Raw genomic sequence first — 288358 nt, 5'->3', positions numbered from 1 at the left:
TCTTCTCCATTCTTCTGTTTATTATTCTTGTAAGCAACTTGGATGCATGAGCTGTTAAGCTGATTGCGCGATAATTCTCGCACTTGTCAGCTCTTACCGACTTCAGAATTGTGTGGATCATGCTTTTCCGAAAGTCCGATAGTATGTCTCCCGACTCATTCATTCTACACACCAACGTGAATAGCCGTTTTGTTGCCACTTTCCCCAATGATTTTAGAAATTCTGATGGAATGTTATTTAATCCTTCTGCCTTACTCGACCTTAAGTCCTCCAATGCTCTTTTAAATTCTGATTCTAATACTGGATCCCCTATCTCTTCTAAATCGACTCCTGTTTCTTCTTCTATCACATTAGTTATTAATGTATTCTTTCCACCTATCCTCTCTCTCCTCTTCATTTAACAGTGAAATTTCCGTCGCACTCTTAGTGTTACCACCCTTGCTTTTAATGTCATTGAAGGTTATTCTGAATTTTCTGAATGCTGAGTCTGTCCTTCATACAATCATTTCTTTTTCGATGTCTTCACATTTTTCTTGGAGCAATTTCGTCTTAGCTTCCCTGCATTTTCAATTTATTTCATTCCTCAGCGACTTGTATTTCCGTATTACTGAGCTTCCAGGAACGATTTTGTACTTCCTCCTTTTTTTGTCAACTAAAGCATTTCTTCTGTTACCCATGGTTTCTTCGCAGTTACCTTATTTGTACCTATTTTTACCTTCCCAACTTCTGTGATGGCCCTTTTTAGAGATGTCTGAAGACCCATTTTAGAGATGTCCATTCCTCTTCAACTGTGCTGCCCACAGAGGCATTCTTTATTGCTGTATATAGAGCCTTAGAGAACTTCAAGCATACCTCGTCATTCCTTACTACTTCCGTATCCCACTTCTTTGCGTATTGATTATTCCTGACAAGTGCCTTAAACTTCAGCCTGCTCTTCATCACTACTATATTGCGATCTGAGTTTATATCTGCTCCTGGGTGCTCCTTACAATCCAGTATCTAATTTCGGAATCTCTGTCTGACCATGATGTAATATAACTGAAATCTTTCCGATCACTCGGCATTTTCCAAGTATACCCCCTCCTCTTGTGATTCTAGAACAGGGTATTCACTATTACTAGCTGAAACTTGTTACAGAACTCAATTAGTCTTTCTCCCCTCTCATTCCTTGTCCCAAGCCAACACACTCCTGTATCCTCTTCTTCTACTCCTTTCCCTACAACTTCATTCACGTTCCCCATGACTATTGGATTTTCATCCACCTTTAGATACTGTATGACCCTTTCAATATCCTCATACACTTCCTCTATCTCTTCATCAGCATCTTGCGACGTCGGCATGTATACCTGTCGGTGTTGGGTTTGCTGTCGATTCTGATAAGAACAATCCTGTCACTGAACAGTTCACAGTAACACACTCTCTGCCCTACCTTCCTATTCATAGCGAATCCTGTTATATCATGTACTGCTGCTGTTAACCTATACTCATCTGACCAGGAATCCTTGTCTTCTTCCCACTGCACTGCACTGTCCCCTACTATATCTATATTGAGCCTTTGCATTTCCACTTCCAGATTTTCTAGTTTCCCTACCACGTTTAATCTTCTGACATTCTACGCCCCTGCTCGTAGAACGTTATTCTTCCGTTGATTATTCACTCTTTTTCTCATGGTAACCTCCCTCTTGGCAGTCCCTTCCCGGAGGTCTGAATCGCGGACTTCTCCATAATCTTTGGCCAACGGAGAGATCATCATGACACTCCTTCACTTGCAGGCCACATGTCCTGTGGATACACGTTACGGTCGGCCGTAGTGGCCGAGCGGTTATAGGCGCTAAGTCTGGAACCGCGCGACCGCTACGGTTGCAGGTTCGAATCCTGCCCCGGGCATGGATGTGTGTGATGTTCTTAGGTTAGTTAGGTTTAAGTAGTTCTAAGTTCTAGGGGACTGATGACCTCAGATATTAAGTCCCATAGTGCTCAGAGCCATTTGAACCTTTTTTTTTATACACGTTACGTGTATTTAAGTCAGTGGTTTCCTTTGCCTTCTGCATCCTCATGGCATTGACATTGCTGATTCTTTTCTTCTACCTTTAAGGGCAGTTTCAAAATGTTCAAATTAGTGTGAAGTGTTATGGGACTTAACTGCTCAGGTCATCAGTCCCTAAGCTTACACACTACTTAACCTAAATTATCCTAAGGACAAACACACGCACCCATGCCCGAGGGAAGACTTGAACCTCCGCTGGGACCAGCCGCACAGTCCATGACTGCAGCGCCTGAGACCGCTCGGCTAATCCCGCGCGGCTAAGGGCAGTTTCCCGCCTCTAGGATAAAAGAGTGTTCTGAACCTCTGTCCACTCTTCCGCCCTCTTTGACAAGGCCGTTAGCAGAATGAGGGCGACTTCTTATGCCGGAAGTTTTCGGTCACCAATGCTGATTATTAATCAAAATTTAAACAACAGCGGGATTCGAACCCGGGACCGAAGACGTTTTGATTATAAATCAAAGACACACTGAGCTACCGTGCCGGCACGCTTAGACCACAAAAGCGGATATGGTTAGAATAAATACCGCTTAATTTAGGTACTCATTCTCAGTCATCACAAGCATCTAGTTGAGGGGAGGTCCACACGAATCTATGTACTAAGATGCACCAGCCAGTTGCTGTCTCTGGACTTTCCTGCCAATTGCTGCTGGCCACTACCAGGGCTCAATCCGAATGCTGTTGACTTGGCGTCTCTCCATCGTTGGGACACCTGTTGAGTGGCTATTATCTGACACTGGTTTCTCCCTGGCTGCACGCGGGTTCAAGCCTCGGCCATCTAGCTGTCGAGCCACTAATATCTTGAGCATATGAACACTGTTCCTGTGCGTATACGCGACGTCATCATCAGAAATGCCAGAGGCTACATTTTAACTCTGTCTGTCCTAGTGTGCTTGCTGCTGACCTACGAAAGCGGCCCAGCAGCTGAGGCCACTTTCTGGTGTCTACCGCGGGTGGCCACCGCCACCAAAGTCAATGCCTCTGCTATTGTCCTGACAGCAGCACGTCACCAGCTGGCACCATCACTCTGGGGATAATGCAGCACACCACCCTAAAGGTGGGCTACGACTGACTCCAGTGTGCTGGACCTGTCGGGCCCGCCTACAATATGGAGGTTATTGAATGTATCTCCAGCTCTGTCTCTCCAGCTATTTTGGGAACTAAATTGCCAAAGTAGTGATGTACATAAATCCGTAAAGGTACGAGGGGTTTGGAGATCTCTTCTGAACAGCACGTTGCAAGGCATCCCAGACATGCTCGATTATGTTCATGTCTGGGGAGTCTGATGGCCAGCGAAGTGTTTGAACTCAGAAGAGTGTTCCTGGAGCCACTCCGTAGCAATTCTGGAGGTGTGACATGAGTGGATGTAGGTGATCAGATAGGATGCTTACGTACGTGTCAGCTGTCAGAGTCATATCTAGACGTATCAGGGGTCCCATATCGCTCCTATTGCACACGCCCCGCACCATTACAGAGTCTCCACCAGCTTCAACAATCCCCTGCTGACATACAGGGTCTATGGATTCATGAGGTTGTCTCCATTCCCGTAGACGCCCATCCGCTCGACACAATTCGAAACGAGATTCGTCGGACCAGGATACATGTTTCAAGTCCGATGTCGGTGTTGATGGGTTCAGTCGAGGCATAAAGCTTTGTGTGGTGCACTCATCCAGCGTAGCGTACATGATGGGCCTTCGTTGAATGGTTCGCAAGCTGACACTTGTTGATGGCCAAGCATTGAAATCTGCAGCAATTTGAGGGAAGACTGTACTTCTGTGACGATGAATGATTATCTTCAGTCGTCGTTGGTCCCGTTCTTGAAAGATCTTTTTCTGGCCGCAGCGATGTCGGAGATTTGATGCTTTACCGGATTCATGATATTCGCGGTACACTCGTTGAATGGTCGTACGGGAATGTCACAACTTCATCGCTAACTCAGAGATGCTGTGTCCCATCGCTCGTGCACCGACTATAACACAGCGTTCAAACTCGCTGATATCTTGGGAAAATGTCATTGTTGCAGCAGTAACAGTTCTAACAACTGCGCCAGACACTTGTCTTGCCAATTGCAGCGCCGTATTCTGCCTGTTTACATATCTCGGAATTTGAATACGTATGCCTATACTAGTATCTTTGGCGCTTCTGTGTATGTATTGTGACAACCAGTTCAGTATCAACTAAGGCCTGAAGATGGTGCACTGAAGCGCCGAAACTGACAGCTACACAGTAAATGACAATATAAGAACGGCTGTAGGTGTTTCATTTTCTTACAATTTCTTCGAAGTGGTGACTTCAGGTTTGATCTGACGCTGTCTTCGACAAAAAAGTGTTTGTGGGCCGTAGGTTATACGTAGTCGGTAATAACCGGTGTAACCATCAAAAATTTATATGAGCATTGACTGAAATAATCTTTAACGTTAAAAATAGTGAACTCATTGATGATCTGTGCCAGCAACGTGGCAAAAAAAAAAAAAAAATAAGCTCACTCATTCTCACCTAACATAAATAATTTATAATATATCAGTTCTAAGTCTATTTAATTCCAACATGACAAACATTATGCATATTGTGAAAAATAATGGCGAAAAAGCAAATCAACTGAATTTTCATTTATCTGCGTTATCTCATTGTTGACGGTATTTCATTATAGCTGGTTGTAGAACAACTTCACTAGGGCATCCCGGATTTTTGAATAAATGGACATACATGACGTCATATAATCATTTCAGATTTGGATGGTAAGTAGAGCTACTGATTAAATTTGCAGCAAATACAACGTTTTGGCCTTCACAATACGTTTCCTCTAACCTCAACTCCATCTTCCAAATCACGCCTACAACTTCTACTACATTATCCGTGCTGTAAAAAATGAATGTGGTGGGAAGAGATGGTGTGAAAACAATAAATATAATAAAAAATTAACACAACTGATGAGCGAAATTGTTTAGGTATTTACTACAAATGTTGTTGACGCTGCCATTAAATATTTTTGGGTTACAGATTTAATATAGTTCTTCTAGTTACAAGAAATTTACGATATGAAGGAAATACTGATATTACCAAACAAAATGATTTGGATACGACAAAGCCCCGCACATTAGTAGTTCCTATAAGAGAGGAAGTCACGAAGTTTTAATTACGACATCGAAATAAACGAAGTTACGTAATTAATCATGTGTTGGTTGACACATACATGTCAGCAGTTCTGCTACACATTGAAATCTCTATGCTGCCGTATCGCAGCGCATGATTGGAGGAGCACAGATGAAAGCGCGTGTAATATCTCTTTATATATTACTAATTATCCCTGCACAATTCGATGAGTGAATTAAGTTTCCTACTTGACCATCTATATACTCGCAGAATCGATGCGCAAAGTACTACATTGCTATTACTATTCCATGAGCGCATAATTGCTCTTTGTAATATTCTCTCTGATGTGTTGAGAGAACTTCTAGGATCTTCTCCGTGCCGAATAGCCGCATTTAATAACTGTAATTTTGCTATCCAGATTACTGGAAGAAAGAGATTGGAAATATATTGTATGCTACTCAAGAAAATATGTACTGAGCATTTATATCAAAGGTGCGTAAGGAATTTCATTATATATGTATTCTCTAATTGGAAATTTGCACGGAGGTGTCGATTCGTTAGTAATCAGAAGGAAACTATGAATTGGAAACGAACCTGCAATTATTAGTTCCAAGAACTCCAATATTTCATTGGATAATTAAACTCTACCAAAGCAAACTTTCCACTTGATCTGTGGTTTCCCGACTGACTACGCAACGCAAGAAAACCAAGACTTTTATTTACACAGGATTGCAGATCGCTTCGAATCATCGAGACTGCGGACACGGAGAGTCATCGTCCGATTCTGATTAAACAAGTAAAGCTTAATTATAACTTTCTTGAGCGATTGTGATGACTGTGATATGGCTGCTTATGAATGAGATCATTAATAAAATACTAATAACTAACCTTCCTCCTCACCAGCAACCAGTATAAACACAAAATTAATTAAAATTATAGGCGCACCCTATCTTCACTTTTGCAAAAGGCTACGTCACTTTGTTTTCACTCCCATAGCGGAATGCTACGGTACTGTGTCGCGTGGTTTTAATGTGTACCTGTACTGCAGACGTGCCCAATAACATAAAATGTCTGACACGTAGCGAAGAAATTTTTAAATCTAATTTCAAATCATTTATCCTGGACTACTCTTTCTATTAAACTGCCGAATTTCTACTTCAAAAACTTAAAGGCAATCAAAAAAGGAAAAACTTGTTCTTAACTGTAGCTGCATGAATAGGAAAAATATGCTAATATGTTCATTTATGTTAACACTGATTATGTATGCAATCCTGTAAACTGACTCGTTCCACAAGATTTCGATAAAAGAATCGTTCAAATGATTTTCGGGAAATTAAATAACAAGTAAAAAATTAATTATGAAACTTAACTATTTTCGAGGTGATGATTAAAAATTTATGACTAGCTCTCGTGTAGGTATTACCAAAAAAAATTGCAATTAGTAGAAAACTGCGCTCTAGGAAATGTAAATGATCGGTCTGGAAGCATACGACCCGAAGATCACGACATGAACATACCGATACCGTGTGGTGAAAATAGGTGAACTCACCGATACCATGCGAAACGAATCCCATACCCGTCAAAATATGACACGGAGCACAAAGACCGTAACTGACCTTGTTCTACAGGTAGCCGCCGCCGTGGAGTTACGCGTTTATTTAGCATAGCTAAAGAGATGCGCGCGCTATGACAATGATTAGGGGACGGCGACGGATAATTTTATATCTTAATACGGGTGCGTGGGACCAGGTGGAGCGAGCGGTCCGGAGCCGGGCGTGTCCGGCCGGTGGGCGAGGCCCGGCTTGCGCCTTCTAATTACCTCACAGTATTCAATTAGCCCGTAATAGGCCGGGAGGGACCGCATCTGCTCTCCAGTTAGCCATCGATGCCTTATCATTAACGAGACATGACATTAGCCCAAGGTCGATGGCTATCGCCGTAATTGTGGCTTACCATCTCGTGACGTTGCGTCGGCCGGCCGGTGCGAGCACAGCCTCCGTGCGATGGCCGGCGGGCAGGAAACGAGCGAAACGGGAAAAAAAATGAGAAAATAAGTTACCGCCGCGGCACGGCCGCCGACTCTGCAATTAAGCTGTTGCTGTCACGTCGCGTCTCGGCCCGTAACGGCTGCTGTTGGGACAACGCAGACTGGTGTAAGCGCGGGTTCCACACGCGCATTGCCTCGCTAATGAAGCTTATTCCGGCTTATGCAACTGTTTTTGTGTTGCGAGGTTGACTCCCCTGGCAGGACCACACTTAATTAGAAAGATGGTATCTTGCAGATCATCCTCGGTGTGTGTGAAATGGGAGGGGGGAGTCTGGAGGTAGAGTTCATAGGTATCTTCACCCTCTGTTGCCGGAGTCTAGGACGTCGTATACTATACCTGGAAGTCGTTTCTGAAAGTATTTGTATGGAGTGTAGCCATGTATGAAAGTGAAACATGGACGATAAATAGTTTAAGCAAGAAGAGAATAGAAGCATTCGAAATGTGGAGCTACAGAAGAATGCTGAAGATTAGATGGGTAGATCACATAATTAATGAGGAAGTATTGAATAGAATTGGGGAGAAGAGAAGTTTGTGGCACAACTTGACTAGATGAACGGATCGGTTGGTAGGACATGTTTGAGGCATCAAAGGATCACCAATTTGGTATTGGAGGGCAGCATGGAGGGTAAAAATCGTAGAGGGAGACCAAGAGATGAATACACTAAGCAGATTCAAAAGGATGTAGGCTGCAGTAGGTACTGGGAGATGAAGAGGCTTACACAGGATAGAGTAGCATGGAGAGCTGCATCAAACCAGTCTCAGGACTGAAGACCACAACAACAACAATATGAATATGGGACGTAGTTATGCAACAGCCTCATACCAATCCTTCGACTCTACAAACTGGTGGAAGATTTTTGAATTACTATAAAAAATAACTCACAGCTATGTATCAAGCGCCTATGAATGTGAATCACAGACTGTGGATATAGCAGAAAATAAGAGATTCGAAGTGTTTAAGAGGTGTTGTTTCAGAAGGAAGCTAAAAAGTAAATCATGAAATGAGAGAATCGCCAGGGAAAGAAGTCTATAGAAATCGCAGGAGGGGCAGGATAATAGGACTTGTATTAAATAACTTCTGAGGCACTAGAGGCAACTGTGGAGAACGAATACTGTAAAGGAGCAGGGAGTCTAAAACATGTAGAATTAATAGTTGAGTAAGTTGGATGTAAGTGCTACCCTGAGTGCCACCCAAAGTGCTGTCCCGTTAATTCAGTTAGAAAAATAAATAAATAAAATAAAAGAACAATAATAGCAAATGCTGTTAGCTCACAGCCATCATAGTGGACCTCGTACTTTGGCTTGAACTTCATCACCAGCCGAAAATTTTCAGATGTAAACAATGACGTCAAGCGGTAGCGTGACGGATACTGAGCTGTTTTTTGTGCAATACAGAAGAAATAAGTGTGTCCGCCACATCCATAAGGGCAACGGTTACCGTGAGATCACCGACGTTAAGCGCTCTCGGGCGTGGTCGGCACTTGGATGGGTGACCATCCAGGCCGCCATGCGCTTTTGCCATTTTTCGGGGTGCACTCAGCCTCGTGATGCCAATTGAGGAGCTACTCGACCGAATTGTAGCGGCTTCGGTCAAGAATACCATCATAAAGACAGGGAGAGCAGAGTGCTGACCTCACGCCCCTCCCATCCGTATCCTCCACTGAGGATGACACGGCGGTCGAATGATTCCGGTTGGCCACCCGTGGCCTGCAGATGGAGTGAGTGTCACATCCATAAGGGGAAGAATCGGAATAATAACAAGCAGCGTTGAAGGCAGCGGCAGCATCCAGTTTGCAGCCGATGCTGTAACTACGTACAGTCTAAAAACTCAAATACGTACAAAGCTAATTGAAAATGGTTGAGACACCGAAACGGTTATTAGCTTAAATAAAAATACGTAACAAAATGCATGGTTTCTGTATTTATTAAAATGATAGAAGTATTAATCTTCGAAACATGTAGCGGGACTTGTAATACAGCAAATGTGAATGTTTACAGAAATTTGTACTTTCAGTTGATTTTCATAATGTTCACAGTCGTGCGCAATGTAACATGTACCTATTTTGTGTTTCTCTGAGTTAATAATGACTCAGTTGATTATATGTTTATAACACATATCCTGTTGACAGGTTGAATGACTGAACTTGTAGTTCTGTTGAATGATATGTTCTCGGGCCCTCACACGCGTCGTGTGGTTAAAACACTAGCTTTCGGGCAAGCACTTTTCGTCCACGGTAAAGTGGTATGGCTGTCTATGAACTGCTCGTACGCCCTTACATACACTAGTTGTTGGCTGTGACGACACTTGTTCATGGCATTGCCATATACGGGAATACGTTGACCTGGCGTTCAATGTGTCCGCTTCATCCTCGTGATCGCTGGACCCAACGCCGCGCTGACAAGTGAGCTGCAGGTCGTCAAGATCCATCGTTCACGAGGCTGAAGCGGGCACATCGAAAGCCGAATCGAGGTATGTTCGTACATGGCGACGCCGGGAACAACAGTGACGTCACAGCCCGCAACTAGCGATTGTATTCGTCACCATTACCAGCAGCAATTCGGCAATCTTGTCACTTGGAAATTGTTAATGAAAGCTTCGTTAACAGCTAGTGGCATTTTAATCATTTGATGCGGATGACAAAGGTTGTTTGTGGCCTTTCATAGTGTTCAACATGCAGACTTGTAGAGGTAGCAATTCGACAGTGCCTAAACTAAAATGGGTAGTCTTTCAGAACACCGCCAACCTGTGTTTTACACAAAAGAGCCTAACAAAATAAACCAGCGCGTGCACTGTGATCATGTAGGGTGCTTATAATAGGATGAAATTAACTACTTTGTCCTACAATGTTTCATTCCATGCATTCATTTATTTTCCTGTTTGAGAACTGCTAAATGAAAGTAACCGCGATTATTGGTACATGATCCACAGTAGTTTACAAACGCTATCGGACTTCGAAGGGCTTGCTTGCTGTCGGTATTTATAACCATTGTTGAACCTCACACGGCATTAATTTCTCACAAGGTTTGGAATTTCTTCGAACTGGTCCATTGGTTGCTATACGCCTTCCACTTCAGTCTCTCTCTAGCCTGCATATTCTTCCAGTCGTAATACTATTCAATAACGCAAACTATTTCAGCTGTTGAAACATTTCCTCCATATATGTGTCTGGCGACTCGGTAGCTTTTAATTAAAAAAAGGTAGCTTCTCTATCATTTTCGACCAATATTATTGCTTTTCTTCTCTCTTTCTCGCTCTCTAGCTTCTCACTCTGATGTAGCAGCCAGTGGTCTCAAAAAATTGTTCAGTGTCTGCTTTCGTTGCAATTTCATGAGGATGATGATGATGATGACACTTTGTATTTGTGACGGACGTCAGCACGTCATCTTTTCATTTGCTACTCTGCGGCTACTATTGTTTAGAGCTGTTGCTGTTGTACTTTTCGTCCCGAAGACTGGACTGATGCTGTTCTTCACGCTAGCCTGCGCTGTGGAAGAACCTTCATCACTACATAACTACTGCATACTGTATTCACCTGCACTTACTTAAGATATAACTCCCTCTAAAACTATTGTTCCTGCTCCCTCCAAACTCTTCCCTCCATTACCAAATTTACTAGTTTTTGATGTCTCATTTGCGTGCCCTATCAAGTTACCTTCTTCTAGTCATGTAGTGCCATAAACTTGTTTTCTCCTCGATTTGCTTCAGTAACTCTTCATCAGTTATCCGATCTACTCATCTAATCTTCAGAATACATCTGTTCCACCCCGTTTTTAAATCTTCTGCTCTCTTTCTACCTGTACTGTTTATCGTCCACGTTTTGCTCAAATATAAGTCTAATTGCAGACAAAATTGGTAGAAAGAACTTCCAAACAACAAATTCGTATTTGATGTTGATTATTCACATTACTCAGAAAATTATACAACATAGTTAGGAATTATGTAATGTATATACGATTTTCTACCTGCAGATGTTGAAATGGAGACGGAAGATGCAAAAAGGGAAAAAAAACTTAAGCAAAGTAAACGAGTAAGGGGGTCACTATGGCGTCCTATGTGTGTGTTCCCTGGTTGTTCTTCACTTCCATCTTGATTTTAGATATTTCTGATAATTTCCAGCCATTCCCTCCTTTTCTCTAAAGTCTTCAAAGAAATGTCAAGAATTTCAGAGGTATAGCAAGCGAGACTGAAAGCACGTTTCCACTAACTGATTCGTGTTGTAAAACATGTTGACATTGTATTCGTTTTCACGTCTGGTGACAATCACTGCTCACCAGCATTATCGCGACTTGTGGCTGAAGAAGCGTTTTTGCTACTTACTCCACGTGTCAACACAACTCCACATGTAGATTTGGTCGATATTGAGATCGATCAGGAACCACCCGAGAGAATTTGGAAGAAGTGTTATGATTTTGTCACTTTCCTGCGGTGAGCAAGTTGCAGATGGACTCGTCCTAAAGAGAACGTCGTCCTCTAGCAGAGTTTTTCCAACCGCAGGCGGCTGGTCCCATTCCAGGTGTTGATGGCGCTGTGGCGGGAGGCGGTCGTTTTTGGCCTTTAGGACCGCAGGAAAGGGTTCCCGCAGATGGGTGTATACCCTCCAATAAAACTAAACGCCGCTTGGGCCTCCCTCGTGTTAACCGCCCAAAGCGGGACGGTTGGGCGACGGAAAACGAGCTCCAGGAATTCAGCGTCATTTGATTGCCCTACAGGTAAGAGACGGGTGGATTACTTACGCAGCTAGTCATATCGTTGGTCAGTCCTTTTTTGAGGTGAGTTAATGAAATCTAGTTCAGACTGTGTGAAGAGATACTTTTATTTTATGTTATCACCTAACTTCCAAGTTTACCATTCTCATGTACCCCTGCTAAATAGTCTTTATGTACTGCAGTCCAGATGATGTAAGTGCTGAAGAATAGGGTCGGTCGCCGCTTAACGAAATATTTGGAAATCTGCGGTCCAACAGATCTGGGGAACTTAATGTGGAGTCAGGGAAACTAAATGCACGGACTGCTGGATACTGTTAATTTCGGTGGGAAGCAAGCAAAAAGAGCTTACATGTATGTCGGAAGGGGTGGAAGTTTTAAACGAAGAAACGTACCCGATAGTGATTTGATTTTCGGCTTGTAACGGTTATATTTTAACACATATCGTCAACTAGACTCACAACCTATTCAAATTCCAGCTAGAAGCTCTTTGTAACAATAAGGAGAAAATGCAGACGATTGTTGAGATACCGAGGACAATGAAACTGCTCGGTAATTACAGACATCAAAAGTATTGCAACCACTAGCATGCTGCACCGAAGCAAATAAATTAGTGTGTGCTGTAAATATCTGTATTACAAAGCAGACAGTTCATAATTACCGGATTTTCGTGATGTTTTATGTATTTAGCATCAATTTAACTGGACCAAATTTTATCGATTGTTTATTTCCGAAAAACACAATTATCCCTTCAGTGAAGTACCTGTGCCTGTTTCTACAGGTGACCCTATATCCCCATAAAACTGCATGGAAACAGAATTCACAGAGAGGCTAAACCTCAAGAAATGAACGTTTTACTAGTTACAGAAAGTTTTAGTTTCCTTATTACTACATTCTAAAATCATTTCGCTCTCTTACATACTGTAAAACTAAGGCGAAGACTAATTAAGAATATTATAGTTCTTCCTGGGGCAAATTATAACGGTTCTTTACGTAATATCAACTGAAGAGAATCACGCTTTCACCTCTATCAGTATTGGGCATTTCTGTAATCGTATAATTGGTTTCTATATTTCTAAATCATTTTTTCGTCTTAGTGGTATGTCATTCCTCTTTGTATTTACTCATAGTACATCCACAAAACTCATACTCTTTATGTCGTGAAACTAATGTTTCATCCATCTGGAACAAACGTTTCTTTCAGATAACTATTCACCTAGTAGGTATCAGCAGTTCTTTCTGTTACGGCTACGGCGTCAACTTTTTCACACAGTTTTGCTATCCGACTGCGAGGACCATATCGTAGTTTTACTCCAAGCTTTAGTTATATAGTTGCACTTTTTGGACAAGATTAATCTTCAAGTTTAACATGAAAATGTTTGGGTTCAACTATGCATTTGTCAATATGGAAAATAAATAGTCATCAACTGTGAACGATGGTGACACACCGTCAAAGCAAAGTATTTTATGACGCCACGGTATTCCAATTTATCCATTTCAACGAAACAAGAACATTACGACTACCATAAGATGCCGTATACTGGAAGATGGATAGATTAAATGCACACGAAGCCACGTTTACCAGTATAACAGAAATTGAATGTATGTACCAGGATGAAATGTATCCATCTTGCCCTAATATCTGCAACTGTCTCTCTCCGTGGTCGCTGGTCGCAGGTGTCACGTTGTGAGGAACTCGCTTAGGAATCATTACCGTTAGTTTCTCATGACCGGAAACCTTCAAAGCCTGCAGAGTGAGGATGATATTACACCTACATTTTCAGATCTATAATTCAGCACGTTTCCCTTCAGATACATTGTTATCTCTGTCTTCACCCCCCTTTTTTTATTTGTTGTTCGATACTGTTACACACTTAGGCGTCGCAGTCGTGAAAAAGTTTACTTTAACACGGCACATATCATGTACCACGAATGCTACAAAACCTATAAGTGTTTCACAACACAAATAGCCATTGTCACTTCTCACAAATGTGTTAATCCTAGGTCATGTCACAAACTCACACTTAGCGTCTTGAAGCACCTCCACGAAGGTCTTTGTCATAATGAGAAAGATCAAAGATCCAATGTTAGAAGTCTTCCCTTAAGTAAATAATCATCATTTCTACAGAGCAACTGCACCTTGTTTGGGTGCGTTCCGGTTTTCAAGAAGAACACGGGCACTTACTATGCTGTTGCTGTTGTGGTCTTCAGTTCTGAGACTGGTTTGATGCAGCTCTGCATGCTACTTTATCCTGTGCAAGCTGCTTCATCTCCCAGTACCTACTGCAACCTACATCCTTCAGAATCTGCTTGGTGTATTCAACTCTTGGTCTCCCTCTATGATTTATACCCTCCACGCTGCCCTCCAATACTAAATTGGTGCTCCCTTGATGCCTCAGAACATGTCCTACCAACAGATCCCTTCTTCTCGTCAAGTTGTGCCACAAACTTCTCTTCTCCCCAATCCTTTTCAATACTTCCTCATTAGTTATGCGATCTACCCATCTAATCTTCAGCATTCTTCTGTAGCACCACATTTCGAAAGCTTCTATTCTCTTTTTGCCCAAACTATTTATCGTCCATGTTTCACTTCCATACATGGCTACATTCCATACAAATACTTTCAGAAAAGACTTCCTGACACTTAAATCTATACTCGATGTTAACAAATTTCTCTTCTTCAGAAACTCCTTTCTTGCCATTGCCAGTCTACATTTTATATCCTCTCTACTTCGACCATCGTCAGTTATTTTGCTCCCCAAATAGCAAAACTCCTTTACTGCTTTAAGTGTCTCATTTCCTAATCTAATTCCCGCAGCATCGCCCGACTTCATTCGACAACATTCCATGATCATCGGTTTGCTTTTGTTGATGTTCATCTTATATACTCCTCTCAAGACACTGTCCATTCCATTCAACTGCTCTTCCAAGTCCTTTGCTGTCTCTGACAGAATTACAATGTCATCGGCGAACTTCAAAGTTTTTATTTCTTCTCCATGGATTGTAATACCTACTCCGAATTTTTCTTTTGTTTCTTTTACTGCTTGCTCAATATACAGATTGAATAACATCGGTGAGAGGCTACAACCCTGTCTTACTCTCTTCCCAACGAGTGCTTCCGTTTCATGTCCCTCGACTCTTATAACTGCCATCTGGTTTCTGTACAAATTACAAATAGCCTTTCGCTCCCCATATTTTACCCCTGCCACCTTTAGAATTTGAAAGAGAGTAGTCCATTCAACATTGTCAAAAGCTTTCTCTAAGTCTACAAATGCTAGAAACGTAGGTTTGCTTTTCCTTAATCTTTCTTCTAAGATAAGTCGTAAGGTCAGTATTGCCTCACGTGTTCCAGTATTTCTACGGAATCCAAACTGATCTTCCCCGAGGTCAGCTTCTACTAGTTTTTCCATTCGTCTGTAAAGAATTCGTGTTAGTATTTTGCAGCTATGGCTTATTAAACTGATTGTTCGGTAATTTTCACATCTGTCAACACCTGCTTTCTTTGGGATTGTAATTATTATATTCTTCTTGAAGTCTGAGGGTATTTCGCCTGTCTCATACATCTTGCTCACCAGATGGTAGAGTTTTGTCAGGGCTGGCTCTCCCAAGGTCGTCAGTAGTTCCAATAGAATGTTGTCTACTCCGGGGGACTTGTTTCGACTCAGGTCTTTCATTGCCCTGTAAAACTCTTCACGCAGTATCGTATCTCCCATTTCATCTTCATCTACATCCTCTTCCATTTCCATAATATTGTCCTCAAGTACATCGCCCTTGTATAGACCCTCTATATACTCCTTCCACCTTTCTGCTTTCCCTTCTTTGGTTAGAACTGGGTTTCCATCTGAGCTCTTGATGTTCGTACAAGTGGTTCCCCTTTCTCCAAAGGTCTCTTTAATTTTGCTGTAGGCAGTATCTATCTTACCCCTAGTGAGATAAGCCTCTACATCCTTACATTTGTCCTCTAGCCATCCCTGCTTAGCCATTTTGCACTTCCTGTCGATCTCATTTTTGAGACGTTTGTATTCCTTTTTGCCTGCTTCAGTTATTGCATTTTTATATTTTCTCCTTTCATCAATTAAATTCAATATTTCTTCTGTTACCCATTGATTTCTACTAGCCCTCGTCTTTTTACCTACTTGATCCTCTGCTGCCTTCACTACTTCATCCCTCAAAGCTACCCATTCTTCTTCTACTGTATTTCTTTCCCCCATTCCTGTCAATTGTTCCCTTATGCTCTCCCTGAAACTCTGCCGAACCTCTTGTTCTTTCAGTTTATCCAGGTCCCATCTCCTTAAATTCCCATCTTTTTGCAGTTTCTTCAGTTTGAATTTACAGGTCATAACCAATAGATTGTGGTCAGAGTCCACATTTGCCCCTGGAAATGTCTTACCATTTAAAACCTGGTTCCTAAATCTCTGTCTTACCATTATAAAAACTATCTGATACCTTTTAGTATCTCCAGGGTTCTTCCATGTATACAACCTTCTTTCATCATTCTTAAACCGAGTGTTAGCTATGGCACTTAAGCCAGCGAAATTACAAACTTCACCACTCTGACATTGCCCGATGCTCAGTCAACATGTGCACAGTATGAAAATAAAAAAGATACCCAATATATTATCTACCTACAATGAATTAGAGTTAGGTGTAATTTTACGGTAGAAATAGAAAAGAAAATAATTTCATATTTTATTATCGTACTGTATGTAAACAATATAATAAACATAATTTCGCTGTGTACCTGTTTGGATGCTACAATTTATGTGACGTCAACGAATCCCAGCAGTATAAGTAGGCGTACTTCCGGTCTTTGATACTGCAACCACGCCCCCCCCCCCCCACCTCCCCGCCCCTCTCCCGCCCCCACTCATACTAAACTTCCACAAATGTCTCAGTTTTGCCGGTATATCAGTAGATGATATAAGGAGCGTACAGTGCAGTATCTAGCCACGCTTTCCCACCCGACTTTTGCGATAATGAAGCCAGTCCGTCCTTGAACTGACTTAGCGAGCCGCCGCGTAGGAATTCTATCTGCCTGTTACGTGGAGATGCTCTCGTAGTTTTACGTCCGCTTGCAGAGCCGTAGCAGCGGCGTCGGATTCTGATAGTGTACTACTACTGTCTATGTTTTACGTAATCAAGCGGGAAGGAGAATCTTTCGTGCAAATAATTTTTGCACGAGATGCCATTGTGGTGTGTTTATTTAAGGAACACCGTAAAACGACCATGTCTACACTGATTATAAGCTAACTGTTAACAGTACGAGAGCATGGTGCGCCTCATGACTAGGTCGAAACGCATCCTATCGACGACTACGGCGCACAATCTGCTGCTTGAGCGTAAAGTCGTATAGTTCATATAAGATCGTTCATTTTCGGTTATGCCAAGGTTTATTCATTTATTTATTAATATCAACATTTCTCACCATTGTAATGTTACTGAAAGGTGGTATTAATGACCCGTAGATTCTTCATAATGTCTGAGCGACATAAGGCAACTTCTGTTAGCAAGTATTTATTAATAACAATTATTGATTCGTGCCATTCGTTGTTCTTTCCCTAATCATGAGATTTGTGTTTTAAGACAATTAACTGTGACTGACGGTTATAAAGCAAGGGACGTCATCAATATGAATAATAAATTAACTGAGAAGTGCAGATGATAAACGCGAACGTTGTAAAAGAGGAAGTTAGTTTTATTGATTTTCCCTGAACGGGTAGGGCATTCTTTCTCTGAGAATAGAACTAGAGTAACCTTTCACACTGGTAATAAATTTCAACATAAAATACGGAATAAGGAATGTATCAGAAACACACAGATTCCCGCAAGCATAACTCGCACATAGCCACTGTATCTGGGCATTGATGCCGGCCTCGGTGGCCAGAGACAGTGGTCACATGCGTGGAAGTTGTGCCATCACGAATGTGTGTGTGTGTGTGTGTGTGTGTGTGTGTGTTTGTGTGTGTGTGTGTGTTTGAAAGAAGGCCTTTTGGCCGAAAGATAACATATGTAGCAGTCATATTGTTATGCTCGTCAGTGAAACAACATCTCTTCTATATGGCGAGTATCAATTTGTCCTTTTCATAATACTGTCGTTATTCCGCCGGCAGCTGTGACCGTGCAGTTCTAGACGCTTCTGTCCAGAACCGCGCTGCTGCTATGATTGCTGGTTTGAAACCTGCTTCAGGCATGGATGTGTGTGATGTCCTTAGGTTAGTTAAGTTTGAACTGTTGTAAGTCTAGGGGACTGATGACCTCAGATGTTAAGTCCCATAGTGCTTACAGCCATTTGTCGTTATTCCATGCTCAATTTTCTATTGTTCGGATAACTAAGGAGTAGTAAGTAATAATAAATGCCAAAGTAAGGTGTGCATAACGTAAGATGTGGCAACCACAAGAAATCTTACACATTCTGAAGGGGCGGATCTTGTGCTGTACGCTTTAGAAAATATTGTAACAGAGGAATCAATAAAATGAGTTTGTGGTTCTCACTTGACAGTGTAGACATAAGGTAGGATGCATAGGTCACATTCTGGAAACCTCTCGTTATACTTCAAAGGAATATCATATAAATACACTTGATGAAATTAAAATGTTTACTGACCTAAAAAAGCATCGTTTCAACAAAGTGATTCCTTTGAAAATGCTGTTTTCGGAGTATTTTCTCATATCTACAGATGTTTCTATTTACTGTTGTTTGCCTTTATCAAATGGTTCAAATGGCTCTGAGCACTATGGGACTTAACTGCTGTGGTCATTAGTCCCCTAGAACTTGGAACTACTTAAACCTAACTAACCTAAGGACATCACACACATCCATGCCCGAGGCAGGATTCCAACCTGCGACCGTAGCGGTCGCGCGGTTCCAGACTGTAGCGCCTAGAACCGTTCGGCCACTCCGGCCGGCTACAGTAAGCAGGCTCAAATGGATGCAGGTTTAACAACTATGATAATACGTATCTATACCACCTGATGGCATATCCTTTGTTAGAGTTACTTCTTCTGCTGACTCGCTCTTGTCTAATAGTGGCTTGTCTTCACATTTCATACATATTGGCTGTTATAGCACACTTGCGGCCACTGCTGAACAGTTTGCCAATAAATGTTGCCTTCAGTTCCAACAATGTAACAGAGAGGATTACAGTGTGATTGCTTCCCATGGCCTGAAGTCGTACTTTCACGACGGACTATGTTTCATATTCAAGAGCGTATAATTGTGTACAGATGCTATTTTTATTTGGTAATCAGTTTACTTGTATTCTACTAATCCTCCTTTTGTCTTTATTTTTAACTTGATCATCTGATGACTAATTGCTAAGAAATTAAACGCGGTAACGATATCTATTTGTGGGACCTAATACTGAAATACAAAGAACCAAAATTTGGTCTACAAAACCGTCAACATATTCTACCCATTTAAGAACAGCTGGAATAGTAGCAAAGTGAGCACCATTAGATATGGGTGATGATTGAATGTCGAAGCATATGTTGCAAGATCTCGTGAGAATAGTTGAATTACAAGTAACATTACTCAGTAAAGGGATTTGGAAATGAATGTAAAGGAAACAAAATAGTCGTTTATTATAAAGTGCTACGCTTTTTACCGGTAATACTTGTACAAAACCTCGATAGAGAATGTGAATATGAACTACAGAGGTATACGAGTAAATGAGTTATTACTCGATAACAAGGAAGGTAGGAAGACCAGGATTAAGCCGTCGACAAAAGGGAAAGAGTTACGTAATCATGACGTGGCACTCTACTATTGTTATGGCGCCACTTTGGGTTTTTCACTTTGAGGACCAATTTCGTCACGTGAAACACAAAATAAGTTGTGTGACATTTTGACACCGCCCGCCTCTGGTAGCTAAGTGGTCAACGCGACGGAATGTCATACGTACTGGCCCGGGTTCGATTCCCGACTGGGTCGGAGATTTCTCCGCTCAGGGACTGGTGTTGTGTTGTCCTTATCATCATCATTTCATCCCCATGGCCAAGCAAGTCGCCGAAGTGACGTCAACTCGAAAGACCTGCATCAGGCGAACGGCCTACCCGACGGGCGGCCCCAGCTACACGGCATTTCCATTTCGACACCGTGTCACGTCAAGTAGAACCAATAAGAAGTCATAACGCTCCATACGTCACAAGCACAAAGCAAGACGCCATACTGTATTTGCCGTATTCAGCAGTAGCCATACTCGTTTTTTTTTTTTTTTTTTTTTTTTTATACGTTATATCCAGTGAATATACATGCTTTGTCTACGCACCAGCACATTTGAATGTCTCGGGAACGATTGGTATGATCTTTTGTAATAAAATGAAAGGAAATGTCAGATTGGTGGTGAAAGACTTTCCGAACTAAGTTATTTTCGCATTACAACTCGCGTGTTATGAGAGTAAGCCGTTGTAAGTCAATGGCCCATTATTCATGAGAGTGTGTTGCTCTTGTTAGGATTTGTTATAATTGAATGTCTATTAACAACATTTTGGCGATTAAAGCCTTTACGAGAGTGAACAACAAAATACAATCTGTCAGGAGTCATGTGCTCGATTTGGTAAACTTTTACAAGCTGGTGTCCTTACTAAGTGGAAACGTATCCTTCATTTTTGTCATATTATATGTTCGCAGATATTGCAAGTTTTTGTTTGTGTATTCCAGGCGTATCCATTTTTGTGAACAAACTGTAGGCTTTGCAAGCCAAACAAAGCCGATAACTGCCGCTGGTGAGAGCTGAGAGTGAGAAATCACGTTAACTGGCACCTGCCGTGTGCCGAATGCGTTGTGTCTCGTGACGCTGGCTATCCCATCTGTATGCACGTCAACACCTTAGCGTCCCATCGACGACGAGATCAGTAGTGAAGGAAGTCAAACTTGAAATGTAGAGGGCATTTGCTAGGCCCTCTTTAAAGGAACCACTTGTCTTAAGCGGTTTTCTCGAAATATCTAAATCTGGATATCTGGACAGGGATTTAAAACCCTCTTCTTCCAAGATCCAGTGTCTTAACCGCTACAGTACCTCGCTCGATCTTGACTCGACTTAATTAGCAGCTGATGGTAGTATATGTCGACATCTCGCACACAAAATATAGCTGCGTCCATTAAAGTGTTCGGTGTGAGCGTGCAGTACCATTGTGTTTGGTGCCGCGATAAACATCGACTGTCAGCCTAACCGGCAAGCAGAGAATCTGAAAATGCGGACAGGGACAAACACGGTACTAAGAGAACGCGATAGAGCGGAGAATTAACAACACAAAACGCAAGAGAGCTTAGACGGAGTGAACGAAAGCCAGGCTAGCGCTAGCACGCAAATGACCTCGGACTCTGCGTGGCTAAAGTAGGGAAGTTACGATTCCAGACTCGGCTGATTACTGTGGGGTCACGGATCACTTGGACTCTCAACTGCAGGGGATGTCAAAGTCGCAATATTCCTTTAGCCAAAACTGAATGTGGTATCTACCGTGTTTCATCTCCAGCTAGGTGTCATAAGTAGAGCTCAAGTTTTTGGGTGTTTTACTGCTCGATAGTTAAATATAAGCATACAAGGAATAAATTTATCCCTCCCCTTTCCTTTCCCCTCATCTGTCCGGGTTCCCCCCATCTGCCCTCGACTGTGGTGTATCATATTTGTGCCAATTTTTTTAGTGCAGTGTTCAAGTGAATGTTCAGTGTTAGTTCGTCTTTCCACAGTGTTGCGAACAGAAACCATGCTGTCGCTGGGTGTGAATTTTATATCTCTTGCGAACAGAAATCTGACTGTCGCCGCGTTTTTTAATTGTCTGTCTATTATTTTACTTGTCTGCTTCATATGTATTTTATTAACATTACCAACCCTTTGTTCTATGTTTTAAGTGCCACCATTTCCCGCCATGTTACCATTTACGACTCCGATTTTATCACCTGTTTTTATTAGTTATTATCTTCATCTTTTTAAAACAAAATCTGTAGGCTGAAGAGCGGCATACTAAGCTGCTGCCAGCTGCCCCCTTGGGGGGAATTGAAACTCAATAAAGAAAAAAAAGAATAAATTTATTCTATGTTGTAAGGAATTTATTATGGGAGTTTTATAGTGCATATAAATGGGACTGGTATATATTTAAATAATTAGTACATATTTTTACATTTCTTTTACTTTTTCAGCAAATGATTTTTGGCCGCGTGGTTTGAGGCGCCCTGTCACGGATTACGCAGGCGCTCCCGCCAGTGGTTCGAGTCCTCCCTCGGGCATGGGTGTGCGTTGCCCTTAGTGTAATTTAGTTTAAGATAGCGTAAGTAGTGTGTTAAGTCTATGGGCCGATGACCTCAACAATTTGGTGCCTTACAGATTCACACACGTTTGAACATTTGAAACAATTTTTTAAATAAAACTATATCACCAAGATACTTTTAAAATAAGAGAAAGACGCGATCAAATTTCTCTTTTACTGCTCTGTTTCTGCAGAAGAATTTTTATCTATTTTGTTTCTAAATCCATAAAAGGACATCGAAAGATATCGAGAACATAGATATCAACAATGAGCAGTTCCTGACATAGTGTAAAAATATATGCCGCTCAACAGCTTAACACAGTTCAATAATCATGAAGCCATTTTTTATGGTTTTTGTGCGACTGTCGCATCACAAAACTCAATACGGTTTGTATGACGTTACAAACGAAGCCGTCTGTCGCAACGATAACATATCCGAGAATTAAAAAGTGTAAATTTGAGTTACCTTTTAAATCTGTAACTGGTGAGTAGTTACTCTCATTTCTGAAGTGTGAGTGGAAGGAGGCAGAATGTTTATTACCCGTACAATGCTCAACTAGAAGGACAGTGCAGATTATTTGTTTGTACAATGGAAACCCTACTTTATCGACATATGGAAATAAAATACTGTGCCACGTGTGTGAAAAACATGGAACTTTTAATTTTTTATTTTCGAAATACTTTAAAAATCAGCGTGACTTTCGGGTTGGTATTATCATTCTTGTTTAGCTAAAATAAGTCATATTTTTATACCGTTGTTACAGGTGCCCTGCGAGAAAAAATTACAGATTATATAAGATTTACAAACTGCTGCTCATAGAAAGGCTGCTAACAAAAGTATCCGAGATCCAAACAACCCTACCTGCCGCATTTTCTGGAAGCAGAAGTGAAAATGATGGCAAAGATAATTTTTATAAAGATATCAGCAAAGCATAAGTCGCAGCATCCCTTTGAATAAGTTACATAATGTAGGACTGGAATTTGAAGCGCTCCTGGAAAGATATCCCGAAAAGTTTCAAATGAATCAAAAATACGGAAAACTACCTTGGCAAATTTTATGGAGAGGTAAGTCAGAAAATTCATTTAATGAAATTAATTTGTGTGTCAACAACTCCCACCCTCGTAAGATTTTGGCTTCATAAAAACTTATCAGTTATTTAAAGCTTTTCTAGGCGATTCAAACTTGTTAACTGTATTAACTGCAGATGAAACAAGTGACTCCTGTGGGAGATTTATTGACAATGTCGTTATGGTAAATGTGTCGGAATCTGCACCAGGAATACCCCATCTCAGTGTCTCCAGGGTACTGGGAGAAATAAGCCATTAAAAGATGGCTGAGGTCGTTCGTGAAGTATTACGTGTGTTGTGGCCTGCTAGAGATAGTTACAGATGCAGTAGCACACATAATTAAGGCTGGTAAAGCTTTCCAGGTGTTATACCCCAGACACCTCATATGAATTGTTTAGCAGATGTTGGATGTGGAAAAAAAGATTTAAGTAGTTCTGTATTGCAGTGATAATTCATGAAATGTTAAAAATATGCTCGACGTGTCCGACAAAAATGCAGTGGCAAGTATCCCTGCTGCAGTTAGAATATTCTCCATTTAACAAACTCTCAGATCCAATGAGAAGTATGGAAGAAAAAGGGACACTGTATCTTCTTCCCTACAGCTATATGAAACACCTGTCACCAGAGCCGTACCAGGAGAAAAAGGAAAGTGTTTTCGGAATAAAATTGAGAAAACTGGCGCATGGCATCCAGTTTTAGTGTTTCTTTGGATGTGAGTAAGGTCTATAAGAGCAATCAGAAATACAACTCAATGGTAGTTCTGTAAGCGCGATAGGCCTCATTTACATATTTGCCTATGAGACCGAGTGAAGCAGAGGGACTTTTCTCTTCTTATTAAAACCTTTTAAGTGACAGATGGAAATCGTCTCTTCCAGGAAACTGTAAAAATATTCAACAAAAACAACTAACGCTAAAACAGAAAGACAACTATAAATATTAATTTTGTTAATGACTGAGTTTAAGAATACAGTTAAAATTTGATTAATTCATCAAGACTGATAAATGTGAGCAAGCAGGAACCACGCATTTTATTCTGTATGCATATGATAATGTTTTTAGAGATTATCTACCGTATATTAGTGCCTAGACATTATATTCATATGTTGTAGCGCATATAAGTCCGAGCTCCAGTTGGAAAAGCTCTGCATCACTATATCTGAGAAAGCGGATATACCGGAAGATGTTGAATAAAGGATGTATTTGATCAAAAATGAAATGATTTAAGGAAATTAGAAATAAAGGAATGGGGCTATAGCTTACGATTAAACCAAGAATGCATTCGTATCAGTTGCACGTGATAAGATCAGTGCATTCCTTCCACTGGTAAAATAAGAGAAGCTAACACGAAAGACAAGTCAGTCGTAGTGTGAATTTCGTGGTTCAAAAAGTCAAGCAAGTAGCTCACCTGTGCAGGACTGCTGTGGAAGGTGTTTGGAAATTCATGGCATTGGCAGTGGAAAGGAGAAGACAGTATAAGATGAAGAAACCCTTGTAGCTAATAACGCACTTTCTGTTTTTTATGCAGCACTGGATAGTAAAGTGGGTGTCAGCTGACGTTTTCTGTAATTGTAGTTCCTATTCAGAAGAAAGGATGGAGTCTGGTACCTATAGTGTAATTTTTTGTGAATCTTTATAGGGTTCTGGGTGATGAACTGAGAAAATAATGTTCATGACCCTAAACATTAGAGTTCTTACGTTTGCAACTTTTTCTATATACGTCATCCTAGAACTTCCATTGATTTGTAGGGGGAGGAATAGTGCAACGGACCGCATGGAACGTCGTAATAGCTAATAGTTTACATCTTAATCTCACAAAGACTCATATTACACAACTTCACACACACAAAAAGGAGCTGCTAGGATCAGACGTAAACATTACTGGTCACACTCTAAATGAAATGAGTTGTATATCTCTCGTGGGAAATTCCTTGGCGGCCCGTTCGATATCAAGTTAAAATAGTAGTGACACATCGGTAAAATAAACAGGAAGCTCAATTTAACATGATTTGTCCCAGGAAACAACGGTTAATGCTCAATGTTGGATATTTTCATTCCTTGCTGTATTATGGAATTTTCGTCTGGGACAGTCCACCCAAAGTAAATAATGCGTTCATACAGCAGAAGCACTAAGAAACTGCGTAAATTACATGACCAATAATACTGCAGAAGCCGTTTTAAGGATGTTGGAATTTCTACACATACTTCCGAATAATATTTATTTACAACGTTATTTACCTGAAAATAAAAATCATTTACAGCTGAGTTACATGTATGCAAATAGAATACAAGACAAAAAAAGTAATTTTCAGGTAGACTTTGCTTGCTTGTCTGGGATTCAGAGAATGTAAATGTGCAATTTGGTACAAAAGTATTACCAAGTTCCCATCTAACACAAAGCAAGAAATTTGGAATCCGAAGCAGTTGAAAAGATAATGGAGTGTGTATTTGACTATCCACTTCTTATACAAATTGTCTATCTGTATTTAATCATTGAAATTATTCTTAGACAGGTGGCAATTAGCGGTGTTGATTATAAGGCTTCATGACAAATAGTAACGTACTGTAAATAGAACTTACTATTTACAGGTGCAGGTAACAGCTTTATTTGATAAATACCACTGTAATCAAGTAAGCTGGAATGGAACAACAAGTTTACCAGTAACTAGTAGCAGTAGACACGTTGTTTCATTTAGTATTAACAATAGTCACGGCAAAGCTTTACCTAAATTTCTGGCGTTTAAAGTAAATATTTAGCTACCAGCAGGACATAAACAGCACCCAGTTAATGTAACTGAGGAGGCAGCAGCTTTTTTCAACGCAGTATCTTCTAATTTACTCTATTAAATTTCCTTGTCATAAGCATTAAGCACTGCACTGATACTTTACTGTTAATATAATACGTTCATTAAGTTTCTAAAATTTCCCTGTTTTTTTTTCTGCATACCTTTTTGTTCCACATTCCTGAAGGTTCTCATTCTTGTTGGGATTTACGGAACACAGTGAAAGAACGAATGACTACTAATAGATTTACCTACGAAACAATGCTCGCAGCTTCTAGGACTGATTCATCTGTATTATAATTAACGTTTGCTGGTGCGAGATATTGCACTCTGCGAAACAAAGTACTACCATTAGCGCAAAGGAACAACTATTTCAACGAACGAGAATCTGTAATGTTCTACGAAATTATGTGTTCTATTCTATAGAGTCAGTCAAGTGCGCGGCCTGTAAACAATTTATTTCAAAAACTGTTGTGGTGTTGCTTTCATTAGGATTCACAATGCGTAATAACATTACTTACTAAAGCGCATAACAGTCTTTCCAATTGTTTGAAGAACGGACTCACTTCGCAACATATAAGCAGAACTGCTTGTTTTTCAGTGTTAAATATTTGTTCAAAATCATCTTTCCTACCGACCGACGATACGCTGAGTGGAAGTACCATGGAATAAAAAGTTTAACTAAGAAGTTAAAAAGTTTTTTGTGAGGTATAAGGTACTTGACTAAATTGCAATATGAACTGAATTAACAAAGTAACAAAAACAACATTGGATTTATACATTAGCCGATGTTTTACCACCGGTTTCTAGGTGAACTGGCTATTATTCAGATGAAAATCTTTTATGAAGTAATTAGACTGTTTTCCGACAAGCAGCACGTCTCATCTTGAGCCTATATCGTGCTACCGAGGTGTTGTTAAAACAAAATGCTTTTAACAGTTTTTTCTTTAGAAAATTAGATTCAGAATCGACGTCGCCTATGAATGCTATGGACTAGAGTCTGATAAAATTTTCTTCTGGCGCATTCCCCTATGAAGACAAGTCACAAAGGCTGGGGAAAGTAGCTGCCATATTAAATTAAACCAAAACCCAATGTGACTGGTTCTTATTTTAATTCGTTTATGTTGAACTAATCGTAGTAAAAATTCAGATACTATAATACAAACCAAACTTAAAAAACCTGCATTACAATCGATGAAGATTAATCACTCTGTAAAGATGTTTAATGAAATGTTAAATGTGTCTGCTATAGTTCCTGTTAATTTTCAGTAATTTCCAGCAATAATGCAGGTAAGTTCCCTTTACAAAAAGCTCTGACTGAACGCTTAAGACTACGGTGTATTATTGTTGTTATTATTAAACTACTAGGATTAAATATTAAAAAAATAATCGAAGTTGGCTACATGGCGTAACATAGAGCTAAATATTACCTGACGTTTTTCTTGAACGGGCGACATCAGCACTGCTGTTATATTCACGAGTTGTCACATATCATATCCTTGCTGTATATTCGATCTTGTTTGGTTCAAGATATTGTAGAATATTATTACTCCATACGTTTAACAGTAGCTGTGAATGATTATCGTCTCACGAATAATTTCTAACGCACTGCTCCAATTCCTTTAAGGACACATACATTCGAGTGTGACAGTTAACTGTTTAGTTTCTGATCTTTGACTTTGTAATCCAAAGATATAGAACCACAGCATCCATAAATTGTCCAAAGAAAGTGATACATTGCGTTCGTATAAAATCATTTCGCCAATATGACCTTTCTCATATTAAGACACATTTATGCAATTAGAATTGGCCTTTTTAAATAATACAGCATTGTGTGATTCGCTGTCGTATATAATTTTAGTTGAAACTCTCAAAGGATTCAGACATCTATTTTTGGAGGCTCGAAATTCCGAAAATAGCTTCCATTTCGTTATCAAGAAACCGCTATTACCTGTAATAAATGCTTACTGCTGACGTATTAAAACTACAATCAAACGGTACTTCTCAATGTGATTTCCTGCAATATTAACATATTAAGCACGCTGAAATAACAGACAAGCTTCTCTGAGTACTCATCGTAACATTTTGCAGCCAGCAGTCTTAAAGACGCTTCAGTACTTTTTTCAAGATCATTATCGTTTGCGAGAAGCTATCGTGACGGCCGTTTTTACCATGTTCAGGAAAAAGTGGCGATCACTTGGAGCCAAATCACATCTTCACGGTACGCAAACAAATCCCGTTTTGTACTCTTCGACAGTTGAATTTTTGAGGCTGAGTGTCGACGAGCTTTGCAACAAAACGAAACCAGATCTCAACCTTGAGCGTCGTTTCTTTGGTGTCCTTTTCGCACCTTTCTTTAACATTTCGTTATTCGGTTTTGGATCGATTGTTGCCTCTTCTAAAGGCTTTATTCGAAGGAACCGTCTGGTGGCAATTCACATCTTCACAACGTACAGTGAGGCTGCCCTGCAAACGCTTTTTATTCCATGACGATTGCATAGGGAAATCATATCTAATCACCTGTAACAAAATGGTCCAGAAATGATCACCTTCATCTGTGGATTGCATCTGTAGGGAGGGGGCAGATCCCGTGCTGTTGACAACATGGTCATGAGGTGAGATTTGGGCAGCCACAGCAACACACAACTTGCGTTAGTCTCTCATCTACAATGCCACGGAAAGCTGTTCATAAGAATGAAAAAAACCATCCAGTTATTCCTCAACCACAGATGGACGATTTCTTCTCTTCTTCATCTACATTTTGCATAAATTATTTGGTGACTCAGAGTTCCAGTTGAAATCACATTTTCGTCTTGAAACATGCTACTCCGCTATCTCGCCACGCTGGTCATGATAAAGTTCTGTTCATAAAATGCAGGAAGTTTAAGGTAAATTCTGTGACCGTTTGTTTCCTTTTTGCCCACATAAGACACCCAGAAGTAATGGCAACAACAATACCTTTGTCACACAAATCACAATATTGAGGTAATATTCGTACACGTAGTACTGGGTACGTACTGACCCAAGCCATATACTGACCTAAAATAGCTGTCGTTATGTCAAGTGTGGCCATAACAGAGTTCACGAGTTACGGTTCTTGCGTCAGTCTATAGCAGCTTCACACAGCAGGCATTTTCAACAATCATACGTTATGCATAACGCCACCATACGCCCCTCTCCGGGCTTTCTGTCCCATTGTCCCCAGCCAGAACAAAGATGTCCCGCTTTTGCAAACAGACCAAACGATAATTGATTAGACGCACCCTGTAGCTGCGTACATTATATTCGAAACGTGACGACGGCGGCGTGGAGAAGAGAGAGCGAGTAACGTGCGACAGCAAGACACATGCCACTCAACTCAGCCAATCACATCGCGGGAATGTGAACTTCATGTGCGGTAACATTGTTAAGATTTAGTTTGTTTTGGAATGTTCGGGCGAACGTGCACAATCAAACGACTCATTCAGCGTTTTCGTTTTGTGTGTTTGTAAAGTTAGAAGAATGCTTAAACGCAAGTGTACATTTAACATTATTGTGCAAAATAAGTACCCATTTACAAAACAAAAGAAAGATGCATCAGACGTTACGGGTGAAAAGTGTCGTACCGGTCCTGAGTTCAGCATGTGTTATAGTGGTGCCGGCGATATTGAGAAACATTTGAAATCGGAAAAACACATACTTCCCGATCAAGCTGCTGCTTCCATCTCGTTAATGCTTGCTTTTTCCAAAGAATCGGTATGCCGACTTCGAAGGATTTGGATGCAGCTGCAGCGGAAGGTACACGGGCGCATCACACGGTTAGAGAAAACCCTAGCTTTCACTCAAATGGCTGTGTCTCTAATTTAATTATAACATGTTTTTAGAAAAAAATCAGATATGCTTGTACAAAATCACCGGCTACTGTTGTAAATGTGCTGGTACCTATGATGATAGATGAATTGAAAGAGCATCTTTTGAAGCCCACTACATATCTTTATTAACGGATTCTTCAAATCATGCCTCATTAAAATTATTTCCTGTTTTTATTCAATATTTTTACCTTATTAAGGTGCGAAAAATTGTATAAAGATCGAGAGCAGCTTGGTGAAACATCGGATATTGTTGTCGATTATTTGTAGGAGAAATCATCGTGAAGTGATTTTGATAAGTAAGAAAACTGTGACATTTTTTTAGAAATAATACTAACTGCAATTTTGGAGGAAAGAACAGAAAAGTGATTAATTACAATTACGCAAAACTGAACCTATCACACGGAAGGCAACTGATTGGGTTCGAGTGTGGATCCCATATAGCTCACAACGCGATCAAAAGAGCTTCAGATTGCCTCCCTGTAAACTTCTAATGTATCACTGTGAAAATTTAATAATTTTTTTACATCTACATCGTTCGAGTCGAATCTCTCAAAGAGTTGTGTGATTGCAGTCACACAGAGTATCAGAAACTGCTGGGCTACAACAAAACGAGGTGTCTCGCGTTAAAGTCGGCTCTTGAAATAACTTTAAAAATGTTTCAGCCCTTATAAAGCTATTTTCTTATCCTCAATAAATGCCAAAATATTTTCAAAATATTTTCCGAAAACCCCACCTCTGAATTACGAGCATACTTTTTGAATGGGCAGACAGCAACTTTCCATCAAACTGTGTTGAAAACTGAACTACAGTGTGTGACTGCTATTGAATTTACAAAGGAAATTAAGAGTCTCCGATATAACTTTGCACGTAAAGAGAGTTCACTTTTTCTTCCTCACACCGACCGTAATCTAATAAAAAATTTACTAGAAACTGACGCTGTTGTTCAGTTTGTAGCAACTACGGCGGCTGAATTTTCTAAATACTTGAATCAGTGGTGTCAATTCAATGCAGACTTAGAAGTGTTTGAATGGGAAGAAATAAAATGTGACGGATTTGCTGATTACACATAGATTTTTTAGCAGGACAAAGATACGGGCGTATTCGATATATTCGCTTATTCCAAACTACGTCGCAGATGAAAAAGTATCAAGCTGAAACGCAAAAAATGTCACTCTTAAAGACCGTTGTGGTGAGTTGTTCACACGCTTCCGTGACAAAAATTTGCACTGTACGAACATTCTTAAAATCACTAAATAAGTTTTATGTTTACCTGGAAGTAACGAACCTGTCGAAAGAGCTTTTCGTCAAAGTGGCAAAGCACACTTAACTCTCGCAGTTTTGATAGCCATTTTGATTACCAAGACTGACATCAGCAAATCATGTGATGAACTCCATTCCTACTTGAGAACAAAACCCGACGTTTTGGAACTGATTTCCTCTGCCGACAAATATAAAACAAACGCGTCTGCAACGGCACTATAATGCTGATTAATTCTTGTTATATATAATTGATACACCTTTATCACGTACTTGTTTTCGAATAAATTATTTAATATTTATAAGCTTTTTCCTCATTCTGCAAGCGTCTCGCTCTGACAAAAAAAATCACGTTAGTTACTCATATATTTCTAAAAACTGTTGAGCACATCCATTGGGTTGAGATCACACGGACGGTTCCAATACTTCAAAGAAAATATGAACAGTGACGAACTTGCTGATGTATCTTGGAACATCTTAGTGAGATGGCTAACAGTAAGCAAGGGAGATCTTCACAGTTACTGAATTCAGTCAAACACTTTCTGCAAGAAAAAGCAAACTCTTTCCCTCAACTTGTTGACTCCCACTGCTTGTTAGATCTAACTTTTATTTAGATGTTCTTCAGCATTTACAAACGCTAAACATTTGCTTACAGATAAGTGGAAAGCTTATTTCTGATTGAGTGCAGTGTGTATTTCACTTTCATAAGTCTGTTTCAGATAGACCTTCAGACTTTCAATGGCTAATTTCAAATGTCTGAAGAAAATTCCTAAAAACTCCTTTCTGAACTGCTAATGGGAAATGAAGAGTATTTATGCAAACTGACTAAATGTGCCACTTGTCTCTCTAGCGAGGTCAGTAATTTGAACTCTAAAACCTTCATTTACATTCCTGGAGAGTCATGTTGTTGTTGTTGTTGTGTGGGATGGCTTTCTCATTTCAGGGCGACTGTGAAGAGTTTAGCAGCTGAAGAGTTAGAATTGTTGGACCTGCAACACGAAGGAGGATTAAAAGGGCTGTAACATGCACGGGTGTTCGACTGTTGAATTCTGGAACTAGGTTCCAGATGAAAAACCCCTACTAACCGATGATTCTAGCAAGAGACGTCAATTCTTGGGCCACTCAACTCAACAATAAATGCTCATCGAACGTAAACAACGATCTGAACTAATAACAGTAACGTGGTCTAATGCAAACTGCACTCTCCAGTTTTCAGCAGGATTTCAAACAGCTTACAACAATAATGAACATTCTGAAAAGAACATAATAAATTTTTTTGTTGTGTGATGAAATTTAGTTCCATGATACTAGTTTTAAAAAAAATACATCGCTCCGTTCCCACATTGCGACAACGACTGCAATGCTTTGCAAGTCTCTCCCCCGATGCACTTTAAATACCCTCCACTATGGTCCACTTGTAGTCTTTGAGCGGTTATTGCAAGTTGATCTCGAACATAGAAGGTGGTCACGTTTAATGTGATTGGACCGCGTATGTAACCTCCGTCTTACCGTCTTTTATATTAATTTGCAGTGATCGGATATAGATGTGTAATGTTTAACTGAATGACCATGCTAAGTTCCTAAGTCTGACCGTGTTACCTAAGGTAATAACATTCGTAACAACGCCTAGACTCCGCCTTGCTTGGAGTAACAGTATGCTTTAACCCACTTTAAACTAGAAGTTTGTCACTGCTGTACTGCCTTTCCCAAATCTTTCACGTTTCAGCTGTCGCGGGTGGACTTTTTTAAACTATTCATATACAAACATATTCCACCAACTGAAGCTACAATCTAAGAATGACGATACTAACTCGTCCACCTTCAACGAATAAACCGTATCATTACTCACTATTATCCAAACAACAGACGTAGTCCTTACAAACACAAAATTCAGAGCTGTAGCAAAGTGTTCAAATGATTTTGGTGCAACGCAACTGCACGCGACCGTTCCGCGCGAAACCCGAACAATTGACACTCTTATCGCGTATTGGCGCGTTACCGGAAGCGTTTGGGCATTGTTGGACGTAAAACAGTACGTCAGTGCCGATGGGGGACAAATGGCGCGCTGCTTCAACAGTTTCGGAGAATCGACGATTGGGAAGTGATAGGATTTACTACATCATAGTACTATCGATAGCAGAGGCCCGAGGGTGTCCCGCATAAAACCGATACGCCTCACTACCGATATTCAAGTAACAATGAACTAAAAAAGAATAGATATGTGTTAAAGATCATGTAGTTACCTGTTTATAAGATATGCTGGAAGTGATGGCCATGAACGTCCAGGCATCGCTGACTTCGTGTCATGAGGTTACCAGTAACATGCTCTAATTCTGCGGGCGTAATGTTCTTTACTTCTCTAGAAATGTTCCGTTTAAAATCGTCTGTTGCCCGAGAATTGTCAGCATAAATTTTTCTTTTTCTTTTGTGCCATAATCAAAAGTCACACGACGGTAAGTCCGGCGACCTTGGAGCCAGGGGCCTCTGTTGACAAGAGTCTCTTCTTCAGGAAACACGTTGGTGATTTATGCCACACTTTGAATGTTTCAGCGGTTGCTCCATCCTTTTGGAATACTGCAAGCACCTTCTGTGCGTCTGTTAATTATGCTTAAGAAGAATCCAAGATATCTAGATATCTAGGGCCAACAATGGGCATGCCAGACAACGCACACCAAACACGTATCTTTTCTGACAGGAGAGGTCCTTCAATAAGAATATGTGATACATGAGCAGTATCTGCAGTTCTGGGAGTTTACATAATCTGGCAAATAAAACCCTGTCTCATCTGACATGAAGTAAAGCAAGGGGTCAAAGTCACTATTAGCAACTGACGTTAAGGGTCAGTTTCAATCATAAACTCTTGTTTCCTGATCCTAAGCTTTCAACTCTTGCACAACACTGGCATGAAAGCTTTTAATTTAATAGCTCTTAGTACACGATGACTTGATGTACGAGATACATCAGCCTGCTGCGCTAACTTCGCTATAGACTTGTGGGGACTACTCGTAAAGCCCATGCAAATCCTGTCTATAGTTTAAGGAATTCTGAGAGTCAGTCAACTATTCCTTTGGACACTCTTAACGGATCCGACAGAACTCCATTTCTTGTACAGATCTTGAATGCAGGTGGTCGTGGGGAGTTTCCTACCAGGATACGTCGTCCGAAACATTTCTTTACATTGCTTGATGGAGCATTTCTTTGTATAACGCTTCAAAATATCAGTTTGCTGTTCTAGTGTAAACTGCCCTATTTCAATAACAGCTCAACAATACGAGCTTCTCACAACTGGCGCACGAACACATAGCTGCACTCGACTTTCAGATAAAATGCAGTGTAGCCAGCTTTCGAGACAGTGTTGCCACTTCACAAGCAGTTTGACTAGAATGATTAATCGGCACGTGAGGCGTACCAGTTTTGTGTGGGACGCTCTCTAGTACCTTTTCCAATTAGTCCTCGAATAAAAGACCTGGATGTTGGAAGGATTACAAAGCAAGATATAGTTTAATCATAGAGCCCAATATAAAGGGTGCGGCAAACAAAAGTGGCCCGGAGGATAGAGCTCCAGGATACAAAGAAGCACCCCAGAGGAAAGGAAATAAAGTACTAACCTGGCTACAAAGGATTTTGAAAGTGACCACTATTCTTCTCTTGGCACTTTTGGCCCCTGGTCCGTAAGTTGCTGAAGGCGGATCGAAGTTGGAGTGTTGATATCGCCGCAGTCTCATCCGAAATGTTCTGCTGTAGTTCTTGACGACTATGAGGGCTTTACGATACACCTTAGACTTGAGGGTTCCCCATACAAAGAAACTGTACGCTAACACATCAGGTGGCCTGAGTAGCCAGCTAGATCCGCGACAAAACTGGCCGCTTCTAACAACCCTGTCACGTTTGAAGATTGTGTAAGTGAGTTCCAAGGTTCGGCCGGCTGCATGGGGAGTTGCTCCATTCAGTTGGAAGTAACTGTAGATCTGTTCCCATTCGGTTAATTCCGCCACAAATTGTTTGAAAATGTTGGCAATGTAACGTCCCGAAACCAGTTTCTGATGAAAGAAGATGAGACCAATAATGTGACGTGCAGGCACTGCACAGAAAATCATCAAACATGGCGTTTCATGGAAGTTATGCGGATTCTCCGCTGCCCAGAACCTGTGATTCTGTGAGCTGACTTAACTACTCAGGTCAAACCAGGATTCATCAGAGATGAGACACAGATCCAAGTCCATGCCATTCATTGTTATTTCGGTGAAAAGCCACTCACAAAAATGGAGCATCTGTTGGTTTTAATGCATGAACAGCAGACACTCGGTAAGAATGCATGTGCAGGTCCAGGTGGAGTGTTCGTCGGCTTGATGGACGTGATGTACTGGTCTCATGTGACAGGCGTCAGGTTGATTTGGTAGGACTCTGAAGTATTTTCTGGTGCAATGTAGAGACATTTTCTGGCGTACAGGCATGTTTAGGAATGTTTTTTGACTTGTTCGGAATGTTTTTGACGCCATTTTCGGTCTAAGCGATGCATAGCACTCTTTGCTGGCACATTAGCACCATCAACCTTCTCAGCAAACAACTAATAACACCGTTTCCACGATTTTGTTGTCACGTAACTTTCCACGACGAACACCCGCTGTTCGACTGGGAGTACCATCGTCTCCATTGCTCTCGTCCACTCACACTGACACAGCCAACACTACGCTCTGAACCGGTGTGGATCACAAGGCGGGTGTGTAAGTGGTGCGTGCATCACGGGGTGTGGTTATACGCATACTTCACGTCCAGTCATATCTGCTCGTCCGTGCTACTTTTACTTGCCACACCCAGTATGTTGCCATAAAAGTTCTTGAAAAGTCGTAAAACTGTAAAATATATATAATATCTATTCGATAAGAATGAAGAATAACACCATAATCTATGAAAAAAGTGAAGAACTTGCAAGTTCTAATTAACTAAATGAGTACTGCTTAAAAAGAGTTTATAAGGTCAACACGAAAAAGGAAATCAAGAGTAATGAAGTGCTTTCGATGGTGAGACAATTATCTTCTGAAATAAGATACTAAAAGCCGTAGATGCATAAGATGCGTTTTGCTATTTGGACATCAAACTGGCTGGCCACGGCCGAAGTAGAGAGAAAGAAAACCTTTTTGAAGGATGACAGTTCATCTACGTTTCAGCATATTACGGCACCTTTGCTCTAATAGTTCGGCATTATACTGGCAAAACGTTGTCAACAATTAACAATTTTATTTAAGTTTAACTCGCTGTCGAAAATCAATCGTACTGTGAAATCTAGAACCGAGTATTGTTTTGAAAGGTAAGTGCTCCTTTTCGTGCCAAAAGTTTCCGATGAGCAAAATTTTTGTTCGATAAACTGAATAATTACGCAAAATATTTTTATCGTTTACGAACAGCATAAATATCACACTACCTGCAAAACACAAAACATCATATAAAGGAGGCACAAGCGATCGAAATTGTGAAGAAACAATTTTTGTGTGGGTTAAAGATGAAGCTCTCTGTAAACCGGAAGCTAACATTGATTCTGAGGCTAATGGTCTTAGTATAATGAATCCGCATTTGCATTCAAATAAGACAGACTACAGAAGTACTGATTTCTATATCGATCATGATGGAACTCCGTTGAGCAAAACAACCTGCACCATTGATTAGAATTCGAGTAAACGGTATTTTGTACTCGTAAATTCTAGCTGATTCAGTAAGAGGTGCTACAATTTCCCCTTCTAATGACGCATGGGATTATTTTATCTCGGAAAGAATGCTAGAGGAGATGGTGCATTGTACTACTTTAGAAGATGAGAGCGTTGCTAGAACCAAAATAAATGCATTTTCGGACTCCTGATAATTGCTGGAATTGGTTGAAACTCCGATCTGCCAACCCGAGTAATTTGCTACAGCCTTACCACCCTTACTTTTTGGCCACATTGTCAACTAGCGAATCTGAAGATAAAGTAAGAGCGTTGACATTCGATTTGAAGTTGTCTAGAGAGACCAGGAGCAGGAGTGACAACATGGCACCATTTCCCTACGTTTGGGAAATTTCCACAGAAATTTGCCGACCAAGGATGCACCCTGATGTAATAGTAATTGTAGACGAACAACTCGTTACCTTCAGAGACGGTTGCTAATACGTTCAGTATTCTTCAAGCAAATAAGGGAAATAAGTATTTAGAAAGAAAAGTAGTCCAACCTGCTGCAGTGCGCAAGAAATATTTGCAAAGAAGGTATTTAAGTATCTGTAAAGTATGCGTCTTTTTGAGAACAAAAGATCGGTTGAGCACTCAGTAAAAATGACTGCTATTCAATATTGCGAACATTATAAAGTAATTTAAGATATTGTATTTTATATCATCCTAAAATAAAGGCCACAATATCATGATATATTTTTTCATATTAAGGCTGTTTGATCTGATTATACTGTTTTATTGCTAATATTTTGTACAAACCTAAGGCAGGTGTGTAATCGATATCTGTCATCCATTTTTCCGAGTCCTGATACTCATGAATCTGAGATTAATATTATTGTAACGTATCTCTTCTTTTTGATGGGTAAAATCAAAAGATATATTTAAATTTGGATAAAAATATTTTAGTGCCTGAATACTGGTTTGCCTTGGTACGCCACCAATGCAATGGCATAATGTGTGTAACAATATGACACACATCTGGATACGAACAAGTTTTCTACTATCCTGAATCACCGTGATTCAGGTACCTATACCGTCGCACTTAATGATCTTTTGATTTATCAGGCCCTGGTTGCTACTGAACATCATCATTGTTTGATGGATCATTGACAGTGAAAGTACTATACCGAATTCAACATAAAAAGTGTGTACCGTGGCAGAATAACTGAAGGTCAATTTCGCACCTTACATAAGAGTTTCATACATCGCACAGGAAGGTGAATATGATACCTAACTTACTTCGGCAGTCACGAGCATAAATGCGTATAAGTATGTAATGCAGAAGGGATTACACTCAGTCAACAATATTAACACACCGCTCATATACAGGGTGAGTCACCTAACATTACCGCTGGATATATTTCGTAAACCACATCAAATACTGACGAATCGATTCCACAGACCGAACGTGAGGAGAGGGGCTAGTGTAATTGTTTAATACAAACCATACAAAAATTCACGGAAGTATGTTTTTAAAACAAACCTACGTTTTTTAAAATGGATCCCCGTTAGTTTTGTTAGCACATCTGAACATATAAACAAATACGTAATCAGTGCCGTTTGTTGAATTGTAAAATGTTAATTACATCCGGAGATATTGTAAATTAAAGTTGACGCTTGAGTACCATTCCTCCAGTGATCGATCGTGTGTATTGGAGAGCACCGAATTACCTTGGGATCCAAACGGAACGATGATGGACCTTAGGTACAGAAGAGACTGGAACAGCACATTACGCCCACATGCGAACAACTTTTTATTGGTCTTTTTCACTGACGCACATGTACATTACCATGAGGGGTGAGGTACACGTACACACGTGGTTTCCGTTTTCAATTACGGAGTGGAATAGAGTGTGTCCCGACATGTCAGACCAATAGATGTTCAATGTGGTGGCGATCATTTGCTGCACACAATTGCAATCTCTAGCGTAATGAATGTCGTACACGCCGCAGTACATCTGGTGTAATGTCGCCGCAGGCTGCCACAATACGTTGTTTCATATCCTCTGGGGTTTTAGGCACATCACGGTACACATTCTCCTTTAACGTACCCCACAGAAAGAAGTCCAGAGGTGTAAGATCAGGAGAACGGGCTGGCCAATTTATGCGTCCTCCACATCCTATGAAACGCCCGTCAAACATCCTGTCAAGGGTCAGCCTAGTGTTAATTGCGGAATGTGCAGGTGCACCACCATGCTGATACCACATACGTCGTTTCCAGTTTGACATTTTCGAGCAAAACATACTTCCGTGCATTTTTGTATGGTTTGTATTAAACAATTACACTATCCCCTCTCCTCCCGTTCGGTCTGTGGAATCGGTTCGTCAGTATTTGATGTGGTTTACGAAATATATCCAGCGGTAACGTTAGGTGACTCACCCTTTATAGTGAATGTCAGTGAGCAGAAGGTGAAACAAGCAGCGAGAGGAAACGTTTTGTTTGGACGTGGTCGTGGTCGTGGTCAGAAGCAGAGGCCGCACCATGGAAGGCACCAGTAAAGCTCTTAGGGGACGTCACATGGCGGGAGTCAGCGACCGGACAGGTGACGCATACTAGAGAGCAAGTAATGGGCCACCAGAAGTAGTACAGAAAGAACCTTTAGAAAACTGTGTTTCTTAATTCCAAGTGGATACGAACAAAACCAGTGACGCAGCTGATCACGTTAACAACCGATGGTACACATGTGATGTACGTATGAAACTTTTAGGCGTCTGGAGCGGGCACCAAACGTCCGACTGGGGGAAACGAATTAGGAAGGAGTAAAGTGCCGAGATTTCGACGCACTTTAATGGTAGGGTCCTTGAGATTGGCAGAGAGAGTTTCCACAAAATAAAAGGAACACTTCCATTGGTCGAAAAAAGCTGTGACGCGGAGAACGAAAGAACGAAGGTGGGGAGAGAGTTCGGCTTCGAGAAAGGCAAGAGCGAAATTTTCGGGGACTCTTCTCTGAACTGGTGCCAAGCGCACAGTGGAGAGCCCAATACTCTGCACGATGCAGAGGAGAAGTTTCAGTGAACACTGTGTTCACTGTGGCTGACATTGAGCTGGATATAAGCTGTAGCGTCGTTGAGCTCCAACTGTGGAGAAACGAACCAACCAGATAGTTAATAGTTCTGAGAGGGTGTTTTAATATGCATGCTGCTCCACCTATGTGCGTGCGTGTCGCCATATTCCAAGACTAGGGATGAGTACATGTTTTCTCGCAGAGCAAGAAACGTAGGCAGAGTTTCTGCTGGAAAAATCAGAAAATGCTTAATTAGTTTTTTTAGGAATTTCAGTGAGCGAGAGCAGCCATGCAGACAGTTCATCACCGCCAAGGTAAATACCACGAGCAGAGGCGTAAACTTGTTGGTTCACCAGCTTACGCCCACTTTAAATTCTAGCGACCTTGGGTAGTCTTTCGCCCAACTTGTCACAAAACTAACCATCCTCCGTAGACTTGATTTTCATCCTAAACAGTACCAATCTTTGAACTGGAATCGAATGATTTATCGTAGTACTGGCCAACATCATGACGTTGTCGTAATAAAAATTTGAAAAGAAACCTCTAGTTAAAATTTACCATTGGTATGTTTCTGATGACGAGGTGGGTTTGTTTGACAACTGTCGTAACAGTGTCAGATGGTAAGCTGTGTAAATGCATGCAACATTAAACCAAAAACGTTCGCAGCTTACACAAATGTTATTTTGATCTCAAAACCTTGCAAGTGTTAAAAATACACTCCTGGAAATTGAAATAAGAACACCGTGAATTCATTGTCCCAGGAAGAGGAAACTTTATTGACACATTCCTGGTGTCAGATACATCACATGATCACACTGACAGAACCACAGGCACATAGACACAGGCAACAGAGCATGAACAATGTCGGCACTAGTACAGTGTATATCCACATTTCGCAGCAATGCAGGCTGCTATTCTCCCATGGAGACGATCGTAGAGATGCTGGATGTAGTCCTGTGGAACGGCTTGCCATGCCATTTTCACCTGGCGCCTCAGTTGGACCACCGTTCGTGCTGGACGTGCAGACCGCGTGAGACGACGCTTCATCCAGTTCCAAACATGCTCAATGGGGGACAGATCCGGAGATCTTGCTGGCCAGGGTAGTTGACTTACACCTTCTAGAGCACGTTGGGTGGCACGGGATACTTGCGGACGTGCATTGTCCTGTTGGAATAGCAAGTTCCCTTGCCGGTCTAGGAATGGTAGAACGATGGGTTCGATGACGGTTTGGATGTACCGTGCACTATTCAGTGTCCCCTCGACGATCACCAGAAGTGTACGGCCAGTGTAGGAGATCGCTCCCCACACCATGATGCCGGGTGTTTGCCCTGTGTGCCTCGGTCGTATGCAGTCCTGATTGTGGCGCTCACCTGCACGGCGCCAAACACGCATACGACCATCATTGGCACCAAGGCAGAAGCGACTCTCATCGCTGAAGACGACACGTCTCCATTCGTCCCTCCATTGACGCCTGTCGCGACACCACTGGAGGCGGGCTGCACGATGTTGGGGCGTGAGCGGAAGACGGCCTAACGGTGTGCGGGACCGTAGCCCAGCTTCATGGAGACGGTTGCGAATGGTCCTCGCCGATACCCCAGGAGCAACAGTGTCCCTAATTTGCTGGGAAGTGGCGGTGCGGTCCCCTACGGCACTGCGTAGGATCCTACGGTCTTGGCGTGCATCCGCGCGTCGCTGCGGTCCGGTCCCAGATCGACGGGCACGTGCACCTTCCGCCGACCACTGGCGACAACATCGATGTACTGTGGAGACCTCAAGCCCCACGTGTTGAGCAATTCGGCGGTACGTCCACCCGGCCTCCCGCATGCCCACTATACGCCCTCGCTCAAAGTCCGTCAGCTGCACATACTGTTCACGTCCACGCTGTCGCGGCATGCTACCAGTGTTAAAGACTGCGATGGAGCTCCGTATGCCACGGCAAACTGGCTGACACTGACGGCAGCGGTGCACAAATGGTGCGCAGCTAGCGCCATTCGACGGCCAACACCGCGGTTCCTGGTGTGTCCGCTGTGCCGTGCGTGTGATCATTGCTTGTACAGCCCTCTCGCAGTGTCCGGAGCAAGTATGGTGGGTCTGCACACCGGTGTCAATGTGTTCTTTTTTCCATTTCCAGGAGTGTATTAAATAGGACTTTGTAGAAATAGATCTGTGGGTTCCAGTTATGGAGAATACAATACTTAAACAATGACATCACAGTTGGCTAATACATCTATTTAAAACACATGTTATGATTAAATACTACGAATATAGTAATGATCAAGGTTTCTTCAGTAATTCAGACACAAGGAACGATGAATAAAATGACTTTTATTCGTAAATCAGATATAATGCAGGGCTAACAACACGTACCTATCAATATATATAGCTCTAAAACATAAATACGTAGCCAGAGAAGACTGTTTCAACTTCCCAATATATGTTTGTTTTTCAAAAGAAATGAACGCAATGCAGAGGTTACTTATTACGCCTTATGCGTACTGCCTGCGAAATTCAGTTGACATCTGTCCTTCTATCACTGACATTAAATATACGTTTTGTGAAATAAGAGCTTCTTATTGGTCGATGATTTGTTTGCAAAAGTGACAAAAAATGAAACATCTTTTTATACGATAGTCTACATTATCTATGCGCGGAATGCAGCGAACATTGCCGTCTTTAGTTCCCCTTCCACTACTGCTCTACAGGTTCATTAGTCATATAAGTGAGACCACCGGAAGTCGATCGGGTTGGTAATGAAAAAGTCGAAATTCATCACACATTTTTAACTCAGTACTCATCACTAAGAAAGTCAATTTAACATCATTCAGTATCAATGAACGCTTGAACAAAAGCTTGATGCCTCATTCTTCAGCGTCTTCTATTTCGTTGTTACTTAGTATGTTTGGATGAAACGCCGAAGAAAATTCCTCCTCTAACTTTATGTAGAAGGTACATCTCACCTGATTGTGTAGGTATTTTTATTCCTGCAGTGGATGTCGGCCTTCTGTTGCATCATCTTCAGGTCGTCCGTCCCCCGTAGCTGCATGCTGAGCGTGACGGTTTATCAATCCTCTGGGCCCGGGTTCGATTCCCGGCTGGGTAGGGGAATTTTCTCCGCCCAGGGACTGGGTGTTGTGCTGTCCTCATCATCATCCTGTCATCCTCATCGACTGCGGGTCGCCGAAGTGGCGTCAAATTGAAAGATCGACACCCTGCGAACGGCCTGCCTGACCGGGGGCGCTTGACATACGATTAAATAAATAAATCTTCAGGCGCCTCTACTACACAAGATGATAATCACTCTATACCTTGAAGAGGGTACAGGAAATCAATGTCCTGTATGCTGAATCTGCTTTAGTGTCTGTGGAATGATCGGTGGCAACACAACAACCAAGTTGGAGTATAATGACCAATATCCAGTTTAAATATGATCACCTTTTATCTTAGAGGGACTTACAAATGTTGTAGTGTAACAAGGAAAACGATTGCAATAGAAATAATATCTTTAAATATAATTGGCGATGTCATTCATACTACGTAAGGACATGAGAGCAGCTGTCGTCGCACGATCCATCGGAAGATGGAAGTACGAAGATACGTCCTCAAATCTGTGAGAAAAGCATTGGACTGTTGCTATCTGAGATCGCCTCCCTTGTGGGTGTATCCGAACGGTTTGTATAGAACCAGACGTTATTCCGATAATAACGTCTCTTCCACTCCAGCTATAAGTATGAAACAAATCTCTCAATACATGTTTCAAAATGTCCCCATCACCATCAACGACTTCAGAAAACTTGATTCGAGAAAGAGACTGGAGCCGATCATAAAATGTGCACACGGTTATAAAACCTTAGCGTTGCAGTGTAAGCACACCTCACGAATCACCTAACTCTAAAACTTGAACTTCTACTCTGTCCTTCATCTGCAGCCCTAAGCCCCTACCGCCGCCGTGGCCTGGGGGTGTGCTTAGCCGAGTTTTGAACTCTTCGCAGCAAGCGCGCCACCAACAGCGGTCTCGGCGCACGAGCCGCACACGCACTTGAGTGCGTAGGTGGTTTTACGTGAGGTGCGTGTAAGTAATTAATTATGCGTGAGGGCAGGCGGCCTCTGGGACCTGTTGGCTTCTAATTGAATGGCTCTCGGTAATTAGGGGGCCGCTACCCGCTGAGCGCCGCGTTGCCGCGCCGTGGCGAGAACTCACGACCGACTCCCCGATAGTCTCACGTCGCGGTCCCAGCTGTGCCATGGCTGTGCCGCAGCGGTCGGCCGCGTGAGAAACCGGAACGTTACACTCCGCCTCTACAGACGCTTCTCTGTACAGTCAAAGCAGCTGTTTGGGAAAGTGGTAATTTCTCTTGAGGTTACTGATCTAAATTATGTGATTAGCATTCACTTATGAGATAATTATTTATTTTCTTGAACTAGATCGGAACCCTTTCAGGCTCATCTTCACATGGGAAGCTTGGAAGTTACACATTTCCACTACTGGCCATTAAAATTGCTACACCAGGAATATGACGTGCTACAGACGCGAAATTTAACCGACAGGAATAAGATGCTGTGATATGCAAATGATTAGCTTTTCAGAGCTTTCAGGTGGCGACACCTGCAACGTGCTGACATGAGGAAAGTTTCCAACTGATTTCTCATACACAAACAGTCGACCGGCTTTGCCTGGTCAAACGTTGTTGTGATGCCTCGTGTAAAGAGGAGAAAGGCGTACCATCACGTTTCCGACTTTGATAAAGGCCGGATTGTAGCCTACCGCGATTGCGGTTTATGGTACGGAGACATTGCTGCTCACGTTGGTCGAGATCCAATGGCTGTTAGCAGAATACGGAATCGGTGGGTTAAGGAGGGTAATACGGAACGCCGTGCTGGATCCCAGCGGCCTCGTATCACTAGCAGTCGAGACGACAGGCATCTTAGCCGCATGGCTGTAACGGATTGTGCAGCCACGTCTCGGTCCCTGAGTCAACAGATGGGGACGTTTACAAGACAACAACGATCTGCACGAACAGTTCGACGACGTTTGCAGCAGCATGGACTATCAGCTCGGAGACCATGGCTGCGGTTACCCTTGACGCAGCATCACAGACAGGAGTGCCTGCGATGGTATACTCAACGACTAACCTGGTTGCACGAATGGCAAAACATCATTTTTTCGGATGAATCCAGGTTCTGATTACAGCATCATGAGGGTCGCATCTGTGTTTGGCGACATCGCAGTGAACGCACATTGGAAGCGTGTATACGTCATCGCCATACTTGAGTATCACCCGGCTTGATGGTTGGGGAGCCATTGGTTACACGTCTCTGTTACCTCTTGTTCGCATTGACGGCACTATGAACATTGGACGTTACACTTAAGATTTGTTACGACCCGTAGCTCTACCCTTCATTCGATCCCTTCGAAACCCTACATTTCAGCCAGATAATGCACGACCACAGTTTGCAGGTCCTGTACGGGCCTTCCTGTATACAGAAAATATTCGACTGCTGACCTGGCGAGCACATTCTCCAGATCTCTCACCAACTGAAAACGTGTGGTCAATGGTGGCCGAGCAACTGGCTCGACACAACACGCCAGTCTTGATGAACTGTGGTATCGTGTTGAAGCTGCACGCTCATCTATACCTGTACAGGTCATCCAAGCTCTGTTTGACTCAATGCCCAGGCGTATCAAGGCCGTTATTACGGCCAGAGGTGGTTGTTCTGAGTACTGATTTCTCAGGATCTATGCACCGAAATTGCGTGAAAATGTAATCACATGTCAGTTCTAGTATAATATGTTTGTCCAATTAATATCTGTTTATTATCTGCATGTCTTCTTGGTGTAGCAATTTTAATGGCCAGTAGTGTACGTTTGTAGCGTAATGCTGAGTACTGGCTCTGTGACAAGAAGATGTTATGGTGTTTCCATCTCCAGTTCGAAGACTGGGCTGATGAAACTCTCGACTCCAGCTCATACCGTGCAAGCCTCTTCATCCCTCCATAACTATTGCAACCTACATCCTTTGAACCTGCTTACTGTATTCGAGACTTGGTCCCCTTCTACAAGTTGACCGTCTGCGGCACCCTTCTCCCCCAGAGTCAGTTCTATCAAAGCCTCGTCATCTGTGAATAACATCTACATCTACCTTCATACTTCGCAAGCGGCCTAGGTGTCTAGCGGATGGTACTTCTGGTATCACTCCTACCCTGCTGTTCTACTAGCGAACGACGTTTGGAAAGAACAATTGTCCGTCTGCCTCTGTTTGGCTGTATCTTCTCGAATTTTTCGCCGTGGTCACTACACGAGATGTATGTGGGAGGAAGTAATATGTTGCTTCACTCTTCCCGGAAAGTGCTTCCTCGAAATGTCATAAGACAATCTCTCCACGATGCACAACGCCTCTCTAGTAACGTCTGCCAGTTGAAAATCTTGGCAATGCTCTCCCTCCGACTAAAGTGTACCGTGACGATACACGCTCGTCGTCGAATCTTCTCATTCTCTTTTGTCAATCCTGCATGGTAAGGATCCCGCATTGAAACTAGAAACTCTGCTTGGCCAAAAGCTACTGAACGAAATAAATACAAAGACGCCACTGTACTGATCTAAACTATATACCGAGGAGCACCGCTTAACGAGCACCTCCCATAACGTGCAATTCGCATAACGAACAAAAAAATTATAAAAAGATAAAAAAGGACTGCTTAACGAGCCATGTTTCGCATAAGATGTGACGACGATTTAGTGTGACGTCACCAGCCGTTCGCGCGCAGCGGGGGAAACGTCCGACTATATAAACACCTTTCATTGTCGGCAGCGGCATATGAACATTGTCTTTTTTGAACATTGTCTTTAGAACGTACTGCAGTCTGGGTTTAGCGCTTTTTCTGCTACCGTCTTAGTGCAGTTCGTGATCACACATATTTCCAAACTTGAGTCCACACGTTGGTTTTTGTGTGCAATTATTGATAAGCTTCGTAGAAATGTCCCCGAAGATAAAGCCGCAAAAAGACACCACATGAAAAAGAAAATGACCTTAGAAGTGAAACGTAAAATCGTTGAAAAACGCAAAATTGGTGCCAGTGTTGCTGATTTAGCACGCACATACAATCGATCTACATCAACTGTTTACGCTATCGCCGGCCGCAGCGACCGAGCGGTTCTAGACGCTACAGTCTGGAACCGCACGACCGCTACGGTCGCAGGTTCGAACCCTGCCTCGGGCTTGGATGTGTGTGATGTCCTTAGGTAAGTTAGGTGTAAGTAGTTCTAAGCTCTAGGGGACTGATGACCTCAGAAGTTTAGTCTCATAGTGCTCAGAGCCATTTGTTTACGCTATCCTCAAGAACAAGGACAAGATTAAGGAGACAGGTGCCGCTAAGGGAGTGACAAGAGTATTTAAACAATGGTGTCTTATTCTGGACGATACTGAAAGGCTGCTCCTGATATGGATAAATGAAAAGCAATTATAAGGTGACATCTGTGAGAAGGCGAGAATGATTTTCACCGGCCTCGTTAAGAAGACGCCAGGATCATCAGCGGCCGAAGAAGTGTTGAAGAGAATTCATGGGTAGTTCGAGAAGTTTAAGAGATGTACCAGCATCCTCAGCGTTTTGATGCACGGTAAAGCAGCTAGCTTCGACACGAAGGCAGCAGGAAATTTCATCAGCAACTTCAAGACGCATGTAGAATCTGAGGTTTATCTGACACAACAGGTTTTCAATTGTGACGAAACGTGTCTTCTATGGTAAAAGATGCCGAAGAGTACATTATAACAGCATAGGAGAATGTACTGCCCGGTCACAAACTAAAGAAATATCGTCTCAGCCATCTATTCTATGCCAACTCACGCGGTGATTTGAGAATTAAACCGCGGCTTGTTTACCATTCAGAAGCTACACGAGTGATGAAGAAGTGTAAAGTCCAGAAGAGTTTCTTAAATGTGATGTGGAGGGCAAACAACAAGGGTTGAGTGACACATGATAATTTTTATGATTGGACCAATGAAGTGTTCGGTCCTTTGGTGAAAAAATATTTGCTGAGATGAATCTGCCACTCCATGTCTTGCCTTCTCCACACCTACAAAACCACCTTCTTGAAGAATTTCAGTTCATCAAGATCCAGTTTCTGCCTCCCAACGCCAGTCCGTTCCTCCAGCGTATGGACGATAAGACTATTTCTAAATTTAAAATGCTCCACACTAAAGCACTCTTCTAGCATCGCTTTGAGTTGAGTGAAGCTATCAATCTCACTCTCAGAGAGTTTAGCAAATATCACTTCAACATCATTTCTACGCCAAGATTATAAAAAAGACGTAGGAACTGGTTACCAAGAGGACTCTCACTTCTGCTTGGAAGACGCTTTGGCCGGAGTGCGTTGTCAAATGTGACTCTGAGGCATTTGAGTCAGTACCTGTGGGGCCTATAGTCAACGAGATTTTGTCACTAGAAGTGGGTAATAGTGATATCGATGAGCTTGTGGAAGATTAATGCCAAAAACTGACCACCGAAGAGCTTTTGGAGTTGCCGTGTGTTGCATAGAAGGAAATTGTGCAGAAGAGACTGCCGTAACAGTAAAGCAGCAATCTTCTGTCGCAATAAGAGAAATACCGAAAGCACGGAAATCGGTTGCATCGTACATTGAAAATAAAGCAGTGACTACACACTCTACAAATTCATTCGACGATAATGCTGTGTCGTACTTTCGCCAAGTATTGAAACGTCGGCAAAAATGACTATAGATACCATCCCAGTACAAAAGAATTAGTTCTGTATCGTAAATAATAAAGTACATAATAGTGTATCTATAATTTTCTTTGAATAAATGTCGTGAATAAGGTAAAACTTTTAGTACTTTTTCTGCTTGGAACGCGTTATCGTGTTTTACATTAATTTATATGGGATAAATTGTTCCAACTAACGAGTGTTTCACACTACGAGTATGATTATGGAACGAATTATGCTCGCTATGCGAGGTTCAACTGTACTGTGTACTAACACGAGATTTAAACGTAGATACGTAACGTGGTGCTTTTGACGGCGGAATGAGATTTTCACTCTCCAGCGGAGTGTGCGCTGATATAAAACTTCGTGCCAGATTAAAACTGTGTGGCAGACCGAGTACCGAGTTCGAGTCTCGGTGTGGCACACATTTCAATCTGCCAGGAAGTTTCATAAACTAAATTACTCTGTATCAGAGAATTGAGGCTGCTGCTACCGCTCCACCCGCGTCCACTCACATCGGAGTCTGCCGCCCGTTTGTTTCAAGCAGAAATCATTTGAACCTACTTACTGTTTTCGAACCTTGCTCTCCCTCTTCAAGTTCACCCACACCACCTCCGCCCCCTACGCTCCCCTCCCCCTCCCCCACACACAAGTCCTGTCCAAGTTCTTCATATCACCATAACCGTCGTTGTGTACAACTTCATACACAACGGTAAGGAGAGACGGATTACAGAGTGGCGCAAGAACTGTCGTCGTAGAAAACCTACACAGGTGCAGAAATGATTAGTGGACAAGTAACACAGCAAACAGAAGATTTATTTAAGTTGTACTTCTCCAAACGTACGAAGGCTCATTACAAATGATGCAACAAGAATAGAGGCCAGCTCATACAGCAGCAACTAGGACGAGCTTCGCCGTCTTAAGCACAAACCAAGATGTTGCAGCGTAGTGGCTCCAAGCGCAAGTGGGGTGAGCGACTGCCACCGGCACAGGGCGCTCGTAGCACAGAGCTGCCGCAGCTGTGCACCTCTGGGTCCTCTAGATGCCCCATGGCTGGTATCGGCGCCCGACGGAAACTAGCCATTCCATTATCAACCTTGATATGCCAACAGGTGGTATAGATACGTATTATCATAGTTGTTAAACCTGCATCCATTTGAGCCTGCTTTCTGTAGCCGGCCGCGGTGGCCGAGCGGCTCTAGGCGTTCTCGTCCGGAACCGCGCGACTGCTCCGGTCGCAGGTTGGAATCCTACCTCGGGCATGGATGTCTGTGATCTCCTTAGGTTAGGTTTAAGTAGTTCTAAGTTCTAGGGGACTGATGACTTCAGACGTTAAGTTCCATAGTCCTCAGAGCCATTTGAACCATTTTGCTTACTGTATTCCAGCCTTGGCCTTCTTCTACGGGTTCACCGCACCACCACACCATTTCTGCCAGCCCTCCCCCTTGCCGACTAATGCCACAAACACTTCCCTCCATTACCAATCTGACAATTGATGGATGGCTCAGGATATGTCCTATTAATCAATACCTTCCTTTAGTCACATTGTGCCACAAGTTCATTTTTTCCTCACTTCGTTACAGTACCTTTTCATTAGTTTGGCTCTGAGCACTATGGGACTTAACATCTCTGGTCATCAGTCCCCTAGAACGTAGAACTACTTAAACATAACTAACCTAAGGACATCACACACATCCATGCCCGAGGCCTGCGGTCGCGCGGATCCAGACTGCAGCGCCTAGAAGCGGTCGGCCACCCCGATCGGCCTTTTTCATTAGTTATTCAATTAATGAGGAGTGTACAATACGTGATGCAACACTCTTTCTTTCTGCCAAGTTCAACTGAAAAAATGTGGAAGTTGTTGTGGGACATAGTAGGACATTGTCGCCCTATAGTTTCATTAAGTTCCTATAATTGGCGTTGATGCACGTAATTTCATAATGGTGTCTATAGGTAAGGTGTTTTCAAAGCCGAGAGCTGTTATTGAGTTTATTTCGACCAAAAACCAGAGCATCACAAATATTCATCGGCCCTTGCAGAATACCTACGGAGAATTGTCAGTTAAAAAAGCACGGTGAGTCGTTGGGCGAAGCGTCTGTCATCATCGCAACAAGGCCGCGCCAATTTGTCCCATCTCTCGCGTTCCGGACGGCCGCACAAGCTGTAACTCATGGATCGTGCAGACACTCTCATTCGAGGTGATCGACGGATCGCAATGAGCCACATCGCAGCTCACTTGGACGTCTCCGTTGCTTGTGCTGACACACTCGTCCACCATGGAATTACTCGAAGGTGTGGGCCTGTTGTGTTCCTTGCTGCGTAACAGACCATAAAGAGGAACGAAGGACTATCTGTGCGTAATTGCTTGCGCGTTACGAGGCTGATCGTGACAATGTTTTGTATAACATCTGAAGGCGATGAAAGATGGGTTCATCACTTCAAACCTGAAACAAAACCATAATTCATGGAGTGGCGCCACATCACTTATCCTCTAAAGAAAAAATTCAAAGCCGGACCCTCAGCGAGTAAGGTCATGGCGATGGTCTTCTAGGAGTCGAAGGGGTTATTCTGCTTGATAGCCTTCCTCGTGGTGCAACGATCAAGTTTGTGTGTTGTGCTACCCTTAGAAAATTGAATAAATGACTTCAGCTCTTTTGTCGCCACAAAAATGCAAACGAACTTCTCCTTCCCCACGACAACGCAAAGCCTCACGTAAGTCTGCGCATACCGAGGAGAGCTGACAAAACTTCATTGGACTGTTTCTCATCCACCCTACAACTGGATCTCGAACCATCCGACTTACATCCGTTTGACTCAACGAAGGATGCACTCCGCAGGAAGCAGTACGTGGATGATGGTGAAGTTATTGATCCAGCAAGTCGTTGGCTCCTTCGTCGACCAGTAGAATGGTACCATGCGGAGATACGGGCCTCCCAGGAAGGTGGACGGAGATTATGTTGAAAAATGGGGTTTTATAGCCAAAAGATAGGGTAATTATTGATGTGTTGGAATCCTGAATAAAACCAACCTGCTTTCAGAAAAAAATGTGATGCAGTACCTGTTGAACGTCCTTGGTACCTACCGAATCTTCTACATTATCTGTAGCACCACATTTCGAAAGTATCTATTGTCTTCTTGTCCGTTTTTTTTTCACGCTCCATTCCAGGGCAATAGACCTACCTTAAGAAGAGACTTCCAGATGTTTAAGTTTATATTCTGTATAGTAACTTTTTTAAGAAACGGTTGTCTTGCTATGACCAGTCTGCATTTTATATCCTCTCTACTTTAGCCATCGTCATATGTTTCGTGAGATATATGCAGGAAAACTGATTTTTATTCTAAATTTTCTTGCAGTCTGTTCTTGCATTTGTCTTTATAATGATTAATGGGTTCGCTCAAACGTCTTCAGATCTGTTACAACAAATAAAAGACATGCTAAGTTTCATCTTGTATAACTGACCTGAAATACACGTAAGATAAATAGAAAAGTGTCTACAAAACGCACTGTGGTTACAATTCAGCCTGTCAGTTTTATGTGCTGATCACAGTCTCCATAGGTCACTAACGTACATTTATTACACAATGGAAATTACATGAAATAATATAGTGCACCGTAGTTTCAACATCTGAATTTAATGTATATCCATATAGGTAAGAAACGAGGGTTTCTTATGATTTCAGCCGGCCGGCGTGGCCGTGCGGTTCTAGGGACTTCAGTCTGGAACCGCGTGACCACTACGGTCGCAGGTTCGTATCCTGCCTCGGGCATGGATATGTGTGATGTCCATAGGTTAGTTAGGTTTAAGTAGTTCTAAGCTCTAGGGGACTGATGACTACAGATGTTAAGTCCAATAGTGCTCAGAGCCATTTGAACCATTTGATTTTGTTTTCAACTATCTATTTTCAACTAATTTTCAAAGTCAGCCAAATAATATAGTGACACACATAAGGGTAATAACCTTACGTCCCAAGACAAAATGTTTGCCGGCCGCAGTGGTCGAGCAGTTCTAGGCGCTTCAGTCCGGAACCACGCGGCTGCTACGGTCGCAGGTTTGAATCTTGACCTTGGCTTGGGTGTGTGTCATGTCCTTAGGTTTAAGTAATTCTAAGTCTAGGAGACTGATGACCTCCGATGTTAAGTCCCATAGTGCCTAGAGCCATTTGAACAAAATGTTTGCCGTCTTCTGCTGAAAAGTCGACTTACACTGTCGCACAGCTCTCGTACATCTAAAGCGTTACTGAGAGGTCTCAAGTATCGCGATGTCATGTTCATGACACTGCTGGTGCCAAAACGTCACAGTGTTACTACGAATTCTATAAACTGTATTTTCGGACATTTACTGATCGGAGCTATGATGTCAAGGCTCTCTACCTAAAGTTTAGAGACTATCTCCATAATCAGCTACTAAATAATACCACGTTTATCCACTGACGTCACATTTGCCGACACTGCAGCATAACGAAACGTAAAAATGATGTGCTTTGGAGAGATCTTTGACGTGGTGATAACTTAAAATGCAGTGTGAAAGCATGTATTGCAGTGTTGAGGATATTCACTCCAGTTGTCTATCGTGTGATTATTGCCACATGCATGGGGACAACGTTATCCCATTTTCAAGTTCTAAAACGAGGAAACCATATTAAACTGTCCTCCTTACACCGACAGACAAATGAGAATTATAGACATCCTGAGTTATAACCCAACTTAATTTTTTTAATGACATTAGGCCTCGTCTCAACTTAAAAACAAGATGCACACGTACATCGTCAATTTCTACAATAAAACATCACAAGCCGGGGCACTCACCGTTCTCAACGTACAGTTGCAAATTTGAAGCCGCTGCCATCACCTACCAACGATAATATTTACTTAAAGCCTAATGAGCACCAACGATGCTACTGTCTGTCATAAAATCTTTGAGAAATGCCTGTCTGGTCGCAGCCCATTCTAACCAAAAACCATTTCTACGTTACAATCTGATCGGAAATAGCATAAGTAAATCCTTTGTCTCTAGGTACATTATATTGACTGCTAGTTCAGTGTGCCCAGAAAGGCCCTTTAGATACTTCCGTCCTCTCATTAACAACGCCTACGCCCTCTCTTTCAAGGTACAATAAATACCTACCACCTTTAAATTTTGTGACAGACTGTAATATCGCTGGTTCTGAGCTTTAACCTTCAAGTAAATATCATCGTTGGTAAGTGACGACTGTGGCTTTCAGCCTGCAATTGTACTTCGAAAACGGTGGGTGCACCGGCTTGTGATGTTTCATGTTTTATGATCTAAGTTGACAATGCACGTGTGCAGCTTGTCTTTTAGTTGTGACGAGGCCTGATGGCACAAAAAAATTTAAGTTAAGTTATGACACAGGACGTCTTTAACCCTTATATGCCGGTCGGTATAAGGAGGATAGTTTTATCTGGTTTCATGGTTTTAGCACTTGAAAATGGGATGATGTTGTACCGAAACAGGTTATGGCAATGAAACTTCCTGGCAGTTTAAAACTCTGTGCCGGAACGGAACTCGGGGCCTTTGCCTTTTGCGGGCAAGTGCTCCACCAACTGAGCCACCCAAAAACGACTCACGACCCGTCCTCAAAAATTTGATAGGTAGGAGACGACGTACTGGTAGAAGTAAATCTGTGAGGAATGGTCACGAGTCGTGTTTGGATACCTCAGTTGGTGCCGGCACGGTAGCTCAGCGAGTTCTGTCAGAGACACGGGCACTTACTATGTTGTTGTTGTTGTGGTCTTCAGTCCAGAGACTGGTTTGATGCAGCTCTCCATGCTATTCTATCCTGTGCAAGCTTTTTCATCTCCCAGTACCTACTTCAACCTACATCCTTCTGAATCAGCTTAGTGCATTCATCTCTTGGTCTCCCTCTACGATTTTTACCCTCCATGCTGCCCTCCAACATTAAATTGGTGATCCCTTGGTGCTTTAGAACATGTCTTACCAACCGATCCCTTCTTCTAGTCAAGTTGTGCCACAAACTCCTCTTCTCCCCAATTCTATCAGTACCTCCTCATTAGTTATGTGATCTACCCATCTAATCTTCAACATTCTTCTGTAAAACCACATTTCGAAAGCTTCTATTCTCTTCTTTTCCAAACTACTTATTGACCATGTTTCACTTCCATAAATGCCTACACTCCCTACAAATACTTTCAGAAACGATATCCTGACACTTAAATCTATACTCGATGTTAACAAATTTCTCTTCTTCAGAAACGCTTTCCTTGCCATAGCCAGTCTACATTTTATATCCTCTCTACTTCGACCATCATCAGCTATTTTGCTCCCCAAATAGCAAAACTCATTTACTACTTTAAGCGTCTCATTTCCTAATCTAATTCCCGCAGCATCACCCGATTTAATTCGACTAAATTCCATTATCCTCGTTTTGCTTTTGTTGATGTTCATCTTATATCCTCCTTTCAGGACACTGTCCATTCCGTTCAGCTGCTCTTCCATTTCCTTTGCCGTCTGTGACCGAATTACAATGTCATCGGCGAACCTCAGAGTTTTTGTTTCTTCTCAATGAATTTTAATTCCTACTCTGAGTTTGTAAGTAGGCTGTTTAGGTTTTCTTATTGGTAACGCCACGTAGTGCTCTGTACCGAACACTGGCTGTGCTATGTGAAGTCAGTGGCTGGTTGGTATTGTTGTAATACTCGCCATTGTAGTGTTGGGCAGCTGGATGCCAACAGCGCGTAGCGTTGCGCAGTTGGAGGTGAGCCGACAGCGGTGGTGGACGTGGGGAGAGAGATGGCGGAGTTTTGAAATTTGTAAGAATTGGTGTCATGAACTGATATATATATTACGACTATAAAGGTAAATACAGTGTTGGTTCTCTATTAAAATCTTTCATTTGCTAACTGTGCATATCAGTAGTTAGTGCCTTCTGTAGTTTGAATCTTTTAGTTAGCTGGCAGTAGTGGCGCTTGCTGTATTGCAGTGGTTCGAGTAACGAAGATTTTTGTGAGGTAAGTGATTTGTGAAACATATAGGTTAATGTTAGTCAGGGCCATTCTCTTGTAGGGATTATTGAAAGTCAGTTTGCGTTGCGCTAAAAACTATTGTGTGTCAGTTTAAGCACAGTCGTGTATAATTGTTCTAAGGGGACGTTTCAAATTTTTCTTTTTTTTTTCCTTCACTGCTTGCTCAATATACAGATTGAATAACATCGATGAGAGGCTACAACCCTGTCTCATTCCCTTCCCAACCACTGCTTCCCTTTCATGCCCCTCGACTCTTATAACTGCCATCTGGTTCTGTACAGATTGTAAATAGCCTTTAGTTCTTTGTATTTTACCCCTGCCACCTTCAGAATTTGAAAGAGATTATTCCAGTCAACATTGTCAAAAGCTTTCTCTAAGCATAAAAATGCTAGAAACATAGGTTTTCCTTTCCTTAATCTATTTTCTAAGATAAGTCGAGGGTCAGTGTTGCCTCACGTGTTCCAACATTTTTACGGAATGCAAACGGATCTTCCCCGTGGTCGTTTTCTACCAGTTTTTCCATTCGTCTGTAAAGAATTCGCGTTAGTATTTTGCAGCCGTGGCTTATTAAACTGATAGTTCGGTAATTTTCATATCTGTCAACACCTGCTTTCTTTGGTATCGGAATTATTATATTCTGCTTTAAGTCTGAGGGTATTTCGCCTGTCTCATACACCTTGCTCACCAGATGGTAGAGTTTTGTGAGGCCTGGCTCTCCCAACGCTGTCAGTATTTCTAATGGAATGTTGTCTGTGCCAGGGGCCTTGTTTAGACTTAGGCCTTTCAGTGCTCTGCCAAACTCTTCACTCAGTATCATATCTCCTATTACATCCTCATCTACATTCTCTTCCATTTATATAATATTGTCCTCAAGAACATCGCCCTTGTATAGACCCTCGATAAGCTCCTTCCACCTTTCTGCTTTTCCTTCTTTGCTTAGAACTGGGTTTCCATCTGAGCTCTTGATATTCATGCAAGTGGTTCTCTTTTCTCCAAAGATCTCTTTAATTTTTCTGTAGGCAGTATCTATCTTACCCCTAGTGATATGCGTCTCTACATCCTTACATTTGCCCACTAGCCATTCATGCTTAGCCATTTTGCACTTCCTGTCTATCTCATTTTTGAGACGTTTGTATTCCTTTTTGCCTGCTTCATTTACTGCATTTTTATATTTTCTCCTTTCGTCAATTAGCGACCGATAACGGACCAAAAAAAGAAAAATGTTGGTAGAGCATTTGCCCGCGAAAGACATAGGTCCTGAGTTCGCGCCTCGGTCCGGCACACAGTTTTAACTTGCCAGGAAGTTTCACATCAGCGTACACTCCGCTGCAGAATGAAAATTTCATTCTGGATATTACGGCAATAATCGCACGATTGAAAGCTGGGCCCAATCTCCTCAATATTGCCCGAATAACCGTTTTATGATGGCTTCACATCAGTTATCAAGTATATCGTGGGGAAAGCACCAAATATAGTGAGTTACCTTCCTAAACACTGCTCGCTTAGTTTGTGACGAAGACAATGGTGGACAGTATTCCACACGGATCTCTGATCACAAACGCAAATTTGATCTTTGGACCAAAATGCAACGAAAACAAAAATTTTCTGTATTATTTATCAAAACACACAATTTTTCTTCGCTAATAATATCAAACACACACAGGTGTCGCCGCCGGAGGTTCGAGTCCTCCCTCCGCCATGGGTGTGTGTTGTCCTGAGCGTAAGTTGTTTAAGTTAGGTTAAGTAGTCTGGACGCCTAGTGACCGATGACCTCAGCAGTTTGGTCCCATAGGCTGTTACCACAAATTTCCAAATAAAACACACATCGCACTATTGTTGTAACTTAATTGTTCTAAGACAGTGAAAGATATACTGTATATGTCTTGCACATTGGCTATGCTGATCTAACTTACAGGATAACCTGCACTTGACAACTTGCAAAGTTCGATCTTTGCACCAGTAAAGTTTTATTCTACAACACTGCAAAACACACATAGCACTATTGATCTGACTTACTGGTTAAAATGCAGATATCAGCGAGAATTGTTCGATCTTTGAACCACACTTTAAAGAAACAAAAAATTGCCTGTATTACTTATCACAATACGTAAAGGTTTGTTGCTGAATAAAAGAAATACGTAGTGCTTGCTTATTGGCACTATTTGTCTAATTTATGCTATGGTAACTACATGGCAGTTTGATGAAATAGGATACTGAACAGTAGTTTTAACACCTCTGCACGTATTCTTATAGGTAAGATACGAAAGTAGCTAAGCTTTCAACAACCCACTTTCAATTACTTTTCAAATTCGCCCAGGCACATAACTATTCCACGATTCTGAATGACTGATATGCTTTCGACTATCCTCTTTCAGCTACTTTTGATAGCCGGCCAATGTTTCTCGTGTTCTTCTGATAATGCTAACACATATTGTCGTACAATGGATATCGCTTGTAGATGAAATATAGTACTGAAGAATAGTTTTAGCATCTGAATGTAAAATATGTTTGGTGACACAGGGCTGCAGAAGTGTAACAACTACATCCATCAAAACTAACAAATTACTCCATATATCGTCATACACGTGACACGGGGAATTTTTTACACCGCAACAACTAGCCTCCTGAAAAATTTGGAGAAATGTTGGTATACCATCCACTATGAGATGCATGTGTTAACTCCTGGGACTGGCCCTGCACTATATTATCGGTTATGAAACTGTTTGTGTAAAAAGTAATGCTTGCAACACGATTTACCTTCGTTGTGATAACTCTCATTACGTTGTCTGTGAACTACTTCACTCACGAGGTATCCTAAGAAATTTGCAGCAATTCGATATTTCTAGTAAATTTCTTTCTAATTCTTCATATAAATATACTCTGACCTTTTCGTTCTATGAAAATAATTATCAATCTCGCAACATTTATTTACGAGGGTTGACCAGTAAGTAATATACTGCATTTTATTTCTTCAACGATTCTGTGTTCAACGTAATGAAAATTACACATAGGAAAGAATGATATTTTATCTTCATACCCTCCCGTAATCTCCATCCCGTTCTGTGGCCTTCCTTCAGTGCGAAACAAGAGTTTGTATGCCCTGTCGGTACCAATCCTAGTACTGGTGGCGGAGCCTGTGCTTCACTGTGTGAATCACCTCCTCATCGTCCTCAAAATGTCTTCCACGAATGGCATCCTTTAATGGCCCAACCTAGCGGAAGTCCGAGGGAGCTAGGTCAGCTGTGTCAGGTATGACAGTCGTGGATGTTTCCCGGCCGCTGCAAATCGTAGGGCTCCGCCGAACCGCCTTCTGATGACCTCACTCTCCGTGCCCAGTGATTAACTGCACTCCTGTCGACAGCAGATGCTCCAAAGGCTTTGCACAGTTTCTTTCTCTGCAGTGAGAAATTCAACGACTTCACGTTGCTTGTAACGTACGTCACCTACAGACGCCATTTTGAATCTGTCCTGCAGTTATGCTATTTGCCGGAAGTGACGGAAACTTCGCGCGCTCACTCAAGAAACTTCAAATAACATAGACGTAACGTTTCGGAGTCGTGGCATTGTTTTTGGCTGAGAAAAAAATGCGGTGCATTACTTTCTGGACAACCCTCGTAAATTCTGTTTGTGTGAAAATCTATTCAATGTCGAAGATATATCATTGTCGACCATCGGCACACACACTATTCTCGTCACACAAAAACTTCTAAGTTCATGTGTTCTCAGCTGATAACATTGCACTTTTTTTTCTAAGTATCAAGCTATCAATCCATGGAGACAATATACAATGAGCTTCTTCTGTGTTTTCCTAACATCAAATATTTTAGGCTGTCGGATGGGTTAAACAACTCGTAGTTTTAACAAAGCAAAAAAAGAAACATGTGAGTATATAAGAAAGAAGTGATCCTGATCCTTCAAAGTCTTTGAACTAGGTGTCTTTCTGTCAAGTGTATACTTCTACATAATACGCCATGATTGGAAATTTCTTGAGTTTCGAGCTGTTATAAATAATATACAAACTGTTATATTTGAACAACGAGCTGATGTTCCTCGTAAAGTAATAAAGTATGTTTTGTTCCCTGACTCGTTACTCAAGATTTATACACAAAAATTTATCCAGTTGATGGATGACTGAATACGCCTTTTAGTTCATACTACAGCGTACCTCTGAAAGTTTGGAGTTCTGGTTCACCCTATTTGTCCCACGGAACGTAACTTGTGTGTGTGTGTGTGTGTGTGTGTGTGTGTACACGTTTATACAGTTTCACTCACAGCTGACAATGTAAAATTTAGCATTCACAAAAAAACACTACGACAGCTCTGTGGGGATACAAGAACGGCTTAGAAGACGTATTAAAATGATTGGCAAGTTCTATAGTAAGTGCAGAATCCGCTTAACGAGGGCGAGATACGAGGTAGGACAGTATTTACTTCTGTTATACAGCTGTCAGCCGCATTGCATTGGCGTTATAGTTTAATTTAGTCAGTGGCGATGCATTTCATATATATTATGATCATTATTTAGGCTGTGTGCACACTGAATTTGAGGGCGTGCGTGCAAAATTTCAGTTCCTCAAAGAATATAAAAATAACTATGTAGCTATGGAGTGCAACCTAAGCTGTAAATCAGCTACAGTGAGCACAATTAATTACGAAGAGCAACTGAAACACGAACAAAAAGACGCTTACATCTACATCCATACCCCGCAAGCCACCTGACGGTGTGTGGCGGAGGGTACCCTGAGTACCTCTATCGGTTCTCCCTTCTATTCCAGTCTCGTATTGTACGTGGAAAGAAGGATTGTCGGTATGCTTCTGTGTGGGCTCTAATCTCTCTGATTTTATCCTCATGGTCTCTTCGCGAGATATACGTAGGAGGGAGCAATATACTGCTTGACTCTTCGGTGAAGGTATGTTCTCGAAACTTTAACAAAAGCCCGTACCGAGCTACTGAGCGTCTCTCCTGCAAAGTCTTCCACTGGAGTTTATCTATCATCTCCGTAACGCTTTCGCGATTACTAAATGATCCTGTAACGAAGCGCGCTGCTCTCCGTTGGATCTTCTCTATCTCTTCTATCAACCCTATCTGGTGCGGATCCCACACTGCTGAGCAGTATTCAAGCAGTGGGCGAACAAGCGTACTGTAACCTACTTTCTTTGTTGTCGGACTGCATTTCCTTAGGAAATGGGCGGCAAAGGCAATTGTAAAGAAGTTCTGCCGTCCAGGGTTCTGCAAGACGACCAAACAGATACAAAAGAAAAAGCAGAAAAGTATTTCAACTGTATAAACCTACATTTGCCAAACCTCGTCATTTAATTCACGGAAAATAGCTCCTCAGATTGCTATGTGTTCAGAAATGCACTATACAGAAAGGATCCATGGAAAGTAATAAAACAAGAAAACAGCGAAGGCTAGCATGAAATTATATGGTCTGTATAATTACGGTGAAACTTCAGTATGAAATAAACGTATTTCAGAACAGCGGGACAGTCTTGCTAGAAAAAGATCGATGTGTTGGAGAATGTGTTAAGACATTGTGGTCTAGTTAATTGGACAACGGAAATCGTTTGAGAGAGCTGAGAGGAGAATGTTCCATTAAGACTGTTGAAGGGGTTTAATGCTAGCAATTTGACAGATATTAGGCCATAGTAGAAAAAAAGAGAACTACAAGATTTGAGTAGAAAGACCCTAAAAAACACACACAAACATGCACACGTATGAAAGTCACGCTTTAGTTATTTATTCTGTCAGGTCGCCCGATTATTCCACTGTGTTGTTGTGGCGGCGATCAGGACGAAGACCGGTTTGATGAAGCTCTTCACGCTAATCCGTCCTGTGCAAGCCTCTTCATCTCCGAATAAATACTGCAGCCAGCGTCTATTTGAAGCTGCTTACTGTCGTCCAGTCATCCCTATTTTTCCCTCTACAATTTTACGGTCCCCCTCTCCCCTCACCACACCCCTCCAAAACCATATTCACGATTGCTTGATGCCTCAGGATCAACGATGGTTGATACATTTCTTTTCTACCCATTTCGGGTCAGTTCCTATTCATTAATTTTCGAAGCAAATAAAAGGTAAAAATCTTGGTTGAGAATTACTTCCACCACTGAAGCAAACAGCCGATCAGTATAATTGTATTATGCAAATTCTTTCCGTAAAAGAACACCAAGCGAATGACAGTATGTTTTCTGTTGTTACTCTAACTGGTAATGGTATTTTTGTAGAAAATATTTGGATAACTTGATTTTGTTGGAGTCCAATAGGCGTTTAACTGTCTCTCAGACCACCGTTCATAGTACTTGACAAAGATCGTTTGGTCCTTAGTAGAAACATTTTGCAAGAAAATGAAATTCAGTTTTGAATGTTCCAGGTTCCTAAGGAAACAGGTTAACTGATTGTCTCTTTAAGTGTATTCCAGTCAAGATTTAATGTAGGCATCTTTTAATGTAAAACGTAACTTGGATAAACGTTATATCAAGTGTAAGTGAACACGAAAAAAGTGGAAGGAATGCCGCCCGAAATCCCTACACTGAATTTATTAAAAATGTAGAAGTTAATTCTATATGTAAGACAGATAACACAGTTCCCATCCAATAAAAAGTATGAAACCAGTTAATGAAGAAAATTAATCTCCACATTTGCAAAGAAGTAAATGGAGGACACTCGCTAATGGCACGTATGTAGGATGCAAAGGGAGATAGTATATTATCAATCCACTGTATGTTTAGGCATGCACCAGGGAAGTAAATAAGAACCGTTGCCCTTCATGTTGCATGTTAACCACCTGGCTGGCAACATTAGTAGTAATATGACGAAGTATCTCAAAAATCTACACAAATATTCAATTAGATCTGGAAGGGATTTAAAACGGGTCCGTAGCTCTACAATTTGCTTCATATGTTCAGAAATGTGTCTTTGTGCACTTCAAAAGAAGCAAAAACGTAGAATCTCACGATCATAATATCAGTGATCCACAACTGGAAACAGTCAGCAGGTACAAACAGCTGGCTGTAATAGTTTACGGGGATATCAGATGGTATTATCACATAGGTTCAGTCATAGGCGAAGCAAGCGGCAAGTGTCAGGCAGGGTCCATGGAAAACATTGTTACGCCGTAAAGTCAGTCGCCGGCAGGCCAATCGGGAACGATGAGCAGACAGGGCTGTGTAGAGATGTCAGGCAATCGCAGGCGATGGAGCAGACAGGGCTGTGTAGAGATGTCAGGCAATCGCGCGCAGACAGACCCCTCTCTCCAGGAAGACAACGCGACAGCAGCGGCCTCTATCCGAAGAGGACGTAAGCTCCGCGCCCGACTTTCGCGGCCCAGTCGAAGACAAGCTTCGAGACCAGCGACGTCAATACTTCGCTTAGAATTGTTGTGCTGAAGAAGCTTGTTTCTTTCGGATGCCGCCCTCTGCTTGCGACAGATCTATGTAATTCTCAAAGTTCAGTATTTTCATTTACTTTTCGTAATAAAACTCATTAATACGCTTTGTTTGGTTTGTTTCTCTAGCGATCTGAGAAAGCAGGTTTCCTAGACACCCCATATTTGACTAGACAGAATTTAACAAATACCAGCCGGCTGGTGTTTGCTACGGTCGCATGTTCGAATCCTGCGTCGGGAATGGACGTGTGTGATGTCCTTAGGTTAGTTAGTTTAAGTAGTTCTAAGTTCTAGGGGACTGATGACCTCAGATGTTAAGTCCCATAGTACTCAGATCCATTTGAACAATTTTGAACAAATACCATCAGTCTAAAAAGCAAATTGCTAGAGATACATTCATAGAACCCATTTCAGAATACTGTTCATGTGTCTGGGACTCTTCCTTCATAAATGGGACATGAGTCAACAAACGGATACAATGAAAGGAAGCACGAATGTTGATATGTTTGTCTCGCCACTACTGAAGAAAATGAATTGGCGAATGCTTAAAGACAGAAGGTTCGAGACTGAAGAAGCGCTATAGTGAGATTCAGGTGCTGTCTCTAAAAGGTTAACACTATAATAAATCGAATCACTCACAAGAAGCAGTATCACCTTAATTGTTACTGACGGAATCCCCTCAAAAAACTGCCACTTACGCTTCTATACAGATCTAATGATGCCAGAGTCACCGGAATCGTCATCAGAACAATAATAACATTCAGTCACACAGTCACCCGGATTTTCATCATCACTAGGAACCTCTGAATAACAATCGCCAAAAGCCCTGAACGTGTTTAAGATGCGTTAATTTTCTTCTGCTTTCTGGACGGAGCCATCTCTAAAGCAGGAGGAAATTCAAGACGAAAATACGGGATCTACGCACATTAATGTAACCACCGCCTACGTTCGACGTCAACGTGCAATAATCACTCAGTGGAGGGTATACAAAGCATATAACGGGTGTCAAGGGGTGTTGAGGATGCGGCAAAAACTACGTTCGAAAGGGCTGATCATTGGCATTTGGGCCAAAGGTGGAAGAATTTCCGAAAAGGGTAAGTTTGTAAACTGCATGGCAATCTGGTGCTATCCAAATCCGGCATCGAGGTAACTGTGGTGCACCAAGGGCCATAGATGACATCGATGAACGACGGTTGCGGAGATGTGCACAAGCGAATAGACGTGCAACTGTTGAGCAATCGAGATGAACCAATGTGTCTCCTCAACAACCATTCAGCGAACGTTGCTGCGTATGTTCCTCCACAGTAGGCGCCTGGTTCGTGCACCCACGGAAAAAAAGGGGATCAAATGGCCTTGAGCACTATGGGACTTAACTTCTGAGGTCATCAGTCCCCTAGAACTTAGAACTATTTAAACCTAACTAACCTAAGGACATCACACACATCCATGCCCGACGCAGGATTCGAACCTGCGACCGTAGCGGTCGCGCGGTTCCAGGCTGTAGCACCTAGAACCGCTCGATCACCCTGGCCGGTGACTGCTGTACATCGGCGACGAAGACTGGAGTCTGCACGCCAGTACCTCTGCTGGACATCCACTGACTGGTGACAGATGGCCTCCTCAGATGAATCACGTTTTATGCTCCACTGGACAGATGTCCGTTGGCTTGTTCGGCCCTGCAACAATCGTCAAAAGGGTCCAGGCAGGAGAAGGGGGCGTTCTGGTCTGGGGAATGTTTCCGTGGCATTCTCTGGATGATCTCATCAGTCTAGAAGGTACAATGGATCAACGTGAGCACGCATCTATCCTTAAGAACGATGTCCACCCCTACACGCAGGTTGTTTCCTCGGCACGGTGGAATCTTGCAGAGGGATAATGCAACGCGTCACACAGCTCGTAGAGTACGTGTGTGGTTTGAAAAGTGCCGTGACGAGATTACCACACTGCCTTGGCCACCAGACTCCCCGGATATAAGCCCAGCCGAGAATCTCTGTGACCACCTCCATTGGCCTGTTCGCGCTATGGATCCTCGACCGAGAAACCTAGCGCCAACTGACAACGGCACAGGAGTCTGCATGGCTCCACATCCCTGTCTGTACTTTCCACAACGTCACTGACTCTCTTCCTGGACGTCCGCACTGCAAACGGTAGTCACATTAATGCGACTGGACCGCGTAGAACAATTTGAAGTAAAACTTATCAAAATGGGGTCCAAATACTAAATGAGCAAGAAGTACACGAAGGCAGCCAAGTTTGATAGACTGACTGTTGGTGCAAACACCTAAATAGACGACGTAGGTAAAACATATCACAGCAGATGTCATCTACAGACTGCGAGTGGAAAACACGAGTTATCACGAGATCTCTCTGTAAAGATTTATCTCGAGATCTCTCTGTAGCGGAACAAACAATGGTAGCAGTTACTTCTGTAAAATATCTGGGAGTTTGCGTATGGAGCGATTTGAAGTGGACTGATCACATAAAATTAATTGTTAGTAAGGCGGGTGCCAGGTTGAGATTCATTGGGAGAGTTCTTAGAAAATGTAGTCCATCAACAAAGGAGGTGGCTTACAAAACACTCGTTCGACCTATATTTGAGTATTGCTCATCAATGTGAGATCCGTACCTGATCAGGTTGACAGAGGAGGTAGAGAGGATCCAAAGAAGAGCGGTGCGTTTTCCACAGGGTTACTTGGTAAGCGTGATAGCGTTACGAAGATGTTTAGCTAACTCAAGTGGCACACTCTGCAAGAGAGGCGCTGTGCATCGCGGTGTAGCTTGCTGTCCATGTTTCGAGAGGGTGCGTTTCTGGACGAGGTATCTAATATATTGCTGCCCCCTACTTATACCTCCTGAGGAGATCACGAATGTAAACTCAGATAGATTCCAGCGCGCACGGAGGCTTTCCGGCAGTCGTTCTTCCCGCGAACCATAAGCGACTGGAACATGAAAGGGAGGTAATGACAGTGGCACGTAAAGTGCCCTCCGCCACACACCATTGGGTGGGTTGTGGTGTATAAATGTAGACGTAGATGCAGAACGATTTACACCCGAGACACGAGTAAATTCGGTATCCGTCCGCAATGTGACAAGTAAGGAATCTGGGAACATACTGGATACTCAGGCATTTCTCTATTTATTCTGATCAACACTAAACTGACACACAATATTTTTAGCGCAGCACAATCTGACTTTTAATAATCTCTACAAAAGAATTGTCCTGACTAACAGTAACCTATACCTTTCATGAATCACTTACATCACAAAAATCTTCGTTACTCGAACTACTGCAATACAGCGAGCGCCACTACTGCCAGCTAAATAAAAGATTCTAACTACTGAAGGCACTAACTACTGATAGGCATAGTCAGCAAATTAAATATTTTGATAGGCAACAAATAATGTATTTACCTCAATAGTGTTAAAAAGTCATGATATACTCCTGGAAATTGAAATAAGAACACCGTGAATTCATTGTCCCAGGAAGGGGAAACTTCATTGACACATTCCTGGGGTCAGATACATCACATGATCACACTGACAGAACCACAGGCACATTGACACAGGCAACAGAGCATGCACAATGTCGGCACTAGTACAGTGTATATCTACCTTTCGCAACAATGCAGGCTGCTATTCTCCCATGGAGACGATCGTAGAGATGCTGGATGTAGTCCTGTGGAACGGCTTGCCATGCCATTTCCACCTGGCGCCTCAGTTGAACCAGCGTTCGTGCTGGACGTGCAGACCGCGTGAGACGACGCTTCATCCAGTCCCAAACATGCTCAATGGGGGACAGATCCGGAGATCTTGTTGGCCAGGGTAGTTGACTTACACCTTCTAGAGCACGTTGGGTGGCACGGGATACATGCGGACGTGCATTGTCCTTTGGAACAGCAAGTTCCCTTGCCTGTCTAGGAATGGTAGAACGATGGGTTCGATGACGGTTTGGATGTACCGTGCACTATTCAGTGTTTCATCGACGATCACCAGAGGTGTACGGCCAGTGTAGGAGATCGCTCCCCACACCATGATGCCGGGTGTTGGCCCTGTGTGCCTCGGTCGTATGCAGTCCTGATTGTGGCGCTCACCTGCAAGGCGCCAAACACGCATACGACCATCATTGGCACCAAGGCAGAAGCGACTTTCATCGCTGAAGACGACACGTCTCTATTCGTCCCTCCATTCACGCCTGTCGCGACACCACTGGAGGCGGGCTGCACGATGTTGGGGCGTGAGCGGAAGACGGCCTAACGGTGTGCGGGACCGTAGCCCAGCTTCATGGAGACGGTTGCGAATGGTCCTCGCCGATACCCCAGGAGCAACAGTGTCCCTAATTTGCTGGGAAGTGGCGGTGCGGTCCCCTACGGCACTGCGTAGGATCCTACGGTCTTGGCGTGCATCCGTGCGTCGCTGCGGTCCGGTCCCCACGTGCACCTTCCGCCGACCACTGGCGACAACATCGATGTACTGTGGAGAACTCACGCCCCACGTGTTGAGCAATTCGGCGGTACGTCCACCCGGCCTCCCGCATGCCTACTATACGCCCTCGTTCAAAGTCCGTCAACTGCACATACGGTTCACGTCCACCCTGTCGCGGCATGCTACCAGTGTTAAAGACTGCGATGGAGCTCCGTATGCCACGGCAAACTGGCTGACACTGACGGCGGCGGTGCACAAATGCTGCGTAGCTAGCGCCATTCGACGGCCAACACCGCGGTTCCTGGTGTCTCCGCTGTGCCGTGCGTGTGATCATTGCTTGTACAGCCCTCTCGAAGTGTCCGGAGCAAGTATGGTGGGTCTGACACACCGGCGTCAATGTGTTCATTTTTCCATTTCCAGGAGTGTATATTAATGACATACGCGCAGTCACTTGAAAATGGCTTGAAAGATGGAAACTTGGGTTGTACTTTAATAAACGACAACACAGTCAAATGGCGGTGTGTTCATTTTAAAAGTTGTTTGACTGTTGCTCAGCAACACCAAAAACTGTTAGCTGAACTTCATTGTTTTTAAATAATTCCATGTCTAACGGTGGATGATTCGCCACAACTTACAAATTTCACATTCACTCAAAAACAAAACAAATTTACAGATAATTAATTTATATTTTAATTTTTACAGTGTCTGCTCCCTCAGCCATGCACGCATGTCTGAAGAGACAGATACTGCTGACGATCCACAGCAGTATTAAATACAAGGGTCTGCTGAAAAGTAACACCTGTCAGTTTTTTATAGGAAAAATGTTTGATGCCTTTTTAAATAAAACAAAACGTTATTAACATTCTACAGCTTTCTTCGTCATGTCTACAGATTTATTTGTTAACATAGCTACACTAGCGACGAGCGCATTTCTCCCAACGAGGGACCAGTTCTTTGATACCGTCGCTGCAGAATGTTTGACTTTCTAGCCACAGCCTCATTCATGCTTGCATCGCTTCATTCCTTTCAAAGAAAAGTCCTCAACGGTGTTATTTAAGTTTTTTCTCTCAGGTTTGAAAACACGAAAATCGGTTGGGAACAAGTCGGGACTGTGGGGCGGATGATCGATGACCTGAGTCCGTGGCGTCGGACTGGTGCTGATGCCGTAGCTCTCGTGTGTGGTATGATATCGTCTTGCTAAAGGAGAGGGTGTGGACGAACGCTTAGAATTCTAAACCCGATTACAGCAGGCTCTTTCTCACCCACCAACGTTGTTAGCCACACACTGCCGTGTTACAGGCTGCAGTTTGGAGCTGTCTGGCGGCTGAGGGCTCCAAATATGTAGACATGAATAATAAAGATGCCGAATGTTAACAATGTTTGTTTTATTACAAAAGCCTCAAGAGTTTTCATACATAAAATTAGGAGGCATCGCTTTCAGTACACCCTCGCATTACGAAACTTATGCGCAATCTGCGAATACGTTTCGTAATAAATTACCTTCGTAGATTTTTAAAAATGTTTCTACAGTGTTAGCGCCTACACCGGACGTTCTTAAGTGTGACCCAACATCAGAAACGAAAGTGTTTCAAGAAATCCCCTACTAACAAGTAACTTGAAACACACATATATTTTCCTGTTTTTGTAATAGTAAATATTGACCTATAATTTTACTACCTATTGGAAAACTAAACCCCAAAGTTCGGAATACATTTATTTGTGTTTTCATTCATTGCTGTGACGCAAGATAGCTTCAAAATTCAAAAGTATTTCAAGTAACCCTAAAAGGCAGTAGCTTTTTCTATACAAGGTTAACCACGCAACGAGCCTATGGTATTCATGCACAGTCACACATGCTCACGGGTTTACAAGTGGTATCCTGTCATTTCATCACATTAGAAATTACTGAACTCGAGACAATTTTCGTCGAACACCTTGAATAACAGGCGCTTCATATGCTTCTAGCATCGTGGGACTGTATATAGCATCCAGGTTGTGCTAGTGATCATGTGCTGCAGCCTATGTCCTGTATTTTTACGATGTAAGATGGCGATATGTTCGTATTTCTGTTTGAGGGGTGCTTGGTCCAAACCCTGCTCTGGTTGTGTGATCAGTAGTGCGTCTTACTTCTGTATATTGTTTCCCTTACTCCTATCAGTCGCAAACAACGAGATGTAAAGATTTCTATCGAGCATCATTAGAACGTTGCAGTAACAGCAGATCTCTTACCTCATGTCAGTGTCAACACGCAGACAATATGAAACTGAGGGAGCAGACATTGTAAAAATTAAAATAGAAGTGAATGTGAAATATGTAAGTTCTTCCAAATCATCCAACGTTAGACATGGAATTATTTAAAAACAATGAAGTTCAGCTAACAGTTTTTGGTGTTGCTGAGCAACAGTCAAACAATAATTTTTAAATGAACACACCACCATTTGACTGTATTGTTGTTTGTTTAATTACAATCCAAGTTTTGGTCTTGTATGCCATTTTCAAGTGAAAGAGCTTATGTCATTATTGTATTAATTTATGGCCAATTTGAAGCTTGTTGTCTTGCAACATATGTTAAAGGCCTGAACTCAGTCACTCGAAAATGGCATAGAAGACTGAAACTTGTGTCGTAATTAAATAAATAACAATACAGTCAAATGGCGTTGCGTTAATTAAAAAAAATTTCCACAAGCCTGGTGAGATAACAAACAAATACTAATATGCCAATTTCAGAAACAAGATAGGCTATGCTTATGTGTTTATGTTTTTACCGAATTACCAGTGATTTCCAACGTTGTCGAAAAGAAGGTCGTGAACAACATAAACGATTGTAGAGGAAAACCTCTTAATTCACTTACTTCAGTGTATTGCTAAAATTACTGATCTTGATGTGGTTGTTTAGAATAACGCACAAAACCCAGAATTATATTACTCGCTTTACGTCAGTTCTCTCTCTCTCTCTCTCCTCTTTTTTTTGTGAGCACCTTGACCTTGAGACTTTCTATAGTCTCAATATCGTCCTTTGCATAATATGTTTGTGATACAAGATGACGAAATATTGGTATTCTTGTCTGAGGAGTGCCTGCTGTATATTATTTCCCTTGCGCTTATCAACCACAGGCAAAGAGTATCACTAGAAATTTGCACTAATAGTAAATTTCATGCCTCCGGTCAGTGTCAGCAGGCAGAGTGTGTGAAATACGGTGATCAATATAAAGGAACAATCTATATAATGTTTAAATGCCCTGCCTTCCTTGTTCTGATCGGTAGATGCCGCAAAAAGTCGCTAAATCGTACCGTTGCCCGGTATTCTGTTAAAACTGATTGCGTGGAGCAAAACATCATATTCTCCTATTTTTAAATTATCGCTATTTAAACGATTTTTTTTTTCAAAATTACCGCATCATATACAATCAGTGTAATACCGAGTGTTTCTGAATACATAAAACAGTTTACTTTCTCCTAGTTATTCTGAATTGTTTAATATAGTAAACCCACTTCCGTGGCCGACGACGCGCACGGAGTGGAAATGCCAATGTGACGCTATTGCCACTCGCGCGACCTTGTTTCCGTTCGCTAATCCGTTAATTAATAACAGTGTTACACTGGCACTGTTTTAGGTACATTGTTTCTGTGTGAAAGTCATTTCTTATAATCATAAGCAGAAGGCATCCACTTTCCATTATTCGAAACGAGTAATATCGTTTCCTGTACGAGTATGTAGACGTACCGAGAACAGTGTCGTCTGGTAGCTAAATGTGACTGTCTGCGAAAGAGAAAACTGTTGGCACCAATCGAGACCATTTCACTTATGTCTGCTGCCATGTCGAGAGGTTTCTAGAGTGAATACTTATTACGTGGGAGTATAATGCCATTCTTCGCGTACTGAGGGGATGACGTTTGATGAAACGTGTGCTGAAGCGTAATTTACAGAGAATTGCAGTCCAGTACTTAATGAGCAGCTGGCTCCGTACCGCTGTTGCTCAGGCGTTGCGCTGTAGATGGTGAATGCCCTCGCGAAGTTGGTTTGTTCGGAAGCAGACTGCACCGGTTAAAGCGCTGGGCGCCGGGTCGTTTGAGGCGCTGCGCTGCTCGCGGTAGGGGAAGTGTGGCAGTCGTCCGAGCGCCGTGGTGGGGGAAGGGGTGGTCCTTCGCGCGGCCGAGGAGTGGGGACGCCTCCCCGTAGTGGGGGAAGCGGCAGCGGGCGGGCGGCGGCGGCGCCAGTCTACGCCCGTCCCCCGCAGCTGCAGCACGCGCGTCGGCACCGCTGGAGCGTAGCGCGGGCGACAGCCACCTGGCCCGCACTGTCACCCTGATCTAGCGCCCCGCCGACGCCCGGGAGGAGATTGCGATCCGAGCGCCAGGGGACACCTCCTTACTGACAGCCATGCAGCCGAGCGGGGAAGAGTTATGACAATCACAGAGACAGCTGGAGGCACTGTTTGGGCTCAGTGACCGCTGGTTTCCGATGTATCCCGCGATGTCGCCGATGGGTACAAGTAAGTTGTGAGGAGTGATTGGTTTTAGTACCTCCTTGGGATAAAGACAACGATGCTAATAACATTAAACAATAAAGTAAATTATGTACAGTAACTAACTTTATTTACATAAAATATTGCTGTTTTATTTAAATTTATCTGGGTAAAAAAGACATTTTTCGTATTGTGTTACGTTCTGAGGGGCAGTGTCATATTGTTGTATATGTATACGCCTAGCCTCTGTGTGTAGCAGTATGGAAATGGATAAGTATGGAAATGACAGGTAATAGTCGGACAGTAATGGATACGCGTGTCTTTTCCGCAGGTGACGACGCGACCCTGCGGCGCATGCGCACTGCCCACGACCAATCAGCGCTCAAGTCGGCGCCCAGCGGCCTCATGATGGAAGTGGTAAGTACGAGCACTGCACGATCTTCTCTTCTCCGTGCCCCCCGCCCCCCAACCCCCTCCTACCTTCCTACCGCGGCGGCCCCCTACCAGCAGAGTTCCCAAGTAAGTCTCCGCCTGGCGTGTTTTCCCCCCCTCGGTTCTTGAGAGGCCGATAGATACTGACTCCTCTCTCTCTGCGGTGCCCGGTTGACAAATTACGCGACCGGCCAGTGTACCGGCGGTTGCACTCGCCGCAGCAGTGCGCGCCCACGATCGGGTAGTCACAGCACACTCGCGCAGCTGGATCGGTCAGGTTTTGTCGCGCACGACGTGCAGCATGTGAGGCGCCGCGCGATGCTGACGCAGAACAGCGCCGCGACGCCCGGCGTCGCCGCAGCCGCCCCGCCGTCGCCGCAGCGCCCGACGCCGACGCCGGCGCAGGGCTCTCCCGGAGCGGCGTCTCGCCTCGCGCCTCTCAACGTGAGTCGCAGCCCGCTCGCACACCTCTCGCTCCGACACACTGCCCTGCTCGTTCAGTTACCGCCCGACACCGAAAATCGCCCTGGCCCACTGGGCGTCGTGGGTCTGTAGACTCCACCTGACGTGGTCTTCCACATACTATGAGAAATCACTTTAAGGGTGTATAATACTTAAGCGGCTCAGAGGGACGAAGCAAAACTTGTTTGTAATGAAGAGCCCACTTAAATCACAAGAGGAAACATCAAAGTTTGATTTCGAGAAAGTAATTTCGTCTTTCGCTTGGACAACATCAGCGTACTCAGCTGTTAATGATAGATGGCCTACAACTGCAGCAGTTAGCGTGTGATTATTTTCCGTCCTCGGTCTTTTTTACGCAACAAAACTACCTATATATAGGTGCCTCTGCCGGTATGAGAACGGAGATCCATACACGAGCGCCTTATTCGCATCCACAACTCTTCCATCCGCGAGGGCTAATTTTTACACTTCGTAAGGCGCTGATCCAACGGTGTAACTTCTCCTGGCATAGATTTTCGTCTGCTGAAGTCAGGTCTGGAAATTTACATTCCGTTCTATAGGTAGGCGTACGTAGGGACTGTACATGAACACACTTTAATGCAAGCTGGCCTGTCGTACTCTTAATACGACTGAAAAATTACAAATTTACGTCGTAATGTCTGTGTCATTGATAATATTTGTGGCAATTGTTCTTCTCCACTTAGGTTTATCATGTAGAAAAGAATATATATTATTCGTTTTATTTGCAATTGACGTTTTATTTTGTTTTCAATTAAACCAATTTTGAAGCCTACTACAAACAGGTGATACATTTTTAGTGGAAAGCATTCAGACGGATAAGTGTAATGTTTATTCTTATCGACATGACAGACATAATTACTGTACTGAATTTTCTGAAACTTTCTGCGATACACTTCTACAATGTTAGGAAGGCGAATGAATTTCCGTTAAAAATTATCGTCACATTTTGCGTACTGTTTATATTTAGTCATTTAATTACTTTTATTAAATATACGTTTATTCCACGCAATGTCGAATCATGTTGATGTGCTGAAGTGCAATTAGGGTTCTATTGAATACTTGTAAATAAATTTAAGATGAACGTTGGTGCATTTACTAACACTTTTTACGATGTGTCGTACGTGATAAACAAACAGGAGTCAGGCCACGAAGCGATGATTACAATGCATAGAGATTGTCCTGGAAGAGCCTTACACTAGCTTCGAATCAGCTTTCGGTAACTGCGTAAGTAACTTGCTACTGGAAAAGAAACCTGAATGACACAGTCGTAAGGCAACTGCTGAAAAACAGATGCAAGTGCGTGGATAGCCTGAAAGAACAACCTTTCGCCTTATTTAGCCCCTGCTCGTCATTGCAGAATGAAACTAATATAGCGGCACTCTGTTTTTTATGAGTGGTAATAACGACTTAAATCAAGAATTTTTTTATGGTGCACATTACGCAGACGAGCGAAAATAGTAGTACTGATACTATCCCTTAACTTTTGTGTACAAAGTAATTACTATTGCTGGTACCCGTAGACATGCTCTGGCTTCTACACGCAAAGGAATACTACGTAAGATAACCGCATCCGAGAACACTTCTAGCTGTACAGATCACCTGATAAGGTTTTTCATATACCATACTATGCTAAATAAACTAAGGGCTGTATTGCTAAACGAGCAGGAATCAAGTCTACGAGAAAGACAGCGCAAAGCGTATTTGCAATCTGGTCGTGAGTTGTCGAAGCCGGCGAATGTGAGTGAGGTAACAGACGAGTCTCTAGCGCATCGCAGTACCTACGTTCGCACAAAGTTGTACGCACTCCCCTTTGTGAATACAGAAAATTGCAATGTAAACTCAGAAGAGCTATATTACTGTATTCTCCGACGAGTATTTTGATGCAAATTATGTAGTTATACCGTAAATTCAGAACAATGCTGGGTGCAGAAGTCTTGCAACACCTCAACGCCAATCAGCGTATTTCTTATATAGAAATAACAAAGAAATATCTGTTCCAGAAAGTTTTACTACTAGAATTCTAGGCGTATGCGCATTGTTCCGTGAGATCAAATTTTTACACACCGACATTCGTGTTAAATTTGCTGGAGTCATAGGTAGACTTACAAATAGAGTTAAATCTGCATGACTCATACAACACGTGTTATATATTTACATTTTTTAAAATTGTGATATTTGGCCTGCAGGCCACACATTTCTATATACTATTTAGATTTTATGAAGTGAAGTTCTGAGATTGCCGCGGTGCGGAATGGTATATCAGCTATCGGGGACCGCATCGAATTCTTTGCCGTGTAAATAAAGGGTTGTTTGATCTCTTTAAATCATTTTATATGCATAGTAAAAAATGCAGATTCCGTGTCTCGCTGCGTTCAGTGAGCGAGGTGATCTTGAGCGTAATGATCCCCGCACGACAGATTCTGTTAGATAAAAAAAAAAAGAAACATGAGTTGACGGATACGCCATAATACTCCTGATTGAAACAGTTAAGGCGAGAACATTGGAAACATCAACAAAGAGCATGAACATTACGACCTTGACTAGTATGCACTGCAATTCTGAGATATTTTACTACGTTTAGGTATGTTATTGACCGATATGCATTCTGTGTGTCGTTCTTGTTCTGTATTGAACATACCCTGAAGTTCGTATTGCCTCGGAAGAGCACGGTTTCTTCCCAGGAGAGGACGCGTCTGAAGCGTCCGCAGGATGTGTTTTTCGAAGGACGCATTAGGCCTGAAACTACAGTAACTCTGTCGGCAGAACACGAATGTGTGTATCACTTTTCTTAGTCTGATAATATGTTTAGCACCTTCAGATAACTATTCGCCCCCACCTATATTTTCAGGCACCCATTTACCACAAATTGGAAGTTATACAAACGATAGAGTAACACAGAATTCGATTTTGCATGTGATGATGACGTACGTGTCTTTAGTACTCTGCCCTATGTTATAAATATAGCTGAGTATGAAATGAGATTTCGTTTTCCTTTTTTTTCACAATTAGGTTTCTAGCAAACTAGTTGTCACATTTATGGATACCCATCAGCGTTTAAAGTATCGGTTACACTGAGTTAACGTAGTGAACTTAAACGTTGTCCCCAATAACTATTCTAAAGAATTACAGCGTGCATTCATCGTCAGTATTGCTTGAAAATTCATTAATATGATTACTATTCCTGTTCATGTATGTAACATGTCCAAGTAATCTGTCTTCCTTACCTTCTGCGATATCTGCTGCTGCACAATAACCTTGTCTCAAGTTCAATTTACTAATGTAAGACTTTGAGTGTTAGGTCTACTGATCCTCGTTTCGAAAAAGTTGCACTTATTCTTAAGTGCTGAGCAAGTACGTATTCTATTTAATAAGAACCAGGAAACATTTTTGTGTTCGTTATGGGACACACAAACTTAGATCTGATAGGTTTATGAACGAGATAACGTCATGTATAAATAATTTCCTTCTTTTTTATCCATTCCATCTTTCTTTGTAGAATATGATGAGTGTAAATTGTAATCTCGTACTTTTTTTTCGAGCTTACAATCGCTACGAATATCCCTAATATACTATTTCTTGAGAGATCGTAAGAGAGGAACTCCATTAAAATTAATCAGGACAACAGGGGTTAGCAACGGAGAAGTTTAACAGTTAACGGATTAAAGAAACTCATTGCTGTATCCACGGAGAGGATTTTTTTTTTCGAGCATCGAAAACTGCCGGAGGAGACAACTTACATTTGCTTCGTTTGCAACCAGGATGCAATCCAAATCATGTTGCTACGACGGTTTCCACGATCACGCCATACGACTTTCCTAAATTTTGTCTTCTCACCTACAAAGCTGTAGAAACAAGATTTATGTGATAACACAAAAAATAAAACCAAATGGGCTACAGTTTGGGATTTAATTTCGTAGCCCTAATCGTAGATTTGCGTCTCAAGTTCGCATTATTAATGCATATTATATAAATTAAGCTCTTACTATTTTGGAGATAAGGATCTGTGTATTGGCAATGGATTTTAAGTACTTTAGTAATCTTTAGAATATGAGACAGCACTCATTACGTCCAAAGTGCACAGAATCGTAATACTGCTCGTCGTTATGGAGTGTGTTGTTACGTATGACTGTAATATTAAAAATATCTACCGCTGATCCTTTGAAATGTGTTACATGATAAATAATAAATCAATTTGTTATTTGACCGCCAATATACAATTAATCTGATCAATGTGCAAACTATGTACACAGGAATCAGTAACGTTTGTGTTACGTACTATGCTGTGAAACTTGTATGGTGTCGATTAACACTCTAGGTTGACCACATGTTTGCAGAAAATGATTTACTGTGTTTTGTGTGTATGATTTCGAAATCAGTACTAGTTAAATATTACTGGTCTGCACTCAAACAACCGTCAAGAAAATCACAGAATTGTTTGTATAATTACACTGTAGTCACAGAAAAGTAAAAATAGCACTGATATATTCAGTTGCAAACAAATCTTGAAAATCACAGAATTGTTTGTATAATTACACAGTAGTTACTGCCAAGTAAAAATATTTCTGACATATTCAGTTGCAAATAAAGGCAGTACGGTGAAATGACTAGCAAGAACACTTGTTTCATAAACTGCTACCATTTTTGACTCAAATGTGTTGAAGATAGCCTGAACCTGTTTCTATTTCACACGAATACGATTTTCAAATGTCTTATAGGAGTGGGCGACCAGCACATAAAAAGTTGGAAACAGATCTAATAATATCCCGAATAAAATTCCTGGCTAATATATTTCATTTCCTTTTCGTGGCGTGTTGAATGACTTCACTCATACGTCGGGACAGCAATTTCAACAAAATTACGACCTATTTCTTTATTGTCAGACGTAGGGAAGAACTGAAACCTTCATTTTGGTAACAAGTTATGTATCTACGCTTCATTACATCAGCAACTGATTTCGCTGTGGGTCGTAAGGTTGCATACGTGAATTTTCGTAAAAAGTAATTTATTCAAATAAATTGTGCGTGGGGCACAAAATTGCTAGGCAATTCTGCTGCGCTGACTAGGCGTAAATGAAGATGTGTGAAACTGTATAGTCTAGGCGACTTCAGTGCCGATTTTTAATGCCTTTTTGGCATTTGTGGGACGTATGCTATACTGACACATAACCACCTTATTCATCACACAGCTCTAATGCTTGCTGTTTATTTTATCGTTTAAAAGTAAGCTTCAACTGATGAGAGAACGGGACAACGAAAGACAGTTCCTGAACTCCGAATGTACTTACGGAAACATAGAATATAGCCTCTTGAAATGTGTCAGAAAAAAGCCTTAGAAATTGATCTTAGAACACTGGCGTTCCTAGCCAGTAAGGCGCTTCTTTCAGAACAGGCTTCTATTTCCGAATAGCGCCTGCGAGGTAGACTCTGAAGAATGTGCTGTGATTTTCTTCTTGTGGCTTCAGTTACGTTTCTACACTATTCTTACGGCGGATTAGAGTTTATATTAGCCGCATGATCGTCCTGCAACTCGGATATGCTTTGCAAATGAATTCCTGGCGGGGAAACATACTCACCGAATTTTTGACAAAATTGCAACCTCTATCGGTACTTCGCTGAAATTGATAGTAAAATAAATGAGATTTAAGTTTTTTGTTATCTGTTGAAGAGAGTTGCATTTAGACGGTTTCATAATAATTCCTCAACTGGTCAAAAAGTTGCAATCGGATCTTTAGACAATATTGATAGCAGGGATACTGCCTAAAAGTTATTTTGTTCTTGAACATGAGTAGCGAATGTGAACTTCAACATGCATAACAACATAATAACTTCCAGTGGTTGTTTTTAAATCCTGAACGCCAGTTGTTCTTTTTAAATCCTGAACTACAGAATATTACGTCAGAATGTCGCCTTTGCAGTGCGTTGAATTCGAAGAAGACAAAGGGATGCGTTTTTGTTCCGTAACTATTTCACAGAAATTGCCCTTCACATCTGTATCTTTGTGTAAGTGTTGGCATTCAGCAAGTGACGTTTTTAAACGGCCCAGAAGTGAGAAATGATCACCTCGACAACGTTAGCGAAAAGCGGCGTGTGTCACGGCAAAAGCTTTTCAGTATTTTTGCTCTTCTTTTTTGCGGTCCGCCCCCGCCCTATAAACAGCTCTCGGAGCCAGTGTCGCCCCCACGCGGATTTTTTTTCGGACGTCCGCCCCCACGCGCGCGGGGGCAGAAACAATCGGGGCGACTGTATTTTTAAGCGGCGGCAGATCGGATTTGGCTCGTGTTTGTGTTGCAATCAGCCGATAATCAATACCTCTCTCTATTAGCGGCGCTGCTCGCGTAATGACGCCGGCTCGTCCATTACCGTCGCCGGAGCGGCCGCGTTCGCAGTAATTGTTTTAATTATCAGGTGAGCGTCTGGCCCGGACCCGAAACGCGAAAATAAACAGCGGCGGCGGGCGCCGCCGCGCGTCCATCGCACCGGCCGCTAAAGAAACTAATTTGCTAGCGGCTGCTGCGCTCTCTCGTATTTGTCAGCTATGCGTCGAAGCGCCGTAATATATCACTGCTCTCACATTTACTCACATATCATTCTCCTGTGCTATTTAATCATTAGTTCATAGAGCACTGTGTAAATTACACGAGGTCACACGGCGCTTCATATGATATCATGGGAGTTCTAAAGGGTAGAAGAATATGAATCATTACACTACGAAGTTCGAGACTAAAATAGCCATGAAAGCAAATAATACTAGTAAAAAACAAAAAAATAGTCTAGACGTAATAACACATACACGAGCAAAGAATTTACTGCGTTTTACAACTTTTCGTAATGGGAAAGTAAAGAAGAAAGAATAATCATTTGCCATATTGGAAAGATTGGTTTTTCGTTTCTGTTTTGTAATGAAAGATGTGGGTGTATTCCTGAACCAGTTACAGTCCCCAGCTACCTGTCGTTATCTTAGTATTTTGCTCGAATCATTATGGAAAATTAAAGGAATGCAAGTAAAGATATCTGGACTAGGTACGCCAGCATGAATCCTCTTTATGGGAACTATCTAGTGCTTTTTAATTCGCTGCTTTAAGTTAAAATAATAATTAAAACAAAGTCCAGTGGATCTTAACTATTTTTGCCGCGCGGGGTAGCCGTGCGGTCTCAGGGGTCCTGTCACGGTTCGCGCGGCTCCCCCCGTCGGAGGTTCAAGTCCTCCCTCGGGCATGGGTGTGTGTGTCATCCTTAGCGTAAGTTAGTTTAAGTTAGATTAAGTAGTGTGTAAGCCTAGGGACTGATTACCTCAGCAGTTTGGTCCCATAAGACCTTACCACAAATTTCCAAATTTAACGACTTTTAAATGAACCGAACTATTTTTCTGCACCATTGTTTAAGAGGAAAGCGTCCTTTTAATACAGCTCAAAATATTTTGCAGGAAATAGGAGCAATTTGCTAACAGAGATGTCATCAGCTTGAGTTTCGAAACCAACGGTTTCTTAATAAACGGCTTGAAAGCTTGCTGAAGCGTATTGAAATTGTATGTTGCTGTTCACTGATAAATAATGTAATGTTTCTTGTATTGATTGAATGATAGCTGCTGTTCCTTTGAAACGTATTCTAGTTGTAAACTACAGATCTAATGAAACGAAATGATTTGCTGTAATGTCAGTGCAAGAAAACCCAGCTTATTAAACAAAGTTTTGTATGGGATACGAGAAATAACGCACCGCGATGTTATAACTTCTCTCTTTTGGATTAAAAATATTCTTCGGCCCTAGCACTAGTGGCCATCAAATATGATCCTATATGACATGGTAGCGTGAAAATGTGCTATCACTGACGTCGCGACGGAGAATATTATAACCGGGAATGTATCTGCATACAACTTCAGCAGCAAGTAGTGAATACGTGCCTTTCGGGAAGAACGACTGTTCTTAAGCCTCCGTAAGAGTTCGAATCCCTATAATTTGACCTTCACGGTCATTTCCTGGGGTGGCTGCTTATAGGAGGAAGCAATATGTTCGTTGACACTTGTAGAAACGTGCGTTCTCCACACTGTAACGGTAAACCACACCGTGAAGCAAGGAGAAAAATAGAGACCTAGTTAAAAAATCTACAAATATTAAATTGAATGATTGGGCTAACGATTTCTCCTTTTCCCCTCAATATTTTTTTCTGAAAAATGTTGTTTTTTCATTGATATTTCTTCAAAGAAAACCTTCTCAAGGAGGTCTCGTAAGCTACATAAATGGAATATCATACAGTTCTACCGAATATGATTGGGGATCTCCAAATAACGGTCTTGCAAGACTCGCGCGCGGAATGACACGGAAATTCAGAGAGAAAAATGTGACTCGCGATAGGTAAATTGTGATCTCATCCCAGAGTTGTGTTATGTAACTTCTTACGTCTACTTGGTGTTTTAAGTGATTAATAATCTCTTGATTTTGCAGACAGGTATTAGTGTGTTATTGTCAGAACATTTCGGTGAGGAATGCCAGATAGGAACAGATGATAAATACGAGGTACAATGTTGTGGGGGTTAATACCTTCATCAGCCATCGCGATTTACGATTTGTATAGTCACCCTAAATTACTTTAAGTGAAGGCAATGACCCTTGCTTAAAAGTCGGTAATATTTCAGTCTCGCAGCGATGTACTACGTTTATTATACCTGGAATACGAATAGTTCGGTGAGCATCACTCCATAGCGCGACAGTCTGCTTGTAAATTGATTATATTGCTACCAGACATTCACAGCTTCGTGTTTTGAACCTCTATTACGGAATTATTGGAAGATCAAAATATGCCATGATGAAAAAATAAAATGCCTCTACACTCTCATGTTGGCGAGAATACTTTAGCGTAATAATCATTTTAAAGGGTAGTCTGATGTACCCTTAGGCGTACTCATAACATCTGTGGGTAGTAAAGAAGAAAGGCAGCTCTTTAATGCTTACCGCTATACGTCCTCTAGATATAGCTGCTTTCCGCAAGTAATTGCTTTTGTCCACATTTGTGAGAAAAAATATACTTTACAATTTTTTGATAATGGGGAAACCGCTCTAATAGACAACACCTACGACAATAGAAGTCCCTCAGGTCAGGAAGCACACTATGTTAACCGCGATATTTACGAAATCATGTTCAGATATTCAGCGCGGTGAAAAGATTGTAAATACGAATAGGTCTGCTGAGACGTTGGTTTAAAATCTAAACATGGGTAGAACCACAGTAATAAAGTAGTGTACATTTTCATTAAACACCTTCACACAATGTCCGAAAGTGTATCATTTTAAGCTGTTACACGACAGATAATTACAACGTACGACGACCACGCCAATACACGCGTGTCCACTGGTGTCCCACCATTTGCGAATAGACAGCCAGTGGGAGCACTTCTTTTATTCGGGTCTTTGCGATAACCACTTACTTCAGAAATTATTATCATTGGGCAGCGTACGTCAGTCAGTCGAGAACCAAAGTGACTGGCAGGTACCCTGTGACATCATCAGAGGCACATAATCACCGTCAGTTAGAGGACGACTTAACGAGCCGCCTGTGCAGTTCTGATCGTCTAACTGTTTCTGTCGAAGTCAGCCCCTCATCAGACTGAGAAGTGGCCATTAACAGAGAAAGAACGCGTCTCTTAATGCTATATAAGCAAGTTAATCTTGCGCGATCTCGTAAACAAACTCTCTCCTACTGTCTATTTATATTACAGATGCGAGAGGTAAGTTCCACACTTTTTCAAGTGTGATCGCTAATAGTTCTTACGAAAATTGCACTGTCCACATTTATTTCATTAATAGTTATAAGTGATACATTTTTATTGTCTGAAGACGGACTTCCAGTAATATATTCTGCTTTCTGAAACATTATAATTCTGCAAACATCTTGTCTAAAGTTTTAGCGACAGTAGTTCGATCAATTACAAACACCTACCACAGACAGAAGTGTGCGGACACACTTGTGGACATCGTACATTCAACTTTTCTTCACGTAGTTACTACGAGCGAATACGAAACAAAGTTTCGTCTTTAAAATACGACCTTACTTACCTTTTTGATAATATCTTTTACGAGATGTAGCGGCAAAAATTTATCGCCCTCTAAATGTCATTGCTGCTACCACACGTAAAAACGTAGCAGTCAACATCATCTTTCATTTTGAAACAGTGTTACTATTCCATTTCTTCGTGAAAGGTAAAACTGGTGCAGTGTACCATAAAACTGAAATTAACGACAACGCTAAAATAAGATCTGTCTATTACGAGTTCCTTGACAGGTACTCCACAAACTCATTTTCCGGTGGCAACCTGTAGTCCATCTCCTCCGTGCATATTCATACTTAACTTGCTGAACGCTATGGTAACCGAATTTTTTTTTTTTAGAAATGTAGCAAGTTGTTGTTGCTTCGTATGAGAGACTGACAAAATCCGGCTGCATTCCTGACATTTTAGCGATACTTCTTGAATGATACATGGCGTTCAGATATTTTTTATTTATTTTTTAGATGTTTCTGATGAATTACAAGGGAAATATTCCAGTCGCTCTTGCGAATGCACTAATCCGAAATCGATTATCACGTTTTAAATTAGTCAGAGCAGTTGTAACGTCAGACATAAATTTTAAAGACCTTCATTTATTGTAAGCACTTCATTAAAGATAGGTGGATACGTAGATTTTCTTCATGAATCTATTACCGTCAGTTCCGTTCCGTTTAAAAGTCAGCTGTCCATGTCCTCCGTGGAATAAAATATGATCGACAGTACGGCTGGATACATTTAAATACATTTTTATCATTCGCTAAATTATTTCGAGGTTTTACTGATTGATTTCGCTATACACATGTGCCGTAGAAAAATCAGAAGATATGTCAAAGCGGTACCTGACTGTTTTCATTCACTTCCTTCCACAATGTTTCTTTGTAAATCGACTTCTTGTGACTGTATATGGTTATTTCGAGTGCCTCTTAGTGTCATTTGACAATACTGTTGGCTTCACACTGGTATTAAATCTAGCCCAGTTTACTTTTATCTTACCAAAATGGGTAAGACATCCTGGTGGCATGACTTTATTAACTGATTCGATGCACAAAAGAGTCGAACAGCTTGACAGCTAATAATTTATAGTAAGGCTCGTTGCTATAGATTACTTCAGATAAACAGTCCGGATATTGAGAACTTGTGAAGCTTACAACTGGGTTGGAGGATTTTTAACGTTTAGTAAGCTCTCGGAAGATTATTGGGACTTGAATGTTTTCGTTGTATATGAGTTCAGAGCATCATTCCTACTTGCAGTTCGTCATGATGCAAGTCAGGTTAGATTGTTAGCAATATACGTTGATATATATTTTGTTTATCTACTATTCTTAGGCTTCATCAATGCTACTTAAGGCAATAGAATACAGTCTCCATCAAAACATGTCCTAAGTTATGAATCTGATTTTGAATGGCACTGTACTTCTGGTCCAACTTCAGACAAGGCGCATCTGTCTAATGAAACACGTAGCTCCCATTTGTCAGGTATGCACCCTGAGAGACCAGAATAACGTTGTGAAGCAATTTTCGCCGTGTTCGTTACATCAAAAGGTACGAGGTATTAAAATGGATTTGATTTTACTATGCTTTGCCTTGAGTTCTAGAGTTATAGCTGGCACTTAATGAATAAAATGAAATGGAAATATGATGCTGTGAGAGACTGGAACCTGTGACATTCGAGTAACACGCCACTATATCTATCCATCACATGAAAATTCTTATTATCGATAGGCGTGCATCTTTCAAGTACAACAATGGAATTCTATGTAAGAATACAAATAAAAAGAAAACACTTAATATTATTTAATGTTTGCGATCGTTGTGTGTAAACGGCAAATCTTTCTATTTTCGAACAACACGAACAAATCCCTACAATTTTTTCGAAAAATGTGTTCTGAAGAACAAGGTGGGCACGGTCCCCTAACCGTTTTCTCTGTTGAAACCGGAGTAGAATTTCACCCAAAATAAAATGAGATAGGAAAGCTGTTATATCACCACATACATGGACAGACAGCCTTCTTTGTTAAAGTCAGAGTAAAATTTTATCAACAATAAAACGAGATGGGAGAGCTGTTGTATCCCCGTGTACACAGAAAAGCAGCATCGAACAGTCAGCATTTCCCGAAATCTAGACAATTTTTTTAATTTAATGATGCGCTTCGCGTTCCGAGAAAATTTTCGTTATGAATTTTTAATCTTTCCATCGCTGTTGACGTTGGCATCTCAGAGTCAAGCAACCGCAAATCAATTATTTGTATGACATGCTACATCATTCCCCAGACTTCATTTTACTGATGTTAGTTATTCATACAATAATTATGATTAATTCCGCATTCATATCGATCAGTGAAACACGTCCGTACATGGATACACGGCAACGACCGACTTCCTCCCAGACTGCTTCACCACGTGGCTAAAACCGCGTGGACTTAAGCGAATGCTAGTTTTCTATTTTACAGCCCGGCCCGACCGTGAAGTATACGAAAAGCAAAAACCAAAACTTTTAGTGGTACGCTCCGTTGTCAGTTTGGGTTCCGTATGTGTTGTAAATGAGTTTGCGCGTGACTCCCCGTGATTTTACCCACATTGTGAATTAGTACGGCAGGATACCGGTGGCTGTCGGCTGTCCAGGCATAGACGCATTTCACTGAACCGATGTGAACGCGATTGGTTTCCCAGGTAAATATGATGACTGAATGTCTATTCCGAAATCGATTATTTACAAATTTTGCTCAAAAAGTAATGGTAATTTTGTGATTTCATATCTTGCAGTAATCCGATTCGAGCAAGTCCTCGTTGCTGTGTTGATGAAAATGTCTGAACAGTGAGTGTACAATGTTAGACATACCAGATATTTATCGAAGTGTCAGCTATAAGAAAGGTTACGTTTGTTTTGGTAGTATCTGCGAAAATTTGTTTTGTATAAAAAGTGGATGTGAGAAGTTCTTGTAAATTCTGCCATAAGAGCAGAATAAAATGCAGAAAATTTTTGGAAATATTAATATTGCTTTTGGTATGTTTCCTATTACCAAATAAGGATCTACTAGTTTCTAAGGAGGCAGTGAAGACGTTGAAGATGACCACCACCCTTGACTCAGCTGCACATCACCATCCTCTGTAATCCTGGGAAAAGTGAAAGAATAATATTAGACAATCACCACATCATAAAAAGAAAGTCGCTGATGACGCTGGAATATTAACTGCCTTCAGCCACCATTTTTTCACATATTTTCTGTATGAAACGAGGGACAGCAAAATTTGTTCCATAGCTATTGAGTTTCGAAAAAAATAAATAAAAAAATAAAATACAGCGGCGAATGCAAGTTACTCAGGAGTCGCTTGATGAAGTCATCGACGATGGAGAACTACTGAAATATGTCATAACTGGTGAATAAAATTGGGTTTTGGGATACCGCACCGAAACTAATGTTCATTTCTCTCAGTGGAAGCACCTGGACCACCAAGACTGAAAAAAGCTCGACAAGTGCACTCATATGTGAAGGTTGTGGCTGTCGTGCTATTCGATTTTGACGGCACAGCTCACCATGTTTTCTTGCCCCAAGGATGAACGATCAGCAAAGAATAAGTTCAACGCCGTTTGCGTGAACCGAACCGAAAAAAAGAGCTGTTCACACATTGTGATTATTCGTTTACTTTTGGCCAGAAACAACTGTAATTATCCTCCAGACTCCATACTCTACAGACATTTCCCACGTAACTTTTTTCTGTTACCAAAAATAAAGCAAAACGCAAGGCTCGTCGTTTTACAAGCATAGATAAAATTATAAATGCATCCGAAAGATCGAGTCCCAGAAGTGTTTCGCAGTTTGGAAAAAGTGCTGACATATGTGTTGTAAGTAGACTGTTTAGGTTTTTTTATTTGTAACACCACCTCTGTATGAAAATCACTGTCTGTGCTGTGTACAGTCTGAGGCTGGTTGGCATTGTTGTAATACTCGCCATTGTAGCGTTGGGCAGTTGGCTGTTAGCGGCGCGTAGCTTTGCGCAGTTGGAGGTGAGCTGCCAGCAGTGGTGGACGTGGAGAGACCGATGGCGGAGTTTTGAAATTTGTTTTAAGAATGGATGTCATGAACTGATATATATATTATGACTATTAAGCTGGCAGTTGTGGCGCTCGCTGTATTGCAGTAGTTCGAGTAACGAAGATTTTTGGTGAGGTAAGTGATTTATGAAAGGTATAGGTTAATGTTGGTCAGGGCCATTCTTTAGTAGGGATTATTGAAAGTCAGATTGCGTTGCGCTAAAAATATTGTGTGTCAGTTTAAGCACAGTCATGTATAATTTTTCTATAGGGACGTTTCATATGTTTGTTCAAGTGTGGTGTCTAACGTTTGAAGATTTTGTTCCATTGTGTCTAACTTTTGAAGCTTTTGTTCCATTTGTTTCTGATTTTATTCCATTTGTTGCAATAATTGCAATAATAATGTATTAGTGTCTGGAATCTGTTTCTCTGTGCTTTTTGGCAGTGCATTTTCACCGGCAACATTCACATTTTGACAAGCAGAAAATGTGTCTTGACTCATCTGAGAAAACAGTGAGGACGCAAAACCTGAATCAACAGTATTTGCAAGATTGTGTCCTGTCATTTCGGAATCCTGAGACGAGCTGTTGCCGACCGATCGATCGATAATGCTTCCCTGTTCACTAATTATTTCACTGCCTACACCATTATTTGCAGCCCACTCCATTTCCCTATGCACAATTACCAATTTACTAATTTGAACATAAGTTAATTCATTACATGGTGGCGCTAACACACTGCTTTCGTCTTCACTGCCATTTCTCAGTTTACTTTGGAGCCTATTATTACGTTTTTCACACGCCACTATTGCCACAATATTTCCCACAACACAGAGAAGCACAATTTGAAGAGAAAAAAAATAAGAGAACACATTAACGTAGCACTGAAAATAATATCTAGTTAATTGCAAGCGCAGCTGCGAAATACTTGCTGCAAATCTACATGGATGCCAAAACTGATTTACTGTACAACAATGAGAAACTACAACTACAAAGGAAATTCTCTCTATAATTACGCGCTAGCAATAAACAAAATCTACACTAATTACACAAACTACAAGAAAAAAAATCAGAAGATTCCAGTGAGGTATCCTTGGCTAAGGGTCGACATATGAAACTTCCTCATAGAAAAATTATACATGACTGTGCTTAAACTGACACACAATATTTTTAGCGCAACGCAGTCTGACTTTCAATAATCCCTACAAAAGAATGGCCCTGACTAACATTAACCTATACCTTTCACAAATCACTTACCTCACCAAAAATCTTCGTTACTCGAACTACTGCAATACATCGAGCGCCACCACTGCCAGCTTAATAGTCATAATATATATATCAGTTCATGACATCCATTCCTAAAACAAATTTCAAAACTCCGCCGTCGCTCTCCCCACGTCCACCACTGCTGGCGGCTCACCTCCAACTGCGCAAAGCTACGCGCCGCTAACAGCCAACTGCCCAACGCTACAATGGCGAGTATTACAACAATGCCAACCTGCCACAGACTGCACACGGCGCAGCCAGTCATTTTCATACAGAGGTGGTGTTACAAATAAAAAAAACCTAAACAGTCTATTGTGGTATAAGATTTGCTTGGAAACCATTCTGAGACGACTGGATGCTATTTTGAATGCGAAAGTTTTTCCTACGCCGGCTTAGGCAGGGTAATTTGTAGTGATGCTGATGTTTCGATGTGTTTACTCAACACTAAATGCAACCCAGAACGCCGAAATCACTTGTCTCTAAAGTAACGCCACGGCAGGGTGGTGGGCGTTTATCGGCGCTGCCTCGCGCCGCATCTGGCGGGCCACACGCACGCACAGTGAGAGCACTGCGCCGACCGCCGCCCCACGGCCCAGCAGCCGCTGCCGCGGTGGGCGGCGCCGCCCCGGGATTAGCATACAATGCCGGCTGCCGCTGCGCCGACGGCGGCGCCTCTCTACCGCGCACACGGCCCGCGACCCTCACCCACCCTGTTCCGCCATCGAGGTCTGCTCCTCCTGCATTCCTGCGAGACTCGCCGCATTCAGCAAACTCTCAGCTGCGTGGGTCACCCTCCCCTTTCTCTCCGGACTCGGCTCACACTGTTCGTCCGTGAGATCTGCCAGGCAGTAAATACCGGCGTCCAGGTCGATACGAATTGGTGTTTGATCAAATCTGCAATGTCGCCTAGAGAGCACAAAACTTCGTTACAGACTAACAGATCTGTTTTCTGATCGGGTTGATGACCTCAATAGCCAGCAGAACCGTCCACGTCTCTGGAACCGCGTGACCGCTACGGTCGCAGGTTCGAATCCTGCCTCGGGCATGGATGTGTGTGATGTCCTTAGGTTAGTTAGGTTTAACTATTTCTAAGTTATAGGAGACCGATGACCTCAGAAGTTAAGTCCCATAGTGCTCAGAGGCATTTGAACCATTTTGGCCTGTTCACGTAGTTTCTAACGGGGAGTAACTGTAAAATGCATCACTCCGAAAAAGTGTTACAAGACCGTTGTTGTTCCCTATACAGCGTTTGCCACAAATGAAGAAACGTATTTCGTCCATAGTGTCATACATGGGCCCTCAGATACAAGACTGATACTTCCCTATCTTCCTGTGTCAAGATACGGCGCCCAACTTAATTTAACAAAATCGTTGAATGTGAAGAGAGTTTTTGCGTGTTCCTGAGCGCCTGTGTAAGGAATTATAAATGAGCGGCGGCACTGCACGACGTGACTGCGTTCTAGGCCTCTACCTCGGCCGCTCTTCCCATCTTCAGTTTTAACTTACCGTCCTAAGAAACTGCACACTCGGGATCTGTCAGAAAAAAATGGCCCTATGGGACTTAACATCTGTGGTGATCAGTCCCCTAGAACTTAGAAATACTTAAACCTAACTACCCTAAGGACATCACACACATCCATGTCCGAGGCAGGATTCGAATCTGCAACCGTAGCGGTCACGCGGTTCCAGACTGAAGCGCCAAGTACCGCACGGCCACACCGACCGGGTCTGTCAGAAAGTGCGGTTCTCATACAATTACTCCAGCACTACGAAAATGTGAGTTTTTTTCCCTCGTTATTTTTCCAGCCCTGGCTGGAATAATTGAAGAGTTTGGACTGTCATGTTATGCATATGTGGGGATCGCGATGTTTTTCACTGTCGCGTATAATTTAAACAGTAAGTCCACGAGAAAAAATAACAATAGTACTGGACTGATTGTGCATCTCAATATGCGACACGTAAGTTTCCTTCTGCATCTAGCACATTGCGCTTGATATAGTCGGAAACTCTATCAGACTCTCTGCGGTGTTACTGTATACAGGGAATTGACAATGGCGGAAAATTGCAGAAATAAGCAGTGTATCAACAAGAATGGCGATAATGTATATATTGTAAGATCAACGAACTTCTTTAAATAATGGTTACGGACAGTATCTTCTTACTCGAAGGTCACTGACTCCTGCCACTTTCAGGCGCATATTTTTTTCTAATTTATTTATTATACTCCATACTGAGCACAGTTCTCCACTGCCTCAAACCAGTGAACTATATCAAAGTTCATTTAGCATCCCTCCACTTTTGAAGGCACCTGAAGGTCCTCTGATAATCAGTATATTAACAGAAATACAGGTTATTCCATTTTATTTATTTGGCAGTACAACAAAAATATATCTTTCAGATTATAAACATTTCCCGTATTCATTTATGACATTGCCATAACCTGTATTTACGCCTTTGAAACTGTACAGGATGTTTTAAGCATCTGAAATGTTTCTCGTGGAGCCAGGAGACTCTAGTCCCATTCCTCCTAGGTGAGTTGTTTTGTTAAAATGTTATCACGTCAATAAGTAAAAACTTGTTTCACTTGTGTGCCCCTATTGTTCTTCTCATTTATCGCTTTATGTAGCTCTTCAAGAGCTTCAAGAGCTCTTTCTTTGTTTGTAGAATGACAACGCCACCCTGTTATGAAAATTTTGTGACTATTCGCCTAACGTCTTTTGCTTTGTTGCAGCAATATCGTCTTCTTCTTCTTCTTGGTGCTTTGTAGTATTTTAATTGCAGCGTGTGCGTACCTATGATTCTAACTCAGTTTCTGATTCTTTATTCTGTATACTTCTGAACGGAAGTTAGTTGTTACTCTTATGGACTGTTCTGGACATTTGTCGATACTGTCCGTTTTCCTACCTCCTGTTTCGGTACTCTAGTTTTTGCGAACTGTACTGGAGCTGTTCACTGGATTTTAACTCCCTTGTTCAACAGTAATAATCAAATTTTAACCAATAATCTGATGTAACATGATCGTCTACCAGTTATGACTGCATTACGAGGGTAAGCAACACGTAAATTGTTATATGAGGAAGTTTCAATGTGTGCGGAGTTGCAATTCTTCATGACTTTTACTAGTGTCTTTTAAGTTCCTTTTTGCATTTCTTTTTTATGTTTAATGGAGTATTTCATAATAAAGGAGACTTATGCTCATTACCGAATGACATAAATATCTGGTTACCTTCGTAGCCTACACAAATATTTATCAACCTAATAAAACATCGGCCATACCGAACTAGGTTTCAGGTGCGTAATTTCTTTGAATCAGAGAAAGAAGTAATACTAAAAGAGTGTGAATTTTCATGTCTCTCGACTCCTCGCGATTAGACAGTATAAAAAGACAGATTGAGTTGCAGAGCTACAAAACCCTCGATTACATCCAGAAAGACTGGGAACATAACTTTTAAGTATTTCTCTGTAGAGCGTAAGGTTAACGACAACAAGCTGGTTTTTTGGTTTTCTGCAGATTCGTTGACAAAGTATTAATTTGTTCCTCAAAATCTGCTCTGAAAAATTAATAAAACATATAGGACTACCTAACAACAGATTTTGTCTAGTAAATACGATAGAAAAAGCAAAAAGACTGTGTATGAAATGCGTGGCTTTCAACAACAGCAATAAAAAACATTCAAGGATAATCTAAAATATCCACCGAATAATACTGCGTCATTTCACATTTAAGATATGATGCAAGGTATTTTTAGGTTATAACGCAGTGTATAACAGTTAGTCAGACACAAGTGAGATTATCTGATTCGCGGGTCGGTACGGCATGCACAGAGGCATCTTTCGTCAACAGCCACTGGATAAGCACTGCTGAACGAAGGATTCCTCTAGACTGCTCCAGACATATTGCTGCTGCATGTTTTATTCTGTCATCCACTCTCGCTTTGATTAGATCGATGTCTCAGTATTGTCTCTAGGAATACAGCAAATGCTTTGCTTGCTTAAAATGTAATGTCTATTTTTTTGCACTTTGTATTAGAGTAGGAACTATATCTCTGCGCGCTTCACATTTGAATACTCTTAAGAACAGTGCGTCATCGCCTGCAGATCGTCTTTGGTCCGTAACTGTTCATTCGGCATAAATATGCGGGTGTTATCTACTTCTGGTTGTGTTTCGAAACAATCCTAGCGTTATTTCGTCGTGATCGAGGGCGCCCATGCCAGAGTCTGTTGAGAGCTGGATCTGGAGGTATGGAGCATTTTCAATATTTTGGAAGATGAACGGCGACTTCAAGTAACCATAATAATAGTTTCAGTTCCGATTCTGTTAAAAGCTTTGTCCTCTTACTAAAATACTTGGCCTACATACTCATACTCTATAAAAAGAATACACATTATTGAAAGAAAAACACCATCCTTTCTCTGAGGGGAAGGGGGGGGGGGGAGGAGCGGCAATCCACACTTTGCCTTTCGGTACGGGCGCCATTGGTCGTGATGGATAGTAATTCTGTTCATATATAATGCATTCTTGTGTGACTGGAGAAGAAAGAGTGCTATTTACAAAAATATGCTATTAAAAGAGGACTATTTGTAAAAAATATGCTATTGAAACCAGGTCTTGAGAATTATTTGTTTAATTTATTTTGATCTTGACGCATACTTCCAATGATGGAAAATGTTACTAAGCACGGAGGATCCTGGACATGGAGTCCGCTGAACTTGCGTCCTGTGTAATACATTTTGTGTGCTTTGTGCGTATTTCCGACATTAGTTTCCGAGTAATCGGTACAGACAAAACATAAAAATAAATAAGTTTTAAAGTACTCGAGTTCAGAGAAAAAAAAATCTTTAAATCAAAAACATATCTCACGGTCTCTCGGAAATAACTGCCGAACACATGATGCAGGCCTAAGTCATACTATATAATGCATTTTGTGCATTGTACGCGTAATTCCGATATTCGTATGCCAGTATTTGGCTCAGAGAAATTCGTAAAATAAGTGAGTTTTAAAATACTCAAAGTCTGAGAAAAAAATTTTAAATCAAAAGTATAGCTCACAGCCTCTTCGAAATAATTACTGAATAAATCATACAAGCCAAATCCGTGGTATTTGCTTTCTTTGGAACTCATTTACACCATAGGTGTCTTGTAAGATTTTATCGCTTTTGTGAAATACTACTACTTGCGTTACAGTTGTAGTGTTGGTATATTTTACTATTATTTACATTTGATTCTTTTTTCGGATCTTCTTGAATTCCAACTGGTTATGAGCGACCTAGATATTAGTTATACTTGAATTTTCAAACAGAGTTGGATAGTAAAATGACGCAATGGTTAAGACGTTGGACTTACGTAACTGATGATCAGGATTCATATCATCGTCAGGACATTCAGGTTTTGATTTTCCACAGCGTTTCCCCGGAACCATTTTCGGCGAATTCTCGTGTGGATTCTGTAAAAGACCAGTATCAATTTATTTCAGCTTCTTTGTCCAGTCCGAAATTGAGAAGCATTTCTACTGAGCTAGTCGTGATCTGGATGTTAAATCCCACTCTTCTTTTTTCCTAATATTGCCTTCCTAGTCCACCGGAGGCACTGTTACAGACAGAATTTGAATGTCGTTACCGTATCGGGATCCCAGTTCAGAAGCGACAAGTAGTGCTCTCTGTAAATGGCTGCCAGTTATGATTCTCTGAATGTCGATTGTTTTATCAAGTAAGAAACTATTTATTGCTGCGTGTAGTGAAATAAAAGAAATTTGATTCTCAGAAATTGTAGCGATTATTTTCTCACAGGTCACATGTGCTGATGGAGGAGTATTTGTAACTACCACGAATTGTGAGAACTTGTCGAAATTGCCTCTGCAGTATTCTTCACAATAAAGGACTCGGGTGTGTAATATTGACATTGTTTGAAATTCAGACTTCCTTTTCTTCTCCCTGCGATTACATCTCCATGTGAGACAGCGAACAGCAGATTAAGTGAAGGATGAATCATAATGCAGTGCCAGTGATGGCAGTTTCCACGCGACTTTTCAGACGGCCTGCCAGGTCACTGCGTCCGCTAAGGGCGCCAGACAAAGAGAAAGACGGATGACCCTCGAGGTAATGTGTTAGCCGCTGGGAAAAGCACACAGAGCGGCCGCTCGCCGGCCTTACGTGGGCGTCGGCGAATGCGCTCCCGGCAGAGCAGCGGGGTTGCGCACGCCCAGGCGCTACTCGCGGCTTCCAGGTGAGCTGCGCCGGGCCCAGAAGAGCAGCAGCGGGGTACTGGCAGTACGCAGGTGGACACTGATAATGCTGCTGTTCGAGATGTCGAAACACCTACGTTCCGCAAGTGAGCCTGCAGTGGTCAGCGTGTCTGATTGCTTATTTGGAGCAACTGGTCCCATTCCTGTTACTGCCGGGGATTTTCCCTTTGTTGGAGGACTGGAGCGGGGTGCACTTAGCCTCGTCGCAGAATAGGAGATACACAGAAAGGAAAACAAATGGGGGCTCCTTTGCTGTGCATCGAGTCAAGCGTTGCGCTCGACGCCATATTGACACGCGAAACGACAGCTCTTTACTACTACGGCTCGAAATGGACATTCTTACGACCAGGAACTACTCTGAGCAATTAAATGGAAAAGAATACGAAAAGGAACGCTAATGACACGAGTTGTGACACGAACTTACCACGTAGCTTTTAAGTTGATTATTGTTCACATTTGCAATCTGTGAACTCCCACGGCTTTTACCTTCATATGACAATGAAGCTACTTTACTTTGTAAATCTGTTTCTTCCTTGCAGCAATTTTATTTTACGTCTTACTTTCCTTTTCTGGGACTTTGTGCAAATACATCAACTTAACTTCCAACAGAGACAGCTGTCATGGGACAAAGTGCAGGAGTTACACAGTTTGTATCGGTGCTCCAGTTTTCATTCAAGTTTTCAACTTGAAAGTAACTCATGGGTATTATTAACTTGCTTGCCTGGATGAGCCGTCATTAATGAAATTCGACAGTTGTCCGAAAATAGTTCGATATACATTGGCCTGCACGGATAGAGAACTGGTTAATTGGACAGCTCGCGGTATGTGGGAAACCCCTGTTCGATGCCTGATCGGGCATAAATTTTCAAGTGTCACTAATAGGTAGTGCATCCATACTTAACACAGCTGATGCCAAGATATTCATAGTCTACCAGTTTATTTCGAACTGACATAGATATTACTTTAAATGAAAACAGTAGGCTGCATTAAAATTTAATTTTTACAAATGTTTTGAATTAGGCCCAGACCTATGAGTTCACTGTAACATATTGTGTTTTACGGATCGTAATCGTTTACTAAATGACGATTGATAGATGTAGCACAGAAACTTCTGTCAAGCTTTGTTCTAAAAATTTGTTTCAGCTTTCCCATTATGTACCTGTTTCTGTCGAATACCTACTTCTTTATCATTTTCTTCCAGCAGTAAGTACAACAATCAGTAGTGATCACTGATTTGAGAAACGCGTCTTCAATTGTACGAACAGATGACGAAAGAGCTGCAGCGCTCACAGATGAAATACTTTAACTCATATTTTCTCAGTACTTTAGTCAGATGTTGCTTTCCTACCAATTATAAAAGCAATTTCGCCATTTGATCTACATTTAGTACACAGCAGCGTATAACCTAAAATGAACCACATAAAGTAGCCAGCGACCAAGTTTTTCACTGAAAACCCTTCACGTTTTATGCTGCAGAATAATAAGAAATGAACTGCCACTGTAACTATGACCCATGCCGAAAAAATAGACAGTTCGTCATGATGCTAAGTGTAAGAGACGAAAGAAATCAATTTTTTGCCCCATTTAGCTCCCCCAGAATCGAATGATAGAGCTTGTATACAGTAGTGAAGAAAATGATCAATTGCGAAACAAGTTCGTTTTAATGTTTTAAAGGCGAAATAGAACCTTTGGTGAAACGGGAAGAGTTGATGAAGCTTTGCTTGATTTACAGTTTAGAGCACTTTTATTGTTTCCAGGGAGAAAATCGGAAAATTTATTTTTCTCGTGTACTCCTGCTATCAGCTTTATACTTATGTTCACTGGTTTTAAAGGCTATTTTGCCTGATAATGAACTTATACCTCGAAACATTTTTATTATTTAATAATTTATGCAAGTGAACATATGTGCTGAAAAACCAGTTCACCAGCGTTACTCATTTCTCGGATGTACGTAGCAAATAGTAATAGAAAGTATGTTTCGTAACAGAAATGTCGACAGGCGACTAACGTGTGAAAATACGACCTTTCACCAGCTGTTAACTTCTGGCGCCTTGAACTGGCGCTATAGCAACACGCTGGCGCTGCTAGTTAGCACGGACGGCGTTTCAACTTGCCCTTGCAGGTCATTATCAGTTCTCTGTAATGCGATCATTGTACGAGGCTTTCTTCGTAGCTGCTCCCGGACGCGGGACTGTTTTCATTTCCAAAGGAAATAGGTGTTTTGAATTTAGTATGGTGACAAGAACTTAAACGTGATGACGGGTTATTCTTTGCAGCGAAAGACAGTGTGTTTCAAGACCGAATTCTATCGTCGCTCAGAGATCGTGCGAAGTAAAAGGTATTTCTCATTCGAGAACAATAAGAAAATAACAAAAAAAGGCAATAAAAGGTGGTCTCAAGAGCGGTTCTAATGGTGCCGGTGAAACAAAATATAGTAATTGTTTTCAAATTAAACACTATCTCTTCCAGAAGGGATCTGTTATATTTTTCTCTCATATAATGGCTTTTACCTGTCCGCCATATTAAGTCCGACAAAAACCATTGCATGTACACGCTGCTGCTGCAGTTCGTGATGCAACACGTTAAGTGAGCCACAGTCTGATGATGATGTGACCATCGAAAAGCCAATAAAAGTGTATCTGAAGCAGAATACCCTTGCGCAGTGACTAAAGCGACGGTGAAGAACCATTGAAGAAGTGCAAAAACATGTTAGGCTGAAACTGAAGAAATGAATTCAATTCTGCTGAAGAGGAAGTAGTCTTACTTAGGTCCGGCGAAACAGGTAACATACGAGGACAAACTGAATATTGGTAAGCGAAGGAAAGTGTTCTTCGACAGTGGAAATAATTGTATATTAAACGAGTGCGTGGAACTGAGGACTTATTAATTTGGCATCGGTAGAGAGAAACAATAACTGGAAGCCACAGAGACTAATATGCCATGTAGATTACAGATAAAATTAGATGTATATAAAGAAAAGGAAATCTATGCGGTGTATGCACGATTCAGTAACGTCTTGACTTAGCAGGTCGGCTAAATAAGTCTTCAGGCAGATGTAAATCACCAAATGAAAATGAAAACTAACTCGCAGAGGATTTTTGCGCTTACTAAGAGCGAAAGAAGCTAAGACCTTTTTTTCTGTCTACTTCGATATTTGTATATCTGGTCAACAAAATTCCAAATCTGAATACCAGACGCACCATTAGTGTACCCCACTCTGTTTCCAACTATCTCAAACAAATTTAATGTCAGTAGACTGATGATAGTTGCTTGTCAAACGTCAGATCCTCTTGCAATAAATGATAACAGACTGCGGGGTTTTCTGAATCAGAAGTCGATACGATTTTATCTTTGTGTGGTCGCTGTCACGTCGTTCCATTATGAGGATGGCATACACTCCTCTACTGATCAGACTCATGGCAGCAGCTTACCTGTTAAGAGGGCGTAATAATCTCATTACATAATTATACGCTTCCTTCAAGCGCCTTGTAACACCACAACGCATATAAATAGCTCAGCAACCAATTTGTAGTTAATGGATAACTAACTCCAGTACGTGAGCTTATGCTTATGTATAATCAACGCAATTTAAACATTACCGTCTGCCGGCTTAGTTTAAAATTATGGGTGCACGTTATGTTTCCGGTTGCCATACATATTCAGAGAGGAGGTAAAGAGAAAGTGCTCACAGTTTAAAAAGAAAACAGGATTTTATCTTAAACAGCTTTAAATCGGAAGACGAGAAGACGTGCTTGATATGGACTTTGCTGCTGTCTGTGAAGTTTTCTTATTCTGTTATGGTTTTTTTCGTATCGTTGATATCAATATAGTATAGAAACGACTACGTGGTGATCAATGTTTTGCCTTTGGGTAATTGGATGGAGAGGGATATTGAAAGTCTTAAATATTTAAGACACAGCTGATAAACAAATAGCGTAATGGAAGTGACACGTTTTGGTAGGATGTAAGATGTTTGTTTCAGACTGAATGAGATGCTCACTTGAATCAATTTCACGAGAAATACCGTACACATGGATGTTCTAAGACGCATAGCGTGAGATTTTTTGACGGATTCTACGTCAAACCTTCTCTTTAAAGAACACACATTCAATATTGGACGACCTAGAATTTGATAGAAACACTAAAATAGAACGGCTAGATGTGCGCCTACAGATAAGAGAAGTCCTTTGTCTTTGGTGGCAAATGAAACTTCAAATATTTCCTTCATTAGTAGATATTTTGTCCACTTCTCGAGGAGATAATACTCAAGAGTTAGTGTTTACTACTCTTCAAGTACTCCCATGCAACAAAGTTTCTTTTTCATTCCTGTTCATTGGTTGTGTGAGCTGTCTAAAAATCACCCTGTAAACTTACAGGAGAAATAACGTAGACTTTCGGTGTTAACCTTAATTCCTTTCTTCATCAGAGTAAAGAAACACATGACCCACTGATTTTTTCCAGAGTAAGAGTACAATTTATAGAAACGCAGCTGCAAGTAAGAATTTTATCGGCTACTTTGCACGCCACTTTGAGAACTCTTTAACTACTTGTATCAAACGTTTTGGGAGAAAACAGTTGAATCGCGGAAGTACGCTGTAAACACTCTAACAGCATCTATGACATGTACCTTCATACAAACATTTGAGCCTTAGTTTATTTAGACTTCAGTAATCAAAATATTAACAATAAATAAAAAACCATAGAGTATGAGCCGTAAAAAATCGGAGAAGACTGCTTGCGTTTCATCGAGAGGTTGTACGTATTAGTCATCAGGGGTTCGCTAAGACTCCTGGAAGCCATTTACTTGTTTGTTGATTTCTATCCTTAATGGTTCTAGAAGTAATAAAAGACGATTCTCAAGAAGTTTCACAAGAATATTGTAACATATTCAGTGTTAAGATCCATGTATATAACACAAGGATATTTCAAGGAACTAATTTAAAAATAAGAATTAAGCTTTGTTATATAAATGTGATGAGATGTGAATTCAAGTCACTTATCGTTCATCTCAGGTTGGACTAGACCCAGTTAGTGCTGGTACTTTCAATAGGTATAGCACGTGAGGATTGTAATATGGTAAAATCCATGGAAGTAATGTGACAGAATTTTAAACCAGTCCTTGTTTGGAAGTCAAACTCTTAAAATTCGGCACTTCGAGAGATATTTTAAAAATTAAGCGGCAAGATTAGGATTCGAATGAAGAGGTATTGGATAGCGTGAGATGGAAAGGGAGGGGGGAGATATCTATGAAAAACTGTATCGAATTGTCAGACAGGATGGAGCGCGATGGGGTGATGTACTAGGATACCGAGACTATATTTTCTTTTACAAATTGTTCTTCACAACTCTCTTATGTCCTAGGGACTCAGCTTAAAAGACACAGAAATTACTATGATTATGTTGCTGCATATCTAATTTACATCTTCTGATTGTGTTCTGGTCACAAATTAGTCACAAAATCGGGAATAGTTGTGGAACAAATAATTACATTTCTGTACCAGATCTGGAAGATTCTAAGAAGTATCTTTACTGTGCAGCATTAGTTAATCCGTCAAAATACAAATATTTTGAAGGAAGGAAAGGACATTTGCGATTTTGCGTCGACGAAGATGCCATTAAATGTGGGTGAGAGACCTGGACTGAGGAAGATTTATGCAGCCCTCTTTCAAAGGAACCACCAAGACATACGAAATAATCGATTTAGGCTAACAACGCAAAACCCAACCTTTAGAACAAGACAGAGTTTTGAATCGCCGTTCTCCCAGATACATCGGATAAAGGCAACAGCATACCATGTCTAATAGAAACATGTCTAGTAAAGCAAACTAACTTTCGTCTTGTCTTTTAGAAAGAAAGGAGAGAGAGAGGGAGAGAGAGAGAGAGAGAGAGAGAGAGAGAGAGAGAGAGAGAGAGAGAGAGAGAGAGACTTAATTCATGGTGTAATAAAATGGCCGACCAACATTTTGTTTATACAGGGCAAAAAAAAAATGGTTAAAATGGCTCTGAGCGCTATGGGACTCAACTGCTGTGGTCATTAGTCCCCTAGAACTTAGAACTACTTAAACCTAACTAACCTAAGGACATCAAACACACCCATGCCAGAGGCAGGATTCGAACCTGCGACCGTAGCAGTCGCACCGTTCCGGACCTTGCGCCTAGAACCGCGAGACCACCGCGGTATACAGGGCAACTGTTTCGAATAATAAAACGTATTTCGCGTACTATTTTTTTTTAAAAAAACATTTTAATGTATTTTGATTTTGGGCAACAAAGATCGTACAGCCAAAGGTACCACATTAACATGACTTCTATTTCCACAGTAGAAGAAGAAAAAGAGTTCGGTGTACAAACGCAAGTTCTTTGTGTAAAATAGAAACACTAAGAGACGAACACTAAACAGCCAGAAACAGTTGCAATGGTGCCAAGGTAGCACCAGTGCAATTTTCGTAATAGAATAATGAGAGGAGTGTGAAGCACAAAAATAAGTTAGTTCCATTTTGGCTGGTTCTAGAGAAGAATGACATCCTCGGCAACATATAATCGAAAGATGGACGATGGTGACGTTGACCCAAACCAATTTTTTTACAAGACCTGGCGGCCGAGTACTTGGTGCACGCTAACATCACCACCGCCGTTGTGTCCTTATCACAGTGTCCAGAAGCGATGATTTTCTACTCGTATAGGTGGGCTGGGTAACAACCGTCTCCCAGCCTCAAGTGGATGAGAGAGGTTCACTAAGCTTTATCGACGTTAACCCTGCACGTGGAGAGATGTTCGGTTGTATGGTCGCTAGGTCCGCGTACTGAAGTCGGAGAAAACAGTGGCAAGCCCAACTCGGGCGCTCGGAAAGCACGTGCGAATTTACGAGGTAAAATAGAGTACAAGTGTCTGAGAAAGAGCTTCTCTCATAACTGAAGAACCGGTGGTTTGAAGCGCGTTTGAGACATTATGCTTGCTGGATGTTGTGGCGATTTGTTGCAAGTGTGCGCTCCCATTTCCGCCTAACTACGACTCTAGCGCGACTCTGAAAGTCGTGAAACGGAAAATGTGGAAAAAAGGGTATATTGTTAAGTACAGAAGTTCGAACCATTTGCCGGCCTGTGTGGCCGTGCGGTTCTAGGCGCTTTAGTCTGGAACCGCGTGACCGCTACGGTCGCAGGTTCGAATCCTGCCTCGGGCATGGATGTGTGTGTTGTCCTTAGGTTAGTTAGGTTTAAGTAGTTCTAAGTTCTAGGGGACTGATGACCACAGATGTTAAGTCCCATAGTGCTCAGAGCTATTTGAACAATTTTTTCGAACAATTTTTCCTGCCGGGAGTAATTAATAAGTGGCGAAGTCGTGTGAGATTACGGCTTGTGGGGTACCCGTGGCCCGGTAGAAGCCGCCCTCGGATCGGGGGTGAGTTGTGTTGCGCGGCCGGTGTTTTTGTCATACAGGAGGGTATTTTGGACAGAACTGTAATTGGATTTGCGCGGCTGGCACCGGGGCCCGGCCGGAGGCGCGCCCGACGTGTTGCAGTGGCCGGCGAGCGCCGCGGCCGCGGGGTCGCAACTCAATTATTGATCAAATACAGCCCCGGGCGGCGGCGGCGGCGGCGGCAGCGGCGGCTGCGCCCGGCTCGCGCTGTCTGGCACAGGGCAGAGGCGGCCCCAGGGGCCGCGCAGCTGCCAGGCGAAACAGCGCCAGCGGCCGCCGCGGGCTGCGTGCAGTCCCGGTGTCAGGACGCGTTGCAACTGGGCGGAAGCGTCTAAACGGACAAGATTTTTAGAAAAAATGCCGACTCGGCGATCTGGACCAGCCTACCGCGCCGTGACGACCCGTCGTTGCCCCCACACACTGCCTGCGGCGTTGCTGTACCGTGTGACGTTTCCTATACTCAGAGTTGGTAGCCTGTCATTCAGCAGCCATTCAGTGATGCCACAAATCCAACAGATGAATAACCTGGCTGCAGTCAATTCCAGGTTTCAGGCCCCACAGCTCACTTGTCCCACATCTACATCTACATCTGCGAGGTCTCTTCAGATTATTCCGGAACTTTGTCCGCAAAATTTTTCTGGGCTTACCCTTTACTTATTGTGCATCGTCTCATTCGAAATACCCTTTTCCACAATTGCTATACCGCTACCAACGCAGTTTTCTCTTGCGGAAGGAGTCTTGGTACACCTCTTATTGAATCGTGCGAACCCCCATATGTGAATTTTCTTTTATCTCGTCTATCGTATCTGAATCTGCGGCATTTCAGCAGGGTTTTCGATTTTGGAAATAAGAAAAACATCCTCAGGGACCAATTCCGGAGAGTACGGAGGATGAGTCAGCACAGTGATTTCGTTATTTGTGCGATAGTCACGCACTAACAGGGATCACCGCGGGCATGCGTTGTAGTGATGGAAAATCCATGAATTGTCTCGCCACATTTGAGGCCGTTTCGTTCTCACATTTTCCCGCAAGGGTCGCAACATGTCTCGATGGTACCAAAGCTCAACAGTTTGTCCTTGTGGCACGAATTTCTGATGAAACGAATCCTTCAAAGTCAAAGAACACTATTAGCATGACTTTGACATGTGACCTGACGAGCTTCTTTTGGTCTTCGAGAACCTTTCTAGATCCATTGTGAAGATTGACCTTTATCTCAGCTCACCACCGAAGGCTTCCTGCATAATTTGGTGAGTCTCTGTAAAGGTTTTCTTGACTTTCACGCAAATTTTAATGCAGACGCGTTGCTCCTCTAACTTCGCCATCTCCAAATTCGCAAACTGTGCCACACGACGTTCTACTCAATACACCACTCAACAATAACGAACAGACACGAAATAATCAAACTCCCGGCAATTACACATTAAACATAGGCGTGCGCAGGAATGGCTATCGTACTTCGCGTTTCAACGCATCATTGGCGCGAAATTACGAACGTTCTGGAATTTTTGGAATAGAGCCCTTACATCGTACACCAAAGGCGACCTAATACTGAGAGGTGGAGGCTAATTCCGGTACCGCTAATTCATCACCCTATCCTGTTCCACAACGGCTCTAAGTCTCTGTATTAAGTCTAATTTCTTGAATTTTCTCCTGGTTTTCATTACCCGAGGTGTGTGTAGAAAGAAGTAATATGTTGTCAGGCTCTTCCTGGAAAGTGCTCTCTCGAAATTTCAATTGTAAACCTCTCACTGATTCACAACGTCTCTCTCGTAACGTCTGCCACATGAGTTTGTTGGGCCTCTCGGTAACGCACTCGCGTCTACTCAACTATCCCGTGACGAAAGTCATGGCTCTTTTTTGGATCTTCTCAATTTCTATCAGTTCAACTTAATGTGAATCCCATATCGATGAACAGTACTCAAGAATTGGTCGAACAAGGGCCCTATAAGCTACTTCCTGCGAGGATGGTATACATTTCCTGAAGAATGTTCCTGTGAATCTCTGTCTGACATCCGTTTGACTATTTGTTTTATGTGGTCATTCCACCTAAGGTCGCGCTTCAGTCTGGAACCGCGCGATCGCTACGCTCGCAGCTATGGGACTTAACATCTGAGCCCATCAGTCCCCTAGAACTTACAACTACTTAAACCTAAGGACATCACACAAATCAATGCCTGAGGCAGGATTCTAACCTGCGACCGGGGCGTACATAGTTACAGACAGTCACGGTACATTCATATGTTATGGAAAACTTTAGTACTGTGTACTGTCTGTAATACGTTGATGTAAGATGCAGATACCAGTGGGAACAGCGAATCTGCAGATCGCGTTGAAAAGTCTGTCATGTTGCTAAAAGTGCAGTTTGGCAATGGATGACCAAGCTTCATAAGTCCATGAAAGAGGATTATAGTACTTCCTGGCAGTCAGAGGCAGCCAAAACAAAGGCTATCTTTGCCCTCTTCCTCTCCACAAGAGGAACATCTACGATGCTCAGCCTACGAAGATGTTAATGCTAACATCCGTGGCTAAATTTGAGTCTGATTATTAGAGAGGTGAGGAGCCTAGATACTGAGAGTCTATGGAGCTTCCTACAATAGAGAGCTGACGAGTGAATTCTTGTGTACTTGGGTGCTGTAAACGTTGGCAGTCCGTACATGGAATTGGAGTCCAAGTAGTGTTCCTGTGATAGCAACTTTTTTGGCAATCAATAGTCCCATTACAAGTGATCCCACAGAGCGATTTAACAGGAACGATATTAACGGTACAGCCTTCTTCGCGCATCGAATTCTGTACGTCATTAATGGCGTAAACAGTGGGGTTTTCCGTCAAACTGGCGCTAATATTTGTAAGCACTCTTGGAATGAATAATGAGTCACTTGGAAAGAACTATAGAACTTCTGTCGTTCGCGAGTAGAATTGTAGACTTACAGTCACATGCAGTATTTACAGAGCCAAATTTCTCAAAATAAACGTTATTGTGTTGTCGTTCTCTCTATCCTTTTTCTCTGTCGAACTGCAAGTGCGGATTTTCATCTGAGTCATTAAAACACTACGGATCTACTCTGGGTAATGTGACCATTGTGGCTTTTTCACTGGATTAATGCACTGTGCATGTCCCGAAGGTGATGTAGCATGGTCGACATTTTGCCTCAGTGGAAAGTGAATGTTGTTCCATTCAGCTATGTTTTAATCACTTCACTGAATACCCGCATTTGCGGTTCGATGTCGAATATGAGAAGAACGTACGACAACAAACTAACTCGCGGTTAGGGAAACGCAACTCAATAATCATAGAATGTGTTTTATAATGCATTTTCGTCAAATAATACGTTGCGACTCCTGTGAATCTGCTGCTCAGCGTTGTCTGTTACATGGTATTGCTTCTTCAGCCCATTACGCATATGGAGTCCTTGTATTCGTTAACCTTCAAACACTGACTTTACACAAACGCATAGTATTACAAACAAAAGAGCTTGATGGGTGGTAGAACAAACTCACCTCTGTATTTTAAAATTATTTTATTGGTTTTTAGTTATTCCAGTTATTGTATTTCCTTTGTTACTTTTTTTAGTATGTCTATCGACTACACATCCATTTAGCTATCTCAACGAGTTAGTTACACCTTCCACAGATCATTTGAACCATTCTCCTATGGAAATGATGTGCACACAGTCAGTTTACAGGACATGTATAGATGATCATTGTTAATATTAATTAATACAGTAGTACTATAGTCCTACTCATGTAACTGGTTGCTTGTTTGCATGATTGAAGGGACCAAACTGATAGGTCGTCAGCCCAGCTTTCTCGAACAGACTGGTCTACACGATCGTAGAACAGAGATAGCCTACTGCACAAAACCCAGGGGAAGAAAACACCAAGGTCTAAGAAAGGTCAAAGAAGACGAGACACGGAGAAAAAGAAGAAAGGGAAACAGAGGAAGAAAGGCAGGCAAGGTGACCCATCTAGATAACAGCCGGAAGCCCCTGAAAGCAACTACATATGTAATTCTACTGAAAAACGAGTTACTTTTCTACTGGTCATCAGTTTTTAAGCAGAAATTCGTCACTGGAATAGAAAGAGTTGTCCAGGAGAAATGATTTTAATTTATATATAAAACTTGCTTTGCTACCTGTCAGAAATGTTATTTTATTGGGAAAATAATAAAAAAATTTGTTGCTTCATATTGAATTCCTATCTGACTCACAGAAAGTTTTAGTAGTGGGCAATGGCGAGCATTTTACCCTCTAACGTTGTAGGCATAGACATCACTGTTCTTCTCAAATTATGGTGCGGTATTTATGAGCAAATTTATGCCTTGTGATAGCACAGTTAAAGTGCCTGGCTCTTGAAGAGGATCCTACAAGACGTCCACGGGTAAAAATCGGATATTATTCTTACTGATCGCTTTTGCGCAATCAATATTATCTTTCTATGTGATGAATTACGCCAGGAAAATGATCAATAAGTCACTGCTGAGTGGAAGTACGCAAAATAATTCAGGAGGTGTATTAGTTTGATTCTAAGATTAACAAACGGAGATTAAAAGAAGCTGAACTTAATTGTTCGAGAAACTCAGTATTGTACATCTTCCATTTCTAGTTTTGATTAATTTGTACACCCAAAAATCTGGAACATCCAACCCTACCTACGGAATCCTGTCAATGTGCTACATCAATTGTTGTTACGATTCTATTTGTTGTGCAGAACTGAATATAGCGTACTTTTCAGAATTTGGAGAGAGTCCATTTTCTGAGAACCATTTTACCTGTATAATTTCTATTTTCTTCTTTCTGAGAACCGCTTTATAGTTCTTTCGAAGACACGTTCGTTATTTACAAGATTGTCATACTCACATGTATGGTTGTCGTTTTCATATTTGTAGCTATAAACCGGTATAAACACGTAAGAACAGCAGATTTAAAATAAAAATACATGGACAGATCTGGATTCGAATCGATGAGCTTTTGCTCTGCCAGAGAGCGAAGCCAGCCCGAGTGGCTGAAGAATTGGACTCGCATTGGGGAGGACGGCGATTCAAATCCCCTTCGAGCCATCCAGATTTAGGTTTTCCATGGTTTCGCTAAATCGATTAAGTCGAATGTTGAGATCTTCCTGTGCAAAGAGCACGGCCTGCTCTCTCCCCTAGCCTCTCCCATGCGAGATGTGCTCCGTCGCTGGTGACACCGTCTTCGGCGGGACGTTAAATCTCAATTTTCCTTTTCTTTCCTTCCACGCTAACTTGGCATAATGAAGCCTGTCTGGCTTCGCAGCAGTAGCCGCCTTTTATTTTTCGAGTAGCTCTTCGTTGTCTCAGCGGGCATGGTATTTCAGTCACCAAGTAAACATATTATTTACAACGCTGGGTATCGATCTCAAGACTATTGTATGGTAATGAATCGTACTGTTTATCGTTCTGTAAACTAGCTCATGAGAAATTTTAGTTTAAAAGGATAAACAGAAAAATGATGGTTTTCCTCACTGAACTTTCTTTACATTTATTAATGGCTTGTGGACATTGCCCATATAGCAGCCTCAGAATAATTTCTTAACATTTCAATGTAAAAAAGCCTGAAACAGCTAAAAACAACCATTATCAAATACAATAATTTAACCTGAAATGAAGTTTGTGATTAAGAAACTTAAAATACATTTAGTAACATGAAAGGAAGGTTGATGAGGCAAGTCAAACTTATTCATTTGCCTATTGAAGACCCAACATCTGTAAATGAGTGCGTGATCACGTTATGGCACTATATTTGTAAAGGTCAGTCTTAATCACGTAAGTTGTAGAATTCGCAATTAACGGTTTCGGCTATTGCCACCTTCAGAAGAGTTACAAATAAAGAAACAGTTGCGTGATAACCTATGTTCAGTTAGCCAAAACTAAACCTACAAAAGATCTAAGAAGACATAAGGAAAAGAAAATAAAAAAATAATAACATGATTAACAGCCACTCATACCAGCCATTGGTACTATAGAAATTTTCTGATACAAGTATCAACTTCAATATTACGTATGTTCATGGTAAGTGCTGGTTATGGCCTGGGTGTGTCCGTGTTTATACAAATAATTTACGGCTCTTGTTACTCATATACCCTACCATTAGTGCTCTCTACTGGCCTCTGCTGCCTCTGGATCACGGGGTCGCGGGTTCGATTCCCGGCCGGGTTGGGGATTTTCTACTCTCGGGGACTGAGTGTTTGTGTTCTCCTGATCATCTCATTATCATTCATGGAAGTGGTGGGATTGGACTGAACAAAGATTGTAAATTTGTACGGGCGCTGATAACCGTTCAATTGAGCGCCCCATAAACGAAACATCATCATCATCGTCATCACATACAGGCCTCAATTTTTTGTATAAATACAGGACACACATCGGCCATCACCAGCTCTTACCATATATCTAGGTGTATGTATGTTGACGTTGATGTTTGTATCAGACTATTTTAATGGTATGTATGACTGTTACTCATAGTATAATTTTTTATTTGCTGCTGACTGAGTACCCGACGTTGCCTGCATATGTATTCCAAGTATTCCAATCCTCTTAGTTTATTTCCTCCTCCCCCCCCCCCCTCCACCCGCGTGTCCGTCTTTCCCTCCCCCACCTCTCTGTCCATCTCTTCCTCACTCCCTCTCTCCGTCCATGTCGTCCTCCCTCCTTTCTCTGTCCATTTTCTCCTCTCCATTTCTTTGTACACCTCCTCACCCCCTATCAGGGTCCATTCCTATGGACACTGTAAAATTCGTTCCAAATAGTGCTAGTAACAAAGATGTAATAAACTGAAAACGTCGTGTATGCTGCAGCATTTTTCTCAAACATCTCAGTGTTTACGACGCCATATCTCCTGATCTATGTGCCAAACAATAATATAATTTTGTAGGTACATTCAGCGAAATACGTGGATACTACCGGAAAAGTATGTTGCGAACAGTTTAAATAGCAAAGAAGTATTAAAATTAAACCTCATACATATTGCAACATTCTTTCACGTATCTCAGTGTTTCTGACGTCGTATCTTCTGAACTATGTGTGGTACCATTATACAATTTTGTAGGTGCATTTACCTGCATATGTGGATACTGTCTGCGAAATTTGTTGCGAGTATAATTAGTAGCAAATAAGTAATAAATTACACGTCACGCATGATGCGGCAGTTTTTGACGCATCTCATTGCTTATGACGACCTATCTCCTGAACTATCATAGGCAGGTGGTTCTTACCCCCATAACGACTGTTGCCTTGCATTAAGGAATGTGTGTACCAAGTCTGGTTGAGATCGGTCTAGTGATTTAACAGGAGATGTGGAACATACACAAATACATTCACACATAAACACATCCATTTTTACAATATGTATGAATGTCTTATTATTCCTAGACCTTTGCAGATTTAGCTTCAACTAATTGAATTTATTTATCACACACTGTTTTTTCTATTTGTGACGTGTGTGCAGACAGCTGTGGCCTACACCAATAACAGCGAACTGTACAACTTACGTGATCAAGACGGACCTCTACAAATAAAGTTATTCATTACTTTATTATAAAGAGAAAAATGAAAATAAAATAAAAAAGTTGCTTCTTCCTATATCATATTTGCCCTTATTGAACCTGACTTGAGTAGGGACGTAACTATATCACCTTCAGGGAGGTGGCACTTCGTTATGAGTAGAGTAAAAATTAATTATTTAAAAAATACACCAATAAATAATTCGGGCAGTACATTCTCCTTTCTGAAGGCGTTTTGAATTGCAAGTTCGCTTTGCGTTGTTCGTATCACTTTAAGGGTTTGGGACGATTATACGTAAAATAACTTGCAAAAATTTCGATAATAGCGCTTAAATAGTATTTGAAACTTGAAATGCTGATCTATAATGTGCGCTAACAAGTACTGTATATTAAGGTTAGCGACGCTGATTGTGCAGTATGTAGAGAGGCTGACTAATCTGGTGTAGCTCGTACGTCTGTCTGCAGGAAGCACGCATCGGGTGTAGCTCAGAATATCCGTAATATTTACTGTATATCCTTTGTCTCAGTTCAGAAATGCTGTTTAACTACAGAGTTGTAAATAACAGTTGCGTCAAAACAAGAGCTACGAAGACAAGATGCGTCACACAATTCAGTGAATATTCTGTGTGTAATCTGTTACACCTACGAGGTGCGCAATATTTCGCGTCTTTTCATGCACTGGCAATATGTGCAAAAATCTCACTTACGATGTCATCTCCTGCTGGACGAACAATCCAAAACTTTCCAGTAAGAATGCAGAGGCCGGTCTGAACTCGCTGGAAAGAGGAGGTACTTATTTTCATATAATTCTTCCGTGCTAGTCCTTCGGAGAATACTGCTATGTTTAACACGTTTAAGGTGATGAAATGCGAACCACTTAAATGCTAGACATGGTGAAAACTAGAACCTGATGTATATTTACGTCATGTAATCTGAAATATGCACCGTGTTTGCCGAGTTATGGAGCGACCTAGTGGTGTGATCAGAATAACGAACTCGTGTAGCTGTCTAAGGAGACGAGGTTCACGATCCACAGCAAATACGTTAAGTACATAATTTTAGATAATTTTCGATCGGGTTGTTTTAATACGACTTCTTTTCACAATCACGCCCTGTTTAAATAATATCCGTATAATTCTCGCCATCTGCGTGATGCTGAACTCCTAAGGGCACAGAAACGTGAACTATTGACATGCTATGTCGTTAACAATAAATTTTAATTTACAATGAGTATCTTCATGAAACTGCTACCCGATTAAACACACGGCATTCCGAGTGTAATGCAGCAGACTGTAAAATTATTATATTGCAACAGATTTCAACACAAACCCAACCATCATCAGAGTACAAAGTAATTATAGTTTTTGATAAGTATTAATACCTACGTTACCTTCATTAACAAAACATTAAATTTGCAATAGTCATTTTTGTGTAGTAACCAAAATTAGATCATTTAGAATTGTAGGCCAAAAGCAAAAATAATTACATGGTGAATAACAAACAATTTTCTTATTAGTAACTTTGATATATCACTGTATGTTACATTATTCGCACAAAGAAAGGCTGTGGAATGTGAAAACATATAATTAATGAAAGCATCAGAACCATGGGAAGCAGGATTGGTTTTATCATCATACTGACGATTTTCTCTGAGTTTCGATGAAAGACATTTATGCCTACAGGCTGTTCTGATTACCATTTTAGAGTCATTACTTGTTTCTCGCTTTCGATATGATTATATTCTAGCTTGGCGTGATTGTTGAACTGCGGTTGAATGTGGCGCAGTGAAACTAGTCGATAGAATAACTGTGTTTGAAGCGACTACATTACTTTCGCTCCAATAACTGAGGATGAATCTGGGTAATATTTCCGTGAGAGGTGCGAATTTTACTTTGAACTGACAGTTGATCCTCCTTGCCACCAAAAAGAGACTAATTTTATTCAGATGATCACACCAGCACTGCTTTAGCCGTGCTATCCTTAAAGTAAAGACCTGCAACTCTAAACTCTATCCAAAGACCTGGAACTCTAAACTCTATCCCGAGTTCCAACAGCCGTTTGCTTCTAGAGCTACTCGGTCAAGCAAAATATACGTAGCTGCATTTCTTTTTAGCAAAACTGTTTTACGTTTTCAACCCATTTTGAAGCTTTAAGCACATTCGTGTACCAAAAATACAGCATGGATTATTTTCAACTACAACATATATGTTAATATATTTTACGTTCATTTTGAAAAAATAATTGTTGATATGCAGATGTGGTACCCATATTGTTTTACAAAATGTGCCGGCCGCGGTGGTCTCGCGGTTCTAGGCGCGCAGTCGGGAACCGTGCGACTGCTACGGTCGCAGGTTCGAATCCTGCCTCGGGCATGGATGTGTGTGATGTCCTTAGGTTAGTTAGGTTTAAGTAGCTCTAAGTTCTAGGGGACTGATGACCACAGCAGTTGAGTCCCATAGTGCTCAGAGCCATTTGAACCATTTGAACAAAATGTGGGGAAGTAGCAACATCAACTCTTCCGCTTATTAATTCTGTTCATCAAATATTTTGTGGCGAAGTTATTCGTAGCGATTCGGCTTTAGTATAGTGGCATTTTTTTGTCTGTGGTTGTATCGAAATTCTGTTATTGTCAACTTCTTTACTGAATGGCTTCGGTATGATCTTGCATGCGCTTTGAGAGGGGAGCATTAGTCTTAGAGACAAAAGATTTTTAGTTATGTGTTCCACTAAAGCGGTTCCTCTTTCCAATTGTTCAGTGTCTCTTTGTTTTAAGCTTCGAATAATGACATTCTTCCCTACGGTATCATCATTTAAGGAAAGGAATCTACTTGCCATCTGAATAACTCCTACTCTTCAGTGCCAGTATAGATTCGATACACACAGTGCCGGCCGGGGTGGCCGAGCGGATCTAGGCGCTCCAGTCTGGAACCGCGCGACCGCTACGGTCGCAGGTTCGAATCCTGCCTCGGGCATGGATGTGTTAGGTTTAAGTAGTTCTAAGTTCTAGGGGACTGATGACCAGAGATGTTAAGTCCCATACTGCTTAGAGCCATTTGAACCATTTGATACCCACAGTGTAAAGGCAACGTCAGAAAAATTTCAGCTTACACTAGAATAGTAACATTCAAAGGAAATACCCATAATATAATTGTTGATAAAAATTCAGCGCAACAGATGTATCATATGCACTGTTTACTCTATGATCTATGTTTTAACTATAAGAAAGAAAAATAGGTGAAATTGAAAAGACTAGTAGCAGTACGTACAACACTTTAGGAACAGACTGAAGGGGTATCTAAACTGGTTGAGAAAACAGAATAGCCGTATGCAATGAACGAAAGAAGTGCTGAAGAGCCTCGAAGTAGTTGAAATGGTGGCAGAACAGATCACCGACCATTTCCATACAAGGTAAAACATGGTTCAAATGGCTCTGAGCACTATGCGACTTAACTTCTGAGGTCATCAGTCGCCTAGAACTTAGAACTAATTAAACCTAACTAGCCTATGGACATCACACACATCCATGTCCGAGGCAGAATTCGAACCTGCGACCGTAGCAGTCGCTCGGCTCCAGACAGTAGTGCCTAGAACCGCACGGCCACTCGGGCCGGCCATACAAGGTAAAACGAGTGACATAGTAGAAGCGTAAATTACTTGGAGAATTGTCATAGGAGGCGTGAGTAAATGTTATTACACTCTTAAGTTGTATGCTATATCACTGCTATTTGGATACACTTGGTGTCATATCTTAAAATGTTAAATCGTGGTGTGGTTTAGTGACTGAGTGGACTCCAACCTATTATCAAATTGTGCAGTACTGAAAATAATCTTAATCCATCGCATCATAACCAGAGTGTCAGAATCATTCAGCCAAAAAGTGAAAAGTAATAAATAAAGTAAAAGGTCTGATAATTTGTCGGGAGAGTTTCGAGGGCCCCTTTAACCCTACGACACTAAAGAAGGAATTGTTACATTGCTACTAACCCACCGCAAATTGTAGTGCCCAAAATTTATTCACAGGAAATCATCATTTGTACGTTGTGCATTAGTTCATTAGAATTATTAGATCTCCAATGGTATGTTACATGCCAGATTAAGTACAAAATATTCTGCCTTATACCCTACGGCAGTCTAGGATTCAGTAATCTAGAGATAAGAACGACGTCCTATACTTCCTGCTCCGATGGGTTTTATATAATTTTGACTTGGCTTTTTGCGTGTCGCTGAACAACCCCCGGTGTCTACGGTTCCTACCGTCGTGTGTAACGGAATACCACGTAGAGCGGGCAATCTCAGTGTCAATGACATTGCTACGCTGGGTGAGATGGCCCCCGTATTGACGGGGGAGGGGGTGACCTCGTCGCTTCCCATTAGGCGTCAGCGAGTGACATCACGACGCCAGGGCGACAAACAAGCTTTGCTCGCAACGGTGACGTGTGTGCTCGCAGCCAATTAACTTGATAGCGAGCGATTCTTGACCGCTCAATACCGAGGCGCAGAGTGCAAGAGTGCGTGCGGCACGGGACTCGCCGCCGGAGTGGAGTGTTTGTGCAGGAAGCGACAGCACAATGTTATCGGCTGCCTTGTTATTGTAACGAGCCGGCACCTGTCAAGCAAAAGTCGGCAAACTGGGCTACAGGCCGGCCGTCGGATATTGCGATCGCGCTCGTTCCAGGAAATCGAAGACCCTCCGCTGTCAGCTGTGGGGCCCGTGTTTTGATACCAGCCGAGATACACACGCTTATCGACAGGTGCGCAAAGAGTGCGCGCGCGCGCGTCACGTTGTTTAATCCCGTCCATCTTCTCTCGAGAAACTCTGTTAATGAAGGCTCCGGTACGAAGCTAATGGGCCCGATATTTGTCATCGCCTATTATACTCGACAGTATACATAATAAGGGCCTACAACGATATATTAGTGTCACTCCACATTATAAGACATTGAAGAATAACGACTAAATTCTGACTATAAAACTGAAGTCTATGACCGGGCGATTGCCCTAGAGTACAGGGTTTCGTCGGCTCCACGCTGGGAGGAGTACGGGGCAGGCACGTTGGCCTGACCGACTTTTACCTGCAGGAAACACCCACGGTACTTACTTGATAGGAGGGTTAGTAAAATTGGGGCTGTCCTGGAGGGACGGGCACGAGGAAAAACCCCTGTCCGAGTTTGAAACCAGGACGTAGCGGGCGGGACTCTAGTGCTTTAAAGGCTCTAACCCCAAACCACAAACTGAGAACATATGAGAATAATTTTATTTTTATAATCATCATGGACGGTCCATCTTCAGACGGTTAGAGTTCATTTTTGAGATATATTGATTATAGGGATTTTTGTAGTGTTGTTGAGGCATTCTGAATGGTCCTGCGCCCGCGAGTTTACTCTCTCATTAATTTATTAATGATGATGGTGGCTGTGCTCAGTTGCCATGGATTAAATTACTTGACGAGGTACAGCAACCAGCCACTTTTTATATAATCAAATCAAGTGTCTAGTTCTCACGTGGCTTCAATTAGCAACTGAAATGTAGTATTAATGAAAATTAAAACGTAGGCCTATTACGCCTGTAGAAGAAAAGTAAAAAATCAGAAATGCGTCTTAGCGTAAAAAGATGCAACGAGAGATGTTACGAAAGGTGGACCCACATTTATAGAAGGAGACAGTGAGCTTAGTATTCTCTTTAGAGAAGGAGTAACATCAGAATGTGGCATTCGGGAGGACCAGTTATCTCGAACGTGAGTAGTCACTGGATGTCACCTGAGAATCAACCTCTGAGCGAGGTGGCGAAGTGGTTAGCACACTAGGCTCGCATCTGGGAGAGCGACTGTTCAAACTTCACGTCCGGCCATCCTCATTTCGATTTTCCGTGATTTCCCTAAATCACTTCAGAGGGGAGGAATTAAATTTGGCACAAACTGCTTGAAAGAAGGAACTGGTTCACAGGACAGAGCATTCTCGTAATGGAGGCAAGTATGGGCATAAAAGCGGTACATTGTGAGCAAGGCTTAACTGCAGTAAGTAGGTTTAGGTGGATGTACATCACATTAGCTAGGCAGAGATGAAAAGATAAACACAGGGTAGAACAGTGTGAGGAGGTGTAGCACTGCAGTCTTCGGGCTGCAGACATCAAGAACAGCCACTGCCAAGTGGTAGTAATGAACGGCTTGAAAACGGCTACAGAACCGAAGGTGCAACAGTCCAAAAGGTCCAAAGGCTGGAATGTTATTTAGTAAAAGTTAAGTTTAGCAATGGAGGGCACCGTGGAGGGTAAAAATCGTAGCGGGAGACCAAGAGATGAATACACTAAGCAGATTCAGAAGAATGTAGGTTGCAGTAAGCACTGGGAGATGAAGAAGCTTGCACAGTATAGAGTAGCATGGAGAACTGCATCAAACCAATCTCGGGACTGAAGTCCACAACAACAACAACATTGATGGAGCAGTCCAGATTTTCACGGTGTACAAGGGCTCAATATTTCGGCGACCAAACATACTCCCATCGACTGGTACCCATCTGTCGACTGCGATATGTCGTAACGCCGAAGTATTGTGCCCGATGAATACCACAAACCGTCAGTACATCCGTGGACTTTTTGATGAAGTAAGAAGCCGGGCAAAAGTAAAGGACCGCAATCATTCTTTTTGAAGATACATAGATTCTGAAACAAAATTCTCGAGTACGGGAGACTTGAAAGAAGTAATTCATGCAGAAAAGTGAAGGACATCTGGCAACACACAAATTCACTATACACGCTGCTGAGCTACGATAGCGAGGTGGAGAAGGTGGAGAGTACAAGGAGGCAGTGCGGGTGCACTGCAGACGGAATCCACGGAGGTTCCCATCCAGCCACCATGCCTCAGCGTCCCCTTTCTTGACGCCGTTCAGGGCCGGCCGCCCCCGCAGTCCCTGGCGCCACCCCGGGGCGTCGACGACGGGTTGTTATTTTTACAGCCCCAGGCGCGAGAACACAGCGGCGGAGGAAGACGAGGCGCATCTTGCACTGCAGAGGTCGTCGACCCGCGCTGCATCTGCCACAGCGAGGCGTGCTATCCGCGGGAACGCTACTCTGTCAGCATACAGTAACCTTACGGTCTCCCAACCCCTCGCGCTTTCCAACCACTATACTTCTTGCTGGTCGTAATTGCCGCGTGGTGAGTTCACGTAAGGTCATGCAGTTAGTGTGCTTGTTTGTAAAGCAAATGCTGAAACTTGGACTCAAAAAACTTGGACTCCATGGTTCAAATGGCTCTGAGCACTATGGGACTTAACATCTGTGGTCATCAGTCCCCTAGAACTTAGAACTACTTAAACCTAACTAACCTAAGGACATCACACAACACCCAGTCATCACGAGGTAAACTTGAACTCCCCTCCCAAATGAACTGACATGGGACTCCCTCTTGCCCACTATCGTCTCTCCCAGTAATTGACTGAAAAGAATCACTTGGACTAGACAATGGAACGTAAAGAAAAGGTATTCATATTTTCCACTTACAAGACATTCGGGCTATCCTGGCGAGTAGCGTGCTGCTCCATCGTGTGCTTGTGATGCGATTTTTCCCTTTCCCGATCATGTGGCATCCGGATGTCTCAGTCATCGTACGTTTTCCTGCGAATATTCGGTGGCAAATCGGATGATGACTCAGCCAGCCGTGTTCCACGAAAGCTGCAGGATGGGCGTCAGTGAGTGCTGTCAGAGATGAGCACCGCAATCCGTGGACAAGTTCTCGAACGGCCAAGCGCATTACCGTCTCACCATCCACTCGTCAGCTATGTAATGTCGGTAGACAGGACATTAAATAAAACAGAGAGTGCTCAGCATCTCAACAGCTGCGCAGCGTGGAGTTACTGCCGAATGTCTCCGTGGAACAGTAGCTGCTGCGAACGGTTAGTCCTCAGCTGCGTCTCGACGTACGTAATTGACTGAAATGTTGGCAGACTTCGGTCGCAGTGGTCGCGACGGGACCGGAGCAGTTTGGTGCGTGTTTATCGTCCGTAATTCGCCGGCCATCAGGTATGCAGATGTGCCGCGGCCGCACGATCTGAATACCCACAAGGACACGCTGCGGGTAATGACGGCCTGTCAGCCGCGTCACAGCGCGCTCGCTAATGGCTGCCGCTGGAGTCCACGACGCCGCAGACACTACACTCAGCCGGTGGACGCGGCGCTCCATCACTCAGGCTGCGCTCCGGCTGCTGCCGTGTGCTGTGGATGCGAATACACGTCCAACCGCGTTCCGGAATTTCGTGACCGACTCCATTCCCATCTCCTCCATTCTACTCAGCATCAACACCGGCGCGAGTACTCTCCACTACAGTATTCACCACTGTGACAAACTCTGCTGCCAGAAGTACCACCACCGACACCCTCAGTAGTTCGACAATCACCACCAAAACCATCACCAATTTCACGACCACCTCACTCACAATCGCCTTCTCTCCATTTGCCGTTTCTTCTACGGGATCGGCATTCTTATAAGGATTGACGAAATAGGCAATTTTAGCGGCAGCTGGTGACCTTTCCTAACGCCCCCTCCCACCTTTACATCGCTACGGAATTTGTGCAGCCGATCTCTCTGCGTCCCTAGTAAATCTATGTTCGAGTGTGAGAAGGTGTATTTGGAGGCAGGTCGTGCGTACAAGCCCGCTATTTACCTAGCTGAATGTGGGAATCCACATAAAAGCCGCGTTCAGGTGTAACCTTTCACCACCCCGCGAGGCGGATTCGATACGGGGCAGGCCAGCCTCCCCATATTCCGGAAGCGGCGCGTTAACGCGTTCGGCTATCTGCGCTGGTTGATCTCGCTGACAGTCGCTATCATTATCACCATTAGCAGATCGTCACTGCGACTACTAAAATTAAGCTTTTCAGACAGCCAAAAGCCGTACTCAATATTTTTTTACTGGCCTGTTGCCCTCAGTTTAACAAGAGCATCGTAATTACCAGCAAAGGATTTGCGTGTCGGATGAGTGGGACAGCGTCGGATTACAACTCCAACTCGCCTATGTCTTTGTAATTCTGTCTGAGACGGCATAGAACTAGGAACAGCGGTTGAACTAAATGGATAGTAAGCTGACATGAGGCTATAAGATGAATATCTACGAAAGTAAAACAAGTATAATGCTGAGGGAATTAAATTACAAAATAACACACTAAAAGTACCACACACGTTTTGGAATACGAATTTTCAGATACTCAAAGCAAAAATTAGAGCGAAAATGATGATGAGAAACACCAGACAGAAACCTCTGATTGTACAGAGGTCAGAAGTTTGTTGACGCCGCTGTTCTCGCTACAGTATTCTGTGCAGACCTCTTCACCTCTGGGGAACTACAGCAGTCAACATGTATTTCACACTGTTTACTGTTTTCAACACAAGGTCCTCGTCTGCAATTATTAACCGCAACCCTATCCTCCATACCCCAACTCCCATGCCTCAGGATTTGCCCTTTCAGTCGACTCAGGTTAATTCAGATGTAATAAAAATTTATTTTCTTTAGCATTCATTGTAGGACCTCTGAATTGAATCTTCCGCACCACTGTTCTCAAGCATCTCTTCTCCAGTGTTAGTATATAGCGTAGTATTTCAAAAGCTGTTACTTGCTTCTTGTCTTTTCTGTTTACCATCCACTTCTCACTTTCGTTAAGGCTACATTTCAGAGAAATACCTTCAAAAACATTCCTGACATTGAAATTTTTATGAGTTTAACATTTTTTTCAGGAACGGTTTTCTTGCTATTTCCAATCTCCATTTCTATCTTCTGTTGACAGCACGTACGAAGCTGAGGTCGTTTCGCATCCAGTTTAGCTGGCCGTGCTTAGCTCATGACTCACATTGAACTTCATCTTGACGACTTGTGTAATTTTAGTGCTTTCACAGTCAGTCGTAATTCCAAGCAATTCCCTGCAATTAGTGTCCCAAAATTCCTAGACAAGACTACTTAATGCATGACATTATCATCTTAGTTATACCGTAATCCTGACCTTTAAAGGACTACGGCATTACTTTGACTGCCTTATGGGCTACTGCAAGTTTATGTGCCAAGTAAATTAATATCAACAGTTGGACACGTATTATGCTCCGGTAGAAAGTTTTGATTTTTATAGTCTGCCATTAATTACCTTCAGACAGAACAATACTGTGTTCGATTAATATTTCAGATACTAAGAGATTCAATTTGTAGGTGGTTGTACTACATCTTCAGGCACAGTTCGTGATTTTAATAGTTGCCAACACTTTGTGTGCGTTCCAAGTTGAACCAAATGCCATTTTTTATTCACACACACACACACACACACACACACACACACACACACACACACACACACACGCACACACGGGTCACATGTTCAAACAAATCGCCAGTAACTTCAATTTTGCATCTTATTCTGGTCCAATGTATTTTTACAGAGCCTATTCTTGTGCAACACATTGCGTTGAAAAATATTTATGAGCGAGTACTATAAACTTCCTCGTCGTATTTTCTACTTCTCTTATTAAGTTTCTGCCTTGCTTTATTACTTCTAGAGTTCTTTTTTTCTCTGGTGCCCTCAACAAGTCATTCGTTTCTGATTCAGACCATAGACATCTAACAGAGAACGAAATGAACGATTGAAACCCTAGGAAGGTTACTAAATTGTATGAGATTCGCTGATACCGAAACGTCTGATCTCATACTAAACTACATTCATTTTCCATATTACTTTAAGAGGCTTCTAAATATTTTCGTAAATTGGTCCTTTGGCGCAATAGCTGTATGTCACTGTATTCAAACTGTCAGTTTCGTCAAGCAATACACCATCCTCAGATATATAAAAAAAATCGACGTTAATTGGAGGACATGCATCCAATTACGATAGTTTGTACTTTAGTCTGGCCATGTGCTTCGCTTGTCAACGTATTTTCTTATGTATGCATCATTTGCTGTTCTGCATTCTGTAATTTTGATGCAGATAATTAAATAATTAGTGTATAATATTGGACGTAGATGTTCGTACAAATACAAATGATCGTGACTGGACGCTCGTTCTGCAGTTAACATTTCTTTCTTTTTTTTCGTGGATTGGTTCACTGAAACTGGTTGTTAACGAAGTTAACGAAGTCAACTCACAGCTATTGCGACAAAAATTGATTTTTAAAAAATTAATTTTGTCTGCGTTCGAGCTGTTGGGGAAACGCTGCAAGGGAACAAAGATTTAGACTCGAGTTGTGAAGTGAGTACTCAGAAACGTGGGTGGGGGACAAGGGGAGGCACAATAGGGAAGAGTGAAGGAATCGTGCTCGATTGTCTCGCCAGCACAGAGGACTGACCGCGACCAAAAAAGGATCAGCGTAGAAAAGGAGTCGTGCTCGTTGTCGTCAACAATGACAATTGACCGCAGTAACAATGAGGCTCTCAGCAAAGTGAGGCGGGTTTTTGTTGCAGCAGCGAATGAGTGGCGACAGTTGTCCCGGCGGAGAGGCAAGGGCAAAAAGCGGAAAAGCGCAGCTGGTGCCGTTAGGTGTGGGTCGGTTAAGCCGTCGGCACAGGGACCGTGCTGTCGAACGTTAACGTTGAGCGTGCCAAGTTCAACGTGCTGCTGAAAGCTCAGGAACGATGCGACACGTGCACACGGTACGTGGGGCCCAACGTGGTATACGGGGTCGCAACGCACTCCAGCGACAGTTGAGGGATGTTTCTAGTTCGTTAATCACACTGTTTACTCAACGGGCGCGCGTAAAATTCCCACGTTAGCACATTTCTTACATCGTCCAATCAATAAGGACACAGGCTTATAAAAGTTCCATTACAAACTGTGCGTTACAAATTTGGAATACTTATCTGCATAAGATAAACATTATTTCATCATTCCCACATTTTAGAAAACCCCAAGGTCAGCCGGTCGCGGTGGTCTCGCGGTTCTCGGCGCGCAGTCCGGAACCGTGTGACAGCTACGGTCGCAGGTTCGAATCCTGCCTCGGGCATGGATGTATGTGATGTCCTTGGGTTAGTTAGGTTTAAGTAGTTCTAAGTTCTAGGGGACTAATGACCACAGCAGTTGAGTCCCATAGTGCTCAGAGCCATTTGAACCCAAGGTCAGTCTTACTTGATCACTGTTACTACCCAGTAGCAGAATCTTTGCAACATGTGAATTACGAAGCGTAAAAGAAGAATGAGCAAAATATCGTTATACAAGTGGCGCAAGCTGTCCTTCAGATTAAGCCAATCGAACAAAGTCACCCCTCAAAAAAAGGTGAACTTGTATTTACGTAACATCAAATATTATAGTCTATACTTATATATTAAACTAATAATAAAGTATCAGAACCCAACAAAATCGCGAATGCTGGAAAAAAAAATTCGTTGTGTCAGGACGCGAACCACCGCCCCAATAAAAAAAAAAAAAAAAAAAAAAAAAACATCCTCGTATTAGATCGGTGACGCTATTCATGACGCTAAAACAACATCACACCTTTTGCATCTAATCATAGTTTCTTACCGCTTGCTAAAATCCTTAATCGTGGAAATGTTACTAACTGAAATTTAATTATAACAAATTCTACCAAGAATAATGCGTTTTGGGTGGATCCTCAGTGTGTCACTGCCTTCAAATAGCCTACTCTCATAATACGCAAGTTACAATAATTCTTTTGCCACGAAAATGATGTTTCTCATTATTTTATTGGAACGAATCACACAGCTAACAACGGGTTTTACAGTGATTCTCAATTTGCTGGTGCTCAGAAACGGCATACATACGTATAGTCTTGAAATGAATGCCAATATGGCGCCACACATCTCTGTACTGAAGGGAGACGGCGTGCGTGTGAGATAGGTGGCGTGGTGCCATCTCATTGGTCAACGCTCAGAATATCTGACATGCCAGATATTGCTGTGTACATTCGGAAAGATCCCCGAGCGTGCCATTCCGTGCTGTGACGTCAGAAACTCGGCACGATCAACGTTCGAATGCACGGTCCCTGTGCCGACGACTTTAGCGTGTCCCGTGTCCGGCGGTCCGCTTAGGCTGCAGACGTAGAAGGAGCGCCGGATCGCGCTGAGTGTCTGTGACGGGCCGGACGGCCGGATCCCGAGTATTGGCTGCCGGCCGGCGCAGTGGATCATGGCGTGATTTGCTGCGGGCGGTGCTCACGCAAAATTCGCACAGGGCGAGAAAGAGCGGCTATCAGGCACGTATAGATGTGCCTCCGCCACATATCACCCTTTCACTATACTTATACAGAGCAGCTAGGTGCTCCTAAATACGGAAACAGTTATTACCTGGCATTGTCAAGAGGGAGAGAAGTGACCTCAAATACACGTTCACATAAATTTTGTTCAAAAAATTATTTAAAAATTTTAATTATCCAGACCAGAATCAGCTAACAGTAAACAGATAACTAGTTTCGGCTGGAAAAAGTCAAACATCTTCAGATTCAGTTTCGTGAGAAATTAGTGTAACCGTACGTGGAACGGATGAAACACAGCATATGAATAGCACGAAGCTTTCCAATAAAAAATAAGTGAATGAACATTTGTGTACCTGTGGTGTGGGTACTGTAAGACCTTCGGTAGACATACCATCAGATTATTTGACTTGTCGCTCTAACGAAGTACGCGAGTGTCAGCAATATGTCTCGTGGCCTTACTGTGGCGTGTTTATCTTCTGCCGTTAGGTCAGACGATAGAAATGCCCCTTGTACGCTTAGAGTAGCAGATTGACAGTGACCAACTTTAAATATATTCTGGATGCTGTTTACAATTGACAATCTGAAGCTCCGTTGGTCTTGGTACGTTAATCTTTTTCTCACATATCTATGATACTTGACAAAGTGTCTATACATTTCTCTTCATTGCTATGTACAGGAATATGGTAATCGTTTTAGGCGCAGACTGAAACTTGTCTGCAGACCAATGCAGACTAATGTAGACTGACTAATCGGAGGTCTGTACACTCGTTATAATACCTCGAGCGTTCAGGTATCACTGCGCGAGTGTGATCCGCGAGGAGAAGAGGTTCTAAGTTAGCAGCTATCTCATTGGCTGCGTTACATATTAATACGCGGATCGGCGGAAGCAGAATTTGGTCCGTCTCTAAGACAGCGCCATCTCGTAGTGCGGAGACGGACGAGCGCTGCGCCTGCGCCGTTGTGCTTAGCGGGGCGCACTCTGGTGGGAAAGTCGTGTACGCGCTGACTACGGGGAGCTATGTACACAACAATACCGCAGCGGAATCTCTTGAAATAACATTTGTTCTTCTGTTGATATGGTCTTTTTTTATGCTAGAGAAGCCACGTCTACAAGACACTAGGAGAAGTCGGACGGAAAATTTGTCATGTGGCTCTCTAAAACGGTTTTGAGTGTAGGAGGCGTGTCATCTCAGGTCACTCCTACTTCCTAACCTTAGAGGAAAATCATATGCTCCGTATCAATTGTGGGGTAGTACCCTTCTACTGTCAACAGATAGTGGGGAACAGAAAAGCAGTATAATGAACCAGTCGCACGTACAAAGAGCAGAATAGCAGAGAAAACAAAAGTAAGGTCTCTTGTGTAAATGTGTAAGACCTCACGAAACATACCCAGAGTTGCGAATAATTTGCACTTCAGTAACACACGCTAACAAGAATGAAATTACAGTAAAATATGAATCGAACCACATACCAGACTGCAGATTATCTAATTGTAGGGAATAAAGTCTAAAAGGAGTGCTGCTGTAGAGAAGTATGGAGAAAGACATCGAGACACATTGTTAGCCATATTGAAGGAGCGCTAGCACAACAACTGTGTTCATATCCACAACCAGACGTCTTAAAAAGAAAAAAAAAAAGTTCAAATGGCTCTGAGCACTATCGGACTTAACATCTGTGGTCATCAGTCTCCTAGAACTTAGAACTACTTAAACCTAACTAACCTAAGGACATCACACACATCCATGCCCGAGGCAGGATTCGAACCTGCGACCGTAGCAGTCGCCCGGTTCCGGACTGCGCGCCTAGAACCGCGAGACCACCGTGGCCGGCAGACGTCTTTCAGCCCCATGTATGAACAAATATTCGGATTTAAGAAAGTAGACGTTTCCGAAGCCCTATCTGTTGGCATTTTTGTCTCAGAATATTCGACAGTAATTTTAATACCTTGTTGATCATCGGTGCATAGCCCAATGAAACTTAAAACGTGTTTAGAGGGCCGTGCCATAATACTTTGGGCCAACTGTTATAAGCACTCCGTCATTAGGCCACAAGTGGCCCATCGGGACCATCCGACAGCCGTGTCATCCTTAGCTGAGTATGCGGATAGGAGGGGCGTATGGTCAGCACACCGCTCTCCCGTTCGTGACGATGGTTTTCTTTGACCGGAGCCGCTACTATTCGGTCGAGTAGCTCCTCAATTGGCATTACGAGGCTGAGTGCACCCCGAAAAATGGCAACAGCACATGGCGGACCGGATGGTCACCCATCCAAGTGCCGGCCACGCCAGACAGCGCCTAACTTCGGTGATCTGACGGCTACCGGTGTATCCACTGCGGCAAGGCCATTGCCTCCAACCTTTATAGATATCATCCAATAAAGTCTGCATTACCCGCTTTTTCAGCCGAGGTTGTTAACGCACGCCTCATAGGTAAGCCAGTTCGAATCCCAGTGGTGGAAAATTTTTGCTGCCAGTATTTGGCCGCCAAGGGAAGAACAGGTGGTGACATGAAGTTCACAATCATCACTTTGTGCGGCATTCTCCCGGATTGAGTTCCTAAACTGTCCGTAGTGTCTCGTGAGGTGTAGGCATGTGATGCTGATGTTGGTACTTAGTCCGTCGGGTGGGGACGTTAAGCTCCGCAGCGCTGTCGATGCCACTGGAGAGGAGAAACCTGTGTAGTGGCAGGGAGTTCTGATCTCTCTCGTTCCTACACCCATAACAACACGACCCCAACATTGCACTCTATAAATACTTGACACAGTCATTCACACTTCACTCTTCACAACAGGTCACAGGAAGCCAATGCAAACCACCTCCATTGGGACCTTGCCCAGAACGACAATGGAGGATATCTGCATGTACTCCGCTACGCTCTTCCACCTAGTCTGAGAGCGCATTAAGTTTTCAAATTAGGTGTTCGTTCTTGTTGCACTCTCGGTGTACGTCGACGATAGAGTCGTAACAAGTGACCATATACAAATATACATACCGTGCCTTGACATGTACCCGCTATGAGCTTGTTAGGCAGGAGTGATACCTGCAGACCTGCGATAATGCCCGGACAGACACATTATAACGCTGGAACCGGAACTGCCGGATCGTAAAGTGGCTGGACGATCTCTTTAGGGCCTGGGCGCGCCGCCGCCTTGAACCTCACAGGTGTGTCCTTGACCCGAACGTTCGCGTGCCCTGCTCTGGATGGCGGGGCCGTCTGCGCGGCTCTGGAGGACGAGACGCCGCGACACGACGTCGCCAGCGATCAATCCGCACAGCCCGTGCCAGGGCGCGACAACGGGACATCCCCCCACCCTTCCTCTCTTCCCACCTGACACTTGTTCCAGTGAAAAATCGTTGTCGGCGCGACTACAAAGGACGGCGCCCACGCCGCGCCTCGCCTCGCCGCCCTTTACGTAGTCCTTGACACGACACGGTGCGGACCCGCCTCTGCAGTTGATGGAAGTGATTCCCTTGTCGCCCTTCCTGCCGCCTGTCTCACAGACTGTATTCTGACATATCGTAAAATAGCATCAACACGCCACCATAAATTTAATCGTACTGAAGAAATAACAGCCTTTCGTCCAATGCAGGACGTACCGGTGTAGTACGCACCAGCAGCCTCTCACGTCCGATTCCTTAAAGAATCGAACTCCAATGTATAAAACTGATTAAGATACCTGATTACTTTACAACTAAATTAATATGTTAAATGTGTGACGTTAAGCATGTAAACGGTTATCAGTGGGCGAATGGTTATTTGGAAGGTGATTTGCAAACAGGAACTGGGGGCAGTTACTCAATGTGGAACTCTGCTGCCTAGCGTAAGTTCCGTGTGTCACAAAATTTTGCTGGGTCACCATCCAGTTAAATTAAAATTGATAATTTTATATCACACGATTTGCTATCAGATCGACAGTTTGGCTTTAGAAGTCGTTTAACAACTGAAAATGCTATATTATCTTTTCTCTGTGACGTACTGGACGGTTAAACAAAAGGTTTAGAACGCTAGGCATATTTTTTGATTTAACTAAGGAGTTTCATTGTGTTGATCAAAAAATATTGCTCCACGGGGAGTAGCTCACAATTGCTTCACCTCTCACTTTAGCAACAGACAGCACAAGTTCATTATTCACAGTGTTAAGAATGGCTGTAATGTGCGGTCTAAGTAGGGTACGGTCAAGTGTGGGGTGCCCCAGGGATCAATGTTGGGGCCACTCCTGTTTCTTATTTATATAAATGATATGGCCTCTGGTATTGCAGGTAACTCTAAAATATATCTGTTTGCTGATGACACTAGCTTTGTAGTAAAGGATGTTGTGTGCAACATTGGCTCGGTTTCAAATAGTACAGTTCATAACATAAGTTCATGATTTGTAGAAAATAAACTAACTTTAAATCACAGTAAGACTCAGTTTTTACACTTCCTAACACACAGTTCAACAAAATATTACGTTTTAATTTCACAAAATGAGTATATGAGTAGTGAAACAGTTCAAATTTCTAGGTGTTCAGATAGATAGCAAACTGTCGTGGAAAGCCCACGTTCAGGATCTTTTTCAAAGACCTAATGCTCCATTTTTACTGTTCGAACGGTATCTGAAGTGAGTGATCGTTCGACACGAAAATTAGTCTACTTTAGTTATTTTCAATCACTTATTTCGTATGGTATTATATTTTGGGGTAACTCTTCCCATTCTAAAAGGATATTTTTGGCTCAGATACCGGTGGTGGTGGTGGTTAGTGTTTAACGCCCCGTCGACAACGAGGTCATTAGAGACGGAGCTCAAGCTCGGGTTAGGGAAGGATTGGGAAGGAAATCGACCGTGCCCTTTCAAAGGAACCATCCCGGCATTTGCCTGAAACGATTTAGGGAAATCACGGAAAACCTAAATCAGGATGGGTGGAGAGTCCAGTGTGCTAACCACTGAGCCACCTCGCTCGGTGATACCGGTGGTTCGGGCAGTAAGTGGTGTAAGTTCACAAACCTCTTGTCGACTCCTGTTCACGAGTCTGGATATTTTGACATTGGCTTCTCAATATATATTCCTTACTGTCATTTCTTGTTAACAATATTAGCTTGTTTCCAAGGATAAACTGCTTTCAGTCAGTTAATACTCGGCAGAAATCTAACCTGCATTTGGGTCGTACTTCCTTAACTCTTGTGCAGAAAGGTGTGCAGTATACTGCTCCATCCATTTTCAGTAAGCTACCGCTGTAATTTAAAAATCTTAGAATCTTAGCAGTAATCGACGCGCATTCGAATCGAAACTGAAGGGTTTCCTCATGGGTCACTCCTTCCATTCTGTCGAGGAGTGCCTTGAAAAATTAAGCTGATTCTCGTTGTATTGTTGATTGCTTTTACTTAAACTTATGGACTGACTTTTTTCTGGTTCATAAACATTTTATTTTGAACTGTTATTAGTTTTATGTTGTAATTTCATGTACTGACACGTTCCATGACCTTGGAGATTTGCTCCTCAATTTGATCCTATGGAAATTGAAGTGCAAATAAAATGAAGATAAAATGACATCTAAATTCAAAGTGTCTTTCGAAACACTATAATAAGTCAAATGTTAGCTCTTAGAAGAGATTCCATGTAATAATATTTTGTGGCGGTGAGTAGTTGTGTACGTCTCATGTGGGACGAAGCTGAACGCAGTAGCCGTAACTTCACATTAAGCACATTTTATCTGCCGATGTTAGGAGGCACATCACCTGCAGTGAGACCGTTAAGGTTACATTAAAGAACAGTGTACACCGTATGAATCAATAGACTGCAGGGGACGACTGCTTCAAACGAAGCAATTTGGAATGACGACAGAGGAAACAGGAAATCTATTCCCGTCGCGGGTCGTATTTGAAATTCATTTACGAAGCCGCGGGCTTGTTAGGAGAAGATGCATCGTCAAACGGCGTATGCAAACAGCTACCGGTCTGGAATTACCGTCCGGACAGAGCTGAATAATTGTTTATAAATCAGGTGGGCCGGCCTGTGGGACGAGGACCAGCGGCCATTATCTGTCCCCTTTAATGTGTGTGTCTGTGTGTATGTACGTGTGTGTGTGTGTGTGTGTGTGTGTGTGTGTGTGTGTGAGTGTGTGTGAGAGAGCGCCCCAGTTTCCGGGTGAGGCCGCTAGTGGCCGCTCTCCAGAGCCTTTTAGCGATAAGCCTCTCTGCCTGGCACGCTAATACCGACGGATTTACTCCAGTGCAGGCTGCCTCTGTGGGCGTCTTCTTAGTGTCTGTCGGCTGTGAAGCAAAACTTGTCCCCGAAAGATCAAACCAGTTTCACTACTGTCTGTATTTACATTATTGTCTCTTGCATGGTCGTCGCTTTCTTTTCGCCCACACCCATGATATTTAATAATTGTAACTAAGTGGCACTTGCAAAAAATGAAAGAAAAACATCGCATTTGCCATTGACTGTAGAACTTATTTATTTTACGGTTGCAGTTTCGGCCTTTGAGCCATTTTCAGGTGGTACTGCAAAAGATTTTACTTCATCACATGTGAGTCTATAAAATTCTCCGACATATGTACGTGTTGTTGTTGTCTTCAGTCCTGAGACTGGTTTGATGCAGCTCTCCATGCTACTCTATCCTGTGCAAGCTGCTTCATCTCCCAGTACCTAGTGCAACCTACATCCTTCTGAATCTGCTTAGTGTACTCATCTCTCGGTCTCCCTCTACGATTTTTACCCTCCACGCTGCCCTCCAATGCTAAATTTGTGATCCCTTGATGCCTCAAAACATGTCCTACCAACCGATCCCTTCTTCTAGTCAAGTTGTGCCACAAACTTCTCTTCTCCCCAATCCTATTCAATACCTCCTCATTAGTTACGTGATCTATCCACCTTATCTTCAGTATTCTTCTGTAGCACCACATTTCGAAAGCTTCTATTCTCTTCTTGTCCAAACTAGTTATCGTCCATGTTTCACTTCCATACATGGCTACACTCCAAACAAATACTTTCAGAAACGACTTCCTGATACATAAATCTATATTCGATGTTAACAAATTTCTCTTCTTCAGAAACGCTTTCCTACCCATTGCCAGTCTACATTTTATATCCTCTCTACTTCGACCATCATCAGTTATTTTACTTCCTAAATAGCAAAACTCCTTTACTACTTTAAGTGTCTCATTTCCTAATCTAATTCCCTCAGCATCACCCGATTTAATTTGACTACATTCCATTATCCTCGTTTTGCTTTTGTTAATGTTCATCTTATATCCTCCTTTCAAGACACTGTCCATTCCGTTCAACTGCTCTTCCAAGTCCTTTGCCGTCTCTGACAGAATTACAATGTCATTGGCGAACCTCAAGGTTTTTACTTCGTCTCCATGAATTGTAATACCTACTCCAAATTTTTCTTTTGTTTCCTTTACTGCTTGCTCAATATACAGATTGAATAACATCGGGGAGAGGCTACAACCCTGTCTCACTCCTTTCCCAACCACTGCTTTCCTTTCATGCCCCTCGACTCTTATTACTGCCATCTGGTTTCTGTACAAATTATAAATAGCCTTTCGCTCCCTGTATTTTACCCCTGCCACCTTTAGAATTTGAAAAAGAGTATTCCAGTCAACATTGTCAAAAGCTTTCTCTAAGTCTACAAATGCTAGAAACGTAGGTTTGCCTTTTCTTAATCTTTCTTCTAAGATAAGTCGTAAGGTCAGTATTGCCTCACGTGTTCCAACATTTCGACGCAATCCAAACTGATCCTCCCCGAGGTCTGCATCTACCAGTTTTTCCATTCGTCTGTAAAGAATTCGCGTTAGTATTTTGCAGCCGTGGCTTATTAAACTGATAGTTCGGTAATTTTCACATCTGTCAGCACCTGCTTTCTTTGGGATTGGAATTATTATATTCTTCTTGAAGTCTGAGGCTATTTCGCCTGTCTCATACATCTTGCTCACCAGCTGGTAGAGTTTTGTCATGACTGGCTCTCCCAAGGCCGTCAGTAGTTCTAATGGAATGTTGTCTACTCCGGGGGCCTTGTTTCGACTCAGGTCTTTCAGTGCTCTGTCAAACTCTTCACGCAGTATCGTATCTCCCATTTCGTCTTCATCTACATCCTCTTCTATTTCCATAATATTGTCCTCAAGTACATCGCCCTTGTATAAGCCTTCTATATACTCCTTCCACCTTTCTGCCTTCCCTTCTTTGCTTAGAACTGGGCTGCCATCTGAGCTCTTGATATTCATACACGTGGTTCTCTTCTCTCCAAAGGTCTCTTTAATTTTCCTGTAGGCAGTATCTATCTTACCCCTAGTGAGATAAGCTTCTACATCCTTACATTTGTCCTCTAGCCATCCCTGTTTAGCCATTTTGCACTTCCTGTCGATCTCATTTTTGAGACGTTTGTATTCCTTTTTGCCTGCTTCATTTAATGCATTTTTATATTTTCTCCTTTCATCAATTAAATTCAATATTTCTTCTGTTACCCAAGGATTTCTAGTAGCCCTCGTCTTTGTACCTACTTTATCCTCTGCTGCCTTCACTACTACATCCCTCAGAGCCACCCATTCTTCTTCTACTGTACTTCTTTCCCCTATTCCTGTCAATTGTTCCCTTATGCTCTCTCTGAAACTCTGTACAACCTCTGGTTCTTTCAGTTTATCCAGGTCCCATCTCCTTAATTTAGCACATTTTTGCAGTTTCTTCAGTTTTAATCTACAGGTCATAACCAATAGATTGTGGTCAGAGTCCACATCTGCCCCTGGAAATGTCTTACAACTTAAAACCTGGTTCCTAAATCTCTGTCTTACCATTATATAATCTATCTGATACCTTTTAGTATCTCCAGGGTTCTTCCACGTATACAACCTTCTTTCATGATTCTTAAACCAAGTGTTAGCTATGATTAAGTTGTGCTCTGTGCAAAATTCTACTAGGCGGCTTCCTCTTTCATTTCTTAGCATGTACGTGTCATCGTCAAAAAAAGGGAACAGTCCTATTTTTCCTTCAGCATATGTCAGGCTTTAAAATTCTCCGATATGTATACATTTTACCGTGAAAAATAGGATTTTTTACTTTTTTGGTCGATGTCGTATATACATGTCGGCAAACTTTAAATTCTGACGTGTGCCGAAACAAAGTCACTTGGAGTACCACTTGAAAATGGCCCAAAGGCCGAAATTACAATTACGAAATAAATAATTTTGGCGATCAATGAAGAATATAATGTCCTTTTAGATGACTATGAACACCGACCGTGAGTAGCTAAAAAAACCGTTATTTTTCACCAACACTAGAAAACACTTCATATTACAAGTTAGAAAAATAAAAATGAGGAAAGTGTACTTTTTATGACTACCCTTCAAAAAATGTTCAGATATGTGTGAAATCTTGTGGGACTTTACTGCTAAGATCATCAGTCCCTAACCTTACACACTAAAAATCATCCTAAGGACAAACACACCCACCCATGCCCGAGGGAGGACTCGAACCTCCGCCGGGACCAGCCACACAGTCCATGACTGCATAACTACCCTTAATCAGTTACCCAACTACTAGTCCTGTTGTCAGTACTATTATTTCTGTGACTGCAATCAATACACCTATTTTTGTTCTTTCATTAGGACCGCCCCCCTACAGAGGGTTGTTTCTGGCTGCTGGATCAGCCCTGAGGCTAGGTCAACAGCTATTGTCTACTGCAGCGGACAGTCTTGATGAATGTTTTCATTCACTGGTCGTCGAACTCAATCACCATCCCCGCACGAAATTTTGCCTTGTCACGATAGCAGCATGCTGGCCTGTGGCTGAATACCTCTTGAAGTCCTCCGTGGCCTTCGCGGATACCCCGGGTGCAGTGCCATCACATGTCGACTGGTTCCTCTGTGCTGCTTTGGGATCCGGCCTCCTGAATGCCGTGCCCCCAACAGCCGCTGCATCTTCGTACAGAGCACACTCCCACAACGTGTGCACCAAAGTGCACAGACCAATTTTCTACGGATGCTTAGGATATGGCCATGCCTGACCTAGTAACATGTCACACCACTCGACGGGTGAATAAATGTCACTCTCAACCTGTCCTTGATGTTAGGGATAAATTCGTATTTTCTGCTGCCTCTGTCTGAAGCCTCTCATTCATTATGCGAATGCTTAATACGATAAGTGTTCTACTTTTTTTTACATATTTGCTCAACTTCCAAATATTCTTCGCTCTCCAGCTTGATAGCCTTCCTTTAAGTAATACGGGACTCCACCTCTTTACCTGATTTCCAAGCTCAACCGGAATATACCTAGAATTCCTAAGAACTACACCAGTAACTACAACAAGTCAGGTGAAAACGAAGGCTGTGTACACTAAGGCAACATTAGAGCTGAAAACTAAAGATGTGTGGACGTGCTTGTTACAGGCCATCCGGTGCACCGTGCCCAGCTGTTCCTGCGAGTGCTTCAGCCCTGGGAAGAGCAACGTCCGATACTGCGACGGCTGTAACCACAGCTGGGTGCCGCATGGTGAGTCTCCCGGCGGTCTTCAACGGGCTGCAACCGCTACATTCGCCCGGCACCTACTAAGCACTTCAGAAGAATTTGACAAAATGAATAACACTTCGCGCTCCCAACTGCATCCGCTGCGTATGCAGTAAATGTCGTCGGCTATCCATATTCCGTGTTTCTACAGCAAATATGTATTTTGAATAGTTTACGTACACTGGTGAAGTTTACCGTCCAAAATAGTTCCATTTTGCAACACGTTTGTCTAAAGTCCTTAAAAGGTTTCACTTCATTCACTATAGTGCAACCTTCCCTCTGAGTCGCAAGTTCGGTCTTGTTCCTCACGAAGTGATCGCGACACGGCTCGCCTGCATCGGTAGCAGGCTGCGGTGGTGGGAATGGTAGGGAAGTAGTATGAAAATGGTTCGATGAACCCTCTGCCAGGCACTTAAGTGTGAATTACAGAGTAACTACGTAGATGTAGATGTAGAAGATGGCAGGCGTGTGGGTATTCCTGCAGTACATGCTAAATTCTCCAAGAAGTTAGGATTATGAAGTTTCCCGTTGCCGGGAGACAAAAGATAGTGCTTTCGCTAGTTTTGATTGAACTTATGTGTTTAATGACCTGAACAGACTCAGAAAGTACAAACTCTTGGATACACTTGCAATGTTTCAGTCAAACACTATCGAAATGATAACGTTATAATACGTAGGTTCATGCAAGAACGTAACTTTCAATATGTCTTGGTTCTACATTCAAATAGCTGTTGTTCGTGTTCGTTAGCTAGAACACTTTTTTGCCCAACTTCAGTCTTTGTGGCTAAATAAGCTGGTAAATCTGATTTTACTAGCCTATATATGGTGACATTGGGAACTTGGAAAGTTTTTGGTGGCTTCAAATAGCCCATCTCCTTTCCTTTGACCTTTTTAATTTCTGCTTGCATAGCGGACTCGTACGACTGCTTTCGAGCTCGTGAAGTCATCTCTGAAGCAATATCTATAAAAGAAACTAGTTGTGAAAGCACCGTACTAATATGGAGTACTAGTATTCCATATTAGTGATACAGCCATCTTGAAATTCAGAAACGCAAGTAAACCCGAAAATTAATTTTAAATAGCCAACAAACACGCCATTTTATAGCATAATGTGTTAGCTACATGTCTGTGTAGAAGATATATTAATAATTTACGTATTATCACAAGAATGAAACTGAAAACCACCAATCTGCAACAATTATTCGTCCAAGTGAATTCGTTAGAACAGTTCCACTCACTCGCAGTGGCTGTCAACAGCATTTTAAGCAGTCTACAGTTGCTGAGAGTTGTTTTCAAGTAGCTCACCAGAGTACAGCACTTACAATACGAGAAATAATAGTATTTCATATTACTATCCCTATTTCATATTTGTACCTCTCCCTCCAATGTTCTCTTTCATATGACTACGAAACCCTCCAAACGTCATGTCGGTGTGACAACCCAGCCAAGTAACAAACGGCCTTCGGGTACCACGCCTTTAGAGGCGCAGTTTGCCGCCCTCGTCGTCCGTTCTGTAAACAAGGCTGGTGTTTACGCTGCAGCGCTCGTGCCGATCCGTACAAGGGACCTCCTTCACTGGGTGAGAGTCATCTCTTCAGGCACACGTGTGGCCCGGAGCGGAAGCCTCCCTGCTAGACTGTAGTGCCCCACACATGTCACTCTACGGCAGATTAACTGTCTAAGGAGGAAGGCCTCCCGTTCTGGGAGGGTGGGTCTGTGCCTCTGGTGTAAGTAAAGCGATCATCAACTGAGGATTGTTTCGACCATCACAGTGCTTTACAAAGCACGGTCCTGTTGGAGGCAGTGTGTCGTTGCCTCCCTCCGATCTTTGAGGCGACTTACCCAACTAGTTATGGGGGGGCCTACAGCCTGACGTGAATTCCGAATGAAGGAACAGCGTTTTTCACATGAGCAAACATTGCCGCAGGTGAAAGAAGTCACAAGTGACAGATAAATATTGTAGGATTGACCGGAATCGAACCCGAGACCTCTGGATTTGTGATCTGGCAATTTACTACTGAGTTTGCTGTGCAGAAATCACGAATGTATTGTCTCAACATAGAAATTCTTCGTTAAAGTTCTGTAAATAGCGGAAATAACGCCACAGTAAGCGTTGTTATATGAATCAGAAAACATGTATTCTTTTACAGCACGATGTCTGCAAATGCAAAATTACGTAAGGCTTACTCAACTGCACATTCCAGTCAGATTAATGTGATCACCACCTGTGTTCGAAGTCAAAGTGCAATAACCACTCGCAGCTCGCAGCACTAACAGTGGAGGCTATATAAAGCGAGTCGGGGGACGGAGAGGGGAGTGGCCACGGGAAATACTGTGCTCACTGTCGTATTGCAGGAACGGACGATTTATCTGACGATAAAGTGGCACAATCGTTGGGTTTCAGGAGAAGAGAGAAAATGTTTCCGAAACGACTAGGTTGTAAACTCTTCGCGTTTTGCCGAGGTTAATGTATACCGTGCATGGCAAAATAGCGCCATCCAAAACCGGGGCTGTGGCAGTTGTGGTGCACAACAGCCCATAGAATGACGGGGGTGAACGGAGTCTGCTGAGATGTCTACAGGAAAATAGACGTGCAACTGTTGAGCGACCGACCGCCCAGATGAACCAGGGGTCTACCGACGGCGTCTCCTCAACGACCGATCAGTGAACTTTGCCTCCACAGCAGGCACCGTGATCATGTGTCCATGCTGACTTCTGTTCATCGGCTACTAAGACTAGAATTTTGCACGCAATACCGCATATGGACGTCCACTGAGTGGCGACAGCTGGCCGTTTCAGATGGATCACATTTTGTGCTTCATCGGACAAAAAGCAAACATATTGTAACAATGGTCTGAAGGGTACAGACAGGAGGAGGGAGAACGATGCTCTCGGGCACGTTTTAGTGACTCTCTGTGGATGACCTCATCAGTCTGTAAGGCACAGTTGGTCGCCGACCGCGGTGGCCGTGCGGTTCTAGGTGCTCCAGTCTGGAGCCGCGCTGTTGCTACGGTCTCAGGTTCAAATCCTGCCTCGGGCATGGATGTGTGTGATGTCCTTAGGTTAGTTAGGTTTAGGTAGTTCTAAGTTCTAGGGGACTGATAACCACAGCAGTTAAGAGTCCCATAGTGCTCAGAGCCATTTGGCACAGTTGGTCAACACAAGTATCCATCTATCCTTAGGGACCATGAATGGCTGCATATGGTCTTCAAGTAGACGTACATAACCAAGGGTTGCAACAAGACTTCAACCCTTGTCCACAGTACGAGCAGCCCTTAGCGGCTCACCATCTGACAAGTGTTCATGACGTCACCTTTACGGCTGAGATCTTTTTTAATATGTGACTTGCAAGTACTGCATCTTTTCGAGTCAGTAAAAACTTTAATTTTATTAATGTACTATATACCTAATATTTTAGTACAGTTAGTCTAATTCTGAAGACGACGCTCATAGTAGCGTCGCAACCAGGTCAATTTTTTAATTAATATTTGTGACCGGGGGCTGATTTGTTACAATACAAAGGAAGTAGGTTACAGTACGCTTATTCGCCCTCTGCTTGAATACTGCTCAGCATAGTGGGATCCGTACCAGATACATTCGATAGAAGAGATGGAGGAGATCCAACGGAAAGCAGCGCGCTTCGTTTCAAGATCATTTAGTAATCGCTACCTACGTATATCTCGCGAAGAGACCATGAGGATAAAATCAGAGAGATTAGAGCCCACACAGAGGCATACCGACAATCCTTCTTTCCACGAACAATACGAGACTGGAATGGAAGTGAGAACCGATAGAGGTATTCAAGGTACCCTCGGCCACACACTGTCAGGTGGTTTGCGGAGTATGGATGTTGATGTAGATGTAGATGAACGGAATGAGATAGTTGAAGGGGTCCTCACCATGACTTTCATGTCACCAGACGACGCGTATAATAGGCCTACTGCTGAATAATCTGCGACGGCACCCAGCTACCCACCAACAGCAGCCGGCCTCGGGCAGACGAGCGAGTCACTGCAGAGGCGTCACATCGTGCCGGACCGGGACACTGAATGGCGGTGCTGAGGTTTGCCCCGGGCGGTCGGGCCACTTTGTCGCTCTGCCGCCTCGTTACGCCGCCGCAATTAGAGCGCCGGGGCGCACGAGCCGCTGTCACTGCCTGCTTCCGGCGTCCGCCGCCAGAGTTCCCAGCGTCGCCTCGCCGCGAGCCGTGGGACGCCGGAGTCTCCGTAATTGGCGAGGTGTCGGCGCGCTGGACGTTCTCCCACACCTGTCTAGCCGACAGTCCGTTCCGGGCATCCCCGCTATTAAGTGTCTCGTTATGGTCGGCGAGACGGGGAAATGAGCGCGGAAAGCGGGGAATCGAGAACCGGTCTCTTCAAGCCAGTGATGAGCGTTTCAGGCCGCGGAACACAAAAGTCGAAGTGTCTGTCACCCGGATCGCCTGTTTGTTCGTTTAACCGACTGCATTCAAACGCATTATGCTGCCTTACATTAGAAGACAGAAACTCGTTGTAAAGATCAGCGACCTTGATGAAGCGCTTATACAAAATTAACTTGTCTGAATAGCTTACGTTTGAACAGATTACGTGTTTCGGCGTATATTCATCATCGGGTATTTTTTTTTGGTCATCAGTCTACTGACTGGTTTGATGCGGCCCGCCACGAATTCCTCCCCTGTGCTAACCTCTTCATCTCAGAGTAGCACTTGCAACCTACGTCCTCAATTATTTGCTTGACGTATTCCAATCTCTGTCTTGCTCTACAGTTTTTGCCCTCTACAGCTCCCTCTAGAACCATGGAAGTCATTCCCTCATGTCTTAGCAGATGTCCTATCATCCTGTCCCTTCTCCTTATCAGTGTTTTCCACATATTCCTTTCCTCTCCGATTCTGCGTAGAACCTCCTCATTCCTTACCTTATCAGTCCACCTAAGTTTCAACATTCGTCTATAGCACCACATCTCAAATGCTTCGATTCTCTTCTGTTCCGCTTTTCCCACAGTCCATGTTTCACTACCATACAATGCTGTACTCCAGACGTACATCCTCAGAAATTTCTTCCTCAAATTAAGACCGGTATTTGATATTAGTAGACTTCTCTTGGCCAGAAATGCCTTTTTTGCCATAGCGAGTCTGATTTTGATGTCCTCCTTGCTCCGTCCGTCATTGTTTATTTTACTGCCTAGGTAGCAGAATTGCTTAACTTCATTGACTTCGTGACCATCAATCCTGATGTTAAGTTTCTCGCTGTTCTCATTTCTACTACTTCTCATTACCTTCGTCTTTCTCCGATTTACTCTCAAACCATACTGTGTACTCATTAGACTGTTCATTCCGTTCAGCAGATCATTTAATTCTTCTTCACTTTCACTCAGGATAGCAATGTCATCAGCGAATCGTATCATTGATATCCTTTCACCTGGTATTTTAATTCCACTCCTGAACCTTTCTTTTATTTCCATCATTGCTTCCTCGATGTACAGATTGAAGAGTAGGGGCGAAAGGCTACAGCCTTGTCCTACACCCTTCTTAATACGAGCACTTCTTTCTTGATGGTCCACTCTTATTATTCCCTCTTGGTTGTTGTACATATTGTATATGACCCGTCTCTTCCTATAGCTTACCCCTACTTTTTTCAGAATCTCGAACAGCTTGCACCATTTTATATTGTCGAACGCTTTTTCCAGGTCGACAAATCCTATGAACGTGTCTTGATTTCTCTTTAGCCTTGCTTCCATTATTAGTCGTAACGTCAGAATTGCCTCTCTCGTGCCTTTATTTTTCCTAAAGCCAAACTGATCGTCACCTAGCGCATCTTCAATTTTCTTTTCCATTCTTCTGTATATTATTCTTGTAAGCAGCTGCGATGCGTGAGCTGTTAAGCTGACTGTGCGATAATTCTCGCACTTGTCAGCTCTTGCCGTCTTCGGAATTGTGTGGATGAAGCTTTTCCGAAAGTCAGATGGTTATGTCGCCAGACTCATATATTCTACACACCAACGTGAAAAGTCGTTTTGTTGCCACTTCCCCTAATGATTTTAGAAATTCTGATGGAATGTTATCTATCCCTTTTGCCTTATTTGACCGTAAGTCCTCCAAAGCTATTTTAAATTCCTATTCTAATACTGAATCCCCTATCTCTCCTAAATCGACTCCTGTTTCTTCTTCTATCACATCAGACAAATCTTCACCCTTATAGAGGCTTTCAATGTATTCTTTCCACCTATCTGCTCTCTCCTCTGCATTTAACAATAGAATTCCCGTTGCATTCTTAATGTTACCACCGTTGCTTTTAATGTCATCAAAGGTTGTTTTGACTTCCGTGTATGCTGAGTCTGTCCTTCCGACAATTATATCTTTTTCGATGTCTTCACATTTTTCCTGCAGCCATTTCGTCTTAGCTTCCCTGCACTTCCTATTTATTTCATTCCTCAGCGACTTGTATTTCTGTATTCTTGATTTTCCCGGAACATGTTTGTACTTCCTCCTTTCATCAATCAACTGAAGTATTTCTTCTGTTACCCATGGTTTCTTCGCAGCTACCTTCTTTGTACCTATGTTTTCCTTCCCAACTTCTGTGATGGCCCTTTTGAGAGGTTCATTCCTCTTCAACTGTGCTGCCTACTGCGCTATTCCTTATTGCTGTATCTATAGCGTTAGAGAACTTCAAACGTATCTCGTCATTCCTTAGAACTTCCGTATCCCACTTCTTAGCGTATTGATTCTTCCTGACTAATGTCTTGAATTTCATCCTACTCTTCATCACTACTATATTGTGATCTGAGTCTATATCTGCTCCTGGGTACGCCTTACAATCCAGTATCTGATTTTGGAATCTCTGTCTGACCATGATGTAATCTAATTGAAATCTTCCCGTATCTTCCGGCCTTTTCCAAGTATACCTCCTCCTCTTGTGATTCTTGAACAGGGTATTCACTATTACTAGCTGAAACTTGTTACAGAACTCAATTAGTCTTTCTCCTCTTTCATTCCTTGTCCCAAGCCCATATTCTCCTGTAACGTTTGCTTCTACTCCTTCCCCTACAATTGCATTCCAGTCGCCCATGAATATTAGATTTTCGTCCCCCTTTACATACTGCATTACCCTTTCAATATCCTCATACACTTTCTCAATCTGCTCATCTTCAGCTTGCGACGTCGGCATGTATACCTGAACTATCGTTGTCGGTGTTGGTCTGCTGCCGATTCTGATTAGAACAACCCGGTCACTAAACTGTTCACAGTAACACACCATCTGCCCTACCTTCCTATTCATAACGAATCCTACACCTGTTATACCATTTTCTGCTGCTGTTGATGTTACCCGATACTCATCTGACCAGAAATCCTTGTCTTCCTTCCACTTCACTTCACTGACCCCTACTATATCTAGATTGAGCCTTTGAATTTCTCTTTTCAGATTTTCTAGTTTCCCTACTACGTTCAAGCTTCTGACATTCCACGCCCCGACTCGTAGAACATTATCCTTTCGTTGATTATTCAATCTTTTTCTCATGGTAACCTCCCCCTTGGCAGTCCCCTCCCGGAGATCCGGAATCTTTTCCAATGGAGAGATCATCATGACACTTCTTCAACTACAGGTCACATGTCCTGTGGATACACGTTACGTGTCTTTAATTCAGTGGTTTCCATTGCCTTCTGCGTCCTCATGTCGTTGATCATTGCTGATTCTTCCGCCTTTTGGGGCAATTTCCCACCCCTAGGACAAGAGAGTGCCCTGAACCTCTATCCGCTCCTCCGCCCTCTTTGACAAGGCCGTTGGCAGAATGAGGCTGACTTCTTAGGCCGGAAGTCTTCGGCCGCCAGTGCTGATTATTTATGAAAATTTAGACAGTGGCAGGGTTCGAACCCGGGACCGAAGACGTTTTGATTATGAATCAAAGACGCTATCCCTAGACCGGGTATACGGGAAGTAAAAAGAGAATTAAACTTGACACATGGCAGACGTGACACTGGGAGAAGACGTAAGTGGAAACAAGGCCCCGGGAGTACATGACACTTTCTCACACCTACTGATAGCCTTGAGAGAGATAGACGTGAAAAATTCATCCATCTGCTTTGCAAGATGAGTAGAAGTCACAGAATACTGAAAGACCTAAGTGAAAACAAGGCCCCGGGAGTACATGAAACTTTCTCACACATACTGATAGCCTTGAGAGAGGCAGACGTGAAAAACTCTTCCATTTGCTTTGCAAGATGAGTCGTTTGAAACCTCAGACTTCTAGTAGAATTACAGTAGCAAAGAAAGCAGGTTCCGACAGGTGCGAATACCACCGAACTATTAGTTTAATAAGTCACGGTTGTGAAATACTAATGTGAATTCTTTACAGAAGAATGAAAAACTGGTAGAAGCCGATCACGGAGAAGATCAGTTTGGATTCCAGGGAAATGTAGGAACACGAGAGATAATACTCATCCTACGACTTATCTTTAGATAGTTAAAGGAAAGGTAAACCTACACTTACAGCATTTGACAATGTTGACTGGAATACTCTCTTTCACATTTTAAAAGCAGCAGGGGTAAGATACATTGAGCGAAAGGTTATTTTCAGCTTGTACAGAAACCAGACCGTGGTTATAAGAGTCGAGGGGAACGAAAGGAAGCAGTAATTGTGGAGGAAGTGAGACCTGGGGTTGTAGCTTAACCCCAGTGTCATTCAATCTATGCACTGAGCCAGCAGTAAAAGGAACAAAAAAAAGGAGTTTGAATTAAAATTCAAAGAGAAGAGTCAAAAACGTTAAGGTTTTCAAAGACGGAGCACAAACTCGGATTGTATCAAGGACGGGAAATGAAATCGACTGTGGCATCTCAAAGATGACAATGTAATTCTGCCAGAGACTCGGAAGAGCAAGTGAATGGAACGGATAGAGTCTTGAAAGAAATATTGGGAACACCAACGAAAGCAAAACGAGGATAAACGAATGGGGTTGAATGAAATTAGTTGATGTCGAAGTAGTAGATGAGTTTTACTACTTGGGCAGCAAAATAATCGATGATGGGCGAAGTAGAGAGGATATAAAATGTAGACTGGCAATGGCAAGAAAATCGTTTCTCAAGAACCGAATATAGATTTAAGTGTTAAAAAGTCTTTCCTGAAAGTATTTGTGTGGAGTGTAGCCATGTTTGGAAGTGAAACATGAACGATAAACAGTTTACACAAGAAGTGAATAAAAGGTTTTCAAATATGGTGCTACAGGAGAATGCTGAAGATTAGATGGGTAGATCACATAACTAATGAGGAGGTACTGAACAGAAACATAGAGAAAAGAGCAAAACCTGAACAGAAGAAGGGATTGGTTGATAGGACACATTCTGAGACATAAAGAGATCACCAGTTTAGCACTGAAGGGAATTGTGGGGATGAAAATTTTGCAGGGAGACCTAGAGATGAATACAGCAAGCAGATTCAGAGGATGTAAGTTGCAGTAGTTATTCAAAGATGAAAATGGTTACACAGGATAGAGTAGCATGGAAAAATGCATCAAGAGTGGTTCCAAAAAACGGCATAAAATCAGCGAAAGGAGTCGCTCCTTCCTTCCAGAGTGCTAACAGATGTCCTGCTCGCACAGGACTGTGCGTAAAGAATGGGTGCAGCAGTCGAACAGTTACTCATAGGCTATACTTCCTGTGGTCAACGGTATGCGACACTTAATATGATGTAAGGAGCGGAGTCTTCTGAAAAGTGGATGACTGGAAACGAATGATTTGGACTGATGAATCAGGCTTAATTTAATGAGAGGTTTTGGGTTTGGTGAATGCATGGAGAACGAGTAGTAGTAACAGTGAAGCACAGGGTAGGTGGTTTTGCAGTATGGTGCTGTTTCTGTAGTTTTGGTGTGGTCTCCTTATTGTGCTTAAGAAAATGGTAAAAGCGGAAGGATACGAACATATAGACAAAGTTCTGAATACAATAAACACAGAAGTTAAAATATTCTGTGTTGTGAGGCCCCCTCACAGTAGTACTCATAGAAATTCTAAAATAAACAACTCTGTGTGTTGAGCCACCCGGAGACACCATAACGTTGCCGAAGAAGAGCCCAGCAGAGGGAGTATAGTAGAATTTTTGGAGACGAATATTATAGGGCCTGACAGCTCAGAAGGTTTCACGACCAGTGACAATGGCTACTACACCATTGAGACTTGTATGCAGTAAACAGATTCAAGTGGATGTAGGCTGTAGTACTTAAGCAATATTGGATATCACAACAGAATGCAAAGTATGTGGTACATCTCCCTATACCAGGGAGAGGATGTTTACAATCCATGTCAGTCTATGTAGAGGCAGTGTCTGACAGGCCATGGGTCTTATTCCAAATATTTAGATAACATATAGAAATTCCCGACAAACACGAGTGCATATGGTGCTATTGGTATATCTGACCATCCTGTACTGGAGTGCCATGACAAAGAGTAATGGCACCTTGTGAACAAAGCAGCAGATAAGGTGTCTGGCATCTGACTTAGAAAATATGTAGCAAATGAAGGCACTGTAAGAGGAAGCCCAGCTGTAGATGATAGTGCTGAAGCGATATTGTGAGTGCAGCGAATAACACCGAGCACTCATGAATGCTGCAACTGGCCCCTACACAGAGAATGACAAGGTACTGTCGATACGTTTCCACAAACGAGTCAGGTGTGGCAAAACCAGTAGAATGAAGGAACATTGGTAACGACGAGGGGAAGAAACGGTTGTCCTATTGGTTGACCTCATTGAGACTGCAGACGATAGCGCTACCTCACCTTTTGAGACATCTTACCGCTCACGCACAGAGAATTTGGGATTATAGGTAGATGGTGTGTGTTCCCTGGAACTCCAGCCCTAGAGATTAAGCATGTTGTTCGTAGGAATTGGGGTCAATTCACATGGATGAAAGTAATGTTAGCACAGGTCAGAGATGCAGAATTCCACAACAGGGCTTCCTGAAGAATATAGATTTCTTAACCCTGAGCTGTTCCAGTGGTAGAGATTAGAATTTGCCAGTAAGTCATGATTTAAGGATTTTGGTGATTTTTTCTTTTTTATTTTATATTTGATTTGACTCATTATTGTACTACATTACAAGTGAGAGAGTGACTGTTTGATTACAGTCGTATGTATTTTTCTGTAGCAATGTGGAAATACAACTATACTGGCTTCTAGGTAGCGGTTGTTGAGACTGCAAGCAACCATATTGACACCTGTGTGTTTGTGTGCGTTTTGCACACATCCTCCTAAACCACTATCCTGACTTCAACCAAACTTAGTACACATATCTCTTATTGCTGTGGAGTAAAGAACCACCTGCCTATCAAAGTTCAGGAGATATGACACCATAAACAATAATACGTGTGAAAATCTCCTACACAATGCATGATGTTTCAATTTAATACTTCTGCACTACAAGCTCCTATACAATAAATTTCACAGACAGTATCCACACATGCCCCTGGATGTACCTACACAAATATAACATTGTATGACACACATTTCAAGAGATATGATGTTGTAAACACCGACATGCATGAAAAAATACAGTATCATACATGAAATTTTAATACATTCATTCTGTACTGCTACATACACTACATACAGTCAAGTCGAGGAAATCCCTGACACCTAGCAGTGAATTCGGCAACTTTCAACTGCAAAGCACTAATGGCTGTATGGGTAAGCAATAGCTGTCCATATAGCTAACAAGAGGCATTGAGATGTTTACAAAATCACATTGTAGATATGTGAAGCAGCTGTGTGCAGCATACAGAAAATATATGATTCTAATACAAAACTGCCAAAATAAATACCTGGGAAATGCAGGTATTGTCAGACAGAACTTATTTAAAACTCTATGTATGTATGCCTGTGAGTGTGTGTATGTTCCTCATGTCGTCCTGTGTGAGTAGATCGATTTGAACCAAATTAGGTACACATACTATTTATCACATGAAAACTGCCACTGCAGGGGTAATAACCACCTAGCAGGGGGTGTGTGAAAAGCGTTGGTAAACACTGACATTTAGGCTAGCTTGCTCTACAGGCATGTTATGCGAGTAGTATCACAATGTCTTCCAGGGGCATAAGTGTGGTTGAGGAGAGAGAATGCAGGGATGGAGACGACAGATAGTGTGAGAGGGGAGGATGAGTTAGACAGAGAATGTGGGAAGAGGAGATGGTCAGACAGAGAGAGGAGAGAAGTAGATCGACAGATAGAGGTGGCAGGATAAGATGGTTGGCGAGAGAGGGGGCGGAGGCCGTGGACAGAGAGAGGACATAGGAGGAGGTGTGTGAAGTATATGTGCTGTTTGCTTCCAATAGTAAATAAGTACTGGCAAAGAGACTCCCACAGGATGGAATAGCGAGGAGAGCAGCATCAAACTATTCTACAGACAGCAGATCACAACAGTAGAGTCTCCTCAGGCCTGAGGATGAGATGTGCTGCCTCAGCGAGGGTCAGTGGAACGGCAGGTAGCGGCCAGTAGCGGCCGCATGGGCGGCGGGGCGGCAGGTGGGCGGCGCCTTAGCCCTCGCCGGCAGCCGCCCAGTTTTTGTCCGACGTCGCCTCTGCCTGCGGGCCGCTCTCTGCGGCCGCGTGGTGCACGACGGGCCGCGCCGGGCCGGACTCGATAAACGCCGATCGGCAGGCCATAAATAACGCTCAGCCGGGGACACAACGTCATTAAGATGGCCGCCGCGCAAGACAAAGCCGCGGAGCCCCGCCGCGAACAGGGTCGGCCAAAGTGAAAATGCCCGCACAAAGGGCTGCCCACAGATAAATCACCCGCTCGCCTGCCCGCCCGCTTAACTGCTCTTTCTGTCCCCTTATATCTCTGGCCGGGCCTCCTGCGTGGCGACTCGCCGCTTCGTTTCTTCGACTCCCCGCCTAACCGACTGCCTTTTTCTCTCTCTGCTTTTCTGTTTCTCCGGCTTTTTTTTTTCTCGTCTCGTGCTCCCGTCCGGGACAATATCGTGTTTAATATTGCGGTGCGTCCTGTTGCCTACTTAATCGAAAACGACGTGACTGCGTCTGCGGGTAAGCGTACCCTTGAAAGCGTGTGCGTGAGTGCTCACACACACCCGTCGCGCTCTGTTTCACGTGTGTGGTTTACTGTGTACGTCTGTGAAGTATGAAGTATAGGACGGGCTGTAGGGCGAGGGGGGGGGGGGGATTGAAGATAAACAAATAATGTTTCCTAGGATGACATAGAGCTTGTCGTAATCAAATCAGTTGCGTTATATGTATTGTACAACTCAACTCGCCATTAGTGTGGAGAACGTGATGATGTGGGCTGGTTGTAGCAGCTGGACATCTCATGTGAGCGTTGCAGGTGGACATGCACATGAGTTGCACAAAAATATGCAAACACCGCGAGAAATGCATGCTTCTGCGTAACTACAGATGCTAGCTGTGCAATGTCTTCAAGATGTTGCAAGTGTCGGTTGTGGTCAGATCAGTGTTCTGAGTGTATTATATATGAGCTAAGTGAGTTCGGAAGTGGGAAAATTGTTGGTGTCATTATGGTGGGTAGCTCCGTAACCAAGGTAAGCGAAATCTCTGGCGTTTCAAGAAGCACCGTTTCTTAGTTTTATACGGCATACCGAGAAAATGGAAAACATCGTAGGCTATGTTGTGACCAGGAGAAATTACTTTCGTCCACCAACAACAGTGGGTTCTTTCATTGGTCTGTGAGAGGGCTCATCACATTAGAATACATGAAATACTAGTTCACTTTATTACATTAATGAATAAAAGATTTAGTTAGCTTTGCCACACTTCTTTATCACAGGATTGCTGGATGCTTTACAATTGTCATTGACTGACAAGGTATCATTTGATACACCGTTTATCAAACTTTCCTTGCAGTAAAAAACGCCACAGTTGTGAAAGAACATTTCATTTGAAACATTAACTGTCACTGGCCTACTAGATGATGCTGACTGTTACAGGTGAAGCTTCGAACTGGGTGAGTTCTGGAATGCACAACACTGTATTGACCCCCGTGCGAGGACGCTGCGGTACTGCGGGAGATGCTTGGTATTGAAGAGCGCCGCCGATACGTCTTTGGGTTGCAGCGAACCCTCACTAATGTCTGTGGTATAGAGCCATGTTGGCGACTTTCTTGTGGCACCGCGATCTCTGGAAGACACCACAGGCCAAGTCATAACGCAGACGACGGTGTGTGTTGAGTGGTCGTGACAAGCGGCCATTGAAGATGATTGTGACGAAAAATCAGAGGGTGACAGCTGCAAAAGTCACTGCAGAACCGAATGTCACACTCGCGAATCACAACGGAGTTAAAACAAGACGACGAGAGTTATACAGTATAATCAGAGAACTGAAGGGTGTGCTGGATTTCCAAAGCCACTCGTCAGTGATGCAAGTGTACAGTTGCGAACCATATTTGCTAAGGACTGTGTACCTAAGTGCAATGTTGACAAAATACACGTTACTAAGTGTAACACATCAGGAATAAAAATTATAAAAAGAAGTTGGTGAAAACAGGATATCACCGTTTGAAATAACCAGATAGCCACTACCCACGATCTTACCAGGTGGTTTTGCGTGTGGCCTGCCAGCCTCATGCGATGTCTGGATCACTGCCGAACTGTGCTGAAAGAGGACGTGGTTGAGAGATTTAAAATTTGTCTGAAAATGAATTGCGCATTGCGGGGTTTTGAAATAAACTCGTAACTAGGTAGTAAAGGATCGCCACTAAATGTTACCTTTGTGGTGCAAGCAGACGGCATGGATAGTTGTAAACTCCCCTCTACACGCATTTTGACTGTGTGATCGATTCCACGTTCCCTTTGGCTTTAAATTACAGCTATGCATCTGAAGTTTGAGTGTGGAACGAGAATGCTAAAATAATTCATGTACGTGAGGAGAGATTTCTATGCTCTACAGTAAACAAGTGAAAGCACACTCCGATGGAATATAATGAATTATTCCTCAAAACATTACTTGGTCTACAGGAAATTTTAAAACTTTGAAAGAACAGACGTTAACTTTTTTTTAACACGACTGAAAGTAGTTGTGGCCCGTTTTACAAATTCATAAACGTTACTCGTATTCGATGATGACATAAATCTGAAACAGGCAGTTAAATCACCCTCGGTCGAATGACGGTTCTCGAAACGAAATTGTTCCTTAATTCTAGTCATTAACTTTACACAGTTTTGCTACGGCGGACGAACTTTCCTGGCAGTGCGGTTTACGTTATATGCACGGCACGACACACTCTGGTACTCGAAGAGGTGCACACGGAAGACTTTTTTTCTTCTTACATCAGTTTGAGACTTAAATCGCGGGAGATTAGGCCGAATTATGGGCTCCTCAGATCTTGACAAGGGGTGATTTACGCAGGTAACAAGGGTGTTCTGTAAAGCAATGTTTTCTTTTGTAGCAACCTCAGCCTGTGCAACGGAGTGGGTTGAGTAGGTAACATGTGGAAAAAAAATACGTTTCCTTAACAAAATATTAATTTATTTGCCGCCGTAAACGTGATGGAGAAATAAAAATAGTGCCAGAGTGTTTCGCATCCGACTAGGTACAAGACTGACATAGGCTTACACAGCTTTTCTTGGGATGTGTAATTCACGCCATCAGTGCGAAGTAATCCAATGATTAAGAGGCCGAGCTCGAATCTCGTAGAAGGAATATCGACAGCGGGGGAAGGGAGCGATGGGGAGAGGGGAAGGGGTAAAATGCGAAGATCAGTTCTTCGTCTAGTGTTTCTGATTTAGGCTTTTCAAGGTCTCCGTTATTATTGCAAGCGAATTCGAGAGGATTACTTGAATCAGTCACATTTTATTTACTGATCTATATTTCCGTCCCTAATAACCTACATGCCGAAGCCATGTCAGGTTCCGTTTGTGTATAAACGTGAGGCCTCCCAATGCTCTTTTTCCAGACTTTGTGGAAAGGATTGTATTACATAACATTGTTAATATCCCATCATCTGTGACTTACATTTTTGTAAGTTGAGATCAATGTAAAGGTTCAGTGTTAATTATACGAGTTGTAAATATAGTTTTTGTTAAATAAAAGACTTTTTGGACACTGTGCGTAAATAACAACGTGCTGAATTTGATCAAGATTAATTCTGTTCCTAAATCATTAAATCTCATTCGTCACATAAGCATCCAGACACCCTATGTAATTCGGAGCTGACCACCAGATGTCACGACTAGCGGGCCCGCTAGTATAAAAGGAGGCGGGTAGTATAGTGTTTTCGGCAGAGAATCATTTAGGGTATGGTCCACTTATTGCGCTTAGGGAAACGCTAAATGCGAAAAGGTATAAACAAATTTTACAGCAATGTTTACTGCCTGAAGTGGAGGACACACCCCATATCAATGTCGACGAATAGGTGTCCCGATGCTTTTGATCGGGCTTAGGTACCCAGTGTGTTCCAGCGGCCTTGGAAAAAAGCGAGGTAGGGGAAAGATTGGACCAAAGAGAAAATTTTGTCGCAGGAAAGCGATGTTCTAATGTGTGTGAATTCCTAAGGGACCAAACTGCTCAAGTCATTGGTCGCTTGACTTACACACTACTTAAACTAACTTATGCTAAGAACAACACACACACCCATGCCCGAGGGAGGACTCTAACATCCGGCGGCTGGGGCCGCTTAGTCCTCCAACCGCGCGGCTTCTCCGCGAGGCACAGGAAAGCAATGATTGGAGAGATAGTCGTATATGACGGAAGATGACAGAACGATTAATCATCTGTGGAGATATACACCATTTCTTTCATAAGAAGACGATATCTCTCGACCCAGGGTGTACAATCATTTGGCTCTATGTACGTTTAGCTGCATTAGATAGTGGCGTTACTTGTTATTCACAGGCTGTGACTTACGAGTTTGTTTTTCACGAGTGCCTGTCAGCGACGATAAATGTCATCATATTGAGATGACGCTCGTCTAGGAACTGACGACTGCATATAAATCCGGTTCTTCTGGTGGTACCCACTGTTGCACTGTACTATAAATTTTAGTTTACAGTTCGTGTGTTTCTGTACAATACGGTATATGACAACATTACGCAATTCTCTTCATATATCAGCATCCATAGTATGATAGTGGTGTTTTGTTTTGTGAAGCGGCGTTTGATTGTCTTGGTTGTGAGAGTAAAACAGTGCTGTTAAAAATTCTTTTGCCATATCCGCCACGTGCAGTTGTGTTTCAATTGACACAAACGTTTTCTTTACGTTTAGTTTCGTAGGCTAAGGCAATGAGGTTAGACATCTCCAAAAAATGGTTCAAATGGCTCTGAGCACTATGGGACTAACATCTGAGGTCACCAGTCCCCTATAACTTAGAACTACTTTAACCTAACTAACCTAAGGACATCACACACTTCCATGCCCGTGGCAGGATTCGAACCTGCGACCGTTGCGGTCGCGCGGTTCCAGACTGAAGCGCCTAGGACCGCTCGGCCACAGCGGCCGGCTAGACGTCTCCGTCACTGGTCTTGACATAAGAGGTTAAGGTCATTCAGTAGGAGAAGGCTTTCTGTAAATTTTCTCCATTCAGGCATTCAGAAACCGCACTGAGTTTTGTTTTTTCCTGATAATTATGAGCGGTTTCGTCACCAGTCGTTCAGTGCTATGCTGCGATGCAGGTAGACATTGATTAAGATAGGTCACTGCTTTTAGGTATGTCACTCTTGCGGGATGGGCACATCTTAACCGGAACTCTTAACAGACAGAAATAGCCTAGACCAAAACGTTTCACGCACTTTCCCATTGAAAGTCGCGCAACAATTGCGCAGAAGTGATGGGTTCTTCCAGCACCAGAGTGTGACGTCTAAGAGCGGCCCGTTTTCATTGTAGTCGCTCCCCCTACGGTCCCCGGCAGAAGGGCAAACGCCAAGGGCCTGGAGAACTTCTTAATGGCTGTTGTATCAACAAGGAGATTGTCGTATGGACCTCCGGGGCGACATTCAACAAGTGCCCCGCCAAATGTCAGGTCGCACGTCTCCCCCCTGTCGAGCGACGATAAAAAGAGAGGAAAAAAAGGGAAGAAAACTCCGAGGAGGCTCTGAGACGGAGGTTGAGAGGGAGGAGGCACTACAGCGAGGGTGAGGGTGGTCTGCAACCCCTGTAAACGTCCCCCTGAGCGTTGCCCTTCCTGACTGTCTCCGTGGACACGCTCTCCGATGGAGTTATCTATACTAACGATCCTATAAAACTTATTAATTACGGAAATATATTCCTTAAATAAATCTTCGATCATTATAAATTATTTTCAGAGATAGTCTTCTAGATCGCTACTTGTATTTTTTTTCCCTACAGAAATCATCAGATCAAAACTTAGAACTCGTAAAACGGACGCCGGTGACAGTTTCAATAAAACTTAAGTCTAAGTTTTATTGCAGTAAACTTTGTTTTACGAGTTATAAGTTTTGATATGATGGTAGCAGTAGCCGAAACCTATATTAAGCTTTAAGTATAGCGTTATTCACAGAAAGGTGCTGTAGAACATCACATCTGCACGGGGAAGCAGTGACCAGAAACAGGACTCGCATTCAGGAAGAACGCGGTTCAAGTTCGACCGACCAAAGGCAGATTCTTAACAAGAGAAAATGGTAGGAAAAGAAACAGCAATTGAAAAAGTCAATATAATAATGAAATGATGCAACAAAGAATAAAAAGTAAAAATAATCGCAATCAAACCGTTTAGTTGAATAAAAATAACAATAAAGTCATTCTGATAAAGCTTTAACAATATCAAAATTTCATCAGCTGTCAGTATTCGAGGCCAGAAGTCGTGGGATGTGAGGACTGTAACTCACCCACTACACTACAGCACCACATACTCTCAGTTCTTCAATTTTATTCCTCTACCGATGAAGTCACACCGATGATTTGCTCCCTGCAAAAAGTTCGACCGCATGGAATGACGTACGAAGCTTATCTACTGCAGGCCGGTCTCTGTGATGATAACAACTGTACATGTGACGGCGGATCGCGTCTAACAAAGGGACCGTACGAACTTCCCCTCGCAGATTTTGTTCGTATTGGCAGGCTGTGTAAGGCACAACTAGGGCTTCAACACATATAAATTACAAGGCGCAACTGTCAACCGTTTCCGAAAAAAATCGAGTTGAACATTTTTACGAGTGCTTTCGTCTTTAAATTACAGAATCAAGGGATCTACAGCCAAGTGAATAACACGTAATTTTAGAAACGCGGTTTCTGTGGCTCGAATCTTGCTTTCGGTGCTCCTTCTTCATTATTTGATTCCCACGTAATACTAACAACCAATATGCGTGGTACACAGCGAAGCTGTGTGATGACCGAGCACCGCTTATGAATGTGACCCAAGTTTGTTTTGCTATGGACACACTGAAAACACTATGCATATGCGAAGATTCGACTTTTATTGTCTGTGCTGCACTTCGAAATAATTATTGTTTCCCGTGTTTCTATACTCAGTATCATCCTGATTCATACAGTGTTGTATAGGTTACACATTATACCTCGCACACACGTAGATAATGTAACATAAATAAAATGACTATACCGGTTTGATTGAAAGTTCTCGTCTAACCATTTTTTCCCGGTCTCATTATGAATTTCTTTGCTGCCTTTTTTCTGGATTAGGTTATGAGGGTAATAAATGAATCATTCTGTAAAGACAGTTGGCACTGTCATAATAATTACGTGGGAACTGGCGGCCGGCTTATTCGAACTGACGGCTTAACAAGCTTGGCTGCGTACTTTTTGAGTACTTTTTTCGAACGCGGTTTTCTCGAAAATGTTTGGGTTCATTGGTTGATTCGGGAGAGGGGACGGAACAGCGAGGTGATCGGTCACATCGCGTCAAGAGTGGATGGAGAAGGAAGTCGGCAGTGCCCTTTCAAAGGAACCATGCCGGCATTTCCCCGACGCGATATAGGGCAATCACGGGAAACCTAAATCAGGATGGCCGGACGTGCGTTTGAACCGTCGTCCTCCCGAATGCGGATCCAGCGTCCTGACCACTGCGCAACCTCGCTCGGTAGATCGGGATGAGAGCTGCGCCCTGTTTACGTGTGTTCGTTGTCGTGCCCTACACGTCTTGTCAGTATGAGTCAGATCGGTGAGGGGCAGTACGAACAGTCCCCCTTGTAAATGATCCAGTAGGGTTTGGCTAGTGCTGTGGATGAAACATGCAATTTCGTTACCGTAGTTGTGTGTGTATGTGTGTGTGTAGATTTTGTTGTGACTATTGTGTCTGATGAAATGCGAAATAAGAGAGCCACACCTATGATTCGGGAACCAAACACATCCATAAAAGCCGGCCGGAGTGGCCGAGCGGTTCTAGGCACTACAGTCTGGCACCGCGCGACCGCTACGATCGCAGGTTCGAATCCTGCCTCGGGCATAGATGTGTCTGATGTCCTTAGGTTAGTTATGTTTAAGTTGTTCTACGTTCTAGGGGACTGTTGACCTCAGATGTTAAGTCCCATAGTGCTCAGAGTTATTTGAACCATTTCAACATCCATAAAGAGAACCCACGTCCGCCCGTCCTGATTTAGGTTTTCCGTGATTTCCCTAAATTGCTCCAGGCATATGCCGGGATGGTTCCTTTGAAAGGGCACGGCCGACTTCTTTCCGCATCCTCCTCTAATCCTATGAGACCGATAACCTCGCTGTTTGGTCTCTTCCTCCAAAAAACCAACCAAGCATAAAGAGAGCCACAGAAGCAACCGAAAGTGAACTGACCTTTTGTTGTGGCAATTTGGGAACAGCAAACATTTCGCACATGCCCTTGAGCGTGCGGATTAGAGGAAACGAGCTCCCACGTTTAGAGTGTCAACTGGGAAGTAATTTTAATCGGACTGCAGCGACATTCCCCGCGCTGCCAAGAACGTGGTTCGGTGCCAGCGACCCTCCCTCGAGGGCGACGCCTCGCTCCGCGTGACCAGAGATGGCAATCGGCGCGCCCCCCGCGTCCTTGGCTGCCGCCCGGCCGCCTCTGATCGGCCTGCGGCCTGAGCGAGGGCGCTTCGCTCGGCGAAAAAGAAAGAAAAGTCGCTCGTCGGAGCGGGGCGTGGCCAATGCTGGTTACACAAGATTGACTCGTCGGCCGGCGGCCCGACATCAAACGGCGGAGGCGGGCGGCGCGAGAAATTGAATCGCGTCGCCGGCCGCGGCCGGCGGCCGGCGGCGACGCCCCGGCTTCCAGTTCCAGGAAGCCCCGCGGTCGTGGACTGGACGCAGGCCAGCGACGCGGCAAGAAGCGCGCCGGCGAGCAAACAGCCGTTCCACCAGTCATCTCGCTTCTTACCCTCCGAGCCCTTCTTCCGCCGCCGATGATATAGAATACCAACGCCCCGCGCCTCCTGCGCCGGCCACGAACTCCTAATAAATCGTGCTCCTCGCTCGCCTGCCTCGGAGCGGTAATTTTTGCTTCCGCATCGTGGAAAGATTTACGGCGTGGCAGTTTTATGAAGGAGCAGGGTGATTGTGGTTCTGCCACGGAATCAGACACTCGCTATTTGCCCTCACAAGAGGAACTCATCTTTCGGACGACTGAAGTTCATACTTACACTGAAGAGCCAAAGAAACTCGAACACCTGTCTAACATCATGTGGGGCTTCCGCGACCACGAAGTAGTGGCACAAAACGACTCAGCATGGACTCGACTAAGGTCCTACAGGGCTGTCCATAAATCCGTTAGAGTACGACGGAGTGGACATATCTTCTTGGCACCATCCCAGGTTTGTTCATGTCTTGGGAGTTTGGTGGCCAGCGGAAGTCTTTAAACTCAGAAGAGTCTCCTGGAGCCACAGTTCTGGTCGTTTCGGGCGTCGCATTGTCCTGCTGGATTGCCCAAGTCCGTCGGAATGCACAATGGACATGAATGGATCCAGGTGACCAGACAGGACGTGTGGTGTCACCGCCAGACACCACACTTGCTAGGTGGTAGCCTTTAAATCGGCCGCGGTCCGTTAGTAGGCTATACGTCGGACCCGCGTGTCGCCACTATCAGTGATTGCAGACCGAGCGCCGCCACACGTCAGGTCTAATCTAGAGAGGCTCCCTAGCACTCGCCCCAGTTGTACAGCCGACTTTGCAAGCGATGGTTCACTGTCTACCTACGCTATCATTTGCGAGATTAGAGTTTAGCATAGCATTCAGCTACTTCATTTGCTACGACCTAGCAAGCGCCATATTCCGTTACTATTCTGAACAGATAATGTGAATCATGTACCGACAAGAGCGACTTTCATCATTAATGGATTAAAGTTAAATATCAAACTAATTACGTCCGTTTTCTGAATTCTAATTCCTTGTCATGTTCCAGACGTCACGTCAGTAGAGTCCTTCCCTCCTCACGCCAACCTGCGTGAGCTAAAACGCGTGCATTTCGGCTCCCACGGTGCTGGCTCTTCTGCCAACACAACAGGATGCTTATGTGCTTCTCACGTGTTAGAGTCGTATCTAGACGTAGCAGGGGTCCCATATCACTCCAACTGCTCACGCCCCACACCATTAAATAGACTTCTCCAGTTTGAACAGTGCCCTGCTGACACCCAGGGTCCACAGATTCATGAGTTTATCTCCATACCTGTACTCAGCCTTCCGCTCCATATAATTTGAAACGAGACTCATCCGACCAGGCACCATGTTTCCAGTCAGCACAGTCCAATGTCGGTGTTGACGGGCCCAGACGAGGCGTGAAGCTTTGTGTCGTGCTGTCATCAAGGGTAGACGAATGGACCCTCGGCTCCGATAGCCTATATCGATGATGTTTCGTTGAATAGTTCGTACGCTGACACTTGTTGATGGCCTAGCATTAAAAATTACAGCAATTTGCGGAGGGGTTGCACTTCTGTCACGCTCAACGATTCTCCTCAGCCGTCGTTGGTCCCTTTCTTGCAGTATCTGTTTCCAGCTGCAGCGATGCCGGAGTGTTGACGTTTACCGGTTTCCTGACATTTACTGTACAGTCGTACGGGAAAATCAACACTTTATCGATACGTCGGAGATGCTGTGTCCTAACCGCTCGTGCGCCGGCTATAGCACCACGCTCAAACTCACTTAAATCTTGAAAACTTGCCATAATAGCAGTAACCGATCTAACAACTGCGCCAGACACTTGTTGTCTTAAATAGGCGTCGCCGACGGCAGCGCCGTATTCTGCCTGTTACACAGCTCTGTATTTGAATACGCATGCCTATTCAAGTTTCGTTGGCCCTCCAGTGTAGATGCAACGAATCAGAGTCTTGAGAATTATGGAATACCGTAGCACAGTATCGATATCACTGAAGCCTGACACTGTCAGGCAGGGGACGGCGATCTTAATTTAGTTTATTAACTGAAAATTTGATAAAGTAAAAAAATTTAATGCCTAGACCGCTATTTGTTTATTACGGCTCAGGTACGGTAGCTAGCTTTAGTCGCTATCTACAACCATCTTCGGATCGTTCAAAATATAAAACAGAGGTTAATATGCGTTGCAAAGTATCATTAGCTGTAGTTACGCAATGAGATGCTTTCGTAAATACCAAGAGAATGACAGTACCTATTTTAAAAACATCATTGTGGGCAAGGCAAGTTGTATACCAGAACATCACCGGACGATGGCAATAACGAAGGAACTGGCCATTTTCCGTCATTGTTACCGTCATCCGGGAGATTACGGTGTATAATATGGCTTGCCCGTTACTACCATTACTATGTTTTTAAAATACATGCTGTCATTGTCTTTATATTAACGAAAGCGTGTCATCGCATGACTGCAGCTAATGGTGATTTCCAGCGCATATTTACCTATTTTTACATTTTGAACAATCTGAATATGGTTGTAAATAGTGACCGAAACTTGTTATTGTACTTCAGCTGTAATACGAAAATACCGGTCTAGGCACTAAAAGGTTTTACCATTCAGTTAACAAACGGTTTACATATCTCTAAGGCGCCAGCGTAGAAATCTGCGAGGTTCAGTGTTCGAGTCTCATCGTTTTTTTCCTAATACTCCACGAAACACTCGTACGATGAAATATCAATATTTCAAATATCTGGGAAAGACTCTCGCATGACGTGATTTTGGCTGTGGCAATGTGATTGCGTTTTCATAAAATCTTTCTGTTTTTAACCCTTACTATTCTGTGATGTGTTCCTCTTCAATTTCTTCTACACGACTGGCGTTTCAACACCACTACTACTATCTTCTTCAGGATCACCTGGTGTCCAAAGTTTGCTGAAAGGTCGCGAGTAGGTCCTGAAGATCATCCTAACAGCGGCGTTGAAACGTCGATCTAGTAGAAAAACATTGAAGAGAAACACGTCACAGCTTAACAACCTGAAAGATTTTACGTACAGTAACAACTTTTGTGGACATACAAAGTCGAAGGGCCCAATAAAACTGCAGAGCCATTTGATTTTAGCATAAGTTTCAACACCCATATTAACAAGCGTTATATTACAGTACACGTGTTTGTAAGAGTTTTAGAATGCCTTCCAAAAAGTACACCTTCTGATTATTTAGAGGGTTTAGTTTATACCTGGTTTCACCACCTAATGCTGATTCTTAAGACTTTGTAAGCAGACTTTGTCCTGAAGGTTGGCGTCTATGTTCAAGCATCTGTCAGTTGAGGTGTTTGAAGATTTACGTTTCACTCTCCCAAGGGTCAAACAAACCTGTGACCGTAAATTCTGCCCCTATTTGCATACGTTGAATTTCCCTTGATAGTTCCGTTTGGTATGGGACCCAAACGATTGAGCAATATTCTAAAGCGGGTGGCACGAGTGCTTTGGTAGCAGTCTCCTGTCTCCTTTATAGACTGAGTTTACCTGCTGAACATTCTATCACTGAACAAAACTATGCCACCTTCCTATAAATTATCGTCACAAATCCTGTGAGTATTCTTGCTCACCTCCTTTGAGATGTTCCCTGTTAGTCCTATTTGTTATAGGCTCCACTACCTTGAGCAACATTTTAGGATGGAGACAAAGAGCCACACCGAACGAGTGATAAACGGAAAAGAAATTAGTCAATTGACGCAAATGAAGCTTCCTGAAAACCCTACAATAGTTCGTCAGAAGATGAAGACTTGGAAACGTTTTGAAACGTTGTCATGAGCTGTTCTTAGCTTTGCACAAGCGTAGTGGGAACGTTACGCAGAGGCAGAGTGTGAAGTTCGTTAAACCGCATTCAATCAATGTGGTATTTGTGCTTTTGAAATTGTTAGTTCCCGACAATACAGCTTGGCCATTTCTGGGAAATCCTGCTGACTTAGCACGGCCCAGTGCTCAACCTGTTATTGAGAGATGACTGGCCACAGAGGGGTGGATCCGGCTTTCCGCAGGGCTCCGGACTTGTGCCCAGCTCCTCGGCGCAACCCCTTGCCGCCGCCGCTGCGACCCGAGACTGCACGTCGCTGAACGCTGCAGAAAATTGCCCTGCCCAGGCCGCTTCCATTGTTTGATCTGCAGCCCCCCCTCCGCCTCTCGCATATCAGTTCCGTCCCGCCCTGCACGTCGCGGCGAGGTTATGAAATTTTAAAAATTAAAGGCTCTTGCCCGCCAGCCCTGCCTGCGCTCGCCTCCCGCAGCGAGAAGGACCACCCCAAGAGCAAATAAAGCGCGCGCGCCTCTCCTCGGCCTGCGTTCGTTTTCAGGGAACGGGGAGGATGGCCGAGCCGGGCGGGAGACGGCCGCCGAAATCAAGTGAGCAGCCTATGGGAACTGGAGTATCGCCCGGGAGTTGGCAGGGGAGCGTACGGAGAGCATCATCGTAACAAAAGCGGGAGCGTGGGGACAGTTCATTTAAGCTCCTTCGTTGATCCATTATGGATAGTCTTATACTTTCTCCTCCCATGGAAGTTGTCCACTGCCATAACTTGCAAATGTGGCCAACATCATTTTCTAACCCTTTTGGACTACTGTACTGTTCACCTATCACTGAACTCTTGATTTGCCACTTAGCCAATTTTATGCTTGATGCAACATTGCATTTACTGACACTTAGCTAATGAGTAGATGTCCGTTATTGTTGACCACGGTGAGAGGTAATGCCTGAAATTTGGTATTCTCGGCACACTCTCGACACTGTGCATCAAGGATTACTGAATTCCCTAACGACTTCCTAAATGAAATGTCCCATGTGTGTAACTGCAACTACCATACTGCCTTCAAAGTCTTTCAGTTCGCCGCCGGAGTGGCCGAGCGGTTCTAGGCGCTACAGTCTGGAACCGCGCGACAGCTGCGGTCGCAGGTTCGAATCCTGCCTAGGGCATGGATGCGTTTGATGTCCTTAGTTTAGTTAGGTTAAAGTAGTTCTAAGTTCTAGGGGACTGATGACCTCAGCAGTTAAGTCCCATAGTGCTCAGAGCCATTTGAACCATTTTGTTTCAGTTCCCGCCGTCCGGACATAAACACGTCTTAAATCTGACGAAATAAATCTCGGGTGAACAGTCTGGTATGAGTGTGCATAGGACACAATATTTCGGCAATCGACCACGTTGCCATCATCAGGTGCACTGGAGAAACTGAAGAATCACACGTCTTAAACCTTTTCACATGAATCATCTATGTACAATTGACAGCTCCGCTAATGCACTGCCCTTTCATATTATGAACACAATCCTGTAGCCATCTACATATGTGCATATCGCCATCCCATGACTTTTGTCTCACCGAGTTAGGTGGCGCATTGGTTAGCACAATGGACTCGCATTTGGGACGACGACGGTTTGAAACCCGCGTCTGGCCACCCAGATTTAGGTATTCGTGGTGTCCCTAAATCGCTTTAGGCCGATTTCCTTCCCAATGCGTCCCTAAACAGAGCTTCTTCTCCGTCTCTAATAACCTCGTTGTCGACAGGACGTTAAACACTTATCTCCCCCTCTTCCTGACTTTTTTCACCTCATCTTTCTTTATTTTCAATGGCCCTCGCACTGTATACAAACGTTGCTGTGAGTCGCGCCCCAGCCCTGCTGTGGCGCGTGCTTTAGGACCCGCTGGCTCTTGCGCGGTGAGTCTGCCCGGTCGCAATTAACGCAGCCGGTTCATCCCGACTGCCCACAGCCGACTGCTCTGCGCCGCGCCGCGACATTTTTCACGAACGCCTACCCGATACTTTATGGCCGACTTCTGCCGCCGCGCCGGCAATCAAAGCGCGTAAACAAGAAAACAAGCGTGCCGGCCGCTTTTTCTCCGGACCGACTTTGTGCCTCTGTGTGAGCAGGGCGCGCGCGCGTGTGTAGCTGAAGGGCCTTTATAGTCCGCCGTTTTAATGGGTTTTCTTATTGTTCCCGCGTTCGCTGTTTTGTTGCACTTTGAAGTACTCTTCTCCGCGTACGGGCGTGTAGCTCGTAATTAAAGCCTTCTTCTTCTTCTCCTCCCCCTTCCACGGGACACGGCGCGGCGCAACAAAACCGGCGACCGGCCGGGGCCGTACAGTCCCTTTCGCAAAAAGAAGGCGCGGAAGCGGCGGTTATAAATTGCGACGCCGGCCTGGCGGGCGGAAGACGCTTGCCCAACAGCGGACAGAAAGCCCGGAGCCTGATTAGCGCGCCGCGGGCGGACGCGTCGAGAACTATGGCCGCCCTCTCTGCCGTCGTTGCAGCAGCCTTAGTTCCCTTCCTAACCGCCTCCGTGGGCACTGGACACTCTTACTCACTACGTTTACATGCGACACACCTTCCGAAACAGGAAAACCGAATTTCGGAATTGAATTTCAATGTAGACAAGTGTAATGTGCTGCGAATACATAGAAAGAAAGATCCCTTATCATTTAGCTACAATATAGCAGATCAGGTACTCGAAGCAGTTAATTCCATAAATTATCTGAGAGTACGCATTAGGAGTGATTTAAAATGGAATGATCATATAAAATTGATCGTCGGTAAAGCAGATGCCAGACTGAGATTCAGTGGAAGAATCCTAAGGAAATGCAATCCGAAAACAAGGGAAGTTGGTTACAGTAGGTTTGTGCGCCCACTGTTTGAAAACTGCTCAGCAATGTGGGATCGGTACCAGATAGGGTAGATAGAGAGAAGATCCAACGGAGAGCAGCGCGCTTCGTTACAGGATCGTTTGATAATCCCGAAAGCGTTATGGGGGTGATAGATAAAATGAAGTGGAAGACTCTGCAGGAGAGACGCTCAGTACCTCGGTACGGGCTTTTGTTGAAATTTCGAGAACATACCTTCACCGAGGAGTCAAGCAGTATATTGCTCCCTCCTACGTTTATCTCGCGAAGAGACCATGAGGATAAAATCAGAGAGATTAGAGCCCACACAGAGGCATACCGACAATCCTTCTTTCCACGAACAATACGAGACTGGAATAGAAGGGAGAACCGATAGAGGTACTCAAGATACCCTCCGCCACACACCGTCAGGTGGCTTGCGGATTATGGATGTAGATATAGAACCGTTTTTCTCCTACGTGTTTACATGCTTAAGCGTGAAGTGGATTTGCTACCCTTTTTAAATGTGGTGTCTAGAAAACAGGTGTTCCAGTTTCTGATTTAGTTAACACGATCGCTGTTTCCCTTCACTTAAATACTAGAGATAGACAGCTTCAAGTTCTGTCTAATATTTCTGCTTTTCACTGCACACTGTGTCACTCAGTCCACATTAAAGGAACATTTTGAAAACAAGAACTAATCTGACAACCCAAGTACGTTTCAAAAAACGGTTGTGCATTTACGTGGGAGCGAGAATCGATTGTGGGAGTGGAAAACGCAACTAGAAACAGATTTTCAGAATCGATTTTGGAGTGTTTAAATGACCAACGGGAGAAGGTACTATGAAATCTGTTAACGAAATCCGGTTTTGGGAGCACCATGTCAACATATCAACTGTCTCTTGAAGCGCAAGTCGTATGTTCGACTGCCCACGGATGTATTTTAAGCGCGTCATTGCTTTGCTTTGATTCTCTATTATTGCTGAAACAGATACATAAATAGTCACACGTGTTTGTGTATGTAATGTTAAACAGATAACTGTGTGTGTGTGTGTGTGTGTGTGTGTGTGTGTGTGTGTGTGTGTGTGTGTGTGTGTGTGTGTGTTCACAAAAATGGTTCAAATGGCTCTGAGCACTATGAGACTTAACATCTGTGTGCATCAGTCCCCTAGAACTTAGAACTACTTAAACCTAACCAACCTAAGGACATCACACATATCCATGCCTGACGCAGGATTCGAACCTGCGACCGTAGCTGTCGCGGGGTTCCAGACTTAAGAGCCTAGAACCGCTCGGCCACCACGGCCGGCTGCGTGTTCACAGTAAAACAGAGTAAATGAAGATATTTTCATCTAAATTTTGCTACAAACAGGTACTAAAAACTCGAAACAAAGATTTCGAATGTCCTTGATATTCGTTGTATGAGCAATATCCCGTGGTTTAAGACGCGAGACATCATCAGAGGCTATAAAGATGTAGCTTTTTAGTATTCAAACGTAAACTTGCTTATGTAGCACTAACTACCGAACATTTCGTCTGAGAAAGTCTCCTTCTACAGGAGATGAAATTACCCCTAAAGGCCACAGCCTAATGCGCATAAAACAAATGTCTCGAAAGATATAAATACCATTCGTGAAAGCCTGTGTGTTATGTTCATGTTACATGTCTTGCGACAGTCAGTCTCAACAGAAGACGCTGTTTTGGATTTCATTACAAACGACACGTGGTTTATAATTTATGTTATCTACCCAGTTAATAGCGAAGTATCATATCAGGCTAGTAGGATATTGAGTCCCGTGATTTTCATTGGCCGTGAACACCTTACAATGGCAATTTCAGGATCATTCGTCTTTATAAATAGTGCTTATTTTTTCCTGTTTTGCTGTCAGCTTCAGTAAATATTCTTTAACCGAATAGTACTCCAATTAATGGAGAGCTTTTTTTTACCTATTTCACACATGAAATCGCATTTAAAATTAGATTAGTTTGTAAAAAGCACCAAAATGACGCTTTACGTTGATCTGAGTATCGTATAGTATACTATGCGAGCAATTTTTGTAAGGCGTTGCTCCACTTACAACTCTTGCTGTTCTCGTCTTCAGTCTGAAGACTTTGCTGATGCAGCTCTCCACACTAGCCTGCTCAGTTCAGGTCCCCTCATCTCTGAATAACTGCAGCTTGCGTCCTTCTGAATCTGCTTACTGTGTTCAGACCCTGTTTTCCCTATACAACTGTTACCCCTTCCATCCTCTTCTCCCACACAATTCCTTCACTTTCAAACTGAGAATTCCTTCATGCCTCAGTTTGTGTCTTATAAACTAGTCCATTCTCTTAGTGAAGTTCTTCCAGCAAATTTCTTTCTGCCCAGATTCCACTCAGTATCTCCTCATTAGTTACTCGATATAACTAACCCTACCACTTTTCGACACTCATCTGTCTATACTCTTCTCGGTAGGACTGCTTATTGTCCACGCTTCATTTCCGCAAAAATGCGTTCAGAGGAGACTTTCTCACACTAGATTTACTTTCGACGTTGAAAACAGTCTCGTTTTCAGGAACGCTATTTTCACTATTGTCAGCGTGCATTTTACACCCTGCTTACTTCGACTGCTCATTAAGGAGTGTGTCATTTCCTAACCTACTTCTGTCAGCATCACCTGATTTAATTACAGTTGATTTACGTTTGTTGGTATGCACCTTATGACCTCGTTTAAAGACGCTGTCCATTCCGTTCAACAGGTCTATGCCAGATTTACAAAGTCATCCGCAGTGTTTTTATTTCCGTTCCCCCTATTTCAATTCCCTTTCCAAATTTCTTCTTGGTTTCCTTTATAGATTGCTCACTGTACAGATTCAAAATCGTTAGTGGTAGGCTAAAAACCCGCCTCACTCCTTACCTTTTCATGTCCATCGACACTTACAACTGCCGTCTGGTTTGTCTACAAGTTGTAGATAATCTTTTTCCCAGTGTATTTTACCCCTGCTAACGTAAGAATATCATAGAATGTTCTTCAGTCAACACTACCAGAAGTTTTTTCTAAATACAGTAAAAACCGAACAAGTGTGGGTAGGTGTCGCGGTCTGAGTGTTCCGCACAAACATTATTACGTTATAGATAATAATTATTTCCTGTAGGTTAATTGCGTGGTGCAAATCCTTTGATTGGACATCACTAAGTTGAACTGCGTGTCCCTACTTTACCTACAGTTCAATGTGGAATAGGGTCGATGTGTTGTTTCTGGCGACTTCTCATAACGTTGAGAGGTGAAGGCTGTGTTAAACAGAGACTGAAGAATCAGTAGCATCACCGAGATTCGAACGCTCGACCACTCAGTTTGCAGGCATGTTGTTTAATGGTATACTACGCGTATGTGAATTATATGGCCGTATCTTTCAATTGCATCGACATAGAAGGTTAAACCTTTTGCACCGCCAAGGTGCCTGACACAAATTTGAGCTTGGTACCGCCATCTGTTCGTGAGGAAAAGGGTCTTAATAGTCGAACAGGTACACAAGAAACTGATCCTGTCAGCACGATAATGATGGAAGCTGAATAAATGAATTGAAATTTGTGCGACGGTCGGGGACTTGAACCCGGGTCTCTTTGCTTACTAGTAGGAATGCTAGCCATTACAACACAGCAGCACTACAGCTTACACTTTTGCACGGACCACTTAACATCCTGTGCCCCCTCTAACACAAACTTCAGTTCATATCTTCAGCTTATTTTCCCCTTCTTAGATCGTCACTATTGCCGAGGCTCTCCGGCACTGGAATAGCACCCCAGCGTTGGACGTACTGGAGAAATACTGTAAGTCGTCTATAGATCTTATAATTAATTTTTTCTCGAGACGTTTGAGTCTCATCATTGTCTACAATATTGATGGATGCTGAAGAAATTAATTGAAAGTTGTGTAACGGCCAGGTCTTGAATAGTTAGTTAGGAACGCTAGCCATTACAACACTGCAGCACTACCGCTGAGGTGTAGGATTTCCCTATTATGAACAAAGCTGGGGTGCTATTCCAATGCATGAGGTTTTCAGCAATAGTGGCAGTCTCAGAAAGGGAAAATAAACTGAAGAAATCAGGCATGTATTAGGGAGGGCATTGGACAGAATCTGTGCGGCAATATTAGGTACAATGCTGTGGTATTGGAATGGCTAGCATTCCTGCCTAGTAAGCAACGAGACATGGGCTCACGTCCTGGGTGTGGCACAAATGTTAATTCATTACTTCTTCTATCATTATCGCAGATAAAGATGAGACTCAAATGCCTCGAAGAAAATTAAGTTTAAGACCTACAGATCCTATAAGTGTTCCCTTGTTGTTGGTACGGAATGCTACAAATATTATAAATGTAGGTCTGCCTGTCGTCGGTCGATCTTCTAAGATAAATCATGGGGTGAATCCACGGCCCCTCTGGTGGCATTATGCTGAGAGTGAACCCATCTTCAGGCCTGGGGTGAACCTGTGTTTCTTGTGCGGCCGCACGGCGAACAGTGGCCAGAGGCTTGGGCGGCTGGACAGAGGGGTGCGGGGGCGGCAGGGGGGCGGCGGACAGAGGCGGCGCTGTACGCGCAGCCGACAGGCCGGCCTTGTCGCTGCCTCCCCTCTGCCTCCGTAAATAAACCGGCGGCGGCGGCGGAGGCGGCTGGCGGGTCACTCGCCACCTTTTCAGCGGCGGACGGCCGTTTACTGACGTCCGCATCTCCTCTCCGCCGACCTCCAAGAGGAAGTACCTGCCTTCTCCAGGCGCCACGCCGACCGGCTACAGGCTTTCGCTACAACGCAGAACGCAGTCCATAGAATGCTTTTCTTCTGACGTCCACCAATCGGCGATGATCACTTGTCTACCACACAGATTAATCCTGCGTGCCGGACAGAGGCTCGAAGTTAGTACCTTTGGCTTTAGCGCACAATATACTGTACCGATGTCCAGTAAACATGACTTCTAAAACGCATGGATATAGAGCTATGAGCGCTTTTTAATCTTCGCTAGTTGTAACACGACTCTTCGAATGAACAAGTGCTCTTAACTTTTCAGGTATCCATTTTAGAGCACATATTTACTGGACACTTTTTCCTTGTTTTGGTCCATACTATCGCTTCCCAAAAAATGGGAAGCAAAGAGCTTCTTGTAGAAGAGATCTGTTTCAATGTATCGAAGATCAAGATTTGTTCGTAGGCCATAAGCTAAGCGTTTTAGACCCCATGTTTAGGTGACTCTTTTGTTTCGAATGATAGTTCCTGTCATATCCCTGAATATTGACCATTACTTCTGAAACACCTCGTATATACAAAAAAATTTGCAAAAATCCGAGGACGACAGTTCATGCGGCCAATCTGATTTCGCTTTTCCGTGATTCCCCTAAATCGCTCCAGGCAAATGCCAAGATGGTTCCTTTGAGTGGACACGACCGACTTCCTTCGCCGTGCTTTCCTAATCTGATGAGACAGATTAATGGCTCTGAGCACTATGGGACTTAACTTCTAAGGTCATCAGTCCCCTAGAACTTAGAACTAATTAAACCTAACTAAACTAAGGACATCACACACATCCACGCCCGAGGCAGGATTCGAACCTGCAACCGTAGCGTTCGCGCGGTTCCAGACTGTAGCGCCTAGAACCGCTCGGCCACAACGGCCGATTACGTCACTGACTGGTCTTCTTCCCCTAACAACCCGTTCCCCAACCAAAAGTTCAACTACTGTGCGGTCTCCTTGCTGGCCACAGCCAGGGGGATTGTACCAGTGGACGACCGTAATGTTGTGCAAATTTTCTCTCGCTGAATCGGTACCGCAGCTTCGCTGGTGCGTGAGTAGCTTTGCAAGTTAAGCACTGCAGCTGTGCAGGGGGCTTGACTTGCAGCTTCGAGTGACGCAGAGAACGGGAGCCGCGGGCGCAGCATTCGCAGCGGCGCTGGTGGGCCGTCCGTTAAGTGGCAGTACTCGCCTCGCGCCCCCCTCCGCCTGTGGGACACCGGGACGGGGACTGCTCGCTTGAGCAGGCTTTCGAGGCGGCCCGTGTCATTGGCTGTCGCGGCCGCTGCAGCTGCCCACAAAGGCGCCCCGAGCGCCCCCTGTCCCGTATCCCGCCCGTACATATGCTGCGCCGTGCTGCCGTGCGCTGTCCGCGTCGCGTCGCAACCCTTACACCAGGGCGGAGGGCGGCTCCCTGCGCCGGCAGGAAGCGCCCTTTGTCACCGCACAAAGCGGGCCCCGCCTAAACGAGGCCACGGGCCACTCCCATGGGGGAGGCGCTGGCGGGCCCCCGGAACATGGCGCTCAATCACCGAGCGCTGTCTCCTTAACGAAACACAGGCGCGTGTTGCGTGCCCTTTCATCCCGGGAGCAACGCACAATTTGTGTTTGATCGCCAGCGAGGGCCTGCATAATATTATCAGGCGGGTCTCTCCTACCTCTATGGTCAATGCCACTCGACAGCGAAAGAGGTTCAAGAGCACGCATTCTGTCTTTGTAAATATTATGAATCATTCAACAGTCATCTTACAATGATGTGCTCGAGGCTGATTTGAGAGAGAGAGACCACTGTCAGTTTGAAGATTTGTATGTAGTAGCTATTAATCATACTAACAAGCAAATGTCAAACCTTAACGTGTGCACAGTCATCTTTATTTATTTATTTTTGACCCTTACCTTACATCGCTCAGGCTGTTTATTCCTACGTAACACCCACAAGTTTCAGTAGATAATTACTGTTATAATATTATCACACGAGTCCTTACCTCTGGCCAGATGCCTCAGCTGTACAAAATTTCTGAAATGGTAGCATTTGCTTCTTCGAAATCACGATGGTTACTGTTGATGGCGGAAATGCTATCATTACCGAATGACGTGTGCAGCGAGCACGAATTTACTTTCATGAGTTTTTATCCCATCCATCACACACGGATAGTCTATATGACTAAATAGGAAGATAGTAACTGTTCTCGAGAGAACAGATACCACTGATGACATTGCAGCTTCTCTAGAAGCCTCAGCTGCCGACAGGTGTTGTCGATGGGGAAGCGTGCAAGGGATAAGTCCCTGCAGTCGTGCTGTTTATCTGTGTCCTCGGTGGCTCAGAGCCGGCACGGTAGCTCAGCGTTCTCGGTCAGAGGGCTACGTGCTTTCTGTAATAAAAAACTGAGTCAAAGAATCAACGATCAACTTGAACGGATGTCTTGTGACGTCCGCCCAGACGAAACGCAACGAATTACATCGCACATCGAACAAAAAAAAATAATAATAAAGAAAGATGGATAGAGCGTCTGCCATGTAAGCAGGATGTCTCGGTCGGGTCACACATTTTCAGCTGTCCCCATCGATGTATGTCGACAGCATGCTCTCATCTATATGACTAAGACTTACAAGAACCATTAGAGGCTTCTCGCAGTTTCAATTCTTTTTGTTAATGTTGATTATTGCTGTATTTCCAGAACCTGTAACCAGTTGGAAATGACCTAAGGTCGAAACTGCAGTGGTGGATGTTATAATAAACAGTACAGTGGTTGACGAATATCAAATAATTTAAGAAATTCTTCGAGACTGTGACTCCACAAAAAATATAGCTGTGTTTTATAGTAAATCGAGTAAACTCTTGAGACAAATCAAAACTTCAATGCGATTGTTTTAGTGACACGATTACAAGTTTTAAAGTTACTTTTATGCAGTGGACAATCCACATGAAAGATATTGAAGATAATCTTCTAACGAAATAGTCATTCGTTTACTAAGATTTTACTAAACTATACTAATGTCACATTTAGTTTCCCAAAAGCTGTTTCTTTTTGCAGTCATTGTATGTTATAAGTGTTCTCTCGTAAAACACCTTCACAGTAGAGAAAAATCTGTTTCACTCTCACATGATCTTTACAGACTTCACGAACAAAAGAAACTACTTGCATTACTCGGAGAAAAATTATCTTCTCTAAACTGCATTTAAATTCTGCTGTCTCGTTAATCTGTTACCATCTTTGGCCATTTGAAAAGTGACTCATACTTCATTATTTATCCTTGGTACGTTATTCAGTTTAATAATGTCGGCTTCAATTACAATAAGTCAATAAAGCTAAAACACTCTTTACGTTTACCAAAATGGTCACAAAGAGATTAAAAAGATATATTCATAGAAAAATAGATATGAATTTTCGCATTTTCCGATACATGTTCCACAGTCCTCTTCATGACTGAACTTTCAAGATCATTTACGTTACATACGGGAAGTATTTGACCGCCACAATAATCTTTCGAAAAAGTCTTATCAGCTCCTGAGATCGAAGTCGAAATATTTGAATTACCAGATGAAAACGCTGGTCGTTAGCTCACGGCACTCTAGTGAAACAACAGGATATTGATACTGGTAACTTCAGCTCTTTAAGCCTTGTCAGCAAAGAATTCCTTCCGTTTGTCTGTTAGCACATTGGTGAAATTCGTGTAACGGATATCTCCCTTCAACAGCACCTTAATAAACATTAAATCAGGTAAGTTTAGCTTTTATTACGAGCGTTAACAGAAAACGCTCCTTGACAGTACTGGATGGAGAAAAATATGAAATAAAGACGAATTTGATTTTTCCTGACGATTCTCTTGCTGTTTCTTTTGATTGCCTTAGTGTTTCATGTTTCATCGTTCCGGAGCTTTAACATATCTAGTCATACGAACTCCAAATTTTAGTGTACACATTTGGTGATGACTTGTAAATTGGTTGATCTGCAATCAAAGTCCGTTCTGCCCGCAGTAAAAACAACTACACATCTGGTGATGACTTGTAAATTGGTTGATCTGCAATCAAAGTCCGTTCTCCCCGCAGTAAAAACAACGTGATGTTTTTTGTAATTTTGCTTCAAATCAATCACTGTTTTATCACTCCAGGTATTGAAGTTCATAGTTTCATACCCGCGATCTCTTTAAAAGCCACCGTTTCCGTTCTTTCACTTGATTTGTTCTCATTATATCCACAGTCTACTTACTTTCTATTGCTTAATAACGTTTCTCTTATTTTTGTTTATTTATTGATCGTAGCAAGATTAGGGCAATCAGGCATCCTCTTTCTACCAATCGAGAATTCTGTGTGTGTTATGTTCATGAGGGCACTTACGTGTTACATTTATTGCGGATATCACTTAGGTCCCGGCAGAGGTTCGAGTCCTCCCTCGGGCATGGGTGTGTGTGTTTGTCCTTAGGATAATTTAAGTTAAATAGTGTGTAAGCTTAGGGAATGATGACCTTAGCAGTTAAGCCCCTTAAGTATAAAGAAAAGAGATACCACTTAGGTATAAGTGTCACGTAATTAATGGTAACAGTTGTAGCTACAGCAGAAAACTGTTAGTTTCTGTAAAATAGAACGACGAAGACAAATTACAGGCAGCTTGATGTAAATAGAGGGCACGGGCAGAAGTGAGAGAGCTGAAAGAGGAACATGGAAGAATGTAAATAATGAAGAGAGGGGTAAAGAAACTGACTAGACTGATTGAGAAACGGAGACATAAAGAAAAAAAAGTGTGAGAACATTGGAGCATTTGTTCTACTGTTTGACAGTAGGAGACCACCATTTATTTTAATTTTTGAGTGATAGGTTATGAGTACGATAGAAGGAGGAGCTTCGCCATTTTCGTAATCGCAACAGAGCGCTCAGGTGTGCGCAGAGAACAGTGTTTTTCAAAGGTGTAGAACAGCAAGAGAGTAGGAATTTGCAAATATTTTTGTTGCATGGAAGGTCACAAGTGTAACTTCGGTGTAAGAAAATCCCTGACAGTGGCAGAGAGCTTGGAACGGCTGCTCCGCTCTTCTACCTCAACGAGTTGCGTAACGTGACTTCGTTTGCATCTCTGTGGCTAAATCTCAGCACTATCACAGCTCTGTACACGATTTTTATTTTCATCTGCTGTCGTTTGCGCTTCAGTGTAATACCGACACTAAGGTTCCCAGCTGTAACGGATCTTCTGCTATAGGATACTGGATAAGTGAGACCCTGTGACGGCGATCCTGTTGCCGAGGCGAGGCATTCGTTAAGATGGGATCCTTACGCAGCGTTTGAAGCACGTGTCTACCGTTATGCGTCTGACGTAGTGAGACCGACGCATAGCTGGCGATTCCTGTACAGCATCAGCGCACGGAGTTAGTTGGCCTCATCTGTCTGTACCGAAAGGATGAGTGAGCGCGGTATGTTGTCGTATGCAATGTTAGAAGAATTTGAAGATGAAGAGATCCACTACAGCTATGAGAAGGAGATGTTGAAACGCCGCCTATTTCCCGAAAAAGAAATGAGAACGGTTGTTTTGATCATCTCGTCAGCCGGTATTTGGTAATAAATGAACAGAAATTTCTGAAGTATTTCATGTTGAACATATCGCAGTTCAACTACGCATTTGATCTCGTCAGAAAAGTTGTTAAGAAAGACATGGAAGACATGTGCAACTTTTTTCCAATGATATGAGGCTCATTGTATTACAATTATAAACATTTTTTATCTACTGTCCCTGTTGCTTTGGTTGACGCAAACTGCAGGTTCCCTTTCATTGGTGTCGGGTCTTAAGGGAAGGAAGGCGACCCCGGAATTTGTGACAAAAATAATATCGGGAAATTGCATGCAAGTGGTAAGATGTTTCCTCCGCCCTACTATATTGCCGAGTTCGAAAATATTAGTGCCACATGGTTTTGTAGGCGACGAGGTGTTTCGATTACGTCAAGACATGATGAAAGTTTTGTCTCGTTGGAGTTCTAGAACTGACAAAAATGCTATTTGTAACTACTGTTTTTCAAGAGTTCTGAAAAAGACTTCGGCCTCTTAAGTCAAAAATTTCTCACATTTCATTGGCCGAACATTCCAATGCCAGAAAAGACTGATATTTTTGTTATCGTTACTTGGTGTTTACACAATTTACTTAGAGGTGCATCCTTAGAGAAGAAAAAGAGCCTCCTTTTGAATGAAACAGAAATGAACCACTACCTACTGAAAATCTTGGACCGTTAGGAAGGAGTGGCGGTTACGCGAATGCTGACGGGATTTTTCTGTGTGATATTCATCTACAAAATACTTCAGCATCCGTGTGGGCGCAGGGATAACACCCTGGCAAAGTAATGAAGTTATCAGGACTCTGTGGGTTTCGGAGTTTCTTGGCTTATTGAATATCTTTTTTAAACATGTACGGATATTCTTATGAATTAAACTTGTATAATATGCATCAGGTTCTGATAGTCAGTTTGTGTACCCCTCATTATTGTAATGATAAATCAATAATAAATGGAAAATGCAAAAAATAGCCTTGTTTTTGTTTGTTCTAATATGCATTAATTGTTCGAAAATAAACTAATAAACGATACGAAAAAACTGGAAAGGTATAGTAATTTTCTTACTTGTTCTCTCCCCGAACTCTGCTATTTCGCTCCCAGCCATCTTCTTCTCACTTTCATCTGTCTATAATGGTAGGGATACGTCTCAAAGGCAATGACATTTTGAAACGTTTCCACCAGCTTTTCATCTTTTACCATCGTAAATAGTACTTTTCCCTCGGACGTGCTCCCTTGTTTTCCTCCGCGGCTGCGTCTATGGCCCCCCCCCCCCCTCCACCCCCCCCCCCCCCCCCCCCCCTGGCTCGACCGCATCAGCACGCTGCACTAGAGTCAGCTGCAAATGGATGACGCATCGCAGGACACTGTTCCATACACTATTTTTTTTAATCCATCTTTTATTCTGAATGTTTGAAAGTTTTACAGTGTGTAGATACACCCTTTAGGAACAATATTTTCATTTCTCTACATAATTTCCATCCCTCTCAACTGCCTTACGCCATCTTGGAACCAGCGTCTGTATACCGGCATGGTAAAATTCTGGCTTAACCTGTTGGAGCCACTGTTTGGCAGCGTGCACAAGGGAGTCATCATCTACAAGCCTTGTTCCACAAAGAGAGTGATTCAGATTCTCAAAGAGATAATAGTCATATGGAGCCAGGTCAGGACTGTAAGGCGGGTGTTTCAGTGTCGTCCATCAGAGGTTTGTGATCGCTTCCATGATATTTTGACTGACATGTGGGCTTGCATTGTCGTGCAACAGCAAAACATCCTACTTTTGCCGATGTGGTCGAACACGACTCAGTTGAGCTTGAAGTTTCTCAGTGTCGTCACATATGCATCAGAATTTATGATGGTTTCACTTGGTATGTTGTCCACAAGCAAGAGTCCTTCGGAACCGAAAAACACCATAGCCATAACTTTTCCAGCAGAAGGTGTGGTTTTGAATTATTTTTCTTGGGTGAATTTGCACGATGCCACTCCATTGATTGCCTCTTCGTCTCTGGTGAAAAATGATGGAGCCATGTTTCATCACCTGTCACAATTCTTCCAAGAAATGTATTTCCACCATTCTCATACTGTTGCAAAAGTTCACTGCATACTGTTTTTCTTGTTTCTTTGTGAGCTACTGTCAACATCCTGGGAAAACACCCGACACAAACCTTTTCTAACGCCAACACATTCAGTATTCTGCATACACTTCCTTCCCCTATCACAACGTAGCGTGACAGTTCATTCACTGTGATGCGTCTGTCGGCAGTCACCATTTCGTTAACTCTCTACACATTGGAGTGTGTGCAGTACGAGGCCTACCGCTGCGAGGACAATCCTCAATATTGCCGTGCCCGCTTTCATCACGTAACCTGCTTGCCGACCAACTAACTGTGCTGCGATCGACAGCAGCATCTCCATACACCTTTTTCAATCTCTTGTGGATGTTTCGCACTGTTTAGTTTTTACAGCACAGGAATTCTATGACAGCACTTTGCTTCTGACGAACGTCAAGTGTAGCAGCCATCTTGAAGACATGCTGTGACGGCGTCATTCTCGGGAACAGGTTGAACTAAGTTTGAAAACAAGCGGGAAGGATGTATCTACACACTGTAAGACTTCCACACATGCAGAATGAAAACTGTATTTTTACAAAAATAGTGTGCATTTCTTTTGGAGTGACCCTCGTAATAACACCTTTAGCAGTACATGTGGCAGACGCGAAACAGCAGGCGCATGCGTCAGATGCTGCATAGGAATCCGACGTTTGGCGTCCGCCAGAGTGCTGGAAGACTGGTGTGGTTGTGTTGCAGCGCTGGACAAGCTGGGCGGCCAGACTACGGTGCAGGCGAACGCCGCCTTCGACATCGCGAGCCTCGTGCTGTACGGCTGCCAGGCGCTGCCCATCAGGCTCAAGATCCTGCTGGACAGGCTCTTCTCCGTGCTGCGCCGCGACGAGTTGCTTCACGTGCTCGCCGGCTTCGGCTGGTCGCTGGACGACTACGCCCGCGGCTACATCCTGCAGGTGCGTACCTGCTGCTCAGTATCCCCCCATCGGGTCTCACCGCCAACCCACCTACATAACAAGTCACCGGCCCCGCGTTACCTGCCGAGTTACCGTGTGGAGTGGGCACAGATATCTGGCATGTAACCTGGTGATCGTAGTAGAAGATCCAGAATGAAATTTTCACTCTGCAGCGGAGTGTGCGCTGATATGAAACTTCCTGGCAGATTAACTCGAACTCGGGACCTTTGAGTTTCGCGGGCAAGTGCTTTACCATCTGAGCTACCGAAGCACGACTCACGTCCGGTACTCACAGCTTCACTTCGTAGTAGAAGATGCTTCTAAAACCCCCAATGCCCTTTGCCCAGTTAATACGCCAGGGTGTTATAAAAAGGTACGGCCAAACTTTCAGCAAACATTCCTCACACACAAATAAAGAAAATATGTTATGTGGACATGGGTCCGAAAACGCTTACTTTCCTGAAAGTTTGGCCGTACCTTTTTGTAACACCCTGTAGACCTACTACACAAATGCATTCTAAACGAATGTTTACTCATTTTTTCGCCACGTAACGGGTGTTAGCAAGTGTGTTACGATATCAGTATGTAAACTATATAAGATGACATCGTAAAACATAATATTAAACATGAAATTACATATGCTGTGTAATAATATTTAACTATACTACTACACTAATGCACAACACAGATAAGAAGCGCCCTTCGGGGAGATGAGGCTGAGGTCACCCTTCATAGGCTCCTCTCTCGTGTATGGCCTGGGCAAATGGAGAACGTAATTGCAGAAATAAATGATATAACCATTTTGTAGCTCATTTGGTAAACCATTTGGGAGTCCCGAGTTCGAGTCTCGGTCAGACACGAAGTTTTAATCTGTCAGGAAGTTTCAATATTATCGTACTTCACACACAAAAAAGGTAAAACTATGTCATGACATACACATATACAAGGCGACTATTATTATTGTTTAAAAAACCCGAAGCGACATAAATGACGCCGAGACAAGTAATCTACTGTAAGACACACGGGGCTGCAAATGTCGGGAAATACCCCAAATGTGGATGACACTCGTTGAACATGTGACGTCACCAATAACGTACCTCGGCACAAGTGCAGCGGTTGCGCTTGTCGATCCTACTTGGCAAGAAACCAGTGGAGACTCGGAGACCGGTAAATGAAATAATAACTCTTACGTCAATGTAAAAACATAATTGATTCTGCAGTGAAAAACATACTTCTTACCAGATGCAAGATTCGAACCCTGATCCCCACGCGTTCAAGTCTTGCACGTTGGTCCGGAGCCTCACCGACACGTGTACTTGGATCGGGATGACGCGGTACCACACATTAGTGGGCTGAACCGCTGCACGTGAGGCGAGGTAAGTCATCCGGTGACGTCACTTGGCTCACGGTTGTCAACTTTTCGGCTATTTTCCGACATGTTCAGCCTGATGTGTCTGATATTAAATTATTTGTCTCAGCGTCATCTTCGTCGATTTGGGAGTTTTTAAATATTAATAATATTCGTCCTTTATAATAGTAAGCACAGCATAATACGCTACTTCAGGTGAGACAGGCCCGAAGTGCTTACCGAAGCCCTCCCACTTGAAACAGCCATGTAAAGCGGCCATTTTTTCTACTGACGTCTTTCCAGTCGCATGTTACTTCACTCTTAGTAACACAGTAATATTTGTCTTCCTTTTCCAAAACTTATTTTATATATCATACGTTTCTCAGTGTAACAATGCAATTATGTAAAGTCAAAGACAAGTAATGGCGCTGTGAAAACCTGCAGAAAAGAGTGAAGAGACAGACTCTATAGATTTATTGCTTCTTGTTGGTAGCAAACTATCCACCATAGTTACCAAGGTAGTGGGTGGCTCTGTAATGTTAATGAATAAATAAATAACTTCCATGGAAATAGAGGGGCTCTACGGGACAAAATCTGAAGGGAAGACAATGCCACCTTTCCTTTCTGCAGGACTGTATTCAGGCAGTCTCTGGATCGAAACTGATATGATCCTCTTCCAATTTTTGCTAAGAATCAACCAGACCAGTATACATTATTACGATGGGGTTACCACCACGTAAGGCATTTTAAAGCTAATGTACACGTAATCTAGTCGGACCACTAGAGGAAGTAAGAAATTAAACAATGTGCAATTACTCTCTAACGAGACACGGGCGCCTTAGACAGAATAGAAAATATGCCAGAAAAACCTGTGTAACTTTATTGGTGATGTTGGTGTTCACCCTGCATGTTAGATACATGGTCGTATACCTGCCGAAAGTCATTTTACTCAAGTCTGTACGGGTTTCGTAGCCGCTCGTGCACGGCTCTCTCCCATCGTCGTGCTGTTGGGGGTTCAGGGAGACGCTAGAGAGTGCCATGTCGTGCTCTGTGTGCGCAGCTGTCGGACGGCACGCCGCTGGAGCGGTGGCACATGTGCGCGGCGGACGAGGAGCCGCTCGTCGTCCGGCAGTTCCTGCGCTTCAGCGAGACGCGCGCGCTGGCGCTGCAGCTGCTGGCCGCCGACGTGCGCCGCGCGCTCGCCTCGCCGCCCCCCGTCGTGCTGCCGCCGCCCTCGCCGCCCATGACGCCGCCCCACCTGCCGCAGCAGCACCACGCCAACAACCACCACCACCACGGCAGCCACCACCACCACCAGCACCACCAACACCAACACCAGCAGCTGTCCGCGTCCGGCGCCAGCCGAGCGCCGCCGCCGGCCGCCGCCTCCAGCGCCAACGGCAAGGCGCCGTCGCCCTCCGACTGGAGCGGCTCCAAGCAGGCGGCGGCGGAGGCCAGCGGCGGCCCGATGAACCTCAGCACGGGCGGGCGCGCCGCCGCCAAGCCCGCGGGCCCGCCGCCTTACTCGGCGGTCGCCCCACTACCTGCCAGCGGACGCGCCGCCCCCAACGGCGGCCGCAAGTACACCGTGGCCGACATCCTCAACGGCGGCTGCTCCGAGGAGCGGTCACCGATGGCGCACAGCGCGCTCAACCTCAGCCGCGACGCGCTGGACGGCCTCAGGATGCGCCCGGCGCCGCCCAAGCCGCCTCCGCCGCCCCCGCCACCGCTGACGCCGCAGCAGCAGCAGCATCCGCAGCAGCAGCACCAACAGCAGCAACTGCCACCTCAGCTGCCGGCTGCGGCGGCCACGTCGACACCGCTCAAGCGCCAGTGGCGGTCCGGCTCGTGCGACCTGCCCATCAACCTGGGCACACAGATCGTCAACCCCACCACCGGCAAGAAACGCGTCCAGTGTAACGTCTGTTTCAAGACATTCTGCGATAAAGGCGCTCTCAAGATACACTTCTCCGCCGTCCACCTGCGGGAGATGCACAAGTGCACCGTAAGTAGCAATCCTTCATAAATATTATTGATTCAGTTGATGAGTATCCAGTACAGCCCAGGTATGCATCCAGTCTTCTATTGATTCATCTCATCCAGCCTGCTCTCTCTGTCCCTCTCTTCCTCCCCCTCACTTGTGTTCATCTGCTACTTCCCTCCACCCTTCTCAACCTCCCTCTTTATCTACAACATATATATATCTCATCTTTCGCATCTACCTCTTCCTCACCCTTTCGAAATCCACCTCCTCCTCCTCTGCCTCTCTGTCCATCTCCTCTTTCACCCTATCCCTGTCCATCAGCTCTTTCCCATTCTCTCTGTTCATCACGCGCCCTTCCTCTGTTCATTTCTCCCTCATCCTTACCCTGTTCCTCCCCTTCTCTCCCTGTCTCTGTCCATCTCCTCCTTCACCATCACTGTTTGTTCGTCACCTGCTCCGCCTTCTCTCCCCACATTATCACCCTCACTCCAATAGGAGGTTACTGATTCTCCTTCTCCATTCCCCTCATCCCCCCCCCCCCTTCCCAGTATTTCTTTCCAGCTAGTAAATAATTCAGGTGTCGACTTTGTTGAGATTGAGCCAGGGGTTAAGCAGTACACACATGTCATATATTTTCCATATTTCTCACATATTCGTACTCATATTTCACCTGTATCAGTGGCGAATTTCGCCCTGCAGTTCCGTTTTAATGTAGCTCAGTCTTTATGACGCCGTATGTCCTGAAAAATATGGCGTAAAATGACATAACTCTGTACATACACTCAGTGCTGTATTTCTATACTGCCTGCTAACTGTATTTCGAATAGAGCTAATAGCACAGAAGTAATAAATTTAAACAACATGCATGATGGGCAGATTTTCAATCATCTCTGTGTCTCAGAAGTCATACGTTCTGTACTGTGTGTCGACAGTGGTACAATTTTGGAGATACAATCCTTGGTGTATATGAATACTGTCTGCAAAATTTGTGGTGAATACAATTGGTAGAAGAAAAGCCATAAATTAAAACGTCATGCTTCACGAGGTAGTTTTACTGTATGAACACAAACATTGTAGTAAGCCATAAACTTTTTTTCCCTTTTATCATTCTGTAGGGGTTCTCAGCTCGAAAAAGTTTCTTAAATATTTGAAATTATGTGTAAAGATTTGTGCAAGTCACTATCCCCTCTCATTCTGGAATAGAGAATGAATAAATTTTGGGGATTCGCGTGTTGTGAGCTACACTTCTCTGTCACACCCATCTCCACCCCTTTGATAGGTTTTACCCCCACAGCGATTCTTTCCAGATAGTAGGTAATATGTGTAGCAAGTCTGGCTGAAATTGGTCAAGTGCTTTAGGAAGAGACGTGGAGCATACATAAACAAATACACCTTCACAATACGTAGGGCTGTTTGCTTTAGACCTACTGTGTCTGTTTATGTAATAGGCCATATTTCTAACAGTTTTAAGTTTTTATGTGTTTTTATTAATTACAAGTTGTTATGGCACCAGAATGGTGATAATAATAGGCTAATAATGATAACAAGATACATCTGCACTAAAAAGACTTTGTCCTGCAAGACAAAAGTGAAGCACAATGAAATGTGGTAAGACCACAAATACTCAATGCAGTAGTAACTCTTAAACTTACTTAATCAGAAAAAAATGAAAGAATTCTAACAAAAATACTAGGTTCCCAAGGCGGCAGTGAATCACAATACATATTAAAATCTAATACAGAACTGTATATGAAAGTTAAAATTTAGGAGACACAATGAGAGAAAGAATATTGAAATTCTGTGGATACGTATGTGGGATGAATAATAATACATTGTATAAACAAATCTTTGACCTACTAAACAGTCAGAAATTTAAAACAACATTATTGAGATAGGTAGGAAAAGATATGAAAATACCAGGTTCGACTTGGAGACAGTAAGAAAGAAACCAGTTTTTAAAGAATCGACACAAATGGCAGTCTTTCGGGATGGAAAGAATCAAGAACTGGAAGAAAGTGGTCACAAGATGAGCAGGAACGACATTGTCCAAGAATGAAAGAAGTGTGGACCCAAAGAAAACTACAGTAGAAAACAATGAAGCAGAAATAAGATGATTGATTGTAGTCTCCAGAAGGGCTATTCAAAATAAAATAACAATAAAATGATAATAATAACAATGGAACAGTAGGTCGGACTAGGAAAAATTAAGCCGGAAGAAAAGTGTAAACGTCAGTGTCAATGAATCGAGTGTAATCTGTCAGATAAAGAAACCTTCGTGTCACAAAATGTAAATGGTCTGCCAACTAACTACAGCTATCTACAGTAAGAGATCTAGAGACCAGAGGAAGGTTTGTGACTTTAAGTGGCGGTTTTAGACCTTTTAATTCGGATTACCGTGAACATGAACGAGGATGATTATCCAGTTTACTGGATGACTAATTTGCTCTGGCTCTGAGCACTATGGGACTGAACATCTGAGGACATCAGTCACCTAGATCTTAGAACTACTTAAACCTAACTAACCTAAGGACATCACACACATCCATGCCCGAGGCAGGATTCGAACTATGTGACTGTAGCGGTGGCGCGGTTCCAGACTAAAGTGCCTAGGACCGCTCGGCCACAACTGTGGCGATGACTAAGTGTTGCCTCTTCTTCGTGATGAGTATGGCATGATCACTCCCATGTTCCAAGATTATGACATCTTGATCACAGCATTGCATGTGTACGTTCCACGTTTGACGCACACACAAGCAGTTTATTGCACCCGACTGGCCCGCTGGAAAACCACCCAATCTTGATCCCATATACAGTATAACGTCTGGGACTATTTCGAATAGCCGGCCGGTGTGGCCGTGCGGTTCTACGCGCTTCAGTTTGGTACCGCGTGACCGCTACGGTCGCAGGTTCGAATCCTGCGTCGGACATGGATGTGTGTGATGTCCTTCGGTTGGTAAGGCTTAAGTAGTTCTAAGTTCTAGGGGACTTATGACGACAGATGTTAAGTCCCATAGTGCTCAGAGCCATTTGAACCATTTTGAACTATTTCGAAAAATTGGTTCAAATGGCTCTGAGCAGTATGGTACTTAACATCTGTGGTCATCAGTCCCCTAGAACTTAGAACTACTTAAACCTAACTAACCTAAGGACATCACACACACCCATTCCCCAGGCAGGATTCGAACCTGCGACCGTAGCATCGCGCGGTTCCGGACTGAGCGCCTAGAACCGCGAGACCACCGCGGCCGGCGAACTATTTCGAATAATGGATGAAATCTAGCAGAAATTTAAAGACATATTGACTGTTAACCGACCATGGTTGTTTCAAAAATGTGAAGAGGTTTTTCAGATACCGTTGCGACTCACGAAACAAGTATTCTTGCGCTGTTGTTTGTGACGGTCACAAGACTAAATATGAGCACAGCACATGTCAAGAGTTTACAAAAAACTTTAGTATCTGTGTTCACTTGTGTTAAATGTTTTTTCTTGTGCGCCACTGTAGTCTGATAATGAGACGTAACCACGAAAGATGTTGTTAATTAAATAACTAAATTAGTCAAATTTGGCGCTTTTGGAGGTATATCAGAAGCCTTTTCCAGTTATCACTGAAATTTGCTATCTCTGTCAAATACGATAATCAATTAATAGCTTCCGCTATATATGGGTGTCTCTTCTTCGCCGAAATATGCCAGAGGTGAGTTTACATTTTAGCAGCGTAATGTCTCCTGGGGTGACAACTTTTTTGCCCAGGGTCCTTATGTTACGCGAAAGAAAATCTGGTCCCACGCAGGACCTGAGGAGTCTCCTATGTTGGCAGGTGGAGGGCTGCAGCATGATGTTCAGCTCGCGCAGGTCGCGCAACCGGCACAGCGCCAACCCCAACCCCAAGCTGCACTCGCCGTACCTGCGGCGCAAGATGTCTCCACACGACGGGCGGTCTGCGCAGGCGCGCCAGATGCTGCTGCCGCCTCCCGCCGCCGCCGCAGCCGCCGCCGCCGCCGCCGCGGCCGCCGCCGGCGACCCGCTGGCATTGTCCTCGGCCCTCGGTTCGCTGCCCTTCCCGCCCTTCCCGCTGCTCATGCCGCCCCCGCACCTGCTCAAGCACGGACTCGACATGAGGTGAGCATACGACGCACGCACACAGTGGGCTACACCGCACAAGTAGCCCACTGCTCCTGAGCAGATATGCCTCCTCGGCCACCAGTGATAAGACACACATCTCGCATTCCGGAGGACGTCGGTTCGAATCTTCGTCTGTCCATCCAGATTTGATTTATCTGTGGTTTCGTTGAACATTTTATCGCGGTTGCTGGAAAAGTTGCTCTGAAAACGGTATGGCCGATATCCTTCCCCATTCTTCACCAATCCCCTTCTCTACTGACCTTGACTCGGATGTGTATTGAAACCCCAATCTTCCGGTTTTTATTTTTGCTGGCCGGGGTGTCGAGCAGTTCTAGGCGCTACAGTCTGGAACCGCGCGACCGCTACGGTCGCAGGTTCGAATCCTGCCTCGGGCATGAATGTGTGTGATGTCCTTAGGTTAGTTAGGTTTAAGTAGTTCTAAGTTCTAGGACACTGATGACCTCAGAAGTTAAGTCCCATAGTGCTAAGAGCCATTCGAACCATTTGAACCTTCAGTTTTTTCCTTTTCAGTTTAACCACAGTTACTGTTAACAATCGTACCAAACACTTCACTCTCATCGTTTTCTTCCATCTCATCAGACTTCTTATGACTCCTCACCAGTACGTTTAACATCTTTACAGCTTACATTGCTGCCAGGACACTAAACATCCATAGCCGATTCTCTGCAGGGCCTCAGCCGTCCATTTGCTGACTACCATCAAGATGACATAATAACTAACTCACAGCTTACTACTCCTAAAACCGGATCTACCGTAGATTTCTATCTAGAATCTTCGAACTTCCACGAGTGCATTGCTATGGAGGTCTTTGACGCAACTGAAAAAGATAACTTACGTGCTGTAATCGGCAACGGCCTTGCAGCAGTGGCTACACCGGTTCCCTTGAGATCACTGAAGTTAAGCGTTGTCGGGCGTGGTCGGCACTTGGATGAGTGACCATCCAGGCCGCCATGCGCTGTTGCCATTTTTCGGGGTGCACTCAGCCTCGTGATGCCAAATGAAGAGCTAGTCGACCAAATAGTAGCGGCTTCAGTCAAGAATACCACCATAACAACTGGGAGAGCGGTGTGCTGACCCCACGCCCCTCCTATCAGCGCCCTCCCTGAGGATGACACGGCGGTCGGATGGTCCCGGTAGGTCACTCGTGGCCTGAAGATGGAGTGCCTTACGTGCTGCAAACAGTATTTCATATGCAATACCTTAAAAATTACATGCTAACTGCTAATGCCAGACCTACAATCATCCGTGACTTATCCTATAGCAACTATAATGTCACTAGAAATCCATAGATACTCAAACTGGAAGTAAATCTTTACCTTTTCTCACAGCCAGACATGATATCTTCCATGTAACAGACTTTTCAGACACCATGTACACCCATATTCCTACCAAGTCCCTCTGTCCTTCTTTCGCTGTAACATGGGCTTACACGGAGGCCAGATGGAACTTGCAAAATCCTATCTGTTTACTGGACTTCAACTGCACATATTTGTCTGTAGGTATATACCATAGGATGCAATGAATAGTATAAAAACAAATTAAACAAGATCATCTATTAGTATAATTGGTTATAGAGATTGTTCTTACACTCAAAACAGTTTGATTAGCCCCGCCACGAATGCCCCTCGGGGGCAAACCTCTTTGGCTCAGAGTCGCCCTCGCTCCCTAGATCCTCAATTATTGTCAGATGTATTCCAGTGTACGTCCTCCCCTACAGCTTGCACCCTCTGAAGCTTCCTCTGCTACCACGGAGCCTGTTTCCCGATGTCTTAACGCTTGTACTTTTATCCTGTCTCTTTATATTGGTAGTTTTCTCCAAATGTTCCTTTCTTCGCTGATTCTGCGGAGAATCTATTTACGTTGTATTATCAGTTCACTTAATGTATTACATTATCTTATGTTATCAGTTAGATAAGTTATTTTCAGTTATGTTATCAGTTATATTAACGGTTCATCTCATTTTAAACATTTTTCTACAGAATCACATCTCAAATGCTTCGAGTTTCTTTGTTTCCAGTTTTCATACAGTTCATGATTAACTTATTTTCAGAACTTTCTGCTCTGTGTAAGGAGGCGAGACACCATGGTTTTTATCTAGATTTACAAGGTAAACAACTACTGCGCATACACCACGATTCACACAACTGATTAGCTACTTGATGAACCTGTACCTGTCACATAGAAAGACAAAAAACATTGTTGATATTGTAGAGAGAGTGTCATTGCAGGGACTGTTGCTAATTCCATAACAAAACGTCTTTCAGTTCTTCCTATGAAAAAGTATAGTGGTCTCAGAATTTATACGTTTCAAGATCATTGTATACTGGTTTTACTTTTTTGTTTGCTGAGGAGGACCAACTTGCAAATTATTTTAACACGCTTTACATGTATTTATTAGTGGGGTCCTTGTTCACACTATTGCACTGCCATGGAAGTGCAAAACATATAATGTCACAGCCTTGCACTGCCCTACATAGTCCTCTTGTATGGGGTCCGTCAGACAAGGTTTCCTTGAGCCAGAAATTATCGTGGCCACCACGGTCTTTAACCAAAGCAACTCTAGCTGTTATGTAGTGCTTTTGTGCATGATAGGTGTTAATAACGATGTACCTGTGTGCAGGTTCGGCGAGGAATGCCGCCAGGAACAGTGGAACAGTGTGAGCCTGGCGAGGCCTGCGGAAGACAACGCGGCGTCGAGCAGCAGCAGCCGACCCACCGAGGAGGACGACATGTTCGACGACGACGACTACGGCATCGTCGTCGACGGAGACATGGACGATGACGAGATCGAGGAACGCGACGAAACTGACGACCATTCTTCGAAGAACGACGAGGCGGAAGACGCCAGCGTGAGCGACTCGCAGGCCAGTGGGGCGCAGCTAGGTGCCGAGACCAAGACTGACGAAGAGGTGCAGAGCAACCCGGAGGGCGGCGACGCCCCTATGGAGCCGGCCGACGGCGCCGGCCTCAAGCAGGAGCAGGCCGCAGACGGCGTCTCATCCCCAAAGAGTTCCCGCAAGAGGAAGAACAGAAATCCCACGCGCTTCATGGTGTCCAACCACAAAGAAGGTTCGACATCGGCAGAGGACGGGTCAGTGTGTGACGAAACGTACGACTCGGCTGCTTGTAACGAAGAGAGGAGTGACAACGGAAGATTGACGGCACAGGTGAAAACGGAGCCGATGGAAGAGGACGAGAAGGCAGACGCGAAAGAAGACTGGCAAGGAAGACAGGAGAGTGAAGACGCGGCGCACTGTGAGAGCGCTAGGAGTGACAATGCCGACTGTGAGTCCAGCAGGATAGGTCCTGACGAGCAGTGTTGGGAGAAAAAGGAAGAAACCGCGAGTGTGAAATTAGAGCCCGACTATCAGTCTGCCTCCTGTGGGAGTATCAAGCGGGAGTTCTCCGACCAGATGGCGGCAGCGGCGGACCAGGCTGCCGGGGGGTACTACTACCAGCGCCAGTCCGCGGATTCATCGTTCAGCGTGGGCAGCGCGCTGCAGCAGCTGGAGTGCCTCTCGCAGCGGCAGTTCAGCGGCCTGCAGTACCCGCAGCACGGCGCCGGCCACCAGAGCCCCGCGTCGGCGGCGCCATCCACCAGCCCCTCCGGCTCGTCCAAGGACTCGAGCGGCGGCTGCGACGACTGCTGCCTGCCCGAGGTGGACCCGGAGAACCCGCGGCGCTGCCCCGTGTGCGGCGACGTGCTGGCCGACGTGTTCGCGGTGCGCGCGCACATGCAGAGCGCGCACATGCGGCTGGTGCACGCGTGCAGCTTCCAGGGCTGCAAGGCGGCCTTCCCGTCGCGCCGCAGCCGCGACCGCCACAGCGACAACCTGCGCATGCACCGCCGCCTGCTGTCCGCGCCGCATTCGGACGCCGCGTCCGCCGCTGCCGCCGCGCTCTTCGCCGACATGATGGCCTACAGCGACGCCGCCAGCGAGGCGTTTACCAAGCAGTGCCAGCCCAGGTCTGTCGACATGTGAACTGGAACTGGTCCGAGGTGCTCCAGAGCCAGTGCTGCCGCACTACTTCCTGAGTCCTCCCCCAGGTCTGTCGACGTGTGAACTGGAACTGGTCCGAGGTGCTCCAGAGCCGGTGCTGCCTCACTACTTCCCCAGTCCTCCCCCAGGTTTGTCGATATGTGAACTGGAACTGGTCCGAGGTGCTCCAGAGCCAGTGCTGCCGCACTACTTCCCCAGTCCTCCCCCAGGTCTGTCGACGTGTGAACTGGAACTGGTCTGAGGTGCTCCAGAACCGGCGCTGCCTCACTACTTCCCCAGTCGTCCTACTGTGCCACTGTATAGAAACCGACCAACCACCTCGAACGAGTAATCCAATAAGCACTAATTTTCGCGCCTCCCCATCAGTGCCGAGCTACCGCTCATCAACGCACTAAAGCCCAGCCATGGTACTGCTCTCTCAAATGAGGTCTAGAAGACATGTGTGAAGTCGCTAGGCACGTGTTCCTCAATCAGTGCCACCACAAGTGTTTCGACATGTGAACTGACCCGAGGTTCTTCAGAACCGATGGTGCCTCAGTACAACTCGCGTCCTCCTACTATGTCACAGTGGACCAGAGGAAGCGAAGTCTTTGGGACGAGTAACCCAATAACATTACTTCTCATGCCGGCCTATCAAAGCCACGAAGTGATCTACTGGTAAAATGATGCATATACATAATTACAGTCTTCAAAATAAGGTTTAGCAACTTCACATGTTTAATATGTCAAAGCTTTTCCCTCTATTTTAAATTCATAAAAATTTTGTGCCACCTAACAAGGACACAATATGAAGCCTATTACAAGACAGCAGTTCCGGGTATACGTGGATACGAATACATACAGGACAGATGTTAACATTCGAGCTGTGATGCGAGTCAGAAGGGAATAAACCTTACGAATTTCTTCTACAGCTCAAAGATGGAGCAGTAATAGCTAGTGACTGACGCCAAGTTCTATTTGAAACAGTATAGAGAAGATAGCGAGCACACTTGCTGATCAGAATATTGGGGATGCTAAACGAGAAAAACCCTTGATACTGTCGGTAATCTACATTGGAGTCATACAGGACACAGGGATGAGTTAGACAGTTGTCATATCTGTAATTGGAGACTGTGGGATGTTATCAACTGATTGTGACTGATTCGTCAGAAAGATGATAAACTGGTGTAATGCTGACGCAAGTGAACATATGACGGAGTTGATGTTATCGAAGTGAAGCAATTTAAAATGTTGACTGGACAAAAGGAGTACATTTATGTATACGACTTAATTGGTAAATATGTGTAAAATAATACATACGCAGGAAGGACAGCAGGGACGAAGAAAGAGACAGAGAGAGAGAGAGAGAGAGAGAGAGAGAGAGAGAGAGAGAGAGAGAGAGACCGTTTGGAAGAGTAGAGATCAATGTTAGACGGACAGAAGTTTGTCATCTGAGTCGGTAGATCAACACATGCAGTGGTGTATGTGAAGCGTGCAATACGAGTTGATAACGTGATGTTATGATTCATCCAAAATTATACGTTTTAACTGTATGTACAACAATACAGATACTTACACAGGAAATGGTCTGCCCTTAGATGCCACGTTCGTGATGGTTTGCTACCATAAAAATTTCAGCTTGTGGACAGGTTATTTCCGTTATTGTTGTTCGCTTCCCCATAACAATTCATTACGTGATTAAGTGAGCGGTCATGGTTGAGGCAGAAGTATGAATGAAGAGTCACTATTCCAGTGGTTCATGTCTGACTGACATAACACCCTAATGTTGCTGGGATTTCAGTATTATGTGTTTATAGATATTCTTTTTCTCATTTTCTTTATTCTGTTTTGAAGTTCTGTATTTTCTGGTAATATCCAGTGAGTGGCAAAATTTTGATATTTCTGTTGAAATACAATAGCAGAAGCCACATAGAAACAACTGTACAAATTACTCATTTTAGATACATTCTGCAGCAAATTTTCCGTTACATAACTTCTCCACAGCAGTTTTAATAGTGTGTGCAATTTTATAGTAGAATATTATGTATTAGAGATCATCTAATAAGAGACGTTATTCCCATATTACATAGCATATTTCGCAGACTTTTTGTTTGTATTGAATCAAGTTTAAGTTTTCATTGTGATTTCTAGTAATCTAAGCTAATATACTCGTTTTCCAAATTGTTTACTGAAGGCAGTTGTAGAATACAGGCCACTCGGACAACCGACGTAGTCTTGCTTTCCGACCAGAAAACTTTTGTGCTTTACGAGCTGTTTCATTTAGTGCAATGTGCTGAATATGTGACAGTCATGTATAATAATTTATGTGTATAGAACCCTGAGGGTGATTTTCGTATAATGTGGTGCTGTAAATACATGAGAGAACTCTGAATGTCGTTATGTAGATCATGGAAACATGTAAACCCATCCGTCGCTTTATAAATGTAACATTATCAGAATCGTAATTCATAGACCTACATGTATTAGAGAAATTTATGTGCTGTGTCTTCTTTAAATGTAATAACAGAAATTTAAAATTGATTTGTGATCTGCTCTTCAGCATGATAGGCAATAAGAAACTTAGTTTCTACATTTTATGAACTGTATTTCCTACATAGTAATGTTAAGTGTTTCCTTTATTACTATAGTACAGCTATTTACATGCCGCAGTCATAACCATTTGATAACTTAAGGAAAATAATTTAGAGGACAGTAGATAGTATTTGCTAAATACGTACTGCAATAAATTCTCTTATAGTGAAACGTACGTTTACCTTGAGAAATGTTTCAATTAAAGGTCTGCGATCTTATCCGAGCATTCTTATTTAATTTCCTGCCTTTACATATAGTACTTAAAGATTCATAATTTCAGAAACACTGCATCTCTGTTTCTGAAATCAATTGTTACATTTATTTCGCCTAAATAAGATACTCAAAATCAAAATCTCCTTTTGTTACGTAGCAAATACGCTGAAGCAGAAATTGATCGATATGGAACACTGCTGATGCGAAGCTGTTATCTTTTGAAAACAATAAAGTGATACACTGATTGGCGCCACTGTTCATTCATCCATCTCATTTTTCATCTCATGCTTTGATTTCACAAAGCATTCTGAAAGAGGGACGTTAAAATATTGATTAATTTCCGAATAACACGACGAACGAAACGAGCGAACCACCTATTAGGCCACAGCTGAGTAACATTGCTATTATGCAAAGTGCTAGCCAGGCTCTTAAGAGACTAGAGGCTGAGGTGATAAAAATCATGGGGTAGCGTGCCGGATCTGCTTTTCCCCAGCGCAGTGCAACAACTAGACGTGCTATGGACTCAACAACTAGACGTGCTATGGACTCAACAACTAGACGTGCTATGGACTCAACAACTAGCCGTGCTACGGACTCAGCAAGTCGCTGAAAGTTCCGTGCAGAAATACTGACCGCTCTGCCTCTAGAGCCATCGGTAATTGTGAAAGTGTTGGCGGTGCAGGAATTTGTGCACGAGTTGACCTCTCGATTATGTCTCAGACAGGTTCGATGGTCTTCATGCCGGGCGCTCTAATCGTCCAGAACGTTCTTCAAGCCAATCGCGAACAACTGTGGACCGGTGACATGGCACATTGTCATCCATAAAAATTCCATCTTTGTTTGGGAATGGTCTCCAAGTATTCGAACATAGATATCTACAGTCAATAATCGGTTTAGGTGGACGAAAAGAGCCACTCCATTCCACGTAAACACAGCTTACACAGTTATGAAGCCACCAGTAGCTTGCACAGTGCCTGGTTGACAACTTGCGTGCTTGGCCTCGTGAAGTTTGCGTCACAGTCGAACCCTACCATCACTCTTACCGACTGAAACCAGGAATCATCCGACCAGGATACGGTTGTTCAGTCGTCCAGGGTCTAACCGATATGATATCGAGGGCAGCAGAGGCGCTGCAGCTGATGTGTTGTTAGTGAAGGCATTCGCGTCGGTTGTCTGCTGCCGTAGCCCATGAACGCAAAATTTCGCCGCACTTTCCCTACGGATACGTTCGTCGTAGGTCCCACATTGAGTTTTGCTGTTATTTGGCGCAATGATGCTTGTCTGTTAGAGCTAAAAACCCTACGCAAAAGCCGCTGCTCACGGTAGTTGATGAAGATCGTTGACCACTGACCTGTAAGTGGTGAGAGCTAATTGCTGATAATTGGTATTCTCGGCACACTCTTGACACTGTGGATCTCGGAATATTGAATTCCCTATCCATTTATCCGTTTCCACCCTGAGAACATAATTTTTAAACCTTTATCTGAAATATGCTAATTCCCATGCATTATGACCTGTGGAATCAGGTAAATATAATGAAAAAAAAATTGTCAGGGTGATAGATTTTTCACGATCGGGCTAGTTAGGTTTTATCCCAGTCCAAATAATAAGTATTTTGCTGTTCAAGAAGTGCTTTTATTTATTTTTCTTTCAGGGCTTTGAATACAATAATATGACAGAAGTGATAAAAACATATATACGTTGCAAAATAACCTACCCTCATACAAATGCATGCACCTATGCACATGCGCGCGCGCACACACACACACACACACACACACAAACATTAATTTTTAAGCTGGAATAAACGAAAGCAGTTTTTTTAGCTTGGCTATGTACAAATGTTGGTCACACTTGATGCAACGTGACATAGCTCAAAATCGTCATTGTCGTCAACGTTGAGCTCACTTAAATCGGAATCCACCAAATTAACTTGTATCATTTCTTCACCTTTTACCCCTAATTTTAAGGCAAAAGGATATTTTATTTGTATATAACAACTACGCGTGTGAATGTGTGCTTAGTGTCAAAGCTTGGCATCATTAACGCCTGAGAAGCACGTTCGAGTTGTTCCAAACATAAACGTTTATAAAATCCAATGGGCACTTCATGCACTTATTTAGCCACGTTATATAGGTTAAGTGAAACATTCTCAATCAAAAATAATGCAGAATTGCCTTAAACGCACACAAATGGAAGAAAATACATTTTATTTACCTCGTGGACTCATGGCCCTCTCTTCTCGTCGAAGTTTGAAGTCATCTGTTGCCCTCTGGTGGTCGCATTATGAAACAAAACAGCTACCAAACGGAAGCCGGAAGCTCGCACAGTCGTTGCAGTCTAGAGCGACGCAGAAAAGTGATGTATTTGAGGCGTCGCCAATTTAAAATCCAACTTGCCAGGATCGAAAGGATTATGAAACGGAATGTCCCATGCGTGTGGCTCCAACTACCATTCCGATTTGGAAGTCTCATAATTGCCGACGTGCGCCCATAATAACGTCGTACATCATTTCACACGAATCACCTGAGCACAAATGACAGCTCCGCCGGTGCACTGTCATTTTCTACCTTGTGTACACCATGCTACCACCATCTGTATATGAGCATATCGTTATCCCATGCGTTTGGTCACCTCACAGTGTACACAGTTACTTTTTAATCGATTGTTCAACCGTTCTGCCCCGTAAATTACAGAAAACTGGGAAAGAAACGCCATGAAGCAGTTACCTCTCGCAAGTGAACTGTCATTTACGTACTGTAGAGAGTGTAGCCTGTACATGACCGTAGTTAGAGTGTCATGCACGTTATCTTGATCAACACTTTCAGCGTTTTCTATAGGCTCACTTAGCTGCAACACAATACTGAGTAAAACAGTCTATAAACTTGATAGAGGCTTCAGTTCTGTGAGTAAGAGACTTTGCAAGTTTCTTCACCTATGCCATACCCATATGAAACTACTGATTAATTGTTATCGAACAGGATTACGGAAGTGTTGGGGTACTGGTTGCTGCGTTTCGCCTACTGTTCCAAATAGTGCCAAGCGTTTGCGGGCAGTCCTGTGAACACGGCTCTTGGAAGCTGGGACTGTTCGCAGCATACTCAAATGAATATACGGAAGAAAGGTCAACACTTGGTCACGGTGAACGTTACAGCGCCGGCCAGAGTGGCCGAGCGGTTCTAGGCGCTACAGTTTGGAACCGCGCCACCGCTAAGGTCGCAGGTTCGAATCCTGCCTCGGGCATGGATGTGTATTATGTCCTTAGATTTGTTAGGTGTAAGTAGTTCTAAGCTCTAGGGGACTGATGACCTCAGAAGTTAAGTCCCATAGTGCTCAGAGCCATTTGAACCATTTTTTTAAACGTTACAGTAAACATCCTCGTTCATGATGACGCTAGCCTGAATGAGAGAGCCCAAGTCATGGTATGAGAAACACACACAGATAGAAAAGCACACAATCACCTGCAGCGTGAGTAGCAGCCTTCTCACATTGCGTGTTAAATGCCACATCAGGCAGTAGTGCTCTGGACGCCTTGCATCACTTGAAAAGAAGCAACAGCGTGCCTCACTATGTTCTTCCAGTCAGCTACTGTGCAGTATCTGAGTTGTATGGTCCACTGAAGACATGTAAATATATGATAATAAGTTTATTGCAGCCAAATAGCCCTACAAATTCAATGTAAGTGATAATAATAAGATAAATTAGAAATTTCACATATTGTGATTTGCATTGTCACTTATTGTTCGTGTCCTTTTGGTACAGAGCTCTATATGGTAACGTTTGCAAATCTGGTGACACATTTTACACACATATCGTTTGGTACATGATATGACGTGTTGTTGCAAATAAGATGGTGGAAACCATGGACTGCCAATCTGGTATTCACGTGTCTCATTTCGAAGTTTTCCTTTGTCCATGTTCGGTCAATCATGGCATCTGTGCTCTAAAATTCTGGGGGTATGTCTTCCCATTTTTCCTTCAATGTTTTAAGTAGACTTTCCAAGGCGCTGCTATTGGGTAGTTTCAGGATTGTCCGAAGGTCTTCAATGAGGAAGGGTTCTCTCGCCAGCAGGTATACAAGTCTCGATCGTGTTGTTTTGGACACTCCTATTGCTTTCCTTATATAGGTCGCCATCACTCTTTCTAGTTGTTAGGTTTTTCACTATAAGATGTGGTCCAATAATTTCTATGCCGTACGTCAGTACTGGGAAGATTTTGGCTCTGAATAGTGCCATTGCTGTCTCTAGGCTAAGGGATCTGATGTATTGTATTTCATGTATTGCCATTATTGCTTGCATTGCTTTCTCTGTTACATGTTTTGTGAAACATTTTGCAGTTGTTTGTATTGTGACCCCTAGGTACTTGTAGTCCGGTACAATCTTCAGTTTTCTCTCTCGTATGAAGATCTCAGCTGATGCAGGTGTTCTTCCTCCATTTCTGAGTACCATCATTTCCGTTTGCGCCACATTTATTTCGAAGCCGTGTAAATATATTTGTACCTATGAGTAGTGGCCTTTTGCGGTGTTCATGACTCCAAATAGCCATAGCATTTCAGTTCTTTTTGCATTGTTCGCTCAGATACTTTTTGAGATGGAACTGCATTCACAGTCAACAGCAACATCCACAGGTTTTAAAATTCCCTGTCGGTTGAGGTCTTTATACGACCATTGTTGTTACACCGTGTTACCTGAGTACGAGTGGTAAACCATTCATTGTAGACACGTTGTACAGTCCACGATGACATATCAACACACTGGTCCACTTAATTTACGGAGCCGCCATGGTCAAGATCAGGCACGACAGATTCTTTATCCCATTCTATCACGAATTCACGCGGATCCATATTAATGTGCTGATTCCACACAATCAACGACCCATTTACACGTCACTTCACTGCCACGACATACGTCAGCCAAGGAGGGTCACGTGTCCTCCTGGTACAAGTTTTACAACATCTACAGCGGTCCGGCGAGATCCGTTAGCCCTTTTGACGTGGTGACTAGTGTCTTGTCAAAGAGCTTATGTTCGTATCTCTTTGTGTAAGACTACAACGCTTAACATCGTTGCTTATAGAAGTGACTGGACCCAGTTTCACTTGACTAATGTTGTGATTAACATCTAGGAAAATATTTCTCCTAGACCGAGTGATTCAGCTGTGGCTACCCATGGGTTTTATACAACCCGCAATGCCTTCAGATGCCACGTGTAAGATTTACATATTCTCTCGCTCGCTCTGTGCAAACTGTTAGTTCTACAGAAGAAAATGAACAGGAAATTTAATGTAGTTACATTTTGTACAGGGATAAATTTTCAGAAAAGGCCGTAGTTTTCGAATTATTGAAGGAAAAGGAGCAAAATCTACCTTCAAACACGTTTTTCCTTAATAGCTCGAAAACTGTGGCTTCCACCGAAAACATTGCAGTACAAAATTTATCTACATTAAATTTCCTACAAGAAAATCCTATTCATTTTTTATGTAGGACTGACAGTTTGTGTGTAGCTAGCGAGAAAATATGAAAATCTCGTACGTGCTCTTAGAAGGCGTTCGGGTTGCATGTAACGTATCGGTAGGGGCAGATGAATCGCCCTGCGTACTCTTAGTTTCCAGCTGCTGCAACCAGCCTGTGTTTTTACTGGGCGAATAATCTAAATGAGTTTCAAGTTTGCTAGAGCTAGTCAAGAGTTAGACATTCTACTAAGTCACTGCGTCGTCACCAAACAGTTTGATTGTGCTGTTCAAACTGGCTGACATGTCTTTCAAATGGACAGCAGTTACTTGTGCAATTGCGACATCATACCACTTTCTGGTATTCTTACGGAGCTGTTGAAGTTATATCAACGGTAATTGAAGACTTTCTCAGTTTGCCTCTGCTGTTCATCCTCAAGAACAGGACAGGCAGTCAGCTGGTGGGAAGGAGCCACGGAAGGCAGGAGCAGCAGCCTGCTCGGCTTCCGTCCGCCGTGAGGACATCCGGCGACCAGCGTCCCCGCGGCGCTCTCAATTAGTCACGCCCGCCTGGCGCACAATGACTGAATGTATAAGGAACGGCCTCTTCATTAGCCCTGCAGCTAATTGTCTCATGCAATATGTAGCAGCAGGACGCTGCGCCGTTGCCTAAGGTCCGCCCTCGTCGTGTTCGCCAGACAGGTGACGCGGTTTTCACCACTGGACGACAACTGCCCCATTCCGCGGTTTTGCCACGAACTTTCCCTCGCTGTATCAATAGTCCTGTAATCCAGCTCAATACAGCAATTAACCTCATGTGATTTACACTGCGTTCACAAATCAAACATGTTCAAATACAACATAACCTATGGAATCCGGAATCTGAAGGTGCCGACAGAACGCTTTAAAGAGTATTTTACCCCAGCAGCAGTTCTTCAGTGCCGCAGATGTGATTTATGACACAACGAGTTAGTGGAGATATCTCAGTGATCTCTAGAGGTCATAATTTAAGGGTATTACAGTGTTGATTTAATTCTGCCGAAGCGTGCAGTGAGGATATCATGTAGAGCTGCTAACAGCCCATCTTACAACATCTTATTAAGAGATATAGGGATTCTTTCAGCTACATGCCAATACACGTACCACACAACGCAGTGCTCGTCGAACTACGGCACGCGGACCGAAAGCCTCCGGATCAAGTAGGGGTGAGAAGGGTGAAGTGGCCAGGCTGGGGAAAGGGACCACTGCTTGTTTGATGTCTTCACTAGTGCTGCTTCCTACCGGGAAGGGGTCAGACAAGCTGCAATCGACACCATTAGCATTGTCAGTGACGTCGACAAAGGAATCTTTCTGTGAAAACATCTAGGTTTTCCGATCCTTTGATGTTATTTAAGTCATTCATATTACTTTAGTTGCTTCACTTTCATATAGAGCAATAGGTTTTTGCGATATCACAGTTCACGTAACGCCTTTTGGCTTAGAAATATATGCCACTGTCTTTTCCTCCAGTTGTACTATATCGCGTGTGGGCCACTGATGCAGACATGTCGTTCGCTCGGGAAAATTGACTACGTCCGGAAAAGTTGCCAAGGTGGACACTCTTCCAGACAGATGGCCACTATTCGCTAAAATTCATTTTCAATTTGTTTGTCCCAATGGTAATTAGCTAAACACATATTTTATGCATAGTATAACAATTGAAATTAAAACATTAGAAATCGTTTTATACACAAAACTTGTATCCGTTATACTGCTCTTCTGCAAGAGTTTTGTCAGAGGTTCAAGATACCAAGAAAATACATCCAGAAAATGGAGCAACAAACGTTAAGTGATATGCCGGACACAACAACTCAGCTGCATTGCACGTTGGTCTGTTAAAATTCCGTGTATAGCCTTGACCTTGCCTGGATTTACACCGTTTTTCTTCTTGATTCATGTTTACAACAGGTCTGGGTGTACCTAGTCCCTTCACTTTAATCCTAACCGCACGTTACCAAATTTTATCTTACAAATTGCACACTGAATTCATACTGTGTTGTTTTTGAACTCGTAGTATGCTGCTGTTATCAGCAAGAACGTAAAATTCGCTGAACTCATGCCCAACACAATCACGAAAAGTATGTTGCTAATAGCGCACGTTACCCTCAGTCAGCAAGTAAGGAAAGTAAAGTAACGCAACGTATTTCACACAAGGGGTGTATTCCGCGTATTTTGTCCTCTATCACTCTTGTCTCTCACGAGGTCGTGATACTTATGTTACTGTACTGTAGTGCATTCTGGCGAGACATTTTTAAATTTATTCCAGTGGAAACATTAAACTGTCTAAAACACTATCAAAACAGTAATACTAAACGTCGATTAATGACGCATCAAAGCATTATGGAGACATGAAAAGAGGAGGTTTCAATAGCGAAGTTTCAGCGACGCTGTTCATTCATTCCTTTCTGAGCTAAGCAGTGGAACGTGAAAGTTGTTTGCAGGTTGATGGGACACCCCTAGTCTGAAACACCAGAGCCTTCGGGACGCCCACAAGAGCTGTACTCCGAGCAAGCTGAGCTCCCAAACCTCTGCCAAATTGTGTGCTATACGGAAAAGCAGATAAATTCATAACACCTCATGCAACTGCTCTCACACAGCGTGTGACAACTTTATATTACTGAGTGGGTTCCTACATCCCACATTGTTTTGAAATGGCCAACCGTCGAAATTGCAAGCGCAGCAAAAATGTGTTGACAGCCAAAAGCGGAACGATTTCATTAAAAATGTCACTTAGATTGTGGGCCAAATTATCAACAAACTTCTGAAATGATCTCAAATTTCTGAAACGATGTTACTCTGTGTAGAAGGTCGCTGTCATTCTATCTACCCTCAATTCTAAAAGAGTGAAAAAAAAACCGTTAGAAACTACCCTTCTGGCAATTACATGTAACTGAAAAATTCGTTGTCATATTTTCTCAGAGCCATACAGAAAATCTTGAGTGTACCTTTGGATGGTTGGTTGTCTCATATGTGAATTCTAGGCTTTCATTATTTTTTGCGTTTGCTAACTCGCGAGTGCTTATGCTAGTATTATTGATGTCCAGTAGTCGATGTCTGAGGTCTAGTGAGTATTTGCTCAGTCAGAAAGGATAGTTTGAGCGACTTCCTTTAGCGAGTAGTGCCTGGTCCAATAAGAGATCAGCGCGTTCCCGGCCGGTATGGCGTGGTCGGCGTCCAGATAGGAACAAAGAGGCTTGTCTTGTTGTCTGTCTGTGTGTAGTCGAGTGTATTCAGACGGAGAGGTTGTATGGCAGTTGCTGCTTAGCTTTGCTTGTACAAACTTCCCAAGAAATGTGCTTCCTACGTCCTCTGGTCACGAACTACGAGTTTCAAGGTAATGCATTGCATAGCAGAGCTTAGGGTATTATTTCAGTGCAGCAAATTCACAACTTTACTGGACTATTAAGAGTGATAGGATTCAACTAGCTGTGTAACCGTGTGATGTTGTTTCGATTCAAGTGGACAATAATTTTGTTCCTGTACATATTACAATCGTAGGGGACAATGTAAAACTCTTCATCATTCATTTAATGATAGCTGATGATTTCCTAAATCTTTTGAGTATTTTGTGGGTAAATTCGTCTTTATGTGGTGATGTAGAATGTCACGTGGTTCAGTTAGAAGTAAGTGAATTCTTCTGTGTACTATGAGCTATGTTTAGATTTGAAGTATTGAGTAGTCTGAAGATGATGTACTTGAATTTATTTACGTACCCTGCCACTATTAAACTGATAGCAGAAATTTTATGGTTCTATTTAGTATGTCATTTGGTCGTAGACTTTACAAACTAAACTATAGTACGGATTTTACCATGATAATTTGTCTTCAACAAACGTATTTACTCTTTGAGAGGTGCTTGCTCATTTATTCATGAACACATTATTAGTAGCATTTTCGTGTGAATCTTTCAGGTTTTGGAACATAAGTCTGCATCGACATCTTTGTGGCATGTAACGATATCTCAGGATCCAGGCAATGTTTATTCTATCATTCAGTTTTTTTCGGACTTTGTATGGAAAAGCCTTTAGGTCACTTTAATGAGCTACAGGCAATTTGATCACTGAGTTATACAGGGTAAATTAGGTGCCCTAACCAATGACTTTTATGCAACTTGCAATGCCTTCAAAAACCAAGTACAAGATTTTCACGATCTCTCTCTCACTACACACGAACTTTTGATCCTATTGAAAAAATTACCAGGAAGTTTTTGTAGGATATTTAATGCAGTTAATTTATTTAATGGAATACGCTTTCACTCGAGGCCACGGTTTTCGAATTATTCAAGAATAATTCAATTGATGGTCAGTTTTGTGCGTTTTTCTTGAATAATTCGACAACTAGGGTCTCTTGCGAAAACATATCACAGTGCAAAATTTAACTACCTTAAATTTAGTGCAGTTTGTGCGTAGCGAATGAGACAATATGAAAATCTGCACGTTGTATTTCAAGGTGTTGCTGTTTGCATAAAGCCCATAGGTTGGTGCACCTGTATCCCATAGATTAGTTGTTGTGCAGTGTAAGCGATCCCTGTGGTAACTTGTTCTTAAAATCGTGCGGTGACTGTATGGCGAGAAGTGTCAGTGGTTTCTGTAATCTTTGCCACAAGGAGCTTGGTCCCTGAGTACACGTGTTAAGGAGATCTCTTTGGTTACCAAGGTTTCTGCTTTTTTGGGTAGACAATGTCAGACGGCAGCTGTCTTGCTTCTGGTAAGCCTTGTGCTGTTGTCAGTGATGGTATTGATTGTTCATTCTAGACAGTGCTATCGCCATCTCTGGTATACTAGATGAGGTAATATCCGGCAAGGTATTTGCTTTTGCTGTTATCACAAATGTTTGAATGATGTGGCTAGAGAAGGTTCATCATTTTGCAAGTCATTATGTTAACATTCCGTTCTTGGTTAACATAACATTGTTTAGGAAGTTACTTAAAATTACCATACATGGAATCAGTGGATTATTACATTGCGTCTCGTCCTTTTAGATACACTTAATATAGAAATTGATCTTAGTAAAATTGTTTGGTTTATTAACACAGTTTCATGTTTCTAAGTTTGTGTCAAGGCGATTATTAATTCAACAGTGTTTAAACAGAGACATATTACATTTTGAAATACTAATCTTTCATCCGCCTATGCATTCTCAGTTAAAATACAGAAACTAAGATGCAGATTTTCGATTTACTGAATCCGGAGCCTTCGTACTCCAATTTGTCGACTGAAAACGTGCTGAGTACTTACTTGCTCGTACTACATGCACTGCTGCGTGCTTTGGAGCGTGTTCACACGTTCTGCACACTGTATGTTTTATTTAAGCGCCTTAGCAGAAACAGATCTTGGGGCAAAATATTGCCTTACAAATAGGGAGGCAGAAGCAGAATAGAGCTGAGCTTCATTATCCTTGTTGAAAAAGTAAGAATTAACATTAGGGCCGCGACATAATTTTATTCGGAGTGTTCTGGGACTATAGAACTTTTACACATTGGTATCTTCAAATGGCTGTTCTTTACACCAGTTTACATCACAGTTCATATATAGATTCCAATTATTATCAGCAAATATATATGGTTGTTCTTTAAGTCAGTTTATATCTCAGTTTGAACTGATGAAAAGTTATAAGTCACAGATCCTAGTTCACCCTTCCTATTGCATTTTGGAATATTGCTTTTAGAGTACACCAGACCCTCGGTAATCCGGCCATTCCTGGCACATATGGGTGCTAGATTAGCGGAAGTGTCGGATTATTGAGTGTCTGAAATTTATTTTATTCATTTATTTTGCTTTTTATTTATTTTGAAAACATAGGGATGTAGTGTGCTGTACTTTATTAAACCGAAGGATACCATTTTAAAACATAGAGGATATACTTTATTAAATCCAAAAATGCATTAATTTTCAAAGAAAACTTAGTCCTTTAGTGTATACTGACATAATTATACAGTCACTATGAAACATGTCCGTAATTTTTAACTGTCATAATGATGATTCACGACTGTGGCATGCTTTAACACGCAACCGCTTTACAAGCATTTCATCGGTACTGCATGTATCTGGTTGTTGAATAATGTACTCCAGGAAGACCTCGGCAGCTTCAGCACCAGTAGTGTGAGAAATCTTCATGCTCTCTCCTCGTGTGTCCTCTTCTTCATTATTTTCATCATTTCTTTCTTGCACGCTTTTCATTATTCCTTCGTCTGTTAATGTGTAGTCCGTATCACAGTTTTCCTCATTCTGCCACTTAGTAACATCTCCATCATCAATTTCTTCTCCTCCTGGAAGGTTGTGGAACGTGTCAGTGTACAAAGTAATTGATAATTCCGAATCGACTGGCTCATTGCTGTCACTCACTACTGGATCCAACTCGGCATCAGCGGATGGACACAATTTTCTCCAGCTCGTCATTATGGTAGCGCTCTCCACTTTATCGCATGCTTCGCCTGCTTGGAAGACAACATCAAGTGTGTTAATTGTTTTTCCACGCCTTCAACGTAGTCTCGATAGAGTCGTTTTCACTTTCGTTCAGCGAGGAGACGAGAAGTGAATGTCGATAATGACGTTTAATTGGTTCCAAAATTCCCTGGTCCATAGGCTGCATTAGGGCTGTCACACTGAATGGGAGAAAGAGTGCTTGTACATGTCCATCGGACTTCAGAGGAACATCTGATGGACGACTGAGAGCATTGTCAATTACGAGGAAAGCTTTCAGTGAAAGTTTTTTCTTCTTTAGCTCTTGTCTCACTGCTGGTACAAACGTTTCATGGAACCACCGAGAGAATATTTGTCTGTCCATCCACGCTTTCTTCTGAGCGCAATAATGCATTGGTAGAGTATGTTGAAACAACGTGGATGTTGGGATTTTCCAATCACCAAAAGCGGTAATTTATGACTCCCATTTGGAATACAACACGCCATTAATGTTACGCGCTGTTTCTGTTGCTTGTAACCACGAGCTTTCTTCTCGTTCTTGGCAGCAAATATTTTTGAGGGAAGCAAGTTGTAAAAGAGTCCTATTTCATCAGCATTAAACAAGGCATCAGCAGTTAAACCTTCTTCCGATGTTATCTTCCGTATCTTGCTTACAAACTCATCAGCATCCTTATCGTTAGCTGAGCGACATTCCCCGGTGACTGTAAACTGCAGAATGCTACGTCATTCTTTCTAGTTTGATAGCCAACCTTTGCTCGCTGCAAACAAGTTACTATCCCAAAGTTGTCTGTTAAATTCTGGTGCTGTTTTTATTTTAACAACTGGGCTACTGACTGTAATTCCTTTACTGCGTTGTTGTATGAACCATCTATAAACAGCTACGTCAAGTTCTTAACTCGGCCGAGCGGTTCTAGGCGCTTCAGTCGGGAACCACGCGGCTGCTACCGTCGCAGTTTCGAATCCTGCCTCGGGCATGGATGTGTGTGATGTCAGTAGGCTAGTTAGATTTAGTAGTTCTACGTGTAGGGGACTGATGACCTCAGATGTTAAGTCCCATAGTGCTTAAAGCCATTTTAACCATTTTCTTAATTCACACTCTTTCACATAACCTTCCGTTTTCCCAACTCACTATCCATTTGTGTTGTGAACTGTCGAATAACACATTGTTTCTTTTTGATGTCATAAATAGTTGCTCGTCCTAAACTGAGCTCAGCAGCAATGGCTTTCTGCGAAGAAACTCGATTTAACTTTTCTAAAATTTCGAGTTTCTGCTTGAGGTTGCGGCGTGGCTAGGCTTTTGAGTGTTGCCGTGTGCAGGCTGCAAATCAGAAATCACCTACATCAGAATGGCGTCTGCTCGATGTCCCTTCACTCGGAAACGTAGATACTTACAAGATGATGTAAAAGCAGCTTCCATAAAAAACACCATCTAATATCTAGAATTACTGAGGCCGAGCAACTCTAGTAATGAAGTAAAGTTCTGTAGAGAAACTGTCATTAAAAACTCTATCGGACACTAGGAAAATGGGTTGCCTTTTGGAAAATAATGGCCGAAATTTGCACACAAAAGCTTTATTTTGTCCATATCCAATCTAAGAAACGGTTATAATCAGTCCACATTTAAACTAATGGCTATTACCTTCCCGTTCACAACTCATAAACGGTTTCACACGCATAGCAGCCCGAAATCTGTCAAAATCTGACATTTTCACAGTCATTAATTTCACCACTAATTCAAGCTATTGCATTCGGTCCTTCTTGTAGATTTCTAAAAGAAAGAAATTGCTCGCCAAAAAATGCTCTGTGATTGAATACTGAAACAAGCCACGCGGATACTATGAAGGCCAAATTTTCACATGCGAGTATCATTCCAACAGAACAATTACAAAACTTTCAAACTTTAAAAAAACTGTCCGTAACTACATCAGCGTTAGTCACGCGAGTAACTCATTATTCCTTCATTTTACACATATTTAGAAACATTACATTTAACATGACCTTCCGCGACCGAAGTTGGAGAGCGACTGCTTTCTTGCAGCCTCACTCCCAGTACAGCTATCAGGTAACGAGCGGGAACCGTCTCCATTCTGATTGGCTAACAATACTCGCTGCCAATCAGAATGCTCGCTCATGATTATACTAGCGCCAAAACTGGCCTGCACCAATCCTTATACACAGACGCATCTACGTCACTCTGACATACAAACATTAAAGTAATGTTTTATAAACGGAAACGAAAAGGCAATAAATCTGGAAATATAATTTAGATACAGATAACACTCTAGCTGACTTCCTGGCCGCCCTGTTACAATAGCAGTCACACCTAGACATACGTCATCAGCAAAGTGGGTAATTCCCTAACACTTGCATGTTACTTACGATGGTATATAAGGCAACATTAAAATTTGTCGAATGTTCCACGTACACACTCTCATTCACTCACATTTACTCCCACAACACTATTAGTCTCAAATAATAATTTTGTCTGATTTTTATTTTAAGAACACGAAAAATAAATAAAGTTTTAATATAAAATCTCAATTAATTAACTCTGCACACTGAGAGTTCTGTTTATGCTTTTAGATAATACCAAAAGATAAACTATTATATTTCCGAACTGAATGTAGATCCATAAGTCTCAGTTTTTCACTTTTTAGCAATTTTTTCTATCTCTGAAACTATGACAGTTTTAAAGCTGAAATTTTGGATACAATCTTCTCCTAAATGTCAAAAGGCAGTGTACCGATTTTGAAAATGATTGAATAATATTTAATATCATTTATTTAGGTTCTTATAGAGGGAAATGTACAGTCGCTATGAAGTGACACAGGAGCCGTTCTCACGCTGCCGTAGTACCAGGTGTACATGACTCATTGGCTACGACACAAATGGCGGTTTCTCTCACAGCCTCCGGCTCCAATACTGGGTGCTCTATAGCAACGAATGTTATAGCTCATTAACTCGCGACGTTACAAGTCTACCCTAATTTGTGTCCGGTTAGAAGACATGATTCCGAACTGTAAAGAAAGCTACAATTTCAAATACATTATATAAAGCATTGTTTCACTAAGCAATTTTGAGCACGACAACTCATTGTGTACCTGTTTTTGGATGTGCGCTGGATTACTGAGAGGTCGGAATAGCGAGAGTTTAGTTTATTTCTGTAGCACTCGATATTCAAAGTGTTGCATAGTCACGTTTTGTATTCAGAAATCTGTGCAGCATACTACTTTCGCGTTGCAGTATACAGTCTACCCAGGACTTACAGTAACTAGGCAGGAAGGTTTCACCTTATCTGTTATACTGTTTCTTAAGTAACTGTTGTTGTTGTGGCCTTCAGTCCAGAGACTGGTTTGATGCAGCTATCCATGGTACTCTATCCTGTGAAAGCTTCTTCATCTCCCAGTACCTACCGCAATCTACATCCTTCTGACTCTGCTCTTGGTCCCCCTCTACGATTTTTACCCTCCACGCTGCCCTCCAGTTCTAAATTGGTGATCCCTTGAAGCCTCAGAACATGTCCTACCAAGGGATCCCTTCTAGTCAAGTTGTGCCACAAATTTCTCTTCTCCCCAATTCTGTTCACTACCTCCTCATTAGTTATGTGATAGACCCATCTAATCTTCATCATTCTTCTGTAGCACCACATTTTGAAAACTTCTATTCTCCTCTTATCTAAACTATTTATCGTCCACGTTTCACTTCCATACATGGCTACACTCCATACAAATACTTTCAGAAACGACTTCCTGACACTTAAATCTATACTGGATGTTAACAAACTTCTCTTCTTCAGAAACGCTTTCCTTGCCATTGCCAGTCTACATTTTATATACTCTCTACTGCAACCATCATCAGTTATTTTGCTCCCTAAATAGCAAAACTCATTTACTACTTTAAGCGTCTCATTTCCTAATCTGATTCCCTCAGCATCAACAGATTTAATTCGACTACATTCCATTATCCTCGTCTTGCTTTTGTTGATGTTCATCTTATATCCTCCTCTCAAGACACTGTCCATTCCGTTCAACTGCTCTTCCAAGTCCTTTGCTGTCTCTGACAGAAATACAATATCATCGGCGAACCTCAAAGTTTTAGTTTCTTCTCCGTGGATTTTAATTCCTACTCCGAATTTTTCTTTTGTTTCCTTTACTGCTTGCTCAATATACAGATTGAATAACATCAGAGAGAGGCTACAACCCTGTCTTACTCCCTTCCCAACCACTGCTTCCTTTTCATGCACCTCGACTCTTACAACTGCCATCTGGTTTCTGTACAAATTGTTAAGTAGCCTTTTGCTCCCTGTATTTTACCCCTGCCACCTTAAGAACGTGATGTACAAATTGTAAATAGCCTTTGGCTCCCTGTATTTTACCCCGGCCACCGTAAGAATGTGAAAGAGAGTATTCCAGTTGACATTGCCAAAGGTTTCTCTAAGTCTACATGTGCTAGGAACGCAGGTTTGCCTTTCCTTAATCTGTCTTCTAAGATAAGTCGTAGGGTCAGAATTGCCTCACGTGTTCCAACATTTCTACGGAATCCAAACTGATCTTCCCCGAGACCAGCATCTACCAGTTTTTCCATTCATCTGTAAAGAGTTTGTGTCAGTATTTTGCACCAGTGGCTTTTCAAACTGATAGTTCGGTAATTTTCACATCTGTCATCACCTGCTTTCTTTGGGATTGGAATTATTATATTCTTTTTGAAGTATGAGGGTGTTTCGCCTGTATCATACATCTTGCTCACTAGATGGTAGAGTTTTGTCAAAGCTGGCTCTCCCAAGACTATCAGTAGTTCTAATGGAATGTTGCCTACTCCCGGAGCCTTGTTTCGACTCAGGTCTTTCAGTGCGCTATCAAACGCTTCACGCAGTACCATATCTTCCATTTCATTTTCATCGACATCCTCTTCCATTTCCATAGTATTGTCCTCAAATACATCGCCCTTGTATAGACCCTCTATATACTCCTTCCACCTTTCTGCTTTCCCTTCTTTGTTTAGAACTGGGTTTCCATCCCAGCTCTTGATATTCGTGCAAGTGGTTCTCTTTTCTCCTAAGGACACTTTAAATTTTCCTGTAGGCAGCACCTATTTTATCCCTAGTGTTATTTGCCTCTACATCCTTACATTTGTCCTCCGTCCATCCCTTCTTAGCCATTTTATACTTCCTGTCGATCTCATTTTTGAGACGTTTGTATTCCTTTCTGCCTGCTTCATTTACTGCATTTTTAAGTTTCCTCCTTCCATCAATTACATTCAATATATCTTCTTTTGCCCAAGGATTGCTATTAGCCCTCGTCTTTTTACCTACTTGATCCTCTACTGCCTTCACTATTTCATCCCTCAATCTACCCATTTTTCTTCTACTGTATTTCTTTCCCCCATTCTTGTCTATCGTTGCTTAATGCTCTGCCTGAAACTCTGTACAACTTCTGGTTCTGTCAGTTTATCCAGGTCCCATCTCCTTAAATTCCCACCTTCTTGAAGTTTCTTCAGTTTTAATCTACAGTTCTTAACCAACAGATTGTGGACAGAGTCCACATCTGCCCCTGGAAATTTCTTAGAATTTGTAACCTGGTTTTTAAATCTCTATCGCACCATTATGTAATCTGTCTGAAACCTTCCAATATCTCCAGGCCGCTTCCATGTATACAACCTACTTTCATGGTTCTTGAACCAAGTTTTAGCTATGATTAAGTTATGCTCTGTGCAAAATTCTACCAGGCGGCTTCCTCTTTCATTCCTTACCCTCATTCCATATTCACCTACTACGTTACCTTCTCGTCATTTTCCTACTATCGAATTCCAGTCACGTATAACTATTAAATTTTTGTCTCCCTTCACTATCTGAATTATTTCTTTTATCTCATCAGACATTTCTTCAATCCCTTCGCCAACTGCAGTGCTAGTTGGCATATAAACTTCTGCTACCGTGGTAGGCGTGTGCTTCGTATCTATCTTGGCCACAGTAATGCGTTCACTCAATTTCAGTTATCCCCTATCTGCACTTGTCCCTATTCATTGCGTCCATTTCTGTAAGTCCAATTTCAGCGAGGTCTTTCTTTATTCCTTGTAACCAAGAGTTGGGTGTTTCCTCTGTTGAATTACACTACTGGCCATTAAAATTGCTACACCAAGAAGAAATGCAGATGACAAACCGGTATTCATTGGACAAATATACACTCCTGGAAATTGAAATAAGAACACCGTGAATTCATTGTCCCAGGAAGGGGAAACTTTATTGACACATTCCTGGGGTCAGATACATCACATGATCACACTGACAGAACCACAGGCACATAGACACAGGCAACAGAGCATGCACAATGTCGGCACTAGTACAGTGTATATCCACCTTTCGCAGCGATGCAGGCTGCTATTCTCCCATGGAGACGATCGTAGAGATGCTGCATGTAGTCCTGTGGAACGGCTTGCCATGCCATTTCCACCTGGCGCCTCAGTTGGACCAGCGTTCGTCCTGGACGTGCAGACCGCGTGAGACGACGCTTCATCCAGTCCCAAACATGCTCAATGGGGGACAGATCCGGAGATCTTGCTGGCCAGGGTAGTTGACTTCCACCTTCTAGATCACGTTGGGTGGCACGGGATACATGCGGACGTGCATTGTCCTGTTGGAGCAGCAAGTTCCCTTGCCGGTCTAGGAATGGTAGGACGATGGGTTCGATGACGGTTTGGATGTACCGTGCACTATTCAGTGTCCCCTCGACGATCACCAGAGGTGTACTGCCAGTATAGGAGATCGCTCCCCACACCATGATGCCGGGTGTTGGCCCTGTGTGCCTCGGTCGTATGCAGTCCTGATTGTGGCGCTCACCTGCATGGCGCCAAACACGCATACGACCATCATTGGCACCAAGGCAGAAGCGACTCTCATCGCTGAAGACGACACGTCTCCATTCGTCCCTCCATTCACGCCTGTCGCGACATCACTGTAGGCGGGCTGCACGATGTTGGGGCGTGAGCGGAAGACGGCCTAACGGTGTGCGGGACCGCAGCCCAGCTTCATGGAGACGGTTGCGAATGGTCCTCGCCGATACCCCAGGAGCAACAGTGTCCCTAATTTGCTGGGAAGTGGCGGTACGGTCCCCTACGGCACTGCGTAGGATCCTACGGTCTTGGCGTGCATCCGTGCGTCGCTGCGGTCCGGTCCCAGGTCGACGGGCACGTGCACCTTCCGCCGACCACTGGCGACAACATCGATGTACTGTGGAGACCTCACGCCCCACGTGTTGAGAAATTCGGCGGTACGTCCACCCGGCCTCCCGCATGCCCACTATACGCCCTCGCTCAAAGTCCGTCAACTGCACATACGGTTCACGTCCACGCTGTCGCGGCATGTTACCAGTGTTAAAGACTGCGATGGAGCTCCGTATGCCACGGCAAACTGGCTGACACTGACGGCGGCGGTGCACAAATGCTGCGCAGCTAGTGCCATTCGACGGCCAACATGGCGGTTCCTGGAGTGTCCGCTGTGCCGTGCGTGTGATCATTGGTTGTACAGCCCTCTCGCAGTGTCCGGAGCAAGTATGGTGGGTCTGACACACCGGTGTCAATGTGTTCTTTTTTCCATTTCCAGGAGTGTAGTTTGCAAGTTACGGACTTTTAAACAGTGGATACATTTTTTTGGACCCCTCTGTATATATAGTCGATTTTTCACAAATTTTAAGTACAATAATCCAAGCGTTAAATCGAGCAAACTTTTTTGTTTTCGTTACACATCTGACGGCTCATTTAGCGGGACTACAGTCTGGAGATGAGGTTAAGCACGATGTTGGTCATGTTTTACCGAAAGGGAGTGAATGGGAAACTGCTACCGGCTGCGAGGAGAGTGGCTGGCTGGATGGCGGTTTCCGGCGATGGAGAGGGACACTGACCGCTCGCCCGATGAGGAAAACCCTGCGATCACAGGACACAGAGATTTTGTAGCGTCCTGGGAAGTGTTGGTCAAGGCGCCTTGCGATCCTTATTGGGTCTGGGAGCTCCGAGGCTGTTTTGGAAACCCGGAACGGAGATGCGTAGTCGACTTCCAAGTGTTGCTTTCCCATAGATAGTAATAGCTGGGTTTCAGAGGCCGCAGTTGTACCAGAAATGTCATCTGGAAGGAGGAAGAGAGGCCATGGGTGTAGCAGGGAACAGGGTGCGCAATGAGAGCTCGTCTCTGAGGTTGTTTATGACACTGTCGATCATAAGGGGGCAGAGGCAAAGAGTGTTGTAACGGAGTACAGCAGTGAAAATAGTGAAGACAGTGAGTGCTCGTCAGGAGCTGGCGCTAGTAGTGGAAATGTGAAGTGGTGACAGCGGCGAGAGGTGCTGGAGGACGAGACTACTGTTCAGTAAAGACCATCGGAGAACGGAGAGGCGCTGGGCTCACTGTCAAAGTTACAGTTCCGTAGTAAACTTTCTGTAGTTTCATTCATGGGTGGGAGTAAATAAATCTGATCGATCGAATACTGAGGACTGTAGTTTGTGAGTTTTACCAACTGTCAGAAAGGACTGAAAGTATCTAAGGATGTAACAGGAGCTAGTTTAAACACAATGTGTCATATTGCAAACCGTAAAATACAGAGACTAAAGGAGACCTCGTGTTGTATTGTATGTTAACCGTGGACCTAGAAACGACGGAGAGGCTCCGTCCCCGCCGCAGGCGCAGTGGTGCACAACCCCACGACGACTACCGCAGTCCACTTCACCCCTCAGCCGCCCCACACCGAATCCAGGATTATTGTGCGGTTCAGCCGCCGGTGAACCCCCCAGGGAACGTCTCACACAAGACGAGTGTAACCACTATGTTTGCGTGGTAGAGTAAAGGTGGCGTACGCGTACGTGGAGAACTTGTTTGTGCAGCAATCGCCGACGCAGTATAACTGAGGCGGAATAAGGGGAACCAGCCTGCATTCGCCGAGGCAGATGGAAAAGCGCCTAAAAACCACACACAGACTGGCCGGTTAACCGGATTTCGACACAAATCCGCCGGGCGGATTCGTGCCGGAGACCAGGCGCACCTTCCCGCCCGGAAAGCCGTGCGTTAGACCGCAAGGCCAACCGGGCGGGCCAAAGGAGACATTACTTGTCAAAGAACAATAGCATGGAAACTGAAGTTAAAGAATGAGAATATAAATAATTTCCACTTTAAATCTATATTACCTTGTCCCTTTAACAGTCTCTCTCTCCACCTCTAAGTGTTAAATGTCCTATATGCTATCATTGCTGTTTCAGTGTCCGCCATGATCTTTGTGCGTTCATAGGCTAGGCTCTTGTGCTGCACTGATTTCCCTATTGTTCGACGATCCTTATGCAAGGAAACTATGTGTTCTCGACTGTAAGGTGAACCACTGATTTCTGTTTAGAATAATTCCCCTAGTCACACGGGATAAACCTTTTATAGTGAGACTGACGACCCAAAATAATCAGAATTACCGGTGTTGGGATAGTTGCCATTACAAGTAGCCGAGAGCAGTTGACTTGATTAGAAGTCCGAGAGCAATTGACTTGACTTAAGTAGTACACTGAATGCAGATAGCACTACACAGATCACAGTTTTCAATAACTTGGATCTTCAGATACAAAGAAAAAACAGAACATATCATTAGTAAAATAGCCGAATAGTACCCAAAAGTAAATAAATTTAATCTTATCCAAGCTTCTCATTCTTCCTCAGAGCACCCACTCAAAAACAATATTTTATATAGTCGTTATGAAAGTAATCTGTTTGCGTGACATTGATAACGCTCTACCTGCCTTTCAAAACAAACGATGGAAGGGCATGAAGACACTGGATGGAACTAGGAGAATAAAACTACCGTTTCCTCTCATTGATATACAGGGTGTTACAAAAAGGTACGGCCAAACTTTCAGGAAACATTCCTCACACACAAAGAAAGAAAATATGTTATGGGGGACATGTGTCCGGAAACGCTTACTTTCCATGTTAAAGCTCATTTTATTACTTCTCTTCAAATCACATTAATCATGGAATGGAAACACACAGCAACAGAATGTACCAGCCTGACTTCAAACACTTTGTTACAGGAAATGTTCAAAATGTCCTCCGTTAGCGAGGATACATGCATCCACCCTCCGCCGCATGGAATACCTGATGCACTGATGCAGCCCTGGAGAATGGCGTATTGTATCACAGCCTTCCACAATACGAGCACGAAGAGTTTCTACATTTGGCATATACAATTACAATATATAAAGACATAGAAATATCATATCTTCAGGTAACAGAATAAGGAACAAAATTTATTGTACAATAGATGGAATTAGGAGGATTTGCATTTCTGGCGTTACAAGCTTCTCGTGGCCCTCTTGCACGAACTCGTTCAAATTCCGTGAGGTGCGGATAAAGGTACTTCCGTCATCCTAAAGGCATTTTTCACCATCAATTCATTACGTCCAGTCTCAAAGGTAACTAACACTCACGACCGATACAGCCTGTATTTAAACCAAATCTGATTTGCATCCGCATAGAGGTGCAACTAATGCCTATGTTACGTGCCTGGTGTGACATTCGAATAAACATAATCTTTCAGATGTAGAAACACGCCTAGCCACTATCGTTATGTCGCACAGCAACTTGGTGTTGCAATTTTTTATTTCTGCTTACGAACATGGCTCGATTTACTCGTGAAAGTGTGTTCAATTCTCTTAAGTCACACGTACAGTCGGATGAAAACCCACGTACAACAATTGTGCGTGGACATCATTTTATGCCTAACTTGTAGGCTGGTATTGTGGATTACTTCTAGCTCCACAGATACAGTAAACAATAACGTTGGCTTCTCACATAGTTACTTTAAGTTTGTCATCCTGTTTCCGTTGCAATTAAATGATGCATTATTTTATTTGCTGTGGTATGATCTCGGGCTCTCCAGTAGTAGATCTAAGAAACCACCACTCTGAGAACGAGTGTTATTTGGTCCTGTGCAACAATTGAAACATAATGGCACCGCACTTTTGTTGTGCTCTTAACATACTTGCCAGGCACTGCAGGGATAGCTGTTGCAGTGATAATAATATTGGGACAGCTGAATAATGGTTACGTTTGTTCTTTCCCATTTCAGTCGATTCTGTATTTTATTTTTCGCTCAGTTTCCCATATCAAATTTTTCATAGAATCGTAGTGTTCCATAAAGATACTATGACGAATATGAAAAATTTATTGTATCGTTACATTTTATAGCTACCGTTAAATATGAAATCCAATAGAAGGAAAGTAACACAGAAATGTACATATAAAAGAGGCACCTAAGAGAGATAGGAGAAGACCCAGCACTATACGATATTTACCAGGACACATTCTGGATCAATTTGTGTTAAATAATATTATACACACAAGTACAACCAAATATAATTGCAAGAGAAAGAGACGATAAGAATACCACGCTGGTGCACAGTTGTTTACCGCCACCGCGACTTTCTGTCTTTAACTGGTTTATAATCCTACAGCTTCAACGTTTCCTACACGTTTAACTACTGCTTGGAGAGTAATCACATCTCTAATACCTGAGAGAGTCCACGCTACTATAGATGTAGGTACTATGATAAGTCCCAGTTATCTGTTAATCTAGGTTCCATATGAGATTAAAACTTACGGAATTTCAAATATCTAAAAAAGAAAAAAAAGAAACGAAATACTGCTAATGTAAGGGTATAGTCACACCAAAAGTAACTCAGTTCGAAGGACAAAAATTGTAGGGAGCTCGATATGTTGTAATTGTTGGATAATCCATTTACAGAAATAAATACAATAAGCCAAATCATCTGACCCCAGCTGTGGCACTTGTCTCTGATTGCGAGTGACCGTACTTCCACTAACAGACTCTTCAGTGTGTGGATCTCAGAAGTAAAACGATTAGTTTAAAAGTGCTACTGAGAAGCGATCTTCTTCATCTCTACAAATAGTGGTGTGACAATTTTTTATTTATTTATTCAGCTTCTTTACCAGGTCTCTGTGATTTGACAAGTCTCTCGTATGTGTGGGCCCAAGGTCAAAAGTGTTTAGAAGTTCATATGACAACCATTCCGTAACTTTTCTCTGTACAATGGTTCGGTTACTACGTCCTGCTACAACATAAAATAAGTTCACATGTATAAAAAATCTGTGATGTATAATACTCTACCACAGCCAACCTTTCTTGTCAAGTAAGTAGTTGCAAATTGCTATGTTGACGCATCACATACGACTGTCTATTATTTCGAAAGTTATACCATTTATGTTGATACTAAAACGGTTTGCAAACAGTTTCGCAACAATTATTGTCCACTCATTGTACCGCGGTGGCCAAAAATATCGTTTCAGAGCATTTATTTCCCCATCTCAGAATACCCAGAAGGCGCTAAATCTTGTGTGCACGACTTTTAGCAATAACGATGTGACAATTTCTGTCGTTGCGCTGTGTGCGTAGTGGCGTCAATGTTCGGTGTGTAATTTCGGTTCCTGAGTCCTTTGTAGGTAATTCCAGTTTTCAAGAATATCTATCTAACAAAGGCACACAACTAAAGGCTAGTCAGTCTGTTGCCGATTTTGAAACATTTTTGACGTTCATCTTTCTGGAAACCGAAAATCTCCTCTGTTGGAATTAACATGGATTCTGAAAACAACGTTCGTCCGAGAGACTCAGAAGAGAGAGTTTCCTAACTTCTGAAGGGTCTTTCTACACAGTTTCGTGCGAGCGCACGAAATTTTGTGTTTGTGTTTGGTCTGAAGAGTTCTTAGCAAACAGAACACAGTCATTCGTAATGAACTGAAAACTTGAGTCGTAGCAATAATTTATGGCGTACACTCTAAGTTCTGGTACTGCTCACAGTAGAAGTAAATGACGCTGTGGAAACATCGGAAGCTCCACGAGTGTGTTTGGGGACGAGGCTGTTGCATACAGAGAAGTCGCAACACTAGAAAATTTTAGCGAAATCCAGATAGATCTGCAGGGGTCAACCATTACTGCAGGGCTCGGCAGTTGACGCTCAACATGAACAAATTAACATATTGTGCCTAAATACGCGGAAATACCAGTTATTGTATCATTAGCTACACGATTGCGAAATCACCAGATCCACTAAATATTTTGGAATACGCATACGAGGCGATTTCAAGTGGAATGACTATATAAAACTGGTTTTATGAATGGCAGATAGCAGACTACGGTTCGTTGTAAAAGTCCTCAGGAAATACAGTCCACCCACGAAAGATGTATCGTACAAAAGCCTCCTTCGACAAATACCTAAGCATTTGAAGATCCAAAGAAGAGCAGCTCGTTTCGTTAGCGTATGAGTGTCACTCTGATCTTCTTATTCCAATGTCAAATGATACATGAAAGACACTGTCAAATACTGTATGGAGTACTGTAAAATTGCGATTGCGTACGTTCTTAGAAGACTAAACTAGTATACTGATCCTCCCTCGTTTATCTCATGAAAGGACCACGGAGGTAAAATCAGAATTGTAGCGCACGTGGAGGGGTGGCAACAATTGTTCCTTCCATCCACCAATCCCAACTATAACAGAGGGGAAAGAGACAGTGACACAGATAGTACAGTCCCCTGTACGTCATAAGTTATCTTGGTGGCTATAGATGTAGGTGTAGATGTTTGGTAGTCAGCAACGTCAGATGTTCACAGGTAGCATACTGGGCGTTAGTTCTCCGCTGTGAAGTGCAAGGCCAATTCGACAACATTTTTCCACACAACCAACAAATCATTTGGCGACCCCTCCCCACCTTCCTTTCACACATTATTTACTTATATTTCCGAATCTTATTCCAGTGCAAATTTTTGAAAGAAGAAACAGTACATTTCCATTATGTCTGTTCTTCAGGACTTAACAAGTTTTTGGTGAAGGTGAAAAGAACTGGACATATTTTATTGTTCTAGTTCCTATAAAAGTGCTGTCTATTAAACTGTGTGGAAGGAGTGACAACACAAAATTAGTTTTCTTTGTAGCAGTGAAAATTTTTAATTCTTAATTTAAAAATTATTTCTCTTTGCATCTCAACAATCATATATTTCTATATTGGCGAGCTGAACATAAGAACCTTTTTAAAAGCGCATGTTCTATGTTGCATGTGGAAAAATACGCCCGTAAGTAGTTAAATTTTAAGAAATTTGCAGTTAAAATAGTTGAAAATTGTTAAATATGGTCAGTTTTTTTACATATGCAGCCGAAAAGTAAAATACATATTTATGTGTGATGCAAGAGCCAACTATTCTATTAATAAATAATAACTACTGTAGTTGTCCAGTATGCGTTGAAGAAATGCACCAGCAAATTTTACATTCTAGTCAAGATTTTAAGATATGATATGGGGTTGCCTGAAAGGATCCATAACTCACTTCAAAGACATCTACATATACATCTATGTGATTATCTCTGCTATTCACAATAAAGTGTCTGGCAAAAGGTTCAATGGACCACCTTCATGCGGTCTCTCTACCGTTCCACTCTCGAAGGGCACTCGGGAAAAACGAGAACTTAAATTTTTCCGTACGAGCCCTTATTTCTCTTATTTTATTGTGATGATCGTTTCTCCCTATGTAGGTGGGTGCCAACAGAATGTTTTCGCAACTGGAGGAGAAAACTGGTGATTGAAGTTTCATGAGAAGATCCCGTCGCAACGAAAATGTTTTAATGATTGCCACTCCAATACCTGTATCATGTCTGTGGCACTATCTCCCCTATTTCGCGATAATACAAAAGGAGCTGCCCTTCTTTCTACTTTTTCGATGTCATCCAGTAGTCCGACCTGATGCGGATCTCCCACCGCACAGCAATACTCCAAAGCAGGGCGTACAAGCGAAGTGTTAGCAGTCTCTTTAGTAGACCTGTTGCACCTTCTAAGTGTTCTGCCAATGAATCGCAGTCTTTGGTTTGCGCTACCCACAATATTATCTATGTGATAGTTGCAATTTAGGTTATTTGTAATTGTAGTCCATAAGTATTTAGTTGAATTTACAGCCCTCAGATTTGTGTGACTCATCGCGTAATCGATATTTAGCTGATTTCTTTTAGTGCTGATGTGAATAACTTCACACTTTTCTTTATTCAGGATCAATTGCCACTTTTCGCAACATACAGGTGTCTTATCTAAATCATTTTGCAAGTCGTTTTGATCATCTGATGACTTTACAAGACGGTGAATGATAGCATCATCTGCAAAAATCTAAGACAGCTACTCAGATTGTCTCCTATGTGGTTAATATAGATCAGGAACAATAGAGGACCTATAACACTTTCTTGGGGAACGCCGAATGTTACTTCTGTTTTACTCGATGACTTTCCGTCTATTACTACGAACTGTGACCTTTCTGACAGGAAATCACGAATCCATTCTCAAAACTGAGGCGATACTCCGTAGGCACGCAGTTTGATTAGAAGACGATTGTGAGGAACGGTGTCGAAAGCCTTCTGGAAATCTAAAGATACGGAATCAATTTGACATGCCCTGTCGCTAGCACTTATTACTTCATGAGCATAAAGAGCTAGTTGTGTTTCACAAGAACGATATTTTCTGAATCCGTGTTGACTATATGTCAATAAATCGTTCTCTTCGAGGTACTTCAAAATGTTCGAATACAGTATCTATTCTAAAACCGCACTGGGAATCGACGTTAGAGGTACAGGCCTGTAATTCAGCTGATTACTCCTGCTTATCTTTTTGGTTGTTGGTGTGACTTGAGCAATTTTCCAGTCTTTAGGCACGTATCTTTCTGTGAGCGAGTGGTTGTATATAATTGCTAAATATGGAGCTATTTTATCAGCATACTCAGAGAGGAACGTGAGTGGTATACAATCTGGACCGGAGGCCTTGCCTTTATTAAGTGATTTAAGCTGCTTTGTTACACCGAGGATATCTACTTCTATGTTTCTCATATTGGCAGTTGTTCTTGATTGGAATTCAGGAATGTTTACTTCGCCTTCTTTGGTGATGGAGTTTCGGAAAACCGTGTTTAATAACTCTGCCATAGTGGCACTGTCTTCAGTGACGTCACCGTTGCTATCGCGCAGTGAAGGTATTGACTGTGTCTTGCCACTGGTGTGCTTTATGTTCGACCATAATGTCTTTGGGTTTTCTGCCAGGTTTCGAGACAGAATTTCGTTGTGGAAATTATTAAAAGCATCTCGTGACAATAACAGTACCCCACACTGTAATCAATGGTGATCTCGTAAATAGACATTCGCTGTTACTGACCAGACGGCTCGTCCACGGATACAAGTTTACTGGAATGTTTTTGCTTCTATGCTATTAGCTGTGGCAATAATTGCTGCTAATTGTGATAGAGCCTGTGGACAAATCTGGCTTATCACCCAAAACACTGGCGTGTGTCGCCGGTCCTTAAAACGTCCCGGACGGGCGACATACGTACTGTATCCGCGCTACTTCATAGCGAATCGCAGTCGCGCACCGCCGAAAGGTTGTGCGGCCGCCTGGCGCGGACACGGGGCCGGCGGCCAGCCGCAGCTGACGAGGCCCTCGTCAGGCGGCGACAGCTTTACGGCGCTGCTGATCCGCCTCCACCTGCCGCGCACCTGTCCCCGCCCACCCCAGCTGCCCTCACTTTATAACGCGCTGCCGGCACTCACCACGGTCCACCGAGGATTACTTATCTACGCGCTTAACTCGTTTTTTGGATAATCTGACCCGCACGGCCCACCTGAACACGTAAACATGAGCTTATCGTCCTGCTTTTTACCTGGAGACTGATCGTCGCAATAAACGTGATGGGCAGTAATAACGCGGTACCTACAATGGAATGAAGAACACTTAATCAAGAAGGACACTAATCCTGTACTGCGCACGCAACTTCCTTCGTTTTTACAGTTGACCCTCAGCTTAAGGAAATGTAACGTACTGCACATAAATAGACAGATAGATCCATCGTATGATTGTAGGATTTCAAAACATTCACTGGCAGCAGTCACGTCTATTAAATACAGGGTGATCAAAAAGTCAGTATAAATTTGAAAACTTAATAAACCACGGAATAATGTAGATAGAGAGGTAAAAATTGACACACATGCTTGGAATGACATTAGAACAGAAAAAGAACAAAGTTCACACAATGTCCGACAAATGGCGCTCGACAGCAAAACAGCTACCGCGGAGGGTGAGAGGTACGCCGATATGTTACACAATCGCATCATCCCCAGGCTGGATGATAAACAACTGCTGGGACGTACGATGTTTATGCAGGATGGCGCTCCACCCCATATTGCTAGACGCGTCAAAGATCTCTTGCGCGCGTCGTTTGGTGATGATGGTGTGCTCAGCCGCCACTTTCCTCATGCTTGGCCTACCATGTTCTCAAACATCAGGCAGTGCGAATATGTCTTTGGGGTTACCTGAAGTCGCAAGTGTATCGTGATCGACCGACTTCTCTGGGGATGCTGAAATACAACATCCGACGTCAGTGCCTCACCATAGCTCCGGACAAGCTTTACAGTGCTGTTCACAACATTATTCTTCGACTACGGCTACTGTTGACGAATGATGGTGGACATATTGAGCATTTCATGTAAAGAACATCACCTTTGCTTTGTCTTACTTTGTTATGCTAAGTACTGCTATTCTAATCAGATGAAGCGCCATCTGTCGGACATTTTTTGAACTTTTGTATTTTTTTTTTCTAATAAAACCCGATGTCATTTCAAACATGTGTGTCAATTTGTACCTCTCTATCTACATTATTCCGTGATTTATTCAGTTTTCAAATTTATACTGACTTTTTGATCACCCAGTATATCATGAGTGTGCTCACAAAGGGACTTACTGTGGACGATCCCGTTAAACTAATAATAGGAATGGCAGATACCAAGCTGAGATTTATTGGAAGGAAGTGTAGTCCACCCACAATAGAGGCAGATTACAAAACCCTCGTTCGGATAACACTTGAATATAACTCATCAGTCTGGGACCCAAACCAGATGGTATTGACGCATGAATTACAGGAGATCCAAAGAAGAGCAACACGTTTTGTTGCAGGTTAACTTAATGCGAGGGCTATCTTATCTCCCCATTTTTCCTGACGTAATTCAACGGCTGTATAACATACCTCCCAAGAGAGACGCTTGAGTTTGCACCGGTCCTCGGGGTTTCTGTACCGCTGTTATCGTTTTTTTATACAATTTGTAAGGTTCTTCAACTTCAGGAGCGGTGGTGAGAACTCTTCACTGTACAAAGCGCGCCGCTCACTTGTGGCTGTAGCCTGACGGTAGACCCTTCGATGTTTCTGGTCAATGGAGGGACGGCCTCCTCTGTCAGCTCTCTTGTCGATACGGCTGTTGCGTGGCGAGCATTATTGCCAAAGAGCGTCTGGTACCGGTCCCAGTTCGCAGTCTGCTGTACTGGAGGGCGTAGATTTTCCACCGCCTCTGTGATAACACCTACCACCGGACATCAGATCATTAATGGTTTGATGACGTAGATCGAGCCTTAGATTTTTCGTGACAGCTGTGTCCAACACGTCGGGCCGTGGACTGGATTGTTTGAGGCGTGAGTTGGATAGTCTGGCTCGAATGTGGTGGGTTTCAATCGTTCCTCCAAGTTTTACAGCTGTTTCCCTCGTGGGTTTATACAGCGCCAATTCAACTCGAAGTGCTTGGTGCTGAGGTATCCATAGAGGTGAATTATCTTGGTCGACTAAATAATAGCAGGTCATCCTCGACGAACGATCTCTGAGGGCTAAGGTACTCCACAGGCAATGTAATGATGCCAAAACGGGTGGAGATGTTAACTGCAATTGCTTACAGAGGTCCGATTGATCACCAGATTAAAAACACCGTGCAAATATGAAGAACATTTGCTCAGATGTGGTGTCTACTGTCTCTAGCATGCCTCTCGATCGAGCCACGTAGCACTTTTCAGATTTGCGAAGGCACTGAGCACGTGAAGCTGGAACAACAGAGTCTACCACCAGGCGTGAGGTGCGTTCTGACATACGAGTTCTTCAGCCTGAAAGGCTGCGCTTGAATTAATGCAGCCCACGTAACGTAACTGAAAAGCTTAACGGCGCGGGGTAGCCGTGCGGTCTAGGGCGTCTTGTCACAGTTCCCTCGGGTATGGGTGTGTGTGTTGTTCTTAGCGTAAGTTAGTTTAAGTTAGATTAAGTAGTCCGTAAGTCTAGGGACCGATGGTTTCACCAGTTTGGTCCCATAGTCCTTACCACAACTTTTCTTTAAACGCTTAACAGTAAAGTGCGGCAGTTCTGAAGGAACTTTGAAGCAGGACGTACAGACGGTCACGATGTATCCGACCGGAGTAGCCGAGTGCGCGATGGCACGCAGTAATGACGGAAGTGCGTGCGACCGTAGCAACCGGCTCAGCCGTGCCAGATTTGCCCGATCGCTGTCCTGTGGGACTTAAAGCCCTGCCGCTGGCCCCGTCGTCCGCTCCACTTACGACTACCCTGGCAACGGCGGACGGACAAGGCTTATGACGAACCAGGCAAAGGACACGAGACACGCAGGAGGATCTCGCGCAGGGGACAACGGACTGCACGGGCTTCACGTTAAGTAGGTCAGCACTCGCCCTCTCAGAGTAGGAGTTGTACCTATCAGGAACCCGGAAGGCGGAATGAAGCACGATCGTTGCACTAGAATCACATACTCCTCGTATACAGACAATTTAACGGCTGCCTACTGTACAAGACCACCTCATCACCGCCCTGCACAGGAGACTCCGAAACGGACGTGCTGAAGTTCCTCAGCAAGACGTGAAATGATGACACCTACCGTTGATGACGGAGAGGACATCGTATTAGTGAAGCTGAATCGCTAGAGTTACACGGTTCGTCAGAGTCTGAGGCATCGAACATGTCCGACAATGACGGTACTCAACAACCTAATTGGGATGAAGACCAAGAGTTTCAGCTTGGTGTCCATCAAAGATCAGGAAGAAAACGCAAAAATTCGCACGAAACAGACATCGCGAAACGACAGCACCCTGCGCCCATATAAAAAAACTCCCTATACCCTGGCAACGACAGATGGAGGTGTCAACAGTGAAAAGCGTTTTAGGTGGCAAGTGTTTGATCACCCACCGCACAGATTGGACTTGGCTCCCTCTGATTTTCGTTTCTTTGCTCACCTAAGACGGTGAGTATGAGGACGGTATTTTGGCACAGACAAAGAGCTGCAGACCTTTGTAGAGAATCGATGGCAAGCACAGGCGTCTATAATGAGGGTATTAGAAAGTTGGTACAGCGCCACGACAAATGAAACTTCCTGGCAAATTAAAACTGTGTGCCGGGCCGAGATTCGAACTCGGAACCTTTGCCTTTTGCGGGCAAATGCTTTACCAACTGAGCTACCCAAGCACGGCTCACGCCCCGTCCTCACAGCTTTAATTCCGCCAGTACCTCGTCTATCCCCGACATATTGTAAGTAGGCTGTTTAGGTTTTTTTATTGGTAACGCCCGCCGCCACGTAGGGCTCTGTATTAAAATCACTGGCTGTGCCGTGTGCAGTCTGTGGCTGGTTGGCATTGTTGTAATACTCACCATTGTAGTGTTGGGCAGCGGCAGCTGGATGTGAACAGCGCGTAGCGTTCGGCAGTTGGAGGTGAGCCGCCAGCAGTGGTGGACGTGGGGAAATAGATGGCGGAGTTTTGAAATTTGTAAGAATTGGTGTCACGAACTGATATATATATTATGACTATTAAGGTAAATACATTGTCTGTTCTGTATTAAAATCTTTCATTTGCTAACTATGCCTATCAGTAGTTAGTGCCTTCAGTAGTTTGAATCTTTTATTTAGCTGGCAGTAGTGGCGCTCGCTGTATTGCAGTAGCTTGAGTAACGAAGATTTTTGTGAGGTAAGTGATTTGTGAAACGTATAGGTTATTGTTAGTCAGGGCCATTCTTTCGTAGGGATTTTTTAAAGTCAGATTCCGTTGCCCTAAAAATATTGTGTGTCAGTTTAAGCACAGTCGTGTAAAATGTTTAACTCGGAGCGGTGACTACTACCGAAGGAGGTAGGAGTTGTACCTACATGTTCCAAGTAACACATTTTTGAGTTTTAACTGTGATTTACACTTCACGACTGACTGGACCTAAAAAAATTAGCCATCCTAAGTGTGAAAGCGTCATGGAGATGCACACCCAACTCCATTCATGGACGCCGTAAGAGAAAGGCGTTGTACATCACAGTATAGTTGATAAAATCACGAGAGAGAACTTTCCTAGAAGAGTCGACGAATGCATTGCTACCTCTCACGTACATCTCGAGAAGGGACCATGAAGATAAAGTCAGAGATTCGGGCTGACACAGAGGATTAGCAAAAATCGTTCTTCCCTGGGACCATTCCTGAGGAGACAGGGACGGGAGGGGGGGGGGGGGGGCGGTTGTGATAGCAGTACACAAAGTGCTCTCAGACACACTATGTAAGATGTAAGCTGGCTCGCGCAATAAAGATGTTGATGCAGATGTATTATCAGAACAGGGTAGGAACACTCTCAAAAGAAAATCGGCGTTCCTCACACCCCACAGCTACAGTCGCCGGGGGATTCGTTTCACTACCAATTGACAACAGGGTAACAGGTGCTGCCGTCTTTAAAGTTTTTTAAGCCTCATCGCCGAGGGAGAGTATTAAATTATTCAGCGGCCCTGGGGCACCGGCCTGAAGCGCCCCGGACGGCGGCGCCTGGGCCAACGCGACCGGGCGGGCCCAGTTAATCCACTCGAGGTAATAAAACGCCGCCTTGTCACTCCCCTCGCGCCGGCCAATTCTTTCCCCGCCGTTGAGTTTTCTTGCGCCGTAAAGCGCCGGAGGCAGTCTAATCCAACTATCCCGTGGGTCCCGGGCGCTGGCGCTGTTTAAACCTGTTGCCAGCGCGAGGGCTGCCAGGGGGATCCGAGCAAGACTCACGCCTTCACGACGTCCACCGACGATTGCTCGAGGAAGCGGCGTCCCTCCCCTCTGATTCTGGCCTCCTTCCTACTCAGCCGCTGCGCCACGTGGATTAATACGGACGTCTGGCCTTCAGTCTAGAGGTAAACCTTCCCTGCCCCTTGCAACTCCTCTGTGCGTACTCATGTGCAGCTGAATTACTGGCGGACTGTAGAGTGAATAATTCATTCCATCAAGAATGTCCCTTTCTAGGTATGAGGATTGTTCTAAATCCTCATACCTAGAAAGGGACATTCTTGATGGAATGAATTATTCACTCTACAGCGGAGTGTGCGCTGATATGACACTTCCTGGCAGATTAAAATTGTGTGCCAGACCGAGACTCGAACTGAGGAACTTTGCCTTTCGCGGGCAAGTGCTCTACCATCTGAACTACCCAAGCACGACTCACGCCCCCTCCTCACAGCTTTAATTCTGCCAGTGTCTCGTCTCCTACCTTCCAAACTTCACAGAAGCTCTCCTGCAAACCTTGCAGAACTAGCACTCCTGGAAGAAAGGATTTTGCGGAGACATGGCTTGGCCACAGCCTGGGGGACGTTTCTAGAATGAAATTTTCCCTCTACAGCGGGGTGTGCGCTGATATGAAACTTCCTGGCAGATTAAAACTGTGTGCCGGACCGAGACTCGAACTCAGGACCTTTGCCTTTCGCGGGCAAGTGCTCTACCAACTGAGCTACCCAAGCACGACTCCCGCCCCGTTCTCATAGCTTTACTTCCGCCAGTACCTCGCCTCTTACCTTCCAAATGAGCAGAACAAAATATTAATGCTTCTCAAACTAGGCTCCGTACAGATTTAAAACTACATGAGAAAGTCCTGTTAACATTTCGCACAACCTAACAATCTCCAAAAGCTTGTTTCAAAACACAGAGAACAAGAATGAAAGCCATGAGTATACCTGCACCACGAGATACTGACCAGTACCGCTGACTAAGACACAGAATGTCTGGTCGTTTAAAGCGGGCACTGATTTAACCAAACAGCTTAGAGCCACCGCTTAAAGATGGTTGACACAACGGTGCACAATTATGATTGTTAATAGGTGTCAGTCACACAACAGGCCCGCCAAAACTAGGTGCTGAGGTGTGATTCGAGGTCGAACAATGGAGTCAAGCAACCACAGTTTTGAATCTGTTGTCTAACGACCCTATCCGGTATAGTCTTTAGAAAGGAGCCTTGCCAGTTGTTGTTATGGCTGTACACCCACGGCTGATGGCGTCTTCCAACCTGAGCTACTGCCGAAGCGCCCTCCTGTTCACTCCTCTGCTGACGGGACGCTCTTGATTTGATGAATTCCGGGTGTCGGCATGACCGGCCGAATCCAACGCTAACTCGGGCTGCGTGTCCATTCTCCCTGACAGAAAACCGCCTCCCTCGGCAGCTAAACGCGGACTGTCCTCTTGAAGAGCGCATGTCTTACTCCAGACTGACCGCCTCTTCTCGCTCCTTTTACGCTAAGAGAGTTCTGCGTGCACCATGCGTGCCTCCCAGCCGCGAACATTCTCTGGAGTAAAATCAGTGGAACGCAGCGGCGTGCCGCGACACATCGAGCTTCGTGACAGAGCTCAGTGCTTTCTTTGACCAAACAGTGGAACATAGACATCTCCTCATGTCCACAAAAAAACTTCTGATCATCATTAAGGAAATATTGCAAACTAAAATCGACCAATATCTTCACGAATAGCAGTTCGTCTTCCGGAAAGGTAAAGGAACGAGGCAAGCATTGTCTAATATTTTTAAAAACGGCATGAATGGAAGATAATATCGTATTACTTCGAAGGGGCTCTGCTAAAACGCAACCTGGATATTAAGAAGATTATACCAGCTTTGGTCCATTGTCCCAGGGACGAACATTGATTCGCCCAGTACTTATTACCAGGGCGTGAGAGGTTGTGCCACAGTGTCGGAGTCTGGCGAAGGCCAGACGCAATGATTCCTTCTAATCGCAACAGCTTTTAAAAGAGCGGCAACAGGAGGACAGAAGGACTTCTAGAATGCTAGAATGAACCTAAACTTGTAATAATTTCATATGTACACTATCTGATCAGTGGTATTCGGACACCCATTCATATCTGGACACCCATTATGGAGTGTGTTCATCCTTAGTCTTATGAAGGCTTGATCCCTGATGGGGAAGTTTTCATTAAGGTGCCAGAATGTCTCTGAATGGAGGGCAATCTATTCCTTCTCAAGAGCCGAAACGAGAGTAGGCAGCGATGACGCAACCTGCAGTCTGAAGCGAAATCGACGTTTTAACTCGTCCCAAACTGTATTCAAGTCGTAGCTCTGAGCAGGCCAGAATGTTTGAGGTATGTTATTGTTCACAAACCATTGCCTCATAGGTGCTGCCTTACGACAGGTTGTATTGTCATACTGACAATCATCTTCTCTGAACTATTCCTCTGGTGCACACAGAAAACAAATGCAGTAAAATGTGTTCATATCTTCCCGGTTTTGTCGTTTCCTCAAGCACAATAAGGAAACCTCATATTAACCGCAGACAACACTTCCATACCATAATACAACCTCCTGTGTACCTCACTTCTGGCGCTACACGAGAAGGCAGGCAACGTTCTCCGGGAATCCGACAAACCTATACCATTCTATCAGGTTCATACAGCGTATAATGCGATTCATCACTTCAAATCATTCGTTTTCTCTCATCCAACGTCCAGTGGTGTCGATATTTACATCACCTGAAGAGTCGCTTGCCATTGCCTGCAGAAGTGTACACAGCTGCTCAGCCTTTCAACTTCATTATTTTAACTCCTTATCGACAGTTTGTAGCATTTTTAGACTTAGAGAAAACTTTCGACAATTGTGACTGGAATGCTCTTTTTCAAATTCTGTAGGTGGTAGGCGTCGTATACAGGGAGCAAAAGGTTATTATAAACATCTTGTGCCAGATGCCCATATGAGTAAACTAATGTATGCTGATTCAATAAGAATCCAAAAAGAGCTTCGGAGTCACCCAAAATGTAGTCTCTATATGCGACCAGAACTTTCTTTCGAAATTTGTGGTAAATTCCTGTGGGGCCAAAGTGGTGAGGTCATCGGCTCCTAGGCTTACACTCTACTGAATCTAACTTAAGCTAACTTACGCTAACGACAACACACTAAACTTTGCCAGAAGGAGGACTCGAACCTCCGACGGGGGGAGCTGCGCGAACCGCGGCAAGAAGTGGTATTCAACGCGGCTACCCTGCACGGATTTGTGACCAGAGACAAACATGCTGATTGGCAATTTATTCTTGTTGCAGTAATGAATCATTATATGATGCGATTTTGTCACGTGGATGATTTTCCCGAAACTGTCCTGTAATCTGTTTAATAAATAAAAACACACATTGGTCCAGTAAATCAAATCTTATCACTAACACTACACGCTTTCAGCTGGCTGGCGAATTGTGAGGGTCATGAGGGAAAGTACGTGGGTCGTAACAATGTTTCTGCTGAACGCCAAGTCTTGGCCACGTCCACACTGCGAAACGCTCTTTGCTAGCCCAACACGGGGGATCAACAGGCATTGGGAGCCCAGCCCGTTATAACGTTTCATTGTGCGCAAAGTGCGAAGAATGCCTGTTACCAAAGATAAGATCTGGAGGGGAGGAGAAAACAGGACGCTGCTAGTGTGGGATTCAGCTGTTAGGCCTGAAAGAGGCCAGCTGCAATTTTTTTCAGTATATACGTGAAGGTTCATGATGGCCCACAGCAATTATTTTGGTAGTGGAGGAGAGAACTAATGCTTGTGTGCCTGCACACGTTCCCATTAGTCGTATCTGTCACGTGGAGATATCTGTCACATAGAGGGGGAGACTTATTATTTTCTAGCCCACTCCAAGGAAGAAAAGTACTTCACTGGTTAACTACAGCAGCACACATAACATTGTGAAATTTTTTAGCAAGTTTATTAAATTGTTGTTGATCAGAACTCGTAAGCTCTGTTGCAATTGGTCGAAGAAATTGTGGTGCTTGCACTACGTTTTCCAGAGGAGTATAAGAGAGGGTAGATGCTCTAGGGAACTCACTCTTCCTTAAGGCACAGTAGAGAAGACTCGTCTGTAGAGCTTGAGACAGTACGCTTCATCTTAGGCACTCGCGCATCACTAGATATGGCGAGTGTGAAGCCACTTATCTTGCACGAAGATTTCGTTTTGACGGTATGATTTTCAGAGCCAGCTATGTGCAGCCCCTATGCACTTAGATGAGAGTGTTGGTGTTCGGAAATACTTTCTAGGACTTCCTTTAGCTCAGAAATCATAGGTGCGATTCACGAACACAGTTTTTATATCGTTTGTATCATTTAGGGCCTTCCCCATGAACCATGTACCTTGCCTTTGGTGGGGAGGCTTGCGTGCCTCAGCGACACAGATAGCTGTACCGTGGGTGCAACCACAACGGAGGGGTATCTGTTGAGAGGCTAGACAAACGTATGGTTCCTGAAGAGGGGCAGCACCCTTTGCAGTAGCTGCACGGGAAACAGTCTGGATGATTGACTCATCTGGACTTGCAACACTAACCAAAAAGGTCTTGCTGTGCTGGTTGTGCTGGTACTACGAACGGCTGAAAGCAAGGGGAAACTACAGCCATAAATTTCCCGAGGGCGTGCAGCATTACCGTATGGTTAAATTATGATGGCGTCCTCTTGGAAAAAATATTTCGGAGGTAAAATGGTCCCCCATTCGGATCTCCGGGCGGGAACTCAGGAAACGCTGCGTAAATAATTTGCGAAGAGCGTACGGTATTTCGGTGTGCGTTCGAGGGCATTGTGAGCATTTTGCAGGAACCACCAGTAATCAAGCTGCTCTTTCTCTCCGTCGCGAAAGATGTAGGCGACGGTAAGTCCTTTGAACCATGTAAGCACGTAATATTTTGCAGCCGGAAAGTAAGTTCCATCGGGACAGAGTAGGGTCTGAGGGTCAATCATATCAGGTGTGACCCGGAGGTAACAAGCCAATATCATCTGTGTTAGTCGCCAAACTCCGGACGATGATGCGCAAGTAAAACGATGTTCATCAGCATCCAAAAGGTGACAATCTGGGCAATAAGGGGAGTCTGCCAGTCCAATAGTGTGAAGTCGCTGTAGTGTGGCATATTTTTTGTTGGCGATCTGATACCACTTCGAACGCACCGTGGAGGACAGAAAGTTGTGGTGTATCGTTTTCCACACTCTTGGCCAGTGAACCGTAGGGTACTTGTTTTCCACCACGTTATTGGGAACAGCACGCAGAAGGTTGGTATAAAAATCTTTCGTCTTTGGTGGACTCGTGGCGGAGAGGTTCGAGCTGACATAGCTGTAATCAAGAATGAAGGTCGACACATGGGAGAGCTGTGGTGTGACGTGCGCAACCGACACCGGCGGGACGTTAGAGACTGGCACCAGAACCTGTAGTAAACGACCCGTGAGAGAGGTATATTGACTTTTCCATCGTTTCCTCATGTTGCTCATGTAAAGGCTAGCTGCTCTCGCCCTGACGTTGACCAATCCCAGCCCTCCTTTGTGCACTGGGAGGGTAAGAGTGTCGTATCGTACTTTAAAGATATGACCTGCGGAAACGTAGTAACTGAAGGCCGCTTGAAGCCGGCGACCTATCTGCAGCGGTAGTGGGAGGACTTGTGCCACGTGATTGAGTTTTGATGCCACGTAGAGGTTCAGGTATTCAACACGTTGTAGCTGATTCAAGTCCCGGAGCAGGTTCTGTCGCACCATTGAGCGTATGGTCTGTAATAACCGTCGGTAGCTGTTTTACGTACATCTTTCTTGAACGTGATTCCCAAATATCGCAGATGAGAAACTGGTGGGAGGGGAGCGAGGGCTTCCGGTCCGAGACCACGCCCAATATCCAACTCCGCCGACTTGTTGATATTCAGAAGACTGCCTGCGGCCTGTCCGTATCGCTCAATCCAGGTTAGTACGCTTTGAACTTCGTCATTGGAACGAACCAGCAGTAGCAGGTCGTCAGCGTATGTCCTATAACGAAAGGTGACGTCCCGCAGCGTGATGCCAGATAGGCGGTGGTTAAGGCTCCCTAGGAGTGGCTCGAGTGCGATGGCATAAAGGTAGGTAGAAAGGGGACAACCCTGTCGTAAAGACCTCTTAATGGGTACTGGTCCTACCGTCCTTCCATTGACCTGGACATGTGAGCTGGCTGCGGTCCAAAGACGCCGTAGGGTGTCGACGAGGCCCGGGGGAAATCCCATACAGTACATCACTCGTAGGAGGAAGTTGTGGTGCACTCTATCAAAGGTGCGGTTGAAATCTACGGAGACGATCGCCGCTCTCAGACGGTACGCAGAAGCGATTGCTATTAAGTCCCTGCAGTCACCGGTGGCCATGTGTATGTTGGCTTCTCCCCCCCTGCGACGTCTGTTCTGGAGCGAGGATCATCGGCAAAGTCGTCTTAATACGGCTCGCCATAATCCTGGTGAAAATCTTGTAATCGGCGTTCAGCATTGAAAGCGGCCGATAGTCGTTAATCGATAGCCCTCCACCTGGTTTGTGTACCGGTATGAGAAGACCTTCTACAAACTCTGGCGGCACAACACAGTCTGGATACATAAGTTCGCGGAACATTATAACCCAGCGAGGCATCATGATGTCACGGAAAGTCCGGTAGAATTCGATGAGCAATCCATCAGGTCCAGAAGACTTATTGGCCGCACCTTTGTCCACGGCGTCTTCGACTTCTTCGAGTGAGATTTCCTCTGTTAGTGCATTCACGGTAGCCTCGTCTATAGTACGTGTTAGCTGCTGTAACACTTCAGTAGTGGCCTCGTCATCGACGATTCTTTCCTTGTAAAGATGACGAAAATGATCCTCCGCCGCCTTTACTATGGTTGCTTGGGTCGTACATAAGCGACCGTTGTGTGTCCTGAGTTGTGGGATTAAATGTTGGCGTTGTCGGCGCTTATCCTCCACAACGTGGTGCATAGTGGGTTCCTCCGCAAACGTTCGGTCGTGCCGTCGCGAGCGGACGACTGCACCTTCTAGTCGGCGCTTCGTCAATGATAGTATGTGAGCCTTGATTCTGCTTTGATCATGTTGTCTCTCCGGGGAAGGGGGTAAGGCGTCGAGGTCCCTGAGTGTCGCGTAGTAAAAATCGAGGGTCTGTCGATGCCACGCAGTCACGTCCTTCCCATATTGCATAAGTGTCCTACGGATTGCTGGTTTGGCACAGGGGAACCACCACTCCAGGGTCGAGGTGTATCGAGGTTGGCGGCGTTCACAGTCAGTCCACGTTGCTGCAACTTGCCGACGGCAATCCAGGTCCTGGAGATGAGTTATGTTGAGCTTCCAAAAGCCATTGCTGCGCCAGACTTGTTGGGGGCGTACGTGTATAGTGCAGATATAGGCACTGTGATCAGAATAGGCTTGAGGCCATAGTTCGGCGTCCACCACACCTTGTGTGAGGTCTTGTGACACATATATGCGGTCGAGTCGGCTGGCCGAATGACTGGTAAGATGAGTGTAGCCAGAGCGGTTACCGTGAACTTTTTCCCACGTGTCGCACAAGTGAAGTTCTTGGATCATCGCACCCAGTTCCGGACAAGGCATGTAATGTGGGATTTGGTCCTTGGGGTGAAGTACGCAATTAAAATCGCCGGCGAAGACGCTGTGGTCGTATCGTCCTAGGAAAAGGGGAGCGACATCTGTGGAGTAGAATCTGGCGCGGTCGTGACAATTTGTGGTTCCACACGGCGCGTAAACATTAATGAATCGGGTGTTGAGTGCCGTAAATGCTATTCCTCGCGCGGAGGGAAGAAACGTGACGTCGGTAACTTCAATACCTTCACGCACTAATATTGCCACTCCGGTATTTGCTGGGCTACCGGGCGTCACATGTGTGGTGTACCCGTAAAAGTGCGGGAGTGCCGTCGTTTTCGCGTCTTGTAGGAAAGCACAGTCAACCCCCATGGCTCGTGTAGTTTCTTTCAAAAGTTGGATCTTGACAGGAGAACTGATCATGTTGATATTCATTGTCGCCAGGCGGTAAGCCTGGCAACGAGTTGTTTGGGCGAGGTTATCCATGGTGAAGGTGGAGAGAAGCGAACATCGGAAGTGATGTCACCCCCCGCCGAACGCGGTCCTCCTTGTGCTGCTTATGCTGCATGATCCGGCGGCGCCTCAGCTGGCCGCGCGTCGGGATCATGTGTCTCGACGTCCTCGGTCCACGAAGCGGGCGCGGATGTCTGTTCATGGTCCATAGCCTCGGAATGTTTGATAGCAAGGGACCGGGCGACTTCGCTGCCTACACTGGTACCTTCCCGCTGCTCACTGTTTCTGTCAATGGGCTGATGGTCGAAAGCTGCACGTTTTTCTGTCTGTTCTGCAAGGTTGGAGTCAGTGGAAACAGCTTCAGCTTCGCGGCTGGCTTCTTGAGTGGTCAGTCGTTCTTCCCCGGCCGAATGCGAACCGCTGTGTTCCGACACGGTCCGATGACGCCGCTTTCGGCGTTTCGGTGATCGCTGTTTCCGTACGTGGCCTTCATTGTCAGAAGACGGCACTGACTCATGCTCCGCCGGAACAAACGCTTCGGTCGGTACAATAAGGGAATCAATTGCCATCTCACTGGCGTCAATGTCTGTCGCGTTCGATAGCTCCAGAGTCGTAGTACTATTTTCCACCACTGGCCAGGTCGGCGGATCATCCAGGTCTTTGTCCGTGGAAAGTGATTCTTGTACCGCTGAAGCGGTGGGCCGTGTCTGTTGTGTGGAGAACGTCGTGAGCGCCGCCGCGTAAGTCACGGGTAGAATAGTCTTCGCCGCTGGTGGTGCAACGTCCTTCGGTGGGAGTTGTGTGATCCGACGCTGGAGGCACTCGGAACGAAGGTGACCTTCCTTACCGCATCCGGAACACGTCTTCGGTTGGCCGTCATAAATAACTATGGCCCGGCATCCACCTATCTGTAGATAGGATGGCACGTGTCGTTGGAGATCTATGCGCACTTGGCGTACTCCATTGAGTACTGGATACGTCTTAAACTTGGTCCATTTTTCAGCCACGTGTTCGTGTACCGTGCCGTAGGGGCGGAGCGCCGCTACAACTTCTGCCGCCGGGAGTTCAAATGGAAGTTCGAAGATGCGTATAGTCCGCAGTCCCATTGCGGCATGGCCAACCTCGACGTTGCCAACGTTGCCATCTGCGTGGCAGAAGCGGAGTTCTTGTTTCACCTCTCGAAGCACCTTGTCGCAAGTAGTTTCGTTTACGAGCTTTACATAGACCGTGCTACTGACGATCGTAAAGTGAATGCCGACAATGTCGGCAGCTGGGATCTTGGCTTCCTCTTTTAAAAAAACGTTCGACCTCGAGCGCCTTTGGTCAGGTAAAGTCGTTCCTAAATGTGAATTTCAAGGTTGATCTTCTATATTGGTTTGCCATGGTCTTGGAGCGCTACGGCGTCACGTTAGTGTCGGCCGAAGAAAGTAAACAAGGCGCGCGGGCCCTCTCTGCCAGCGGAGAGCACACACCGCACGTCCGCTTCGCTCGGCTGCGAGAGCCGCACTGAGAACCGCTAGACCACCGTGGCCGGCCACGCACCCAAAATCAAATACGGGTATTGCAGGCGTAGGTTTAATAATGAATAGGAAAAAAGGAATGCGGGTAAGATACTACAAACAGCATAGTGAACACATTATTGTGACCTAGATAGGTACGCAGCAGACGCCTACCACAGTAGTACTAATTTATATGCCAACTATCTGCGCAGATGACGAAGAGATTGAGGAAATGTGTGATGAGATAAAAGAAATTATTCAGATAATGAAGGGAGAAGAAAATTCAATGGTCATGGGTGGCTGGACTCGATAGTAGGAAAAAGAAGAGAAGGAAACGTAGTAGGTGAATATGGAATGGGATTAAGGAATGAAATAAGAAGCCGCCTGGCAGAATTTTGAGCAGAGCACTTGGTTCAAAATTCAAAAAATAAGGTTGTATACATGGAAGAAGCCTGGAGATACTGGAAGGCCTCAGATAGATTATATAATGGTAAGACAGAGATTCAGGAACCAGGTTTTAAACTGTAAGGCATTTCCTCGGGCAGATCTGGACTCTGACCACAATCTATTGGTTATGAACTGTAGATTAAAACTGAAGAAACAGCAAAAAGGTGGGAATTTGAGGAGATGGGACCTGGATAAAACTGAAAGAATCAAAGGTTGTACAGAGTTTCAGGGAGAGCATTAGAGATCGATTGACAAGAATGGGGGAAAGAAATACAGTTGAAGAAGAATGGGTAGCTTTGAGGGATGAAAAGTGAAGGTAGCAGAGGATCACGTAGGTCAAAAGACGAGGGCTAGTAGAAATCCTTGGAGAACAGAAGAGTTATTGAATTTAATTGATGAAAGGAGAAAATATAAATATGCAGTAAATGAAGCATGCAAAAAGGACTACAAACGTCTCAGAAATGGGATCGACAGGAAGCGCAAAATGACTAAGCAGGGATGGCTAGAGGATAAATGTAAGGATGTAGAGGCGCATATCACTAGGGGTAAGATACATACTGCCTACAGAAAAATTAAAGAGACCTTTGGAGAAAAGAGAACCACTTGCATGAATATCATGAGCTCAGATGAAAACCCAGTTCTAAGCAAAGAAGGAAAGGCAGAAAGGTGGGAGGAGTATATAGAGGGTTCAATCAAGTGCAATGTTCTTGAGGACAATATTATAAAAATGGAAGAGAATGTAGATGAAGATGAAATGGGAGATACGATACTGCATGAAGAGTTTGACAGAGCACTGAAAGATCTGAGCCGAAACAAGGCCCCGGGAGTAGACAACATTCCATTAGAACTACGGACGGCCTTGGGAGAGTCAGTGCTGACAAAACTCTACCATCTGGTAAGCAAGATGTATGCGACAGGCGAAGTGCCCTCAGACTTCAAGAAGAATATAATAATTCCAATCCCAAAGAAAGGAGGTGTTGACAGATGTGTAAATTACCGAACTATCACTTTAATAAGTCACAGCTGCAAAATAGTAACACGAATTCTTTACAGACGAATGAAAAATCTGGTAGAAGCCGACCTAGGGGAAGTTCATTTTGGATTCCGTAGAAATGTTGGAACACGTGAGGGAATACTGACCCTACGAGTTATCTTAGAAAATAGATTAAGGATAGACAAACCTACATTTCTAGCATTTGTAGACTTAGAGAAAGCTTTTGACAATGTTAACTGGAATACTCTCTTTCAAATTCTGAGGGTGGCAGGGGTAAAATACAGGGAGCGAAAGGCTGTTTACAATTTGTACAGAAACCAGATGACAGTTATAAGAGTCGAGGGGCATGAAAGAGAAGCAGTGGCTGGGAAGGGAGTAAGACAGCGTTGTAGCCTATTCCTGATGTTATCCAGTCTGTATATAGAGCAAGCAGTAAAGTAAACAAAATAAAAATTCGGAGTAGGAACTAAAATCCATGGAGAAGAAATAAAAACTCTGAGGTTCGCCGATGACATTGTAATTCTTTCAGAGACAGTAAAGGACCTGGAAGAGCAGCTGAACGGAATAGACAGTGTCTTGAAAAGAGGATATAAGATGAACATCAACAGAAGCCAAACGAGGATAATGGAGTGTAGTCGACTTAAATCTGGTGATGCTGCGGGAAGTAGATTAGGAAATGAGAGACTCAAAGGTGTACATGAGTTTTGCTATTTGGGGAGCAAAATAACTGATGATGGTCGCAGTAGAGAGGACATAAAATGTAGACTGTGAATGGCACGGAAAGAAGAGCAGTTTGTTAACATCAAGTATAGATTTAAGTGTCAGGAAGTCGTTTGTATGGAGTGTAACCATGTATGGAAGTGAAACGTGGACGATAAATAGTTAAGAAGACAATAGTTGCTTTCGAAATGAGGTGCTACAGGAGATTGCTGAAGATCAGATGGGTAGATCACATAACTAATGAGGAGGTATTGAGTAGAAATGCAGAGAAGAGAAATTTGTGGCACAAAATGACTAGAAGAAGAAATCGGTTGGTGGGGCATATTCTGAGTAATCAAGGGATCACCAATTTAGCAGCGTGGACGGTAAAAATCGTAGAGGGAGACCAAGAAATGAATAAACTAAACATATTCAGAAGGATGTAGGTTGCACTAGGTACTGGGAGGTGAAGAAACTTGCACAGGATAGAGTAGTATGGAGAGTTGGTTCAAACCAGTCTCAGGACTGAAGACCACAACAACAACAACAACATTATTTATGGAGAGACTGAGAGAGTGAATGGAGGACATTCGTAAAAGGGAAAATGTGATATTTTATTAAAACTATGTAAATGTAGGTGTGAGAAAGTTCTTGTGCAGTAGGGGAATTTGTGACGTATGTCCAAGTGAGCTAGATTTTGTAACAGGCAGCCAGAAGGCGTGTTGAATACTAAATCTATTAGTAACGTATTTTGTGGAAAGGAATAGTATTGTTTTACATTAAATTTTATTTAATTTCGGAGTTACAAGATTTCTAGTCTAAATTACTTGTGGTAATCTGACTGGCTGACATTAGAAATACCGATGTGTATTAGCAAATAGGAATTCAGCATTTCCCGCCCGTTTGAATAGGACTTTGTGGCTCAGATTTATGATTCGATATAGTCGCTCGAGAGCCGTCTCCTGGTAAATACCTATATATGAACAGATTTGTACCACGATGAAGGAAATCGCGCATTTTGTTGACGAAAAGCGACTATAATTTTGAGTATTTTGTCAAAGTTTGAGCTTTGTGAGTGTTTGATTTTAGGAGATATTCGCGTGTGAAAATTTCATGTCGTACATAAATTTCGAGTAGCTTGTTTCGTGCAGACTACAAGACATTATGGCAAGCTCTACTTTATAAATGCCTACGAACGACTGAATGTGTTAACTCACAAGTAGTGATGGATCAATGAATGTTCAGGACGTTCAGAAGATTGGGTTGGACTAAATATCTTCTGGGTGCTTTCGTGTGTGAACTTGTAAGAGAGACAGTCACTAACATTGAATAATTGATGTTGGGATATTAAATACGGACTTGATAGATATTTTCCGTATTTTAAATACAATGAACCAACTTAAAGGAAAGTTTAGACATATTTTGAAACGAATCCGGAAAGCTCTATAGTTTATCTAATTTTCAGCTACTGCCCATGAACTGGAGTTATGTGGCCTATGCGTGGTACGTACATAGTCTAATTTTCGTCGACGCTGCCTCTAAACCATCGCAGAGTGGTAGGTACTTAGTCGAAGCCTATCCACGTAGGCGGACTGATTGGTTAAAGGACAGTGACCCTCAGTTTCTTTTCGCAGTTTGATGTATCTCGGTGTCAAAACGTGTATGTGAGACGCGGTACCCATATTTCGTGCTTACTTGAACCACCCCTGGTAATTTACTTATAATTGGAGAAGCTGTTTCCCGTTGCGCAACTTTGTTTTAATCCACATGATCTTGTGGGAAGATAGCTACCGCTGTGGGTCGCCGAGGATAGATCCTGTAGCATATCAGGGGTATACTAAATGCTCAACTGGCACCACACAATCTCACATGTAGATCTCTGTTAAGCATATCTCGGAGACTCAGTCAGTGCCTAGTCAGCTAACCTCCACTTCATGCCGCTGCTGTCGTTGCTCATTGGCGAACGACAGTTCTCTGTGAGTTTTGTTTCTGCATAACCTTCAGATATCAGAACTAACGTCTGAACACTACCTGAATCCCAGTAACTCCACAGACTCGAATGCTGGAGTGCCCTGCTACAGCCTCTATTCTGTACTACGTCATCTGCGCATGTCCAACTATCTGCCAAATCGAGGCAGGGCCTTCTTGTATAAAGGGTGTTCGGTAATTCCCATAACAAACTTCCGGGACTTGTAGGTGGGAGTGAGTACATAGTATTTTGAACAGGAACCCATGTCCGAAAACGTATCTTTTCCGTTCTACGACGGTTTCAGTTCAGATATGTAACGCATCCGCGGTTGATCAGAGAAAGAGACAAATCGAGTTGCTTATCCTGATACGCAATAGGGTAGACCCCTACGGACTTCTTGTGGAGTCGTATGTAAAGTTTAATTTACGAGGCTCCTATAGAGACAGAGGAACATCAGCTGGAAGGAATTCCGGCCGCTGGACTTGAAACTGAATAGGCACCTGATGGGATGGAGAGTGTGTATCAGAAAACGATTTGTAGGTGCAATGTTGGTAACAACGTTTGTGGTGACCGTATAGAGCCGTTGTTGTAATGCATCAGTACTGTTACGTACGTACAATACGATGGGTTCGTTTTTGTTTAGAATAATACAAGTATGTAATATTTAGGTATTAATACAAAGAAATGTTCTTAAATGATTAGTGTTTCCTAATGTCTCCTTTCTAAATGTTACCTAATAACTGTACTGTGTCAAGCCTAAGTCAATTCCTTAAGTACAAGTAGAATTGAATAGAAATCGTTGTATAAAGGAAACGTACATTTCCGGACATGGGTTCCTATTCAAATTACTATGTACTCACTCCCCTGTACCACTACTAGAAGTCTGGAACAGATATTTCGAATCACCCTGTATGTCCATAGGAGGAAATGGGGCGTCCACCGCTAGGATCAAAGTGCATGTCCATGTACAAAAGACAGCCAGAGTTTCTAGTATATCACAGATAATTCTAGAAGATATTCTCAACTGTCGTTTCTTGTATATTACAGTTAATTGTAGAACATATTCTAGACCGTTTGGAGAAAACACCCTCGTTTTTTTAGTCCAGATTCCACGAACTATGAACCGAGTGTCGTAGGGCATCTCACTTATTTGGTGCCGATTGAGCAAAATGCTAGATTACCTGCAGCCTGGTCAAACGTTAGCTAAGAGGTGTGTCTGGTCTGGTTAGTTTTTCTCTTCTCATCTGCCTTCACTGACAGTCTGTGAGACATTTTTTCTCGAAAACTCGTATACGTTTATGTTCTGTGACATCTTCGTATATTAAACAACACACATTTTACACGACAACGTATTGCTGAAAATGTGTGTGGCAATATTAAACCTTCGTCAGCTTGAAACATGAATCTGACAAAGTGGAATGGAATATCCAGTTTCAGGAAAGACACAACGGGAATGGACTGTTCATGAATTTGTACAATAACCGTTGTTGTAGTGCGCCCATACAAGATGAAATTCAAAGACTAGAATGTATACATTTAAAGGGAGCTGCCATTCACACACAGAGAAGAAATTGTATTCAAGTCTATCTGCGATTCCCTACGTTTGTTGAAAGACGATACATCCATGTACACAACAGAGTCGTCAGCGAACAATGTTACAGTGCTACAGATCATAATCAATACCTTATATACACCGAAAGCATTATGGGCCCTATTACGCTTTCTTGGGGCACACCTGATGTTACTTTCTTTGCTGTGGACTATTCGCCGTGGAGTATAGTGTACTGGGATCTAGACCAGGGGTGCGTAACCAGTGTGACCAGCGATTAGTCCCAATCCGAACTGCGGAAGAAATTCGTAGGGCAGAGAGCGAATTACGGGGCTCTCACACGTTCAACATTACTGTCAGTACGTTAATATAAAGACCGTCTGGAGGAGAGTTTTGTCTTACTGTCAATGCAAGAAATATTGGCGAACAATACAGATGCCGACAAAAGTATTCTCAGTACTGCCAACACGTGGCGAAACCAGGGTAAAACCACGTCCAGATGTTGTGGGGTTGGCTGGTCACCCCTGATTACACAAGTCGGACGTCGTAGGGTGAGTAGACTTGTAAAACAGGACAGGTGGTGTACTGTTACGGAACTAACATCAAACTTTAATGCTGGGCAGAGTACAAGAGTGTCTGAGCACACAGTGCACCGAACACTAATAACGATGGGCTCCAGCATTCGACGACCCACGCTTGCGCCAGTGTTAACACCACGACATCGGCAGCTGCGACTGAAACGCGTACTTGTCCATCGGCAATGGATGTTGATGCAGCGGCAGACCGTTTCATGGCCTGATAAATGACGGTACCGTCTTCATCATAATGATGGGAGGGCGTGAATCTGTCGCCTTCCAGACGAACAGCTCTTTGATAACTGTACTGCGGGATGGAAACAAGGTGGCGGCGACTTCATTATGCTCTGGGGAACATTGAAGTGGGCATCCATGCGTCCAGTGAAGCTCGTGTGAGACACCATGACGGCTGAGGAGTATCGTACACTGGTTTCAGACCACATACATCCTTCATGACGATCTTATTTCCCGAAGGCAGTGGCATTTTTCAACAAGACAATGCGCCATGTCACAAGACAAAAATGACTCTGAGCACTATGGGACGTAACATCTGTGGTCATCAGTCCACTAGAACTTAGAATTACTTAAACCTAACTAACCTAAGGACATCACACACATCCATGCCCGAGGCAGGATTCGAACCTGCGACCGTAGCGGTCACGCGGTTCCAGCCTGAAGCGCCTAGAACCGCACGGCCACTCCGGCGGGCACACAAGACAAGGAGTGGTTGGAGAAACACAGTGGCGAGTTCCAGATTACCAAATCCGAACCAGATCTAACACATCTGGGATGTGACTGAACGAAGCGTCAGAGCTCATCGCCACCCTCCCCTGAATTTACGGCAGGTGTGGTGCCAGTTTTCTCCAGGGACCTACCAAGGCCTCATTGCTTCCATGCTACGAGACATCGTCGCTCTTATCCGAGCCAAATGTGAACATACTGTCTATTAAGGAGATGGTCATAATGTTCTGGCTGATCAGTGTAACTGGATGGCTAAGTCAGTTACAAGGTCGCAGGCAGGCCATGGTATACAGCCTCCAGCAGGACCACGCCGAGTAAAACACTGTGGCATTCAAAACAAACCTTACAGCCGATTACAGATACATTTTTACTCCGTATTGACTAACAGTTGACGATGTGGCACGTTTCTGAACGGCTTTAGGGAATCGAGGAAGATTGGATTTAGCTCACCTGCTGCCTTAGACAACGGCTCATGCTGTCAGATGGTAGAACGTTACTGGAGGATGAAGACGCAGACAGCAAAGTGCGTGCGACCCCAGGCGAAGTGTGCGCCTGGAGACGACCCCTGGCCCTATCGATCAGCGGCAGCCGAGCGGTGATTAGGACGAGGCCGCTAACTGCCCCCCCCCCCCCTCCCCCATGGCCTGACGACGGCAGCCTCCCTGGGGAGGCAGTGCCGCCCCACAGAAATGGTCTCTGGCGTTGCCGCGATTTCTCCGGCCCCAGCGCCTCCCCAGGTGCCGGCCGGTGGCGGCGGAAGAATGCTCTCTCGACGATGGACGTGACGGCCCGGCAGCAAACACGATCAGCTGGCGACCTGCTAAATTTAAGCTGCTCCTAATTAAGGGGTGGCAAGTTCATGAGTGATTCCATCAGGATAGAGTTTCACCAACAGTAAGCAAAGGTCCACTCATGAGCCAAAACCTTATGACCACTACTCACCACGAGAATTACTGTCGCCTGGTGACATTCCGGACATGTGACGTGATAAGTTACGTATACGGTGTATCTCTCAGAAGAGTGTGAGGCACATTTTCTCTGGTGTTTCGGCAGATGATTAAAATATCGTTTTTGCACTGTGTAGCTGGAGTCTGCCCGAACGGTTACTGCTTTTCACGTCTTTGATTTTATGGAGGATATTAACCTGGGTTTTCATGGCACCTGCGACATTAATCGAAGACAGTGTCACAGCCGTGACGTGTATGTAATTGCGGACCACCTGCCTCTCGTCATGCATCTTCCAGCGATGTCTTCCAGTAGCAGTATCATAAAGCCAAAATAATGATACAGACGTTTGACAGGCTTGATAGTGATCTCACTTGATGGTCACCAATATTGCCTCACCTGAACCCAATGGATCACATCTACTACGCTATCGAGATCCAGTTGCACACCTATAAACCCCCGACCGTTATTTATCTTAATTGCGTGACCTATGCGTAATGATCAAGTGCCTCATACCTTTAGAAATCTATAACGCCCTTTTAGAATCCGTAACTCAAATAATCGCTGCTATACCTCTTTCCAAAGACGGACCAACAATGCATTAGGCAGTTAATCATATTGTTTTGGCTCCTCGTTGTATGAGGACGTAAAGGTCACCTAAAAAACACATTCTTGGTCATATCACTGATTTGCGCTACCTAATTCAAGCCCTGAGAAGAAAGGATGGCTGACTTACTATCGCTAGTTATGAAATTTTCCTTTTTCTCCATGTGACTGAAGGAGAAATCGCGCTCTCGACATTCACATTCTCCAACAAAGCGCCATGTATGTGATTATGGTATAAAAAGTAGAGTCTCGTCAGAGCCCACATGCTGAAATGCAACCAAATTAGTTGTCACATAAAACATTTATTAATTGTTGCTTTATCCAAACGAAACTGTTTTCCTCGATTGGACGTTTCCCCCGTTATCTACGAACTCCACAGTCCAACACAATGTTGCCGCCAGAATCGACCGCTACAAACACAAGCTGCAAATCTGTTACAGTTATACGGAGCCCCATACGATGTACAGAACACCCCATTTCACTTTTCAGAACACCGTGCCCCCACTCTGTATTCCTGTAGTCGACAGGAGACCCTTTGACCAAAATCACGAGATTTTCACACTAACTGACAATATTTCGGTACTTGCTGTTCTCTCTTTCGTTTGTTAGATTTTTCCCCTGTCTCTAAAAATCTCCAGTAACGTCATGGAACGTCCTCTGCCGCTAAGGCCAGCCTGTGAATTCTACGAAATCGTAGAGCGTGGGTCCGAATATTTCCCTAAACCCAACTAGACTAAAGCTAACTACACCTTATCTTCCGAATATTCACCCCTAATCGCTTATGTGATCTATGGAGCTACTATGTGCCGGTTCGCAGAGCCAGGAAGGTGAAGGCAGAGGATGTCATTCGACGAGCACTAAAAAGTATACCCAAGGCCTCACAGGCGAGTATTGAATCACACACAGATGCTTCTGGTGACACGAGACTTACTAGCTCTGGATTAACAGTCAAAAATAACAGTCAGAGAGAGAGAGAGAGAGAGAGAGAGAGAGAGAGAGAGAGAGAGAGAGAGAGAGAGAGAGAGAAATGGTTACATGGGGGAGATACGCGTAAATTTTGCTAAAAAAAGGGAGGAGGAGGAGATATTGCGGACAAGAGCCACATCGAAATAAAGGTATATACTGATAGAAAATTGCAAAAAATCTGGGCAAGGCAGAAAGAAAGGGGAGAATCTACAAGTCTCTCTCTGATATAATGAAACATAAGGAATTTCGTACCTTTCGCTACCACAGGAGCAATACAAAATTTGTCGGTACATGGTCCATATTCCATCTGTTTCCTAAAAATACGCCAACGCACTGCAGACAGATATCAATGAGGAGCAGTCAGCACCATGGTCCACATCGTTCGGAATTCTTCCAACAGACACAACAGAGTGTTTGTAAATTACTTATATAAAAGTAACCTATAATTATCAAAAGGCTAAATGACTTTCAGCAATGTTTTATGCAGTGCTGAACGGCAATAATCTTCAACACTCATAGTTCTCGGAGTTTCCGTTAGGTGACATAAGCGAATGCGTTATTCCAGCAGTCAGCATTGTGTCGCGTAACGGTGCAGAGCGTGCGCAATGTCGTTTAGGGTTTCGCCAGTCAAAATCCGCTCCTACAGTTCAGTGGTAATACAGGACAGAACATCACGAGCTACCGCATCAACGACAATCTGTCAGTAATTGGTACAATCGTTTCACCGAAACTGGCTGTGTATCACATAGGACGTCGGGTATGGTCGGCCAGCAGTCTCTGACGCAGGAATTGAACCACGATCAGCTGATTGAACGCCAATGGAATTCTGTGTTTGGAGTTACATTAAAGACAGAGTGTTTGTTGCTCCGTTTCCGGGAGACGTCCACGAGCTGCAGCAACGGATAACACAAGTAGTTTCCAACATACACCAAGACTTGCGTCATACGATCTGGCAGGAAACAGGTTATAAATGGGACAACTCTAGTGTTCAACAGATAGCCATACTAAACATTTGTAAATGAAACTTGAAGATATAATGAATTCAGTGCTGTATCCAACATTTCTGTAAGTAATTTACCTTTTTCAGAATTAAAGGTTACGTCTGTATAACCAATTTATAAACGCTCTGTATATTAAGAGCAGATAGTGACGTCTCTGCTAACACATCAGTCCAAAACGCGATGAGAATCAAGGAGCTGTGGCAGAAGCTGAATTCGCTGGCATACGAACTTCATGTCTGCCTGGACTGAGAGACGAACTGGATGGAGTCATACATCATCACCACGAGAGACACCCAGCACCCAGCCACAACGGAAGCAGCCGGAAGATGAGCCTCATGTGCGACCTGAACGATTTTCTGAGGCCTTGACAGCCATCTCTCTTGCGGATACACCCGAAATTGAGGAATAAGATTACCGGTGGCTTTGTAGCAGGGTAGCTGTTAATGCTGAATTATGCCTCACAGCGTCTGGGTCTAGACATCCGGAATAAGTAGTTTTGTATATGACTGCAAATTCAGCAGTGTACTGCAGTTCTGTGTAGTATAGCATGTGCAGCGTAGAGTTCTGTAGTGGAGACTTATAACTCACAAAATATGCTAGCTAGCAATAGACTACAAAACACAAGTGCAGCAGCTTTAAACTTGTGGATAGTGCATGACCATATATCTGACTGTCAGGGGACCAGTGGGGCTTTGAAGAGCTTTTTCCATTTTGTTATTTGTAATTACCCTTTCTCTCTCTTTATTTCTATGGTAAACAGCATAATGTTTAGATACATACGCTATTTTCAGTCTTATGTAAATATATGATGTATTGTATATACAACGTTATGTCCACCACATGGTCTGTGTGATCTAGATAAAAGACAAGTAAATAAAACCTATCGCTATCCTAGCTAGAAATGTTCAAATTAAAATCTTTATCAGTTGAGTGACTACTACAACAAGGCTCAGGCACGATAGGTTTCAATCGGTTTTCTGCCATAGCAGATGAACAGTAGATGGATAAAATGTGTATTAGATGTTAGCATCCCGTCGCCGTCAGCTTAAAGCCTTCTGCACAGCAGCAAGCCCGGGACACAAGAGATCGAGGTTCATGGGGGTGCGTCGGCAGGCACCCGCTGGAGAAAGTCACGTGGCGTCCCCTCATTCCCCCCCGGTTTTATGTTGGTTATTCAATTAATGCTGGCCTACACTGCATCTTAGTGCAGGCTCTGTACTGTCCTTGGACTTTCGTCCGTTCAACACTCATGTGGCAGCACATGTAGCTGGCTACAAGAAGTGGATACTGGACATAGGATATTAAAATGAAAGTAAAAAAATAATGAAATATGTTAATTTATATGGGTCCACGTTGTCACTGTCAACTGAGATTGTGTAGAATAGCAAATTTCACATCTGCTGCTGCTCAAATTGTAAACTTTTATGTATTAAGACTGACAGAGCTCTCTGCCTATGCCACGACGTCTTAGCCTGCGCGGCAGACCGTAGTACTTCTCTCCCGCTAGCTTTGTTTACCACGGTCATGTAGCAGTCCCAAATTTGATGAAAGGCCATCGGAAATATTTACTTCTCCTTGAAGAAGTTACATGAAGGAGGAGAAGGAAAGGTTAAAATTTATGCCCGTTTGTCTGTTATCAGTTCCATATAGCTGTATCAATCTTTTGATATATTTCGCAGCATTGTTCATCGTAAGTTAATAGATCACATAATATATTGTGTTATACTTAATAATTAACCACAAGCATGGGTTAGAACTGTTAGGATTTGTCATTACGCGCATATGAAACACTTGTGGGGAATTGTATGGTTATCATCGGCACACCTAGAAGGAGCTACACGTGCGGCTAGGCACAGCTAGGCAGAGGGAGAGGGGTTGAGAGAGAGAATGAGTAGCGATAAAGAGGGAGGATAAGGAAGATAGAGAAGCGGAGAGAGAAAGAGGAGGGTACAGAGAGAGGGGAGGAGACGTGTGCAGTACTATGTGTGTCGAAAGCGTATGCGAGCGATGTTGCTGAAATGTCCTCTGTCTGTTAGAGGATTATTCAGTGCGCGTATATGAAACAGTTCAAACATATGCATCTCTTCTCTTCATTAATCATAAATATCCCGTTCTTTGGATACAGAACTGTGAATTTGCATGCTGTTTCCAGAATGCAGGTTGCTGCGACAGACTTTCCAGTGTGAAGGGTCATATAATAACGGCATATTTCGTGTAGCACATGTTGGTGACGCCTTCCTCCATTTTCAATAGTGCGCGCAGTTGTGCTCTTCCTCGCACTACTTGTAACACCATAGCTCTAATGCTGTACTGATTTATTTTGCTTTTGTTTCATTTAATGTTACATCATTGAGTATCTGTGAATGTGTTTGAATCGATAACACAAAATTGTATACTCCTTTCTTTGTTTAAACCTTTGATGGCGTGGCTTGATTCTATGCTATGTAGTACATCTGTCTTATAAATTCTTTGTCCCATTTGGAGGGAACAGAACTTACTATATGTAATTGTAATTTCTGTGTGAATAATTATTTATAGAAATGTCAATATGTGCAGATGTTCTGTTTTATTTAATATGTTTAGTTACTGTTATGTAAATTACTGATCCTCACATAGGGTTCGTAGTTATTTAATATGCAAAAGGTGATGTAGTTCCCTTCGGGAACGGAACTGTGTAGCGCGCCCAAATTGTGGTTGGCCTAGGTAGAAAAGGTGGAACGAGAGTCAGTCGGGGACGAGCTACCAAACTGTGCACTGCATGTAGAAGTTGTGTGTTGTGCTGGTTCCGAGAGAGGTTTCTTCTGCCACTGTCCAATGCCTCGGATGGATGGATAAATAGGTGGAACGATTCTGGGATTGGTTTCCATCATCGCCACCAAGAATGGACAGAGTCCAGCAATTCTGCCTGCAAATACACCTACCAACATGCAGTTGCCACCACATTGCACAATCACTGTAACGGAATGCTATAATAATGTACAGTGAAGGATCAGCTTATTGGATGTGTTAGTGTGCTCAAATATAAGGTAACTTGTAATTGAATTCATGTACCTACCTTGATTTTTCCCTATCACAATACCTTTCAGGTTCCTCTGCATTTAAACTATGATTACCAAGTGTCCTAGATTGTGGAAATAAATGAAAGCCTCAGAACATTAAATAATGTTATTTGACCTTTGGTAAGAATGGAGTGTTCAGATTTACTGTGGATTTAGTGAAATTGTGGGAGGTAGTAAATGTAGTCTTGTGAAAACCTCCTAGGGATGGAAACAGTCTAAAGTTTTGTGGAGTTTCAAGGTCACTTATTTACTCATTTACTTGAAAGTAGAAGATTGTGGTAATAAAGCTCTTAAAACTGAGGCTTATAAAGTGTTTCTTAGTTAATGATCATAGTGCTGTCTGTAGTAAATTTTAAAAGGTGAGTCAGCTTCTTGTAAATTTGTCAACATTGTGACTCACTGTAGTAAAAGTCGTGAACTGCATTTATGGAAAGTTATATATTCATGCTTGCTAAGCACTTGTTTCTTTTGGGTATTGAAAGTGCATATTAATAGTGTAATAAAATCCACAGGTTATCCTTTACCACTATTTATGAAAACAATAATTTCTTTATTTAAAAGATAGTGAGAAGCAACCTGTTAGTGGATTCCAATTAACTCCCATTTTAAATAGTAAAGTATTTAACTGAGAGAGACTTAACCTATGTCCAATTTATGATCCTGCAGTGAATGTTAATAGTAATGTTATAAAGACCATTCAGTTTGAACAAGCCCTGAAAGTTATAGTGTGTTTCGGTATCTGTGATATTTTTGCAAATAGTTTGTGCTGCTCTAGCTGTTAGCTTCAATCTTACTGTAAACATATGTATGTGTCAGAGTTCAATGCACTCGCGTGTGGCCAAATATTGGCTGTGTTTGTCCGTTGAAGTTAATCATACCTGCTTTCTTAAACAAGAACGTTAATCTTTCTCTTGCCTAATTTGGCTGGCGACCGTTTTCCTTATTCTTTAAACAGTGTAACTAGGTAAAACATTGTTTGTACTGTTTAAATATTTACAAAATTCTGACTTTCATTTGCGATAAGCCACCTCCGTTAGGTACAACACGGTCAACATAACAAAATTCCTCTCAGAGGGTAACACTGCTCTGTTGCTTTATACCATAATTGCTTTAACAAGATAGTTCTATTTCATGACCTGCCTCCAACTTAAAGGTTATGGTATAGCAGTAGCGGACGGTAGTGTTACATACTACATTCTGATTCTATTCGTTTGACGATGTATTGCAGTGATAAGTCTTTTGTAAATGCTATTTTTGCAATTTCAGTCAAGAGAAGCAATCCTCATTGACAGTGTTTGGCTACAAGCTGTTACACACTGAATGTTGGGTCATGAACATTCGTATTACAGAATGTAGCTTCTTATATCATATGGAAGTATATGGTTCCTGAGACCTTTGCAAATCTCAGATATCTACGGTATATACATGCAGACTGAAGGTGACGATGGAAAATTTGTACGTAGGCCAGGATTGGAACAGCGGTCTGCTGCTCACAAGGCAGAAGCTCTAACCCCTACCCCAGCCTAGCACAGAGACTTCGCACAACCGCAGGGACTACCATAGCGCATGTCTCTCCCCAGTCCAAGTTCCCTCCGCACTGCAGAGGCTCTCCAGCTGTATCGGAAGAGCACCTCAGCATCGAATAAAACGTAGGGTCATGCCTGAGGCGCAAGTGTAGGTTCTTTAATCAAATGAAACCATGTGGTTCTAGAGACTTTTTCAACTCTCAAATACCTTGATGTATATACGTGGACTAAGACTCTGAACGAAAATTTGTACCATGGCCTCGATTCGAACCAGGGTCTGCTGTTCACTTGGCAGAAGCGCTAACCTCTACACCACCCTGGCAAATTAGTATTTCAAAACTGCACGGACTACTCTAGCAGGCCTGAAGTGTGATTTATTTTCAAAGAATATTCTTAAGAATTTATTTTATTTACTAGCGATTCATCAAGAGCATTAACACATTTAATCACACTATGTAAGCATGGACGTAGGCCTAGTTGCCAGGGAGTAACTGATGAAATCATAACCGAATTCCTTTTAACAAATGGGAATTTTATTCACTTTAATAGTGCCTAAAAGCATTTTTTAAAAGAAAAAGATTAAATTTTATAATCAGAAAGTACCCTTTAAATATCAATGTGACAGTTTATTCAGAGGCAGAAAGCAACACGTTCTGAGTGTATGAGCTTTCGCGCAGAGAACCTTGCCGCTCCCTTTTGACACGGCCGTAGTTACGAGCGCTCACAACAGCCTCTGAAAGCTACACCGGTGCAAATCTGCAACACACCAGATTATTTTAAACTAAGAGTTTTAACAATTTACAAAAGCACACAAACTCTGCACCTCCCCCTCCTCCCCCGTAGGAGGGATGGAAATAATGGTACAAAACACTAACAATTAAAATATTAACCTTGCCACCGAAGGTTCAACTTGATGTTAACTTCTAAGAAAAGTCTTACGGTGAAAGGGTGGCTTCTTTATATACTAAAATGATCATTTAAATAAAAGCCCATGAAATGCAATCATATATAAAATTCTACAAGGTTGGCCAAACAATAGTTAAGATGGTCTACAGTACACAGATACCGCCTCTCAAGATCATAGGCAATAATATCAAAGTTTCCAAAGATTAAAACATATTTCAGGTATTATATCGTTACACTCCAACCAATAAATTCGTTGACACACCTAATCCGACAAACATGACAGAGGCAGCTACTACTGTACGGTAGATTGATAGGGAGATTACCGAACAATCCGAGCCGCAGGTAGCTCTAACCCGCCTCTACTCCACAAGGGAAAAACGGACCACCCAATTTATAAACAACCACCTTCCCGCGGATGGGCAAACGGAGAAGAATGGTGGGACAACCCCAAAGCAAAACGGAGGGAGACCTCACAAAGAAAACAAGTAAAATTTAACAAGAGTAAATCAAACAACATATCACCACTCACTTAGCTTCTAATAAACTGCGATTTCTCGAGAAGACCTGGCGCAGCACCCCCAAATCGCTCTCCTGGGCCGTTCGCTGCCAGCCGCTTCAACGGACGCAGGAAGGAGCGCCGATCTCCCGTTTCACGGCGTCGCAGCTCCCACCGGCCAGACTGATGTCGTCGTTTGACTCCTGTTACTTTCGTGTCGACCGCGAAGTCACTACGCCTCGCTATACGCCGCGGTCCACTGGACTCACGTGGCGACCTCACATGCGCCGACGCTCAAGACGGACAAGTCATCTTCTGTCTCGGTGCGCGACCGACCAACCGATCGACCCAACCAGCAATGACCATTGCCTGAGCAAACTCGAGCAGACTGGCGGCCTAACGCGCAGACTCAGATGCAGGAACTCAGCCCCGACCGGGCGACCACTCGCTGAGTTCTCTTACTGGTAGAGTGGAGGGACTCTCATTTTGCCAGCTTTAAGGGTTGATCCGAGCGACAGACGTACTAGCACTCCGAACGGCAGACAGACACTAACTGCCTAACAAATGCGGACGAGAGACAGGCTAGCAAGGTGGGGACGAGAGACTGACCCCGACTGACGGCCTGGCGAGGGTTTTTTTCCTTTATTGTTATTTTGCACCTTATAGAAGGTGGGCTGGCAGCAGAAAATGTTACTCCGCTCTTCAACCACAAGCAGTACAATGAAAGAGAAAACAAACCGCCTGGCGACCTCATAACGTCCCATTAAATGCTCGTGAAAAGGCAACCTCTCAGCTTTCCCACCAGAGAGAGACACCAAAGCTGTGATTGCCACAGCGACGCCACCGCCAGAAACGGAGGGCGACTGCTTCACTCTACGCTCTGCGGCGCGCTCTTCAAAACAGCAGTTTTTACACAGCTCAAGGCCTACCTCCTCAATCCAAATTCCGTTGGTACAAATTTTCAGCTGTCACCTTAGTCTGTGTGTATACACCATATGTCAACGTTCAGTCTAAATAGGCAAGATAGTAGATCAGTTCTCGACACAGTACAGGCCCCATACGAGCCCTTACACCGGGCTCCTGCCCCTTGTCCGACGCGGCGCGGTGCCTCAGGACTGCCACCTGGCAGCTGCCGCAGCTGGGCGTGCGCAGTGAGCGCGTGCCTTCCGCGCCGCTCTGCTGCCGGGTTCGGTTCGCGTGTCTGGGGACAGGCGCCGCCTTTTTGTCCGGACACTCGCGTGCGCATGCGCGGTGGAAATTAGGGCCCTCTGTTTGTCGGACAATTAGGGACAATTCCGCCGCGGGCGTCGGCGTCGGCTCTGGCGCCGCCGCCGGTCGCCTCCGCAATTAATAACCGCGTTAGGGCGGCCGCTGCCTGCCGGCCGGGCCGAATTAAAACGGACGCATGAAGACATTAGCGGCCGCGCCGGACGCCCCGGAGTAATCTTGCCCATTTGTCATTTTCTGCCCGTTTAGCGGCTGCCAGTCCGCGGCCGCTGGTGACGACCTCATTCCGCCGGTCCTGAGTGCGCTTTTATCCCGTGACTGACACCTTTTGTCCGCGACAGGTCAGCTTCGTGGCACAGCCACGCAGCGCTCACAACTGCCTCCCCAGCGTCGACGTTGTTCAGTATTGCAGCTGTAAAGGGATGACGCCAACGTTATACTTCTGAATTCTTTTCGTAATCTTGCAGTTAGTTTAATTTACTACGACTATACAGGGTGTTACAAAAAGGTACGGCCAAACGTTCAGGAAACATTCCTCACACACAAATAAACAAAAAATATTATGTTGACATTTGTCCGGAAACGCTTAATTTCCATGTTAGAGGTCATTTTAGTTTCGTCAGTATGTACTGTAATTCCTCGATTCACCGCCAGTTGGCCCAACTGAAGGAAGGTAATGTTGACTTCGGTGCTTGTGTTGACATGCGACTCATTACAGTACTAGCATCAAGCACATCAGTACGTAGCATCAACAGGTTAGTGTTCATCACGAAAGTGGTTTTGCAGTCAGTGCAATGTTTACAAATGCGGAGTTGGCAGATGCCCATTTGATGTATGGATTAGCACGGGGCAATAGCCGTGGTTCGGTACGTTTGTATCGAGACAGATTTAGCAATTGATCTGCGTCTTAGGGAGCACGGAACATTCCAGCCCATGACTCGCGACTTTGGAAGACCTAGAACGACGGGGACACCTGCAATGGACGAGGCAATTCTTCGTGAAGTTGACGATAACCCTAATATCAGCATCAGAGAAGTTGCTGCTGTACAAGGTAACGTTGACCACGTCTGTGTATGGAGAGTGCTACGGGAGAACCAGTTGTTTCCGTACCATTTACAGCGTGTGCAGGCACTGTCAGCAGCTGATGGCCTCCACGGTTACACTTCTGCGAATGGTTCATCCAACAATGTGTCAATCCTCAATTCAGTGCAACTGTTCTCTTTACGGATGAGACTTCATATCAACGTTATCAAAAAGTAAATTTTCACAATCAACATGTGTGGGCTGACGAGAATCCGCACGCAATTGTGCAATCACGTCATCATCACAGATTTTCTGTGAACGTTTGGGCAGGCATTGTTGGTGATGTCTCGATTGGGCCCCATGTTCTTCCTCCTACGCTCAATGGAGCACGTTATCACGATTTCATACGGGATACTCTACCTGTGCTGCTAGAACATGTGCAAGTACAACACATGTGGTTCATGCACGATGGAGATCCTGCACATTTCAGTCGAAGTGTTCGTACGCTTCTCAACAACAAATTCGGTGACCGATGGCTTGGTAGAGGCGGACCAATTCGATGGCCTCCACGCTCTCCTGACCTCAACCGTCTTGACTTTCATTTATGGAGGTAATTGAAAGCTCTTGTCTACGCAACACCGGTACCAAATGTAGAGACTCTTCATGCTCGTATTGTGGACGGCTGTGATACAATACGCCACTCTCCTGGGCTGCATAAGCGCATCAGGGATTCCATGCGACGGAGGGTGGATGAATGTATCCTCGCTAACGGAGGACATTTTGAACATTTCATGTAACAAAGTGTTTGAAGTCAGGCTGGTACGTTCTGTTGCTGTGTGTTTCCATTCCATTATTAATGTGATTTGAAGAGAAGTAATAAAATGAGCTCTAACATGGAAAGTAAGCGTTTCCGGACACATGTCCACATAACATAATTTTTTTCTTTGTGTGTGAGGAATGTTTCCTGATAGTTTGGCCGTACCTATTTTGTAACCCCCTGTATAAGAATTGTTCAAATAAAAAGGTTGAAACGTCATAACAACAACAATCTTACTAGTTGAATAACCACATGCCGCATTGGGATGACAGCGTGTGACATCTAGGGACGCGAATGTAGCACCTGTCGTGGTTGTACGCATGTGTCACCTGCCTCTACAATTTCGAACAATGCCCTCAGAAGGCAAGCTTATGCTCACCGTCTTTTTCGACGTCCGAGATCCGATGCTCATCGAGTTGTTCGATCACGGAAAAACCAATAACAGTGACTTTCTCTGTGACCCAGTCCGTAGCCTACTCAAGTCCATCAAGAGCAAACGGTCGGAACTGGTCACAGAGGGAGTGATTCCTCTCCAAAGTAACGCATGTCCACACTTCAATTGGGACCAACTTGAGCTCCGTTCTACAATTCGGACACGTCGCCCTGCGGCTTGCATGTGTTCGGTCTATTAAAAAACATTTTAAAGGGAAGTGCTTCAATTCGGACGATGAACTGAACGATAAAGTGGAGGACTGGCTCCTGTCACATCTACAGGAATTCTAGGAACAGGGAATTCTTCAGCTCTCGAAACAGTGGGACAGTTGCACTCAGGCCTGGATTACTGTTGAATAAAGACTTCAGTTATGCCCACAGTGTTGTTTCGTACCCTTTCTTCTGAAAAAACCCTTATAGAATGATTACAGGTTAGCTATTTATGGACCTGTCATTGACAGGTAATTACTTATCCCAGTCTCATACTAGACAATTGTATAAACTTGGATTATGTTCACCTCACCCCATTTACATCCTCACCCTATTCTCAATGGTGCTGAATATGTGTTCCGCAAACAGAACTTCTTCCAGATAATAAGTCACATGCGTACCAAAATTGATACGCATACCTGGGCTCGCCCACCTCTACAGATACGAATGCTATGAGTGAATTGTACTGTTCTGGTCTTCACTCCGAAGACTGGCTTCACGTAGTCCTCCACGCTAGTCTAACCTGTGTCAACCTCGTCACCTCTGCATACCTACTGCTGCCTACATTCAGTTATCTGTTTACTGTAATCAAGTCTTGGTCTTCCTCCACTACATTACTCATCCACATTTATATTCATCTATTCACATTTATCTACCTCAGTACTTCACCGATATCATATTTTGCCCCAGTTGTGCCATAAACGTTCTTTCTTGCTAATTGGGTTTAGTATCTCTTCGTGAGCTACACGTTTTATCCACCTAACCTACAGCATTCTTTTATAGCTTCACGTTTTAAAATCTTTCAGCCTCTTCCTGTTTGAACTGTTTCTTGCACTCATTTCACTTCTGTACAAGCGTACACCACAGACAAATAACTCCAGAAAAGAATATTTAACACTTCATTTTATATCCAGTGTTAACAAATTTATCTTCTCCAGAAACAGTTTTCTTGTTATTGCCAGCATACATTTTACATGCATACACACTACTTTGTCCAACCCCAGTTAATTTTCTGCTAGATAGCAAAACAAATCTATTACCTTTAATATCCCATTTCATAACCCACTTTTCTCGGTTATTTAGTTCGACTACACTCCGTCATCGTTGGTTTCCTCTTGTTAACGTTCGTCTTATAAACTATTTTAAAAACACTTCTGACATTACCTTCATGATGTGACGTTACTGCCACGTATCGCTATGTGGTATTACTTAATTTTCATTGGCTGTTTAACAGTTTTTTAGAGACGATACTGGAGTGGTGCGTTTGTAAAAACAGCCCTGGAAACGTCTCTATGACCTCTTTTGTCAGAAGGAGGCAGTCTGTGAATCTCATTAGGTCAAGAGAGCCTCGTCTAACATTAGGGGCAATTTTGTGGAACTTTGGAAGCGACCCGCTTCACAGTTATTGTATGCCGTGCAGGTGCCTGCGCCGTTTGTTATCAGTGAATGCCACATCCGCCCCACGGCTCCCTGAGAAGAGCCGACGTTGACATTTTAGCCTTTCTTCATATACTTCAAAGAACTAGATGCCGTAACGATGTCCCACCAGTTCAGAAGAGTCAGTTGTATGTGATCTAAGAAGTTTGATTCAGCCAATAAAATAGTGTCGCCCCAGACAGTATTCTTGTTTGGTTGACCAACTTCTGTGTCTCTTTTACACAAAAGAAGGAAAGTTACCCGCACTCTGCCCCCTCTCCCTCCGCTTTTTGGTGAATTTAGCAACAAATTCCGCACAATACATTAGCAGAATCATGGAAGAGTTCCATCCATATAGAGATTTTTGAAAGTAGATAGTTAAGGGCTATGAACTGAGGTCCAGGCCATAACTAGCCCCTTTCTGATGCTGATCGCTGTATATGCACGTTTTAGGAGTATGTTAGTGTCGTAACTGGAGTAGTGTGATTCACATTCTGTGCAGCTCGTTACGTCCTTACTTCTAATTTGCCCAGCAAACTGTGTTCCACGATCGAGTCACAATTTGTAGCTTTTACTTCACGAGCTCGCCTGATACGTACATCCTGTTGTGTTTACTTCATATAGTCGTCCACACCTTTTCGTATATCCGCAATGTGTTAGCGTATTTCTGTAATGTGATTTGAGTTGTATGAAACTTTACTCTGTATTAATTTTGTAGTGGTTTATGTTAATCATTAGAGCAAATAAATAACCGTTAACCTCAGTCCTGACTTAGATTTCAAGATCCTTTAACTTGAATAACTTGCGCTTTTTAGACGACCCATCAAAAATAAATTTAAACTCGTTTACTGCACTGTGTCGGCGTTGCTCTTGTACACAGTGGCCAACTACCAAGAAACTTTACTCGTCATTTTATTAAAATAATGAGCATTGCGCTCTTTCGTCTTGCTTCAGTTAAATTTACACTGAAGAGCCAAATAAACTGGTACGACTGCCTTATATCGTGCAGGGATCCCGCGAGCACGCAGAAGTGCTGCAACATGACGCGGCATAAACTCGACCAATGTCTGATGTAGTGCCGGAGCGAACTGACCCCATGAATCTTGCAGGGCTGTCCCAAAATACGAGGGGTGAAGATCTCTTCTGAACAGCACGTTGCGAGGCATCCCTGCTATGCTCGTTAATGTTCACGGCTGGGGAGTTTGGTGGCCAGCGGAAGTGTTTAAACTCAGAACATTGTTTCTCGAGCCACTCTATAGGAATTATGGACGTGTAGGGTGTCGCATTGTCCTGCTGGAACCGCCCAAGTCCATCGGAATGCACAATGGATATGAATGGATGCAGGTGATGAGACAGGATGCTTACGTACGTGGTACATATCAGAGTCGTACCCAGACGTATAAGGGTCCCGTATCACTCCAACTGCGCATGGCCCACCATCACAGAGGCTCCACCAGCTGACATGGATTCATGACGTTGTCTCCATACCCGTCCACGTCCATCCCCTCGATACAACTTATAACTAGACTCGTCCGACCAGGCAACATGTTTCCAGTCATCAACAGTCCAATGTTGGAGTTGATGGCCCCAGGCGTGGCGTAAAGCTTTGTGTCGTGCAGTCATCAAGGGTACACGAGTGGGCCTTCCGTTCCGAAAGCCCATAACGATGATGTTTCGTTGAATGACTCGCACGCTGACCCTAGGCGATGGCTCAGCACTGAAATCTGCAGCATTTTCCGGAAGGGTTGCACTACTGTCACGTTGAACGATTCTCTTCAGTCGTTGTTCTTGCAGGATCTTTTCCCAGCTTCGGCGATGCCGGAGATTTGATGGTTTACCGGATTCCTGATAGTCACGGTACACTCGTGAAACGGTCGTACGGGAAAATCTCCACTTCATCGCTACCTTGGATATGCTGTGTCGCGACTACAACACCACCTTCAAACTCACTTATATCTTGATAACCTGTCATTGTAGAAGCAGTAACCAATCTATCAACTGCGCCCGACACTTTCTGTCTTCTACCGGCGCTGTATTCTGCCTGTTTACATAGCTCTGTATTTGAATACGCCTACCGATACCAGTTTCTTTAGCGCTTTATAGTAGTGTTAGTCGTTATCCTGTGACCACAATGAGGATGGATTCTTGTATTACTACAAGGTGGTTTCATTAAACAGAGCCTAGAACTTTCACTCTAGCTATGCCATTTAACTGATCTTCCCAGCTGTTTGGCATCAAAAACCGAATACAACGCCGTCGGCAAACTTCTAAGTTTTTTTCTTTCTTTTCTCTCTGCACTATAATTCCCTTTCCAAATTACTCCTTCGTCTTTTCTTTATTGCTTGCTTAGTGTACAGATAGAATAACAGTGGAGAACAGGTTACAGCCCTCTCCACCTTCCTTCTCAACTACTGTTTGCCTTTCACGTCCTTGTTGTCTTCGCAATTCATCTCCTACAGCAAATTTTATCCTTCACGAAAGTGACTGAGTTATTACTAAAAAGAAATCAATTGGGGTTTCACCTTCGCTTTGCCGGGACGCCTGTTTTTTTCTCTGAAAATAACTGGGCTGTGAAACCGGTCGATTCTTGAACGGCTGGTCTTCCGTTTAGTGTTCATAATGAGACATAATAAAAATAAAAGTATTTGTTACTAGTTTTGCTACGTTCAACGTAAACCTGTGCAGGAGAAGTTTCATCGACGTTTCGTGTAATGAGACACTGGTGAGACACGGAAAGACAGGGCACATCTGCTGTTGTCCTCAGTACGCTGTGGGATGCTCAGGGGAAGAGTGCAGCTCAGTGCATTGGGAGTGGCTAATTTGTGGGATAAAACCGTTTACTGCTTTCACCTTTTTCTCATTTCGTAATTTAAACTTCACTTAAATATTTATTTATTTTATTCTGAGCTCTCATGTTACTGCCAGTCTAATTAAAGTGTCTGCCCATATATCGACTTAAATACACGCAAAAAAAAATCTCTTAGCAAATTAGGCCTGTATCATATCTTCTTCTCAAGATCTTTGTAACAAACCACTGTTATAAGGCACATGCTGTATGCTAGCAAAGTTTCGCTATCACAATGTGAATGCATACAGATTGTGTAAAAGTGTATGAAGTGATGTACAAACTGGCCATCGAAACGGAAGCACACAGATGGGCACTAACAGAAAACAACCACCCATCCTGGCACAAGCCATGTCCAGCATTGTGCTAGAAATGTTGATGTAACTTCCAGAAAAACATGTAAAGATGAACCTGTAATGATTCGAAAACCGGTTCATTGAATAATAAATAACTATTCAAAAAAGTGACTGGTTCAGTTTTATGTATCTACTCCCTATTGACATTCTGGTCGACGTCAGCACAAAATTTTTCTTAGTCCTCTCGCTATTGCCATACTCAAGTAATAGTGACGATTGATTCAAAACATTTTCGTGAACACTTCAAGAGTGTATGAATAAACATGTATTCACTAGTGCTATGCTTTGTTAGTGACATGCGTGTGGTCTACGATAAAATTTCCAGTGATAGTCGCCATTTGATCACTATATCATCCCCGCTACCCTTGCGTTCAGTAACACCTACTTTACATGTAAATAAAAGCAGAACAATGCCCATGATAAAGTGAATACAAAGCTATAGTAACCAATAACGAATTAAGTGGAATATCTGTTGAGTCTTGTGGTATTTCCCGTAAAGTACGTAAGTTCTGGAGTCAAGATGGAATGTTGATTGTTGTGAGACAAGACGTACCACAAAGGCTACGAGGGAGTAAAAAAGTTCACGTTTAGAGTTAATGGTAGAGTCAAACAAAACTTTCCGTAAGCCGAATATTCACTCTGTTCCCTTATATTTTCCCTTTCTGATTAAACCAGGCGCAGAAATGACTGGACGAGAGCGATAAGTTGGGTGGTTGTTGACCGTGGTAAAATGTAGCAGAATATGATGAAATACGTAGCATCAACCAACGAAATTAATTTGAATTCGTATAATCGTATTACAAAAACCAACAAAATTAATGAGAATTCGTATAATCGTATTACAAAAACCAGCAAAATTAATGGAATTCGTATAATCGTATTACAAACAATAGTCGAGTGCAGGTCCTGAAACAGAGGATGTGAGATACATCTGGCAGCAGGCGGATGGAGCGTATTCGTTACCTAGCTAAACTTCCGCTTTCCAGTGGAATTTATGAGCTGAAATATGTAATAAGCTGGTACAATTAATTAGGGACATATGAAGAATACATTCATAGACAAGTAAGTCATTTAACTCGTCAGAAAATTCATTAGTGATACTTCCTTGATTGTTACAAAAGAAGATCGAAAACCTTTAATCGACTTTGGCATATTGGGTCCAGTGATATTGTAAGGAGTGTGTCAGAACTCTCCATTACAATGAAATCAATACAGTCAACTTAACGCTATTCTTTGCATTGTGTGTGAATGCAAATAAATAAACACTCAGATATTGATAGTAACAATCTGAAGCTAAACATGGGAGGGCGACTCTAAGCGTTGTGGTGAGACGAGGCCTGTCTGCGGGAGTGGAAGTGGTAGTGTTGCCCTCACGTCGGTGATGGCAGATCGTACCACATTCGAGGCCAGATTTCATTTATATAGTCAGGAGAGATTTAGAGGATTACCCACGCTTGAAGATGGAATTCAAGTTAAAATTCGCAAGCATATTGCAGCGTTAGGATCGTGATTGTTAGTCTGAGTTTGCAATAATCCCATGTTTTGCTTGTCAGTTGAAGAAGCCTCCTTAGCCTCCAAATAGTAATAATTATTCTCCAAATCTAAGTAATATGCTGTGCTTATTAAATGTTGAAACTGAAATAATTTGTTAATCTGGCACTCAGCCGTTATTGATACTTACGTAATTGTCATTGTATGTTGTTGGTCATGATGATTTCTGAAGTGTTTAAATAGACTTAATTTATGAAAACCCTTGTCACAAGTTATTTAGTAGCTAACAGGATTCAAGTAAACTCCTTTTTATTAAATTCATTCTCAGTAACAATAAGTTTTAGCCGCTGCTACTGCGTGCTGCTGCAAATTGCTGTAAACCTCATGGAAAAAGTCAGTTACCTAAAGAGATGAGTGAAAAACCTAGGGCCAAAACAGAGACACTGACACACAACATGTCGCGTACTCTAATCCAGTAAATTCCGTTGCACAAGCCAGATTCTGTATTACTTGTAAATTCTTGTTCAAAAACGCAGTCAGATAGCTTAGGTATTCATTTTTACAGGTTCATTTGCTCCTGTAGTTTTTCATATTCAAATACGCAGTTAGACAGCTTACCTAAATGTTAGTTTTAAGTTTTTCATGTAGCGATCTGATGAGGGCTTAAATGACAGTGAAACTGACACTCGTACAACATTCACACAGTGTTATGTAAGTTATATTCCGATTACTAATAGCTCATGTTGCTTATCGAGACCATTTTCACAGACGAACGTAGGAGTATTTGTTGTAGCTACGTTACATTTTTTGCATATAAGTTACAATATATATACTTTTCATTATATATATAAATAAACAATATGATTTATTGTATTCCAGTGTTTTACACAGTTTAAATATTTGGGGGAAGTACTACAAAGCGACATGAAATGGGATGGCCACTTAAAGGGAGGCAAATGGAAAACTCATAATTATTGAGAGAATTCTTGAAGAGATAATTGCATTTAAAGTGCTACTAAACAATTTGGAGCCATTGAGAAGTAGACACGACTACAGACATCGGACATACAGATGCATAACGTTACTGACAAGTTGGTGAAGCTCATACGAAAGAGCAACAGAGAAAAAGTATTTGTTGCGAAGTTAATCGCTAAAATGCTAGTAAAATGTTATATTTTTGACTTAGAAACCAAGTGTTTACGAATTGCCTAGGTTGTAAAGAGCACAATGTAACGGGAATCTTTGGCAGGGAGATGACGTTCAGTGAGGGTAAATTTGTTGTATACCTTTACAGAACCAATGTTCGAGGTGCAGTGTAGAAAAATATGGTTCGATCCATTGGATATCTGCGAAGCGATCATGACTATGTGACAGAAAATATCACAGAGCCTCGTTCCCTCAGTGAATGAAATATAGCGGTAAGTAAGTAATATTGGAACGAAGCTCTCTCAGCCGTGCATCGTCCAGTGTGTTGTAGAGTATATTTGCATATGCTGATGCAACACTTGAACGATAGCTTATGGAAAAACGCACCTTTCAACACATCAGTCGTATGTGTTTCCGGCAGGCCCACGTTTTAGAATTGTCTTCCATAGAGGAAACCAGGGTAAAGTGGTCACCCTAAAAAAAATGTTGCTTTTATCTGAAATCATTTCTCAGATAAGTATATGAAATATATGTATATGAACTCCATGCAGTGTGTAACTATATAACAACTGTATTTTTGTTCAAATCCTCCTTTTCTAGTAGAAAAATGAGCTTAAGAGAAAGTCTGTAAAATGGGCACATTGCCCGGTAGATTGGGCAGAGTGGCCAGAAACAGAGGTAGAAAAAGAACCATGTTCAAATGAAATGGGATCTGGTTTTCTAAAGCTTGTGTTGGGATGGTCCAATCATTTCCTGCAGTTCCTTCTCTTTCCTGAATGAGTGTGTAACATCATTCCGCTCAGCAAACTGAAATATCTGGTGGCTGGAGTCACTTATATGGCATAATATCTTCGTTCCCTGATAATGATATAGTTAAGGAGTTCTTCCTTTCGCTCTTGGTTGAATACATATCTGAAATTCCCAAGAATCTTGTTGTCTTCAGCAGTAGCATGGCTTTTTTTTTTTTTTGAGAACTCTACTTTTTATTGTGTATCTTGCGACAATGGATGTTTTGGGTTTTCGTTTCTTACTGCATCAATGCCAGTTCCATAGATGGGGAATTCCTTGATTGGTAACTGTCTTAATAACTTGATGGTATCGTAGCAAACATGTGTAAGAACAGAACGAAGCTTTTCAGCAAGTTGATAATTCACTAATGCCTCGGTATGCCTCTTTTATGAAATACTCTTACGTTATTATCAATTCCGTTGTCTTGAAAGGAGGTACATGCATTTGCTAAATATATGTTCTTGCAAAGTGAACACCAAACTACTTTGCCCTGTCTGGCGATTGGTCACTATGCTCGGCTAGACGTCACCGGCTAAATGTTGTATGAATGTGAAGTAATAGAACCTAGGAAACTTGTAAACATATGGTTCTGAATGCTAAAATATAACGTTTAACCAGCGTTTTAGGAATTAACTTCACAATAAATACTATTTAAATACACGCAAAGGAAGTTGTCACTTACCTTATAGCAGGCGTAATGGAAACGGAACATTTTTTACTGCCGTAGAGCGAACGCAACTATAGCCACGAAAATCGCTGACAAAACCAAAGAATACACTAATGGATAGTTTTGTGGTCATATATACTGATAAGATTCTCTCGAGCTTCCAGCAGCGTCAAGTGGTTTAAAATCCACGAGCTTTCGGCCGAATACTCCTCGGCCATTTGGTGACTGTCGAATGTTTGTTGCTACCACCCATATGCAGAGCCTCGCTGCCTTCAGTAACAGCACTGATGCTTGTTCGAGCGCGAGTAACATTACGAAGGCAGCGAGGCTCTGCATATGGGTGGTAGTAACAAACATTCAACAGTCGCCACTAGAAAATAGCCGAGAAGCTCTCGGCAGGAAGCTAGTGGATTTTAAACCACTTGACGCTGCTGGAAGCCCAAGAGAATTTTGTCAAAAGCAATGTGTTAAATGTTCGCCACTAGATTGTTGCAATCTACAAGACAATAAAACCAGTCTCTAAAAATCAATTCGAACACTAAAAATTATTAAATGTAACCAATGTAAAGGTTTTGGTGTTTTAAGGTGTAGACTGTAATTTCTGCTTTGCTTGAAATGTTGATTTGTGATATTATTCTAAATCATTATTTCTGGTTTGCTTCAAATGTTGATTTTTGATATTATCCTCAGTCATAACTGCCTCCTTATTTCCTTGACGGTCCAGTAGTCAGAATCTGTGATCGCCTCTTCCGACTCAAAATATCATATTCTTGTCCGTCAGAAATTAGTTCTACAAAACAAGGTAGCTTTAAAAGCTTGGTGGATGGATAGACATCTAAACCGATAAAAGTATTAGCTAATTTAGCAATAACGGACGTCTACAGACGATATCTAAACACCTGAATCGAATTAGAGAGTCAAGAGCGTTATACCGTTGCTGTGATAAAAGATGGGATCGGTTGATGGGACACGTCCTGAGGCTTAAGAAATAGTTAGTGTGGCTATGAACAGAAGTGTCGACGGATAAAACCTGTAGAGGGAGACCAAGGTTCAGATGGATGCAGTTTGTACAGTTATACAAGGATATTGAGGCTAGCAAAGGACAGACTGGCCCTGACAGCTGCGTCAGACCATTCTTCGTTTGAATACAAAAACGAAAACATTGACTTTGCAGGCCTTCAGACCCGCTACTTGGGTTTCTCGTGGCACTAACCTTATGGGACTTTGACCCTGGTAAACGTTTCGTTTTCCGACCCACGGGATATCACCAGATGCTTTAACAACTCAGAAAGCAGTTGCAGTTTCAAACAAGCTCGACAATCCGAATTGCTTATACGTATCCCGGCAATTGCCTGTTTGTGGTCTGATCAGACCGCTGCTTAAGATCGCGAAATCACGCTGACGTTTCTTATGGAGCTGCTACCCGCTAAATTAGTAAGGAAACGAGAGAGTAAAGTTTACTAAGTTCGTACAGTCGCAGCTACTCAGTGTCGCGGAAGTATCAACAACCGCCAGTAATCATTTCAACATCGCTACTCGTAAGGAAGACAGCAAGCTCGACACTTGTGTAAGATTGCGAGCGGCCTCAGCAGGAAATGGTTGTAAGAGTGCACACTGAACTGCCTTCCTCAATCTTGTAACGTTGTGTAAGAGACAATATGTAGGAGGCGACATCGCCTATGAGGAGTTTGACTAAGAACTAAAAACAATCTAACACATTCGTTAAACAAGTGTAGCGGAACTGAAGATCGCCCACAAGTAGAGATGAGCAGAACCGATTCGGTCATTACGAATGATGTCGTAGAGCGGAACCTCTGTACTGCGACGTAAATATTCCATCCCTACTAGCTTGGAGCACTCGATCAGTAGGATCGATGGTGTTCATTTGTTTCCCACTAGATTCTCTGGGTGTCGTATGGTATCATCTTGTGTAATTAAAACGGATGTCTTGGGATGTCAGCTGGTATAATATATGTTAAAAATGACGTAATGCTCCAGCTGTAATAAGGTGTTGGTTTTATTGGCAATTAGTTTCGAAGTTGTTACAACATCATCTTCAGGCCCTAAATACAACATACCATACATAAACAACCAATGCAACAACAGTAATTTATGAGCTATTATGCAAAACAATTTTGTTATAACCATATTACATAATGGATAATTTTAATGAAACTAATTACATTTTTGGCCATTTCTGTTAAAATGACATCATTCTGAACATTATCCATTTACGTGGTATCACTAAAGACAAATGAAGCTGTATATGCACGTATCTTTGGCGCTGAAGTTATCTTGGTTACGATCTGTGAACCATTAGTTTCGACTTCATACTAGTCACTACATGCCTTCTACTAGTGTTAGCCACTTATGATCGCTATCCACAAGTATGGTGAGTTACTTGTAAACTGTTGTCTGCTTACCGCTTGTTACTGTTACATCACTTTTAATATGACTTAGCTTCCTTTGTCGATTCAATGTCAACTATTTTGACGATACTTGAATTGTTTCCCCCGCGTATAGAGATTCTGCTGTTTAATACTGATTATAAGATTGTAGTTCACATGTTTATATCCCCTTATACCTAGTATAGAGTTCAATATGTTGTCATTTCGATGAGTAACTTGCCTTCCTTAGACAGATTTTATACTTGGTACATTATCAACTTCCCTTATTATAGTCAGTTTGTCTTAATTAGTAAATTGGTCTTATAGTGAAAATAATTGTGCTTCCAACTTTCATGTTCGTGTCTTGTAAATCAGTGCGTAGCCGATATGCTTTAACTACCAATTGTGTACAACTGAACTATAAAGATAAGTTAAATGAATGAATCCCCATGTTATAGTAGTGATTAGTCCAGTAGACTATTTGCACACAGTAAATAGAGATTGAGAGCATCATTGATCGTAATTAACTCGAATTGACACTCGACGAGATCATATACTTAATACATGAGTTACACATCATGTATTTTACTGAGTGGCTGAGCTTGTGTTTATTTATTAGAAGAACAACAAATGGGTTACGTATATGACCGTTTATCTCAACTGACATTACCTAAATTGCTTCTACTTAGAGCATTGCCATGTACCTGATCGTGCTTTTGACCATGTAAATGTACTCGAATTGATTATTTTAGACCTTGATCATAGCCTTCGATGAGACACCGACATAGAAATTATTTACGTTAACATATACTTTTATTGGAATGAATAGTTTTTTAAATTGATTAGTTTGTATTTTACACTATTGAGTACCTTGTAACCACTGGGTTTCACACTGCTTTTTCGATCCCTTATCATTCCTTTCGTGGTGTTAGGAACGAAGTTGTCTAAGTAAATTACGCCACTGTTACTTTAGTATGACGACAGTACAGAATTTTGCAAACGTAACTCTAGTCTACCTTGCCCACCTTTCACTACTAGTAAACAATAAAGTTTACCTAACATGTATGATTGGCAGTGCGTATGTTCTCCTTTTTATAGTTCATTATTTTAAAAAAATAATAATTTACGATGTTCCACGCCTATATTATTATCCATTAGAGTAACAGCGTGTCTCTTAAGTTTTTATATATTCCTATTTTTTAATACCTGATATTAACCTGTAATGCACGATCGTGCATATAGAGCTTCATTTATATTTAGTGATACGCCGTAAATGGCTAATGTCCAGAGTGACGGCATTTTAACGGAAATGGCAAAAAATGCAATTAGTTTCATTAAAATTATCCGTTATGTAATGTGGCTATAATAGAATTGTTTGCGTAATAACTCATAAATTACTGTTGTTGCATTCGTTGTTTCTGTATGGTATGTTGTATTTAGGGCCTGAAGATGATGTTGTAACAACATCGAAACTAGTTGCCAATAAAACCAACACCTTAATACAGCTGGAGGAACTACGTCATTTTTTAACATATGTTCTAGTGTTGGTGTTATACTCAATGCATCACGAGGAGATCAGCCACATACAGCTGTGGATAATGAAGTCTGGCATACATTAGTGAAGTCAGCGTGGCGGCCGGAACGGATGGGCAGTCCAGGGGTCTACCAAGACGGTTCCGGTCCAGGGCAGAGCCTACCGTACCGGCGGGTCAGGTTCAGCATTCAGCACGACATCACAGCGTCCGACATCGTGGTCCACCTGCGAGAAACACTCGTGAAGATACCTGGGAAGGATTGAGTACTCCCCGAAACGACCAGTGAACCAGATCCACACGTCGTGGTCACCGACATCTCCAAGCAGGGCCACCGACAGGGCGTGCCAGTCACGCCAGCGGACGACAAACCGCCAGACCGAGGTGTCGTCGACTTCCTGTTCAAGCTGAAGCAGCGTCCTCGACAGCCGTGAGTCAGCTGTCGGATCCAGCGGATTCCTCTCTGGATTACGTAGAGAGCAGCCGTCACAGGAGACAAGGCAACGGCCTGTGTTCACAGTAATAAATCGAACACTACGCAATACTATTTTATTGCGCCTAACGATGCCACAGGGGTCCTCGGTCTGCATCTTGACAAAACAGTAGGGGTTTGAAGCCTGGCAGAAAATGATCCCTATTGAGCTTTCTATAGTACTAAGGCCTACATATTATCTAACTTAAATTCTTCCTTTTCCTGTTAAAAAGTTTTTCTGTATATGAATTTGCACGGCCTCTCTGTTCGTTCTAGTAGCAGAGAAACGAATTCTGTGGTTCCTTCGTCTTAGTGAAAGTTCTGGTACTTACAATTTATCCGTATGGCCCAGACGATAATTGCTGTTATGGCTGGCCGGTGTGGGCGTGCGGTTCTAGGCGCTTCAGTGTGGAACCGTCTGACCACTACGGTCGCAGGTTCGAATCCTGCCTCGGGCATGGATGTGTGTGATGTCCTTAGGTTAGTTAGATTTAATAAGTTCTAAGTTCGAGGCGACTGATGACCACAGAAGTTAAGTCGCTTAGTGCTCAGAGCCATTTGAACCTTTTGCTGTTATGTTCCTTAACGCGTGTGTTAATCCTTCTTTTCCTAGTCCCCATGTACACATGACGGCATGTACAAGAGATTACATATGTTGCAGTTATAGCCAACGGGGAGGGGGGGGGGGGAGGCGTAGGTCCTTTGTGTATTCAAATATTCGCACACATTTCTTGTTGGTTTCAACACCGTGCCTTCAGAGTGCTTGCTGACGCGTATAAACAGTACAGGTTGCTGAACGTATTTGAGACTGTAATTGTTTTTTGGGTTGTGATGTTTCCAGCACTAGCAGACGAAACGTTAACCAGAGAAATACGCCAAGGATCACTGTATAATGCCCATATAACGGTGATCACCGGAAACAAAAATCTCTGTTGTGCACTTTCAACATTTTGTAAACAGTGACATGTAATATGTGTGTGTGACAGAAAGAAAGAGAGGTTCTGTAGTGTGTCTGTATCTAGAGAAGAGGACAAGTTTCTATATTCGCCTTTACGATTTGAATAATTTGTATCTTTTTGATATCTTAACTGTCTTTGTTAAGGAATATTTGAGATTGGACGCTCAATTCGGCGTCTAGTGATTCGAAACACACTGCCTATCACATTGGAGTATTACGCTTTCCTTCGAACTCTGCTCTATCAACAACTCTGTAGACCGACCGGATACAGGCTGCCGTCTAGAAAATTTGTCACAGCCTCGTTCGTGAGCCCCTCAAATTTACGAAATGTTCCTTCGGGAGTTCGTGATTGTTTGACAGTAAAAGTGCTAAACCATCCTTGTCATTATGAAAATTTGATGCCGCAGCTAATTCGATGTCACATTAGATCCTTGTCTGCAGGTATACAAGGACGAAAAATACCACCGTGACGGACGCCGCATTATCGAAGACCTTATCGGTTTCCTATATATGTTACAGGTCGTTAACAGCGTCCTCTGTCCAATAAACCGAGGCGCCCAAATGGAAAAAGAAAACAAGGCCGGGGTGGGATGCCATAAGCGATGCATGAAAAATAAGCGGCGGCGCTTTTTTCTGGGGCAGCTGTTGGCTGGCCGAGGGCAGGGGCGGGGGCGGAACGGCCCGGGCGAGGCCAGACCGCGCCGCGACACCCCAGCAAAAACACGCGCCCCGTTCCGTCACCGGGCACCAGGTGGGGCAGCGGTAGGGGATTCCCCCGCGGCGAGCGGGCTTGTGGGAAGAAGACACTCGGCGGCGGCCGCCATCGATCGGCACGCGGGGCCCGATGGCAGCGGCTGTGTTCGCAGCACAAACACCTCGGCTCCCTCTTGTAGGTCCACAGTGAATGTTCTCTCTGCAGTGCAGTGTATACTGATCCGAAACTTTCTGGCATACTGAAACTCTGTCCCGAACAAGGAATTGTGAGGAAGGGTCGTGAGAAGTGCCAGTGTAACACAGTCGGTAAGATCATTTGCCACAGAAAACCTGGGTTTAGATCTCTGATTTATACAAAGATTTAATCTCCTACATTCTTTGTGGCATTTCCCCACCGCTTACTAATATGCTTATCATCACTTCTTAATTTTACCCAAGTATAGTGGTATACAAGATGTCCATAAACTATCTTTCCAAATTAAGACTTTAATAACATTAAAACTGTAATAGATATTAAAAAATGGTTTTCAACATGTGATAAGATAACTGATAAAGTTCGTTTTACTTCTCAGTTGACTCAAAATTGAACTTGAAAACCTGATAAAATGTAGACACCCTAGGAGAAAGCTCAGTGTGTGGCCTGGTTCATACAGACGACCCCCGATAACCAAGTTCAACGAAACTTTCGAAGAAGATATGGAAGGCAGCCACCGTCCCAAACAACAATTCGGGTTTATAGAAACTGCCAGTGTTCTCCATAAAAAAGGGGGCGGCTTGTCCAAGACGCCAACGTGGACAAAGTACGCTAGGCGTTTCCTAGGAGTCCGACTAAATTGGTATGTACTGCGGCCAGAGAGCTGAAAATGAGACGATTAACAGTGCAGAATGTCTTGAATAAGAGGTTAAAGCTATATCGCTACAAGATGCAGCAGAGGGTGAACAGTCTGGAGTGGTTATGCTAGGGAAGAATGACGCAAACAATGAATTTTTGGAAAAGATTTGTTTCTCCGATGACGTAACGTTTCACGTATCCGGCAACGTTCGTGTATGGCGTTCACAACAACCTCATGTTACACGTGAAATGGAAAGAGACAGTGTCAAGGTCAATTTTTTGTACGGATTGATGCACAATTGCATGATTGGTCCATTCTTTTTCTTCGGGTCTTCCGTCAACGGGGATGTCAACATTGATATTTATGAATGTTTATGTATGATGAAAGAAAACCTTATTAGTATTTACTTCTAAATTATACACTGCAGCGATCAGTCGTCCTTTTTAAAATTTTATTGTGCAAATCTAGATTTCGGCTAGTAGCTAGCCATTCTCAATGCATCCACAGTTCATTGTGGATGGAACCCGACCAACAGGGAATGATATGCATTGATCAAAAATAATAGTGCATTGAGAATGGCTAGCTTCTAGCCGAAATCTAGATCCGCACAATAAAATGTTAAAAAGGACGACTGATCGCTGGCAATCTATAATTTACAGTCGCTGAGTGCAACAGCTTCCTGAATGGAATGTAACCTGATATTATTAGGTATCTTATGACATGTGGAAAACAAATTGTTAATATCTCGTATAGATTTAAAGGTATTAATGTGTTAACTAATAGAGATAATTTATGGGCACCCTGTATTTAAAAATGCAACAAATAACATCTGAGCATAAATGGTAAAAAGACCAAAAACTGAAGACGTAATTCAAGAATTAAACGTCTAGACGAAAATTTTAATTAAAAAAAAAAAAAAAACAACAGGCTGGGATGGAAAGAGAGCGGCTAGGGTCTGTGTTGGGAGAATAATCTGAAGCAAAGTGAAGTTTGGAAAACGTACGAAATATTGGGTATTATTATAGAAGAAATCTAGGGAACAGATTTAGAACACCACAGATAAATTGAAAACAATATGACCACAAAGTACCTCTTAGAGAAAGATAACGACGAGGAAGATAGCTAACGAAATGCTGGTAGCAAATACACACAAGGTATAAAGGAAACTTAAATCACTGCAGTTAAAATACAAAATCCATGACGATATTTCTAGACACAAAAACTGTAGATTCTCTTTCAATGTGAAGAGGTGAAAGCTTGCTGGAAACCATGTATTGAATAATTACAAAATGAAAAATATATCAGAAATGTTCCATATTACATAAGTACAGCAGCAGAATGGCTAAAAGAATTCGTAATATCACCAAACGTCAGACTGAAATCCATCAAGACCTGAAGCAACTTTCAAGATTACAATAAACGGGAACAGCTAATTTATTAAATGTGACAAAGACTTCTGAGAAATGATAAATAACTAATTTGTAAAATAAATAAGTTGTAAAATTAATTTTCTTTCGGGAGTGATGGTTGCAAGGTGTGCAGAACAACTTCTGTGAAGTTTGGAACGTAGGAGGAAGTATGGCTGTGATGGCGAGTCGTAAGTCGTGTCTGTATGACTCAGTCGGTAGAACACTTGCTCGCGAAAGGCAAAGATCCTAGATTTGTTTCCCGGTCTAGCACACAGTATTAACCTTTCAGCAAGTTTCAAATAACTACAGGACACTACGTGGATTTATAAGTGCCAGGAGAATTCAAAATATCTTAATCTATTACGATCTCTATGAATGTACTGGTAACGGTTCACCTTAATGTTCCTGACTTGAGCTTCACAAATTCTACCAAACGTTGCTAAGGGCAGCATGTTTTCTGTGATCCACATCTCCTTCGCATCGTCTCACACTAGGCTAGGATGGGCATGTCACTATGACACTGACTAAAGGAACCCATGACAAAAATAATCAACTCCTTTTTTAATGAAACTTCCTGGCAGATTAAAACTGTGTGCCCGACCGAGACTCGAACTCGGGACCTTTTCTTTCGCGGGCAAGTGCTCTACCATCTGAGCTACCGAAGCACGACTCACGCCCGGTACTCACAGCTTTACTTTTGCCAGTATCCGTCTCCTACCTTCCAAACTTTAGAGAGACTCTCCTGCTAACCTTGCAGAACTAGCACTCCTAAAAGAAAGGATGTTTCCAGAATGAGATTTTCACTCTGCAGTGGAGTGTGCGCTGATATGAAACTTCCTGGCAGATTAAAACTGTGTGCCCGACCGAGACTCGAACCGAGTTTCTGTCGGACACACAGTTTTAATCTGCCAGGAAGTTTCATATCAGCGCACACTCCGCTGCAGAGTGAAAATCTCATTCTGGATCCTTTTTTAATATTCTCTGCCTCTTCTATTGATCGTACCTGGTAAGGGTCCCTAACAGCTTTACATTTCAAGCTCATCAACGTTTATGGCAGTAACCATTCGGATTTAGGAAGAAGTGTAGACAAAATAGCAAAAAGTACCTATTTTTTTCTGATATTCTATGTCCTCATTACACCACATTTCTTTGACTAACATTGTGTGACGTTCTTTCTTTAATAGCAGCCACTTGTTTAATATTGTAGATTATGTAGAGCCAGAACTTTCGAGCCAGCAACATTTGTAGATGAATTATGTTGCCGTAAGTTAACGAATAATTAAGTTATTTGTTAGCAAATTATTTTTAAATCTGTGAGGTTATTTTTCTGTGGCGATTTTTCTGTTACTACCTATCATTTATTAGTTTGTAAAATACTGAGAATCAGACTAGGTCTCTTCCGTGTTTTAAGGTTTGGTAAATCTCTCCAAAACAGTACAAGTTAACTCTGAAAGATCCGTCATAATTCAGCGAACCTTTCGTATGTTTTCTGTGCGCTACTCATTATCTCTATTATAACTAGTTATGCTGTTGCTGATCTATTTCTTTCATAAATTACAACTGATTTTGTGTGTGTTGGTTAACGTCACCTCTAAAGCTTCCTGGAACAATATTTCGTAGTATTTGTGAAGCTTAGGTCTATAATATCGATGTTGTGTAACTTGCACTGTAGTTAACATTTTCATTCCTAGAAGTAGTACTAGTTTAACATCTTGTAAATTCTCCTGGTAATGACTCAGCCTTGTAGTCGATAAAAGTAGCCTGGTGTAGTTATTTATTCACTTTGTCTTCAGAATTATTTGATAACTCTGATATATCAGCTGCTTCCTGTTGAATTTAACTCGTTAAATAGGTTTTAAGCATTGATGTATTTGGATTGTGCTACTGTACTTACGTAATGTGCAACGTCTCTAAGGTATTCATCACAATATAATTCCCCAATATACTGCTTACTGCTGACTGTCACTTCTCCGCATTCAATTAGAACCAGTACATTTGCATCTTCACTCAATATCGTTAGGAGATCTGTACTTGAATTATCGTTATTTAATTTTTGCTTATTCGTTATAGGTCGCGTGTTTAATTCAGTATTTCGTTACTTATTTATATACCCGTTATCTTTTTCTATGTTGCATTTTATGGTCATGCTTTCTTTCATCTGTCTCCACTGGTCAAAATTTCTTTTCTCCAAATGTATTTATTCTCTTACAGCGCTTAGTAATTCGCGTGCTATCCATAGCTTTCTCGATGTCATTTGTTTGGTTCTAGCACATTTTGCACTGCTCTCGTTTCCTCCCAACTAAGTTTTTCTAAATAAAATTTTGCTTCTTAAATCTTTACCTCAGAACTTCGTTTAATTCCTCGGTCTTTCCCCCACACACGTTCAATTAGTTGCACTTGGTAGTTTATTAAATATAAAATGATTCTTGGCTGTAGTTATGAAACGACGATGGCCGTCAACCCAAAATCTGTATAGGCAAGAGTAAACGTATTTTGTACTCTGTTCCTTTGTTCGACTGGTATGGGAAGTGTTTGATGTCTATCAAGATCTTCCTCTAATTTTTAAGAATGTCTTTCCATGCTATGGATTTTGGACCAAATATTCGTTAAGATTATTTAATAGCCCTTGCAAGAATCCATTACTTTTTACAGTAAATGTTCCTTTTATGTAACCCAAGTATTTCAGTATATTTTACATTTTTACAGTTGCTTACATAGTCTCCCAACAAGAAGAATATATTATTTTTTGTGATTCCTTGCAGTTGCTCTATTTTGTCATATGTATCTATGATCTCTCCATATTTCTGTTTTCTGATTAAAAAGTGAGATTTTATTATTTATAGATTTACTGGAGAAGTACTGAATCTCTTCAGTAGTAGTCCATCGTTAGAATAGTTGCTATACTACTTGGCCCTGATTTTTGTTTCGTAGGAAAACTAATTCTGACGGCGTCTGGTGTGAGGTTAACTATGTATTTCCATTTAGCTTGGGGTGTTCATAGCAAATGTATTTCGCAATTTTTTCCAATTATTTTAGCAGTACAGTCTTTGGCAGCGTTGCCATACCATTGATATAATTATATACACGCTATTACTTTTTATCAAGTGTTTTGCCAATTTATGGCCTAAGAGACTTTTCTTTAGTTGTTCTTCCCAACTTATCGTGGTCTCCAGCAGAAGAATTTCACATAATATTAAAGATCCTTAAGTAGATTTCTGCTTCCCTACCATATGTTCCTCCAGTTGACCTTCGCTGAGGTTCACCTGCCTCTGGGGTAAATTCTACATCTACATATACATCTGCATAGATTCTCCGCAATCCACCGTACGATTTGTGGCAGAGGGTACCCAATCCCTGGAAAATAACTGCGCTGGTAATAACGAAGAAGACCACTTGTACAGATTGTTCTATGGTTCCTCTTTGAATGTCTATTATGTCCAAAATCCGGAGTCATGGAGACTTTAACTCACGAAGTTGGGAAGAATATCGAGTGAGAAGCAAAGGACTCGGATTACTCTTCGTAACAGCTTTACTGCTTCCGTAATGGTGCAGCGTAACTCAAGGCCATTCTGTTACATGAAAAATGGGGAACACAATATGTGATATTATTATAAAGAAGTGTCACAGGCACGCACTAAATAGTTTCATGCGTAGCTGTTATAGGCTCAGCGAAATCTGTGTAACAGTTTCTGTTTACCAGGTAGTCAGTGTATCCCTCAGTAGCCTGATTAGATCAGATTAGATCAGATTAACACTTGTTCCATAGATCATGAATACGACACTTCGTAATGATGTGGAACGAGTCAGGTTAATGAAAGATGTCTGTACAAGATTTTACATTACACAAAATATTGCATGACACTAATGTTTAAGTTAGTTTTTTTCCATCCTTTAATTTATATCTAAAAATTCAGCCAATGAGTAGAAGGAGTTGCCATCTAGAAATTCTTTTAATTTATTTTTAAATGTTGGTTGACTACCTGTCAGGCTTTTGATGCTGTTTGGTAGGTGACCAAAGACTTTTGTGGCAGCATAATTTACCCCTTTCTGTGCCAAAGTCAGATTTAACCCTGCATTACAAGAGATTACAATTATTTTTCCCAGAACTGTTACTGTAGTGCCTAGTGATAATGCAGAAATTATGGTGGTGAACCACCTGACGAACAGCTCCTGTTTCTAATATCAGACACGAGGAAATTCGAGATTAAACGTATTACCTTTGTCATGTGTGTGGCTCAGACAGAACCGCAGACTTTTTTTACAACATCTAATTAACAGGTATTCCAGCTTTTCCTGCAAAGTCGTAGTTTTAATTCCCTCTCGCTCGCATTCTGTTTCTGCCCCTACGTTGAGACAGGTCTCTCAGGGGGTAGCACTCCACTGCTAAGCCGCTGGATAGCGCGGGATGTTTTAATTAAAAAAGCCGTTGTCAATTGCAGGTCATTAAGAGAGGCAGTGGCTACCGTCCTGTTGACGAGACGACTTAGCGAAAACAATCCAGCGATTTGGTGGAGTGGTTAAAACAAAACAAAAATATATATATATCCTCGGAACCCGACGGGTAGAGAGCTGCCTGCAGACACGGATTTAGTCCGGCACCCACCGAGGGCGGCGAGCTCAAGCAAGGACAGCTTTATTAAAATTTAATTATTCAGCAAACACACTTTTTTCCCTTCCCGGGCCGTTTCTCCGCCAAGTACAGAGTCAGCAGTTATTTCTCGTGTCCTCTTCGCCTTTTGCTAAAAAAAATAATAAAAATTAGAAGCAAATTAAAAACGGTGCAATGCCAGGATGTCATCGCAACTAATTGGAACATTAAATCTAATTCAAGAGCAGAGTGGCCATGTCTCTTTTATTACCCCCTGTTTTTTAAACTCGCGCTCGCAGACGAAAATTATTTTGCCTGATAAAGGGGACGTAGGGAACGTAATTAAATCGGCGGCTGGCCGGCAGAGGTCGCTGGCGCGCGAGTAATGCGCTGTCCACGGCCTCGTGCTGCGCTGATCCGCATTTTAATTAGTCCGTAATTCGGCGCGCTTAGGCCGGTGGCCGTCGGATTTGCAGATAGCGAGCGGACAGCGCGAGGCTGAGCTGCGGGTTGCCTAGCGCTGCAGGGCCCAGACTGTGAGGTCTCGCCGCTGGCAAGTAGCAGGAATTCAGTCGCACTGCCAGAAGTAATACGTAGCCTGACCACTGCAATAAAGAAGAATCTGTTTTTATGCTGTAGCATTGGGACATGTCAGGAATACAGTGAGCCCGCGTCATTCGTTTCTTATCATTTGTACAAAGTATATCGTTCCTTAGAGAAGGTGCTCTACAGTCAAGTACAATAGTATCAGAGCAGGTGTTCTTGAAGGGAGTTGTTTCGGGCCTATTAAACATCTGGAATGGAATGAGTACTCGCATTTTTCAACAAGTCTCTGAGTATATAACGAATAACAAACCTGTGGGGAAAAACGCCAGGGATAATTAGAGACTAGGCGGTGAGAGGTAAATTCCGACAGAGTGCAGGTTCGGATATAACAAACGCAGGGAAGATAATTGTTCGTGTCCATTTTCAAAAGAATCGTATTGGCATCTGTCATCAGTTCTTTAGGGAACCAAGAAAAAAGTTACATTTGGTAACCAACTGCTGATTTAAATCCGGCTTCTCCGAATGGGACTTATAGCGTTGATCAATTTACCACTTATACTGTCACATAATATCTTTGCTGACCTATCTGCACAAAATTTTTGAATTTATAAGGGTGAATTCATAGAAGATAATGTCACAATGACACAATATTTTTGCAAATCTCTGCAATGATTTGAACTTCGTAACAACATTTGTAATGATAATTACCTCTATCCTAAATTCTTCAAAATATAATTTTCCGTCGTTCATTTGAGGAACCTGAATGAGATTAAACATTACAGTAGGCTCCTGTCACACATAAATAAATCTGGAGTTAGCTTCGTACTGTAAAACAGAAAGAGCAAGGGATCAACATGATGGGTAACATGAATTACCATAGATCATCCCAAAGTGGCATATTCAGCTGTCGGCACAACTTATAACCACTGATTCTAGACAAAACATTATACAAAACAAGGATATAACATAAGATGCATACAGAATCTACACAATATACAAATATAATCGCAAAATTGTCTCCACAGTTAGTATTTTGTCCTTATCCAATGCGGTGATTGTCTACGTCTACAATAATTTCACCAACATTTTTACCGTATAATTAGGTACAAGCTAAAATGTATCTGTGTTTGTACTATTGAAATGCTGGCATATTCTAAAATATGCAGCTACACTGTAAAATCTAGCACGAGGAGTGAAGTTCCTAATGTTGTGAAAGTAATTAAACTGATTAACTATGTTGATGCACTGATCAGCCAGAACGTTATGACAGCCTTCCTAATAGTCGGTATGTCCATCTTTGGCACGGATGATAGCGGCGACCCTTCGTGGCATGAATGCGATGAGGCCTCGGCAGGTTGTTGGAGGGAGTTGGCACCACAACTGCACACACGAGTCTCTTAATTCCTGTAAATTCCAGAGTTAGGGACGATGAGCTCTGGCTCCACATTCACTCACATCCCAAATGGGTTCGATAGAGCTCAGGTCTGGTGAATTGGGGGGGGGGGGGGGGGCAGCACATGAATCTGAATTCGCCACTGTATTCCTCTAAGCGTTCCATCACACTACTGCCCTTATGACATGACTCACTATCTTGTTAAAAAATGTCGCTGTCGTCGGGCAACATGATTGTTATGAAGCAGTGTACGTGATCTGCAACAAGTGTACGACACACCATGCGTTGCACGAGCTCCACTGGAAGAATGGATATGCACGTCCCAGAGTATAAAGGTGCCTCCGCCAGCTTGTCTTCGTCCCGCATGAAGCAGCTGTTTCCCTGGAAGACGATGTGGTAGCGCCCACCCATTGACATGATGGAGAAGGTAGCAGGGTTCATAAGACCACGCAACGCTTTGCCAACGTCCAGTGCTTATGGTCACGTGCTCATCTCAGTCTTAGTTGCCATTTAGTGGTGTTAACATTATCACACGCATGGGTCATCAGCTGTGGAGCCCCATCGTTAGGAGCGTTCGGTGCTCTGTGTGTTCGGACACACCTGTATGCTGCACGGCGTTCAAGTCTGATGTTAGTTCCGCTACTGTTCACTGTTTGTTCTGTTATACCAGTCTGCCCAGCCTAGGATGACTGTAATGAGAGTTGGCCGCCCAACCCCACGACGTCTGGACGTGCTTTCACCTTGTTTTCACAACGTGTTGAAGACACTCACCACAGCACTCCTCAAACACTCAAAGTCATGCAGTTTCCGAAATGCTGGTGCCGAGCCTCCACACCGTCGCAATCCGTCCTTGGTCAAGTCAGACAGAAGGCGCGCCTTCCCCATTCCACTCATTGGTACTACATGCACCGTGAGTGTTTTCTATCGATGGTAGGTCGTTAGTCATAATGTTCTAGCGGATCAGTGTAACTCTTGGTAGACTGGATGCTATCTACATGACGCAGATCAGTGTTGTTGTTTCCGCCTTTAATTTCATTGCCCCGAGATGTAATTGGGTCTGAAGAGATACCACTTTACTTTCAGCAATTCTTTTCGTGTACCTCGTTAAGACCAAATGGTCTTTCCAATTTGCAAATCTTTATTTCTTTTACTGTCTTCATTTTTTGTTGTTATAAAGTTTCCTTGCAGTACCATCATTGTTTTCTCTACACCCGAGACAGACTATTGTGGCAAAAAGTTACACCCGTATCCGACATCAATATTACCACGAATTTATCTTTTCTGTGGAGATGTTGCAAGTTGGTCATTATGTTTCTGGTTTATATCCATTCCTGCCAGGAATACTAACAGCATCTTTCACCTTACAGGGAGGAATGCTAACTGCAGAACACTGATGAACCAAATCATTATGAGCACCGACTTATTATCGAAATAAACCCGTCCAAGCGCTAGCAGCGTCACCTGGTGAGGAATGACTGCTAGTCAGACACATGCACTTTGCATGTAAGATCAGTGTGAGTGCTGTCCGTGTGTAGAATGGAGAAAGCGTGCCATCTATCTGAGTTTGACCGAAGGCGGTCTGTGATGGCCCTAAGGTTCAGCACGAGCATTTCGAAAACTGCAAGACTTCTCTGGTGTTTAAGGAGTGCTGTGGGGAGTATCTTCAGCACGTGGTGAAACCAAGGTAAAACCACGTAAAGACGCCGGTTGAGCGGCCACGCCTGATTACAGTTGTCGGACATCCTGGGATGGGTAGACTGTTATAACAGGACAGACGATCAATTGTAGCGGGACTAACATCAGACTTTAATGCTGGGCAGAGTACAAGTGTGCCTAAACACACAGTGCACCGAACAGTCGTAACGATGGGCCTGCACATCCGACGACCCATGCATGTGACAATGTTAAGGCCACAACATCGGCACGTGATCATCTGTACTGGACGATAGTGCCGTGGCAGAGCGTTGCATGGTCTGATGAATCCCGATACCACAACTTCAGCAACACCAGCAGGTGCAACGGGTTACCTCTCAGAGTCGATCGCAGACAAGTGCACAAGCAGCAAGTCCTCAAAATCAACAACCTCAGTCTGCCGACGTTTTTACCTCTTATGTGAGGCCTATTGCTTATATTGGGAACAAGTTGTACATGCTCTACCAAGACGTTACGGATATACGGACTCTCACTGAAGTACTTCTCCAGGTGTTTGTTACGACGTAACCGGGCCGTTTGGCCTGGGAACCGTTCACATTCTTTTCCTTTACTTACGTATTCCTTGTTAGGTCAATGAAATGTTAATTTACATTTAGTAAGCCAGAAGGAGGAAAGTACTCATTGAGCCGGCCGGGGTGGCCGTGCGGTTCTAGGCGCTATAGTCTGGAACCGCGTGACCGCTACGGTCGCAGGTTCGAATCCTGCCTCGGGCATGGATGTGTGTGATGTCCTTAGGTTAGTTAGGTTTAAGAATTTCTATGTTCTAGGGGACTCATGACCTCAGAAGTTAAGTCCCATAGTGCTCAGAGCCATTTGAACCATTTAGTACTCATTGAGTACCCAGTCTCTCCTGGAAATGCTGTAATATAGAGAAACACTCCCCTGACGTTGGCTGAATGGTTATCAGCCGAAATGTCGTGGCATGAAGTCAACATAATCTACCTGCAATCCCGAAACCTCGTCGAGTAGCACTAGCTTCTCTCGTTTCGGCTCTTGAGCAACCATGGACTGCCACTCCCTCATAGGCATTCAGATACTTCATCGGATGGGTCTGAAGCAGAGTTCACACTGTTAGAAAAGTGAAGGATTGACACACCCCGCTTATTAATCTCCACTAACTGGTGTACAGATACTGTAGATCAGATAATATAAATTCTTATCTCTGTTTCCCAATAAAATTGCTCTCTGGCAACGGATTATACGTTTGCTCGAGATTCCTACGCAGCCGTCGCCGTGTGGCCCTGCCACACAATTCACGGGGTTGGGACAACGTCAGGCGTTTCGCGGCAACCCGTGACGTTAGTGGGGCTGTCGGCGGTGTAGGCTGGGAGGCGTCGCCGGCCGTTACACAATGGGATGCGCCCGCTGCCCTCGCCTGTGCGCGTTGTAATTAACGGCCGCCGCCGCGGGAGCTGCATATATATACATGCATTAGCTGCCGTAAAGCGGTGCGCCGGGGCGTAACTCTCCGGCCGCGACATAAAGCAGGCGCCCGTGGCGCGTTCTGCGCGCGCCGCGCCGCGCCGCTCACCTGCTGCCCGTCACCGACTGTCGAGGGCCGCCGCTCCTGCTGGCCCCAGTTCTCTCATTAATGAATACCATACTCTACTGCAACCTAGCAAACACACACTCTTCCGGCCATTAAGGTTTCAGAAACAACAACTTTGGAAAATTACAACATTTTGGTTATTGTGCATACACTGTACGTATACTAGGAAGAAATCATGGTTAAAATACACTACAAAAAAAAAATACATGCTGTTAAACGTTCCCAATTCACTCAAGATTTACACTACTGGCCATTAAAATTGCTACACCACGAAGATGACGAGCTACAGACGCGAAATTTAACCGACAGCAAGAAGATGCTGTGATATGCAAATGATTAGCTTTTCAGAGCATTAACACAAGATTGACGCCGGTGGCGACACCTAGAACGTGCTGACATGAGGAAAGTTTCCAACCGATTTCTCATACACAAACAGCAGGTGACTGGCGTTGCCGGGTGAAACGTTGTTGTTTGTGATGCCTCGTGTAAGGAGAAGAACTGCGTACCATCACGTTTCAGACTTTGATAAGGCTCGGATCGTAGCCTATCGCGATTGCGGTTTATCGTATCGCGACATTGCTGCTCGCGTTGGTCGAGATCCAGTGACTGTTAGTAGAATATGGAATAGGTCGGTTCATGAGGGTAATACGTAGCGCCGTGCTGGATCCCAACGGCCTCGTGTCACTAGCAGTCGAGGTGATAGGCATCTTATCCGCAGGGCTGTAATGGGTCCCGCAGCTACGTCTCGATCCCTGAATCAACGGGTGGGGACGTTTGCAAGACAACAAACATCTGCACGAACACTTCGACGACGTTTGTAGCACCATGGACTATCACCTCGGAGACCATGGCGGCGGTTACGCTTCACGCTACATCACAGACAGAAGCGCCTGCGATGGTGTACTCAACAACGAACCCGGGTGCACGAATGGCAAAACGTCCTTTTTTCGAATGAATCCAGGTTCTGTTTAGCCGGCCGGAATGGCCGAGTGGTTCTAGGCTCTACAGTCTGGAACCGCGCGACCGATACTGTCGCAGGTTCGAATCCTGCCTCGGGCATGGATGTGTATGATGTCCTTAGGTTATTTAGGTTTAAGTAGTTCTAAGTTCTAGGGGACTGATGACCTCATAAGTTAAGTCCCATAGTGCTCAGAGCCATTTGAACCAGGTTCTGCTTACAGCATCATGATGGTCGCATCCGTGTTTGATGACATCGCAGTGAACGCACACTGGAAGCGTGTATTCGTCATCACGATACTGGCGTATCACCCAGTGTGATGGTATGGGGTGGCATTGGTTACACGTCTCGGTCACCTCTTGTTCGCACTGACGACACTTTGAACAGTGGACGTTACATTTCAGATGTGTTTCGACCCGTGGCTCTACCCTTCATTCGATCCGTGCAAAACCCTACATTTCAGCAGGATAATGCACGACCGCATGTCGCAGGTCCTGTACGGGTCTTTCTGTATACAGAAAATGTTCGACTGTTGCCCTGGCCAGCACATTTCCCAGATCTCTCACCAACTGAAAACGTCTGATCAATGGTGGTCGAGCAACTGGCTCGTCACAATACGCCAGTCACTACTCTGGATCAACTGTGGTGTCGTGATGAAGCTGCTTGGGCAGCTGTACCTATACAGGCAATCCAAGTTCTGTTTGACTCAATGCCCAGGCGTATCAAGGCCGTTATTACGGCCAGAGGTGGTTGTTGTGGGTACTGATTTCTCAGGATCTATGCACCCAAATTGCGTGAAAATGTAATCACATGTCAGTTATAGTATAATATATTTGTCCACTGAATACCCGTTTATCATCTGCATTTCTTCTTGGTGTAGCAGTTTTAATGGCCAGTAGTGTATTATTGCAACAGTGCAAATGGATTCCGTGAAACGACTGCATTTACAGATCAGTAGCACAAGCAGTCCTGAGGCACCCGGTGTCAACCCATGCTGAAACGCCCGTATTACTGCGTGATGTAACCTCCACGAGCAGCAATGCAGGCAAATATACTGGCTTCCAGTCGATGGAACAGGTGGCGAATGCTCTCCTGGGATATGTTACTCCCGGCCGCTGTGGTCGAGCGATTCTAGGCGCTTCAGTCCGGAACGGTGCGGCTGCTACGGTCGCATATTCGAATACTCCCTCGGGCATGGATGTGTGTGATGTTCTTAGCTTAGTTAGGTTTCAGTAGTTTTAAGTCTAGGAGACTGACGACCTCAGATGTTAAGTCCCACAATGCTTGGAGCCATTTTTTTATATGTTACTCCAAGCCCACTCAATCTGTTCCAGTAGATCTGTAAGAGTTCGTTGTTGATGAGTTGCGCGAGTTATTTCTCGTCACGCCCGATGACAAGTCCGGAGATGGTGTCGGCCAGGGATGTTGATGCACGTCTTGTAGAGCACGTTGGGCTACAGAGTCAGTGTGTGGGCGCACGTTATCCTATTGGAACAATACATCACCTTCCTGTTGCTAGAAAGACAAGAAAACGGATCTAACAATATTTCTCACGTACCGAGCGCTGGTTAGCGTTCAGAAACACAAAAGATGAGAAAGAGAGTTGTAGCTTATCGCACCCCATATCATAAGGACTGGGTTGGGGCCAGTATGTCTTGGACGAATGCACTCCCAGAAACAGCGTTCACAAGATCTACGTCGTAAGCGCGAATGACCATCGCTTGCATGCAGGCAAATCTGTTTCCATCGCTGTCGGTCACGATGCGCCATTCCTTCTGCCAAGTGATCCGCTGACGGCACCAGTAGAGCCGTGCGCGTCGGTGCTGTGGCGTGAGTGGGAGAAGGCCTAAGGTGTTCGTGCCCGTGGTCCCACAGCTGATAATAGCCTCGCAACAGTTCGTGTTGACGCGTCTGGGCTCACAAGCCCTATTAACCGCGCACTGGTACACGAGGATCTGCCACTGCTACCCTCACAATAGGACGATCCTGGTGGGCGTCTGTGTTGCCTGGACATCCAGAAACTCATCTGCGGATGTGAGAACGTTCACGTGACCACTCACACCAGCATCGTTACACAAATGACGCAGCACGTCCGACTCGCGTGGCAATTCTTCAAAAGGACCATTTCACCGCTCGGAAGGCCACAATTTGATTCCTTTCAAGCTCTCTCAGTTGTCTGTAGGATGCACAAAAGCTTCTCCGTGGCGTGTTTGCCTACTTACTTCACACATCTGCACAAAAGTGACCCTTCTGGCTCTGATCATTCACTATTAAAGCGCAGATGCAGATTGCACTCTGGTGGATATACCAGTACGGTACCTGTAGGAGGATGACGTTGAAATCATTATCGGTACATCTACTGTCTACCATCTCCCAGGTGATATATGCCTTCATTGTATCAAAATAGACTTTATCTTGCCAGGTCTACCACTTTTTTGAGTCAGTGTAATAGCAGATTTGGGATGTACGATGCAAGAACTTTAGGAAAGAACGCTATTTGTATCGAGTAAGAGACCACTGTGGTTCACTGTTTGGAAAATTCTTTAATTATTTGGCTCAGTCACACTAGTTGTAATGAGATGTTTCGGCCAACACTCACCATCGTTCGACCTACAAAGAAATAAGTTAAAAAATCAAAGCAGGTTGGGTCAAAATTAAAATACAATAATAAAATAAATTACCCTCATACAATGCAAAAGAGCCTGTATCCCTTCAGTGTGGATATTACACTTTTAGCGAATATAAATGAGGAGAGTCTTTTATATAAAAGCTAATCCTGTGATGAGCTAATGGCTAACTATTAATTTGCTATTGACGTTTTGCAATGAAATGTCACCAATCAATAACTTTAGAAGAGCATACATGATACTTTAGTCAGTAAAATGTGCAATTCTACATTCCAAAATCAGCATCTGCAACAAGCAGGTATATTATGTAAAATGGTTTGAAATTACACTAAAGAGTTTTCACTACTTAAATTGGAACCTCTCTTAAAACACCATATCGAAGAAGAAGTATCTTATGCAAAAACTTTGTTGCTAAAAGGAGACAAGGAACATATTCAGGGAGTTTTATGATGCAGAGGCTTTCGCTTCTGACCAGTAGCGTGCACTGACATCTAGCGCCCTGCTAACCATGGCCTTCCTCGTTTAGAGCACACAGCTGTGTTCTCACTTACACTGCACAGGCAGGCAGCAGCCAACAGGAGAGCTCGACTCCTCATTTACTTGTGTGTACATGCACCTCCAGATAACATGGTGGAGTGATAAATGTTTAAGAAATGTCGTCAAAATTTTCAACTATGCATCCCTAGTTAGGTCTTTGTCGTCATTTAACAACTGATGCAGATATTTTATTTTGACATTATAACTAATTCCGAAAGAATTTTCAAGTGTCTTTCTTTACAAGTTCTGTCCAATATGTTGTGATCTTACTACAACGATGTGACGTTACTATCACATATCGCTATGCAATATTAATTCATTTTCTTTAGTTATTGTGCAGATATTTTAATGAGGATACTAGAGTGTTGTATTTGGATACATCGCCTTGACTTGCAACAGTGGGGTGATGTGTTGCGGGAGACGTCTTTATGGACCCTTTAGTCGGCAGAAGGATGTCTCTGAATCTCACTACGTTAGAAGGGCCTTCTCTGGGGATATGGGAAGTTTCACAGAAGTTGGAAAGCTACCCAGTCTGCAGCTACTGAATGCCTGAAGGCACCTGCACCTCTGTGGACACCGAATGCTCCGGCCCACACCACAGCCTCCATAGAATAAGAGAGCATGGCATTTTTTGCCTTTCTGCATGTCCTTCAATGAGTCAGATGTCGCAGACCGTCCAACCAGTGCTCCAAGGATGTGGTTCGGCCAACACTTTCGCATTGCTCTGGACATTGTTCCTGTCACACAAGGATGACCAATCTTAAAGGTATTATTTCAGCCCAGTACCAACTCTGTATTTAAAAATACGCATCTTGTAAGCAAAAAGAGGGGAATCACATGTGTGTTCCCTTGTTTGTTCACGAATTTAGAAACAATTCTCGCCTGTCACATTGCTGACAACATGGAGTCGTCCGCTTGAGTTTTTTGAAAGAAGACCGTTGAGAGCTGTGGACCTAGATTCTGAAAATCCTGCTCTGGACATAGCAGAGAGGGGGAGGGTCATCTCCAGCCAAATTGCTTACTTTACCATGCCAAATGTGTTACTTACATCGGTTGTAATTTGAGGCTAATGCTGGCAAAAACTTTGATTTTGCGAGCTGCCCTGATAAACAGATCTGGTTATACTTCCTCCATATAGTCTTGCATACTTTTTGGTTCCTTACCACAGTGTTAGCGTTACTTCGTAATTTGATTTGAGTTGTATGGAATTTTGGTCATTATTAATTTCATAGTGGTTTATGTTAGTCAGTAGAGCAAATAAACAACTCTAAATCTCATTCTTGACTTGTCCTACAACTTGTTAGACAACCCCTTGAAAATAAATATCGCCTGTTAGATATCCAAATGGTTTACTCAGCTGTGTCGACTTTGTTCTTGCCCATAGTGGCCAATTACAAGGATAAGTTGCTCACTATTTTGTGAAATCAACGAGCATTGCACTTGTTTGTCTTAAATGAGTATGACTTAGTTTTACATTTTATTCGGTGTCAAAAGGATGCATTGCATTCTCTTAATTTATTACGGTAAGTCTGTTTTATTAACAAAGTTTTTATATTTTCTTTTATGTTACTAATGCTATGTTTTTATTTATTAAAGTGGAGCCGGAACGCTGATTTTTTTGCTGTTGTACGAGTGTTCCATGAAACGATAATTGAAGGATCTACAAGTCTCCACTCTTAATTCTTTCTTTTAGTCTTGACAAGTATTATTATACCCTCTAATTGCTAATAACGTACACGTCCGAGGTGTGATATTACGTCGCAGTTTTAACTGCAGACTTTCGATTGTTGCCAAAGCCACTCGAACGGTATTTTACGTTGAACAAGTTCAGTTTTATCTGCTGCGTGTCCACAGGTCAGCTGTTTTGTCTTTATTTTAATTAATTTTTTGTTAAGATTTGTTAAGATATTTCTTCATTTTATTATATATTTTTATGGCAATCTGTGGGTCATAAGCAAGGACTATGTGCTGAAGACTACTAATTTCGTTCTTGATTCCTTCGCCATTTAAAGTAAGTCGTAGAATTCTGTGTATCATTGTATAGAAAAAGACATGCTTATGTAGAGACGAGTGGTTACAATCTGCATTTATGATAAAGTCTGTGCACTTTGGTTTTCAACGAACTGCAAACGAATTCGTATCATTATGTTCTGGTATATTTTCATTTAAGTAATATGTATTCCGTTCCATTTCGGCTACTGTTTCAAACTGTATTCTAAAATGCACTGTATTTAACGTATCTGTATTTTTCTAACATATGGTGCTTCGCCTTTACATTGGATAATGGTGTCGTCTGCGAGAGTTTCGGACTATGCATTGAGGAAGTTGTCAAGGAGTCCCAAATGATATTGCAAAAGAGAAATAACGTTCAGGGAGAAGAAATAAAAACAAGGTGCTTTGCCGGTGACAGTGTATTATATCAGAGATGGTTAAGGACTTGGAATAACAGTTGAACATAATTGTCAGTTATAGGATTAACATCAACAAAAGTGAAGCAAGACTAATGCAACGTTGACGAAGTGAATCAGGCGACGTCAACGGAATTGGGTTAGGAAATAAGACACTTAAAGTAGTAGACCAGTTCTGTTACTTTGGCAGCGAACTATTCAAGGCCGCAGCTGCAGACCTGCAATAGCAACAAAAGCATTTCTGAAAAAGGGAAATTCATTAACATGTAATATAAATTTAAGTTTTTCGGAAATGTTGCACAGTGTAGACTAGCATGGAAAACTGCATCAAACCGGTCTTCAGACTGGAGATGAAAATGGAGTTGTCGACGTATCTTCAGCAATAAATTATCCTATCTGCTCTCCCTAAAAATTTTATGTCTGACAAAAAATTCAGTAGTTGTTCCTACTAGTTTTTCCCATTCAGAGACCATCTTTTGATGATAACTAATTTGATATTAAACGTAAACTGGCTTTATGGCAACACGAACTGCGACATTTTGAGCAGTTCCATGACATGTTTATGGGTCAATACGATCTCCTTCGTAATACCAACGGTTTCGTTTATCGGAAATTTTGTGTGTGAGCCTACAGTATCCAAGGATGCCAGGAGAGCATCTTCTGGTATACTAAGTAAATAATAAGTAGGCGATAAAATATTGGACGTCCATGCCTCATCTCAAAAAGTGTAGGTCAGAAGATTGCGCGTTTTGTAAAATAAGATAAGCGGCAGTCTGTGTCCGATCTGACGGCACAGTAAACTTCAGAGCACGCCATTCAAGGCACATTGTTGAAAGTGTGTTTCTGCAGCAGACGACTCCCATGTGTGCCCCACACTCAACCAACGGCATCATCCGTCATCAACTACGATTGCAGTGGGCACGGTATAATCGTCAGTTTACCGTAGATGAAGTAAAACCAGCCATCTTGTCAGAGAAATCTCGTTTTCTCTTACTCCAACTTAGTGGCGTGCAGCCTGCCAGCCCCCCACCCCCCCTCCTACTCAAACCAAAAAAAAGGGTGTATTGTGGTGTCGTAGCTTTCTGATTTGATTTACGTTCGCTGGTCATTTGCCGAGGATGTATTTGCTTACACGAGAGCTAAATAGGGATCAATGTAGCGTACTCAATCCCTGGCCACCTCTACTGCTAGTATATAGCAGACAGCAAGAGGGTTAAGAAAATATCGTTGTTCACTCAAGAAAACTCTGATGCGTCTCTATGAAACAATATTTTTATTACTTCAGCCGAACCCCTCCCACTCACAACCAAAATCCTGGATTCGTCCCTACATCAGGGGGGGGGGGGGAGGGGGGGGCGATGGTCATGTCCGGATACGCGGTCATACAGGCCAACGGCTATCCAAGATGTCTACCGCGCCACGGTCGCAGGCTGGCTAAGGACGTGTTATTCTACGAGTCGGACCTGCGGTAGTAATTCAAGACACTGAAAGTTGGACGTCCACATACTTTTCTTTGGAAAGTTGGTTACTGATTCTGCTCCATCGTGCGTATAGACTCTGAGATGTTATTGACACGAGTGGTGGCGAGAGAACAGTTGTCGGTTGTAGTCAGACACAGAGTGGCTTGCAGAGAATCCACGCGTCACGTGTCGTCACACCCTGGCTAGTAGCGCCGGAGGAGGAGGATGTTCGCTAATTCGCCTTTTTTGCTGCACCTAGTTGTTGCCTGCTTCTGCACGGGAGGCAATTTGTCAGACTTGTGTACGCACACTTTCAAAGTAATATTCACATCTTCGTTGTGACCAGACGGGTGATTGTTGATTATAGAGATTGTGTAATAATTAAAGCTTCCGCTGATCAGACTGCCCAAGAGAAAGAAAGATCTGTGTAAAGTTAGTCAGTGTATGAATCTTCAATTTTCAGAATATAGGAAATTAAAAGTTTTTATTGATTCCTTTCATTTCTTTACACTGCTTAAGGCTTGTTCACTAAACCCTCCTGATCATTTAATTTCTATAAAAATAAAACAAGGGAATAGTTGCAGCAGCAGTTGCGACCATGCGTTGTACTCTGCATGGCTCGCAGTATTTATTTTGAATTACCTTAGCACGTTCCTGGATGCAATATACTTACGCAGCTTCAGCGGCAAGACGAGGCAAGTTGCTATTGCGTGCTGGATCACTTAAGTATAATTGTCAAAAGACGTTAGAGAATATTTTTAAAAATCGCAATCAGATACTAGAGAACTGATTTTTGATCATTTAAAGGAAGAGTAATTAATTTATGTTTTTTGTGCTCTATCAGAATACTGACTTGTCGGAATAAAGGTCTTCATATCAGATTTTATGAGTACGATTATAAAGTTTCACTATATTGCCTTTCAATTTCAGAGGAAAATATAGATAACGATAATATTTCAGAGACAGAGCTTTAAACATTTCCGTACGTCTTTCACCAGGCCCGTATTAATTACAATTTACGATAGAAAATCTTTCAACGCCATGACAGTCGTGGACTACATGAACATTGCAGGAGAACAGTAGTAATCCTGCATGCTTGAAGCCTTCTTTGACGACGATGGCTGCCCAACAGGATAACTGTCCACATCACAAGGCTGCAATAGGGCTGCGATGGTTCCAGGGACATGGTAGTGGACCAACTTTGATGTCATAGCCACTAATTTCACCTCATCTGAGCCCAATGGGAGATATCTCGCAAGCTATCGGTCTACACCTTTGCACCCGCAAAACACCGTCCTTTGATTAAACGGACTGCGTCACCTATGAGGAGCCATCTCGTGCCATCAAGGACTTATCGAGTCCGTGCCTCGCAGAATCTCCACTGTATTGCATCACAGAGGTCGACCAACAGCCATTAGCCACGTAATCATAAGGTTCTGCCTCGTCAATGTGCAGAAGTATGGACGACCAATGTCTCTGCGTCTACGGAGCCACTATGGCAGGAGGAAGTTCTCGCCTAGCTGCTGCTCGGACAACAGCACCCCAAACGCCTCCATCGACCGGCGGCGATCGGTGAAATCGATCGCTCGGCGGTTAGCAGGGACCGCAGAAGTGAGGTGCAACTCGCCACCAGGAGTCGGCCATTTGATTCAATTCCCGCGGGAGAGGGTCCGTGTTCCTTGGGGACTCCGCTCCCCCGCCATCCCGCCCCC

At 43.3% G+C, this 288358-nt stretch overlaps 1 protein-coding gene across 8 annotated transcripts; it reads left to right on the top strand.

The window, feature by feature from the left end:
- The first annotated feature begins 71534 nt into the window (after window positions 1–71534).
- Window positions 71535–188343, top strand: LOC126281674 (zinc finger protein basonuclin-2-like). 8 transcript variants are annotated; one of them, XM_049980836.1, is made up of 8 exons: window positions 71535–71811; window positions 72116–72201; window positions 132747–132849; window positions 173867–174078; window positions 176487–177431; window positions 181228–181529; window positions 184174–185682; window positions 185764–188343. In XM_049980836.1, exons 1-7 carry the CDS (start codon window positions 71781–71783, stop codon window positions 185534–185536), a joined length of 3042 nt encoding a protein of 1013 aa, XP_049836793.1. In that variant the 5' UTR covers window positions 71535–71780; the 3' UTR covers window positions 185537–185682; window positions 185764–188343. The 8 variants fall into 8 exon arrangements, with proteins under 8 accessions (XP_049836793.1, XP_049836787.1, XP_049836791.1 ...); XM_049980834.1 differs by lacking the exons at window positions 71535–71811; window positions 72116–72201 and adding an exon at window positions 72419–72660 and having other exon boundaries at window positions 184174–185553; window positions 185635–185682; XM_049980830.1 differs by lacking the exons at window positions 71535–71811; window positions 72116–72201 and adding an exon at window positions 72416–72660.
- Window positions 188344–288358: the final 100015 nt, after the last annotated feature.

Source organism: Schistocerca gregaria, chromosome 7 (genome assembly GCF_023897955.1).
Source record: "Schistocerca gregaria isolate iqSchGreg1 chromosome 7, iqSchGreg1.2, whole genome shotgun sequence".
Classification (NCBI taxonomy): Eukaryota; Metazoa; Arthropoda; class Insecta; order Orthoptera; family Acrididae; genus Schistocerca; species Schistocerca gregaria.
This window is presented reverse-complemented; position numbering and strand designations above follow the sequence as displayed.

Coding starts and splice junctions, on each gene's coding strand:
- LOC126281674 (XM_049980830.1), top strand. CDS start 72,535: ATGCTGACGCAGAACAGCGCCGCGACGCCCGGCGTCGCCGCAGCCGCC. Junction 72,661..132,746: donor CTCGCCTCGCGCCTCTCAAC/GTGAGTCGCAGC, acceptor TGCTTGTTACAG/GCCATCCGGTGCACCGTGCC. Junction 132,850..173,866: donor CCACAGCTGGGTGCCGCATG/GTGAGTCTCCCG, acceptor GTTGTGTTGCAG/CGCTGGACAAGCTGGGCGGC.